This window comes from Homalodisca vitripennis, chromosome 6, assembly GCF_021130785.1.
Source record: "Homalodisca vitripennis isolate AUS2020 chromosome 6, UT_GWSS_2.1, whole genome shotgun sequence".
In the NCBI taxonomy this organism is placed as follows: domain Eukaryota; kingdom Metazoa; phylum Arthropoda; class Insecta; order Hemiptera; family Cicadellidae; genus Homalodisca; species Homalodisca vitripennis.
In genome coordinates, this window is record NC_060212.1 from 63,875,685 (window position 1) to 64,164,042 (window position 288,358).

Here is a 288,358-nt window from a genome sequence, read left to right on the forward strand (position 1 = left end):
TATTTTTCAAAAACATATTTTCAGTATGCACAGAATCACAACTACAGATGACAACACTGTCTGGTTTTCTAGTAGCACACCTATGACGTTCAATGTATGATTTTAATGCTTTAGATAATGTAAAAAAATGTAATAACAAGTTTTTAGTTGAGAAAGTTTTTTGGTTTGAATAGGATTTATACCAGTAACCCGCTTGATTAAATAAATGTAATCTTTATAATGTACTTCGGATGACTGCCTTCCAGTTATTGGATATAGAGAAAGTATATGTATACACAGCCTCATCCATGCATTGTTTTTTTGTCCGTCAGTATAAGCCTTAACGTATTCGAACATTTAGTTACTTTGGATGTTATATAGCTTGTTTCAAATTGGTAACAATGAATATAGTCTCCATTTTCTATTTGTCAGAAGTTTTGGATGATGCTGAATAGAAACGTTATCACAAATCACTCTTAGATTGCAAAAAGTAAAATTTTCTTTCCTATTATTTGATATTTATATAAGGTATAATCATAAGTATATAGACATAAGTATAATGCAGCTTTGTCTGCTACAATTCATATTCCAAAAACCATAAGCCAACTCAAAATGTTGTGGAGATCTACTGCTCTCTGACAATGGAGTGACGCTAATATATCTCTACTTCATAATTATTTAAAATCGTCTTCAATTAACTATTGAAATAAAGGCATAAACTGTTATCTGCAAACATTTTAGCCTCCATCTTTTCACTAAGTCTTTTAGATAGATTTACATCATAATAAGGTATATTTAATTTGAATAAAGATTGGCTCATAAAAAGTACTTGCTCCACCATGAGTTGAACCGGGATCTCTTACTTGCAAGTAACTACAGACCCCTGTTTTTTCAGAATAAATTATTATTTGTATTTGGTCATTTCAGTTACACTTGTGTTATATATAACTAAACTTTTAAATTGTTATCCGGAAGACCAAATGCATGTCAAACAAGATTTGGTGAATATCTAGCCCATGTTGTCATTGATATAAGCACCTGAAAACTGCTGGTGTGGAAAGATTAATTTCAATGAAAAAACTACGTGCATAGTATGGGAGTAAACAACAATGCAAAATTAGACTCAATCCTCTCACAAAACCTACAGTGTGCTGTATTTCATTTACTCATTCCTATTAGAAACTCTACACATTTGTGAGCAATGTTGAATTGTCGCATGTCATTAGAATAGAGTGGTGAGGTTAAAGAGAGAGGATGTACAATTTAAATAATAACGAATGTCTGAAACCCTGAATACTATGCGGAAATCAAATAAAAATTACTAGTAAACATCAAAACTCCAAGAATCCAACAGAACATTTCATAAAAAAAATTTAATATGAGGATTCATTTTGCTTCCAGAATACTAGTTAACTTACAAAATAAATCAATTAAATCAGGTAAAGGAAAATTTCACACTGGCTTAAGGATCTTTCCAGAAGATAGCCAAATAATTCTTTTAGTAAAAAGTGCAGCCAAGAAAATAATGTGTATTAAATGTACAGTTGCAGATAACACCCAGCGCACCCGAGCCCTCACTGACTCTGGTAGTCTCCCTAAGTTGGTCTCACCCGCTGCAACTGTGTCGGTGAGAAACAGTTTATCTGCAGCCGGTCAGCTGTTGTTAATGTCCCAAATGCCGTAATCTGGACCAGTGGTCAGCGGTTCGCACCATGTTTGAGCTCACCATTCCATCATCAGAGAAAGAGTTTCTGGGCCACGTACCTCGGTAGGTTTTATTTGTATAATCTGAGACCAGTGGTCTGCAGTACGCACCATGTTTGAGCTCACCATTCCATCATCAGAGAAAGAGTTCTGGGCCACGTACCTCGGTAGTTTTATTTGTTAATCTGGACCAGTGGTTCTGCAGTACGCCACCATTTTTTGAGCTCACCATTCCATCATCAGAGAAAAGAGTTCTGGGCCACGTACCTCGGTAGGGTTTTATTTGTTAATATGGACCAGTGGTCTGCAGTAGCGCACCATGTTTGAGAGCTCTCACCATTCCATCATCAGAGAAAGAGTTCTGGGGCCACGTACCTCGGTAGGTTTTATTTGTTAATCTGGACCTGTGGTCTTAGCAGTTACGCACCATGTTTGAGCTCACCATTCCATCATCAGAGAAAACGAGTTTCTGGGCCAACGTACATCGGTAGGTTTTTATTTTTTAATCTGGACCAGTGGTCTGCAGTACGGCACCATGTTTGAGCTCACCATTCCATCATCAGAGAAAGAGTTTCTGGGCCACGTACATCGGTAGGTTTTAATTTTTTAATTCTGGACCAGTGGTCTGCAGTACGCACCATGTTTGAGCTCACCATTCCATCATACAGAGAAAGAGTTCTGGGCCACGTACATCGGTTTAGGTTTTATTTTTAATCTGGACCACACTACAAGGGTAATTACAATGTAAATGTTGATTTTTGGATCCAATTCATCTTTCTCTTAGTGCTGGACAATGATACCTTCGAACATGGAGCATTGAGAATACCTCTTCATAATACTGCACTATACTTTTGTAGTCTAGGTGTCGCTGATGTCAAAATGTGGTAAAGGTCAAGGTGTAAAAGAGTTCATTTTGAGCTTCTTTGTCGCTAAATTTATTGATCTCTTCAGATGAATATGACTTTAGTTTCCAGGTGTAGTCTGTGATACCATCAGAATTCCAAATGCTACACTAAGAGGAAGGTGATCTGGAGCCAAACTCAGATTGAATCAACCCTTTCCCGCCATAACTATGTTATGAATATAGAATTTATCAGAAAACATACAGTCTTTATAATTAATTAGTTATAGATATTGAACTGTAGGAAAAACACAGTGTTTGTTTAAAAACAACAATAACATTTTTATTGGAAAATGGCCAAAAACACAATTTTTTTCTAATAATTGTCTAGTAGCCAAACAGTATTTCGACAGGTAGCCATTATATATTATAATCATTTCACCCAGTGTAAATTTAATAGTTTAGAGAATATCATTAATTCCAAATATGATTTTTTCAGAATCAAACATTGGGTTTCGGTTGTTGCAATGGATGTTAGAGGAGAAAAAAGGAAAAGCTGACTGAAGAAGTTGAACAGATATTCAAGAAGAGTAAAAACATACAAAGTCACCTGTAGCTCACCCAACGTGTTCTGTAATCCTGTGCTTCAAATACCAAGTGAGTATGTAGAGTAATTTTGTGTGTGGAAAAATAACAAATTTTGAAAAGACGTTTTAGCAGTGAAAATTTCATAATGCAACAGAAAACTTAAAAACACTGAATGTACATAAATTTTCCAATTTTGAGATATATAAATAATATATATATATATATATATATATATATATATATATAATAATGCAGTATGGCCAATTTTAACTCACTCTCAAATGGTTGAGCACAGTTAGAATAACCTCAACTATAGGGTTGTTGCAATGTGAAGCTAGTTCCGATATTTGTTATCGATATCAATATCAAGCTTAGATATCGATATACCGATATTATCGAATCCGAATATCGATATCCTTAATATCGACCGATATCGATTAATAAGGGAAGGGGAATGATTAAATTGGTGTGTGTATACAACCTTTGATTGTATGAGTGTGTGTTAAGTAGTATAATTAAAGATACAACTTACTAGTTCACTTCCAAAATAATGTTTTTTAATACACGTACAACTTAATAAATTAAAAATAAATATTTATTTTAAAAGATAAAAAAGAAATTCCTTAAATTATTCTATTTAACATTTTTTAACTAAGAACCTTTTGAAGCACAATAAATTAAAAAAACAATTATCAAAGTAAGAATAAAAAATTACAATTTTACATTTCAATATCAATCTATAAGAATCTAAATTGAGTTTTAAGAATAACAATTACATTTTAAAAAGCAAACTATATTATATTATGCTTAACTGAACCAAACATCGCCTGGGTTACACATTTGACTTAATCTGCAAAGTTAATTTCTTTGCTGGCATTGCATTTTAAACAACTGAACAAAGCAAGTTGTTTGAGTTTTGCTTTTGTAAAACTAATAAAGCCCAAAAACAATAAATAATTACAACTTTTCATTCAATATGATATCAAACACCCCGATATTTGTATATTTTCCTTCTGATATCACGATAATATTTGATAACTTATATCGATATCAATATAGGGGAAATATCGAAAACGATAATATCGATATATTTATTTATTTATTTATAATTTTATGGGCCTACATTGGACCACTTTAGTCACTTTATATTTTCTAGTCTTTCTTTCTTTTTAAATCCACCCAATATTTCTTCTCATCTTTTCCGAGCGTAATTTCCCTTTCCTCCTCCTCGGAACCACACTTTTCCTATTCGTTGTTTGTATTCTTTTTTTCCAGCTGTAGTGTAGAGTATTTGTCATTCAATATCTTCAATGTGTTTGTCTTGTGTTTTAAATCCTCTACTGTAATTGTGTAACTCTCTCATATCTTCTTTTAATTCTGTGATCCATTTAATGTCACTTTTACTATACCACAGTTTTTTTCTACTATTTTCCTGCTAATTCTATTTTCAGGTGTTCTTAACAAATGCCCCAGGAATGATATTCGTTTCTTTTTAATTATACTTGTAATGGGTTCTATATTTTTGAAGACTGTTTCATTGGAAGCTAGTCTCCAAACTCCGTTCTACTTGATAGTTTTTGTTTAAGCAAGTTCTGACTATTCTTTCTCTCCATCTTAAGAACCTTATCCTATTGCAATAGTATTGTTGTTTTTTAATATTGTTTCACTTGCGTATGTAATCTTGTGGCAGAGCAACTGTTTTGTAGTGTGTCTTAATTTTTGTATTTATTATGGAAAGACATTTTTTATTATACGTAACTATTCTTAGTAGCATGTTTAATCTTAGTTAGTTTGTCTATTTTTACTTTGCCAAGAGGTTTTCATTCAGGTTATAAAGTGATTTACTTCTCCTAAGTATTTAAATTTCTGCACAATTTTTTATATTGTGGTTGTCCAACCTTATTTTATTTGCAAGTGGAGGCTGCGTTAATAAAACTTCTGTTTTTTTCAAAACAATATCTTTAAACCAATTTTCTGAGCTATATCTTGTAAAGATTTAATTTGCTGTTTTGTTTCCTGAATGTCAGTGGCCAAAAGAGAGCTAAGTCATCAGCAAACCCCAGAACAGTTCAGATTAATGTTTGTCCCTTTGATATCCAATCTTTATGTTGTTTTTGGTTATTTCTTTCCCATTCCCTCATGACGTACTCTAATGCACAGTTAAAAAGAAGCAGGGAATAATCCATCACCTTGTCTTAAGCAGTCTTTATCTGAAATGGTTCTGAAAGTTCTCCTCTAAACTTTATTTTAGACTTTTGTATTAAGTTAATGTTAGTTCTATTAATTTAATTAATTTGGGGCGTGAAGTCCAAAATGTCTCAGTATTTTTAATAGTGATATATCTATGAATGGAATCATTGAATGGAATCAATATCGAATATATTTGATATCGATAGTATCGCAACATCCCTAACCTCATCACATAGATTACTCTAAATTTTGTAGTGTTTACGTGTCTCTGATGTCAAAAAGATGTAGAGTTAATTTTTTCTTTGCCTATTTTGTATCTCTTCAGGCAAACATGAACTCCAAATTCCAGTTGTCAAGTCTGTGACAGCGTCAGATTCCAGATGCTGCACTAAGAGGAAGTTGAACTGGAGATATAATCAACAATTTAATTTTAATAAATTCTTCCCACCATAGCTACATTTTTGGTGTAGATAACTCAGTTGCTCCACAGTTCCACCAAAGTACAACACTAAACCTTGACTTCTGATGTCTAAGAGATTAGCTGCTATATGTTACAATATCTCTTTCACAGATGTGAGCAAGGAACCTCGGTACCAATTCATCTACACATTGATGAAGACACGCCAAACCAACACAAACTACAACACTAACCCTTGACTTCTACTGATGACCAAGAAGATTCTCTTGTATTTGCTAAATATCTCTTTCACAGATGTGAGAGCGAGGACCTCAATACCAATTCATCTACACATTGATGAAGAACACGCCAAACAAAACTACAACACTAACCTTGACTTCTACTGATGGCCAAGAGATTCTTTTGTATTTGCTAAATATCTCTTTCACAGATGTGAGAAGCAAGGACCTCGTACCAATTTCATCTACACATTGAATGAAGACACGCCAACCAAACTACAACACTAAACTTTACTTCTACTTACTATGGCCAAGAGATTCTCTTGTATTTATTTGCTAAATATCTCTTTCACAGATGTGAGAGCGAGGACCTCGGTACCAATCAATCTACACATTGATGAAGATACGCCAAACCAATCTACAACACTAACCTTGACTTCTACTGATGGTCAAGAGAGCCGCTGCTGCTATTTATTAAATATCTCTTGTAATGGAATAGATTCGTTAAGAGATAAGTAAATTCAAAGTGGGAACATCCTTTTTATACACTTAATTGATTTTAATTTAATTTAGTTTATGGCTGTTTTATCTTTTTCCAATATTTTAAATCATTTCCCAAAACATTGGAATGGATTTACAGCTTCTGGGGTATATCTGGCATAACCTATGTTATTACAATAACATTAAACAATAGAAGTTAGGAATAAATAATACAATATTTACTGTGATCGGAATGATTATTTAATATAATAACATCCAATGATATAATAATGTAATTAAATTTAATCTTAATATTGCATCTAGAGAGAATGAGATCAAACATTTTTGTTCAAATATTTTTTTTACATATCCATGAGTCCTTTACTTCAAGTTTATTATTATTTCCATGGTAAAATAAAGCATGGTGACCTGACAGGTTTATTGGACACTTACCTTATACTAAAAGGAAAAATCCCAGTTTATACCAGTTTCTAGAGACCTTGATAACTTGCATGGGATCAACACTTGGAATAGCTCTTATAGATGTTGGACTATGAGTTTAGCTCTTCTCCTGGTTAAATGCAATTATATTCTACCAAAAAAATGATTGGACATATTAATTGTTCAAACCAATTATTGGCTTTTTTATTGTTTAAATTACTTTTTAACAATACGAAAGGATTTGAAAGTAATAAGTATTCGTTGTACATTTGTCGTTCTTCAGTGAAACAATAAATCAGTAACACTACATTTCAATATCTGGCGATCTGATCTCTTCCTCAGGTGGATAGCTAACCCACATTTCTTGTTACTGATTTGGTTTATCTCTAATGATGGCAAATTTTTAAAAAGTCCTGTAAAACCTTCGTTATTGCTTTGATATGAACCTTATTTAAAAACTACAAACACACATGGAAGGAAAATCAGGTCCTGCTTGAAGTTTATGTTCTTTATAATAAAATATTTACATTGGTAAAATTCAGTGCCCTGTAATTGAATCAGGTCTATAGAATTATACGGAAAAAAAAGGATGATTCTATACAGAAAATGTACAGGATGACTCACTGTGTAAAAAAGCGGGAGAGACTCACTATGTTATTGTACAATACATAAATACAACACACGAAAGGGAATCTTCAAATAATTAGGAAACTGATTGTTGATGACAGTGAGGAGCTAGTTAAAATAAACAATAAAATCCCTTTAACTTATACAAATCATTTGAAAATGGAAAGACATTGCACATAACTACATACCTACTGTACATTAAATGATTGATATTAAAATGTGTACACTTTCATTTAATACTGTCCATGTGATGTAAGTATATTGGGGACTTGTGTACTCTACAGGAAATATGTCTGAACAAGAACGAGTTCTAGTTTTACATGGTCAGTTTACTATTGTTTAAACAATAAAAAACTAAACTAACGATCTGTGACATTTCACAGAGTGGTATTGGGAAATTATAGCATAGTTTCACATTTCCTATTTTCAAACTGTGCATTTGTAATAAATCATTTGACCATACATTTAAAATCAATTCACTCAATATCACAACACCAAAGCTATTGCTCTGGACGTTCTCTACCTGCTTTAAGTAATCTAAACGAGTAAAAAACTAATCCTATGTTTAAGATTTTAAAAAAAGTGCAATTAAGATTCCTTCAATTTATTTTGAAACCAAACTGTTCACTGACTTCCCAGAGCTTGAGCCCAACCTCAGGCTTGTGTGGCATGCGTGGACCTTGTAACGCGTTTACAATCCCTGTAAAACTGTCCTGACAGTGCCCTTCAGACTTTCAGACACAGCACAGTGCAGGATCGTCTTGACAGCCCTAAAAAAAACAATAATGAATTATAAATATATTTAAACTTTCTCATCTGTATACAATATATAACACAGAATATTATATATACATGGGTGTATAATATTATGTCTGAAAACACCAAATATATCCTTTAATAATTCTAAATATAAATTTGAAAAACCTCTTACAATGCGTGATAGAGATTTGGGCATCTACTTTTTGAACAATGTTTTGTTAGTGATATGCAACACCAACCGGGGGACGTCCTGCGAGGGTATCGTGAATATTCTTAATGGAAGAGCCTATACCTTGTGATGACATAATTTTAAAGGTATAATAGCTTTACTGAATTGAATGCCACAAACCGCATCTCAAGGGAATCTATTCTATCAGAAAATAGAGCATTTTTAGTATTGAAAATTTACTGATGTTCAACAATGTAATTTTATAATCATGGTTCTATGCACAGCAAAAATGTGTTTTACAACATTACACTAATTTTTTAGTCATTTTTTTAAATGTTCAATTAAAATAAAATAAACAATTTTATTTTTAAGCTGGTGTTCATTAGTACTAAATTTACCACTTTTTTTAATACAAATGAAAAAAAAACTTATGAGTCACTTTCTCTGATTATACTTATGAATCTGTACTTGGTGTTTTCCCAGTCAGCCAGGAAGGTTTAAAGAGACAAAGGTTCACTAGCCTATGATAAACATTATTGTGTTATTAATCATCATAGTTCCTACAGGTATTCAGTTTGTTTTGAGCATGGAGCTTTCCATACTAGACAGGTCTAAGCCTTGGGAAATTGACAAATGGGAACAAAGGTCATATCAATCCTGTCGAGTAATCGTGTCTCTGAAGCGTTTCTGCTGTCAACAAGTTTATCTAAATTACAGTAGTATCAGTTTTTTATTTTGGCATTTTAATGGAATTGTCTGAAAGAGAAAGAGACAATTACTCTGTTGATGATGCGAGAAAGATTATGGGCGATCGTCAAAGATCTTATCGCGGAATTTTGGTAATATTGTTTAGATGACAACTTTCCCAGAAAGGAATCCCATAAGTGTTTCAACAATATCAAAAAACTATTGAGCCGTTTTGAAATGACAGGGAGTGTACGTAATCGGCCAAAATCGGGTAGGATCCAATCTGCAACAGAATGAAGAACATGCACTAGATGTATTTGCCAAACATTTAATGAATGTAGCTCCACGTACATCGCTCATGAAAAGCAGCACAGCAACATGATATGCACCCTATGTCTGTGAGTAAGATTTTGAAAATTAATAAAAACAAAACCCATTATAAAGTTCATTTAGTCCAACAGTTAAGTTGAGGATGATTACGAACAAAGAGAGTTTTGTTTTTAGTGAACTTGTGATGCCCGCAAATGTGATGACAATAAGGAGATATTTCCCTGACCAGACATACTTATTTTCCTGATGAGGCAAAATTTTTTTTTCCCTAAATGGCAATGTTCTAACAGGCACAATTTGCCATTATAATTTTTATACTGCTAGTGAAAACCCACATTGAGGATTAACTGAGTCCTGATTCACAGTCAACCACAAAAACTGAACGTATGGTGTGGAATTTTTTAGGTAACCAAAATTGTTTTGATGGAACCCTTTTTCTCATATGCAATGGGAAAATTTAAATGCCGAACTTTACAAACAATATGCTCCCAAAAATTGAAATAATCCCAGCCTATTCAAATTGCATCAGGAGAATACTTTGATAATGTATGGTGTCAGCAGGATGGTGCTCCACCCCATTATGGGTAGACCAGGTAAAGAGGTACTTTGGATTTAAGGTTTTTCCCTCATAAATGGATTGGCCTAAGAGGAAGAAATCGAATGGGCCTCCAAGAATCTCCGGATTTGGGTCACCAATCGATTATATTTCCTATGGGGGGGATCCCTTTAAAAATCCAATGTTTATAGAAGAAAGCCTCATAATTCTGGAAGACCTGAAGAAACAGGATTTAGAGATATTGCTTTGATAACTGAAAGAAATGTTAGGCAACTCTGTACCGAAATCATTTTTACCAAAATTGGCTCATTGTCAAACCGTAAGAAGGCAAACACAGTTCGAACAATTGCTTTGACACACCAAATGCAGGTAAAACGTTTTGTTAGTAAGACTTTTCTAACAGCATAGGGCCTACAATATTTTTTTTTTGTAATAAGAAATCAACTAACATAAGTATTTCCATAATTGTACTGTAATGAAAAAATGGCAAATTTAGTTGCTAATAGAACCAGCATCTAAAATAGAAATTTTTTGTTTAGATTTTTAATTGAACATTTAAAAAAATGCTAAAAAATTAGTGTAACACAATTTTGTGGCAGAGAACCATGTTAAAATTGTTAACATTGTTGAACATCAGTAAATTTTATCAATAACTAAAAAATCTCTATTTTCTGAAGAATAATTCCCTTGAGATGCCCGGTTTGTGGCATTCAATTCAGTAAGCTATATTACCTTAAAAATTATGTAATCACACCAGGTATACTTCCATTAAGAATATTCCACGATACCCTCGGCAGAAGGACGTCCCCCGTTGGTGTGACATAACAAAACATTGTTCCAAAAGTAGATGCGCCAATCTCTTTCACGATTGTAAGTAGGTTTTCAAATTTATATTTTAAATGTATTAAAGGATATAATTCTGGGGGGTTTTTCCAGACATAAAAATACAACCTTACACGCTGTATAAATAGTATGATATATATAATATAATATATATATATATATATAATATCATATATATATATAATATTTAAAATATTAAATATTTATATAAATATACAAATTTGAAGAATATGCTTTGTAAGGTCCAAAACGCACTCATATTGGATAAAAATATTACTGAAAATTTATCTTTTGGCTGTTGAACCATGTAATAAACCAGCGATTGTGGTATTTGCAAAATTATGGATAAAGACTGATCATTTCCAAAGTAGTGTCACTAAGAAAAACTTATCCAGTAGCTGGTAAACTACTGGACTGTCACCTCCAACAATTCAAATTTACCAGCTAACCTGTAGGTTTTGTCCCAAGGACTACATTGGGCTAAACCTTAAATTCTTTGCGGGTAAGAATACCGGTTCCACTGTTTTTCTATTAATCACAAAAGCGAAAAAAAAATCAGTAGCCTTACACCATAACAAAAGCTTTGAGGATTGCTAAAAACTCAAAGGTATGAGCAAAATCAAACCTTGTGAAAATAGCTCTCGAAATGATTTTGAATCTAAGGAATAATAATTGGCACACCAACTTGATACAAATTCGAGTCTACGCTCTACGAGCGCAGACTCAGGCGCCATTGTGTTAATCCCCCGGCACTCGTGCTCGAGCGTGACTCTAGCACAGCTTTGCCGATTTGATATACAGTAGTTGCCCGTGTGATATTCGAATGCCGTCTGCTTGCATTAGAAAGCCACTTTGTTGGTTAGTTTCAGAAAAATTCCGCTAGGCGCTACTACGTCATACCCCTTGAGGCTTTTGTTTATCGACTGAACGTGGTCCTTACGCATGAGCGCATCATCAGTCTGGTCTACGACAAAAATCATGGAAAAGGCTCGCGGTTCAAGAAACAATGGAAGAGGACAGTATATTAGCTGAATTAAGAGTTAAATACGGACTCAGATATTATGATGAATGACACCGATGATGATCCGGAATTTCAGCAAGGTTCTACTGCAAGGACTGTAATGTGTGGCACTGGCCCCTGCGTACCTGACTGTTTACGAAGAGTATCACACTAAAAAAAGGATTTTGTGTGATTTTTTTAGCAATTGAAATTTTTTTGGCAATTAAAAATTATTTGTAAATATGTATATAGTAAAATGCCTTTTAAAAAAAAAAAATTACTTGTTTTATTTATTCAAAAGTTACTTTTCAAGTAACACAAGACAAATCAGAGTTTTTATTTTTTCTTCAAAAAAGGTAAGTTTTGAAATTAAAAAAAAAAAAAATTTAATTAGATTCTTATAGGAATACAGTTTTACATTCAATTTTAAAGAGGAAAGATAGAACTTTCAAGAAAAAATATAATATCATATACATAATATATTAACAGTTTTTATAATTAAAAATCTGAAAACCATTAATGGCAGACCAGGCTATAAAAAACAGCAAATAGCGAGCCAGACTCCAATGTGTTTTAAATCGAAACAACTATATGGACTTAACATTCGCGAAAAATTAGTTGTTGCCCCACTTGAACCTTAGATTCTGATTTACAAATTTACCTTAAAATTTAAAATAAATTATATTAAATAATTTTGTTATTAATAATTAACAAACTAATCAAAACTTGTTTAAACGTGTAAAAATTGTTGTTGTAACATTTAGAAAGTTTTATTATGAGGTGTTTTTTTTCCTTTTGTTTTGATATTTTATTCAGTATATGTTTTTTACAGTGTACCTGATAAAGTTTGTAATTACAACAAAATATTGTACAAGTAAATAATTGTAGTTTTCTTTAAACTGCTTGAAGAGAATATATATCATATATATTAATATATATAGTATAATATAATATATATATATATATATTATATATATATATATACTACACAGCACTACCGTTGTCCAATTACTTCAACATGCTGAGCCAAGTTCTTTTTAGTGAAGCATTTATTAAAATTAATGGCTTAGGCCACATTTTCCCTTCTGATACAATGGATATTATAAACGTTATTTGATTTTTAAAATTTGTGTCTTCTCGATCAGATGCTAGTATGGGGGGCGTTTGAACTATTTAATAAGAGACATTGTTAAAAACCCGGGTCGTCGCGATTTTCTGAAAATGAACAGAGGCAATGATTTTAACTAAATTCTGTGACACTTTAACCTATGGACCTGTTTGTAACGTAAAGATGGCTTTACAGTTCCTGGACAGTCAATTTTCGATATATTTTTCCATTTGTCTAGAGTTTGTGTTTGGTGGTGTTGTACGTTTTCACTGTTTTTTACAATACATATTCATAAATTATGCTTGTTTTCCTCAACGTGTGACATATAATTAATTACAGGAAAACTAATACTAACGAGTTTCAGAGAAAAAAATCGCTTGATCTGGCCAATATTGTTTTCCGGACAGGTCTCCAGCAGCCGATGTAAACCGGTTCGAGAGGGGAACTAGTAAAGTATAAGAAATTTGCGTATATGGCTACAACTGAACATGATCAAAAATAATCACCTGTACGAAGACTAGGGATGCTAAAATATTATATATTATAATTAAAAAGCTAATTTGTTATTTTTCCAAATCAATAACAATTCTTATTCTTTTGGGTGGACCAATATTATGGGGGATTTACCTATAAATTAGTTTAACCCAAGATTAATAGAGTTGTACCCAAATCAATGTCCTTAGTACAGGCTTTTTCTAAGAAATACGTCTTTCATCTTAGTTAGGAAACAAAAAGGTCACTTATCGGTATAACATTGTAGGATGATTGGTTTCAAAGTCAATAGGTATATTTATAAAGATAATTTGCAGGGTCCAGACAGTTTTTTGTGAATCTAAATGAATGGTTGGTTATAAAGTCAGCAAAATTGTGCAATTTTTAGGATTGTATTTACTTAGACAATTTGGTGGGTGTTTTATACGGAATTCAGTGTTTGGGTTATTGTAAGAATTCAATATTTACATGTGTTGTTTTTTTACTGTAAAGTGGATATTTGTTTTGTAGTGTAGGGGTGTGGAGGGTGTTTGACTTTCTATGGTTGGTTACAAATGGTGGTATACATATGTATCCTAAATGGAATACAGGGGTGTGGGGTTAAATTTAGGGTTATATGCCGTTTTTGTTTTGTTTGGTTGGGGGTGTTAAAAATACGGGAAACATTAATATTAAATTAACTTTCCTCAAGGGAGTGTAATATAAAATGGATTTGTAATTCTTATTTATGATTTTTCCGAAGGTAGGTTTTAAATAAATCTTTGGTTTGATGGGTGGTAAATTTTTGTTGTATATATTTTAAGTAGGAAGCGATAAATAAAAGGGAAAATTGGTGTTTTTTTTCAAATGCCAAGTGTAATTAAAATGTTTTACATGTTTTTTTTTGTAAATATAATGTTTTATGAACTGGGTGGGATAGGTAGTTACAAACAAATTGGAAATCAATTTGTGTGGTTGGTTTTAAATTTTTTAAAAAGATGGTGAAACACCAAATTAGTTGCAAAAAATGATTTTAATTAAAACTACAATTTTTTGGGAACATATCTAATGGTGGTTTTACCATTTTTAATTGCAAATTAATTGTTTGTGAGGAGCCACCAGACTTCAAAATTTTGGTTTAGATTTTTGGTGTTTATTTGGGGTTGGGGTTGGTTTTGTCGTTTGATATAGATTTGGTGGGGATTTTAAAGATTTTTTTAAAAAAATTTCTAAAAATTGATTAGGGGGTAATGGGGGTTAAACAAATTTTTAGTGGGAAATGTTGAATAATGTCTCTACATTTTCTTATTGTATATTGGTGAGGGAAGAAGAGTAATGATTGGCCTGTGTGTTGTTTAGTAGGGTTAATATTTTTATTTTTGTTTGGGGGTTTAAATATCCCAAATTTTTGATGGTGGGTTTTTTTTTTGGGGGTTTTTCAGCCTAACTTAAAAGAGGTTTTGATGGGTAAGGGTTTATTGGGGTTAGTTTGGGTTGGTGGGTTTCAGTGGTTTTTGTGTCAATATGGGGGGATCAATGTTTATCACTTGAATGGGTGTATTGGGTGTGGTAGGATGGTTGGGGTGGTGGTAGGGGTTGTGATATTGGGGGTGGGGGGTGGGGGTGGGGGGGTGTTGGGGTGATGAATATAAGATGGGGGTGGGTAAACACCTTCAATCTTATTGGAGGGGTGATGGTTTTAATTGTGTAGTTGCTTGGGGTGAAAGTTTTTGGGGTTGGGTTTTCAGGAGTGGGTTGAAACATACAACTGGTAATTTGGTGTTGTTTTATAAGGATTGGAAACTGGGGGTGGGAGGTCAATTGGGGATGGGGTGGTGTTTAAACAAATTAGGTAAATGGTGGGTTGATTTGGGGACATTTTGGGGGTGTGATTGGAGTTTGGGCCACAGGCCAATTTATTGGTTTGTAAATGGGGGTATGGCATGGGAACAATTCGAGGGCATCCACTGTACAGTCAACCTTTCAGACGTGGTGATTAACTAAAAGTTATTGGATCGTTGGGCTGCCGTATCAATAATCATAAAAGCTAGGGAAGGATTAGTTTGAGTCAATGGGGGAGGGATTGTTTTGTTTGAAGATAAGGGTATTTTTCACTGCGTTTTGGGTCAGGAACCGACTGGTGGATGGAAAGTATGTTGGGGGGTGGTGTAATTACTGGGGGGATCCAAGGTAGATTGGGGGGTTTTAAAATAGGGAGTGTTTTGTTTTGTTGTGTAGGTGAAATAAAGGGGGGTAGGGTGTTTTTTTTTGGTGTGTTTTGTTATGTATAGGTGTTATTTAAAAAAAAATTGTTGTTTAATTTTTAAAATTTACACTTTAGAACAAGCATATACTAAAAAAATAAATAATTCAGTAATTGTTGTTTATAAATATGGGGGTGTTTTTTTTACCATAGCAACTTTTTTTTTTCATTTTAGACAGGTGTCGGTTTTAAATTGTAAGCAAAATTAACGAAACTGTTTATGTTGAGTTATTTGTTGTTTAGTTTTTGTCTGTACAAGGAGCATTAACAAACTGGATTATTTAGACCACACCACAAATGTTGGGACTAAATATACCCATATCTTAGTATTTTTAAATTTATTTTTTTTTTTAAAAAAAACATGAATTTGTGGTTTAACATAAATTTGGAAATTCACTAAAATTGGCAGTTCATTGACTCGACACATAAGTACAAAAATGAGAGTTAAATTTTAAATTCATTAGTTGTAGTATTCTTTAGCATATGCTCCTATCTAGAGTTGACAAGCAAATCATTCACTCACTTTATTACATCTCAACTAAGCTAATATTCATTTTATGCAATTTTTTCCTCAAATATAAAATCTGAAATCAAACAAATTTCCAAAAAACTTTTACAGTCCGGATGTTTGATGGTCCAGATTTTGTACAGTCCATAATTTTTACATCCAAATTACTAATAATGAATGATTAAGTAAAGTAAAGTAATAATTAGAGACAGACCTGTGTGGCAGAGCGCATGAAGAAAAATGCGATGGGCAGAAATATGACGTACTGATACCACCGAATGTCCGAGTGACGGAACAGTCGAGTGTAGCAGAAGCCTGGGCAGACGGCAAACACGTCCACACCTGTACCCGTTGTGCGGCGGGCCAGTTCCTCGCAGTGGTAGACGTTGGCGAGTTTACTGTTGCAGTAACCGGGGTTCCTCACCTTGCCAGTGAAACCCTTCTCACCATTCAGGTTGTCAAAGTCAATCACTCCGTTCTGGTGCAAGGTGGACGACACGATCACAACTCTGCAATACAACACATCCACTGATCACTGTATCTTTGAAAACCATGACAATGTCACAATAAAACCCTCCTTAACATTAAGGTTGTCAAAGTCAATCACCCCGTTCTGGTGCAAGGTGGACAACACGCTCACAACTCTGCAATACAACACATCCACTGATCACTGTATCTTTGAAAACCATGACAATGTCACAATAAAACCCTCCTTAACATTCAGGTTGTCAAAGTCAATCACCCCGTTCTGGTGCAAGGTGGACAACACGCTCACAACTCTGCAATACAACACATCCACTGATCACTGTATCTTTGAAAACCATGACAATGTCACAATAAAACCCTCCTTAACATTAAGGTTGTCAAAGTCAATCACCCCGTTCTGGTGCAAGGTGGACAACACGCTCACAACTCTGCAATACAACACATCCACTGATCACTGTATCTTTGAAAACCATGACAATGTCACAATAAAACCCTCCTTAACATTAAGGTTGTCAAAGTCAATCACCCCGTTCTGGTGCAAGGTGGACAACACGCTCACAACTCTGCAATACAACACATCCACTGATCACTGTATCTTTGAAAACCATGACAATGTCACAATAAAACCCTCCTTAACATTCAGGTTGTCAAAGTCAATCACTCCGTTCTGGTGCAAGGTGGACAACACGCTCACAACTCCGCAATACAATGCATATACTCATTGTTTCTGTATTTTGACAACAATGCCAATGTTACAGTGAAACCCTTCCCAATATTCAGGTTATCAATGTCAATCATCCTGTTCTGGTACAAGGTGGTTGAATTGTAACGTGTCTATTACAACTCTGCATTCACTGTCACATATTATTAAAACATTTTAAATTAACCCTTTAAGGACCGGACCCTAAAATGGATGTTGCCCAATACTGTAATACCTGCTGTGTGGACTAGCTCCCAAAACTGTTCAGTTGTCAGTCATGCTGTTTTGAAGTGGTTCAAGAGAAAAAATCATAAAAATGTATTTATTGGCATATGATTATGCATTTGGTGTCAAAATGTACATTTTAAATCAGCCTAACTAGGTAAAACTCCAAATTGTCTTTATGTGACCCTCGTTTTTTGCATTTATAAAAGAAATTAAAATAAAATAACAAAATTATTTAATATTTTTTTAGTTAATTATGTTTTACTGAAAAAAACCAAAGAGTTTTTAACCATGGGAAACCAGTTTATTTTACAGAGAATATATTGTTTTCTACATGTGTACCAAATTTTAACTTATTTGAAATACAAATAATAAAATTACACGAAATTTATCATGTTGCTACAAAAGCAATAAAAAAGTTGTTGTTCGGAAATATCAGTACAGCATCGAAAATATAAAAATAATTGGAGTTATACAAATTCTTATTTTATTTTACAATGTAGTGAAGATCAAAATAGGCATAAGTCAATAAAATGTACTGTTTACAATGGCATAAAGTGAAAAAATACGAGTATATACACTATGTACAAACAATTTTCACTCGGAGCACTATTTACACACGTTTGCCAAAGCAAAGAGAATGGCAGCCCTCTTTGCACCAACTGCAAATCTAGATTATTTTTTCTTGATTGCTTGTAGTTTTGACCAGATCTTGAAGGTTGTAGAATAGGGTTATAGGTGGGATCTGCATCTGAGTCGTCATCAAATGGAATTGAAAAATCAGACGAATCTAGCTCCCTATCAAGTTCACTTGTTCTCAAGTTCTCATATGCCATTTTCATCACAATTCACTCAAAAATTATTAGTACAAAAGCAAACATTACTACTACTCGAAAACACAGAACAACAAATGGACAGAACGTACACATGTAGACAGCTGGCGCCCGGCGGCGAGGCGAGCCACTACGCAGTACGCAGTGATCAGCTGACAGCGCTATTGTATTGTTGCTGTGTAATATTTTTTAGTTCATTCAAAACAATATTTTAATATCCTTAATACTTTTAACAAAGTGTGTATGGTTTAAACTATACACTAAAATTATATTTTAAATTCTAACATTATTATATTACTTATTAAAAATAGCAAAATTCCGGCGTCCAGAAATCGACCGCCTGGTCCTATTAGCGTGATTTACGAACGTCCAGAAATCGACCGTTTGGTCTTTTGAGCATACTTATCAGACATCCAAAAATCGACCGCTTGGGGTCCAAAGGGTTAAAACTATTCTGTTGTATTTAACTATTAGCAGGAGTAATAATAAAATGAAGGTGAACTGGAGCAAAATTCCACATTCAAATTAAATCAACTGTTCCTACCATAACGTCAACGTTTCCTACCATTATGTCTAGAAGACTCGGTTGTTCCACCACGAATTCAAATTGAATCAACCCATCCTACCATACCTTCGTTATATGTAAGAAAAGTACTTGTAAAAAACTATATAAATTTATTACTGTCTGTCTGATTTATATGAAGGATAATATTGAAAACTGACGGGTTGCCAGTTCTTGTTTTGTATTGACTGAAATCATTTATTGAAAAAGAATCCTTTTAGGTAATCAGACAGTTATAAACAAACAAGTGTACAATTAGGGAGTCAGCTAGCGTGAACCGTGGAAAGGGGAGTGCTTACAGCGTATCTGCAGCGCCGTCCCCTTCCACCCACCAACAACTCTCTCGCGGAACGACCTTCATACAGGTAGTAAACAAGCCGACACCGATGTTTAGCATGTCTACCTGTCCTATTACAAAGACTCGCTCGCATGTCTTATCTCCATAAAATTGGTGGCCTGTTAAATTTTGATAAACAGTTAAGTAAGCACTACTTTTGTTAGACACTGACTGTACCACATGCTCTAGTGTGTAGTGGAGAGGGAACAGTAGCTTATGCGCATGCGCTAGCCACAGTTCACACTGGCTGGCTCCTTCAGTACTTGTTTTTATTAGAACACAAAATTATGTAATACGGTATAATTTAACAATTTAAGGTAAAGTTTCAATTACAGATAACTTTTCTGCTATCTTAACCGGCTTGGTGCTGACTTTTTCAACCTATCCAGGAGGAGATTGGTCAACAAGAAATGGCTAAGATGATTGACTCCAAAGTGAATTTCAAATCCGTCTTGAGTTTTCTGCTGCTTCGTGACGGGAATGCTCACTCCTGCGTTATTGATTAGGGCATGTATTTGAGGGAAGTCCTTCAGGACTTCTTCAGCAAACAGTTTAACTGACTTTAGGGATGTCAAATCAACTTCCATGGGAATCTGGAACAGGAAACTCTTTGTAGTAAGTTAACAAAGAATGTTCACTCCTGCATTGCTATCATGCAAGAGAGCTCTGCTCCATGGGCTTCCAAAGTTAATCTTATGGTGGTATTTTAGTTTAGTTTAGAACAGCTGATTACTAAAGGGTACATGTGTTGCCCAGGCAGTTATTCTCAATTCACTAACCAACTTATAATCAGCTGATTGGTTCCATGGGTAACACTGTCTCTGATGTCGCTCAAGACTGATGAGGATATCCGAGATTGGTTCAGATTAACGTATGTCAAGGGTCGTGCCCGAGGTGACCCTGCTATAAACTAAACACCAGGATCTAGGCTAATGCTCCGTAAGTGCACTTAGCGATTGTGGTGTTCTCGCAGTAGTGCTGCCAGTTCAGGCATAGTCTTAGCTTGTCTGTTCAGAATCACACCACATATACGTAAGCGAGGCATGCCTCAGGGATGCAAAGTGCATCACAAACAGAGCCTTGGCGTTGGGTGCCTACCAAGTGTAAACTGGTCATCCAGGGCTCTGACCAGGCAAACCTGTTATTTCCTCAGTATTCGTAGGACATTTATTGAGTATGAAAATCAAACAAAACAGCCCAACCGATCTAGATCTGTAACTACTACCTTTGGTCAACTTTTTCGGGTCAGCAGTCCTATGGCCGTAAAGGATTCTCTCTGAGCATCCTGAGGCCCTTGCTTAGCAACTGGTGGATTTTGTGTGGTGGATGGAAGATTGTTGGAGACTATTTATTTATTAGGATATCCATTAGTAGTGAGCTTCATATTGCACAGCAAGGACAGTGAACATTGCTTAGAGTTCCATATCAGTGCATTTACCTTACCTGTTTACGTAGTGAGTAATTATTTAATCAGTGAACATGAATTTATAACCTCTTATAACGTCAACAATGCAAGACAAACAAATACACAGGCCACGATTCTGCTACTACGATTATATACAACACTTATAATAACAACGCTTGTCTTTAACTGTGCTTGGAAGTGTAATAGATTAGAGCATCAGTCAATAGACCTCAAGGACCTGCAATCAAAACCGTGATTGGGCTATTACATTTTTGCATTGTGGAAGAAAATATTTTTTTAAATAGATTTTATTATTAATTTATTGTTTGTATACCTTTGTAATAGTTAAGTTTTAATTTAGTAACATAAGCATGTAAATTAATTTAATTAAATAAAGTTAATTAGTTTGTCTTGATGTATTATAATTGAATTAAATTGTTATATTTTTAATATTATTGTTATATTTTATAACTTATTTGTTACTTTGAATTTTAACTCAAATGCTTCCTTAACTAGATCTAAAGAATATATCAGTGTCATTGATATTTTTGTCTTTCATTAAAGATGGTATTATTGAAGTTATGCCACAGTTGTGCAGTGAACTGGCCCACTAAGGCCACTTGTAATAAATAATAATAAATGTGTTTAATTTTCTCAATCAAATACTTGTAAATACAGTACATATACAACAACATACATCTTAATGAGAAAAATATACCAACCCAAAAATAAAAATTCTTGGATTTGAGTGGAAGTCATTATCAGGTTTTTAATTAGAAAACCAAGCAGCAAGCCTAAGTTTTACAGTAACAGTTAAGTAACATCTTTATTATCTAACCTCTTATCATCCAACTGTCTGGGTCATCTGGCTATGTTTATCTGAACTTTTAGCCAAGCATCATGCCACCATTATCTGTTGTTAGTTTTTGTTTTCTAGCAGACGTCTGCAGTACTATTCTTTGTCTGAGTCATTCTCATGTTATTGATTATGATTAGTTGACAGATTTCTGCTGACCTGTTTGGTGTATAGTATAGTTTCATTTAGTCTTATCATTTTAAAAATTATAGTAGTAGAAATGAATGTCACATTGTAAGAGTAATAATGGCTACAAGTATGAAGAGAAAACTTATTTTGTGCAGAAACTATATATTTTACAAAGATTGAACAAAGGCAAATCAGTTGCTAAATTAGCATCTGAATCCGTTTCAGATGCTGTGTAACAATCATTAAGACTGAGAAAAAACCGAAAATATCTCAAAGCTTATTCAATAACAACAGTTAAAAATGAACATAGCCTACTATAAAAATCACAAAAGTGTAAAAAAAACCCAAAACTTGGAACTCTTTGATGATGCTGTACGGGTTTGGTTTTACCATGAAAGACGTAAAGGGACTCCACTTTCAAAGACTATTTTAAAACAAAAAGAAATCAGTTGCGCAAAATATTGGGTGGTAAAGAAACTAAGTTTACAGCAAGTGGGTTGGCTTTAGCTATGGAAAAATTGTTTACGGCGTTAGGCAAGTTGTTATTTCTGGTTGAAAACTATCAGTCGATGATGATGCTGCTAAAGAGAAAGTTTTAAAAAATTGTGTCAGAAAATAAACTTGTAGCAGATCAACTCTATAACATTGATGAGTCAAGCCTCAATTAAAAAATGCTACAGAAAAACCTCTTGGAAAAAATCAAGTGAAAAATCGCTTGTCTCAACTAAGCACAGAAATTTGATGTCCGCTTCTAGCACCTCTATGAACATCACAAATTGCCTGTGATTTTTTCCTCGCCACTATCAATCCTTTGCTGTGATTTTGCTTTCTCCTCTCTGAAAATACAAGCTCTGTGATGAGATCTCAACTCTTAGCTGTCGTTGAGAGGCATGTAGCGACGCTAAGCAGATGTTCGGTTGTCATGAAATAATTCCAACTGTTCAGCAAGGTCATTGAATTTAATCATCACGGCACCAATATGGGGCACAAGTTTTTCAATGACCTCCTCCTCAGAAGTGCAATTATATACTTCAGTAATTATATTTTGCCACTATGATACTTATAAGTTTTGAAAGATTTAGTTATTTTTTTATATTAAGTGGTAACACTTAAAAAGTTTTTGTTAATTTAAACTTTTTAAGGATAAAAGTAAATATTGGCCTGAAAGAAGTGCCCCGGCCATCAGCACGGCGCAGCATAGAAGACGACAAACGAAAAACATACCTTGAGGTATTACCTATCACTAAAAGATCAAATTCTTGAGGTTCTGATCACAAAAACATTACTTCCTACTATCTTGCAAAAAAGGAGTTCGAATTTTAACTCTCTAAAATTCTTTATTTTTATTATTTATTAAATTTATCATTTTTATCCCCTAAATCCTTATATTGTTTTGTTCAAGAAGACGATTGCAATAGGTTAATAATGCAAATCTTATTACCAGATAAAAGTGAATTTGATAATAACGCAACAAAAATTTACCAAACTTTCTACAAACAAATAAATAGTGTAAAAAACAAACAAGTTTAATAAATAAGCAAAACTAACGTAACCATAACTTCCTAATGTTGTATACATGTACAATCTACTTACAAACCACTGGTAACTTACAATCACATAAGAATATCTTTCCTCGATTTAAAAATAACACAAGATACACAAGAAACTCATACTCTCACTCTGAAAAAACTCATATGACTCATTAAAAAGGAATAAATGAGTGTTTTAATATTGTGGCCGCTCACATAATCCACACTAAAACATGTAAATAACTAAATGACTTTAAAAACGAATTTGATGGTATTAGAGTTAACGCTCTGTGGTAGTTGAGAGATGGACTCCATAGCTATCCACTAGGCAGTAAAAGCTACTACACGAGTGGTTGTCGGTTTTATACTAAGCTGTTCTGACCACAGATAACACTGGAAATCATAGATAACAAGAAGCACAGTACAAAAATATAAAACATTATGACACCAAAAAATGAAATGACATTTCCATTTCAGTTATTAAGTAACAGTTATTTGTGATTTGCGCCCCCTAAAACCATATATAATTGTGTTCAGAAGAACAAGCAGAATAAGTTAGTAATGGTGAAATTTTGATTAGCAACTCAGGCCATTAATTTCACTGATACCTCGGGTATTATATATACTACAACTAACAAGTGACTTATATAAAACTACCTTACTTTCTAGGGGGACTGTCTGATAGTCATACTAAAATATTAAAGGAATTGAAGTTGATCTAATAATTTCCCAACATTACTGTAAACTTACCAACTCTCCAGTTGTAACTACTTTTCTGATGTCCTCAATCGTTGCTTTAGCTCTATCCATATCTCTACAGGCCATGATAATTCTAGCCTTTCTGGTTGCCAATCCTTTCACAGTTTCCTTTCCAAGGCCAGAATTAGCCCCAGTAACTATAAAAACTCTACCCTGTAAAGATTCGAAATCCTTGCATTTTCCCCAACTGGATTCTCTATACTTTCTGACTAGACCTAGAACAACAACAACTGGAACTAATACTAACACAATTCCAAAAACCATTTTGAATTAACTCAGATTTAACCGATACCGATTCGTATTTTTGCATACACAATCTCTCTCAACAATTTAAAAGCCCCACACGTATAGGTGTAGAGGGCTCAATATTAATTCTCTAAAAATTACTGGATAAATTTAGTTGTTGTGATAGGATTTTATTTCACACTATCTTCTTAGATACAAGGTTGTTTAGCAGACGACAAGACACGGGAAAAAAGTTGTGTTTGCATTAAGCAACGTTTAATATTTAACAATGAAACCTTGCTATACACCATTGTATTTTTATTGTACAGTTTTGCCATAAACCCCTTTAGATTCAATTCTCATGGAATTCAAAAGAATCTTATAGATTCAGACATTTTTCACAAAATAAGTTTAGTTTACTAAACTTCAAAATTGCATCAGTGTAATAGAAACTTCTTCACCAACCATCAAATTTAAATCGGTGTATTTAAAAAATTACATCAATTCATGTTCAGTGGAAACATACTTTTACTATTTACTTATCATAGAAATATTGTCTAACTACTAGAAAAAGGCCGACCAAAACGGGATGAACGATATGTTTAACTTTGAAATTACAATGTTCAAATTCTTAAGCATTTCTGATCAGGCCGTTTGCTCTGAAAAATTGATTTGACATACGTGTGACCATTACATAACGAGACACGAGTGAATTATTGTAAAATTTCACTTTAAACTTGGAAAAATTGCTACTGAAACTTGTAATATAAAGTTGTATATATATATTAGTGAGTCTATATCGTGGGCATGTTTTTTTTTTTCAATGTTTAAAGCGTTTTAAAATGGCAAAGAAGACGCTGAAGATGATTCGCGGCCAGGTCGCCCTTCAATTTCAAAAACAGATGAAAAAGTCGGTAATTTAGGTCTCTTTGACCGTTGATTAAGTATTCACGCAAAATTGGTGAACTATGTCAAAGAACAACAAAAATATGCCCCGAAATGTGGAACAAACATGTGTTCCGTTTGACCGTTAATTAAATATTCGCGCAATTGGTGAAACAGTAGGTATCGATAAAGAATTTTTACGGTGAATTTTACATGACAATTTTAACATGCGAAAAGTGGGTGGTAAAATGGGACCTATAATTCTTTGTTTGCTCAATTTTTAGCATACTGTTCTTCAAGAGACATATAACAAATGCTGCAAAAGAATGTTTTTACTGTCCATTTTTGAGTAATGATTATTTAAATGGAGAAAACGTAAATTTCAACAAGAAAAACGTGCATTTCTTTTTATTTTTGGTTATAAAAATTCTCTAAAACACAAAATACTTTTCTTTAACTCAAATACATGGTGAATTAACCTTAATAGTGAATAATTTTATCGAGGTAACATATATATGTGTATTTTAATGTTTTATACGTTTGAAATTAGATGTAGCGTGTAAGAGAAGTCGCTCCGTCAGGGATTTTCTTTAAAAAAATCTACGTTAGTGTGTGCTTCCAATTCTTTGTTTTCATTTTTACTCTATGGTGTACTCCGAAAGACATTCCAGCTGGCAACCGGCTATTATTTCATATTTGAGGTTATTGTTGTTGTTTTTTTTAACCGATTTTTGTTTACTTTATTCAATTTAAATTGCATTAAAATTTCTTCAACTATTTGAAGTTTGCTGTAAGTCAACTTTTATTTACTTACGTTAACGTATCTGAGGCTGGTAAATAAATATATAAATAACAAATAATGAAAACATGACTGCACTTAACCTATAATAAAAACAGCATACACATTCCACACATTTTTACTTAAGTAAAAGCCTGATATTATAAACATGTTAAATATTTACTCTAACCACTTCACTTTAATTATTATTTTCCAGAGTAAAATGCTTGAAAAGTGAATTATAAAATCAACTGACAACAATTTTATTAACCATGACGGGTAGGGTACGATAAGCGGACCCGGTTTTTTATATCGAAGAATGTAACCATTGATACTTAATATTCGCATCTCAAATCCTAGACTATCAATTGATATAAAAGTATTTATAGTCATCAATAACAATCACATGTTTTAAATTAAAATATGAATTTAATATTTACAGTGATGAAACAAATTATTATAACCAAAATTAGGAAAACTGAAGACATATTTGCTCCTCTCTCAGTTACAGTTGTTTTTTTTCCCACAAATTTCACAATCTCGGTTTTTCGGTACGAGTCCAACATGTTGAAGCCACGTAAAACATGTCTTATCATCTTTCAAAGCAATGTCGTGTATTCTAAAATTTACTGCCATTTTTAACCCTTCGCACGCTGTTGACAAATATAACCGCCAATATTTACTTTGCTAAAAACGCTGTTGACAAACCTATTCACTTTTAAACATTGAGGTTATTATTGGGAGTAAGTAGTTCCCAGTTTTGCCGGTGGAGTGCAGCAACTGCTGGAGCATATATATCCCTCAATAGAAAAGCACAGTAATAGTTGTCCCCGCCTCCCGGTTTTTCTCCAAGCTGCAAAATGGCGGCGCACTACCCATGCCACTGCCTGTTTTGCCAGACACTAGCGCTACTGACAAACTAACTCGCCGGTTTAGTTCGTTCACGGACTGCGAGGGGAACTGTTGAGTTTATGTTGTCAAATTGGTTTTTGACATATTGGGCAGATGTGTTGTGTGTACACGCAACGGTTTTACGCAAGGAGACCATTTACGTGTGCGAGACATGCACCGCCCGGCCGAACCTGCACACGGATACGTGTTTCAAGACGTACCAAACGTTGACGTTATCTTGAACACAGTGATGGCTAATTTGAGATCTTTTATACCCATTAATGTTTTATTTTAATTGTATACATATCAATTTATTTTAATTGAACTCCTGTCAGTTGTATACATACTATACATATACTATACTATAATATAATATAATATTATACACTATAGTAAAATTTCGTTCAACATTTCGTTAAATTTGGTGTATTTATATTGTTTCATAATTTAAATAAACGTATTAAAAAAATTATACTTTTTTTTTCGTTCCCAAAAGTCTTTTATATGGTAACAAACTCAAATACAACATTAGCGTTGACTTTATGGAAAAAAAAATTTTGAGGTATATGTAGCGTTTGGGTATGGTGCGTTCCAAATTGCCGTAGCGCGGGAAGGGTTAATAATCAAATGTTACTTATGTAAAATTGAAATATTATCTTACGCGTATTATTTGAAAGTGTTAACAGCTGTTGTTGATATAGATTATTTAAGTTAATTATTCAAAATAGTTAATCAATATCGATTGATTATATTGATGGTTATGATTAAGTAGTATCGTTTGCCAATTTCGATATAAAAACCAGGTCCGCTTATCGTACCCTACCCACCATGACTGCCAGGAGTGGCTTAGATGTATGGCACATTGACTGCTATAAGCCAAGGCTGGAGTAAAAATACTTACAATTTTACTTTACAGGGTAGGGTAAACATATGTGACAGCATTTAAATTGTTCAAATTGATATTTGATCCCATTCGAGTGTTGGGTGCATATCATACTGCACCTGGTAATTGTGAAAATAATGACCGACCCGACAAAATTCTATTTTTTACCTATTACTAACATCCTCCTGAACAAATAAAGTTTTCATGGGGTGTAGATGAGAGTTATAGAACATTAAAAATGAGACTACTTTTCATATGCAGAGCAATATTTCTTAATAAATTCAAGTCGGGCATCACATGATCTTTTGTGACCATGATTAAATCTTGTGATGATGTCATCAGATGCGTCGAATGTTGATGAAAGAAAAACATCACTATAGAAATATATTTTGTTTACTAAAACATTGTACATAATTTGAAATTAATTAAAATTTGTTATTGTAAATGGTAAAGTTGAATAAAACATTTACTAAAATTGGAATTTGAAATTCTTGCTAAACACAGTTAAATTCTAACTCCGCGCGTGGTGATTGGTCGGTTTAGTTCGTTTGTTTTGGTCGCACTGTTATGACAGGTTAGAGGTTATAATTTGTTATTTTAAATGTTTGACTAGCAATACGCGCTGTTTCTTCTCAATCGACTGAATTACGATTGATTGCAGAGTGATTTAAACTAATAATTTACTTAACACTATCAACATTTGTCAATAGTATGACATAACCTATAAACTCAGTTTCTCAACTTTTGTGTCAATCTAACAATTAATCAATCAATCATAGTTTACGATAATGAAATATCAGTGTACAATTATTTACCTTTATTGTTGTAGTTGTTGTAAATGACGAATCTAAGCACTCCACATTTTCACGAATAAACATAGTTATCTGCTTTATCCCGTGAGGCGGACCCACAGTTATCTGCTTTATCCCATGCGGATCCCGTGCGGCGGACCCACTGGACGGGCATCGTAACGTTACCGGGCGTTACACTTTTTCATGAGTGACTCCGAGCCGCAACCTAATTTAAGACGTTGTCACGTCAAAAATAATGCAAACCAATTTAACTAAATTCTATAAAACATAATAAATCATGTAAACCCCAACATTAATATGTAAATGGACAGTAATAGAGAACACTTACCATTAGTGTGTTGGCGGGTAGAGCTGAGCGACAGCAATAAACAAGTGGTGGAGCCTGGTATGTGGGTGGAGATATTTAGCCATGAAAAGGAATTCTGCCTGATAGCCAACAAAATGGTCACCCCGGACACCTTAACGTGGGATATTTGCTCTCACTTTGCACTAGTGTTTTTCAATTGTGTTGGTATATGCATCGGTATCTGGGTCAATGAAATTGATTGAATGGTTGATAAATATATTTGGCTTAATCCCTCATCGCCGAGACAGTTATAAGCCTTCCAATACTCGTTTACAATTGTTGTACCTGGCAGAATCCATTCTTTAATAACCTGTAGCAGGGTGTCCCTGTCACGTTTTTCTACAGGGACAAGGAATGATTCTATGCTCTGCCTTTCGATACCCCCGAAAACCCACTGTCCTTGAATTATTCTGCCACGATAGTATTTTCTCCTTCTAAATATGACCTTCTCAATTTCAACTATGTCAGAGGGCCACCAATTTTCTTGAGAGAGAGAGAGAAACTTTATTTTACAATTATCAAAATTGAAAATGGTGTCATACAATAAAAATTGGATAGTTAAATACAGATATTTCATGGAAAGTTGTTTGGCCATCCATATACTCTGCTATACTGTAAAAAGGTCTTTGAAGAAGCCAATCCTGAAGATGTGCTCTGAAACTCCTTGATTCAGTTGTCTTGATTTCAGCAGGCAGTCCTATTGTACAATTTAGCACCAGCGTATGTAGGCTTCTTTTCAAATCTTCCAGTCCTGTGAGCAAGCAGATTGAAGTCATTTGCATGCCTAGTACCATAAGAATGGAAGTGTCCATTCCGTACAAGGCCTTTTGAATTAGCTAGGCAGATAGTTTCCAATAGATAAATGCCCACTACAGTTAATATGTTACCCCTTGAAGGTGTCCTCTGCAGCTTTCCCTTTTTTCTAGACCATGCAGCAACCTCACAGCCTGCTTCTGCATTATCAGCACTCGCTCAAGGTGGCTGTGTGACGAGGCTCCCCAAAGCACGATGCCATACCTTAAGTGTCCCTCAAAGAGTGCATGATAGCTAGTCTTGGCTGCCTGAGGTGAGGCTATAGTCAACATCCGTCTCAAGACAAAAAGTGAGCTGCTCAGCTTGCTGCATAATTGGTCAATATGATTTGCCCAGGAAATATGGTTGTCCAGTATGACTCCTAGATGCTTAGTTGACTTAGCACATTGTAAATTAGGAAGAGCGTGTATGTCATCTCTCTTGCTTCCAAAGTTTATTTGTACACTTTTGCTTTCATTTTAGAGCAAGATCATTGGAGCTACAATAGTCAAGAGCCATATTGAAGGCTATGTATGTCTGCACTTCAAGATCCTCCACAACCCTTGATGAAGTCACAAGGACAGAGTCGTCAGCATACATCACGATTCGACAGTATTGTTCTGTAAGTAAGGGAGGTCAAAACTGAAAAGTATGAAAACATCACCGGGCCCAGGACAGACCCCTGGGGTACTCCTCTGGTAATGGGAAGTTTGGGTAGATCTTACTGTAGATGTTGCTCCATTCCTAGATTCCTTCAATTTCCACCAGCTGTTCACGACCCTCCAGATAACTTCTGAACCAATTCCATGCCGTTCCTTCAAAGCCGAGATGTCCAAGTTTATCTAAAATAAGCTTGTGGCTAAGACAATCAAATGCCTTACTCATATCTAGATGGATGCTTATGACATTATCTCCTTCTTCAAGTTTCTCTAAGATCAATTCAACAAGATCCACCAAAGCAGTTGAGGTTGATTCTATTGCAAAGAAAACCATGTTGACTTGATAAATCAATGTTGTTTATCCTCAGATGTTCGAAAATTCTTACAAGAACAACCTTCTCTATTATTTTTGCAAAGGTTGATATTAGCGATATCGGTCTGTAGTTCCCCATGTCATCCATTTTTCCTTTTTTGTGCAAGGGTATGACCTTTGCAGTTTTCAGCTTACTTGGGAAACAACCCTCACTCAAACTGAGGTTTTACGATGTGAAGTAAGGGTGGAAGTAACTCCTCCATGCAGTATTTAATCATCATAGAAGAGTACTCATCTAGACCAGCAGAGGGTTTGGATTTCATATTTGATATTATTGTTTTCAATTCTCTTTCAGAAGTAAGATGTAACACATTTAGAGGTATCCTTACATTCAGAGGAAATATTTTTCTTACTGCAGATTTTTCCAGAAGATTAGTTTTTACTGTTTCATCTGCCATAGAAGTAAAAAATTTTTTAAATCTGTTAGCAATTTCTGTAGTGTCCTCAATTTTTGAATTGGAAATCATGATATGGTCTAAGTATGAGGTATTGGAGGCTTTCCTTTTCCTTTCACTGTTTACCAGTGTCCAGAGAGCTTTGTTTTTATTAAACAGCTCTGTCAAGATAGTCTGTACTTGCTTGTTGTCTTAAAGACTTTAGTTTCAAGTCATAAGTTTTTTTTAAGGTGATTTGCCCTCATCTTATCTTCTTCCATACCATGAAACAAGTACCTGTCCTGGGCCTGCAGAAATTGCTCTTTCAGATTTCTTGCTTCAGTATCATACTTGTGTTTTACTGAAGAGACAGGTCTTTCACGAGATTTTCTCAAGGGACATGCTTCGTTAAGGGATGCTGTCAATATATAAAGAAAGATATCATAAGCTTCTTCTGTCAGGGCTGTCTCAAAAACCTGTGTCCAGTCTTGAGTAGCAAGAAGCATTTTCAGAATCCCCAAACTCTCATCATTGTAGTGCCGACGTGTGGATGAAGTTGGTTTAGTCATGGCCGCTTCAAACTCCAAACTGCAAAGTTGTCCCCGTGTGATCCGAAATAGCTGCAGGAATTATCTGAACATTAATATCATCCCTGAAGGCCGAGGATATGCAAACTATATCGATGGAAGAGCTTGTGTCACAGGTAATTCTTGTAGGTGGCAGCAAAATCCTTACAATATCAAAACTAATCAGGAGCTCATTTAGTGTCTTTGAATCACTAGAAGTTTTTAGGCAATCAACATTGAAATCTCCAACAATGAGTTTAAGGCATTGAGCAGGCCATGATTCAAAAATGGATGTAAGTGTCTGGAGAGCAAGATAAAAAGACTCTTTATCCTGCCTGGGAGGTCTATAAACACCCAGCACGTACAGTTGTTCCTTCTTATTAACCTTGATTGCAATTGCAGAGACTTCACATACCAAGGGAATGCTGAAATGTTCGATATCTAGTGCATTTACTTCATTTGGAAAGACTGCTATGCTTATAAACAGCAACTCCTCCCTTTTGATGTGTTAATCCTGCTAATTGCAGAAACAATTGTGTAGTTCAGAAATCTTGTGTTTAGAATATTCTCATTGCTTTGGCCCATGCTCTGTGGTTACTAGAATGTCAGGGTGGAGAGAAAAAAGAAGATGATTCAACTTTTCCATTTTATTCCCAACTCTGTCCACATTTTGATGTAAGATTGTCAAATTCCTGCCATTTTTCTGCTTGAGTTTGTAAAAGTTCTGCAAATCAATTGGTTTTTGAAAAAATTGATTTTTCCCTTTATGTTTTGGACCCTCTTCTAAAAAACCTTGCTGTACCTCCATGTGAGAAACAATTTTGGAGTGAGGAATGTGGTTTTTAGTTCCTGGAATACTATTTCTTGTTAGCAGTGTGGGTGGTGAAAGGGAAACATGTGGTTTGAAGCTGTTATTTTCTAAAATATTATTTGATGTGCAGTGATTGATGAAGTCATCAATATTTTCATTAAAAAATTCTTCTGTTGTCTGTCCAGCTTTCAGTAGCTTTGCAGAAATGGGAGGTTTTTTTACATTTAATTAAAGTTATGAGTGGAAGTAAGAGAATCCACAACAGTGTTGAGATTCATAGTGTGTGTAGAACACTGATCTATATTTTGAAAGGTGTCAGACTTATTTTTCACTTTCATGTAAGGATACTCCTGTTTCTTGATAGGAAGGGGAATATTCCAAAGTTGTTACTCTAAGATCCAAAGCCTTCAAACCATTAATTAAAATGGTCATCTCCTCTGGATTGTTCACTGTCAATTTGTCTTCCACCGATATAACCCTTGTGTTCAAAGTCTTCAGCTGTTCTTCCAAGGATGACAATCTTCCACTTAGTGATGCCAATTCTTCCCCAGCTGCATTTGTTTTAATTACTTGGTTATTTGGCTCATTAGTTTTCTGGAGGAGTCTTAGCACAACAAATTTCTAAAGCATCATTGGAACTTTTTGTTAAACAAGAAAGTTTTTTCTCAAGAGCAGTGATCTTAGTTCACATGATGTAATGATACGACGTTGTTCATTGTCATGCTCTTCAAAGTTTGTGTTGCAGCATATTTCTTATAGATTTCTCCTTCTCTACTTGTTTCAGAGAAACATCAAGTTTCAGAAAATAGTTTCTCCTGCTTACTGATTAATAAATTATTCATTTTCTTAAGATCTTCCAGTTCAGCCTCCTTTGATTGTAATGCAAAAAATCAACTTATAGTTTTCTTTGTTAAGCTCCTCATTTTGTGCAAGGAGCTTAGACCCAATCTCTGCTGACTTGTGTAACAAATCCTCATCGGTAGCCTGTGTTGTATTATAAGAAGAAAGTTCTATTTGGAGCTCATCTAGTGATTTATCGCACAATTCCGAAATGAGCGGACAATTTATTATTTGTTTCTGTGTAATAAAGCTTTGAGAAAAATACATTTGGGTTCTTCAAGGACATTGAAATATGGTGGAAATAAACTTTGCGGCAGAAAAAATACCAGTCCACCACTGATTGTGTTGATACTTCAAACTCCAAAGAAATATACCATTTTCTCATTGGTTCAGTTGTAATAACATGGTCACCAAACCAAAATATGTCTCGATATCCAGTCGCGTCCTTTCAAAAATTGAACCTGCACAGGTAGATTACAAAAAATTAGAACGTTTAAAACTGTTTTACTACATTTACAAATCTTTTTATCACAACGAAACATCAAAGTCCTCACGTTCAAAAACAATACACACCCGCATGATGAACAAACACACTAATTTCAAAAAATGCCATGTTCTATTTAAAACGCAATTATCTCGTTTACGTTAAAACAAAGACCCCTGAACGTGCCTGATAAAATGCTCCAACAAACACAATTTATTGGGATTAAAATTTGTAGTGCTAGGTGATGGTTGATCCATTGTTAACACATGCACTCGATCCAAACTGCAGTACACAATACCTAATGAAGCACTGGAGCACTCAGATTACAGATACACTATTAGTCGCAGCCGCAGATAATTAGACACACAACAAACAAAACATCAAAGTATTAAAAATTTAACTATTTATGAATATATCCCCTAGATCATGTTATTTGTCATTTCCACCCCCTAAAACCATATATACTTTTGTTCAGGAGGATGAACAGAATACATTAATAACGATTTGCCGGGTTGGCCGTTAACCTGATAGACACCCTCCAGCCTTTGTTACATTTTATAAATACAATTTTATGTATACATAGGCCTAGCCTAGATATTTTATTCATCATTAAGTTATTACTATTTAAGATATGAAAACAGCCGAACTAATTATTTACTACAATTTGAAATACCTTTTACGTAGTTTTTTTTTAGCTAACTATATTGAGGATTCCTTACTTATGACTATCAATGATTTGATAATATTAAATACTAAGATTGGATTGTAGTGGTGGCCACTTATTATACTGCAGCCTTATATTATTAGAAAGAAAAAACTTTTTCGACTGCTTCCTGAAAGGAACCGATGTTGTGAGAATTGGCCAATCAGTCCCTATCTACCATTTGTTATTATAGGCTATATATACGTATTTATTATAAATATATGAGTTAAAATTGACGTTTATGAGCGCTCACGTGATTTGAGCTTGAATGTAGGTATTATCTCGAGGAATGTTTTTTTTGCAAAAGTTTTGGTGCGACCAAATCTTGCATTGATGGCCTGGGTCATTTCTGATTGGTTCTTTCCTGACCTCACATCACGTTCCAGATCATGGTGTGCTTCTGGGGTGCGCAAAAGGCCCTTGAGGCTTAAAGGCATGGCAAAAGGCCGCCCCATAGAAGAAGAAGAAGAGGGATGGCCCAGTCCGATTGTACCCATCCTTGTCATCTCCTATAGTTACCATCGAACTTTTCTGGGCCAAAAGGTTTGCCACATGTTACCGCAACGCTGTAAATTTTGTGATATGTGTCATTGGTTTACATACGCATTAGTGCAACTGTGATATACCTCCCTCTCTCTCTCCTTCCCCTTGACCAATTTGGTGTAATTTCATACCTTATTTTATTGCTGTGGTCACTCCCAATGATAGTATTATCTCCTTTAGATTCTAGTAAGGTATAGGAATGGGATCTTTAAAGGTTTGTTTGGTTTTTTTTTAATATACTGTTACCTGAGTATTTTTAAGGACCCACTGAAGATGTTGTGTCACCGATTAGGGTATAAGGTTACATTACATTCACAATAGACTTCAGCTACTTTGTTTTATTCTCGTTATTTTACATGCACCATTGCACCATACTCATTGACAATTTACACCCCACCAATACAATACAATACAATACAATACAATACAAATTCACTTTATTTATAATTTGTACATAACATGTAACAAACATAAAATGGCGTCAGTTTATAATATACCATACATTACAATAACCATGGTATCATAAGATAATACAAGGTGCATAATGCCTACTCAATCTACAAAATTTTTATTCTAGGCCCATGAAAAATTTTATCTCGGCGACTCAGCACTCTTCTTTTATACCAGTAAAGATTAGTCTTAAAAGATAGTGCAGAAATTATTATTAGTGCGGTTAGACTAAGGACCAAGTATTAGGTACGAAGGGTTTAGGGTTGATAATAAGGAGGCATTCTGTTCTCGGGTTTGTTTCCCCTAACATAACTTCTTTCTGGGTAAGATGAGAGTCACATCACAGTGCACCTGCTCTCTGGAATTATAGTGGTCTGTGTAAGTACCTTAATGCATGTGGATCTTGAGATGCACTTGATACCAAGTGTCCTATTACGATTATTTGAGATGCTAGCGTCTGGACGAATGTATTACACTAAACTAACCTTGGACAACTAGTCTACAAATCTATAAGACAATGATGAGAACCAGTGAGAGAAGAGACTGTGAGGAGATGGCTTCGTATTGAATACACATTTATTCTATTTTCCTATTATTGTCAGATTAAAAAAGCTTCCAGTTCATATAAAAAACTTTAATTTACATTGTTGCCCTGATTTGAAAAAATCCTACTTAGACATGAAATAAATGATACTACAAACATGAATATTTACAAATAACAAACACTAACTGAAAATATCACCTAATATATATCTTTCATGAGTATAAGGACTAAGGACTCCTAAAAGCTACATCACTTTTAAACTTATATTGATTCCAGAGATAGAAAAAGGATAGCTTGTATGCCGGATTTAGAACTTTTTGTTCATCTGTTATGTGTGTGTCTATTGAATTCCTGGTATCTTGGTCAAGAAACGGTTTATAAAAAATAATAAATAAAGGAATTTCCTCAACAAAACTATATTACAGATATTCATTATTAAAAAAAAAAAAAAAAAACTAAAAGTCTAGGTCGCCAATTCAAAGAGCTTGTGAGATGGAGCAGGAGATTGTGTAAGTTGAGGAAGATTCTTATGGAGCACCCTGTAGAGAGGTCCTAAAATAAGACAACTCTTTGATTCAAAGCTAGCCAAGAGTTCACCTCATAATGTTGTGTATAACTGTTTACTTTCTGGACATTAGAAGAAAGAAAAAGAAGAAGAAGAAATCTTGAATTTAATCTAATATCATTACGACAGTTTCCTACATCATTTAATATTACACCTCTGTGCTTTCTGTGTGACTTCTGTTGAATTTTCCAAGAGAGAATTGGGAATAAACAATTCTATCATAGTAGACTGGAATAATTATATGCGTGAAGTATGCACGGCAAAGCTGCTTGCAAATCGTTAAGTTACTGGTGGTCCTGGACTAACTGTAGAAATTGATGATCTGTTTTCACCAAAAGAAAATACAGTGTTGGCCGTGTAATAAATAACACAGTAGAGCGAATGTTTGGAGTGGGAAAATCAAGTTTCAGGTGACACTGTCAATCATTCAAAGTTATTCGACAGTTACCTTTGTGAATTCATGTGGAGAAAACGGTTGGAACCTTTTTTCCAATCAATTTTCAAGAATCTTACAAGATATCACATCATTCTGGCCTTCAACATAATATGTTTAACACTAATTCTCATTAACATGGTTTTCATTTATTACAATGTATATAAAAAACAATATTGTTTAAAAAATATTTTTCTTACAGTTAGTTCCTATATTAGCAACATTCATATCGTTGTAAGCCAATAGAAATAGTTACAGTTTTGTGAGCATATTACTAAATTTTGCCTAGTTTCATACAGATGATATTAATTTTTTTTTTAATTAGTTAATTGTTGATACTAATCGTTATATTACATTAGAGTAAATGTTAGGCTACATTTATGTATTTTGTTCCAGTTCAGGCTTTCAGAGAAGAATAATTAAGTATGGCAACACCTAAAAAACAAAGTATTTTTGCACAGCGAATGCAAAATGCCAAGAAGTTAAAATCACAAGATAACAGAAATGTAGCTGCTGTATCATCTGGTGCGCCAAATTTTCAAGTAGAAGCAGCCTGTTTTGGTAAGTAGGTTAAACCTTTTGTAATCTTCTTCAAAAATATAAATACTGACTGTACAATAAACCAATCGCTGTTTAACCCTAACAGAATGAAAGTTTTCTATTCTGAAAACTTTTCTGTTTTCAATATTTAGTTTTTTTAATTGCTGGAAATATACCTCATTCCTTTAAAATTATGTGTTATTTTTCAATGATTTTGCATAACCTATGTTTTATGTTTTCTTATTAATTTTATAGCTCTGTATTTGTAAATATTTATACTATTTTTGTCTAAAGATATATTATAATTTTAAGAGTGCCCTTCTAATAAGTTATTTCTTGTGTGTCAAGCAAACTTACCTGATAGGCCATTTGTAACCATTATTTCTCAGTATTAAACAATTCGGACTTTCCTGACAAACAAATAGACAATATACTTCATTTACAGATTCATATAGAACTGTAGTAGTGTTAGATTACATAACATTAATATGAGACAAAATAAATTGAATGAATCAGTATGTATAAAATATGATAAATTCTATAAAGTTATTTCAGTCAACTTAGTTTGGCATTTCTTGTTAAGTATTCTTCTATTGCATAAAACGGATTGGTCAATAACCACTTCTTCACTTTTTTAAAGTTCCCTGTTGAACACATCATGAGATCCTCTGGTATGTAATTCCATAATACAACACATGAGGGCTTCTCTTCATATCGAACATGTTGATGAGTGGGAAGATGGAAGTCCGCAGCACTTCTTGCGTTTTAGGCGTATATAAGATGTCCCTCGAAATTCAATTCAACTTAGAAAAGGAGCTCTTGGACTGAGGGAACGATACATTAACACTGCCTTCATAATTAATTTTTTCTTTTCTTGTTTTGTCTTATAAAAAATTACTGCATGTACACATGCTCTATCCTAAATTTGTAATGTGATTAACCGTTTTGTAAAAAAATATGACTCTTTTGATTTTCCGTAAGAAGATGTTCATAATGGATTGATTTATTTAGTTGCCGTTCTTATTGAATATGTTATAGGTGAGAAAAGTAACATTGTTCATGGACCTGATGCTGGAATTATTCATGAAGAAAATGTGAAAAGACTTGCATCGATGTCACCATCAGAAATTGAAGAAGAAAGAAATAAGCTGATTGCAAATTTGGATCCATCAATTGTTGACTTTCTGAGATCTAGAAAAACTACGAAGGTTAATTCTAACCAGACTAAAAGACATGACCCCACACCTAGTTCTTGTAGCATGGAGATCAGGTAGGTTGTTTTTCCCCAGTAGGTGTTCGTCTCATTAGCTGTAATATTTAAAAGAATTCAATTGATCATGCATGTTTCAAACAGTATTTAAATTACTAAATTCTAATTGAAATATAATTTTAGAACGGAGTATGTTTAACTCTTTTAGTGCTTGGAAAAAAATTAGAAGTCATTCAAAAAGTTAGAAGTCATTTCCAAGAATACCAGGGATTTTTCACCCAGTGCTACTGAAGGATACCAAACCTATTTAACCTGTTTTGGAGCGTCTAATTAAAACAATCTGTTAAAATTACAAACATTTAAATATATTTGTAATTTTTTTACCAGATAGAAGAAAAACATTTTTTACTGTAAACGTCCTTATATACGGATGTTGGAACTAAAAGGTTTAAATTGATTTCTGTTTAAAGCTGTCAAAGAATTTTGATTTTGATTTTTAAATAAATAGCTTTAAATCAATTTTAATAAAATTGATTTATTTTTAAATAATAGATTATCAGATGCGGCAAATAATTTTTTGCTTAGTAATGAAATGACAAAAAATATATACTTTGAGGATGAAAATCAGAACTAAAACTATTGCGAAAAAGTTATGATTATGAATATTTATACTCATGATTAACTAACTGGAGATTCTTATTGGTCATAATTCTACAATGCTTTCAAAAGTTGCATCGCTTAAAAAAACCCAAATTCATTATACTATTAAAGAACCCGTTTGCATCTTATCAGTGAAAACTCAAAACAGATTCAGTCATACTTGTTTTACACCATTACAATATTTAAAAATCAACTGTTACAGATCAGTAGTTCCGTAGTTGCCACATAATTTTTGTGTTCAAGAACAATAGTGTGCAAAATTCACACAATATCTTAAGCTTATATAAGGATAAATTGATATAATTAGAATTCAGCTAAAGCCGGATGTAAAATGTGTCATCGATATGCTTCTGTGTAGTGGATAGTGAGGGAACAAAAAGTTAGTTCAAGATCAAGATGGGCATAGTTTGAATGATTCTTTTGTTTTTAAGTGTATTGTGGACACTACTATTTATTCTTATATTAAACCAAATTCATTTTTCGGGTAAAAGACTCCTCCTACTGGTCAATAACATATGACCCAAGTATGCAATAGTTGGTCTTACAGTCACAATTTTCATGTAATTTTCTCACCCCAAGCAAATTTCAGTCATTATCATAATATTATATAGATAGTTAAAAGTGTTTGCTATGCCACTTTGTATAATTATGTATCAAGTGTCCTAAAATATAAACTAATGAACATAACAGGTCGCTCATTTAAGAGGTATACCCCATAATTCATAAGAAATTATAAACCTAAACCTATATTTTATTTTGATGGAATGTAACCATGTAGAGATTTGCAGAAAAATAAGTATATATATATATATATATATATATATATATATATATATTACAGTTTAGTAAGCTGTAACAGTAGGAAGTAGAAACTCATTTCTCACATATACTCTCAGAAAACTTTCTAGACAATCCACAAAATATACTTCCTCTTCAAAGTCTTGATTCCTGCTATATTTGTGTGTAACCCAGCACTCCATTCCAGACTAAAGTGTCGTAATCAGTATAGCTTTGGGCGTATGATCCATAAAGCATGACATATGAAGCTAGGGATCTGCAAGGACACAAATCCTGCATAATGTGCTTTCTTTCAATTCTACTGCCCCTAATTCCACAAGAATGACCAAAAGGCTTCTTTTACAAGTATAATTAATTATCATCCCTTTTTCTGAATTCCAGGGTATGCAAAATACATTTCACCCCATCCAGAAGGGATGATGTGCTCATCTGATCTTCAATAAAAGATTGATAATGGAAGCATTAGACTCCCCACACTTTGAGCACATCAAATTGGCATGTGTTACAATTCTTCATTTAAGTAAAGTAGTCGGGTTGGCTAAAAGCCTTAAGGGCTGATTAGGAATAAGTGCAAGCTTGTGATACATTCCAGAGATTTACTATAGTGATAGTACTGTATTATTTTGTAAGCTTAATAGAATTATTCTGTACATTTCCATCAGTAGGTGTTCTAAAAATAGGAAACAACATTTTTACATGTTTAGAAATTAAAGCATAAAACACAAAGTTAAAAATGAGTTTATATTAACGGTTTTATTTATTTATTAATGCAAAGCTAAGTTTTATTCTTGTATCTAAAATCATAATGTTTTGTTGAATTTTTTTGCTGTTTTACAAAGATGTAAAAAAGTTAGTTTTAGTGCCTTTTTTTCCAATTTTTATTAATTTTTGTGTATTGTCCACCTAGTCATTTTCCTTTTCCATGTCCGTGTCACCATTATGCAAACAAAGCCAATCGGCTATTTGTGTGTTGGGTATTTCCATGGCACAATAAGCACTAGGAATAAAACTATAAAATACTCGAGGATGGGTGACATGCAACAACTTGGGGTAGTTGTCTTCACTGTGCAACTGCAGCAAACCCACTAAGGTGCAAACACTCATGACAGAAGATCAAGGAAGTGCTGACATGTAGTAGGAAACACTAGAACTACTTGCGCTACATGCGGTTATCATAGAAGTGCTTCTTGTGCAATATTACGGTAGACAATATAATAAAACTAGAGCAATATAACAATGGGTATTATTATGTCAGTAGACACATTTTACGTAATCGTTATGAACGTAATATTACATCAGAAACTGTGAAGTGTTCAAAGTTAACAAACAGACCTTAATATTTAAACAAGACATAAACATTTAATCTGTCAGTGTCTAATGTCAACATAAAATGTCTCTAACCCATTAAAGTGGAACCATACATTAAAAAAGACCAAACACCTCTTTTATTCTATTATATACCTCATTAACTTATTTCACTGTCAAATGTGAAATATTCTGGCTATAATGTATGTTCTGGACAGATAACCCAAGAGATAACATCATAACAAGACTGATTTGGAATGTTGAGACATGACGGAAGGGGTAGAAATTATTTAGATATTATTATGCCTACTAAGTATGACAAATTTGTACCCCAGAAGGGTTAACTTCTGGCTGGTTTATACCTTCTAGTTGAACCCACACTGGACACAGAAAAAACCGATGTCACTTAAATCTGGGCAACCTTATGGATGTCCAGGAGTGGCACATCACTAATCTCAAATGTTGAGATTCTGGAGTGCAAGGGTAGTTCGATAGGTTTAGTCTATTGTGGAAGATATTGGAGTTGGTGGGATTCCCTTAGAGTCAAAGGTTTTTGCCAGCCTAAACATAAGGGTGTACCACCACCTGCCTGCTTTGACTGTAGAGGCTGGTTCAGAACTGGCTTCTCCTTCTTCCGATGGAACATAACAGATTAATGTCTTAAATTCTTCCTCATGGATCTTGACAGGAGGTGGCCCCTACCCCAACCTTACCCATCCAGAATATCTTATCACTCCGGAAGCAGCACAGAGGTCCTTTTAGGACTAGTTGCAATTTCTAAGCTTCTTGTCCTAAGAGAAAAATGTCAAATTAAGTCTGTTAAAGAAATTGCTTTGTTTGAAAATGCTAATTGCCACGTGGGACTGTGACAGTGATGTGCCAGTGGTCACACAGACTCCAGTTGCAGAGTTAGTCAACAAGTATCCACACATGGACGTGTTGGAACCTGACAAGTTGGAGTGGATGCAGGAGGTTCCCCCACCCCAACCTCCCGCACCTGGCTGTCCATACAGTGCTAGGTTCAACTTTGACGGTTAGTAAATTTATCTTACTGAAATCTAGCTCAGAACTGTCACTTTTTATTTATTGCTCATGGTATAAATTTATAATCAAACCATCTAATGTATGTTGTTGTCGTTGTTGCAACTTTTGTTGAGGCAGATTTGTCCTCATCATATTATAACAACAACAATATAAACTGACCATTGGTATAACCCAGCAATTTACATCTGGCTGGGTAAATAGTCTCAATTGAATACATAATATCAATATGTTGGTTTTTATATAGCATTCATAATTGAGTGTAAAAATAATAACATTACTTTGTCATCACGCACCTTACAAATCAAATCATATTTTATTGCATTTTTACAATTTTACATTGCATTGCAAATGTCAGTAAATCATTGTAAATTATTTTGTAAATAGTTTCACACTTGCCAAAGTTAAAGCATTCACACATGCACCCAAACCTACACTTCCACACATTCACCCACACTCTCTCAGCACACTCTCACTGACTCCAGATCCTATGCCTCTCATAAATCCCAGCGGCTCATCATGAATTCATCGACAGAGTAGAACAATAGACTCTAGACACCAATAGGCGTTTTATACGAGTTTTTGAATAGATTTTTTATTGTTGGAGTTCTTTATACTTTCCGGGAGCTTATTGATTAATCTGACACCAACTTGTTGTGGCAGATGCTGCGTAAGCGTCAGCCTGTGCTGTTGGGCTCGATAGTTGTCCCTGCCTCTGGTTTCATATTGGTGAATATCCACACCGCGGACCATAGTGCATTTTGATTTGCAATACATGATCACGTCGTACATGTAGAGGCAGGGCAATGTCAGAAATCCAAGCTCCCTAAAAGATTCTCTACATGACTCTCTGTTATTTAACTTTCCAATTATTCTGACAGCCTTTTTTTGGAGTCTAAAGACTCGCTCAAATTTGTTTTTGGCACAGCCTCCCCAAAGTCTCACTCCATACGCAAAGTGTGTGTGAATTAGGCCATAGTAGGCCATTTTTATAACTTTAGGGGAACATAGCTTTGCTAGGTGGCGCAAGGCGTATATGCCTGCTGAAATTTTAGCACACATATTGTCGACGTGGTCATCCCAGGTCAATCCTCTGTCAAGGAACAATCCTAGAAACTTTGTGGAGAAACTTGTTTATTGATGTAAATAACAACATTTACATCAATAAACAGGTTATAGTTAAAACAAATTTAACCCTTCCCATGCGGAATTTATCTTTCAATTTTAACTCATAACGCGTAATTAACTTTAAAATTGTTTTTTACATTTTACCAACTCTAATTTTTTTTAGTTAGTGGTGGCTATTAGAAATAAAAAATAATACAGTATCACAAAATGATCAGAGCCCTATATTTTTTAACAAATTTTCAAATTTTACAAAAAATTGAGAAAACAACCTTTTTACTTGAATTTCTAAAAATATTTTCAATAACGACACAACAAATAAAGTAATAACAACAAAATAAAAAGATAATATAATGCTAAATACAACAGGAACACGAACAGTAAATAAGGAAATATGGCAAAACAGCGTTAAACACTAAAATATGCCGTGCCGGGATATATCCGTTTGCCGCGTGGGAAGGGTTAACATGATGGTTGCCGCACATGGCTTACAGCGCACATTCTCAGTGCGAGTTGTTGAGTATAGAGAGGAGTGAAGATGTTAAACTCATGTATTACAGTTCGACAGTTATTGTACAGTAGTTAAACACATTGGCTGCAGCAAATGCCTTTGAACGCACATTTTCAGTTGGTCTCATTATAGAGACAGTGAAGCTGTTAAATCCTTGCAAACTCAATCTAAGGTAAAATGAGTAATATAGGGAAATATGTATGTGTAAACGATTTAATGAAAAGAAATGTTGAAATTGCATTGTTTTTTATTGACAGCCTTCCAGCCATATTTTTTTTTTCAAAATTCGAGGGTTGTTTTTTAACCTCCAATCTCACATCATGTTAGCCAGAAACATGACAGGTCTGGAGTGTGTGCAGTATTCGATCACGCATCTTCTCTGCTACAATATTTGTCAATTACTAGTTTGCGTTGAGCTGCAGTCGCATTGACATGGCCACCTTTATTGATTCTCCTGCCAAATGTGAATTGAGAAGTGGTATTCATTTCCTGCAGCAGAAGGGAATATTGCAAAAATACAACAATAATAGTAAATGACAATGGATTTAAATGTATCAAGAATGTACACACAAATTTTCCAAAATTAAACACAAGACAATTATTATACCACAGACTATTTAAGAACCCAACAGAACGTAACAACATTGGAGGTTGGAAAGGATCCTTTCAAACATCCATCGCCACTAAAAAGTCTAAACAAAAAATTGTAGGTAAAATTACAATGTTCCATCTTTATATGAAACCAATTATCCACAAGGTAAATTCATCAAATGTGTTGGAAACTTAACGAAAATATCATATGATTATTTTTACAGTTACATGCTGCAGGATCTGATGCAACACAGTTGTTCTTCTGTGCTGCAACAACGTATAACTGCCATCTCTACCATTTACAGTTATTGTGAACTGTGTGTTGACAGGAGAGCTGATGCCATATACAAACGATACAAAGACAGATGGACTGTACCACCACGGGGAGGAGCCAGATCGTCCTGGCTACACGCTGCAGGAGTTGATGCAACTCAGTCGTTCTTCCATGCTGCAACAACGTATCACTGCCATCTCTACTCTGGCCAACATATTTCACAAGGCAGGTAGTCATGTATGAGCGATCCTCAGACTCAAATAATTATATTGTATAATGTTTGTTATGTTTTTGTAAGAAAGGGCACGGTAAATGTTGTACATATTAAGTATTTTAATAAATTTAATATAATTTAAGAACAATTTATTTATAAGTTAATTAATTCTTTTAGAATCAGTGGGAGACCTAACCTCCCCCCCTCGCTAATATGCTTAAAGGACCAAGTGGTTGATATATTTGTTGTCCATAAGCAACTCTTAGAATAAAACCGAACAGGCAATATATATATATGAACCTATGACTTGAAAGTGAAACAACTTAGATCTGAAGGAAGCACAAACACATTCTACAGGTTAGTAACAATAGCAAAGCAATATAGGACATTATAAACAGTAAATGGAAAGCAGCACATACAATTAAAGATTCAGATGTGACTAAGAGAGGTAATTTTTCTTATTACTGGACACGGTCAATTCAGGAAATACTTATGAAATACCTTAGGATCACAGTTTAATAATCCAGAAGATGAAATTTGAGGGAAGTTTACTGTTGTGGTTTCAAAGCTATCTTACAAGGAGAAAATAGTTGAAATATAACAGGTACATAATAGGACTGAAACAATTGTAAAATCAAAATCACAAATAGTCAAAGGAGGTTTCCTTCAAGGTTCTGCATTGGGCCCAGGTTTATTTGTACCATTAACTTTAGATTCACTCTTCCAAACTACCTTAGAAATTGATGCTATCCCATTATGTATGTTGATGATACTGTACTGTTAAACAGCAGTAACCCTACTAAGCTCTTGGCCACCTACATAACAGTTAGCATGGTACAGCAGTATTGTGATAACAATGATCTTATTTATAACTCCTCCAACACATAACTTTTATCATGAAGAAGGCTAAAAGATTAAATTACCGAGACCCCAGATCAACAAAAGGTTGAAGCAACCAAGCATCTGAGTATAATATTGGATTAACATCTTTCTTGGAAGTTCCACATTGACAAGCTGTGTTCTAAACCAAGTTCTGATATTTTTTTTCTGCCTGGAGTGTTCTTTACTACAAAAAGTGCTCTACTTATAACTGTACGATGGATGATCATGTTAAGCTTATGTTTTTGCTGCTTGATGACTAAGAGTTTTTGTTTTGTGTAGGCCAGTGACTACGACTACTGCCTGGAGCGCCCACTACTGCCACAACTACTCAACTCGGAACTGTACCTGCTCCTCAGGTTCACTCTGGACGATCCTGTTAGGTCTGTGGTTTCTGCTGCCATTGCTGCCATAGCCAACCTCCTTGTCAATGTGAAAGATGAGGTACCCAAAGAAATATCAATGTTTGAATTATTTAGGTGCTACATTGTCAACCTTAGACATAACGAACATTGCAATAAAAACGTTAACATTCGAGTACTTAGTACGGTATGAATAATCTTGTACTTTCTTATAATATTTGTATATTTGTAATATTCTTTTTTGTAAAAACATGAATTCTGATACTGAAGTACTGTAAAATAAAACAAGATTAGAAGCCACGTTCTAAACTCCTTTAGTGTAAACTTTTGTGCTTAGTAACAACTTAATAAATGTCTTTTACAAGAGTGTGTTTTAAGAGACATTGCTTTGTAGTAAATCTTAACTTTTAAAGTAAATAATGATTACAATATATCACTATTATTTAGAATATTGATGTGTTTTTGGGTGTGCTTCTTCATCATAACAACAGTGAAAAGAGCTTTATTTAAACTTACAAATAAACAAAAGGTTTATATATTATGAAATAGGTCAAGGAATCATTCAAATATTTTGTAGCATACTAAAAAATATTTTGGGACAAGACTAATATTTATTTAACAGGATTTTTCCGATCTCGAAACGTAGTGTTACTGATTTTTGTTTCACTGAACAATGGAAAATGTCTGGAAAAATCCTGTTTCCTCCACAATCCTTCCATCGTCAAAAATAAACTTCAAACAAAGAATTTATTTAATAATTAATAATTTAATAATAAATATAATCATGAAGGGGTTAAGCTCTACCGATAATAGTGAAAAAATATAAACATCTACTGTGTTATAACTATTTTAAACCAACTAAGGAATCTGTAATATTAAGTTTACAAATATTGAATTTATTATACAACTATAGAAATTAACCCTTGTCAAACATTGTAATGATTAGTTAAGGACCTGTAATTGGAAACTTGAAAAATTGCACATGAAATTGGGTGCTAGTAGTGATAAATTTTATTTCAGTCCAGATTTATTCGTGAAATGGTGAGCAAATGAAAGTGGTGAATGAAATTGGTAGATTTGCTTTAGTCAACCAGTCTTTTCATGAACAAAATGGTAGTGAAGACATCTATGGTAGCAGCTTAGGTTGCATCCATTCCCCATAAATAGGGTTCTACCAGTTTCCACAATCATTGGACCGATTTCTCACCAATGTTCTTTTTAGTTAAAGATAAGCCTCATCGTATGTTCCTGTGTGCCCTGTTAATTATCGCCTTGTACTTGAAGGGATGTCTGGATCGCTTGCTGGGGACACTACCTGGATTGTTTCAACCGTCTTTCTACGTCCACTTGGACCTGAAACCTTCAGAACTCAACGAGCTGAAAGACACAGAACTATTGAAAGTTGATGTCATCCGAGGTGCATTGAGAACTCACCTCCTGCCGAGATTCAGGTTGTTGATCTATTGAGTTCCAGGTTAGCGGTAAATTTAGTGATCAAGTTCCATGGCATTTAATTTGTAATTGCGATATTGTTTATGTGTTCCATTTATATTTCATCCTACTTTATTATAATTTTTAACATAGTAAGATTTAATAAAATTGTATTTTAACTTGTTTATTACCAGACACTTTTTATCACATGTCTTCTGGCACTATGGATTGAAACATAAACAACTGTGGTTAGTATGATACCGGAGATTGTGTACAAGTTGATTGTATCTGCAAGGTATACATGTTTGGCATACGCTACAGTTAACACGTTCGCTACCAGGCGGCGCATATTTGCGCCGCTCGGGTCACCGTAACAGACCAACGTTACAAAATGTGGTTGTTCTACACAGACCGAGAATGATTGGTGTGAGACTAACCATAGACCAAGGATAAAATATTGTTGAATTGAGCTATAATTCAACAAAATAACCTAAAATGTACGTCTGTACTGTTCTTATTTGATATATTGCTGATTTGCGTAATTTTTACGGCGGCGCATATGTGGGACGCTCGGTCTATAGCATCAAAATCTTAACATAGACCAAGCGTTCCATATATGAGCCACTATTTATTTGCTCAATTACTGAAGGTTTTAGGGTAAGTTTCAATCAAACATGCATATCTTATTATGATAGTATTTTAATTCATGGTACAAAAGCTCAATCAACAGAGTCATAAATACAAGTTCATTGAATGTATTATTATACATATCTTATTAGGCTATAGGCCTACAATAATTTTAAGTTTAGAAATTAAAAAAGTAAAATATAAGAAAATTAAGTAGAAATAAAGTTTATTTTATTTCAAGGTACAAAAACATAAATGGGGTTCTGTTTACTCTACAGGACATAATACATGACTGTTAACCCATATGTCATAACTATTTAACAAAATAAGTGAACATTTATTAAATAAGTTATTAAATTTACACTTATATTCAGAATGTTCCACGCTACATTATATTTAAGTGCTCACATATTCATAGTCTAATTATTGTGCCACTGGTTATAACAAGTTGGCATGATAGGCCATGATAGGACGTAATTTTTAAGATATCCAGAGACCAAGCGTCCTACATGTGAGCCAGACATCCCCATAGACCAATACAAAAGTATCAAGCCTCTAAAATAGACCAGTGATTTTTCATGGCAATAATAGTGGCATGCAAACAGCGGCGCAAATATGGGACGTCAGTCTATTTGAGGTGCCCCGAGCGGCGCATATTTGGGACGCCGGTGCACGGGAAGAAACCGTGCGGCTCATATTTGAGCCTGTTGGTCTGTGGGTATACGACTTTTCTTAACATGGTGGTAGCGAACGTGTTAAAGAATGGACAAATGGAAGTGGTCAGGTTTTCTGCAGGAGTATAGTGAGATCTGATGAACGCAGATAGCAATAAAATGTATTCAGAATTATCAGTTTCACTCTCTGTTAACATTAGAATTGCCTTTTTTTTACAAATATGAGGATTTATAACAGAAATCGCATACTGTAAAAAATTGCAATTCAATTTTGTGAATTTGGCCCAACATTAAATACTAAAGAGATATTAAAAGTGATAATATATATTTCGTATTTATCCAACCTATAGTTTAAGGTCACACTTTATTTTTAAAAAACTCTTAGGTTCTTCTTAACTAACTAGAAAAACTCCTGACTCAACTATACATGCTATGCATTTAAATATTCAATCAATGAGAAACAAATGAAATGAATTAGCTGTAGTTTTAGATGAGTTATAAAATGGTTTGTATGAGACCTCTGACACATTTGTTTCACCTTATGCAATGTTTTTGAATAAATCGAGCAATAATAAATACATGAATTTTTAATAAGGCCTCACTTTCTCCATTAATTTTGGTGATATCTCATGATTTTGTTCACTCCAATACTCATCACAATAAATATAATAAAGAGTAATAAGGCTACATATGGATCAGTACTCTGAGTACAAAAAGAAGCATGTCTGTGCTGCAGGTATATCCTAGACAAACTGGGACTCCAAGATAGTAAGGCTACACATGGACCAGTAATATGAGTACAATAAGATGTCTGTCTGTGCTGCAGGTATATCCTAGACAAACTGGGACTCCAAGATAGTAAGGCTACACATGGACCAGTAATATGAGTACAATAAGATGTCTGTCTGTGCTGCAGGTATATCCTAGACAAACTGGGCTCCAAGATAGTAAGGCTACACATGGACCAGTAATATGAGTACAATAAGATGTCTGTCTGTGCTGCAGGTATATCCTAGACAAACTGGGCTCCAAGATAGTAAGGCTACACATGGACCAGTAATAGGAGTACAATAAGATGTCTGTTTGTGCTGCAGGTATATCCTGGACAAACTGGACCCTGAGCCAGTGGAAATCTCACATATCATGAGGTGTCTCACCCGGATAGTGAGACACTCCCATGAGGCTGCTTTCAGTATTTCCAGAGCTCCTGGCCTCCTGGATGCCGTGCGCAGACTGCGTGAGTACTCCGTAAATTATTTTGTTTTTGGTGACGAGAGAATTTTGAACGGAACAAGAATTCTTTGGTATTTTCCATTGTTCAGTGATACAAAAAATCGGTAATGCTATTGTTTGAGGCCTGCACTCCCTGACCCCTTCCTAAAGTGGATATCTAATCTAATACATAACTGCAATCTAGGTTACAATAAAGAATTTATACTAGAACTTTACTACATGCTTAAGTCAGGAATATGTTGTGTCAATTCTGTACAGTATTCTTAATTATACTGCACATGCAATTACTCCCCCTTTATCAGGTGTAACTTAGTAATTCAACTTATACTTGAAATTTATTATCCTTTCCAATCTTCCATCGTCAATAACAATCTTTAAACAGAGGACGTGCAGTTAAATTTAATTAAAAAATAATAGTAAAGTTTGTTTTTCTATTGATTGGACCTTCATAAATGAGCACCTGGTATCTTCAAATAAATTTGATATATTGTCTCATTATCTTTTTAACAAAAATAACACAATCTTGTGTAAATAGACGGTTTGTTCCTCAAAATAAAAAAAGTCATTCAAAAGGCTAAATAAATAAAGTCACCTAGTTCTCAAAAATTGTTAATAATTTAAAAATAAAACTAAAAATCTTAATTTGTCTATTTAAACTTGAAATTGTGCAATCTCTTAAATAAAACTAATATAGAACTTGAAAGTGATATACTTGTGACATATTCTGTTTAAAATAAAACCGTTACTCATGCACCGGACTCGTATAACACTATTATTATATATTTTTATATTCTTATACTATATATTAACACTAAAATAATACTAATTATTAACATTTTCATGAAGAGTTTGTTATTATACTCCAGACACTACACTTAACTGCTTTCAAATTTAATAACTCTACATATTGTATTAAGTCTGTTTATTTGTCATTATTAAAATGATTTAAAATTATTTAAAGTTTTTTCACAGTTAACACTGTCTCAGTTAGAGTCATTTCTTTCTTGCTCTAGCATTTTAAATTAATTTATATAGTTCCCAATGTAAGCTACATTGCTCTTTGTATGATTAATGCTGTAATTATTCCTGAAGTACTGTATTTGCTGCAATTTCGTGCTTGAGTGTTTTGTAAAAAAATAATTTTGACTTATCTAGATTTAAAAAACTATACAAATTCTGTGCTTAGTGCACAATATATGGTGTGAAAGATACATATTTTAGCAGTTACAACTAAACCCACTCACCAAATTTGATCAAAATTAGTCTAGAATAGAATAGAATAGAATATATTTTATTGCGTTGACAATATATATTACATTGTATTGCAATAGTCAATAATACCAATTATTTACGGTATTTATCTTAAAAACTAAATCCATTCACTCGACTTTCCATACAGTTGCACGCAGGCACACATTCATACACATACAAAATTCATAATTCGTGGGATCAACCCCCAGGATTGCAACACTGCCGCGAATATCAATCCCAAGTGTGCTCCATAAACTCGCCAACTGAGTAAAAAGCACAAGACACCAGGTAGTGTTTTAATTGGGTTTTAAATTTTTTTGGATTTGTTTCTAAATTTAGTGTTTCAGGGAGATTGTTAATGAATTTGATCCCAGCTTGAGAAGGGAGGCGTTCAAATGCTGCTGTTCTATGCTGTCGGGCTCGAAAGCGCCCCCGAGCTCTTGTCTCGTATTTGTGTATATCACTGCCCTGCGTCAATATACACTGAAATCGACAGTAAAATGAAGTCTCTAAAATATACAAGCTGGGTAGAGTTAGCAAGTTGAGCTCCCTGAAGGCACTTCGACATGACTCTCTGTTGTTCAATTTTGCGATGATTCGAACAGCTTTTTTCTGCAGTCTGAATACTCTTTCCAAGTTTGATATGGCACAACTGCCCCACAGAGAAATTCCGTACGACAGGTATGGAAATATTAATCCATAGTAAGCCATCATTAAGACATCAGACGTACAAAACTTTGATAAATTGCGAAGGACAAAAATTCCAGTTGCCAATTTAGCACATACACTTTCAATGTGAACTTTCCAGGTTAACCCTTTATCTAGGTGTATTCCTAGAAATTTAGCAGAATCAGTTTCTTCCAGAACAATGTTATCCATCATTACTGTTGGGGTATCATAAGTATTCAACCCACGTAAACAGAAGTTGATGTAATTTGTCTTTTCATGATTAGTTTTGAGATTATTTACCAGAAAATTTTGAATGCAGGAGTTAAGATCAATGAAGGTTTGAATCTCCAATGTAGTTAGAGAATCAGCCCGGAAACAGAGAGTCGTGTCATCTGCGTATTGAATGATTTTCCCATATAAGGCTGACGCATGGATATTATTCACATAAATCAAGAAAAGGACAGGACCCAAGATTGATCCCTGTGGGACTCCTTGGTATATTCTAATAGTACTTGATACTGCATTCTGGACCTGAACACATTGACTTCTACTGCTCAAGTATGAGTGGAGCCACTGGTGTGCTGTCCCTCGTACACCACAGCCTTCCAGCTTGTGTAGCAATATACCATGATTAACAGTATCAAACGCTTTTTGAGAGATCAAGAAAGACACTGAGCGTTCTTTGGTGTGTCTCAAAGCCTTCCACAATAAAGTCTACAAGTTGTGTGATTGCTCCAAAAGTTGATCTTCCTGGTCTGAAACCAAATTGTAGATCAGACAAAATTTTGTGTTTGTCAAGAAAATTAAGAAGTCGGTCCAGGAACAGTTTTTCAAAAATTTTGCTAAAAACAGGTAAAATTGAAATTGGTCGATAGTTATCCGCTAACTTTGGATCGCCTTTTTTGAAAACAGGTACGACTTTTGCCAATTGGAGTGCGGATGGGAATGTGCCAGTTTCGAAAGAAACATTTATGATTTTTGTCAATGGGCTTAATATGTGCTGATAACATTGTTTTATAAGCCACATTGATGTGCCATTTATGTCATTGGAAGTTTTAAGTCAATGGGCTTAATATGTGCTGATAACATTGTTTTATAAGCCACATTGATATGCCATTTATGTCATTGGAAGTTTTAGCTGAAAAACTTCTTACAATACGTCCCACTTCGTCCTCACACACAGGGGCCAGAACCATAGATGAAGCAGGGGTATGTGTGGTGACTGTATCCAGTTCCAATTCACGGTCAGCATCAAGAGAACCAGTCACTGAGGAGAAAAATTTATTAAATTCCAAAGCTATTGCATTTGGATCGGTTAATTTTATCCCATCAGCATCAAGCTGAATGGATTTTGAAGATGCTTTATTTGTTGAGTTTTTTATAATGTTCCAAGCTGTCTTAGAAAAGTTAGATGACTGTTTTAGTTTATTGTTTATTTCGTATGATTTTGCAGCAGTTATTACTTTTTTATAAATTCTTTTGTAATTTCTATAGAAGGATTTGAATCTATAATCATTAGTGTTCCTGAATATTTCATTATAGAATTTTAATTTATTTCTAGAAATCAGAATTCCAGGTGTTATCCAAGAATTCTTCTGAACTTTACCTTTTGTTTTTATTTTCCTAAGGGGACAGCAAACATTTAAGTGGAACATGAAACAACTGTTGAAGGAGTCGAATATTGTGTCTGCATCTGCAGAAGTAAAAGAATCTAAAAAAATCCAATTTTCATCTGCCAGACATTTATTTAAAAGATTTATATTATGTGGATGGACATTTCTCCTTAAAATAATGTTGTGGGATTCTTGGCTCACTGAACATCCACGGATCACCACCTCCTGTGCGTAATGGTCGGATATAGCAGTGTTCAGCACTGACACAGAACTATTGAGTACGTTTGTTATGACATTATCAATGGCAGTGCTCGATGTCGCTGTCACACGAGTTGGCGAGTTCACAGACCAGCTAAGACTAAAAGATTTGAGCAAGTCTCTAAGCTGTTGAGTTTGCTTATCATTCATATTTAAAACATTAATATTGATATCCCCCATTATAACAAAATATTTAAAATTATTGAGGAGATAGTTTAGAAGCCGCTCAAGTCTCTCGAAAAAAAACACCAAATTGGTCATTTGGTGATCTGTACAAACCAACTACAGCAATTCTCCCGAGAGAACTCAAGCAGACCTCAACTCCAGCCATCTCAAAATCTAATTCAATTCCTACATTAAACCTCAGTGGCTCAGACTTGATTCGATCTCGAACTAAAATTGCTACTCCACCTCCCTTATAAAATTGACGCTGAAAGGATTGGGCCAGATCAAAGTTAATAATTTTGAAAAAATTTATTGTTTCGTTTGTAAATCCGTGTTCCGAAACTATGAAGATGTCTTGTTTAAGTTCCTCACATAGAAGAGAAAGTTCATCTAACTTATTTGTTGCAGTTTGAGCATTTTGGTGGACTATGCTGAACGTAGAATTTGTTAACAAAGTTTTATGCCTGTGTTTTACTACTTTTTGGAAGAGGTTTAAGTTCTGTGTTGCAACTCTGGGGGTGGAACCTGTGTCCCTAAAAAATCATCTGTACAAGTTTTGTTGTCAAGTTTTGTTATAGTTGTGGTAAACACTGGCACTGGACTGTCTCTTTCCTCATGTGACTGCAGCACTTCTGATGTAGTTGAGGTGGTGAACTCTGCTTCTCCTCCAGGTATATCAGTGATCCCTTTGACAGCATCCACGTATGTCTCATGGGGAAGTGTAATTAGTTCACTCTCAGTAGCTTGTGGAATGACGTAACCTCGTATATTTTTGGATATATGATTCTTAATTCCAAGACAAATTTGGTTTGAGAGTTTAATTTTACCGCTTGCATTAAAGTGCAGGCCATGTTTGGTATGATCATGCAAGGTATATTTAGTATTTGGAACAATGACAAAGTTGAGGTTATCAAGTTTTGAGACTCTTATGTATTCGATCAGTTTGATATTGGATCTTTTAATAGCATCATTGGTGTTGAACCCCAACTTATCAAATCTATGTGGAATTCCAGGTATAACTACATTGGTTTTACGGGCTACTTGTTTTATTAAATCAAACCGAAAATCTAAATCTGGTGTTCTATTGTTGAAATTGTTTGTTCCTGCTAAGACAATAACATAATCCCCATTCTGGTAGGATTCTGTTAGTTCTTCAATATTTTCAATTACATCATTAAAATTTGCATTGGGTTTGATTATTGAAGTAACCACAAACATTCTACCAAGCCGGTCCCTGATGTGTTCACCACAGCCTCTCCCATGACTATCTGCCAGAATAAGGATTTTATTTTTGTTTATTGTTCCAGACTTTTGTTTAACGGTATGTGTAGCAGTATGACGTTGGTTTTTACTTTTTGTTTTATTTTGTCTTGTAGATTAAAAAAAAATTGATTTATTTTTGTTAATTTGTTTCCTGCCTTCCTCCTTTGATTTTGTAGCTACTTCTGTGTCATCTCCAAATTCATCCTCATCAGTCTCCTCTCCTGACAATAATTCAAAGCGATTGTTCGTGTCAATCCAACTACTAGTGGTTTGGATTTTTGGAGGTACAGATTTTTTATGTGCCACAGGAACTTTTTGCCACTTATTTTGGTCAGCAACTATGTTTTGCTTAGTCCCTGTGTTCAGTTTTAAAGGTGGAAAACACTGAATACATTGAGAATTGTTCAGTTTACTTTGTAGAACTAGATTTTCATTTTTTATTTCTTTTGCTGCAATTTCTAGAGATCTTATAGAGGATATCATGTTTTTAGTTTCATTTTTTAGTATTTCACATTTTGTACAGGGTAATTCCTTTCGTTTTTCAACCATACCACAGTTCCCTTGTTCTGCTTGTAATATGAGCTCCATATTTAGTTTTTTCTCTTCTTCCAGCTTGTTTCTTAGAGTAGTTATAACTAAAAGCAATTCTTCTTCTTTTTCTTTACATTTTTCCAACATTATTTCAATTTCCTCTTCCTTTTGCTTTATTTTGTCTTCAAGTTCCAGCTCATAGACAGATTTGGCATTGCTGGTTTCATGCAGGGCCTGTTTTAGCTCTTCATTCTCTCTTAAAAGTGCTTGTCCAATTTCTGCAGCCAGTGTCAGAGAATCCTCTAAATTACTAGGTTCCTCTTCATGCTTGTCACATACAATCCTTTCATCTCCACTTTCCTCAACATAATTCTGCTTGCAATTAGGACATTTCCATGATTTACAATCTTCTTCTGACAAATTCTTAACATTATTGTATATTAAATTTACACATTTCAAATGATTCCATGATTTACAGGTATTACAAAATATAGCTGAAGTGCTTGCACATTTTCCACATACTCCACAGGGGTATTTATTATGTTTAGACATATTGCCTTGTTTCTAAATAAAACAGTTGTTAAAACTATATTAAATTAATAAAATTTGTAATATAGACAGGTTAAAAAAGTAATTAAGGCTCGTATAAACAGTTATTATAACAATAAAAAGTCAATTGAATTAATTACAAATATTATATAAGTCTGTTTGTGTGCTCATAGTTAATGTTTAAAATCACACTCATATGTACATGTACCATTGCAGTATTTTCTTGTACAGACAGTGATAATTGGTAAGGTCGGTTCCAGTGAATAAGCAGCCACCAGTAGCCTGCTCAGAATCCATGAAGCTGTTCCGTGTGATGGCTTGTCAATCGAGAGGCCTGGCAGAGTATCTTGTGGAAACCCACAGTTTGGTGGAGCCGATTCAACGCTTCATTGCTGGGTGATTATGTTTATATTGTCTAGTGAGTGTTTTTAGGTTGTTATTGGTAAAACAATGTGTTTGACGGGGGAAGGGTTGATTCAGTGTGAATTTTACGTTTAGTCCCAGTTCACCTTCCTCTTAGTGCAATGACTGGAATCTGACTCTGTCACAGACTTGACTCCTGGAATCTGTATTGTAGTGCACTCAATTGTGCACCTGATAAGACAATGAGAATACCAGGTTCGCCTAGATTACACTATATTTTATATTATGGGTGTCTTAGATGTCAAAACGATTTAAAGAGTTCATTTTGAGCTTCTTCGTGGTTTTTTTAGATCTTTTCAGATGAACATGACTTTAGATTCCAGGAGTCAAATTTGTGACAGCATCAGATTCCTGGCACTGCACTAAGAGGAAGGTGATCTAGAGCTAAACTCAACATTCACAATGTGTCAAAATTCCTAGATCATGAAATCATTTATTGAGGATTTAAACAGTTATTTAAAAATATAATTAAACTTTGCACTTCTGGATTGTCAGTGGAAATGTCTTGTTTGGAATGATGCAATTTGTTTCAGCATCAAGCTTTAAACTTGAACATGTCAGGTTATGATGTATAACGTCATGATAGTGAAGAACATTATTGTATCTATCAATATGTTGAAATACCAACCTTCATATACTATAAATTAATATTTTCAAGAAATTTACTGATGTCACTATTGTACAAGAGTCACTCTGATAGTTTTAAGATACTGGCAAACAGTGCTTACTTGCAATAATCTTGTCAAATTCTCTGAGCGCTTGTCTGTACCTGACAGCAGCTTGGACTCATCGGTATACTTGTGTCATCTCTTTGGATAGACCGACTTCATGAATTCATTGAGTTATTGAGAGAGCATTTTTAAGCCATGACTGTCCATTATTTTAAAGTTGGTTTGTCTCAAGAGACATGCTATAACATGCGCTGAACGTCTCAAAATTGCGTTTTGTTCTGAAGCACCATGCCTTGCTACTGTTTTAGGGGGTATTCGGAATTTCCAAAGGGCTGTAATTCACTTCAACGTGACGAACGTTCAGGTAAGGAATGGCTGTTATACAGAGTGTTCCAGAAGTGAGGAATCAACTGTCAGGAGGTGATCTGAATGGTAATTTCCTACAAGAAAACCCCTATATATAGTTATCCCATTATTAATAGTTTCATAATTAATAAGATTTTTGTAATTTTCAACAAAATTGCCTTTTACACCATAAAAACCGTTTTTAACCATAATAAAACTAATACCTCTTATGCTATTTTGTTTGTTTGTGGTAATATTGTCAACAATCATCGAGAATACAGTGGCTATTTCAATATATTGTTACATAAAAATACATTTCTTTCAGAGTTTTATAAATAATTTTAAAATATTCACCCATATTTTAATTAATTTCATGTTAAAGCATCTTTTGGTATGAATTAATCCGGATAACAAGGTTATACTATACTTTTTATTTAAAGAATTTTCATATTTTTGTATTACCTTTGTTGTTAGGGTTTTGAAGAAAACTTAAATTACAGTGATCGTCACGAAACAACAATGAGTCTGGCTCTGGAGCGTTTTTACACCTGGCAGATGCTCTTGTCCTACCACTTGACTACCAGCAATGCCTTGTACCACGTTTAAATCAACCTGTTTGAATTGCAGTGATCGTGACGAAACAACAATGAGTCTGGCCCTGGAGAGTTTTTACACCTGGCAGACACTTTTGTCCTACCACTTGACTACCAGTAATGTTCCGTAAGTATGTTTAGAATTTGGTTGAAGTTAATGCTTTCATGTATTTTGGTGAACTGAGTAAGTGAGTCTGCCATCGTAACACTCGAAAGACTGGGAAAGGTGACATGGTCCTCTCGTCAATTCAACTCAAAGAATATTCCGTTAGCTATTACACAAAATTAATTTGAGGATTTAAATACATCAATATACATTTCATAAATACAAATTATTTTATTTCTAATTTTAATTGCAGGGGAGTCACGCTGCAATTGTATTAAATTATTCTATCACTAGTGGTTACCCGCGGCTTCTCACGCAACTTTGTATGTTTTGCACCTGTATGAGCACTTGTGGTTTGAGTGAATTATATTTTCAATGCCAATGTTGACTTTTCCTTCTTGCCACAATCAAGAAAATATGTTAAAACATGTGTATTTATGGCCATTACAATGTACTCTGGTCTAAGTATTTTTTCTAGTACTCTTATTATTTCAAATTTACACACTATAAATGTAAAGAATTAAAAATAGTGATTAAATTAATTAAACATATGTTTGTGATGTCATAATACAGTGTTTACACGGAAACAGTTGATTTCGTTTAACAGTCTGCTTCAATTAATATTTCACAACTTTAGAGATTAAGATACTAAGATAGGATTTTTTGCTACTTTAAAGACTAATGGGTCGTAGCCCAGAGGGATTTTCAAAATAATAATGGGCCTATATTCATCCCAGGTAACCTAAAAATGTCTATGAAAAATCTCAGTACAGTTGGTGGAATAGTTTACGCGTGAAAGCAAAACAAACAAAGGCACTTTCACATTTTTAATATTATTAGGATTTAATGGTATTGTGAGTGACTGATATATTTTCTGTACACAGAATGTTCATGCCTGTGATCCAACGGCTGCTGGTGGGTTATGCCGAGAATATCAGCCTGGATAGCGCGGGGGGAGATCTTGCACACGCCACTGCACTTGTGTACTGGATTGTTCGTGTGCTACGCGTTGACTTGTCCTGCGCTCAGTGCCTCCTACCAGCATTCCAACTCTGTGCGCTCAAGTGGTTGAGTCAGGCCACAACCATTTCCCCCTTGCAGGTATTATATATTCTGTGGCACAAGAGTTAACAAGTGTTGATGAACTTGGATGTTCTCTGATTTATTATACTTATAACACAAGTTCTCTTAATACCACTAGTGAATTACAAAACAAATTCCATCATTAATTTAATTTTGGGAGGCTTTTCAGAATTGAGGATTCCATTGTCAGGGAACTTCACAAATGAATAAATATTTACATTTTTCTAAACAATAAGTACAAAAATAACATATGATAAAGGATTTTGGAAAATGGTTAGCCAGTTTAAAATATTTAAATCTAATTACATTTTAATTTTCTTATGAATGTTTCCCAAGCATTCACATTTGTTATGTTTATAACTTCTTTTAATAACCGTAAATTTTTATAAGAGATGATGTGGCCAAATTCAATACAATGTTTCGCAATTGCATATTTTTCAATTTTTCCATAATATTTTATGTGTGAAAAGTGTTCTTTGAATCGTGTCTTGATGTTTCTTTTTGTTTGGCCAATGTAAAATTTCTCACAGTTGTTGCATTTAATTTCATAAATTCCAGATTTGTTTTCGAATGAGTTTTGTCTTTGGGATTTGCTAATTTTTGTGATAATATATTGTTTGTCTTGTCGGTTATAGATTTGTTGATATACTTTTTAAAAGTTTTCTGTAATTGATTTAATATATTGCTATATGTTTTACAAATGAATTCCAGTTCTTTGTCTTAAATTAATATTGGAATTTGTTTTGTAATTCACTAGTGGTATTAATTGAAAATATTTCCAATGCTCCAAGAATCTTCACAGAAGTTCTCTTCTGTAAAATCATGCACCAAGATGTAAAAATCAAAATAAATAAATAAAATATTAATAGTTTAGTATGTGAGGTACCTAATAAGCTATAAGCTCGGTTTATTAGCAGTATAGGAGTTCGTAAAAGGGTCCCAGTCATAACTCTAAGTTTTAAAATATAGAGTTAAACAATTAATTATGACTATCAATTAATTTTAATTTATTTATTAGTACCTATGGGCTAGTCTAGTGAATGTAGCAGTCAAGTAACAATTAGCTTAGCCAAATATCCACCTGCTCTCCCACCCATTGTTGGTCCACCATCTGAGGGGACGAATTTACCCATGTTATAAGCTATGCTTTGCTTTTAACAACCAGCAACAACACACGTTCAGCAACCAGCATCCAGCAATAACAGATAAAACCCAAATGAAGAATGCTCAAAAGACAATGTATGTGGTTCCAGAGTTTAAGGTATTTTCTATTTATTAAATTATCAGGAAATAAATTCTGTACCTTCATAAAGTCATTATATTGTAGGGATTTCAATTTCTGTTTTCCCTTACTCTTCTTTTACTGTAACTATCCTTCTTAACTTCCTTATTTTCTATTCTTTACAGAGCCATTTCTCATACCCCTTTGTATCTTGTTTTGTGTTGATTTTTCATTATTTCCCTACTCTCTATCTCATTGTCACTCCTCAGGAATCTCATGTCACAACTACCCCCCTACTTGATGTTTTGTTAACTAGACTTTTGTTGACAGTGGGCTGCCAACACATTACTGGGAGCAGTTCTACATGCTGTAGCGGTTCTCATTACCTTACAGGTAATTATCTAAGCAGTACATAACACATTACTGAGAACAGTTCTACATGCTGTAGCGGTTCTCATTGCCTTACAGGTAGTTATCTAAACAGTACATAACACATTACTGGGAGCAGTTCTACATGCTGTAGCGGTTCTCATTGCCTTACAGATAATTTTCTAAGCATTACATAACACATTACTGGGAGCAGTTCTACATGCTGTAGCGGTTCTCATTGCCTTACAGGTAATTTTCTAAACAGTACATAACACATTACTGGGAGCAGTTCTACATGCTGTAGCGGTTCTCATTGCCTTACAGGTAATTTTCTAAACAGTACATAACACATTACTGGGAGCAGTTCTACATGCTGTAGCGGTTCTCATTGCCTTACAGGTAATTTTCTAAGCAGTACATAACACATTACTGGGAGCAGTTCTACATGCTGTAGCGGTTCTCATTGCCTTACAGGTAATTTTCTAAACAGTACATAACACATTACTGGGAGCAGTTCTACATGCTGTAGCGGTTCTCATTGCCTTACAGGTAATTTTCTAAGCAGTACATAACACATTACTGGGAGCAGTTCTACATGCTGTAGCGGTTCTCATTGCCTTACAGGTAATTTTCTAAACAGTACATAACACATTACTGGGAGCAGTTCTACATGCTGTAGCGGTTCTCATTGCCTTACAGGTAATTTTCTAAACAGTACATAACACATTACTGGGAGCAGTTCTACATGCTGTAGCGGTTCTCATTGCCTTACAGGTAATTATCTAAGCAGTACATAACACATTACTGAGAACAGTTCTACATGCTGTAGCGGTTCTCATTGCCTTACAGGTAATCATCTAAACAGTACATAACACATTTCTGAGAGCAGTTCTTCATGCTGTAGCGGTTCTTATTGCCTTAGTGGTAATTATCTAAACAGTACAAAACAGACTTTGTCTTTACTTTACTTTCATTAAAAGTAGGAAACATTTGCATATATATGAAGAGCACAAAATCAAACACATTATTTTTAAAACATTACTATCTGTCTCTCTTTTTGAGTTATTTTCATTGCCTTATCCAAGCTTTTTTTAACCTTGAACGCACAAATTTCTTGTTTTGTTTTAAAAATGCCTAATTTTATAATTCATTGTTTATTATATATTTAGAGAAACTTCAAATAAATACAGCAAAGTTATAGTATAATTTTTTCATTTTAAGTTCTTATTCTTAATGAACATTTGAGGTTATGTTATCATATTCCATAAAATGTTTTAATAAATAGATTTAATAAACAACTTATGAAAATGTCCTATATTTTACTATACCAGTGGATTTATTAAATAAGTATGGTTGTGCCTGTTGCTTTTTAACCTAATATGTAAAATTTTGTTTAGGGCCTGAAAAATGTGGAAATCGAACAAAAAGTGGGGTTATTCTTCCGCAGTGATAACTTTATTCATACCACCCAACGTTTGAGGTATGAACATGTGCATGTGAACCATTATGCTGTCATGATCTGTTGTAAAATTATTTATGCATGTTTGCAAATATTTTGAAGTTAAAAATAAGTTTTGCACTATTTTTGGTTTTGTCATCAAGTCACATCAGCAAGTTTTATCTGCTTTTGCGCTTTTAAAAATGAATCCATTAAGTCAACTAAAAAACATATTGACAGATAAACTATTACTATCACTAAACAGAAATATTTTTTTTACAAACAAAACTAAAGCGATGTAACTATTATTGTTTTTATAAAACATATTATTCATAAACCATAGCAATTTTGAATTCGTTTTTAACAGCTTAAATCAAATGCTTTGAGAAATGTTTAATTTACAATATAATTTTTTATTTTATCACCTTGAAAAAATTATGAGGAATCTAAAAGAATAGTGAATTTATCTATGTGTCGGATGTCTGGCAACAGTAAATGACATCATTGTTCTGTTTGCTGTTGTACAGTAGCCTGTCAGACATTTTTTTTGTCATTGTATTATTTTCATCATTGTGTGAGAATTTAGATTTATTTTGTAAAACATTTAATTTTGTTTAGTATAGCTATTGTAAAATATCCTATGGTTCATAAACTAATGTAAATTAAATTATATCTATGTTTTAGAAAATAACTATTATAAATTAAATGAAAAATGTCTTTATATTTTGAGGTGGAGTTAGGGTTATTTTAGCTCTATCTACCACCCAACTTAAAAAAAATTAACATGTTCACACGACAACGTGTACCCCATCTGGTACACACGATCTTTCACAACTACCGTTGTATACCCGATTAGGTACACACCGTAGGCTTTTGTAAAATGCGTTGTGTGCCTGATAAACTACACGTTGCTATGCATTTCATTATTATGTGTTTATTGTTTGCCTGTCTTTGTGGTTTGATGTGATCATGCACTTAAATAAATATTTTTGGCTTTGTTTATTCCCCTATCGGCCATACGATTACTTTTTTGAAGGTAAATTAATTTTTACGTACCACTTGGGGTACACTGAAAAACATTTAAAAAAATATTGAAACAATTTTTGTGTGCAAAATTGTGAAGCCTACATACATTTCTCATTATACTTAGACATTTAACATTAAAAAACTATTGAAGTTTATTGTTTGCCTGTCTTTGTGGTTTGATGTGATCCCGCACTTAAATAAATGTTTTTGACTTTATTTATTCCCCTATCGGGCATACTGTATCGTTTTACTGGCACATGAGGGGTTAGCTTTGAAATTTAAACTTTTGTGAAGGTTCAAAAAATAAAAGAAAATCTTCTGAAATAAATAAAGTTCAAACTAAAATAAAACTTCTTCTTAAAAATAATTACTGGATTTAAAATTAAAATAAAAACTTCTTGATGACTTTTAAATTCAAACTTGTAATGTATTCGTCACTCCAAAAAAAAATGTACAAAGTTCTTACAGCTTGTCTTTTATTCAATTTTCAAAATTCAAAAACTTTCACACTCTAATCTGATCTGGCAATTCTTCACTTTAATTTATCTTCAAAATTCAATTTTATTTTGTTACTAATTTTCTTTACTTTACTTTAAAAAATTATTCTTCAGTGTTATAGAATTAAAAATATTGCTGATAGCATCTGTAACAACCACAAAACTCTTTTAGTATTTTTACATAAAATTTTATATACATGTGCTCACTGCACAACAAGTTTTATATTGCACAGATCAAAAGGACAGGTTCCTAAATTCCCTTAAAAATTTAATTTTTACAATATTTCTTTCCCCAAAATTATTCAAAATAATTAAGAATGAATATTGACTGGACTCCAGTTCACTTACCCGCAGGTTCGATGACGATTAGCAAAAAGATTAACTCTAAGCACTTTCAAAGTCTACTCGTTACAATAACTTCCGATCAATTGAGACGGGAGGTACATCTACCTCACCCCACCTCTCAATTTCATTATCAAACACTGCCATCTGCGATGCGCACCTCGCTGATAGCAGCCTCTTTTGTACAGTCCAGTCCTTATCATTCTTCTGGGCCTACTCCTTCCACCGGTAATCCAGTTACCCCAGAATTATTATTTAATACAATCGGTACAATACGATTACTTTTTTGAAGGTAAATTAATTTTTACGTACCACTTGAGAAACACTGAAAAACATTTAAAAAAGTATTGAAACAATTTGTGTGTGCAAAATTGTGAAGCCTACATACGTTTCTCATTATACTTAGACATTTAACATTAAAAAACTATTGAAGTTACTGAAGAACTATTATATAATGGAAATAAACCATTATTATTGAAAAATTCAATGACACATAAAAAAGACTAGAAATAAGCCGATAAAGTGAACGTGTTAATTCAAATTTGTTTAAACTTCACTTAACATTTTTGAATTCTATTGAATTCATTTTATATTCCTACTTCAAATATTTATCAACAGAATTCTAAACTTTTTATCCATTGCATTTCTTACAAATAAATGAACAAGTATTTGTTCATAGCATTATTGAAGAAGTTTGTTATTCATGAATAGTTTATTTCTTCACAGAATCTTATAAATATTGGGTCTTTATTTTTTAGTAATACCTTAATGAATGGCTTTTAATATTACAAGTGTTATTTATAACTTGCATTATTATTTATATGATTCATTATTTTAATTTTGTGACGAGTAGAAAAGGCAATTTTATATTTACTGTAGTACTTTACTCAATTGATCCTGCAACAATATACAATGACATAAATTACTCATAAAAATTGTACTAATAATTTATAGATTAAGAAAATCTCTAAAACCTATTTTAAATATTTTATGTAAAAGTAATACATTGGGCAAAAAACTAATTTAGTATTTTGTAAGATTACACTTCGATTTGTATTGTTTTTTAGTGTGTACTTTATGAACATATTTTATGATTGGTAATGTACTCTCAGATCAAAAAGTATAGATACCTTAGTTTCAACGTTAACCATAAAATATCTACTAGAGCTACTATAACAGGAGTTACATTAAGATTAAGCTTATTTATTTCTGGGTTTAGACATATAAAACAAATTATTTTCAAACAGTAATTTATAGTTTATATGGTGGTAACAACTGAAAAGGATAACAGTTTTTTGTGCTTTTCAACCAAACTGCAAATTTTAAAATACATTAATAAAAAACTTGTGATCTCATCATAACCAGATGTACTGCTATACGTGTACTGCTCTTGAGTATGAAATTTGAGAATTTTATACTTCTATGAAAAAAGTTGTCATAAAATTACTATCTAAATTTTTCTCTTAAACAGGCAGTTATAAAACATTTGTGAACCTGTTAAATTTTGTCTTTTTTTATTTATTTATTTAACCCGTACTTTGCCCTTGCTTCACTAGCTATTGATATAAATAAAGAAACGTTTGATTTACAATAATTACTATTGAGTTCATTTGTCACATGCAGGGTTTCGTGGATTATACTGCCATGGGCACATAAAAAAAATTATATCCAACATAGGAAAAATTGTGGTGCATGTTAAATTTGAATTTATACAAAAATAGGTTTAAATTTTGAAAGATTTGGAATTATAAATTGGGTAGATCTTACTTGAGTTCAAATCCAGTTTTACTTTGTATGTTCCATTGACACTTATTCATCTTCCAATCATCCTTGTCGGTTTAGTGTAGATTTAATACTGGTAGTAGTAATCCTTGCAGATCTGAGAGTTCTGGTTGCCATCCAATATTCAAGTGTTCATCATCTAGTAAATGTCTTTTCTGTTCATGGATTCAAAAATCAAGATTCACCAATTTAATACAAATAATAAAAAGTATTACTGTATTTAATAACTCAAATGTTGATTAACTTTGATGAGAAAAGCTTCTTCTCAATCTCCTATTAAGTCATCATTCAAAAGAATAAAATTCCATTATTGTAAAGTCACCAGCTGATCTAAATTCACTTTATAACTCCAGGTGTTGTAAACTTACTTTGCATAACAATCTCCTTGATATTAAGATTTAATGTATTCTGTGGTATTTGGTCTAAAAAAATTATTTTTTTTTATCTGATGATTCAATTTTACAATAGTTTATGTATTTCTATCTTATATGTATGATAATTTGTTTTATGTTAATTTTAACTCTAAAATAGGTTGCTAGTTTTTCTTAATTTTAAAATCTATTGATTTATATATGTTTATTGTAAGTTATCAAAATTGCATGGGTGTATGTTCTTCTTCTTGTATGGTTTCCTGTGTGTGTGTGTGTGTGTGTGTGTGTGTACTTAGTGGTATAAACTCCTAAGTTATTTATTAATCTTTTATAAACAAACATAAAATAATATGAACTATCAACTTTTCAAAACAAAACTGTAACAATTTTCCCTTAATTATATTTAATTTATCTTATAAATAAAATATAATTAACACAACTTGCTTTTGCAGAAAACATAACGATAAATGAAACCTGTTAACTTGTCAACAAACTCTCAACATATTAAAAAAACAATAATTGTTCATAGTGGTTCTTGTATCATTTTTTACAACATAATAAATAAGTCAATCAAAAGTTTATATATAACCAAATCACTTTATTGTCCATCAGAGAAATTATTGACCACCTCAAATAAGTTGTTTACAGTTTTAATTGAAATAAGTCACTCAAAAGTTTATATTAAAAAAGATCACTCTATTGTCCATCAAAGTAAGATTATTTCTTAAGTCGTATTAGCACACTGTTCATTATTACATCAAAAACTTGAGTTTATTTAGGTTACATCTTCTTTAAATTTAATTACCTATTGTGTTCATTTTGCATTAATATTCTTCATTGTCTTGGTTCACATTATAATTCAAGTATGAATAAATTTTCTCCTTTAACTCATTGTATTTCAGACTTCACTTTAAAAAATATTATTGCCATTATACATTATATCTCGCTTCAAAGTTTGTATAAATTGCCATCTAATAACTACTCATCAGTCAACGCACTTAAAATGTGAATTTTGTATCAACATTACAATTATTATTTATATTTATTTGTGTATTATTCATTTATATTTAAATGCATTAGCCAGCTTAATATATCTTAAACTATTTCATTCCATTCATACATTCTTCTATACAAAAACATAACATTTCATACTTACTTATGTTGTATAAACTCCTAAGTTATTTATTAATCTTTTATAAACTAACATAAAATAATATGAACTATTAACTTTTCAAAACAAAACTGTAACAATTCGCTATTAATTTTTAACACAGGTTTTGTTAACACAGACTGTGATGGAGAGTCATTGCTACTATTCCGGTTGTCCTAAAGTTAGTGCATGACTCGTGTCGCAGTTAAGGCATGAATTTACCATGACTGAAACCTGCTTGATTACATGCAAACTGCCTGTCGGTTTTCTATTTTAAATAATTCATTAGAAACCAATTTAAATATAAAATACTTTAAAAATAATGTTTTTGTACTTTATGTATGTACTTTTTATGTAATTTAATTTGGGAAATTACATAAACATAATCAACATAATGACCAAACTAATACATCAGTTTAATACAAACTTTTGATTTAATAATTGTTATGTAGTAAACAGAGCAAATTGAGAAGTTACCTGAAACAAAGCAATGTTGACAGGAAGTACTCCTGGTTGATGGAGGGAGAAAAGAGCCCATCTGTAGTAGACAGTCTACCTTGTCTGGGCTCGGTGCCGCCAATAATATATGACGACAGTCCACTGCCTCTCATCATGGGCCTGACAGTCTATTTGAATGCTGTGCGTTCACCCCAGGTTAGTGTTTGCTGGAGGTTGTTGTTCTCTCTAGGTTTAGTGCCTCTTATGCTCTGCGACTACAGTCCACTGCCTCTAATAATGAGTTTGACACGTGTGCTGTGCGTTCACCTCGGGGTAGTTTTCACTAGAGAATGTTGTTCTCTCTGGTATCATTGGGTAGCATAGCTGAGCAGCTAACACCCTTACATAGATACTTCGGAGTTCAGATGTGTAGAAAAAAATAAAAAACATTTTTGTATTTAAAAAATTAGAAAATAGAGAAATCCAATATATTTTTTAAATATGTCTTTACTGAGTTTTGAGTACGAGTATACTCTCCAAAGGCATAACTAGGACTGGACTTTGGCAAGGGTTAAAGCAAACCACACACCGTGGGCTTGGAATATATCTGCTTAAATTTAAATTTGAATTAATTAGATGAGCCTAATTCAAAGTATAAATTTTAATACTATATTTCAAACAACTGTATAATTTGTTAGGGTTTTTTATCTTTTTCATTCCTTTCATAGTTATACCATTGCCTAAAACCCCATAATTTTTCTTTGGTTATCTTTATATAGGTTTTCATTCAGAAAGTAAGCTGCTATAAAAACATGTTTTAGCAATCAGTTGTTTGTTTACTACATTAACTGATAGTGGCACATAAAAATAAGCACTTACACGTTGTAGAAGTTATGAAAACTTCAATTTTTCAATTATTATTTTAAAACATTCCATATTTCCTTACCTTAATCATCAATTACAGTTTTTATTGAACATTTGATCAAGTTATGTTTTGAAGTAAATATGAATAATTTATTGTGTAACTTGTAATATTCCCTTTCATTTGTCATGGAAGTTCACTGTTGTATCAGAAATTCTTCTCCAAAGGATTATTAGATAGTGATCCTTGTGTTTGGCGAGAAGTGATTTACAAACTGTTATGTCCGATAGCTGTCAGAGGCATTGGTGACAGCTGAAGGTGTCCAAAGGTATCTGGAAGTGGTGACTGGAGAAATTAGGACTACAACAGCCCACTGGTTCGCCCGCCAGGAGCTCATTTTTGTCCAAACACTCTTGCAGGTTCACTTACACATACAGGTCAGTTATTCTAGGAAATATCGTCATTTCATTTGTTCAATATATTTATCATTTCCAATATTATTTTAAGAGTCAAAAAGGCCTGTGAAGGTGGCTTGTTAAATTTTTAATTTTTTGATCTATAAAATGAAACTGCACATCAATACAGAACCTGAAACATTTGTTCTATACCATCAGTGATTTTTAATTTTTATAGCACACGTTCCATGAGTAATGTTTGACCAATCTAAAATGTACTGTATTACATGTCAATGTTAAGAATTTAAAATTTGAATGTCATAAATGTTTTGTTACGTACAAAGTATGAGTATGCTACACCACATGTCATGTCACAGGATTTGCTGAGGTTGCTGGCAAAAGTTTACATCTAAATCTAATTTTAATCTTGAGACGTCGTGTGCACAGATACAAACATACAGAAAAAAAATTTTACATTGCCTCAGCATACAAAACAGAACGTGTGAGAGGTTTCAATGATGCATGCTCAGGAAAATTTCGTGGTTGAATATGCACTGTCACAAAATTCATTCTTGTCAATGTAAAAATGAAGTTTCTTGCAAAATTTAAAGACTACAGATTAAATATTTCTCATAATATCTTATCACATGATACATTCACATTTTTGTTAATTAACTCAGGTTTCATAACAGTGTTCAAATAATAAATATTTCGGTGAGCTAGGGAGAGTACTAGAACACAAGATTGCGCTGAAATCAAATCTTGTCATCTACTTTTAACATTGGCTTTTCACTCCATTATTATTCTTTTTACTCTATGACTAAAAATTTTATGTATGTCATATGTTATTGTTCTCAGTTTGTTTAAAAATGTATTATTTTTTTGGTGCTATCATGGTTACTCATAACATTAATGTAAAATGTAGAAATTAAGCTTCATGCAAAGTTTCAAGTCTACCGATAAGTTCTTTTTCATGATATTGTGCAGACAGACAAAAATGAAATTTTTGCAATCCATTGAGTATAAGGCTTCTCGAACACTGAGTCAATCAGTTTAACCCTCTCCCGCTCGCAAGGCATGAATCGGCACAGCCACCACATAGCCACTGCAGCTTAAACGGCACAGATCGGCACGCACTGCTTTACCCACTAGAGCCGATAAGTGCTGCTCTCGAGTAGCAATATTTTGTACTACTACGGGTTGTTTGCTATCAGGAGACCATTTACTTTACTTTTACAGTAGATTTATTCCATTATTTTGCTATTTATATTAGTTGTGCGGAAACAATGGCGGGTTGTAGTCCTACACTTCGTGACAGTGAAATCGATCTCGTTATTAGTAGGGATTGTGACGATTCAAGTGAGTGTAGTGATGTATCAGAGCCTTGTAAAGTGGTTGGTGGCATTGAGGATGTAGTTCGGAGTGATCACAGTGGCAGTGGCAGTGACGGCGAGCCAGACAATGATCTTCACCAAGTAACTGCGCAACAAACAACCCCCCGCCACCGGGGCTGTCCGTGTGCTTATAATAATTAATTATATAAATATAATATTATTAATTATATATAATTATAGTTAATTACAATGACAGAACGTGTGTAAGTTGAGGCGCCGCGTATTTTGACCGAGTGCGACTGGCAGAGCGAATTAATTGAGGTTAGAAGCACCGTGAGCGCCTGGAAACAATGCGAGCGGGAGAGGGTTAAAGGAATTGGTGGGATTAAAACAATGATGGAAAAAATAACTCTAGATAATCCAGTAAATAAACTGTGCCTATTATATAAGTTTTTAAACAATACAATCTCAATAGTGTGTAAGATTCTATTCAAGAAATTATCAAAAGTCAACTAAAACAGTACCTACATCATAAAAGCAATAATTAAGAGTAAGTGCCTTACTTAATTGTATGGTTTACAGTGTCATTTACAGTTGTGACAAGTGCAGATATATGGTGTGGTTGTGTGTATCTGCAGATATATTTTAGGAAAATCAGTGAAATGTAATTTTCTAACTTGTTCATGAAAATATTGATAATATTAAATGTATTTTTCACAACCAAGTAGGTTATAATTTATAGATAGAATATGTAATAAGATTTTTTAAATAAAAAAGTAACAAATTGGTATGAATTGAAATAATTTTAATTATTTATAAAAGGTGTAATTCTAACTTATTTGATTTTTGATTTCGCCCCCTCTTGTTCTTGTCATTATATATGCGCACTGATTTTGTGCAATATATGTTATGTGTAATATATTCTTAACAAGTTGATTTGATTGTGATAGAATCCTGTGAAGAACAGCTTGGTACATCAAGCAGCGTTGTTCCTGTCAACTTCTATACACGCTGATGATCGTTACATGTTGGCCAATTTGTTTGATCAATTCGTCTTCAACAAAAAGTTTTTCAGGTATCACATTTTCTATGAAATATACAATGATAAATATATGGCTGTATTTGTAGTTTACTTGATTTAGCCCCATAAGAACAATCTTAAAACTTCAAAAATTGTCTGGGTGCATATTAATGATATCTTGAAATTTAGATAGCTCTATTAATTATAAAACCAAAAATAAGGACATAAAGGTGTTTGAAGTTTAGCTTTGTTCAATTTGTAAGGCTGAATCTTTCACAACAAATCCATCAAAATAAAAAAAAATTGCTGTTGTTGTGTAATAGATTGTAGCAAATTGATTGTTCTTCCTGATTAGACACCCACGAGGCTGCATATTGCATTTTGGGATAGATTCATCTCTGTCAAATTATAGCTAAATGGTTCATTCAATACATTTGTAGTTTTTTTCCAAATACATTGGAAAAATCAATCTCTTCCCTAATGAAATTGGAAGTATCGTTTGGAAAAATCTAAAAATATATAAATAAATAAGTGAAAAAACAAAAGAATTATGGAAAATATGAAACACTTTGCATTTTTCGTTATGAAGCTGATGTGCCATAAGGCAGAAAACTTGAAATTCAGATTCAGCATCCCAAAAAATATACAGAAATGCTGAAAAAAATACTTCTATAATTTTGTTACTGAAAAACCACCATTTGATTGGACTATCATGACTTTTTGTGTTTCAAGTTCTGAAATATCAGATTTACCAGAACAGCTTCAGAGTCTACAGATAGGCCAAGATCTGAACCAAGCAACCCTCTCAACACCCTCTCAACTGGCTTCCTCAAGAAGAACAAAACTGCTCAACGAGGCTCTGGACAGGTGACTACCGACATTACCTATTTATCATAATTATGAACTACTAAGAAAATTCAATAACATAGGTGTAGGTGAAAGGTACAATGTACAGAGACATTGTTAAAGTATTTAAGAAGGTATTATATGCTTCTTCATCACTTTTGAGCATTGAATACTCCATCCAAATCTTGCTCCTGCAAATATTGCATTTTCTGCTTCAAGTTCTTCAAATTGTATTTAATATTTTATTTTACATAAGTTAATTTTTATCAATATCTGTGTGCTAATTGAGAATCCTTAATTTTTACCTGTCTACTGTTCTTGGCTAACAGTGCATTTCTAATTTCAACAGCTAATGTCATGTCTCTAAGTAATCAGTACTTTGAATATTCTATACCTTTAAGCAGTTTATGTATGGATTGTACATAAAAAATTCAGTTGTATAAAGGTGTATTACATTGTTTTAACTTATTTGAAAAATGTATTTATTATACTCGTATAGAAGTGAAATATATACACTTCAAGCTCTCCAATGTCAAGAATGAGTGACATTTAACTCCTTCCATTTAACGTGTTTGTTGTATTGTGAATGGAAATAATTAATTTGTAATATTTAATAAATATTGAAAGTATTAATTTGACAGTGAAGTATTTGCTTTTGGCCGAAAGACTAAATAAATTTATTAAGATAACGTTGGCACTCCATAAAAAATATCCATAAAAATCCTATCAATCAACTAATGCTTGTTGTTTTATTGTTTTCACCCAGTCTAGAGACGATCAGCCTTTGCTACAAGAGAGAGTTTGGGTTAGAAGGGCTTCGTCTCAGCTCACCGTTCCCCGCCCTCACTGGTTCTCACTGTGGCACCGACCCCGCCCTTCCGTCAGACTGGCACTTTCTGCCTATTGTACATCTCCACAATATTGATGGGTCAGTTGCACCTTGGCTTCAATAGATCTACTACTCATAGTTTTGAAATAGAAATTTCTTTGTGTTCAGCTTTTGTTTTTTTCATGCATTCGGTTTACTTTTAAACCATTTAGGAATATGTTTAAACATTTTTGAAACTCTACGACACATTGAGCAACATCTTGAAGACATGTTAATATATCATATGTTCTCTGTTTTGCCATTCACTTATAAGCCGGCTATACTGATGGACATCATGATTTTAGTCCCATAACAATATTGTTTAACTTAAAACAATTTTACGTTATTTTGTAGTCTTAGAATTATGCGAGATCTCATTTTAAAGGTATCCCCCAATGGTGTATATTGCCCATCATCAGTTAGCATCGACCGTCACGCTAAGTTCATAATTTTGGAGGGAAAAAATATTCTTGATGTCGACTATTTTGGTATTGTCTATGCTATTATATCGATGATTTGTTAAATGCTAGTCGACTCCCTCTCGAAAATGAATTGTTGTTTACCGTTTCATCTGTTGATTGTTTTGATTAGTTGCTGTCTGAAATGACATCGCAGTAAAATGAAGCCATGGTAAAATGACATCATCTTTTCTGAGTTTTAGTAGCTTTGTGGAGTTCAAACTCAATGAAAGTAAAAATGAAGTGAAAGGTGGTAACTTTGATGACAGAATTTCAAGTGAAAGTGGCGATGAAGCAATTACCTAACCTTTAAAGTTGGAAGTGGCCAAGGCAAGCTAATGAACCACATAATTTTATTTTTAGTGGTATATCTGGCATAAATCCAACTGTAGACAACTAAATACTTAAAAATATAAGATATTAAAATACAATTTTATCATGTTATATGGTTGTTTAGTATTTTTTAAATATTTTTTATTTGCCCTAAGCACTCACACAATGGTTTCCGTTGGGAAATGAAAAATTAATTTAATGGGGCTAGTTAATAGGTAGTTAATAAACATAAAAAAACTAGTGGTTAAGAAAAATTCTCAAATTTTTCTGTGCTTTGTTGTTTAAATATTCAAAAACTGTACAGCATACAAGTAAAAGTGTTTTTACATTTTAAACTGATGGCTGTTTCACTACAGTTTTCAACTTTATTAACATTTCTCTGATAGATTGTGTGGACATGTTCTCTGTCATTTCAAGTATGTGAAGTTATTTTTGTATTTGCATATCATATTGTGTTTCCATGATAATTTTGCTGTTCAGTAATTAAGCATAACAATACATACTTCTGAATGTTACTTATTACTGTTGAGAAACAACAGTTATTATTGATAGATTATTGGATAAAAATGAGCTAGTTAGACAGTTCATGAGAAAGTGCCAATTAAAAAAACTAAACAAAAATGTGTTGAATTAGGTATTGTTGAATCTTGCAACTTGTTGAAAAGTTGTAGTTGAATTTATTTAAATTCATGGGGTTCCGCACTTATAGAGTCCAGATTGTTTTGATCTCCTTGTTCTCTGACAAAAACCATCCTGATTGATGGAGTTCTCCTTGAATATCTCGAATTTACCTGAGTAAATTCAGAATTTAAATAATAAGTCAAACCTATTATAGACCTATTATTAAACCTATTATTATATACCTATTTCAGTCTTTTAATGTATACAAAATTATTAACCCTTGGACTGATAATAAGAAACTCCCAGAAGGATACACTGGTTTTTGTCTTTGCGCAACATGTTTTTCAGATATTTTGGTAAAATATGTGCTTAAATGCTAAGTAATACGTGTTTTTGATCAATTTTTTGTTAGGAACCAGAGAAAAATTTAAAATAGTAAAAATATGCACTTACTAGGGTATTTTTTTTATTTGTACATAAATTGAAAAATGTATATTATTGTAAATGTTTTGTTTTCTAAGTTTCACTCTATGTAATTTTCACACGACTTCAGATATTAAGATAATGGAAATGTACAAAATATACACAGTTTTGTAGTGAACAAAAAGATTATAAAATATAAACACTTATTTACAACACAAAAAAGATTTTTGGTAAAAATATAAAGCATGTACTTCCTTTTTTTTAGCAGTACATGTATCCATATTTGTGTTTGATGGATTCTTTGGGCAAGAGGAATATCAGATAATGATGAATTGTTTTCACTCTCACTATCAACTTACACAATCCAACTCACATTCCACCGGTTTATAATCATCCAGACTACCTGACAAAAAATCGGACAAAGAAATATCGTTATGCACTTTGTTTGCCGAAATATCACTTTCATCATCAGAACTAATATTTTTGTCATCCAATAGTTCATGTATACCATTAGAACAACGGGATCGCCCATTTTACAACATAACAATAGAAACAAAGATCGTCAAGGCCGTGCAGCGCGTCACCAGCTGTAAAGTTCCATCAGCTGTATGCCGTACAGCATTTGGATCGATATCAGCTGACAATAAGTAATATTACAAATATAAACTATATAAAAATCAGGGTGTCCAGCAGCCTTGAAAATCGGGAAGAGCGGGAATTATGCTTGAATTTTACCTGCCTTGAATAAGGCGGGAATTATGCTTGTATTTTTGTAGCAAATCGGGAGTTTTGATTTTTTTTAAACGCCGCTGCCGCCGTTACCAATGCAAGGCGCCCACTGCGACCGTCCCGGCCTTTTTTGTCGAAAATACACGTAATCAAATGGACACCCGCCCACTGCGGGCTGCCCGGCCCGGCCTTTTTGTGAAGTCGAAATACATGCAATCAAAATGGACACCCGCTAACTGCAATCGTCCCGGCCTTTTAGTCGAAATACACGCAATCAAATGTGCAAAACCGCACACTGCGGGCGGCCCGGCCCGGCCTTTTTGTGAAGTCGAAATACACGCAATCAAAGGCCCGCCTACTGCGGCTGGCCCGGCACAGCCCGGGAAGAGTCGGCCCACATGGCACCCGAAGAGCCGACCAAGGCCGGTCGCAGTTGGTGGGTGTCCATTTTGCGACCGGCCTTGGTCGGCTCTTCGGGTGCCATGTGGGCCGACTCTTCCCGGGCTGTGCCGGGCCGGCCGCAGTGGGCGGGTGTCCATTTTGATTGCGTGTATGTCGACTTCACAAAAAGGCCAGGCCGGGTTCACTCCGGCCTAGCACCACCCACTGCGGCCGGGCCGGGTTCACTCCAGCCTACCACCGCTCGCTTCGGCCGGCCCGGCCTATCCGCCTCGGTCGGCTCTTCGGGTGCCGTTTGAGCCGAGTCTTCCCGGGCTGTGCCGGGCCGGCCGCAGTGGGGGCGGGTGTCCATTCGATTGCGTGTATTTCGACATCACATATAGGCTGGGCCGGGTTCACTCCGGCCTCGCACCGCCCACTGCGGCCGGCCCAGCCTTTTTGTGAAGTCGAAATACACGCAATCAAATGGACACCCACCAACTGCGACCGGCCTTGGTCGGCTCTTCGCGTGCCATGTGGGCCGACTCTTCCCGGGCCGGCCGCAGTGGGCGGGTGTCCCTTTGATTGCGTGTATGTCGACTTCACAAAAAAGCCGGGGCCGGGGCCGCCGGCAGTGTGCGGTTGCACATTTGATTGCGTGTATTTCGACTAAAAGGCCGGGAAGAGTCGGCCCACATGGCACCCGAAGAGCCGACCAAGGCCGGTCGCAGTTGGTGGGTGTCCATTTGATTGCGTGTATTTCGACTTCATCACAAAAAGGCTGGGCCGGCCGCAGTGGGCGGTGCTAGGCCGGAGTGAACCCCGGCCTGGCCTTTTTGTGCAGTCGAAATACACGCAATCAAATGGACACCCACCAACTGCGACCGGCCGGTCCAGCCCTGCCCGGACCGGTCGCAGTGGGCGGGTTTTCATTTGATCGTATGCATTTTGACAGATTATAAAAGTCCGGGCTGGGCTGAACCGGGGCCGGTCGCAGTGGACGCCGTGCTTAACACGAATGAAGATATTGGTGCAACCAGTTCGATTATGATTATGTTCACATCAATGTGAAATTGACAGAATACAAAGGATATTTTGAAGTAACTCGCTCTCGTTGCAGTTGCCAAAAAGGGCGTTGTAGTACGTTTGGCGAGAGATGGCATTTATATATGCTTTGATGTTAAAGTAATTTGAAGAGTGGCTAAATAACCTACGCGACTATATATTGTATTTATAATATTCGCATGTTGAAGAGGTTGCCAATTCTTTGAAAACATAGTGATGAATATTAAATGTTTCAATTTAAAGGTAATCGAAAAACCGTGATCATGTGATCAATAATGGTGTACAATTGGATGCCTATAGGATTTATTTTAAATATATTTGAAATATATAATTAATACAACACTTTTTTAGTAATCTAGGTGATTATTTACCCTTGCTATACTATTAATGGTTGTTTTCATTTTACTTATTGTCAATAGCCTTATTTGTTTAAATTAATTTGTGCAATGAGTAAAGGTGCAATACATCGTTAGTAATTTCAATTTTAAAGTTTTATAACTTTCACACATGTTTTCTAAAAAGAGTAAAAACTTTTTTCTGTGACAAATTTATTTTTTAACACAAAATAAATTGTAAAAAGGGTTCAACATTTAAATAGCCCATGTTTTTGACTTTTTAAGTTTAATCCGTTTTTCAAAATGAATATTAATATATTTTTATTTATTTTAATAAACAGTTATTTTTGTTTTTATGAAATTAATTCACCTAAAACTAACCTAACCCTCAACTGGTTTAGAATAGTATTGGGTTTGATGTTGAAAGTGTAAGTAAAAACTTCTTTAACTTAAAAGTAAAACTGTTTTCTTTACTATCCTGTGTTTTTGAGGGTTTGTTTTCAGACTTCAAATAAAAAATCGAAATCATTTACCTATTTGGATATTAAAATGTATTTGTAACAAACTGTTACAATATAAACATTAAATTAGGCTTTGGTACTTTATCATAATTTTTTATAGGCCTACAACTTTTTTTACTATTTTATTTAATAGTAACATTACACTGAAAATTCATTTTAAACTAAATTAAATGACACATTAAGCATAGTATTGTTTAAATAATTAAATTAACATATTTTATAGGTACGATTACAGTTCAATGTTTTTTTGAACACAAGGAAGTTCAATTATAAGTTATAGGTTATGAAAAAAAACCTCATTTACTGTAGATTTTTAAATAACGAGTTATAAAATGTTGTTAATAATGTATAAGGACATTAGTAATTTAAACAGAGGGCCTACTATCTTTGAGCATCGTCTAAAATAAAGGTATGTATTCTTTTAAGCAGTTATTTTAAAATATCACAATGCTGTTATAGGCCTTAAATATTTGAGAAATCTTTATTGTTACATGGAAAGTAAACACTATTTCGTGACTTGATTTTGGCTTGTAAAATTGTTAGTTACCGATAAAGAGCCAAAAGTAAACCGAGACTATAGCCTTGGATTTTATAATTTTGAGCCTTGAAAACCTTGAAATGTGCTTGAATTTTAGATTTGGTCATTACTGGACACCCTGAAAATGAATTAGTATTTATGTGTAGAGGATTTGATTAGTGCAAGTTATGTCTTTATAACTTAAACAGTTGTTGCATAATAATAGCGGAAAGTTGACTAACGGCTGTGCCGTCTTTATCAGTTCACAAGCAGTATTAATGAACGTCTGTGACGTTGGCCATCAGTCTGAGGGTTAAAACCTCTTGTAAAATTACATTTTAAACAACAAAAATTCTCAGTAATATTTAAAAAATTAATTTGGTTTCCAATCCATTTTATGAACATCCAGATGCTATTATAAGTTTAACAGACAATGTATTGGCTGCCTTGGATCAGAAGAGGCAACCTGTGGACTGTTCTGTGATTTCTAAAAGACAGCAGTTATCAGAACTGGCATTTATCTGTCTACAGTGGAGTCTTATTCTGGAGTGTGTAGACCTCGGTTGTGGCCAACCCCAGTTTAACGAATGTTATGTCCCTAGGAAGCGAGAAGACGCCAAGTGTGTGGCAGTTAGCTGTCTACAGTGGAGTTTAGTTCTGGAATGTATGAGACCTCGGTTTGTGGCCAACCTCAGTGTCGCTTCTCGATTCTGTCGGCTGGCTTGTGTTCTTCTTGCAGGTAATATTCTGTCGTACTTTTTTCATAAGATGACAAAAATATGTTAAAATAATTATGAATATTGTTATCAAATTATATATTATCAACAGTCAGTGTTATTGAACCATGTTGAGTATGATATCAATTAGTCTGATATTTTTAATTGTGAAAAATCTCTACAGGTAAATAAAAGCCCATGACTTATTTCGAGTATGTTTTGAAAATGTAGACGTTTGCTTGTGTGCTGCTGATTATTTTTTTGCAAAACTTTCTCTGGCTATTCCAAATTTTCTCTGGTGAATTGTCCAAGATTCGTGTTACTTTATTTGAATGCGTTTATTCAAGATATAATGTTTTTACTTTTGTAAACAAAAAAACACAGTGAGGATGCCGTTAACAATTTACTTAACTCTAATATAAATATTAATCATCATACTTTCTTTATTTTGTATTACAAATATTCAATGTAACTGCTTTTTTAAAACCCACTGCATTTTCTTTCAATGATTATGTTGGCATTAAAAAATCTCATTATGCCATTAGCACTATTCATTTCACATTAAAGCCGACAGTCTAGTTAACTATACTGACTCTACTATGCTATATAGTGTTATACAGATATACAGATCGTTCTAAAGTTATATGAACAGTTTTTGGAACTTGGCGCAGTCACTCTCTGAGCCATGTGTTGTCTGTTGTGGGACAATGTGAAGCTCCGATGCTAACCCGAATTATGACCTTTATTTATTATAGTTAACTTGTTGTGGGATAAAGCTTCAGTTTTTTACCTCTTCAGGCAAATTAGTCTTAGATTTTCATCGTAACGTTTATATGACAGAGCGCTATTTGCCTTGAAGACGCAGTTGTAAAGATTGTCAGATGCTGGTGTCTATAGTCTTATTAAATTAATTTTAGGTATTAATCCGTTCAAAATTTTATCTACAATAGCAGATTATGTAAAATAAATATGTAAAATTAATTATGTTTTCCATTATAATAAATGGTGCCAAATTAAACTCTGGGCATCTCTGAACACCTCAGTATAATTTAAATCTGGCAATAAATACATGGTTTATTTTTGTTCCTTTTCGTTACTTACAATTTTTATTGTTGCTATAAAAAACTAACAGCTTAAAGAGTTGATAGAGGTAGAGTTGAGAAAACTCAATTTACTACCAATGAAAGCATTAGTGGAAGCATAAAGACAATAAAGACATTTATTTATCCTTCGGCAAGTCACATAACAAGCAATAGACATCGTCAATATTAGAAACTATTAGTTGACCAATTTGTCACAATAGTGTTTTAAAAACTTAATCCTATTAAGCAATAGTACTCACTAGCCTATACACAATCTAGACTAAGTGTTAAAATTAAATTTAAAATATTCTTCTAGGTTGTACTACAGTGGATTATTTACAAGCCATTCATGTAATCTCTCTGAAAATTTATGATGGTTTAAATTTTTCCAAGAAACTGGTAACTTATTGAAAAGCCTTATTCCCATGTTTTTATGGTAATTCATTGATTTTGAAAGTCTTAATCTAGGCAGCTCAATTCTTTCTTGGTTTCGTGTATTATGAGAGTGTATGGCATTTCTTTGTGTATAAAGATGCAGATTTTTCTTTATTACCATTAATACATCAAAAATATACAAATTTACAACAGTTAAAATGTTTAATTGCCTAAAAAGAGGTCGACAGTGATCACGCGGATTAGAGCCAGTTATGATTCGTATAGCTTTTTTTTGTACAATAAGAACCTTTTGAATGCCTATTCCATTACCCCACACAATTAAACAATATCTTATAATACTTTCAAAAAATGAAAAATAGGCCATTCTTAAATATCTTGGAGACACTATTTTTAAGGTTTGCAAGTAAATAAATCACTCTAGACAATCTCTTACAAATATAGGCTATATGAGTTTTCCATGACAGATTAGAATCAATATTTACACCTAAAAGCTTCACTGTACTTAATGAATCTAAGAGATCTTCTGTTTTTAAGGTTACCAACAGATGCTGCGTATTTTTCTTTATTCAGGAATAGTACATTAGTTTCAAACCAATAAGTTGCCTCTAACAATGTGTTTTCTGAAATTATTTTTAGCTGATCCACATCATTATGATAAGATAACAATGTTGTATCATCTGCATATATTGTAGAGTAACAGGACAAATTATTGCTTAGGTCATTAATTAAAACTAGAAAGAGTATAGGCCCTAAAACAGACCCCTGAGGTACTCCTAACTTAAATTCTAAAACTTCAGACAAACTGCCATTGTGGTCGACCAATTGCTTACGCTCTGAAAGATATGACTTCAAAATTTCCAAATCTTTGCCATAGAAACCATAATACTCCAACTTACTCAATAAAATTACATGGTTGACTGTGTCAAATGGTTTACTCAGGTCACATAAGGTGACCTGGGCAGCATTTTTACTCTCTAAGGTCAGTAAAAGTTGATTAATTAAGCCATCAATGGCATGTGTAGTTGATCTACCAGGACGATAACCATACTGACTATCATCAAACAAACCAGAAGACTCAAAATATTTACAAATTTGTACTTTAAGAATTTTTTCTAAGACTTTCCTTATGACTGGGATACAAGAGATCGGACGGTAACTACTGGGTATATCTGGATTACCCTTTTTAAAGATAGGTACCACTCTAGAAAACTTTAAACTATTTGGAAAAACACCATCATTTATACATCTATTAAAACAATAAGTTAATGGTTCAATAATTACCGAAGCAACCTTTTTTATTAAGTCACTGGACAGTCCGTAGACATCTCTGGATGAAGAATTTTTTAACGAGATTATTATGTTAAACACCTCATTCGAGCTAACTGGTGAAAATACACAACACGAATTGGTTGACACCAAATTTACACTTTTAAGACACTGCACTGCACTCTCCGGGGAAGCTTTGACTTTTGAACTTATTTCTTCTACAGCAGTGATGAAATAGTTGTTGAAGTCATCAGGCTGGATGCTGCTACCAAGATTGTTGACCGGACTGCGTTTAGCTGTTTTATTTATGATATTCCAGGCCGCTTTACATTTGTTGTAAGAATGTTCAATTATTTCTTCATTTTTCTGTATTTTAGCCACTCGTAGTGAAAGTCTGTAGTGTCTTTTCAGGTTCTTAAATAATAGCAAGAGCTGATCGTTGCTATATTTATTACACATGTCTTTAAAAAGTAGTATTTGGTTCTTCATTGCTGCTAACTCCGGTGAATACCAACCAGTTGAAACAGAACCTTTTTTAAAACTCATATTAGCTGTACTAGCTTTTAATTTTTTAGCCTTCTTGAGTGGAAAACTAGTCTCAAATAAGGTCAAAAATCGTTCGAAAAAATTTTCAAAGCAGTTACTAGCTGTTAAATCAGGTGAAAAAGACTGGCACCACTGTTCCTCTTCGAGGAGTTGCATAAAGTAACTTATGTTCTTGGGAGTAATCAATCTAACGGTTTTTAATTGACTAGGCCTATCATGTGTGTAAGAAATAGGCTTACTCACCGAAAACTCAAAATGTAAGGCATCATGATCAGATAAAGATGGTCGTATGACTTCTGTAATATATTCATGTGGTTTCAAATTGGTAATTATGTTATCCAAGCATGAATTTCCACGTGTAGGCTTGTTGTTTGTGCAATATATGTCAAATTGCCTTAATACATTCAGAAATCTTTCTACTGTAGCTTTATTAGTAGTAATGTCAAAATGAGCATTTACATCTCCACACAAGATTAACTTGCACTTTAATCGAAAGAGAAAGATTAAAAGTTTCTCCAATGACTGGAGAAATATTTCAGTACTACCATCTGGTGATCTATAAAGAGACACCATGATCAGATTGAATTCTGTGAGTTCTACACCAGTAACTTCAAAATGGAGTTCATTGCAGAAATTATTCAGGTCAATTTCCTTAAAAATATGGTTATTAGCAACATATATGCTTACCCCTCCGCGAATATGAACACTGCGACAAAAACTGCTGCCCAGAGAAAAGCCTTCAGGTACCCATAGCTCAATTTCATCTGTATTTAGTCAATTTTCTGCAAGGCATGCAACAAAGTATTTGTTTTGACATAATAGGAGTTCCAGTTCTTTGCATTTTTCCCTTAAACCTTGTATATTTATGAAGAAAATTTTAGCTAACTCTTGGTTTATGGTAGGCATAGGAACCAAGCAGTCGTACTGATTTTTTTCAGGGTAAGCTGTGGGCCTACACTGATATTTATATGGGTCAACTACTTTCCATTGACCTAATTTAAGGTTTGATCTAGGCCTACTTGTTAAGAAACTTTTTGGGCTAGACCATTCTCCCGGTTTAAAGATTCAGTAGATCTAGTCTTTCTTACTTTGTTTATAAATCTTGAGACGAATACATTCTCTGGCCAAAAATCAGGTGAGTATATGTCACTGTAGTAATTGGATGGAATGCCATCTTTACATGATGAATATAACTCAGGATGTTTTGAATTAAGCTTTTCTACCGTGTAATCACCCGCTTTACAGCTATCCAGAAATGTTTTCAGGTCTTCACACTCAGTTCGAGCACTCAGCCTAGAAACAAATAAGAACCTCATTTTATCAGATGTTATAAGGTTATGTTTCTCTGTAGATTTTCCAGTGATGAATTGGTTCCTTTTCTTTGCATCCACTTCTCGTCCTAGATTAGGCCTAGCTTGAAATTTCAACCAGTTATCATTATGTGTAGGCCTAGGCCTATCACTTTCAATTTTATTTTCTTCTCTTAGCTTTCTTCGTGACTTGTACAGTTGAAATCCTTCATTACTTTCTTGATTAGAGTTTTTAATGTCCTTGTTATCCAAGTACACTTGCTCATCCCCTGAGACTGAGAGTATAGGCTTGGAAGTGCTGTTAGGCCTATCATTGGGTTTATTACTTCTATTACTATTAGTCAACGTTCTAGTATTAGTAAGTCCATTATCTATATTAGAAAATGTGTTTTTATCATGAAACATCAATCTACCTGCATATGACTGCCTCCTGTCACTGTTATAAGTCAAAATTTCACTGATGGCGTCAGCTTGATTATTTAATGATTGACGTAAATTATCATTGTCTTTCTTCAAGATACTATACTGTTCACTTATTCCTTTTTGATTTTCACTCAGATGGAAAATTTGATCAGTTAATATTTTTATAGTGTCATTACAATATGTATTGTTTTTTTCAACTGAAATAGTTTCAATTGAAGTGTCTTTCACTTCAGGCACTTTGAGGTTATCATGGCGGCACATATCACACATCCATATAACTTTACGGCCCAGCGTTATTATGCAATCATATTCTTTTTCATCAATTCCAACACATTTACTATGATACCACAACTGACAATTTCCCTCGCACAAAATCGCCATACTATTTTTAGGAACATTTTTCGCACAGGTTCCACACATGATTTTGCTAGTCGGCGCCATCTTGCACAACTATAATTAGAAACTCTAATGATTCCAGCGAATCTCAAGATGAATAAATTATCAGTGTTTGACATTTATTCCTTTGTTTGATGAAGGTAGTGACCTGTTCCGGGATACACAAGAATGGCTGGAGGAAGTTCTTCAGGCTCTACTGGTTCACAATGAACACATCAACTTCGACGAGCCCATACCAGGACTGAAGTCATTCTATGACTTGTAAGTTTCAGAAACATGGCAATTTCTGTCTCAATATTACGCAAGGTACACGTACATGCCAAAACATGTGTCACGTTATAAACTTTGCTATTTAAAGTGTACAGCTCATTTCATTCTTGAGATATCCTATGGATGGTCAGCAAATCATACAGAAAATACGTTTTTACATTCCTTTGACAGACAAAGGAGAAATTGTGGCAGCGTTGTAATGAGTCAAATTTCAAAGGCCTGTTAAAAGCATAAGAGGGGACTAAGGTACGTTCAAGGATAACGGGCACCTGAAGGATGGGCGTGATGTGGTGCTGGTGGGGAGGGGTGGCTTCTGACAGTCAGTCAGTTATTATTAGTGAAATAAATTTGGTATTTAAATGTTCACCTAAAAGTAACATATATATTTTCGTATTCTTGTAAAAAAATCTCCTTGATACTTGATAATCTCCCACTGGTAGCGCAATTGCGCCATGGTCGTCATGTCATGTAGTGTCTATTCTTCAGTAAAATATTTGAACCTTGAGGAACACCTGTGTTAATAGGGGGAGAGACCTCTGAACGGTAGTGTCGAGTTAGACCATCTGCTCCTGAATATCGTACAGTTACCACCATTTTTCTGTCCTTCAAGTAGCTATGGATCCACTTCAATGGCCTGCCTCTTATCCCTATAGCTAACAGTTTCTTGAGAAGTACATCATGTGATAGTAGATCAAAAGCCTTTGTCATATCATAAAATATACACAACTGTTCACCCACTAAATCAAGATTCTCATATAAATTAATTAACAAATCCAATATTGCATCTGTTGTGTACCTACATTTCCTGAAACCATATTGGTGGTGGTTCAAAATTTGATTTTTCTCGAAGTAAGGGATTAATCTTTTCAGAAAGATAATCTCAATAAGAGAATACACTTTGCACAGCTACTGGCCTATATTGCTTAACTTCATCTCTTTCATTGCACTTGTGTATAGGCACAACCTTGGAGGTTTTAATTTCATTTGGGAAGTATCCATCCTCAAAAGACTTATTAATGATAATAGTGAGTGGCTTTGCAATAATATCTTTACATACTTTTAATATGCTTCATGGAATTTCATCCACACCAGCCCCACGCTTCGAACTAACTTTAAGTATAGTTTCCTTAACTTCTTCCTCATCTGTAGGCCACAAGATAAATTCATCAGATAAGTCATGTTGGTGGTCTGAATTATAAAGTTACTACTGTTTGAAAATGTTGCATACCCACCATTTTAAAACCCACGGCTACTCCTTGTGAAGTGATTTGTACTCTGGAAATTTTGTCACAGCCTAATCCCTTGAATAGACATGTACCTTGTCATTGTGTAGACTTCTTGTTTATGTAGAAAAGATGTTTCATTAAAAATTTAAGTCTTGAGAAAGCTTTTTTTCCCCCTTTCCTGAGGGAAAAGGACAGTTTGTCCCCCTTGCTTAGTCCTAAAAGGACCTTCCTTTGATTAGAGAAAGCTTCCTTGAGATACCTTGCAGATAGACTATATGTGTTGTTATTATGTCACGTGTTAAAGTGTTATGTAACTCTACTCAGTTTGCTTACAAGTTTATTTATTCTGTGGTTTTCTTGTTGCCATCATGATTACCCCTAAGACCAATTTAACAATATTTGCTAATGCTCAGCAAAAGCCCATGGAGTGATGTTACCTGTATAGATTCGAAGCTTCATGCAATATTTCAATTCAATAAGTCAGTTCCTTCTTGATATATTGTGTGGAAAGATACAGAAATGAAATTTTCCCAGCTCCCCAAGTGGTAAGCTTTGCTAACGCTCAGCTAATTAAGCTGATTAGTACACTATTCAAACCAATATGGTAGTGCCAGGACAAAACCAGACAAACAGTCTTTGAATATGCCACACTATGTTTTGTGGAATAGACTTTGCTGAGGCTGCATGCAAAATTTCCAGTCTATAGGTCATTCCTTTCTGATAGGATGGATCTGTTACCATATATTGGGATTTCATATATTTGTACTAATTTGCTTTAAGAATTTATGCTGCAATTTTCTGGTTTCCAATATGGTTAACCATTAGATCAGTGTGAAAATGTTCCCTAATGCTCAGCCAAATCCAACGTAGTGGCACGCATCATCATCGAACTTGATCTTGCTTTTATATAGACATGAAACTTCATAAAAAGTTTCAAGTCTGTTGATCAGTTCCCCATGAGGTATTATTTAGACAATTCAGACAGAATAACACTAGTCCAGCCAATTTAACCAAAAAATAGGGGTAACTTTGCATTAATTCCCAGAAAGCTGAAAATTTGCATAGATGATTAGGGACACCATTGTTATGAAATTGTGAAAAGTCCCCATCGATCCCATGTCTGCAAAATTTTTGTATTCAAGGTCAAATTTCACAAAAATTGGTTTTTTTGAGTTTTTCAGTGAAGCGGTTAGTTTTATGAAAAAATATGTCACACAAAAATTGTAGATCATGCAATTATCTACAAAAATACTCCTTATTCCTTTTTTCATAACACTAACCATTTTTGAGAAAAAACAATTACAAAATTTTCTTATGCTGTATTGTCTATAATATGAACACGTTTTCTACGCCACCTATGGGGTAGTGTACCTAGCGTGATTTTTTTTAATGTGGTTTTCCCCGGTAGGTCTATTCCACAGTATATTCCAGTATAAAATTTAATGAATGTTTGGTTATTCTTCTTCTTTTCAGTCGTTGCACTCTTGTCAGTGTGGTCGTTGTCGATCAGGTACAGCTCGAGTGACAAGTCCCCGTTATACTTAGTTGTAAAAATATATTATTCATCATCATCGTCATTAATTATTTCCTCTTCTTACCCTCTATCTGCTTCTCTCTCTCTCTATTTTTCTTCTTCTTACTCATCTTCTTGAGTAGATGTAAATTGTACTAACAGCGATATATCAGTTGTTTCGTCGTTCATGTAAAAATCTTCTTCTGTTGTAGATTCAACATTTGAACACGATTGGCCTTGACAAGTAGTGCACGATAGTGAACAAAATAAACCTACTTTTTTTGCAGCCGCATCTTAAGTTACACCCCTTTTTGTAGTTGCAAAAAACAGAATTAATGAGGTTTTTTGGTGCAGGTGGAATAAGCGTGTGGGTTGGTTCCAATGCATTATTGACATGCTTCCAACCCCATTGTTCTGGGTCTAGTTGATTACCAAGCCACACCTGAAACCTAGTAATATACACGATAAAACTGTTGGTGAGCGGAAGTTGCGGTTGGAGGAAGGCAGGCTAATTGCACACGTTTTTTATTACGTGTTTTGTTTTGCAAAAGATAAGTAACGTAATTTGTCTATAGAAGTAATTTTTTGGAGCTCCATATACAGACAGAAGAAAGCGAGTTTTTCTGGTCAAGAGTTGATATCTTCTAAAGCTTGTGCACAAGTAATATAATTTTTCTTTTTCAAACAATTAAAAAATTGTTGTTTTACCCCTTCGAAATATTGCTGATTTATCACAGCCAGTCATAGCATGGTAAAAACTGTATATGATTGAACCGATTGATTATCTTCCCGAATAATTGCTACCTCAGTTGATAGGACGTTCAATTGCTCTTCTTTGCCTTTAGGTTTTTTCACTCCAAGTTTGATTTATAATATCATGATAACAAGAAAAGAAAACATACAATGTTAATTGTCCTAGTTTCTGAGTAATAATGACTCTATTACCATAATTTAACTTCAATCGTAATTTAATTTTTCTGTTATCAACACTTACGTTTTTACAAATATTTTCTAATTATTCTAAGGTAAACTGGCAGTCATCACTACTTTCAGTATATGAAAATATTTCCCCCATGGCGAGATACAATGTTTCATCTTGAGAACGACAGACTTGACCTCCAGTGGTCGGCTTTTTAAAACTGATACAAAGCAATCATTATGGTACTTAACTTCAGCAGCAACTAAATCGTGTTCAAACCCGATACTAGCAACTATAGTTTTTGCAGTGTCATCAGAAACGAGACTGAGCTGCTTTCATAACTGAGTCTTTAAATGAAAGAGTTATAAGGTTACAAATTTTACGACGAGATTTCTGTGCTTGTTTCTTTTCGTATTCCTCACTCAACTTGTCGCCTAAAAATAAACAACAATTTTTAAAAGAAAAATATGACTCACATGTGCTCTAGTACGAGGAGGACTTTTGAGAGGTATTAGCTGATTCCTCTTCATGTTGCCATTTTGCTGCTGCAATTGTACTCTTTCTATTGTATTGATTGCGACACTGCACATGATTTGTCGTTTAATTTACATTCTTCAAGTAATCAGTAAATTGACCCCCCCCCCTTGAATACTCGCGTTAAGTAACGTCTTCATGCCGCTATCAACAATAACACATTGACTTGAAGATAAAAAGTTTAGTGCAAATAAAACACTATTGCGAGATATTTTCAACAAAAAGTGAATACAGCACAAACTTTAGCAGAGAATATTTGAAATAACTACATGTTTTCACTACGAAGGAATTTTAAAGACTAACAGTGATTTCGTGCGATCTCAGAAAAGCAGGTAGACGGAACGGCCACTCGAACAATGGAATGACAGGCAGATATTGTTTTCAAAAGGGCACATGGTCCATTAAAATTAGGAATTATCGGTCAATATGAATGTATTAGTTCACGCAGACTTCCAGTTTTATTATATTCATAGGCAGCTTAGTCGTGCTTATTATGGACAATACAGCGTAGAAAGTTTGTAATTGTTTTTTCTCAAAAACTGTTAGTGTTATGAAAAAAAAGTATAAGGAGCATTTTTGTAGGTACATGCATGATCTACAATTTTTGTTTGGCATATTTTTTCATAAAACGAACCGTTTCACTGACAAATTCAAAAAACCTATTTTTGTGAAATTTGACCTTGAATAGAAAAATTTGCAGACATGGGATCGATGGAGACTTTTCACAATTTCATAACAATAGTGTCCCTAACATCTATGCACAATTTTCAGCTTTCTGGGAATTTTTGCAAGGGTCAATGTCTAAATTGACCGGGACTAAACAAGTAACCAAAAGTACATTACAGTTGTACTAGTCAGTGAATCATGAGTAATCCATCACCAGAATAATAATCTGACTCTATCCCAAGCATTTTATAGCTGAGTGGTTCTTCTGTTTAAATATGCATGGTCCACAATCAGTGAAATTACTAAATTTTGCTAGGTCACTGAAAGTAAATGATTTGTACTTTTCAGAATTGAGAGTCATGTATGAAATTAAATGTGATTTGTTTATGTGAGTTGAATATCCTGGCAATGACTAATTTTAGATTTTAATAATTCAGGAATAACAGCTAAGAATGTGGATATCTAGTTTCACCTCTGTTTTGTTTCCTTGTTTTTGAAGGTGTAATCTTTTAGTATTCTAGTTTATTTAGGAAGGTTTTCCAAGACAGAGACGCATTAATGTTGCAACAAGCTATACCAATATTAGCTTAGTATACCTTAAAATTTGTTATGATTTTATGATTTTGCAGTTACCGGCAAATATTGGAGCAATTTGTTGGTGTATCTTATGGTGACCAATTGTTTGGTCGATTCGTGTTGATTCCCTTGCAGCAGCAGCACAACATCAAGCTACGGAAACTGATCTGGTGCGAGCTTGGTGCTGCACTCCGGTTTCTGTCTACTCCTGTGTCTCAGGTACGTGATTATTTCAGGACTACAAAATGAGTGTATAGACAGACCTTCACTTAAGAATCTTTAAGATCCCATATGTTAATAAAAGTAACACAACGTTCTTGATTGACATTGTTAATTAGCGTGTATCACACTTTTCACATATATTGGTTAAAGAGCAAATCAAAATAAAATATGATCTTCCTAACTAATTGATATATCATCAACTAAATTGTTGATTATTATATCTTCTTTTAAATTTAAGGAAATCAAGTTTTATATATTTTTAATGCAGAAGTTGGATACAAATGTTATCTTTAATATGCCTCAATAATTAAACAAGTTAAATTAAGAAAAGTTGTACAGCTATTAATTAATTCAATTTTTGTAAAACAGTCATATTGATTGTTTGGCATAGAACTGTAATCTTGCCTTCATGCTCTATGCCAGTGAATCTCAATCTGGGGGCGTGCCCCCATAGGGAGGTGTAGAAGATTTTCAAGGAAGGCATCAGTGCATTAGAATAAAAGGCAAGTGTTGGAGAACACAGCTTGCAAGCTATTCTCTTAATGCTCACATGTGTTTGTTTATTGAGTGATTATTGACACTTACATGGTTTATTTAAGTGTAGGATATTGAAATTTGTTAAACTAGTAAAAATACATAGTGGGACAGACAAGTTGTGTGTTTTTGTAGTATGCCTGACAATAGTTATATCACTGAAAAACAATAAAGATAGTATGGTTATTATTGTATTAAATATGGATTTTCATTTCCATTAACAAAAACGGTTATTATTTATTTGCATTCTTTGCAATGCTGTTGTGAGTAATGATGCCATGCTGCCTAAATATTTGAAACTCTATTGTACTGGAAGTTTTCAAATGGAGAATGAGAAAGCTGTTGAAGATACATCTACCACTGCAATTTATCAGTTAATTTTAAATACCTTGTATCATGGTATTTGGTACAACTTAAAAATTAAATTGAACAGTATTTTTCCGGATGTTAGGACAGAGAACTGGCAAGTTGACGAGAAATCTGTTTAAAATCGAGTGGCCATATTCCCGACCATATTCAAGAATAGGCAATCGGCATAAAATGAATTCTCATGCAACAACGGAATTTCAAAACAGGGGTGTTGAATATTTTTGGTTGAGTTATTTTGCTTTCTACCGGCTTTGGAAGCTGCAAAGTTGTTAGTACAATTCTCATTAATACACCTCTGTGAGTCTGGATTCTCAACGTATACTTATCTACAGTCAAAAATTAAGCAAAACTGGATGTCAAAAGTGATCTGTGATATGCTTTGTTACTGGTAAATCCAGATATTTAAAAACTTGTGAAAAACAAACAGTGCTAACCTTCTCACTAAATAACCAAGTGCCTGATGTTATTAACTTACTTTTGTAGATTTTAAAAGAAAAATTAATGTTTGTTATTTGTTTTATTAAAAACAACTTACTGGTGGCAATAAGTGTAAGCAAAGACTAGTAAAAAAGGTATTTGAGATAATATTAAACGTTCTATTGAAATATTATCAAATATTTAATTTTAAAACATGCAAATTTAAAATCTACCCTAACCTACAAGTACAAATTTAAATTTTACTACTTCTGTTTACCTTTAAGGTGATGATGGTAGAGGGAAGAAGTGATCAAATTTCAGTGTACTGGGGTTGGCACAAAGCCTGAAAGGTTCAGAACCCCTGCTCTATGCAGTTTAAAACTGTATTATTTACATATTTGGCCCTATCTTAAATATGTATAAGTCTGTATTTCATTTGTTTATTTCCAGTCAGCTTAGGGTCTTGTTAATTAATTTAACTAGACAATTTATTATTTATTATTTTTTCTTTAAACAGTGTATCAGTATTGGTGGATTTTGATATCTATCTCTATAAATATACACATCTTTACAAAACTATACGGTAGAATAATGTTTTTCTTCACACCACAAATACGTGATCCACATGAAAAAGGAAAATAATTTATCTGTAATTTAGTTTTCATTAGTATTATAGTAGATGTTTACTGTATTCATGACAATAACTATTGTACCTTTGTGTATTTAATGACAATAAAGCTTCTTGATTCTATATAGTTTATTAATCTGACAGTATTTTCACCCCAGAAATGCCATTTCTGAAACTATTTCTGGCCATTTTCTTGTAACCCGACCATCTCTAACTTTAAAGATGTTATAATGTAATTTAATTATTATGTATACTAAGTTTTACTTTGTCTCTGTACAGTGTCAACAAAATTTAGAGTTAAGATCGTAATTTATATTTAATAGATGCACAGTTTCATACTTAAATACCTGTAACATCTGTGATTACTGGTTTTTGTCTTGTCCCATAGGTGCCCCTGATAAAGTACCTGGAACCTTGTGAAACCGATCCGGACCTTCTGTTCATTTACTTGAGTGCCCTCGCTCAAGGTGAGCTCTTAGATATTGTGTTTTGAGAATTTATACACTTTGTTTTACATGTTGTCACATAACAGTAAGGTTAATTACCTTATGGTAGATGACATGTCAATTTGTTAAAAACCACCTTACCTAAATTAAAATATAAATTAAGTATCAAATATTCATTGTGTAGATGAGACGCATAGTAATAAAATTTAAACGTAAAACATTAACCACTAAGCATGAAATATAAAAATAGACAGCAAACAGTAAAATACCTAACACAACATAAACATATTGTACAATTTAAATAATGATTAACAATTTATTGCTTTTCAATTAAGAATTCATTTACACTTTAAAAAGTAAAAACACTTTTCCAGCAAACAGCCTTATTTTTTCTTTAAAAACCTCCAAACAATTCTCTAATTTGGTAAATTATTATATTTGAAAATTATTATTATTATTCTCCAATTATGGGCAAATATTATAGAAACGAATTTCTCCATACTCAGGCAATTTCTCAAAGGCTTGTGTTTTGTGTAAAGGATAAATAAGAGTACTATTGGGTCTGGTGTAATTATTACGTATATTGGAGAATGAATTGAAATTTGCTGTTTTGTATGATAATAATCAGTGTCTGTGAGAAAGAGCAAGAATTTTCTTTATTCCAAAACATAAATTGTGATATATTAAATGAAAACACCAACTGTATATGAATAGCGTCTGTATCTATAAAAGTCTAAATTTAAAACAAAAAATAATTTTAAAACTAATATTTACAGTTAGTTAATTTTTAAGTAGTTTTTTTTACTAATTGTTAAAGAATAATTCTTCAATTGGGTATAGAGCTTTATTTGTGAAATTTTACTTATCAACATTTTTGCTATTGTCATTTTTATTTCTTTGGTTTAAACAATTAATACATCTTTTCCCTATACATTCTGTTCTCATTTCATAGAATTTCAAATTATGTTTGTCAATGTTGATTTTTTTAATTATATATAGTCATGCGTTACTTACTGTTAACCAATATGTAAAATAACTTTTAACATATTTAATGATTTCCATAATATAAAGGCTATACATTTTTGGGATTCTCACTAAACAGGTGTTTTACTGAATCTCGTCTATTCGGGTTTAATATTATTCTAACAGTTTTTTTTTTTCATTTTTTTCAAGATTTTGTGTGGATATTGCTCCATTATGCTAAATGTGAGTGAATGAGTGCATAATACATTTTTATTTTAGAGCACTTTGGTCGCATAACTTTGACATGTGCCGTAAGGCGTAGATTCCAGATGAAATGTTATTTAATAAACTGTCAACATGTTTATTCCAAGGAAGGTGTTAATCTACGATTAAACCTAAAAATATTGTTCAGTTTTCTTGCGTGAGATCATTGCTAATTATAAGTGTTGGTTTATTTTTGTTCCAATTTTGTTTTGTCTAGAATTTTATAACATTGAATTTTTTTTAATTCAGTAACGGATTATATTTTTTAAGAATTCTCCAATAGCTGCTAGCTTAATATAGGCAGAAATCTTCAACTTTTCCTTTGAATGGTGTGTGGCGTTAATACGATTTTCGTGTCATCGGCATATTTACACATTTTATTCCTATTAATAATTTTGGTTATCCCTCCAAGGTAGCAAATAAAAAATAGAGGTCCCAATATTGAGTGTTGGGGAACTCCGTACTTGACTGTTTGCTGGGCTAAGACGACCTCCTTAAATAAGTGCTGTCCTTGATATTTTCTGTTAATTGTGTTTCCACATACTGTTGCCTATTGTTAAGATAGGAAGTAAACCAATTTAGTTCTTTTTTATTATTTCTACATTTATTACTTTGTTTAACAACAGGACATAAGGTACACTGTCAAAGGCACTTGATAAATCAAGGAAAATATTTAAAACTTTTTTTCTGGCATCAACTGAATTTATTATGTTTTCAATGAATTCCATACTAGCTGTAACAGTAGATTTGCCGGGCAAAAACCCATGCTGTTCTTCATCTAATAACTTATTTTACTCTAAAAATTTAAGTAATTGATTATAAACACGTTCAAAGATTTTTGAGAAGGAGGGTACAATTTTGTTGAAACAAGTACCGTTGGAATTGTAATGAAATTGTTCAAATAGTCGGTGTCTAGTGGATGTTTGATAACTATACTGGTTTTTTTGTTATTTGACTAAAAACATTTCTACAGACAGCATTATGTTATTATTAAATAAAATATCACAATTACTTTTAAAAACTTTTCCTGTTTTGTACTCAAACCTATGTGCCAAATTTTGTTTCTTTAGCTAATTAGTTTTAGAGATAATATTTTTTTATAAAAAGTACAAAATGGCGGCTAGCGGCTAATAGATAAATTTCTCAATTTATATTTATATGATTTTTTTTTGTTTGAAATGATGATTACTATGTTTGCTAGTAGCATAATGTAAATATATATATATACTGGATAATTAATACATTTAAAGTATGAAAATAGTAATAAGCAGTGTTTTGCAGGTAGAGTGAAAGAGACATTCTGCCCGGTGTTATACAGAGTGGCCGTGCATCACGTGTGCACATATATCTCTCGATACCCTGACCTACCTGCCACCAGACGGCTGGCACAGATGGTTCAGGCTCTGGGCAATCAGGTACTGCATATCAGGACATTCCAGCTGTTATAGACTATATAGTGTTGACCCCGTAACTTAGTAATTTTGATTTCATACTCATAAAACATTTGATTGTTCTTTTAGTATATAAAATACTGTTTTGCTCTTACTACACTTATTTTTTTGAGTCTAGTTTTTTATTACTTTTGTAAGGTTTGTATGATAAGTAAAAGAACTGTTTTAAATTCAAACAATCAGTATAAAAAGAACATAAACAATTGAATAAATTATAAACTTTATAACAGTAGAAAAACAAATATTAAATTAAATTTAAAAGTTCATGTTGCAATGTCCTAGGTAAGAAAAGTAAGTATAGCATCGAGAAATAAAAGAATATTCCTTACAACCAATTGCGTCAATAAACTTCTCTCTACTGGCACCTTCTTACCACGATAAAGTTACTCATACCTTAGCTGTGGCGGGAGGGGTTGATTCAATGCGAATGTTTTATTAGCTTTGTGTGTAGAAAACTCGGTTGCTCTATTGTGCCTTGGGATCGTTTTTATAACGTTGTGTGCACTCAGTTATGTACTTGATGAGACAATGAAATATACTATTTTTGTAGTCTTGTTTGTGATTAATTGTTCTTTTAGTATATAAAATACTATTTTTCTCTTACCACGCTTAATGTTTTGAGTCTTTTTTAATCAATTATATTTAATTGGTTTCAAGAGAATTGAGGTCATGAAGTGAATCAACATACAACTTTTTTGGCTTTAGTTACTGCACAAGTGGTGTAACTCCCAACTACGTCAGCTGCACTGTCAGCTGGTGGAGGGCATCTCTGACAGGAGGGCAAGTGCTACTATCTGTGTGGTGTTTAAAAGAATAGGATTTACGCCACTAGAATGGTAGGCGTCAAACAGAATGTTTAACTCATAAAAACGAAAAAGTGGAGTTACACCACTTGTGCTTTTAATGGACTCATAAATCTGTATATGGAAGCCTTACAGATCTACCATATACTGAGTCAGTTCATTAGCTTGGACCAGGAATGAGGAGGGGTGGAGGTAGAGAGGGGTAGGTGAGATGTTAGGCTTTGCTGTCAAAACTTAAAGTAAAAGAATTTTGCAGGTCTGCTCACCAGAATCGGCCGGGATTCTAATGCAGCCAACACAAACACCTGCAGAAAAACGCTAGACACAAGTCGTAGCCTGATTCCATCAAAGGGGCCAATTGTTGTTAAAATTTTACTGTACAGTACAATTATATGGAACAGGAACCAGCTACATGGGCATTATTTTGTTCTGTAATGATGTCTCTGTCCTCGGACATGAATACAATGAAGATTATTCTTAATTAAAATGTTATTATGAAATGAAATTAGACAGAAAACTGACTTGATGTTCTCTTTTGTTTCAGGAACTCAAGAGTTTACTGATGAATTACCATGTCTCAAAATAGTTTTTAGCCGTAGTTTTGTAAAAATGTTTTATTTTATAATAAATTTTGTTTTGAAGAAAAACTGCTTTTGTTTTTAAAAAAAAAAACATGTGAATCTGGTGAAATTCAAGTTTATGTTATAAAAGAAAAACATTTTTAAATAGTTTTAAGGAGTAAATGTAGGTTTAATAGTTGGTAAGCAGTTTACTTTGTGGAACCAGAAGAACGAATATTTGAGTCTGCAGGTCTGGTATAAGAGTTACCAGTCTGGCTAGTTAACGATGCTGTTTAATATACCCGACCAAAAACAACCAGTTTGAATAATTTGTTTTGTATATCATGACATGTTTCCCTGTTATCTCATAAACAAGCCTTTATTATCACAGTGAGGAGAATTAGTTGTTTGTGTGAATGACACATTTGCAATTTTCATCAGCTTCTCTATTTTTATTTTATTTTGGTAAAGAACTTTAAAATAAATGAAGTAAATATTCCTGCACTTTTATATTTATTTACGTGATTAAATTTTTAAAATGTACTTTGTTGAACTTTGTATTGGATGTAAAAGTTGTGTTGGGAGGTGTATATACATCCCTTATCAATGTAAATACAGTACTCTCACTAATCCTATCAGGCCACGGTATTGCCTGATCAGCGATAATGCTGGATTATTGGGAGGCCATCAATAAAAATGCTTAAAATGTACAAAATGTGTGTTTCATTACACCAATACTATTCAAAATTACTATTTATACTTGGGTACTAAATTTAAGTGAAAGGCACTAAAACATGTTTTTTCTTTTTACATATGTAATGGTTTTTATCAGTGCTGTACCACACTAGAAGTAAACATAACCTTAACTTACGGTGCGATAGGTATAGTCCATTGGAGTAATACAAAAACTTTCTATTTTCTTTTGTTTCTTGGTTTGAAAATACAATTTTAACGCTTTCTCTCGAAGCCTCTTTAAAACAAAAATATCACCAGCAGACACTTCAAAGTTGCAAAGGCATTCATTGCAGCATTAGGCAAAATCTGGTAAAATAAACCACTCTTATCTGCGTTATAAACTTGATCGGGAGTTAGGTCTAGTTCCTCAATGATTTGCTTAAACTTTTCCTTGACTGGTTTGACTGCAGCAACATCACATTACAGTTTTTCGCCCGTCGTACTTAACAACCAAATCCTGAAATGCTTTTTTAATTTTTCTAACCACCCTTCACTTGCTTTGAAATTGTTTTTTCTATATTATTTTCTCATAGAATACCTTTGCCTTTTCTTAAGAATCTGCCCTGAAATTGGTTATGACTGTTTCTTCAGTATGACCTCAGGATTTAACCAGTGTGCCCATGAGCTAATTAAAAAATGGTCCAATGTTTAAACACTTCGATTTTTAAACGTCAACAATTTTCAACCAGATTTTATATATGCTCTTGTGGCTATTATTTGAGACTGTAGTTTCAGTATTTAGATAAATTTCCATTAATAAACAGTGTGAAGCTCCTCCTAACCACCTTAGATCAATGTTTAAATGTTTTTTAACTAATATTTATACACTTTAGATTCTCTTATTAGGTGTTTTGACATAATGTTTGTTTCAATGATTTGTCATAAAATATGTTTACAAATATACACACATATTGGTTGAATTAAAAGAAATCAAGACAGTAGCGATTTGTTAACAAGTTCCAATATGATTTCAAGTTGAGAGCCATTTTAGATGTAATCTAATTAGTATGAGAATGTAACATGGTAGTCATCACGGCTGACCGGTATCTTTTATTTCTTTATTTCCAATGGACAAATGTCCAATTTTAACAGTATTGATGGTTAACTCACAGCAATAAACATGTAATAAATTAAATTTAAATAATAACTATACACTTCCACAATGGTGGATAGTAACAAAATATATATCTAATGTTTTTCAACAAAAAATAGGCAATAGTAAAAGAATCACATTCAAAGATTCAATAAATAAATAGCAAATATCATAGTACGGTTAAAAGGGAAATAACAGGAAAACAATTAAATTATGCAACAATCAACAATACAATAAATTGTCTTTAGAAAATAACAAAAACAAAGCCACATTTTTTTAAGGAGTGATAACTTACACACAAGTCACTCCAACTGCAACAGAGTGAATCCTACACAAGCTTTGGGGAACAGGAGAAAAAGTCAAGGCAACTAGAGAGTGCGGTTACCCAGCCGATGTATCCGATCCAATGTGCTGTTGGACTCCAGGAAAGCTAATGAGTGGTGCCTTCTCTCAAACAACTCCAAGGATCTTGTACGCCAACGGCACCTTCTGACCTTCGAAGAGTTTAATTTTAGGGCTTTTTCCAAGTCGGAGACTGGTACTTCATTATAATTGTATTCCAACCTGTAGCCAACAATTCTAACAAATTTTCTCTGGACTCACTGGAGTTTTTGTCTACAGTAACCCTGATGAGGGGACCATACAGAGGCAGAATATACCGAAAAAGGGCAGATGTGCGCACACTATTTGGCTCTTAATGAAATTGGATTGTTTAGTTGGCGAAGACCAGTGACAGCATTCCGCATATTTAAAAGCCTTGCTGCGCCCAATACGCACATCTGCAATAGGACTTAAATCATAGCAGAGAAAAACTTCTAGGTCTTTTACTGGTGACTGCCGGTTCAGTAGATGACCACGAGTCTCTGTAATAAACTAAAATAAACTTAATCATTTAATAAATGGGTGTGTTTTAAATCTTAATTAGCTTATTATCTAAAAGAGTATTTAATTCCTTCAATAAAATGCTCAAAAGGTCATTTAAGTGTTTTAATATTTTTCAGAATAGATTGGGTTTGAACAAAAATGCAACAAAATTTCATTTTAGACTTGTTTTTTTTTTCTCAATACAAAACCTGATTATCACCAATAAAAACATTACACCCTAAAATAGGTGAAATATTTTTGGCCTTTGAAGGGATAATCATTTTTGGCTAGTAAAGTGCCTACTATTCATTGGTTGGTGTGAAAAATCTCTAAGTGCAGTTTCATCACAACGTTTTTAGTATAATTAAGTTAAGTAACCAGGTGAAGTGTTAGAGAGGGCTTCTTAGCCCTAACTTCGCCTGGTAAAATAAGACATTCTTTACTTTTTTATATTTAAATTTTATCAAAACAGGATATTTTAAATCGATTAACGACTTTTGTCTTCTAAAAGTAATACTGTATACCATATCAATGATTCTATAAATACTGTGCACTATTAGAGATGTAAACGGTTAGAGCAGCAAGAAAGACCAAAGCAATTGACGACCATTCTTGGTAATAAGATGAAAAATGAATCACTAATAAAAATAACACCCTAAAATTGTTGAAAAATATTTTTGCCCTAAAAGGGTTAATAATATTTTTAAATTCCATCTAGAGAACCTCAATCCTCAGACTCCTGCCCACCCACTTAAGGATGGGAACCAAGCTCCCCCCAGAAAAAGATCTGTAGCTACGCCAATTATATGATATAGGATAACAAAGCAAAATATCACAATTGATGGAAAAATTAGTTTATTACATGCTTAAATAATTTTAACAACACATTTTTAAGTCAATTTTGTACTAAACATACAAAACACAACTAGAGCAAATAAATTTAAAAACCATGAAATGCTTCAAAATTGTTTCTAAAAAAAATTATATTTACCAATTTCAATGGTTCCTTACTTCCACTAAGGCACAAATATCTAGCACCCATCTGTGCTGTTTATTTATTATAAAACGATATAAAGTTAACAAACCGTAAATATACAATATAGTCTATGGCAAGCACAATTAATAAATCTATGTTTCTACAAATTTTTGTAACACTATTTAATGTAAAGCACAACATACACATGCAAACTGGTCCTTTGGAAATTCATAAAACATATAATTGCAAGAAATGACATGGACCTCATTGTAAGTTTAAAAAATAGCTTTTACTAAGATATATTGTCCTAATATATTGGTCCTTAGTTTAGCTGTATTATTGAAAAATAACTAGACATGCACATATAGTGGCATAATGACTTTTAGTATTATTACTTCATCTTACTAGTAATATATCCACAACTTGGAACAACTTTGTATTTACATAGAGTTACCTTTTGTTTACGTTGCTTGTCTAGATTGATAAATTAAGCTATTGTTAATTGGTGGTATGTGAGATACGTGTTCCAGTAGTGATGGTTTTAAGTATCCAACTGAATTAGGAGAGTCTGAAGCCCTACTAAGATTTTTGAATACTGACCTACGCAATTGTGTTTTTAGCTATTAAACATTGTAATTTCTCTGTTTGCAAGATTTTGGGTGTGAATTAACTTATAAACACGCAATAACTTGTAAAATAATATACATAACCCTTTTAGTGCATCTACCTGTGTGTGTGTATGCACTATTATGTATATGGGATGTGCGCACACTATTTGGCTCTTAATGAAATTGGATTATTTAGTTATAAACAATCCAATTCAGGTGTGTGTGTCAGTTCTCTTGTGTTATAGTTATTGGTACTGCTGACTGTAAATTATGATTTGAATTATCAGGGCTGTAAGTTATGATTATTTTCAATGGATAGGAAAATCAAGAGCTTACATATAAAAGGATTTACTGATTCAAAAGACACAAAAAATGTGTTCCGTTATGCGTTCTTAGGTGTTTCTTTTAAATCAGTGTGCCATTGAAGGAAGGCAAAAATTCTTATTTTTCTTATTCAATAAAAATAATAATAGCTGCAAATTATACTATTTAATTCTAAAATTATTAGAGTAACAAGATTGGTTTATTCAATTGCAGCTTGCCAGTGACTGACAAAGAAACTGGCATTGTTTTTTTCCATTGAAGTGAAATACGCCAACATAAGTTTGGCTGTTTTTTTTTTCCTTGGGGCGGCCTACTGCCATTCACTTAAGCCTCAAGGGCTTTTTGCGCACCCCGGAAACACACCATGAGGCCTACCTATAATTTATAGTCCATAATTTCAGCAGTTCCACAAACTGCCGAAAACAACCTATCAGGTCCTCCTGGGGAAATTCACCACCCCTGTCCAAACTACCAAAGATAGCATACCGCTCCCTTGCTATTAAAGGGCAGTCAAAGAGCAGGTGCTCAGCAGTTTCATCCTGCTCATTACACATTCTGCAGAGCGGATCCTTCTGAAGGATGCTGACTCTGTGAAGATGCTTCCTCAGGTGACCATGCCCCATGATAAGACCAATAACCCGAGAAGACATTGATCTATTTAATGAGAGAAGGTCCGACGCCACTCTGAAGGAAGGGTGTAATCTGCTCACTTTAACACCATTCTGCTCATTCTCAAGCCCGTATGCAACCTCCACCTTCTCTCATGCTCCGCGCGAAACCCATTTCGAGACAACCCTAGAGGATTCACACCTTGGAACACCGCAGAACGGTTGAGGGCTCGTCATAATAATTGTCGCCGAGCCCTGGTTGGCCAGGGCATCAGCTCTTTCATTTGGGGCCTAGGAAACGGGCTGACCTTAGTTCGAGTGATCCTCAATGAACTGGGAAAGTACCTCTCCAGGGGTGGCACCAACAAGTGTCGCTCAAGACCGAAGGGGGATCCGAATCCAACCAATGGTTGGGCTCGGATAAACGCTTATTTAGCGTCCGGCAAGAGGTGGCCCTGCTTTCGATAGAACCCCAGGATCTAGGCTAGTGCCCCGAATTCAGTTTGGCTGTTTACAACTTGAGTGATTTGATGCTCTGCTTTGTGTTATATTTGTAAATTACTAGTTCTTCTGTGATTTAAAATATTGTGTTGTTGTACGTATTAGTATCCATGTTTATTGCAATATATTTCTTTATGCTTACTTACTAAAACAACTAAGAATTAGTGATTAATGATTAGGAGTTAGGTTTGGATTTATAAAAAACATATTGTTGGTCCCTGGACTAAACGTGTCAATTAAAAATAGGCTTTTACTATCCGTTAAATATTAGTCTTTTCAATAATACAGATAATTTTAGCAGTTTTGATACGATAGTGCCATCATCAGGAATAAAAATTTAAAATTATATCAGTTAATCAGTGGCGTCAATTAATTTAAAGCCACACACACAACACACTGTATTTGCTAACCCGACAAAATTATACAGGCACAAGGACGACTAGTGTTGGACCACTCCTGTGTCAAGGACATTGTCACTATCATTACCAGCTGTTATTGTTCTGGAACTGGTGTATAATTCCATTAAAACTCTCTTGGAACTGATATGGAGGTTGCATTTAATAAGTTCTGTCCATCTTTTTCAATGCCCTATAAATTTAAAATTCTCCCAGCGTACTCAGTAGTCATTCTTTTTCACTCATATGTAGTATATCCAAGTTACTTATCAGTTCTTAGATTTGCATAAAAATATAAACTTAGCATTTTTGTCCTAAAGGCTTTACAAAGTTATTTTAAAAATCCAACATTCTTGTTGCACCTAGAATTTATAATAAATTACCAGACCATGTAATAATAACCCCTTATGTTATTATAATAGCAGTAAAAAAAACTTCAGTATTAGTTTTTTGGTATAGAAGAGTTAGAAACGCTGTTAGGGATTCCCGGCACAATTTAAGTATACATTGCGTATTTTTCTTTTGTTTACGTTGGCAGAGCAAATAGTATACTATAATTTTTGTGTTATTCTGAAGCTGAATTTATGTATATATTTTATCATAATACCATGATGGAACCTCCAACCAGGCTTAATCTTGGAGGTTCTATAATTTATTCAAAAATATTGATCCAATCTTTTTTATTTTGTCTTAAAACTATTAAAGTTTTATTCTACAATACACCTGGCAACAAGACAAGTAAGTTGTAGTTTTAACTGATTTTTAATTTAAAATGGATTAAATGTAATAGTTATTGTACTTTGAGGAAATAAATTAATTCTGCTTCTCTTTTCAGTGTCAAGTGTGAACTTAATTAAGCTTCAACTTTAATAAATAGTTATACAACAAAGTTAGCTCTCACTACCATTAAATATAACTATTGTGTCATCAATATACCTGTAGTATAATGAAATTTGCCCAAAATATTAGGTATTTTTGTAAAACATAAAACCAGAGACCAATCAGATTAGGTATTGTACCTTCCAAGAACTGCAAGTGGCCAATCTAATAGGCCATAATATTCATTCTCAGAACTGTCAGTGGCCGATCTGATTGGCTTTTCGTATGTTTGTCATATTGCAGCAAAACTTGCAATATATTGATATACAACTCAAATTAAAGTGTAAGAAATATTATTTTACAAGTTAATGAAACAAACAATGCTTTATTTCTAGGTACCATTCAAAATCATTGTTGACATTACATATTTTTTTTGGTGATAACAAATTTAAAGTAAATATGAATACTGGTACTAACATTTGTATTGTTTCTGGAAGCATTTTTGTCCATATACATTTGTACTTTTTCACATTTTAAATACAAAATGAAAGTTTATAATCTTGTCTTTTAATTAATAAATGCTGTTTTTGAATTCAATATAGCCTTCCACAATAAATCAGGTTTGCTATGGTCCTAATTGGCTTGTTTTGTAGTACAAGTACTCTCTTGAGATTTCTAGAGGAGACTCCCCAGATTGTAAGGTCATATCTAATACAAGATTCTATTAGAGCATGGTAGGCCATTTTACCCACTTCTAGAGTGCCAACCCATTTAGTGCGTTTAACAACATAGACACCAGTGCTCATTTTATTTACATGGTCTGCCCATGTGAGTCCTTTGACCAGAACTTTCTCCTGCTAAAATGTGCTTGTGTTGTCATGTTAGGGTTTACTGTAGGCTATGGCTTTTTTTTAGAGATGCGACAGATATGTAATACAATTCCTGAGCTGGGTCATTTTAATAAAAAAAGTGTTATGTTGTCTGCATACATTATGCAGCTGATACTGTAGTTTTAAATTAGAGCTGAGAAGTTATTAGTCAAAAAAATGAATAGAATAGGTTCTAGCACGGATCCCTGAGGCACTCCTCTTGCGACTGGTTGAGGACTTGATCTAGACATGGAAGTGAGATCAAATGTAGTATGTTGGATATCTACAACTTGGTGTTTCCCTTTTATGTAGCTGATCAACTATTTATTTTAGCTGTTGTCGACATTCCTCTCCTCTTCTCCTGTACTTTATATCACTCACTATGTCAATAGCTTTATCTATCAGTTGTGCTTCCTTCTCCATTCAACTTGTTCATATGGTGGTCCATACATTTTCTGCACTACTTTATTTTATTTTGTAAAATTTTGTAATTGCAGTTTTATAATCTCAGAGAAGATTTTCATAGCTATCCGACCAGAAAAAAAACATTTGCTTGATTTGAAATATGTTAAGACTTGGAAAGAGTCACTCTAGTCAATTAAGTATGAGAATTAAATTATTCAACAAGTTACTTGCAGATCCAAAACTAGTAAATGTACAAAAATTAAATATGCATTAAATGGTCAAAATTATAAGTATTTACTCTGTAATTACGTATTACACGTTGATTAGTTCCTTAACTGTGATATTAGAAAATTAAGTTTTTAAAATTGTTAGTTTATTATTATAACATATTTGTAATGTTAATAATTTTATTTTTTAGTTTTATTTTAATTGTCATGATTCTTTTTGTTAATTATTTATTTAGATTTGTTATTAATTTAGATGACGCTTATTGGTCATGGAAAGCTTTGTGATAGCTATTTTTTATTTTCTTACAATCACAGTAGTAACAACTGAGTATTGTTCAAGTTGAAACACATGCTTTCTTAGTTATTTTTTAAGGCTCTATGTTGTTAAATTAATGACTAAATTATACCTAACGATGTCTATTGCGCTTTTGTAATGTGCTTATTGACTAATAAAGATCTTGAATCTTTCAAGACACTTTAATTCTTCAATTATTACACTATGTTAACTTAATTATTCAGCAATAAACCTACAATGACAATGGTTTATTAACTATTATAAGCTTCATTGTTGGCACACATTAAAAAATATTTAATTAGTATAAACTTTGTTATAACATAAAATAAATCAATTTTTATAGTAAACGGTTTAAGTACTAATGGAAATAAATAATTAACTTTAAACCTAGAATATATAAATGTTGTAATACAATTATTACAGATGTCATAAAACTATTAATATAGTAATAATTGGTAGTTGTTTTTGTAAAAACACAAAACAAATTTAAATGCATTTCAAGAGAAAAATGCCTACATAAGGACATGAACACTCGGATGGTTACGGAGTGGTCAGGTAAAGCAACCAAACAACCAGAGTGAGGGTTCCTGGTTGATTACCATAATTACTTTGGTTTCTTTCATTTTATATTTAGTGTATAAATAAATCTGGCTCCACTTGAATAATGAAAACCACCAACAATTTGGGTCCAGATTCAATTAATATCGCTGTTTTATTCTATTCAAAATATTGGCACACCATTATTACTTACCTATTACAGTTAATAGACAGATTATTAGTACATTTTATTTCTCATGAGAAATAATTATGATAATTAATTTAATATAAATTTCTCCAAAAGTCCTGCAAGAACTAACAAAAGTAAAACAAAATTGGCACACAGTTATGTGTTGTATTGTACAATACAAGATATATATGCACCATAAACAGTTAGCTCTACAGATTTCAAGTATGTTTTTATTTTGTTGAAATATATAAATTAAAAAACCTCAAATACACTTATTACCTAAACCTTTTCCTGGAGCTAAATCATATTAAAACAACTATTACATAATTATGACTATTCAGTTTTTAATGACTTCTTATACTTACTTATGGCATGTTTTAACATGAGTGTTGTGAACATAAGAAAACTTGTCTTTAATTTAAATATGTAACTAATTAATAATGTACAACTTCAAGTATGTTGTAAAGTTTTTGTGAATTGAGAAATAAAATTCAACTATTTGTTTTATTACATAATAATGATCAAAATCTAACACACAACAAAACTCTATAAATCTAACTTCATACACTGATTGCAACAAGGAATAGAACATTGATATATTACAGAAAGCAAAATGAATATATGACAACTTTATCAATATTTATAAGCAATGACTTTTAAGTTTTCTGACACAAGAAAATAAAAAAAACTACTTGTTTCCAAAATTATTACATGAAGAATTTAACTAAACAATTTTCAATACCTCCAACTTTTTGAGGGAAATATCAGTTTTCTGTAATATCATGGGGACGTCCCGCAAGGAGTCAGAAGGAAATCTTAAATAGGAGCATAGGTCAATATGGACATCATTTTAAAGGGCTTATCTAGCAGAGTTTAATGCCGCAAACCGCACTCAAAAAGATTGATCCAGTACAAAATGGCGGCTGTTCAAAGATTTTACATGGTTACATTTTATTAGTAGCCATACCCCAGTAAAGCAAAACTGCAAGCAAAACTGCAACCAAAAGATACCAATTACAGTGGAACATGGATAACTTAAACCCCAAGGGACCGGTGGAAACTTTTGACAATCCATAAATTTGAAACACACAGGGCTGATAAAAATGATTTACTTCATGATACCTATTATACAACAAAAGTCTTGATACTGCATATTTGATTGTTGCTGAAGAGTTTAACAACCTGTTTTCAAATATACCTACTCAGATTGCATTCACTGTATATTTTAGTGCAAATCAAATCAATGTTTACAATAATGTCTCCTATTAATATTCACTAATTTGATTACCAGTGTCAGAGCACGAAATAACAACTTTGATCACTTTGCTTACTTATCATAAGGTTCCTGGCCAGGATTCTGTTACAAATGTGTAGTAAAGAGTGTGTCTTTGGAAATAACTCTATTTTAGTATATATACTTAATAAAATTTTAAGTGACAGTTTTTTCCCACAAACATTAAAAATAAAAAAAATAGTCCAAGAGGACTGGCTAATTCAATTCAAACTATAGACCTATATCATCTGTCAGATTTTCCAATCTTTTGGAAAAAATTACCACAACTAGACTCATTAGATATTTTGGTTGAGTAAAATTGTTCTTTCCTTTCCAATTTGGGTTATGGAAGATTTTAAAACTGAAATGGCACAATTTATTTTTTGTATTTATTTAAATTTAAATAATTTGCAATATACTATGGCAGCTGGCTTGTTTCTGGCTATAAAAAAGGCATTCCACACAGTAAATCATGAATCACTAATACAAAAAAACTGGAAAAGGCTTGAGTAGTATAGTATAGATCATACCTTAGTAACAGACAACTTTTTCAATTGGTATTTTAACAGTAAGTTAAGACCCCATAGAGAGTGGTGTACCCCAAGGCTCAGTTCTGGAGCCAATACTGTTTTTAGTATTTTTTAATGGAAAAATAACTGGATAGAAGATGATACCGCTCTTTCATACAGAGCAGCCACTACACTTCAATTGAGAAATTAAATAGAGCAAGCCTTAATTATCTCAGGCTATGGTTCACAAGAAATAAACTAGAACTAAAGGCACAAAAATCAAAGTATTTGAATTTTTCACTATCTGAAACATTTACATTTATAGTATCACAAGATAAGCTGTGACGATAAATGCAATTTGTAGTCTTCTAATAAAATATTAGTTTTCATGTATCATGCATTATACACTCAAAATTGAGTTATAGTCTTCTTATCTTGTTGGGGCAGTACTAATATCACTCATCTCGTCTGTTGTGTGAGTCCAGAAGTCAATCATTATACTGATGTTTAGAAAAAAATCTGAGAACCGAGTCTTTCCCATTATTTACTGGACTGGAAATCTTGCTCCTTCATCATTTGTTTGTTTTCAAAGTTTTAATAATTGTATAAAAATGTCTAGGTCTAAAAATGTTACAGTTTTAGGAGACAAAGTTCAAGTAAATTTTAAAAGTGGAAATGTATTGAGATGTTTTAGCCGTCTTTGTAAGTTTTACCATATTGCCAGATCATGAAAATGTTGTCTATAATCTCAGCCAAATAAGAGGTTTGTGTAACCGAGATTTCAGAAAATTGTCTCCCAGCTTACTCATGAATAGGTTTTCATAGGCAGGTGCCATCCTAATCCCCATTGTTACCATTAACTTGTGGGTTATTTTGTTCCCTAAATTTTAAAATGATTCATTGTTTGTATAAATGTATGTAACTATACATATAAAAGAGGATGTTTGTATATGACATTGATACTCAGAAACTATTTGACCTATGATCAATATGAAAATTTGTTTGTTAAGTGATTTACGAGTTGTCTTGCAAATTTTGTCCCAAGTTAAAAGAATTGATTTAACTACAAATCCCTTACATATTAGGATCAATAACCATCAGTATTCATTCAACAGGCAAGATGAAAAATGGGTTTCACAATACGGATTGCTCATAACGAAATATTTAATAACTGTTACTCAGTAAAAGGGATTTGTAAGGTACCAGAAAGACTCTTCCAAAGTCCAATTGTAAAATTTGGAACAAGCTTATCAAGTCAAAACTAGCTTTTGGTTTAAATGAGAGATAATCTGTTTAAAATGGTCTATATAATGTAAAACAAAATGCATAATCTATTTAGTTGTACAACTTAAAACAACAAATTGTTTTTTTTTTTTAACTAGAGTGCAACACATTTGTAAATAATTTTTAATTTCAATATTTAATGCCACTTCCTAAAATGTCTTATAATATACCAAGGAATTCAAGAATTGCAGTATAAATTTAAATTTAGATTAGAAGTATCCAGTACTATAAAATACAATATACAGTTAAATTATAAAAAAGTAATTACATGTTTACTTTTATTCTTTTTTTGCATATATATATATACAGTAGAGTCCCGGTAATCCGAGGTGAATGGGACCGAATGTACCTCGAATTGTGAAGAACTCGAATTATACGGAACACTTTGAGAAAAATTGGGTTATAATTAGAACTGAAGGCAAACCAAAAGAAATATGCTTTTATTACAAATACCAGCATTAAGAAATTACTTACAGAGGTCCAAAGATGCAATGTTTACTTAAAAAAAAACTGTCTAGAGTTTTTTGTTTCACCACACTGCAGCGTTTGCGGGGCAGCCATGTCTCTCCACCGCCGCCGAAGCAATAACATGTCTGCCGCTGTCGCCTCTGCTTGCTGCTCTACGTAGTGCAGGGCCGCATCCAGTGCCTCGTAGCCGTCGCTGTGAGTCATTGCCGGGTCTGGTCTCCTGCACACTTTCTTCTTCGTCACTCCCGTCAGCTGTCATGTCTGTGACCATCTCAATATGGTGTCGTCTGTTGTCTCTAACCGTTCGTCCCTACTCATCCACTCTCCAATATCAGTTTGATTTGTCCCATTTCAACCAGGAAGTCTGTTTATTAAATTTATTAACCGGTAGATCGTCATCTTCATCATCATTTTTCAATTTTACACACTCCGATTTTCTTCCATGATTTCTGGATTGTTTCTGGTTTTAATTTCGCTCCAAGCTTCAGCGATCCAATAAATAACATCCTTGATTGTGACTTTTTTCAGGAAATCTTTTATGGTTGCCTCTCCTTCAATTGTTTGAAACATTGATTGCAACAAACGGCGTCTGTACTTTTTTTTCAAAGTTTCAAGTACGCCTTGGTCCATAGGCTGAATGAGGCTGGTCACGTTCGGTGGCAAAAACATCGTGCGTATGCCATCGCATTGCAGTTCCCTTCATCTGGGTGTGATCCTGCGTTATCAAGTGTTAAGATAGCTTTAGAGGGTAGGTTGCTTTTCTTCAAAAACTTTTTGGTTTCAGGAACAAATTCACTAAAAAACCAGTTTTTAAAAATTTGTTTGTCTGTCCATGCGTTTTTTTTTTGTTTGTATAAGTTGCTGGAAGCGTTGAAATAGACATGTTTTTTAAACGCACGAGGCTTAGCAGACTTGCCATGACAGTTAGTTTTTAATTTATGGCTTCCCGACGCGTTTGAAGCGGCTAACACAGTCAGTCTCTCTTTGCTTTTTTGTGACCCGGAGCAGCTTTTTTCTCCCGTGAAGCTAGAGTTTTTTATGGCAAAGTTTTAAATTCAAACCAGTTTCATCACAGTTGTAAATCTGATCAGGTGTTAAATTTTTACTTTTAATAAGATTTTTTAACTTTTCACAGAACTGAACAACTGCCTCCGAATCCGCCGAAAGTTTCTCCCCACAAATTTCTAACTGCCTCACGCCATAACGTTTTTTCCAACGGTCAAGCCATCCTACACTTTGCCGTAAAATCTTCCTCACCTTCATTGATTTCATTGCGAAAGTACAATGCCTTTTCCTGTAAAATAGAGTCCGGAAATAGGACAAACCTTTGTTTCTTTGTTGACAAAACTATAAAAAATAGGGCCTCGCTTGTTTTTTCATACTCTGCTTTCTTTGTAGACTTCCGCTCATTCGTACACTTTTCCGAGCACTTTTCTGATGCAAATTTTTCAATTTTATCGCGATTCCTTTGCCAGTCACCAACTGTCACTTCACCAACTCCGTACTCGGCAGCTAATTTTTTTAACGTTTCACCTTTATCAAGTCTTTTTAAGAGCTTCTAGTTTTGTTTTTATCAGTACAAAACTTTCTTTTACTTTTTTTAACTCATAGTTCACTGTACAATGAACACATAAACACTTCAGAAAAATACTTTTTTACTAAAACTTAATATTTTAGACAACAAGTACTGTACGTTGTAAATAACAGACAGGTAAGCGCACTGCGATCGTAATCTAGAACAACCGTACCGCAGTCGAACGTGATGAACAACGGACTGATTTATTTTTAGACAATACGGGGCGCGATGTTCCGTGGCCTTGACAATAAATAGGGTGGGGGTGGGGCAGTGCAAATGAAGTGGCACTGATGAGTCAGGCTGCCAGCTTCTCCAAGTAGCCTAGCACTCAGTTTACAGACATACGCTCGAGTGTGTTGTACAAATATGTCAATATCACATTTTATTTTTTTTACACGTGTTGGCTCGGATTTAATGGAACCTCGGACTATTGAGACTCGAACTATCGGGACTCTACTGTATATATATATATTATATACACATGTGTGTGTGTGTGTGTGTCAAAAATACCATTGACTAATTTACATTTTCTGAAAAACTATAAGGTTTTGGATAATGAAGCTTGGCACAAAAATTCTTTATAGAGTTTAAATATGTTCTAAGATAGGATTTTGGAAAACTCAGCATGTAAATATGTTAAAAATTAAAAACTAATTGATGTAAAGCATGCTGTCTACTTCAATTTGAAGAAGTAGCTGACCTACTACTCTTCACTATATCTTATGCCATGCACTATCTAAAAATGAAATTTTCTACAAATAGTAGTATTTAAAGGTCATAATTGTGAAATCATCATAAAAATTCCCTCTTGTAAATTTTTTGAAAAATCCTTTTTAAATTTAATTATGCAGAGCAATATAGTATATGTAATGAAATAAGTGTTTAGTGAGATGTGTGGGAAATAATTAACCTCAATAACCCAAGAAATGCACAGAGTTTATGAAAGCAAATGCTCTCACCAGAATATTATTTCTGTTGCCTAATGGTAGAAATTTATTTTTTTGCCGTAAATATATGAATTTACTTTAACTTAAAACATTATTTGTTCTCACATTTACGAGATAGTCACAGTTAATTATAGTTTTGAGAAAATTGTAATTAATGTTTAGTTAGATTAGCAGCCAAGTTCTTGGATGGGGGAAAACTGCCCATTGGGCATTTAAGACTCTTTAACTTAAAACACTACTCCAATATGCAACATTTCAAAACCATCCAACTCAGCCCAAGTTCTTCCAGAATGTAAGCTGATTATCTGAAATTAGTTTATTGTGGCTTTGACCAAGGTTTGAACAGGACTCAGCAAGACATACATAGCTGCAAGTCAAGTATCGGGGATGACTGTTGCTGGTTTGTTAACACACTGCTGCCTGTAATACCCCAAGAAACATGCACTGTTGAAGATAAAGCTTATCTCTAGTCCTTCTACCTTGCCCATTGTTACAGTTTTATCTTTTGGGCGCACATTAGAGTACATCTTAATAGTGTCGTAACGGCTGATGAATTATCACACTTACTTCTAGTTATAGGAAATGGGAAGTCACAGAGGAGTTGGAGGATGGCACTGTAAATAATCAGGAAAGTCTACATCTCGTGATTGTTGAGACATGAACGATACGACACAACAACCAATTTTAATACAAACAATGCAACTTGCGACTCTTTAGTGAGGCTTAACAAGAGATTTTATTGCAATTAATTAGATTACCAACATCATATAAAGCAACTATTGCCCTAAATGATTTAACAAACAAATATTTATTTATATCTATTTATTAATCGTTTGGGTAAAACTTGTACGGTTTTACAAATAGCAAAACAAAACACCTTTAAGTAGTAGCATCCTATTTTCACCATTTGTTTATCCAAAAAGGTTTTAAAAGTGCAAGCAAGTGAACCTAGACATTTTGTTAAAATACAGAACAGTGAATTTTGTTTTTGTACAGGGCTGGTTCGAATAGGAGGTTTATTTGTTTGAGATTTCTTTTTATAAAGGATTATTCAGTGTGTGTTTAAGACCTGCCCTATTTTAAATAGATGAGACAGATATCTGCTGTACAAAATGTTTAATATATTATTTTAAAATTCCCCTACACCTGGTCAAAGCTAGTGAATAAGCTTTGTATTCTGAACTTCAGCATTATTTAATATTTTATTTTTTTAATTAGCGTATACTTGATCGTTGTTCGTTGGTGCATTCACAAATTGAGTTCAGAGTTTGCTGAACTGGAGAAAAAGCCTTGCACTCTGAACTTCAGTATTATTTGTTTTTTTTTTTTTAATCATATACAGTTGTTCAAATTTGAGAGCTAACTTCTATAGACACAGAAATGTGTACAGTATTTAACCCTAACCTGGTGCTCTAACTTTAAAATCTGGGCCAATAAGGGTTAATCATAATACTAACATTCATCATATAACATTATAATTCCATTAACAAAATAGATTTACTAACAATATATTTTATTTTAAAATATTGTCTGTTTAACCGTAGCCAAATATAGTGGATTGTAAAATTGTTGTTACATTTAAGCTAGTTTTCAATTATTTTATTTAATACTTACTTCTAGAGACCGACTGAAATGATGGTACACTTTACAAAACACTTACTTCATCGAATGGAGCTACATAAACTAAAATAGTGATAAAATATTTTGGAATCAGCCTAAATTCCTAATAACAAATAACACAAGAATTGGTATCAAAATGTTTTACTAAAGGCCCATTCTTAAAAACAACCACCCTATTTGAACATTATACTGTACATTATGCAAATCCCACAGGGACAGAATGCACTTCAAATTTTAACTTAATATTAATCTATGAATTTAAATTAAAAACATTTTAACCATCCACATTCCACTGTATTATAAAATAGAAGTGAACAGACCAATTTGTAGTTACATAACATTAAAATTTTGTGTGTATTCTTAAAATTGTCAGTCTTTAAGATTTTTGAACTGTATAATACGAGAAGAAATCTAAAAAGTAAAAACTCTGTACTGTAGTCTTGTATTTATTATTCTGTGACAAGGCTTGTAAAAGACATGTACAAATCACACTTTATTATAAAAAAATTCATAACGCATAGATTTTTCATGACAAATGCCAATTACAATAAAACTTAAGCTGATTTAAACGTAAACAATTTTTTCCATTTACTATCCCATTGGCATTCAAATGAAAGTGAATGTTATAAATATCAGTTTAAACTAGGACAAATCACACTATAATAAATGCTGATGAAAAATGAAGACCCTGCTTAGTTTCTCACTGGCGCTGACTAGCTGAGATGCTAGGAGACTGTCTGTGTCTACCATGCATTGAGGAACGTCTCCTCCAGAGTTGAGTATGAGGTTAGTTCGATACCCAGCCTGGACAGAACAACAAACAAAACTCAATGATTGTCATTTTGGATTTGTTCTCATCACATAAACAAGGAAGACCCTGCTTAGTTTCTCACTGGCGCTGACTAGCTGAGATGCTAGGAGACTGTCTGTGTCTACCATGCATTGAGGAATGTCTCCTCCAGAGTTGGAGTATGAGGTTAGTTCGATACCCAGCCTGGACAGAACAACAAACAAAACTCAATGATTGTCATTTTGGATTTGTTCTCATCACATAAACAAGGAAGGACCCTGCTTAGTTTCTCACTGGCGCTGACTAGCTGAGATGCTAGGAGACTGTCTGTGTCTACCATGCATTGAGGAATGTCTCCTCCAGAGTTGAGTATGAGGTTAGTTCGATACCCAGCCTGGACAGAACAACAAACAGAACTCAATGATTGTCATAGTGGATTTGTTCTCATCACATAAACTAGGAAGACACTGCTTAGTTTCTCACTGGCGCTGACTAGCTGAGATGCTAGGAGGACTGTGTCTACCATGCATTGAGGAATGTCTCCTCCAGAGTTGAGTATGAGGTTAGTTCGATACCCAGCCTGGACAGAACAACAAACAGAACTCAATGATTGTCATAGTGGATTTGTTCTCATCACATAAACTAGGTAGACCCCTGCTTAGTTTCTCACTGGCGGCTGACTAGCTGAGATGCTAGGAGACTGTCTGTGTCTACCATGCATTGAGGAATGTCTCCTCCAGAGTTGAGTATGAGGTTAGTTCGATACCCAGCCTGGACAGAACAACAAACAGAACTCAATGATTGTCATATTGGATTTGTTCTCATCACATAAACTAGGTAGACCTTGCTTAGTTTCTCACTGGCGCTGACTAGCTGGGATGCTAGGAGGACTGTCTGTGTCTACCATGCATTGAGGAACGTCTCCCTCTCCAGAGTTGAGTATGAGGTTAGTTCGATACCCAGCCTGGACAGAAACAACAAACAAAACGCATGTCATATTGGATTTGTTCTCATCACATAAACTAGGAAGACACTGCTTAATTGAAGTAGATTCAAATAAGTTGTGTTAAACATTTATTTAGGTTGTTTAATTTTCTTTATATGATTATTTGTACTTTTATTTTTTTTATAAGATTTTAATTTATGATGCAATTTGCAAGATGCTATTGTTCTAATCAGTCACAATAATGTCAGTAACAGTCCTTTTTAGTCTGACCTTGTCATATTATTTCTGTATTTCACCAAACAGCTGATACAAACACTATGTGCAGTGAAATATCAATCAGTTTTTCCAACCATCCAAATAGTATAATAAAAACTCAAAGAAAGTATAACATACATGATATTATTATATCAGTAAAATATTTACTGTACTTCAATTTGATGAAATAAAAAAATGGGTCGATGCATTAAAAAAATTGACTTGAACCCTACACCACACCACCTGTTGATATTGAAAATATTTTCATTATAATATTTAAAAACTAGAAAAAGTTTTATGCGGATTTCATGTAAAAAATGTTCCTTTATAGGTACTAATAAGAGAGCCAAGAGTATGAAAAATTTTACTATAAACAGTTTTTGACCACAAGTGAGCAACATAACTCATTAACTGACAACTTCATGGATTTGTTGGTCTTGTTATTATGCACAACTTTGTCTTTTTAATTTTTGCTCTATATATTATAGTTTCCAAGATCCCTTCAGTGTGCATAAAATTTGGAATACACTGTATACAGCGTATTGATTAAATATTAAGACCGGGTTTTAGTTCTGTAATTTAAGCTTATTATTATTTTAAGACAAGACACCATTTAATGTACTCTTGTGATACTGATGTATAAAGAATATTTTGATTTTACATATATTTGTCAATTGTTGTATATTTACAGAAACTTACTCATATAGATTCAGACATTAGATTCATGAAATACCAACTACAAACATTCTTGGACGTCCTTTTTGCTAGGTTAGAGAAGACCAAGTCAAGTCAATTAATCATGCCTATCAAACTCTATAAGTTACCATTAGCAGACAAGCACTTGCCTTTTTCCAATTGAAAAAGATTGCTTGGTTTTGTTTCTTTGAGCCTTTGAGACTGCCCTAAAAATATAAAAAATAAAAACACTCTATTTTAAAGGGTATTAGCAGAGGTTCAATGCAATAGCTATAACTAAATCTACCTAATACAGCCATTTCATAGATTATATAATGGTCTTCCCAGGTATATACTTTTTATCTGCAACCATATGGTCATATATCTGTATTAGTTTTATATAAAACATATTTCAAACTACAAGTAGGGCATAGTAAAGTTATAGATAGTAACAAGATAATAGTTTAAATACAGATGTAACCATGCATACATTTATTTTACAGAGGACATGTTTTTACAACTACACAAATTGTGAAGTAAACAAAAATTATCAATAATCTGGTTGTTTGCTGCATGACATCCTTGTCCGCATATAACGCAGCAGACTCACAGCAGTGTATGAACATTAGTGATGTGTCCAAGTTGAATCCCAATACACCAAATCTTCAACAAAGATTTTGGATTCAAAAACCGATTGACGGGATTAGGTGAAATCTCGCCAGATTTCAATGTCAAATCTTGTTGATCGTGTCTCAAATCCGAACCTTTTGTGAAAATTCAGTGGATTTGAGATTTGACTTCGACACATTACAACTCCATTCTATACCCAGCAGGGATCACTTCTGGCTGGTTTATACCTTCCAGTTGAACCCACCACTTGGCACAGCAAAAACCGATGTGTCACTTAAATCTGGGCAACCTTATGGATGCCCAGGAGCAGCACATCACTAATCGCAAATGTCGAGATTCTGGGGTTCATGGGCAATTCGATAGGTCTAGTCTACTATGGGAGATAATTGTTGGAGTTGGTGGGGTTTGTTCTCTAACCTCAGAGGTTCTTGCTAGCCTCAACAAGGGTGTGCCACCCCTGTCTACTTTGACTGGAGAGGCTGGTTCAGAGCTGGCCTCCCCTTCTTCCGGGGAGACATGACTTTGAGATGTAGTGCCCTAATTCTTCCTCATGGATCTCGATAGGAGGCGGCCCCTACTCCCTTACCTTACCCATCCTGAATATCCTGTCACTCCGGAAGCAGCGCAAAGGTTCTTACAGGACTAAGTGCAATTTATAAGCTTCTTGTCCTAAGAGAACAAACAAAAACTCCATTCTATAGAATCCTTTTGTGTACTAAACGACGTACATCTACTCAAATTCTGCAATTAGTTATTAATACGAGAAGCTGTACTCACTCTTTGAACCCCAAGGCCAGTTCCTCTACCTTGGATGGATGGCACACAATGGTAGTCCGTGAGATGGACGGATCGAACAGCTTTTTCACGTACTTGGGGCCTATCCGGCTAAGATCCTCCATCGTCACCTTGTCTATCTTGTTCACCAGCCATCTGTGTCACAAACAAATTCCTCTTTTTATTCTGCACATGATTGTAAATACTTTAGTTAATGAGATAAGACAGATCAAATGGCAGTTTCATGTATTTAGCATCATCATCCGGAATAAGACCTTACATCATCACCTTCTCTATCCCTGTGTCACAACAAACAATATCTGTTATATTGTTTAATTTATAGAAATTTTAAGTTATTAAATATAATAGGTTTGCCGACAATATGAATATTATAAAATTATGCATTTTATTTTCATATTTTAAAATGTTAGCATTTGATTCACACATACGTCTAAAGAAAAGAAATGTAGAAGAGAATGACTTTATTACATATTAGGTTGAATATAGTTTTTTATGGAAAAAATCTATACTTAATATGAATTTAGTATTATAGACAGTTGCATAAACAACAATTTATTAGCATTGGGGCACTAAATGTAACTGTTTCAGAAGTGAAGTTTGTATGGATTTAAGTCGAGTTCCTTGCAGTTTTAAACATCAGTCCATAAAAAACAGAGCGGTTGCACAGCTGGTAGCTAACTAATGTAACCACTGAAATATTAGATTGATTGGAGGTCATGCTACCATCTGGACTGTACAAAGTGTTTTATAATAGTTTTACATGTCTGTATGAAACAACAAATGGACTAACAGTAATTGTAGCCATTTCTCATGACTGTGACATGTGATATATCTACTGATATGACATACAATGGTTGTAAATACTCATTAAGTGTTTACTATTGTTTGTAGTGTTTATTTTAATTCTTATTTGTATAAACGTCTTAACCCTGGAAGTGGCAAATGATTAGTAATAGTCATTTTAACCCTTTTACATCATGGGCATATACAACAGGCCTGGTCATAGTTGGAAAATAAACCTCTAAGGCCTCTAACCCTTTACATGCTATGTAATTATATTTTCTGATTTTTATTTTATTACCTACACTGCATTCTGTACAAATGTATGTAACTTTTTATAGGATATAAATTTTACAATATTGAAATACAATATTTAAACAGCTGTGACTACAGCATCCTGCCTGGTGTGGCCTTTATGGTTTTGTTTATGTACTATACATATTTCTATTCTAAGCCAAATTATTATTGTAGTCTATAAGAAATATCCATATTCTACTTATAGTTAAAATTAAAATTTGTCTTGGTTTTTATTTCTTTAAATACTCTTTTTTTTTTTCATATATACTGCAAGTGCTCAGTGCATGTTAGTAAACAAACATATTAAATTCATTTAACATTTTCTAAACGCCTGTGACTTGTAATAACATGTAGTATAATCAATGTGTCAATATTGGCAATATTATATTTGTAAAGATATTGTTTATTTACAAAAAAAAATGTAAATGCCATTTTGCATTGGGTTGAGATAGAAAGCTCTAGTTTCCACTGTTCTTCTTTTATCAAGACCTATCAAATGAGGTGTTACTTAATGGGTCTTTACATTTTGAGCCACCACCCCCAAAATCCCATTTTGGAGAAATAGGCAAAGCTGTAACAGTAACTAAAATGTTCACTTCCATTTCCTAGAAGGTGGCCTGACGTCCATCCCTCCATCTTTATCCATCAAAAGCTAAACAGAATGTATTCATACTTTTAAATCACACTGTGTATATATATATATATATATATATATATATATATATATATATATATTTAGATATATAGTTTAAAACATATTATAAACAAAAACTTGGCTGAAGTTTTTTATAAAAATATTTTTAAAGTAAGTTCAGGAAACGTTTTCTAGTAAAAGCCTGCATTTTACAACTAAAAACCACAAAGTTGAAGTTAAATTTACACATGGAATAACACGCTCAAACACATGGAAAATTTGAAAATTAATGAAATAAAACATATTGGGTAGGATCACCTGTTATAATCATGGTCAACATGTTTGAAGTATGACAGCAGAGACTGGGCCACCACATCTCCTATGCTCTTCTCTCTTTCTATTATCTCGTATATGAGTGAGCTCTTCGCGGAGTCAAACAATGACTGTTCCCACGTAACGTCATCTGTCAGCTTCTCTTCCTGAAACACACCACTGACTTGTCCCATTAATTATCTACATTAGCGTCTTAACTAACAGCAGATGACCAAAAACAATTTAATTTTAACGGGATGATTAGAACTTATAAACAACCAAAAAATTATTTATCAGTGATAACCATAAAATCTGGTAATACATTTTTTGTTTGTACCTAAAAGTTATATAGCAATGTAATACATTCAAGAACTACAAAGTTCCTTTTTTAACAGTTTTTTTGTCAGAGAACTGATTAAAGCAAGAAAGAACAATTTAAACCCTTATAGTGCCAGGGTCTCCCGTAACGGGAGACCTTATATACTTCCGAAAAGTGCCGAGTCTCCCGTACCGGGAGACTTCGTAAATAATTTATTATACAATAGTGTCATATGTTTACTGGTTTACACTACATTCCAAAAGCTTCATGGATATCCAAAGTGTACAAAAAAAATATTTTTCCTTTGTACTGTGGGCAGATGACGTGCTTGTTTTTTATTTGTGTTCAGCTGTTTTGATACAACGACGATTGCAGTGGCTGTTTGTGTGTTGTGTTTCGTTCTTGTTTATCTTGCTTGAGAGTTTTCAAGTTTTTAGTGCTGCATTTGTAATTTCAATCCGAAAAATGGAAGATAGTGATATTAGAAAAACTTTTGGAAGAAAGTAGTGTTATTTCAATTGATTGTTCATATAGCCAGTCAGTTTTCCCACACTACGTCATTGGTGATAACCAAAATCAACAATTTGGAAGAGACAACTCCAGTGCTAGTTGTAATGCAAAATTTGGATCCCGATTTTGAGTTGAGATCTGAAAATACCATTCCTAGTAATAGTTTAGGCCTTGTGTGTGACAATATTCAAGTTGTTAACCCCACTGAAAACTTCAACAATGTGCCTAATGTGAGTGTTTTTGCTGTTAGTAATAACCCTATCTCTGATTTTCAATCTAGTGACCTAGACTCTTCGTGTAGTTATAATAGTAGTCATAGGCCAAAAAATAAAGTCCCAGAAGCTCCGTCAAAACAATGCAAAAAGAAATTCAAGCCAGAACTAACTAAAATGCCTTTTTCTGACTATGAATCACCTAGTGATCCTCCTGATGACTCTGATTTGGACAAAGACTATATCCCGTCTACTGACAATGAATCTACAGATGTGCCGGTCAAACCCAAAAATCATCTTCCTAAAGGTACAGGTTAAACGTAAATTACCAGCATTTTCTACTCCTATAAAAAAACCAAAGGAATCGTTTTGTAAGGGTTCAAATTTATACCCCGTTTTTTTTTTTTTTTGTTCTTAAATGAGAAAACGTTTATTTTGACAAGTAAATGTGTCGTCGTCGTAGTCCTTCCATTATAAGGAGTTAATTTGAGGTTAGGGAACCTCTCTACTCGGGGCAGGTGCAGTAGCCGGAACTCCGATGTAGCCGCTGCAGCGTCTGCCGACAGACTGACGAAAACGTGTTTCTGCGCATGACCGGCTGGCGGTCTACTTATACAGCCGACCCGACAAGGGACAGGGAGTTTTTTGCTTGCTAACGTCGTGGAGTGGAAGCCAATTCGAGGAGAAGAGTTTTCGCTTGCGGACGTCGGTTTATGAAGTCTGAAGTCGAGTCGAGGAATACGAGAGCCCTGTACGAGAGAATACGCAGTCGGCATATATCGTCTTTTGGTGAGTCACCCCGAATTGTAATCATTAAGGGAATTTAAAAACAGTACGAATATTGAATGTTGAATATAAAAACTAGTGCTGATTCGTTAACCTTGAATTCTACGGAATCTTTTGAAAAATTAATAATTCGGTGCGTAGTATAGGTTATTTCGTTCAGTGACAGTAGTGTATCTATTAAATATAGATTCTATTACCTTTCACTACCTGTCCTAGTTTGCAAACGCGTATTTTGCATCCTATAAGCCGCGTAGGCTTGTTATCCTATTCCTAAAATTAATAATTCAGTGCGTAGGATAGGTTAAGAACCAGCTTATAGGTTATCTCGTTTTAGTGGACAGTAGAGTATCTATTAAATATAGGTTATATTACCTTTCACTACCTATCCTAGTTTGCAAACGCGTATTTTGCATCCTATAAGCCGCGTAGGCTTGTTATCCTATTCCTGAAATTAATAATTCGGTGCGTAGGATAGGTTAACAGCAGCTTTATAGGTTATTGCGGTTAGTGACAGTAATGTGTATATTCACTGTAGGTTCTATTACCTTTCACTACCTTTCCTAGTTTGCAAACGCGTATTTTGCATCCTATAAGCCGCGTAGGCTTGTTATCACTATTCCTAAAATTAATAATTCAGTGCGTAGGATAGGTTAAGACCAGCTTATAGGTTATCTCGTTTAGTGACAGTAGAGTATCTATTAAATATAGGTTATATTACCTTTCACAACCTATCCTAGTTTGCAAACGCGTATTTTGCATCCTATAAGCCGCGTAGGCTTGTTATTCCTATTCCTGAAATTAATAATTCGGTGCGTAGGATAGGTTAACAGCAGCTTATAGGTTATTGCGGTTAGTGACAGTAGTGTGTATATTCACTGTAGGTTCTACTACCCTTCACTACCTGTCCTAGTTTGCAAAACGCGTATTTTTTATGCATCCTATAAGCCGCGTAGGCTTGTTATCCTGTTCCTAAAATTAATAATTCGGTGCGTAGGATAGGTTAAACAGCAGCTTATAGGTTATTGCGGTTACTGACAGTAGTGTGTACATTCACTGTAGGTTTCTACTACCCTTCACTACCTGTCCTAGTTTGGTAAACGCATATTTTGCATCCTATAAGCCGCGTAGGCTTGTTGTCCTATTCCTAAAATTAATAATTCAGTGCGTAGGATAGGTTAACAGCAGCTTATAGGTTATTGCGGTTAGTGCCAGTAGCGCATCTATTCATTATAGGTTACACTACCCTTCACTACCTTTCCTAGTGTGCAAACGCATATTTTGCATCCTATAAGCCGCGTAGGTTTGTAATCCTATTCCTAAAATTGATAATTCGGTGCGTAGGATAGGTTAAGACCAGCTTATAGGTTATCTCGTTTAGTGACAGTAGAGTATCTATTAAATATAGGTTATATTACCTTTCACTACCTATCCTAGTTTGCAAACGCGTATTTTGCATCCTATAAGCCGCGTAGGCTTGTTATCCTATTCCTAAAATTAATAATTCCGGTGCGTAGGATAGGTTAACAGCAGCTTATAGGTTTATTGCGGTTAGTGACAGTAATGTGTATATTCACTGTAGGTTTCTACTACCCTTCACTACCTGTTCCTAGTTTGCAAACGCGTATTTTGCATCCTATAAGCCGCGTAGGCTTGTTATCCTGTTCCTAAAATTTAATAATTTCGGTGCGTAGGATAGGTTAACAGCAGCTTATAGGTTATTGCGGTTACTGACAGTAGTGTGTACATTCACTGTAGGTTCTACTACCCTTCACTACCTGTCCTAGTTTGCAAACGCATATTTTGCATCCTATAAGCCGCGTAGGCTTGTTGTCCTATTCCTAAAATTAATAATTCGGTGCGTTAGGATAGGTTAACAGCAGCTTATAGGTTTATTGCGGTTAGTGACAGTAGTGTGTCTATTCACTGTAGGTTTCTACTACCCTTCACTACCTTTCCTAGTTGACAAACGCATATTTTGCATCCTGTAAGCTACATAGGTTTGTTATCCTATTCCTAAAAGTTAATAGTTTGGTGCATAAGATAAGTTAGGTGTATGTACCTGGTTTAACCTACCTAGATAAAGCATATATAAACCTTTCTATAGCTCACGATAATATATTTTGCTTACTTTAAGTCGTGTAGGCCTAATAGCCTAAGCTCAAAGTTATTGATCAACGCCAGGATAGGCTGGGAACTTAATTTAGGCTATCTAGGTAACAGCCTTGTTTACAAATATATTATTCATTGGCTTAATAAACCTCTGAATTCTCAGCCCGGTTCCTAAATAATATTTGTTTAGTGTCCTGTAAATCGCATAAGCTTTTACTTCCTACTGTCGAAGAGTATGTTTCAAAGTGAATGTTAGTTTGTAGGCTATAACAAACTTTTAATGCTTGTTAATATTGACATATTTGATACTAAGGGCTTAAAGAGGAAAATAGTACACACGAAATACCTGTATTTTGTTGAACTAGGATACTTGTGTTAAATAACCTAAATATATTTGCTTGAAGGGATTTAGCTGCTTCACAGGAGAGGGATATAACACAAGACTCCCCTTAGACATTTTGCTTCCAGCTTAACTTATAAACTTATACGTTAACGTTAGTCTTGTTAGTATAGAGAAGGAATTTGTTTGGTTTGATATATTTAATATTTTATTTTGATACTATAAAGTCAAAAACATAACCTCAGCTTAACTCAGCACAACAACACACTGAAGGAAGAAGAAACGAGCAGACGATACTGAGACCGGTTCGAGCCAACGGCCGTGGAATAAAGATCTCGCGGACCATCGATATTAAAAATCTGTTTTTCTCACGCACAAATAATTATCAAATAGTCGTCGTTACAATAGGATTTATTTCTAAACGTCACATTTTAGAACGGAGCATTGACAGTTCTAATCGACATTTATTTACGTGAAATCGCGAGACATAGAACAGAAAACTGTGATGATATCGTTCTATTGAGGAGTGCGAATAACTGAATTCGCTCTGAACGAGTCTGAGATTTTCTGTTCACTCACGTTTAACCTTGTGTATCATATCGATCTCTACCAGCGTACGGTGAGGGCGCGGGTAAGATAGAAATAGCTATAAGTCGATATCACAACCCTGGAATAGAACCCAGCACGACTGCAACTATCAGGGGCAGACGATATAAAAAGCGATTTCACCGAAACACCTCACATCGTCCCCCACCCCCCCCCCCCCCCACCCCCCCCCCCCCCCACCCCCCCCCCCCCCCACCCCCCCCCCCCCCCACCCCCCCCCCCCCCCACCCCCCCCCCCCCATAATGATTGTTTTTTACCATAAAAAATGTAATAAATGGCAATAAAAATTATGGTTATGATTATGAAAAACATCTTTTTTCAAAATTTTGGAGGGGGGCATGGCCCCTCCTCTGGATCCGCCACTGAACCATGATCAGTTAGCAGCCCCACAGATTAATCTACAAGTTCACTAGGAAAAACCAGTACTTTAGTTGCAGGAATTAGTATTACAATAATTTACTTAAAGATACTGTAGCACTATACAATTTTTCTAATTTTTAAAGGAAGCTAAAACAGTTGTTGATGCAAAATCTTTGTATCTTTTCAGGTTTTTTTGGCAACTTTAAAGTCTTAAATGTATAATATTTTATATTTATTATTTGCATTATTCACAGTCAAACTTGAAGTTCTTAGCTGTTTAATTATGACACTATGTTTCAGGCTCTGGAACAAAACTCAACTTTAGAGTTCTCTAATCCTATTGCGTCTGAGATCGTGGAGCTGTCGTTGCAATCAGACGTCAAAGAGGTGCGTAAGTACAAGTACTTGATTGCTGTACAAGACAAATGTGAAACAATTTGTGGGTCAGAAGAAAATATTATTGTTCTGTAACTTTTTACGAATTACAATCACTTTGGAGATAAGGTAATTTTAACACGTTAATAATTGTTTAGATAAGCATTATTGTCTGTCAACTGTAGTATACATACAAAATATACAAAAATAAGAATTTCTATGTGCTTTTAACAGTGCAAAATTAATTAACATTTGTATTTTGATCTGGTTCCGGGATTGCTGAATATAAATCATATATTATGTACTGACAGTTTGAAGCAATCCATTATATCTTTAAGCGTGATGCAATCCATTAGATCCATTAAAAATATGGAGAAAAACATGTCAGTACAGCTAATTAAGCGTCATACACTATTTTTAACTATTTTAACCTTGTTGACACGCCCAGGCAAAATTTTAATTCATTTATTTTGTGTCATGTGTTAGTGTGTGTGGGCCTACACTGATTTTTTTATTTATTTGAGTGTGCGTTTGACAATGCCATGATCGAGTGAATCGCTTCACGCTTAAGGATATAAAGGATTGTTTCAAGGTGTGAGTACATAATATAAGAAAATTAATTAAATTAATTTTTTCATAGCAAAAGTTATCATAGAAATTAAGAGAATATACTGAAGGAAATTCTCACTCAAAAGGTACACAATGTGCATATAATAGATAAATTTGTATTGTAAATATATAAATAAAATGAACAATAAAATCTTGATCTTCATACTCTGCACCTCAATTTTTCTACCTCAGAATTATTAATTGGCTGAGTGTTCAGCAAAGCCTCTCCCACCAGTTTTTTATGAACCAAGTCTGATTTCTGCTCGTCTGTACACGCAATAACTGTCAAACAAATTGATATAAACGGTTGAAATTTTTTGTGAAACTTTACCTCTACTATCTTTACGCCGTATTGAAAATATTAACTCTTGGACTGGAAGTCGACATTATAATGTCGTTCTAATTCGTTTTACAAGTGGTAATTGACATAATAATTTCGATCTGACATGCACGTGTTTTGACAGTTCATATAGTACATAAATCAACACTACCACCACTATTTATATACCATTTCAAACAGAAAGAATAGCTGATTTCAATGGTGAAATTTGTGTTGATGTTTTGGTAACAGTGATGATACAGATATGGCAGCATCGGTGAGAGAAGTGTGTAGAGTTACATGATTGACTAATGTAGTGTCAAAATATTATAACAAAATTGAGGAAAGATGTTTTGTATCTTTGTTAGGTTGGAAACTTTTCAGACCACCCTTGTAGTTGTAATAGAGTGAGAGCTGATGCCATTTTCTATGTTTCTTGTGGACGTGACAGTGAATTTTACTGGCATTTGTTTGCAGAATAAATTTCAGGGTCAGTAGTGGTGACTTCAGTAGCAGTAGTAGAGGGAGATCTGATGGTTTCCTGTAGATGTGACAGTGACTGATAATGCTATTTGATTGCAGGATAAATCTCTGGAAGAGCAGTAGTGGTGGCATCAGTAGCAGTAGTAGAGGGAGAACTGAAGGTTTCCTGTGGATGTGACAGGGACTGATAATGCTATTTGATTGCAGGATAAATCTCTGGAAGAGCAGTAGTAGTGGCATCAGTAGCAGTAGTAGAGGGAGAACTGAAGGTTTCCTGTGGATGTGACAGGGACTGATAATGCTATTTGATTGCAGGATAAATCTCTGGAAGAGCAGTAGTGGTGGCTTCAGTAGCAGTAGTAGAGGGAGAACTCAAGGTTTCCTGCGGATGTGACAGGGACTGATAATGCTATTTGATTGCAGGATAAATCTCTGGAAGAGCAGTAGTGGTGGCTTTAGTAGCAGTAGTAGAGGGAGAACTGAAGGTTTCCTGCGGATGTTACAGTGAATGATAATGATATTTTGTTGCAGGATAAATGCCTAGAAAAGTCTGTTGTGGCGACTTCTGTAGCAGTAGTAGAGGGAGATCTGATGCCATTTCCTTTGTTTCCTGTAGACGTGACAGTGACTGAGTATGCAATTCACATGCACCAGACCTGTGAGGCAGTACAGCAGTGGTTCTATGAACAGGTACTTACAGATAGTTGATTAATTCTATTTGTGGCCATTGACAGAATCTGTGCTGATTACTTACAATATACTCCTTATTCGCATGTATGGTACCACTAGGTGTTCAACTGTTCGTACTACCCTGTCCTGGGCAGCCACTGTTTCTCCACTCTAGCACAGAGCTCCAAGAAGGAGTATGGTCGTAGCCCACCGGTAGCCATGAGAAACGTATTTGACGTATTGGAGCGAATCTGTGGCAGGAACGTTCGCAGATACTTCACACCTCTCGAGTGAGTTTAATAGCACTAGCTTACGTTATCAGGTGTATCTATTTCTCAACGTGCATGTCCAATTTTGTGTAAGGATGTAAGTGTAAAATAATGTTAATGAAAGAATATAAAGTGAAATAATAATGTAAATAATTTCAAAATGTGATGAAATACATGACACATAATTTAGGTTGTTACACTTTGTTTCCACACAAATTATTATTTAGGATTACTTATTTCAGTAATACATAATAAATTGTAATTTATTTAACTTTCCAATTTCTAGCTTATCTTATTTTCTTGTATTAATTAATCCATTCAATTGGTTATGTTCATCAAAATATATTATGTTGTGTAAATTTAAAACTAATAAACAGCTGACTTTATTCAACAACTTCATACTTCCACAATAAAAAGTAGAAATCGTCATGCTACTATATGGTACACAGCTAGGTACCTAGGTCCAGTAAATCCAATATTAAGTCAAAGCATTATCACTCATTTCCCTTACGCCGTCTGTACCTGAACAAATTGTTTAGTATATTACATCTTTTGACCTAGGTGAGGATAAACTGTTAAGCACATTGCTCCTTCTGTCCACATAATTATAAAATTTACATTGATACTATTATACAAACTTATTAATAGTTCCTCTCAGTTTCTATATTTTTATTGGAAACATTGTATTGTTTTATTTGTTGAATTAGTTTTTATCAATATGTTTAGGTTAGGGAATTAAATGTTGCTTTGTACTAAATAACACATGTTATTGTACTCAAACAACGGCAGAGCTATAGATGAACCGCTCTCAAAGAAACCTGTGCAGAAGCAAATATCTGAGCAGCCAGGCGCAGGAGAGGACTCCCTCCAATGATGGGGAGTGGGACAAGTATCTCCTCATCTCAGTTTTATCAGCTGTGTGGGTTGTGTCTCATTCGCGCCATTTTGTTTACACTGCAGCTTCTTACCTATTATATAAGTATATTGTATTTTTGGGTGTAGGCCTATACAAGCGTTAAATATTAATTGAACAGACTAATGCAGCCATAGACGTATCCAGGGATCTTGCATTTTGGTGTGAGATTAGCCGCTAAGTGGCAGTGGCCCGGTCAGGGGATAGAGCAAGCGGGCGAGTGCCCAGCAGTGGTGGGGAGTCTGGGAGAGGTACACAGCAGCGGAGCGGTATTTAGCAAACTGCGTGAACTAAAATTGCCCAGTGTCTTTTTGTAAGCGGTTTATCTATGGGCAAGGTACACCCCCTAAGAGTATTAGTTGAGATAACAAAAATAAAAGTAAAATGGAGCCCCCCACTAATCAAAACTAATTGGGACTGAACCCAGTTTGGATTAGCCGGAATGACAGAAAAATACGGTTTTAAACATGAGAATGGGTTTATTTTGTTATAAAATTATCAACATTGTTTATTAAAACAGGTTTTCTGACTGTTGCAATGTACTTCATGCAACAAATGTGTTGGACTGCGATACTAAGCACAGTTAGTAAGTTACAGTATACCGTAGTTCACTCTTGTAGTGTGATAGTTCTATTGTTATGCAATGTGAGCGTACACTGCACATATTCACTCACTACGGACCAGACTGCACTCTCTCTCCCTGGTCATGCAAAAATAATCACTGACTCATAGAACACCTGCACATTGTGCTGTAGTCTGATCGACATTATGTTGTCTGTTGTCTCAGTGCAAACATCAATTCCACTGTTGTGATTATTTGCTAAGTTAAATATTATTTAGAAAGCCCAGGGAACTCTGCTCAATGACGTGGAGTACAAGTACTTTATGAGCAACCATTGTGTTTCAGCAAACAGCCTGAGGATCCTAATAGTAAGGTGATATTTGTATACTTTGAATACAAGCAGCTGGTGGACTTTATGAAAGATCAGGGAACTCTGCTCAACCATGTGGAGCCCAAATACCTAATAAACTATAAAAACCATTATGTTTCAGCAATCAGTCTGAGTACCCCAATGGCAGGGTGATGTTTGTATACTTTGCTTACAAGCAGTTGGTAGACTTTATGAAAGCCCAGGGAGCTTTAATCAACCATGTGGAGCCCAAGTACCTTATGAGCTACGATAACTATTGTGTTTCAGTAAACAGCCTGAGGACCCCAATGGTAAGGTGATGTTTGTATACTTTGCTTACAAGCAGTTGGTTGACTTTATGAAAGCCCAGGGAGCTTTAATTAACCATGTGGAGCCCAAGTACCTTATGAGCTATGACGACTATTGCGTTTACTCGCAGGTCAGAACCTTTCTTGTGTACAGTAATTATTACTGTAATAATTTATTTCAAAATTTAATTGCATTTATAATGGTTTCTATATATCAACAATAACAAATTGAGAAAAGGATTGTCAAGTGTATATCCCAGAATTTGCCATTGTACAGTGATACAAGAAATCGGTATCATTTCATTTTGAGAATAGGATATTAAAAGAAGAAAATGATGATGCAATGGCACTTGTACCCATAATATTGAATAACATTATTTACCATTCTGATGGGTGATGGATCACCTGATTGTCATTTTGTGATGCTACAGTGTGTATGGTAGATGCTATTTGGAATTTTGCTTGGGAAGCTGTTCCATCATTTTTACTATGGGTGACCTAACCTTGTGTTCGTTGTTTCCATAATCATAATATACAGTTATTCAGTATTACAACAACACAGAATATATTTGATTTTTGGAACTGGCAATGTTTTGAATTAAGGCTGCAACGACAAAAAATGTTTAGTGTTTTATATACTTGTGTTTTTGTTGGATTCTTTTATCCTTATTACGAAATACATGAACACCAATTTGCATTATTCACTTTTTTAAATTTCAATTAGACTACATAATGCTGTTGCCAATTTGGATAGTTTATATTTTTGTATGAAAATGTCATAAAATGTACGGAGTTTGTTTTCTAAATAGTTTTGAGGAAAAATACATCACTATCTAATGACAAAGTAAATCCCACTTTTGCTGTAGAATGTCTGTGAAATCTATATATCCAAGGCATATGTTTTTGTCATCCGTACAGGGACTAGGGCAGAGAGCCCACACACAAAAAAAAAAATATAAAAAATATATAATAGTATTTATACTAATTAGTATTTTATTTAATAAAGTAACTATATGTATAATGGAAAGAAGAATCAAATGAAATTAACAAAAAAATCAGAGACAGTACAACTAACTAGTATATTTGCAAATATAAGGGTTGGCCTTTGTTGCTCACCAACATAAGTATTTTATATTACATTTTCCATCCACATTATATTGAGTTCAGGCTTTAAAATAAAGTGTAATTCATTATTAATACTTGAAAATGTTAAAATTCTAGAGTTCTGACAAAAAGGAGGAGTGTAACAATGAGTTACTGAGCATCGGGGTGTTCAAATGTGTTACAACTCAGTGTTGGTTGGACCTGTTCCTGCAGATTTACAGAACTCTGATCCTTGGACCAACTGTTGGAGTGTGAGTGCTGAACAAACTGTTACTGTATCCACTCTCCTCTATATCTAGACTAAGAAATGTAATACAATAATGATCCCACAACATCCAAAAATATAATTTTGGATTTGTGTGTGTGTGAGTTCAAGTTCAAATAATCTTTTATTATTCAGGAAAAAACACATAATACATTTGTCTAAAGTTCCCTTGCAACTCATAGGTTGCACGTGGGATAAATATAATTATTCTACAGTTATAATATAAATGTATATAATGTCCTGATGATAGTAATTACGTGATGAGTGTGTGTGTGTGTGTGTGTGTGTGTGTGTGTGTGTGTGTGTGTGTGTGTGTGTGTGTGTGGGCACACACGTGTGTGCATGTCTTTCAGTATCATAAAATTATGTAATGAAACAAACAAATTAAGTTTGAGTGAATGTGGTTTGCAGTTTTAGTAGATAAGCTCTTAATTGCATATTGGTTTTAAATTTTCAATTAGGTTTTTAATTTTAAATGTCACATTGATTGTAAAACAACAAATTATGGTGGTGATTACGTTTTGGTTGTTAAATAATACTACTGACTGCATCACTCACAATTGAACTATTGGAACACAAAATCAGATCTCACATGTGAACTGCCCAGACGTCTTGTTATAGTATGGAAGTGTTGAAAACCATGAGAGTTTTGGTTTTCTGTTCAAATTAGGTCCTATGGTTAGGAGTAAACCATAAGGTCCCTCATATCTTGAACTGTTCAGAGCTCCATAGTGATATAATAACAGTGAAAACTATGAGAACATAAATGAGGCCCCAACCTGAAATTTCCAGAGATCTATGATGATATGGCAATGATGAAAATCACAAGGTCCCTCCCATCTTGAACTGTTCAGAGCTTTATTGTGATATGATAACAATGAAAACTATGAGAATACAAATGAGGCCCCAACCTGAAATTTCCAGAGATCTATGATGATATGGCAATGATGAAAGCCACAAGGTCCCTCCCATCTTGAACTGCTCAGAGCTTTATTGAGATATGATAACAATGAAAACTATGAGAATACAAATGAGGCCCCAACCTGAAATTTCCAGAGATCTATGATGATATGGCAATGATGAAAGCCACAAGGTCCCTCCCATCTTGAACTGTTCAGACAATAGACAATAGACAATAGACAATATTCTTTATTTGTGCATTCTTAGAGAATTACATTAGCGTCAATACAAAATAATAAGATTTTCATAATGGTTTATGTAGTCCATTGAGTTCTCCAGCTCAGAAATTCTTCAATGGTGTAGAAGGGATGACTCAGCAGCCATCTTTTTAGTTCCTTCTTAAAGTTCAGCTTCCTTCTTGAGATTTGATGTTATCAGGCAGCATGTTGAATAACTTTGCTCCCATGTAGGAAGGTTTTTTCTTCAAACAATGCTAGCCTGTGAGCTGGCAAATTGAAGTTTGCAGCGTGACGAGTGTTTGTGACTGTGGAGATTACTGCCTCTTGTCAAGTTTTTGTCTATTGCATACATTATCACTTGAAAGAATGTAGAGTGCTACTACGGTAAGGATACCATACTCGACAAAAGCTGTTCGACAGCTCTCTCTTGGTTGCAATTCCAGCCAAAAATTCGCAGGCACCTCTTTTGTAAAACAAGAGGTCTTTGTAAATTCCGTAAACTAGAATTTCCCCATAAACAAAGACCATATCGGAGATGTGAGTCGAACACTGCATAATATGCAACAGTTGCTGTTTTCTTGTCACTAATTTCTTTTATTCTTTTCACCACATACAGTCCAGTACTTAGTTTTTTACATAGGTTGTCTATGTGCTGAGTCCAACTGAGGTCATTGTCAATAACCACTCCTAGGTACTTGGCTACATCCACAGGAACAATATTGGGTAAATAGCCCTACTTTCCGTGTTTCCTTCTACCCCATAACTAGTTGTTTCGATTTAGCTTCATTTACCACCAGGTTGTTATTGTGGCAGTATTGAATTGCCATCTCCATGGCAATGTGTGATGAAACCTCTAATCTACTAGGCATTTTGTGTCACTTAGTAGGAGCACCGTATCATCAGCATACATGATGGTAGTTGAATATTGTTCCAGAAATCCAGGAAGGTCACTGGTGAAAAGAATAAACAGTACAGGGCCAAGAACGGACCCCTGTGGTACCCCTCTTGTGACTGTTAAGGGCTTTGATCTCACTAATCTTGTACACCCCTTATCCATGTGTTTCAGCTCAACCAGCTGTTGTCTGCCTTCTAAGTAGCTTCGAAACCAACTAGCCGTAATTCCTCTTATCCCAAAATGTGCCATCTTCATTAATAATTGGTGATGGTCAAGGCAATCGAAATGCCTTACTGAAGTCTAGTAGAATTGAAGTGGTGGTGTCTCCAGCTTCAAGCTTGTCAATAATACATTCTACTAGACTTACTATTGCTGTTGTTGTAGATCTGCCCTTTATAAAGCCATGTTGCTGTGCTGTTAGTAGATCGTAGTATTTCAAATGTTTCCAAGAGGCGGCACAGCACAATTTTTTCAAAAACTTTTGGACAATGTTGATATTAAAGATATTGGGCGATAATTACAAAATTTCAGCAGAGTTGCCTTCCTTGAACAAAGGCATTACTTTGGCTAATTTTAGGTAACATGGGAATTTACCCTCCTTAAGTGACAAATTTATGAGAAGAGTCAGTGGCTGTGCAAGCTCATTACAGCAGGCCTTGAGAAGTTTGGAGGATATGTCGTCTATTCCTGCAGATGTCTTGCTTTTTAAGGACATTATAATATGTTTTACTTCCCTAACTGTAGTAGGTTGTAGGTAGAGGTCTGGAGTGTTGGAACTACTAGTTGCTACCAAACTTGATTTGATTGGGGATTAGCTGCAAGTGCTTTATCAGCCAGCTTTATAAAAGTGATATTCATCAAATCTGCCATCTTCTGAGGATCAGTAATCACTTCTCCTGTTGGGCCTATAAGTTTATGGAGACCGGGTGAATTTTTTGGATTTTCTTTCTCTGTTTATTACTGTCCATACAGCTTTAGATTTGTTTTCAGAGAGGGCAATTTGTTCAGCTGTTGCATGTCGCCTTAAGGCCTTCAACTTGATATCGTAGTCTTTCTTTTTAAGAGCAGCTTCTTGCTTATGTTCTAACAATCCCGTGAGTATGTATTGTGACTGCGCCCTTAGAATTCATTCATTCTTCAAGTTGTCAGCTTCCGCGTCAAACACTCTAATTCCTTTTTTCCTTTTTCGGTTTTGTATACTTGTAAGGACAGGCATGGTTTAAAATCAAATTGACTGTTCTATTAAAAAAGTTGTTGGCAAAATCTGTACTTGTATTAGTCTTTAAATCATTTCCACGATTCCTGAGCTAATTTATGCTTGATCTCTGCAATATTTTCTATCTGTAAAATTTTCGTTTTTTTATGAAAGACGAAGAGGCGTTTTCAGGATGAGAGTTCACAGCAGCAAGCTGAGCAGAATGATCAGAGAATGGCTTCATGCAGCACCTGTACAGTAAGTTCCTCGTCTCTCAAATTGGAGCATACACAATCAATAGATGTTCGCGATGTGGGTGTTATTCTTGTAGCAGGAAGCATTATTCTGGTAATATTATAACTCAATAGCATTTCCTCAAGCATATTCTGTTCACGGACCTGAGTCCAGGCAATTGATGTTGATATCGCCCATAAGAATGGTAGGGCTCCTCCAGGTTGGCACTAATTGTAGAGCTTGAGTTACAATGTTAAGGGGACACTTCTAAATTTCCATGTGTTCTGTAAATCCCCATAACGTATATATGCTGCTGCTCCAATTTAACATTAATCATCGCAACTTCACACACCATTTCTACACTTAAGTGTGTGATCTGTTCTGGTTCAACAGAGAGTGCCATAGATTCCTTGCAAAATATGGCCACACCACCCTTTCTGTGATTTTTTCGACTGAACTCTGCCACCAATGTATACCCAACCAGCACAGTGTTTTGAAGTTGGTCAGTTTGTAAACCATGTTCCGTCAATATTAAAATGTGAGGGTCAATTTTAGCTAGTAGATGATTTACCTTGTCAATTTTATTAGATAGGCGGTCAACATTTTGGTGAAGGATGGTCAGCTTCTTTAAATCAGTTTTTTTTTTGTATTTTTCAGTTTTGAAGGAGCTGAGTTCCAGAAAGTCCTCTGCTTGTATTTGTGCTCCTTCCGATGGCGTAGGGCTAAAAAATTCTTATTTTCTTTATCTAGAACGTGAAGAGTTGAAGTGCACGGACTAGACTTAGGCCTCTTGCTGTCAGGTTTCGATTCTTGCCAAGCTATTGGTTGATCTGAAATGTTTCTTTACAAGAAGAGAAAGCACTGTAATGTTGTTTTTATAGGAACTATTCTCTTTTAGATTTTGGCCTTGGATTACTATACATTTTCTTTGCTGTATGGTTTTTTAACAGCAATTTTTTGTTGGTTGTATTACTATCAGTTGGGATACAAAGTAATTCTTGTTGATTCTCTGGTTTGTTTTTTGTTTGAGTACCAGTAAGAAACTAATATTTTTGGTGTCATAGTGATAACTTTGTTCATTTCAGCTTATGCTTGGCTTTAGGGAAAATATCATCCACAAGCACTTCATCCAAGATCGCTGTTTTTTTGTGCATGCCGTTCAGTGTAGAGGCTGCTGTTTTTGAAATTTCCTGATTGTAGGCATTTTTGTGACCTACAGTTTCAGATGATTTAAACACATTTTGTGATTTAACATGCCTTTGCTTATTCAGCACCTCAATGGCAAGTTCCATTTGATTTTGTTTGTTTTTAATTGTAGTCAGCTCTGACAAAAAGGAAAGAGGTGGGTAAATCATGGTCAGTTGGGGCTTGTCTGGATTCCCATTTCCCTGCAGGATCTTGCAAGTTCAACACCACCACATGCTTTTGCCTTGTCTGAGCTGTTTTTTTCTCAAGTTTTAAAGTTTTTATAGTGTTTTTCAAGTTTGGTAAATAGTTTCTTCTTTTTCTTTATCGGCTTCCTCAAAGGCTGTAGTGAGGTCTCTACGTAATTGCACTTCCTTTTCCAACTGACATTCTAACTCCCTTATTGTGTCAGTAAGACTATTGTTTCTTGCCAAATAGTATAATTTTCTTTTTCAAGTTCTTCAGCATGTGCATAGTGGGTCATGCTGTTATGTTCATTTTTGTCTATAATTTCTGAGATTTGTTGGGTCAAATTTGCGTTATGAAGGGTCAGATTGTGAATTTGTTCCCTTAGTTGTGTATTTTCTACTAACAAAGCATTTCCCACTTCAGCTGCTAGTGTCAGTGATGTTTCCATATCCTGTTCATCCAGACATTTTGAGTTAAGGATCCTTGTTTTCTATTTCATTGACGGTCAAGTCAGGACCTCCCTGAGGATTTTGGTAATATCAATGGATTTGGAATTGAAGTTTTCAATGGATTTGGAATTGAAGTTTTTCAAGGTTAAGCGAGCTACCAGTGGATAAGTTCAGTAGCTCGTTTGTATCAATACCACTAGTCTGGTGAATATTTCCCACAGAATGTTAAGACCAGTGACTGGTTAGTATTGCCTTTGCCGTCACATGTAGGTAATTTTGGGTTGTCAGAGCAATTTCTGCAGGTCCAGGTGTTGATCTCATATTTACCCCAACTTCCCAAGTTTGCTTGTCTGTGATATCAACACAGCCTCTCCATGGTACCAGAAATTACATGGACCAGTGCATTTGATGGCAGAATACTTTACTCCAACACCGCAAGCACCACAAGGATGTTTGGGTTGTCAGTTTTGACCTTAGACATTTTTATGTGAGTTCAAAAATAAAATTAACACTACTACTGATCTACTGTTATAGTGCTAAAATTGAGAATACAGTTTTTTAGCCAAGAAGTCAAAGAGTTCAACTTCCTCTGATGAAGCATTAAACTTAATATCACTCAGCATTTTTTAATTCTAAAATCTTCTTTCAGTTTCCTGGTACCAGTAAAATACCAATAATTATGGTTAAGTGGTTTATTAGATGTATATATTTTATGTGCTTTAGATACAAAATTTATATTGTACACAGATTACATTATTGTATCTCTCATATATGTATTTCTCAGTTATATTGAATTGAAAGACTATTTTGCAATGTGTAGTGCAGACGAAATAAACAATTTGTTGACAGTAGTTGATAACAGCTGGTAACCTGCCAGCAGACAGCAATAAGATTATTTGTCAATGGCTTGATGGTGGAGTGGTGGGGTTGACAGTCCTCAACAGGAAACTGCTCCAGTCAATCAAGTGATCAAAATGAGCATGAACAATCAGTATTCAGAGTCAGTCCCGTTTATAACTTTAAAATTTACTATTGAGAAGTTTTCTTCAGAACAAAAATGTTTAGTGAATAACAATGCAGTTTTTGAGCCTTCAATACTTGGATTCAGAGTTTAAAAGATGTGTTTCAAACCAATGTGGTTTTTTGTATATGTCCACAGTTGAGTAATCAAAAAACTTAATTTATAATTTCGTCTGCAAGAATAAATTGAAGCCTATCTATTCATTAGGTAAGATATACTTCTCTGATTAATTAAAGGTAAGATTTATGACAGATAATTGATTAAAACGTTTGAAAACTGTAACTTATACAAGCACTACAAACATAACAACTTTTCACACCAGTGTTCAACATGTATCCCTCTCTTCAGAGCTTTATTGTGATATGATAACAATGAAAACTATGAGAATACAAATGAAGCCCCAACCTGAAATTTCCAGAGATCTATGATGATATGGCAATGATGAAAACCACTAGGTCCCTCCCATCTTGAAGTGTTCAGAGCTTTATTGTAATATGATAACAATGAAAACCATAAGAACACAAATGAGATCCCAACCTGGAATTTCCAGAGATCTGTGGTGATATAGCAATGATGAAAACTACAAGGTCCCTCCCATCTTGAAGTGTTAGGAGTTTCATTGCGATATGATAACAGTAAAAGACATGAGAACACAAATGACGTCCCAACCTTGAATTTCCAGAGATCTATAATGATATGACAATGGAAAAAAACTTAAGATCCCTCTTATCTTGAACTATCCAGAGCTCCATGGTGTCCTAACCTGAAATTGTAAGAGTTGTATAGTAGTGCTGTGGTTGTGAAATCAAGATACAAGTACCTACATGTGTTGACAGGAAGGTGGGAATGTTGGATCAAGAGGCGGCAGTCAGTGAGGTGCCACACAAGACCAAGTATGGGAGACCGGAGGATGTGCTGATGAGCTGGCTGACTCATCACTACAACACTCAGCGACTTATAGTCTGGCCTGATAAGGTAACAACATACGCTTTGTTATGTGTCAGACCATGTACTAGTTATAGGGCCATACAAGACCATGGCTCGGAGATGAGAGGATGTGCTGATGAGCTGGCTGACTCATCACTACAACACTCAGCGACTTATAGTCTGGCCTGATAAGGTAACAACATACGCTTTGTTATGTGTCAGACCATGTACTAGTTATAGGGCCATACAAGACCATGGCTCGGAGATGAGAGGATGTGCTGATGAGCTGGCTGACTCATCACTACAACACTCAGCGACTTATAGTCTGGCCTGATAAGGTAACAACATACCCTTTGTTATGTGTCAGACCATGTACTAGTTATAGGGCCATACAAGACCATGGCTCGGAGATGAGAGGATGTGCTGGCTGACTCATCACTACAACATTCAGCAACCTATAGTCTGGCCTGATAAGGTAACAACATACGCTTTGTTATGTGTCAGACCATGTACTAGTTATAGGGCCATACAAGACCATGGCTCGGAGATGAGAGGATGTGCTGGCTGACTCATCACTACAACACTCAGCGACTTATAGTCTGGCCTGATAAGGTAACAACATACGCTTTGTTATGTGTCAGACCATGTACTAGTTATAGGGCCATACAAGACCATGGCTCGGAGATGAGAGGATGTGCTGATGAGCTGGCTGACTCATCACTACAACACTCAGCGACTTATAGTCTGGCCTGATAAGGTAACAACATACGCTTTGTTATGTGTCAGACCATGTACTAGTTATAGGGCCATACAAGACCATGGCTCGGAGATGAGAGGATGTGCTGATGAGCTGGCTGACTCATCACTACAACACTCAGCGACTTATAGTCTGGCCTGATAAGGTAACAACATACCCTTTGTTATGTGTCAGACCATGTACTAGTTATAGGGCCATACAAGACCATGGCTCGGAGATGAGAGGATGTGCTGGCTGACTCATCACTACAACACTCAGCGACTTATAGTCTGGCCTGATAAGGTAACAACATACGCTTTGTTATGTGTCAGACCATGTACTAGTTATAGGGCCATACAAGACCATGGCTCGGAGATGAGAGGATGTGCTGATGAGCTGGCTGACTCATCACTACAACATTCAGCGACCTATAGTCTGGCCTGATAAGGTAACAAGATACATATACTTTGTTATGGGCCAGATCATGTGATAGTTGTGCTACTTTGCTGATAACAACTAACCTTTTAAGGTAACAAAAAACAATACATTTTAATTTTTAATTTGATACCAGTTCTTTTTTCAATCATATAACTGTGAGTATTCACTTAAGCTATACAACTAACATAATAATAAACATTTAGTTTCATGAATTAATATCTTATTACAATTAATGCCCGATAATACAAAAGAATTTAGAGAAAATGATGCTATCAAGAAAATAACAGAGACTCGGGAAAACAGCAATATCTTACGAACTACAACACACATCCTCCAACTTTTACATATAATTTGTACATCCTAAAATGGGCTTCCAGGTTACATATCTTTTACTTTAAAATATGATTGTGGATTTGTATTACTTAAAAAATGTTTATTAATTAATTTCAAGCCATACCATCCCTGATAAAAAGATGTTGGGATATATAAATCGACATGGTATTTTTTCAGAGGATATATTTACTGTGTATATGTACAACTACACAAATTTCGTTACATGAAATTAGTAATTGTGTGTTTTTTTTACCACTGATGAGCGATTGATGTCCATTGCGTGCAATGCACGTAGACACGGCAGACACTTGGAAACAAACAAATTTACACGTACAAAATATAAACCTTAAGTTAAATATTATTTAGAAAGCACATTTTGGCTATCTAACTTTTGGGTTTCTTACAAATGTTTGTACACAAAATGTGACAGAAACACGTTATAGGGATCGGTTAATAACTATTGCAACAATTAATACAAATGTGAATTTATTGGTACGTGAATATAAATCGACAAAAATAAATCTATTTTGTTTGTTGGTGATTTTAATTTCATCGTACTAATCATAAGACTCTAATGCCACATTAGATATTCTTTTTGGTTACAGTCTTAGACAAACTATTATAGACATTAATCTGAGATCTGACAGGGGAGGCACGGTATAGAAATTTTTGTTAATATCCCACATAGCAAATTAGCTTTTTATTTAGCAGTTTCTTAGAAGCAAGTACGTAGAAGCTAAAAAAATAAAACTGATAATTTTTAGTGAGAAAACTATCAAAAACTATTGCAACATTAAAATTAGAATAGTGTTTTCAATGAAAGACAGTTAATTATTTTTTATATACTATTCAAACAAAACGTTCCCTTTAATTTACTAAACAATAACAGGTCATAAGAAACAAAAGTTTTTTTTAACCATAAAATTAGAAATAACAGACAACTTAAAGATGCTTATATGTTACAGATCAATGGTCCACCGAAATTAAATACTGATTATAAATTAAACAAGTTTTAAGATAAAACTTGTTAGAGTAAAATTCGGGCTTGATTGTTGCCTGTGGCAACATTTACATATATTACCCCTAGGTTACCCTTTAGGGGTAACCTAGAAAATTATTACCAATTTTAATTTAAAAGTTTTTTTATCTAAACATGGGGTGGGTGAAATTAAAACTCAACGGGATTATTACACACGATCTCCAAAAATAGTATACTCCTTATGATGCAATAAGGACTTGTAGTGTGAAAAATTGCTAATGAAAATAATATGATTATGGAGGAATATTATGGTATTGCAAAGAGAATTGGAAAAGGTCTGTTAGGTGGTTTCATTAATTTCTTTGCAGTTGCTGTAACAATTGTACTTCTCTAATGTGAGGAAAAGATTTGTTGCCAATATAAAACATATTTAGGCAAGAAATTGGGTAAAATAATTTAATCCCATTGCTGTACTTATTATTATAACATGCAGTACTGATAATATATTTACTAATCCATTCATAAAATTCGCAACAGCCTTCCAGGCCCAGAACTGTCACCAACCTGGATTCAGATCTGGAAGATGGACTGGTTCTAGCCACAGTCACAGCAGCTTACTGTCCCTTTCTATCACCCCTTCACTTCCAGGCCATGTTTACCCAGCCCACCACTGTCAGTCAGGTAATACAGATGTCAAATTGTCACTTATGTTATATGTGAAAGCAGTGGCGTAGCTGGACAGAGTGGCGCCCCCGCAGCGTATTGAAATGTGCCCTTCCTTTCTGCTCTAGTAACCCCCCCCCACGTCTTCCAACCTACCCGTATCCTTCTATACATACTCTACTGCCTCGTTGGGGTACATTTTGCTCTCATGATGTATAAATACCAAAATAATTGTTTTGAACAATGTCTACAATACAACTATGATACTTTTTTATTTATCTTAATGTCTAGACTCACGTCTGGTTCATTATTTGTGAGTTCAGGTTGGGTCGGTGATGATTTTTCATTTTCAGTCTTGATGGTAAATAGGTTGAAACTTATTTCACTATATCAACTAACAAAACCGAAAGTTTATTTTCTCCCCCTACATTTTCATTGTTTTTACTTATAGATACATACAATTTTAAAAACAAATTGATTTTCTTATGTTTCTTTTTCATCCTGCTCCTTCCTTTGCTTTCTGTACTGAGCACCTCTAGGCTTTTCAGACATTGCTTTTTATTTCAATAAAAAAATTCTAATTAACAATTATTGTATATCATCTGTTAAGAAGTAGCACAGTCAAAGCTTATCTTTAAAAGCCGTCACAGTCATATTAATTCAATTACCATTTTTGAGATGTTCAGTAAACATAACGAGTAATGTCTAGATTCGTTATGACCAATAAACACTTAATGTCATGACTGATAAGTTTTCAGAAGGAACTAAGAAGGGAATAATGAATATATTGGTCGTCACAACATTAAACAATTCAGCACACACATTGCGGTCTGCAGTACACGTGCTAATTTATTGCTGTTATTGCTTATTTAACAAGTAAGGTCTTGCATTTACTCGTGAGTTATATGAAAGTTTTATATATCATTATAATAAAAATAGTAATATTCGTTGTATTTTCTTATTTTTCATCTCCCCGGGTTGTGCCCTTTGACATGCAGCGCCTACCTGAAATGCGGTGGTGTACTTTACACCACTCTTTGAAAGTGATTATGTTATTCATCTATATTAATTAGTGACATATCAAAATTAGTGTTTGCAAGATTAGCACTGTTCAGGCCTACCACAACACAGTGTGCCTGACAAGTGCGTGGGACAAGATCAGACTTGGATACTCTGTGACTCCACGTGATCTGATGCGACCCAACGTTGTTAACATGCTGATGTTAGTCGCACACCTCTACCGCAACCTGTCCTCCTACAAGCTGGAGACCACCGTCTCGTTCATGGCCACTCTCAACACCAGTGAGACTCAGGTAACACTGTTAGTTCACTGTGTCCTACTTCATTCATGTCTAATATGCTAGCAATCTCACAATATTTAGCCAAGCCTATGGCACACCTCTACCGCAACCTGCCTTCCTATAAGCTGGAGACCACCGTCTCGTTCATGGCCACCCTCAACACCAGTGAGACTCAGGTAACACTGTTAGTTCACTGTGTCCTACTTCATTCATGTCTAATATGCTAGCAGTCTCACAATATTTAGCCAAGCCTATGGCACACCTCTACCGCAACCTGCCATCCTGCAAGCTGGAGACCACCGTCTCGTTCATGGCCACCCTCAACACCAGTGAGACTCAGGTAACACTGTTAGTTCACTGTGTCCTACTTCATTCATGTCTAATATGCTAGCAATCTCACAATATTTATCCAAGCCTATGGCACACCTCTACCGCAACCTGCCTTCCTACAAGCTGGAGACCACCGTCTTGTTCATGGCCATTCTCAACACCAGTGCGACTCAGGTAACACCGTTAGTTCACTGTGTCCTACTTCATTCATGTCTAATATGCTAGCAACTCACAATATTTATCCAAGCCTATGGCACACCTCTACCGCAATCTGCCTTCGTACAAGCTGGAGACCACCGTCTTGTTCATGGCCATTCTCAACACCAGTGCGACTCAGGTAACACCGTTAGTTCACTGTGTCCTACTTCATTCATATCTAATATGTAGCAACTCACAATATTTATCCAAGCCTATGGCACACCTCTACCGCAATCTGCCTTCGTACAAGCTGGAGACCACCATCTCATTCATGGCCACTCTCAACACCAGTGAGACTCAGGTAACTCTGTTAGTTCACTGTGTCCTACGTCATTCATGTCTAATATTATTCCATCAAGCCTATGGCATACTGAAACCACCTCCTCACAGGCTTATCTGACGTATCAAGTGGCTTTAACTGCTGGCCACAGCTAAACTTCCATGTCAGGAGGGAAATTTCTTGCATAATATGAGCAAGAGAAGTAAGGGGGTTTTCAGATAAGAAATTCGTCCAGTGTAGTTCCCTGGATATACATATTAAACTGATTTAACATGTCACTTGCTGGTAGAGAAGAAGTATATCGAATACACTTGGTTATAATAATAATAATAATAATAATTAAGATGTGTAGTAATTGATTTGTATAAAAAAGAAAATTGTCATTAAAGAATTCTTATAGCAAAGTAAATTGAAAAATTTCATCAAAGTTAAAATAAATTTAATCTGGTAATCATGACCAAAGAGTGGTTATATATTTCAAATAAATTGAACAAATTTGATTATTATAAGTATGTTTTCTATCAGCAAGTGAGGAAATTGTACTTTATTGAGTTAGTTTAGTGATTTATAAATCAATCAACCCATAAATTAATTTACCCTTGCCATCGTTCAGTGATACAAAAAATTAGTAACACAACGTTTCGAGATCTGTAATCTGATCACATCTTCAAGTAAATAACTAATCAACATATAATTACAAACTAGATTAAATTTTTTTTAAACATACCAGAGCATTGTGACACACCTCAGACAGGAATCTTAACTACCATGTTGTGTGTCAACTTCACTAACTCTAAAACATACACTTAATAAAAAACAAAACGCTAATCATTAAAACTGAACTACAGAATACAGGTCACAATAGGTCTGCCTTACCAACTAACCTGTTATTCTAGTTACAGGTTTCATGAGTCCTTTTCTTTAACAGGATGTGTTGCAGTAAAATTCTATACGATTACCTTTATACTTTATGTAGTGGAATAGTATTTTTTGTTTTGTTTTCTTAGGTCAAGATTTCACTTAGCCCTAAAAGACCTTTGTGTTTGCTTCTGGAGTGACAGGATATTCAGTAAGGGTAAGGTTGGGGGTAGGGACCGCCTCCTGTCAAGTAGCATGAGGAAGGATGTTTGGTATTAATCTGAGTCAAATCTTCTTGCAAGGGGAAGCCAGCTCTGTACCAAACTCTCCATTCAAAGAGAGCAGGGGTGGCACATCCTTATGTTCAGGCTAGTCAATTACTTTAACACATAGGAGGCCCCACAAAGTCCAACAGTCACCTCCCACAGTAGACTATACCTATCGATATACCCTTATACTCCAATATCTCAACATTTGCAGTAGGGATGTGTTATCCTTGAACTTCCATAAGGTTGCCTGCACAGTGTAAGTTTAACTGGAAGGTATACACAATCCAAAATTGAACCCCCCTGAGTGTAGTGGTACAGTTCTTTACAAATACTTTTGTGAAATATGTTGTGAGTTACTAGTTACGAGGCTCAACTTGTCGTTAGGTTGTGACTCTGGAGAACTCAGAAGAGTCGGCTGTAACATACCACATTGAAATTTTACCAAATAACAGCAGCTTCGAGATAGATGATATGAAAGATTCGTTTGTGCTCAAAAACAAACAGAGAGGAGAGATTGTTGTGAGGTATACGGCCCGCAGCATGGTCAAAGTTGATGGTAAGTGTTTCATAATGATATGTTTTAGTTGATAAAACAAGAAAACTATTGTCAAAGGAATATTTAGTAAATTTTTCATGTTATTTTCACATTATCCTGTCATTTACACTAGTAGAGTTTGCCATTTATACTAGTACTGAAATACTTTGACATGCTGCTTAGCTATATTTAAGAAACTGATGAATTACTGTTACATTTTTTTATAACTTTATAAATGTTATTCATAAAGAACTTCCTTCACCATTGTTCCACCTCATAGGTTTAGTACAAATATCCAACTTTCTTTACTTATTTTCTGAGAGAAACCTGATGGTGGCTTTATATTAGCTTCTCTCATAGTTATATTTTATCAAATTGTCAATCTTAACTTGATCAGGTGTACCAGTTAGGATAGCTATCCAATGGTAATTACATAACTGGTAACCTATAATTTTAGATTACACAATATCAAGTGTAGATATGCACCAAATGTTAGTTGGTATTAGACCTAATTATGCAATACTAAAAAATTTAAAAAAATTCAATTTCTCAATTTTAGCATTGACGGGAGTAGTAGTAATATTTTGAGGAAAGTTTTACACCAAGTTTTCCAAATATGAGATTAAGTGCCATGTATTGTATTAGTAATGATTCATTATGTTGCGTTTTCTTAACATTTATTGACAGTGCCTAGATGCCACCTAAGATTGGTCGCAACTAAGTTTTCGGATTGGAAGTGATAGTAGCAACAGCTGTATGTATTTTTTGTGTTGCCAGCAATACTGCTGCTCTGCGGTGCCTGCATGCCACCTAAGTTTGGTTGCAACTATGTTTTCGGATTGGAAGTGATAGTAGCAACAGCTGTATAAATTGTTTGTGTTGCCAGCAATACTGCTGCTTTGCGGTGCCTGCATGCCACCTAAGTTTGGTCGCAACTACGTTTTCGGATTGGAAGTGATAGTAGCAACAGCTGTATGTATTGTTTGTGTTGCCAGCAATACTGCTGCTTTGCGGTGCCTGCATGCCACCTAAGTTTGGTCGCAACTACGTTTTCGGATTGGAAGTGATAGTAGCAACAGCTGTATGTATTGTTTGTGTTGCCAGCAATACTGCTGCTCTGCGGTGCCTGCATGCCACCTAAGTTTGGTCGCAACTACGTTTTCGGATTGGAAGTGATAGTAGCAACAGCTGTATAAATTGTTTGTGTTGCCAGCAATACTGCTGCTCTGCGGTGCCTGCATGCCACCTAAGTTTGGTCGCAACTACGTTTTCGGATTGGAAGTGATAGTAGCAACAGCTGTATAAATTGTTTGTGTTGCCAGCAATACTGCTGCTTTGCGGTGCCTGCATGCCACCTAAGTTTGGTCGCAACTACGTTTTCGGATTGGAAGTGATAGTAGCAACAGCTGTATGTATTGTTTGTGTTGCCAGCAATACTGCTGCTTTGCGGTGCCTGCATGCCACCTAAGTTTGGTCGCAACTACGTTTTCGGATTGGAAGTGATAGTAGCAACAGCTGTATGTATTGTTTGTGTTGCCAGCAATACTGCTGCTTTGCGGTGCCTGCATGCCACCTAAGTTTGGTCGCAACTACGTTTTCGGATTGGAAGTGATAGTAGCAACAGCTGTATGTATTGTTTGTGTTGCCAGCAATACTGCTGCTTTGCGGTGCCTGCATGCCACCTAAGTTTGGTCGCAACTACGTTTTCGGATTGGAAGTGATAGTAGCAACAGCTGTATGTATTGTTTGTGTTGCCAGCAATACTGCTGCTCTGCGGTGCCTGCATGCCACCTAAGTTTGGTCGCAACTACGTTTTCGGATTGGAAGTGATAGTAGCAACAGCTGTATAAATTGTTTGTGTTGCCAGCAATACTGCTGCTCTGCGGTGCCTGCATGCCACCTAAGTTTGGTCGCAACTACGTTTTCGGATTGGAAGTGATAGTAGCAACAGCTGTATAAATTGTTTGTGTTGCCAGCAATACTGCTGCTCTGCGGTGCCTGCATGCCACCTAAGTTTGGTCGCAACTACGTTTTCGGATTGGAAGTGATAGTAGCAACAGCTGTATAAATTGTTTGTGTTGCCAGCAATACTGCTGCTCTGCGGTGCCTGCATGCCACCTAAGTTTGGTCGCAACTACGTTTTCGGATTGGAAGTGATAGTAGCAACAGCTGTATAAATTGTTTGTGTTGCCAGCAATACTGCTGCTCTGCGGTGCCTGCATGCCACCTAAGTTTGGTCGCAACTACGTTTTCGGATTGGAAGTGATAGTAGCAACAGCTGTATAAATTGTTTGTGTTGCCAGCAATACTGCTGCTCTGCGGTGCCTGCATGCCACCTAAGTTTGGTCGCAACTATGTTTTCGGATTGGAAGTGATAGTAGCAACAGCTGTATAAATTGTTTGTGTTGCCAGCAATACTGCTGCTTTGCGGTGCCTGCATGCCACCTAAGTTTGGTCGCAACTACGTTTTCGGATTGGAAGGCCACCCAGTGAAGCTGCCTGTATCTGCGATCTTCAACATCATATCTCCTCTCAATACAGCAGCTGTCACACATATTTCTGTGGAGACACCACACACGCTGGAGCAAGGCGGAGCCACAGTTCTGTACGATATCTGGACTACCATGTCAGAACCACAGCCAGGTAGATAAAGCATATCAGTGTTCTAACCTTATAAGCTTGTTATCTTGCTTCTGGTGTGAATTTGCCTGAATACCAGCCCTTTATCACTAATATTTTACTTACAACTTGAATTAGTTTTTATATTGTACTGTGTTGAACGTTATTTAAGTCTATATTTATAATGCCATATAACTGTGTGAGATGTAACACACTGATCAACACCAGCAAAACTCGTGACAGTGTCAAATGTGACAAGTGAGGTTCAATATTCTAGGTTAGACACATTCATCCAACTTTCAAAAATGACCACTTTTTACTGTGGTATGTGTAGAGCAACTGGACCATCCTCATTCATTAGTAACATAGATTCCAAAGATCTAGCTGTCAAAGCTATCAGTGATATGAGAAACTAGAACATAAAATGGGTAATTTGGAATAGAAAATGAATGATACATTATTAGTATTTTAAGGAACGATTGATAAAATTTCAGTTTTTCAAGCTAGTGCTGGATAAGCACTGAAAACAGTGTTGTGAGGAAAACGTGAAGTGTTAAAGTCACTTTGAGTAGGTCGACATGTTAAAATATGAGATGCTTGATGTACAAAATACAGCAGAGTACATAATCTAGATATTGCAGATGTGCCTATGAAACACAATGAAGACAATAAATTAGGGTGTCCTTAAGGCTGTTTCCCGAATTATCTGCATGCTAAGGCGGTGAAAATACATACCTGTTGCACACCATCTATCTAATTACAAGAAGGCTCAATCCCCCCACATGTTTATCCAGTATTCGAGTCGATCTACCAGAGCTGACTGATTGGCGGCAGCCAACAGTAAGAAAGATCAGGATGCGGTACATCTCAGCTCCAGATTCAAGCCATCATCAATTCAAACACCTAAATTTATACACAAAATTATTGTCACTCAGACAGGCCCAGAAGTTGAAATATTGAGATGCTGGAGATTGAGGCTACAAGCGCAAAGCTGTTGAGACTGCAGGTTTGAATGTTTGTGGTTGTTACAGGCAATTTGAATGCTCTCAGTTGGGCCAAGGAGAGAAAACGAAGAGTGCCACGGCGGTTGTTCATTCTCTCAGAGATGCTGGAGATTCAGCCTATCAAGCGCAACAAGAGCGGACAGCTGAGACTACAAGTGTGCTGTTTCTCCCAGGCTGTCCAACACTACTGGATCATTTTCAAGAACGCAGAGATCGGTGATTTCATCGTGCAGGTTGTTACATCTTTTTTTTTAAAATTTATCTTACAATAGTCACTACCTGGCTTTATGCTGTAATGTTTTCTGTGAGTTGTATTTAAGAATGTACAGACTATTATGAATATATAACTATAACCATTCGAAAGGAAAGGCAGAGGAAACATTGAAAAAGCTAAACTTGAGTTATTCTTTCCGTGGAGAGTATATAAAAAAACTAAAAAAAATGTATTTTGTCTATTGAAATATTTGAAGTTTAATCACTCCCCAATGGAAAGCAAGCTAGCTAATAGCAAAATAGTATATACAGCACTGTCTGTTTTGTGTAGGGAAGTTCACGAAATAGCATTTATTTTTCAAAACATATTTTCAGTATGCACAGAATCACAACTACAGATGACAACACTGTCTGGTTTCTAGTAGCACACCTATGACGTTCAATGTATGATTTTAATGCTTTAATAATGTATAAAAATGTAATAACAAGTTTTAGTTGAGAAAGTTTTTTGGTTTGAATGGATTTATACCAGTAACGCTTGATTAAATAAATGTAATCTTTATAATGTACTTCGGATGACTGCCTTCCAGTTATTGGATATAGAGAAAGTATATGTATACACAGCCTCATCCATGCATTGTTGTTTTATCCATCAGTATAAGCCTTAACGTATTCGAGCATTAGTTACTTTGGATGTTATATAGCTTGTTTCAAATTGGTAACAATGAATCTAGTCTCCATTTTCTATTTGTCAGAAGTTTTGGATGATGCTGAATAGAAACGTTATCACAAATCACTCTTAGATTGCAAAAAGTAAATTTTCTTTCCTATTATTTGAGATTTATATAAGGTATAATCTGAGACATAAAGTATAATGCAGCTTTGTCTGCTACAATTCATATTCCAAAAACCATAAGCCAACTCAAAATGTTGTGGAGATCTACTGCTCTCTGACAATGGAGTGACGCTAATATATCTTTACTTCATAATTATTTAAAATCGTCTTCAATTAACTATTGAAATAAAGGCAAAACTGTTATCTGCAAACATTTTAGCCTCCATCTTTTCACTAAGTCTTTTAGATAGATTTACATCATAATAAGGTATATTTAATTTGAATAAAGATTGGCTCATAAAAAGTACTTGCTCCACCAGGAGTTGAACCGGGATCTCTTACTTGCAAGTAACTACAGACCCCTGTTTTTCAGAATAAATTATTTTGTATTTGGTCATTTCAGTTACACTTGTGTTTATATAACTAGACTTAAATTGTTATCGGAAGACCAAATGCATGTCAAACAAGATTTGGTGAATATCTAGCCCATGTTGTCATTGATATAAGCACCTGTAAAACTGCTGGCGTGGAAAGATTAATTTCAATGAAAAACTACGTGCATAGTATGGGAGTAAAACAATGCAAATTAGACTCAATCCTCTCACAACCTACAGTGTGCTGTAGTTAATTTACTCAATCCTATTAGAAACTATATACATGTGAGCAATGTTGAATTGCCGCATGTCATTAGAATAGAGTGGTGAGGTTAAAGAGAGGATGTACAATTTAATAATAACGAATGTCTGAAACCCTGAATACTATGCGAAATCAAATAAAAATTACTAGTAAACATCAAAACTCCAAGAATCCAACAGAACATTTCATAAAAAAAAATTTAATATGAGATTCATTTGCTTCCAGAGTACTAGTTAACTTACAAAATAAATCAATTAATCAGGTAAAGGAAATTTCACTTAAGGATCTTTCCAGAAGATAGCAAATAATTCTTTTAGTAAAAAGTGCAGCCAAGAGAATAATGTGTATTAAATGTACAGTTGCAGATAACACCCAGCGCACCCGAGCCCTCACTGACTCTGGTAGTCTCCCTAAGTTGTCTCACCCGCTGCAACTGTGTCGGTGAGAAACAGTTTATCTGCAGCCGGTCAGCTGTTGTTAATGTCCCATGCCGTAATCTGGACCAGTGGTCAGCGGTTCGCACCATGTTTGAGCTCACCATTCCATCATCAGAGAAAGAGTTCTGGGCCACGTACCTCGGTAGGTTTTATTTGTTAATCTGGACCAGTGGTCTGCAGTACGCACCATTTTTGAGCTCACCATTCCATCATCAGAGAAAGAGTTCTGGGCCACGTACCTCGGTAGGTTTTATTTGTTAATCTGGACCAGTGGTCTGCAGTACGCACCATTGTTTGAGCTCACCATTCCATCATCAGAGAAAGAGTTCTGGGCCACGTACCTCGGTAGGTTTTATTTGTTAATCTGGACCAGTGGTCTGCAGTACGCACCATGTTTGAGCTCACCATTCCATCATCAGAGAAAGAGTTCTGGGCCACGTACATCGGTAGGTTTTATTTGTTAATCTGGACCAGTGGTCTGCAGTACGCACCATGTTTGAGCTCACCATTCCATCATCAGAGAAAGAGTTCTGGGCCACGTACCTCGGTAGGTTTTATTTGTTAATCTGGACCACACTACAAGGGTAATTCAATGTAAATGTTGAGTTTGGATCCAATTCATCTTTCTCTTAGTGCTGGACAATGATACCTTCGACATGAGGCATTGAGAATACCTCTTCATAATACTGCACTATATTTTGTAGTCTAGGTGTCGCTGATGTCACAATGTGGTAAAGGTCAAGGTGTAAAGAGTTCATTTTGAGCTTCTTTGTCGCTAAATTTATTGATCTCTTCAGATGAATATGACTTTAGGTTCCAGGTGTAGTCTGTGATACCATCAGATTCCAAATGCTACACTAAGAGGAAGGTGATCTGGAGCCAAACTCAGATTGAATCAATTGATTGAATCAAGAAAAAACCACCAAGATGGCCGACACTCATCATCAACTGTGAAAGTGCTCCCATTAATTGTGAAGTTTTAGTGAGTAAAAACAACAAAATACTTACTGATCTGCACATCATTAAACCACCACTAAACTGTAAGTGTATTTTTAGTCATGAAAATCACTTAAAGACGTAACTCAAAAGAAGAGAAAACAATATATGCTGTCACAAACTGACACATCAAAGCCACTTTGATTAAAGCCACATATTTAAGCATCATTGACAGCAAGCTTTTAGAACTTGAACAATGTTTTGTTTGGAATTAAGCACAAATATGTCTTAATATCAAGACATCTACAGTGACAAACTTAATTATTTGAATTCAGTACTCTTTTACCAAGCTACAGTGGCAACGCAACACCCTGTGCTGACACAGCAGTGGCAGACATTCCTACAGAACCTACCTCAACCGTGGTTACATTACACTGGCAAGGTCATCACTGCACAACATCTAGCATATGACACATTCTACCTCAACGGCTGCATCTACACTATTGAACTGCAAACTGTTGACAACACAAGAAGTTTTGAAGAGGGAAACCCCTTTCTCTCACAAATTTGCTGTCATTTTAATACACTGACAAATTCTGAACCAGCCAAACAGAATTAAAACAAACTGATCAATTTGTATTAATAATTTTTATTATTTTTATTAATACTGATAATTTCTTCTTCAAGGAACCATTTTTGTAAACTGACAGATTCTGAACCAGCCAAACAGAATTAAAACAAACTGATCAATTTTATTAATAATATTTTATTAATAATTCTATTATTTTTATTAATACTGATAATTTCTTCCTCAATGAAACCATTTTTATAAAACTGACAGATTCTGAACCAGCCAAACAGAATTAAAATCAAACTGATCAACTTTTATCATTTACTGTTTTCTGAACCTCCCCTGTCACAAAGAACTTTTAAACATGCCAAAAAACGAATTCGGAAACGTCCAAATACCCCTGTGGTGTTTGCAGTATCGGGGTAAGATACTCCGGTTATAATATGTACTGGGTCCTGTAGCCAGTGGTACCATGGTGGCTGTGTGAATATATCTGACAAGCACCTAAAAAAATTGACCCAAGATGAAATAAAAACATGGACATGTGAAAATTGTAAGACCTCAATGACTGCCCAAAAACGGCTCTATGTCAGAATTAACCTTTGTGGCAATAGGAGAAGCAGAACAACGTCCCACATCTAAGACACCCAAGCCCATCAGGATACCACAAGGTCAAGGAAAATAGAAACACAGTTATATCTGATCTGGAGCTGAGCTTGAGTGCTGTAAAAACAAAGGTAAAAGATCAAGAGGGGACAAGAGGAAGATGATCTTGAGACATCTCTGGCATTGGCAGCAGAGGTGGGCAGTCTTCTTTTGGCTGAAAACTTGGAGCTGAAAAAGGATGCTGAGGACCTAAGCACCCGAAACTCAGCGCTGGAGGCTAAACTTGCTGAACTGGAGGCAACACTGGAAGATCGAAACTGAAGCCGAGGAAAAATACCTACAAAAAATTGAAGAATCGGGAAGAAAACTACAAGAAGCTATTAGCCCAGATCGCAAAGGAAAAACAAAATAGACAAGAACTACAGAACTTTTACGAGGATCATGACACAAGACAGACTCTCATTTTTGATGAACAAGCAAATAAAATATTAGAACTAGAACAAATAATCCTTAATCTCAAAAGAGAAAAATCTGGACAAAGAGATTTGCTGGACAAAAAACCAACAAAGACTCAAAAGAAATTCAAAAATGTAGAAACGCAAAACCATACAACCAGCCACAGCCCTACACAACAGCACCGTCAAGTCCAACAACCAGTGAAGCAATTACATGTAATAATAAACAAACCGAAATTAAACCAAGATGACAAAACGGGCCTACCTCAGACACCTAAACTCACTAGCGCTTCAGAAACACAAACAGATTACTCAGAATTTTTATGTTCCCAACTACTCTGCCTCTCTATTAATTGAGCTGACTCAACTGAAGATTCGACAAGACCAACTAGAATGCTCTGTGGTAACTTTGCAAGAAAAAAAACTGCTTAAGCAAGGTGAACAAAACAAACCCTGCAACACCACCAGCACTCACACAAAGTACACCCACTGCAAAGAGTCTTCCTTGTTCTAAAAACCATAACATAAGTAAGAGCAAAAAACAAACTGGGAAGGAGAGGAACCATTTCAGTGTATCTCTCCAAGTAGCCAAAAACAAAGCTCGGCATGAAGAAACCTGCCAATGTAGAAACAGGCTTTGAGAAGGACTACTGTAAATGAAGGATTAATTGAAGGGATCAGAAGAGAGAAAAAACCACCACTGAGTGCTAAAATCCTCCCAAGTGGAGAAACCCTTGAGGAGTTTTGTAACTAGAGAACTTGAAGCCCTCAAGGGATGCTCAGAAAATGACCATTTTCAAACCCAGCAACGCCAAAATAAACCCATCAGTAAAAACTTTTCTAACCAAAGTCAACCCCCACAAATATACATCAATATGGAAGTCGCCTCAAAAAATGAAAACGCTTTTTTAGAAAACTGCCAACCAAAACAGGGAAAGACACAAAAACATACAAAACCCACAGGATTTTCATCAACTCCACTCTGAAAAAAAGGACTCAGCCTCAGAAATCTCAATTTTCCACCAGAATATAAGGGGACTGTCTAAAAAAAGTTGAGAGGCTAAATCACTTTCTGAACCAGTTGCGCCCAACAGTACTGATATTAAACTGAACATGGGCTAAATCAAGATAATCTACGCTCAATATCAATTCATGGATATAAACTAATTACAGCTTTCAGCAGAGGCAATCATAAACTTGGAGGAGTTGCGATATATCTGGAGGAAACATCAGGCATTGAGGGAGAAGCAGCGGATATTGCCAACTACTGCATAGAATTAGTGTATGAAGCAGCCTTGATAAAGATCAAAATTAACAAACAATCACTACATATATTGGGAGTTTATAGACCTCCAGGAGGACAAAGTAAACAAGCAATCGAGATGATAGCTAGTATCCTGGAAAATATTCGAGCAGAGACAAATCCCAATACTTTTAATGGGTGACGTTAATTTTGGACAGACTAACTGACAATCCAGAAAACCAACATTTTGAAGAAGAGCTGCTAAGTCATGGAATAATACGCCTCCCTCTCCCAGAAACACGCATAACTAACACTTGCAAAATCATCTATAGACTGCATATGCACTAACATGCCCAATTCAACTGTCAAATTCAATATTTTTCAAACAGGCTTATCAGATCACACAGGCCAACAATGTCTTTTACACCTAGAAAGTAAAATCCCACAAACATCAGTGAGTGAACACAGAAGAAATTTCAGTAAACAAAATCTTCAAAATCTTAAAACGGAGCTTATGAAAGTAGACTGGAGCTGTGTGTATAATGAGCCTGATGCTGAAGAAATGTACAATGCCTTTTACAGGAATGTAAGGGCTGAATCTGGACTTAACTGCCCAAATAAGAAATCAAGAACCAAAAAAAAGATCTAAGCAAAATGGCAAGTACGATGAAGAAGCCAGGGAGATTGAAAGAAATTTTTCTCAGGGCCTTTCGGAAATATTGAAGTAACTGGCAATGCTGCAGATAAGGCTGAAATGATCACTAAGAAAAAAGACTACGACCTCAAGCTTAGAAACCTTAAACGTACTGCAGCAACAGAATACATAATAAATCCGACAATAAATCAAAAGCACTGTGGACCATAATAAACTCAGAGAAGCAGGCTAAAAATCCAAGTGTAACACCTCTTCAAATGGAAATAAATGGTACATTTGAAAACAATCCCTCGTTGATTGCTGAAAACCTAAATAAATTTTTTGCAGAAGTAGCAGAAAATACACTGATAAAAAACAGAAATGATCTGCATTATGTCCCGCAGTCAATTCAAAACCCTCCCATTAGGCAATACATCGAAGTGTTCAACTTTGCTCCAACTAATGAAAAAGAAGTTTTAGAAATAATTAGCTCTCTCAAATCAAAATTATCATGTGGTTTGGATGAGGTACCATCCAGGGCTGTCAAGCATTGTGCTGAACAACCTCGCTGCCCCCCTTGCTGCTGTGATAAATAAATCATTTGAACAAGGACACACTTCCCATCATTACTAAAATTATCGAAGATTTACCCAAAACACAAAGACTGGAACAACTACAAAATTAGAGAACTATCGGCCAATCTCATTGATATCCACATTTTCAAAAATAATAGAAAAAATTGCAATCAAAAAGGATGACTGAACATCTGCAAAACCAAGAGCTGCTAACAAAACATCAGCACGGCTTCTTAAAAGGAAGATCAACACTAAGTGCATTAGTCAGCCTAGTTGAATTTGTCACAGATCAGCTGGAGGACAGCGAACTTGTAGCAGCTTTTGGTTTTTGCTGGTTGAACCCTATAGCAAAGCTTTCGACTGCTTGGGACACGACCTCATTCTAACTAAACTGGCAACTCTAGGTGTCAGGGGAGGGTCGGGGAACTGGATAGCGAGTTACCTAGAAGGACGCCAACAGCTTGTAGAATTACAAACATCAACAAATGGTAAGAAGACATCCTTCAAATCCACCTTTCAACCCTCAAATAGAGGAGTACCACAAGGCTCAGTTTTGGGCCCTTTTCTGTTTGTCCTTTTTACCAATGATTTTCCAAATTCCATAAATTATAACTCTGTAATGTATGCCGATGACACTACTCTCCTTCTAACCACAAATACTGCTGAAGAGCTCCACTCTGACATAATATCATCAACGCAAGAAACACTTCACTACTGTCTCCAAAACGACCTGGTTAATAAATCCAAAAAAAGACAACTGCATAAAACTTTAGTAGGCGGACTGGACGAGATACCAAAAATTCCTGATCTCTTGGTAGAAAAAGAAGCCAAATTACTGGGAGTTACCATAGACTCTGATCTTTCCTGGACTACTCATGTCAATAATTTGAGCAAGAAGCTGGCATCAGGAGTTTTTTGTTGTGAGAAGAATGAAGTGGAATTGGAGGACTCGATATAGCGAAAGCAGCCTACTACGCCTTGATTGAATCCCACATTAGGTATGGTTTGATAGTGTGGGGTGGCACAACCAAACAAAACCTAAATAGAATCCTAGTCCTACAAAAGAAAGCAATAAGAACACTTGCTGATCTAAAACCAACAGAGAGTTGTAGAGAATCTTTCAAAGCACTAGGAATTCTAACAGTGATAAGTCTCTATATCCACACTCTGTTGTTACCCCAACACACCAGCAGGACTACAGACGAGGGGAGAAATATCCACCACTACAACACGAGACGAGCAAAAGACTACATACTTCCACTACACCACACTACACAGTACAGCAAGAAGCCGTCGTACAACGGACGTAAACTGTATAATGCACTACCAGAATCACTGAAGAACCTGAACACCCAACAACTGAAGAGACAACTACAGGACTGGCTGGTGGAACGACCGCTATGCACATTGGAGGAATTCTTCACCATGACACAAACCTACTAATTTTGTAAAGCAAGAAGCATGAAGACAATTCTGTATTTTGACGCCATTACATTTTCTTGATGAAATTGTAAATAAAGCATTTTGATTGATTGATTGATTGATTGATTGAATCAACCTTTCCCGCCTTAACTATGTTATGAATATAGAATTATCAGAAAACATACAGTCTTATAATTAATTAGTTATAGATATTGAACTGTAGGAAAAACAGTGTTTGAAAAACAACAATAACAGTTTGATTGGAAAATGGTAAAAACACAATTTTTTCTAATAATTGTCTAGTAGCAAAAGTATTTCGACAGGTAGCCATTATATATTATATCATTCCAGTGTAGATTTAATAGTTAGAGAATATCATTAATTCCAAATATGATTTTTCTCAGAATCAAACATTGGGTTTCGGTTGTTGCAATGGATGTTAGAGGAGAAAAAGGAAAAGCTGACTGAAGAAGTTGAACAGATATTCAAGAAGAGTAAAACATACAAAGTCACCTGTAGCTCACCCAATGTGTTCTGTAATCCTGTACTTCAAATACCAAGTGAGTATGTAGAGTAATTTTTTGTGTGAATAATAACAAATTTTGAAAAGACGTTTAGCAGTGAAAATTTCATAATGCAACAGAAAACTTAAAAACACTGAATGTACATAAATTTCCAATTTTGAGATATATATATATATATAATGCAGTATGGCCAATTTTAACTCACTCTCAAATGGTGAGCTTAAAAATGTAGACAGTTAGAATACCTCATCTAGGGTTGTTGCAATATGAAGCTAGTTCCGATATTTGTTATCGATATCAATATCAAGCTTAGATATCGATATACCGATATTATCGAATCCGAATATCGATATCCTTAATATCGACCGATATCGATTAATAAGGGAAGGGGAATGATTAAATTGGTGTATACAACCTTTGATTGTATGAGTGTGTGTAAGTAGTATAATTAAAGATACAACTTACTAGTTCATTTCCAAAATAATGTTTTTAATACAAGTACAACTTAATAAATTAAAAATAAACTATTATTTAAAGATAAAAAAGAAATTCCTTAAATTATTCTATTTAACATTTTTTAACTAAGAACCTTTTGAAGCACAATAATTAAAAAACAATTATCAAAGTAAGAATAAAAATTACAATTTTACATTTCAATATCAATCTATAAGAATCTAAATTGAGTTTAAAGAATAACAATTACATTATTAAAAAGCAACTATATTATATTATGCTTAACTGAACCAAACATCGCCTGGTTACATTTGACTTAATCTGCAAAGTTAATTTCTTTGCTGGCGTTGCACTTAACAACTGAACAAAGCAAGTTGTTTGAGTTTTGCTTTTGTAAAACTAATAAAGCCAAAATAATAAATAATTACAACTTTTCATTCAATATGATATCAAAACCCCGATATTTGTATATTTCTTCTGATATCACGATAATATCGGATAACTTATATCGATATCAATATAGGAAATATCGAAACGATAATATCGATATATATTGATATCGATAGTATCGCAACATCCCTAACCTCATCACATAGATTACACTATATTTTGTAGTTTACGTGTCTCTGATGTCAAAAAGATGTAGAGTTAATTTTTTCTTTGCCTATTTTTTATCTCTTCAGGCAAACATGACTCCAAATTCCAGTTGTCAAGTCTGTGACAGCGTCAGATTCCAGATGCTGCACTAAGAGAAAGTTGAACTGGAGATATAATCAACATTTAATTTTAATAAATTCTTCCCACCATAGCTACATTTTGTGTAGATAACTCAGTTGCTCCACAGTTCCACCAAAGTACAACACTAACCTTGACTTCTGATGTCTAAGAGATTAGCTGCTATATGTTATATATCTCTTTCACAGATGTGAGCAAGGACCTCGGTACCAATTCATCTACACATTGATGAAGACACGCCAAACCAAACTACAACACTAACCTTGACTTCTACTGATGACCAAGAGATTCTCTTGTATTTGCTAAATATCTCTTTCACAGATGTGAGAGCAAGGACCTCGGTACCAATTCATCTACACATTGATGAAGACACGCCAAACCAAACTACAACACTAAACTTTACTTCTACTGATGGCCAAGAGATTCTCTTGTATTTATTTGCTAAATATCTCTTTCACAGATGTGAGAGCGAGGACCTCGGTACCAATTCATCTACACATTGATGAAGATACGCCAAACCAATCTACAACACTAACCTTGACTTCTACTGATGGTCAAGAGAGCCGCTGCTATTTATTAAATATCTCTTGTAATGGATGATTCGTTAAGAGATAAGTAAATTCAAAGTGGGAACATCTTTTTATACACTTACTTGATTTTAATTTAATTTAGTTATGCTGTTTTATCTTTTCCCAATATTTTAAATCATTTCCCAAAACATTGGGAATGGATTTACAGCTTCTGGGTATGTCTGGCAATAACCTATGTTATTACAATAACATTAACAATAGAAGTTAGGAATAATAATACAATATTTACTGTGATCGGAATGATTTTAATATAATAACATCCAATGATATAATAATGTAATTTAATCTTATTACATTGCATCTAGAGAGAATGAGATCAAACATTTTTGTAAAATTTTTTACATATCCATGAGTCCTTACTTCAAGTTATTTATTTCCATGTAAAATAAAGCAGTGTGACCTGACAGGTTTATTGGACACTTACCTATACTAGGAAAAATCCCAGTTTACCAGTTCTAGAGACCTCGATACTTGCATGGGATCAACACTGGATAGCTCTTATAGATGTTTTACTATGAGTTTAGCTCTTCTCCTGGTTAATGCATTATATTCTACCAAAAAGATGATTGGACATATTAATTGTTCAAACCATTATTGGCTTTTTTATTGTTTAAATTCCTTTTTAACAACGAAAGGATTTGAAAGTAATAAGATTTTGTTGTACATTTGTCGTTCTTCAGTGAAACAATAAATCAGTAACACTACATTTCAATATCTGCGATCTGATCTCTTCCTCAGGTGGATAGCTAACCCACATTTCTTGTTACTGATTTTGTTTATCTCTAATGATGGCAAATTTTTAAAAAGTCCTGTAACCTTCGTTATTGCTTTGATATGACTTATTTAAAACTACAACACACAGGAAGGAAAATCAGGTCTGCTTGAAGTTTATGTTCTCTATAAAATATTTACATTGGTAAAATTCAGCCCTGTAATTGAATCAGGTCTATAGAATTATCGGAAAAAAAGGATGATTCTGTACAGAAAATGTACAGGATGACTCACTGTGTAAAAAAGCGGGAGACTCACTATGTATTGTACAATACATAAATACAACACACGAAAGGGAATCTTCAAATAATTAGGAAACTGATTGTTGTGACAGTGAGAGCTAGTTAAAATAAACAATAAAATCCTTTAAACTTATACAAATCATTTGAAAATGGAAAGACATTGCACATAAGTACATACCTACTGTACATTAAATGATTGATATTAAAATGTGTACACTTTCATTTTATACTGTCCATGTGATGTATATTGGGGACTTGTGTACTGTACAGGAAATATGTCTGACAGTACGAGTTCTAGTTACATGGTCAGTTTACTATCGTTAAACATAAAAAACTAACTAACGATCTGTGACATTTCACAGGTGGTGGGAATTATAGCATATTTCACATTTCCTATTTCAAACTGTGCATTTGTAATAAATCATTTGACCATACATTTAAAATCAATTCACTCAATTCAACACCAAAGCTATTGCTCTGGACGTTCTCTACCTGCTTTAAGTAATCTAAACGTAAAAACTAATCCTATGTTTAAGATTTAAAATGCATTTAAGATTCCTTCAATTTATTTGAAACCAACTGTTCACTGACTTCCCAGAGCTTGAGCCCAACCTCAGGCTTTGTGGCATGCGTGGACTTGTACGGTTTACAATCCCTGTAAAACTGTCCTGACGTGCCCTTCAGACTTTCAGACACAGCACAGTGCAGGATCGTCTGACAGCCCTAAAAAAACAATAAAGAATTATAAATATATTTAAACTTTCTCATCTGTATACATATATACACAGAATATATATATATATATATATATATATATATATATATATATATATATATATTATATATATATATATATATATATATATGATATGATATATATATATATAATATATATATATATATATATATATATATATATATATACGGGGTGTCTATAAAAGAACTCCGGGTTTTAAGCACAAAATATTTTAATAAAGTAAAAAAACGTACATACATGTTTTATACATGAGTAGAAAGCTTACATTTTCAAGATTTTTTTAACAACTTAGTAAAGTTCAATGTGAGAGCTCCGTTAGTGGCACACATCGAAAACGGTATTCTACCTCTTCCCACGTCCTGGCGAGCATGTCTGGGGGAACGGAACGCCACGCAATTCACTATTCGTTCCCTGAGATCGCGAACATTTCGAAATTTCTCCGCATAAACAAGATTCTTGATATGCCCCAGAAGAAAAAGTCCAACGGAGTCATATCAGTGCTCCTTGGTGGCCATGGAATAGGTCCTTCCCTTCCAATCCACCTGTTACGAAACGAGCGTTCCAGTGACTCACGCACACACGCAAACTGAAGTGTGGCGGCGCCCCCATCTTGTTGGAAGTAAACTAAACCTTTCTCCGCCTCAATGTCATCCAACTGAGGATAAACATACTCCTCTAACATGTCACAATAGACATCACCATTGATATTCCTTTCGGCAAAAATGAAGGGAACCTATGACTCTGTCATGCATAAGAGCACACCAAACATTCACTTTGGGCGTTGTCACGTTCGTACTCAATAAACTCATGGGGGGCGGCTGTGAACCCCAAATTCTGCAATTGTGCCTGTTTACAGTTCCGTTCACATAAAAAGTTAGCTTCATCACTAAAAAACCACACTTTAAAAAAAATCATTATCATTCATCAATTTTAGCCAGCATGGAAACAGAAAAGTCGAATCTCTTAACCTTGTCTGGCCGGTTTGATATGGTGTAAAAAAGTTGAATCTTATAGGCAGTTAAAACGAAGTCCTTTATGAATTACCTTATGGGACTGTTGATCTTGGTAACCCCCAATTCCAGACTGCGTCCCCCTTGTTACCGATTTTCTTAGGGCTTCGAGTGCATGAAGCTAGGATTCTATCTACATTTATCTTGAGACACACGCGGCCTACCCGGCGACTTTTGCTTCAAAACACTTCCTGTTTCCTTGAACGCACTTAACCACTGACGAATTGTTTTGTCTGTAGGTGGGTCAACTCCATAGCTACGTCGAAAGTTTCTTTTGTACAGTAACAAACAGAGTTAGTTTTCTATGAGCCAAATAACACACTGAGCCTTTTGTTGAGGGGTCGCCATAGCGCGGCAGTCCCCAGACGACACTGACTGCCTGCCGCAGCCGCTACGTCATTTCAAGGTCAACGCTCCGCAGTGCTGCCAACTATTGAGAGAAACATTCCCAATTGGTATGAGTAAAACTCTTTGAGCTGCTTGTTTTCAAAGGAATTGATCGAATGTTGCTATCTTTTATAGTTTTAAAAATATTAATTTTTTAAACCCCGGAGTTCTTTTATAGACACCCCTGTATATACAGTATGGTAAACAGAGTCCCGGAACGGTTTAATATATTTTTTACCAATACAGATAAAGTAATGAGACTTGGTATATCAATATTTAGCCATAAATGTATAGTTTTTTTAAGGTATTAAAACTTTTTTATCCCTTATGGGGGACGGCCCACGAGGAGTCAGACAAAATTCTTAAATAGCAGCATAGGTCGAGATTTATATCAAATTAAAGGTCTTAGTAAAACCACATTGCCGCAAACCGGACCTCAAAAGGTTCACTCTAACTGAAATGGCGGCGTTTTAAAGTTATTCGTCATTTATCTGTGATGCGATGACATTACCGGTAGTTCTTCTGTGTTGGCAACATTCATTGCAACAATGGGATTTCCGGGATTGCTGTATTGGTCTTGAAAACTCATTAGTATTTACATCCTTTCTATTCAGTGAAAGTTGTTTTTGACATTTCCTGTTGAAAGTGCAACTGCAGGGTCATTAACTGTGTATCTTATCATTCTGAGGGTAGAATGCGTTTTTTAGACAGGGAAACTTAATTTTCCTCATGAGCTGTTACAAAGTCGATCTTAAGTTAAGATTTGTAAAGTGTAGATTGGGTTTAATTTAATTGTTAACAGTGACTAGTTGTGAATCTTGTGATAGGGATGTCTCTGACTGAGACTGAGAGAATAAACCTGCTTATGATGAGGGGGTATGGTGACCGTGTACGATCATATGACGAAGTTGTGCATTTATTTAATGACACATTTCCGGACCGGCCACCAATATCAAAGTCTACCGTCTGTAGAACAGTCCAACGATTTCTAGATACCGGCAATGTTAAAGACCGTCCAAGAAGTGGTAGACTTTTATCTGCTACTGACGAAAATACATCCATAGAAGTATTACAAAGTTTCACATCGAAGAGCCACACACATCAACAAGAACCGCAGCAAACTAATCACGGAATAAGCCATGTTTCAGTGTTAAACGTTTTAAAACAAAACCACTATTATCCGTATAAGGTCAGATTGGTCCAGGAGCTTTTGGAAGACGATTTTGGAACAGAAGAGTGGAATTTTGTGAGACAATGATGAATAGATATGTACAAGATCGAAATTTCTTAGCAAAAGTTGTATTTTCAGACGAAGCTACCTTTACACTTCATGGCGATGTAAGTAGGCATAACTGTCGTTTATTGGAAGCGACGACAATCCTCACTAGATGAGGGAAAGCCATACCCAGAAACCTGAAAAAGTTAACGTGTGGGCTGGGATTGTTGGCAATCATATTGTTGGACCTTTCATAATCAATGGAAATTTGAATGGGGTGACATATGAATTGATGTTGAGAGAAACCATTATACTGGCTTTACGTGCTGTGTTGGGTCGAAGTTATAACACAGTATGGTTTCAACAGGATGGTGCACCACCTCATTATGCTTTACAAGTACGAGCGCTGCTTGACAGAGAGTTTTCGCAATCGTTGGATAGGACGTAGGGGAGCAATAGAGTGGCCACCTAGATCACCTGATCTAAATCCTCTTGATTTCTTTTTATGGGATTATTTAAAACAAAGGGTTTTTTTTTAAACTAAGCCTGCCAACACAGAAGAATAATTTACCGCATAACAGAGGAAACTCATCAAAATACCTCCTGAGATGATTCAAAAAGTTATTGAAGGCTTCTACCACAGATTGGGCTATTGCCAAGAGAAACTTGGACAACATTTTGAACACTTTCTATAACTGTAAGTACTAAAAATTTTCAATTCTAATTATTAAATTAATGTTATCTTAATGTAAGAGAATGGACTTATTTGGATAAATGACGAATAACTTTAAAACGCCGCCATTTCAGTTAGAGTGAAACCTTTTGAGGTCCGGTTTGCGGCAATGTGTTCTACTAACTAAGACCTTTAATTTGATATAAAACTCGACCTATGCTGCTATTTAAGAATTTTGTCTGACTCCTCGTGGGCCGTCCCCCATAAGGGATAAAAAAGTTTTTTAATACCTTAAAAAACTATACATTTATGGCTATTATTGATATTAACCAAGTCTCATTACTTTATCTATATTGGTAAAAAATATATTAAAAACCGTTCCGGGACTTTTTTACTATACTGTATATTCTATATATATATATATATATATATATAATATATATATATATTTATATATATATATATATATATATATATATATATATATATATTATATATTCTTTATATACATACAAATTTGAAGAATATGCTTGTAAGGTCCAAAACTCATATTGGATAAAATTCTGAAAATTTATCTTTTGGCTGTGAACCATGTAATAAACCACGTTGTGGTATTTGCAAAATTATGGATAAGACTGATCAATTCCAAAGTAGTGTCACTAAGAAAACTTATCCAGTAGCTGGTAAACTGGACTGTACCTCCAACAATTCAATTTACCAGCTAACCTGTAGGTTTTGTCCCAAGGACTACATTGGGCAAACCTCAAATTCTTTGCGGGTAAGAATGACCGGTCACTGTTTTTCTATTAATCACAAAGGCGAAAAAAAAAAAAACAGTAGCCTTACACGCTATTCACCATAACAAAAGCTTTGAGGATTGCTATAAACTCAAAGGTATGAGCAAAATCAAACCTTGTGAAAATAGCTCTCGAAATGATTTGAATCTAAGGAATAATGAATTGGCACACCAACTTATACACATTCGAGTCTACGCTCGAGCCAGACTCAGGCGCCATTGTTTAATCCCCCGGCCGGTGCTCGAGCGTGACTCAAGCACAGCTTTGCCGATTGATATACAGAGTTGCCCAAGTGATATTCGAGTGCCGTCTGCTGCATTAGAAAGCCAGCTTTGTTGGTTAGTTCAGACAAATTCCGCTAGGCGCTACTACGTCATACCCGCTTGAGGCTTTTGTTTATCGACTGACGTGGCCTGGCGCGTCATCAGTCTGTCTACGACAACAATCATGGAAAGGCGCGCGTTTCAAGAAACAATGGAAGAGGACAGTATATTAGCTGAATTAAGAGTTAAATACGGACTCTGATATTGATGATGACACCGATGATGATCCGGATTTCAGCAGGTTCTACTGCAAGGACTGTAATGTGGCACTCTGCGTACCTGACTGTTTCGAAGAGTATCACACTAAAAAGGATTTTGTGTGATTTTTTTAGCATTTAAAATTTTTTTGGCAATTAAAATTATTTGTAAATATGTATATAGTAAATGCCTTTAAAAAATTGAAATTACTTGTTTTATTTATTCAAAAGTTACTTTTCAAGTAACACAAGACATGCAGGAGTTTTTATTTTTCTTCAAAAAAGGTAAGTTTTGAAATTTAAAAAAATTAATTAGATTTTATACGAATACAGTTTTACATATCAATTTAAAGAGGAAAGATAGAACTTTCAAGAAAATATAATATCATATACATAATATTTAACAGTTTTCTAAAAAAAAAATCTGAAAACCCATTAATGCAGACCAGGCTATAAAAACAGCAAATAGCGAGCCAGACTCCAATGTGTTTAATCGAAACAACTATATGGACTTAACATTCGCTAAATTATTGTTCCCCACTTGAACCTTAGATTCTGATTTACAATTTTACCTAAATTAAAAATTATATTATATTATGTTATTATTAACAACTAATCAAAACTTGTTTAAACGTTAAAATTGTTGTTTACATTTAGAAAGTTTATTATGAGGTGTTTTTTCTTTTGTTTGTTTATTTTATTCAGTGTATGTTTATACAGTGTACCTGATAAATTTGTAATTACAACAAAATATTGTACAGTAAATAATTGTAGTTTTCTTTTAAACTGCTTGAAGAGAATATATAATATATATATACACACCTTGTCAATTACTTCACATGCTGAGCCAAGTTCTTTATGTGAAGCATTTATTAAAATTAACTTAGGCCACTCCTTTTATACAATGGATATTATAAAGTATTTGATTTATAATTTTTCTTCCGATCAGATGCTAGTACAGTATGCATATAACTATTTGATAAGACATTGTTAAAAACCGGTCGTGATTTTCTGAAAATGAACATAGGCAATGTTTCAACTAAATTCTGTGACTCTTTACTATGGACCTGTTGTAACGTAAATGCTTTACAGTTCCTGTACAGTCTCGAATTTTTTCCGTTTGTCTAGAGTTTTTTTGGTGTGTTGACGTTCACTGTTTTTACAATACATATTCATAAATTATGCTTGTTTTCCCAACGTGTGACATATAATTAATTACAGGAAACTAATATAACGAGTTTCAGAGAACAAATCGCTTGATCTGGCCAAATTGTTTTCCGGTCAGGTCTCCAGCCCGATGTAACCGGTTAGAGGGAACCTAGTGTAAGACATTGCTTTATATGGCTACAACTGAACATATTAAAATATTCACCTGTACAAGACTAGAACTAGGGATGCACAAAATATTATAATTAAAAAGCTAATTAATTTCCAAATCAAGACAATCTTATCTTTTGGACCAAATTATGGAATACCCTCCTAAATAGTTTAACCCAAGATATATGAGACCCATTCAATTTCCTTAGTACAGGCCTATTTCTAGACATACGTCATTATCTTAGTTAGGAAACAAAAGGTCACTTATCATAACATTGTATATGATGTACTTCAAAGTCATTTATATGTCAAAGATAAACTGCAGGATCCAGACAGTTTTTACTGCATGTTGAAGTAAAGTCAGTAAAATTGTGCAATTATTAGCTATTTATTTACTTACGGTTTTATGCTGTTTTATACGGAATTCATGTAATTGTATTGTAATATTCATACATTACATGTGTTGTTTTTACTGTAAATGGATATCAATTTTATGTTGTGTGTTGATTTGACATTCTGCAACCATACAAATTGGCTATACATATGTATCCAAACTTTACTGCTAATACAGGGTATTAATTTATTATATGCCCGATTTTTTTGTTTTAGTATGTCACTCTAAAACTACGGCAACATCATATTCAATTAACTTTCCTCATGTGATATAAAGAAAATGGTTTAGTATACATATATATTTTTCCACTACTTTTAAAATCTTTGGTTTGATGTACTAAATTATGTCTATTTTTAAGTAAAGCCATAAATAAAACATGCTAAAATAGTCACTGCCTTCAAAAGCCAAGTGTATTAAAAAATTGCTACATGTATTTTTAGCTTTATATAAAAACTGTATAGATATTACAAACAAATTGGATATCAATTTGTAGTTAATTTAATTTTGAAGAAGAAGGTGAACACCAAAATTAGTTGCAAAACTTCTAATTAAAACTACAATGATTTCAACATAATCTAATTTTGACCATTTTTAATTGCAAGATAATTTTCGTGCAGGAGCCACCAGACTTCAAACAATAACTAGACCAGTTATCTTTTCCTCCTCGACCATCTATTGTATGATATAGATGACTATTACTTATAGATTAAAGATTGTTGTAAATCTTAAAAAATCAGTATTTAAAAAAAAAAATTTAAATAAACTTTCTCAAGAAGCTTGAACTGTTAATTTGAATAGATTTAATTAGGTAAATAGTTAAAAATATAACATTTTGTTCCATACAAGACTATTTAGCCTGTGATATTACTGCATTAATGTTTTATTATTTTACTGTTAAATATCACAAATTTTATTGGTTATTGTATTTGTTTAGATTTTATCAGCCTAACCTAATGTTATTTATTTTAGTTTTAGTTTCAGCTTTTATCAATTAACCAATATTACTAGATCAATGTTATCACTAGAATGAGTGTATTGACAATGTCTATTTTAATCTATATTACCTAATGATAATAAAACACCTTCAATCTTATTGTTGGTTATGATTGCTTAAAAGTTTTCAGTTTTGAGTGTGAGAAACATACAACTGGTAATTATTGTAATCAAATGTGTGAAACTGTTGGGTAGATCAATTCAGTAAAGGTTAAACAATGTAAATGACATGCAGTTGTGACATTTGTTTGCTTTATTTGGCCACAGGCCAATGATACTAAATTATGCATGGGAACAATTCGAGCATCCACGTTACAGTCCAACCTTTCCGACGTGTTCCTTCAACTAAAGCTGACATTGGGGTGCTGTTCAATAAAATAAATGCCTCACCAATGGTGACAAATGCGTAGAAAAGTGACCTTCACTGCGATATGAGTCATGTACCGACTTTAGGATTGTGGAGGGATAATAACAGTGTGCATCCACCGTAGTCAATGTGTTAAATACGCACTTTCTGATGAAAATAAAATTATTTTCTTATCGCTCAGTTTTGTCATTTATAAAAAAATAGTATGTACTGTAGTTTTAAACATACACTGTAGAAAAAACATATATTAAAACAATAAATAATTCAGTAATAACTATTTATAAATATGATTATTACCATACAACTCTTGTATATCATTGTAGACAGTGTGGTTATAAATGTAAAGCAACATAACGAAACTGTATCTATATTATTATAAAGCGATATATTTTGTCTCATGAGAGCATTAACCCTTTTAGTGCCAGACAAAAAATCAAAAGTTGGTCTGAGAAATGCCAGTGATTTTTCACATAATACTACTGAAGGATGCCAGGCCTATTTCAGCCGTTTTGCAGTGTTTTACTAAAAAAAAATTGTAAAAATTACAAATATTGAGATATTTTTCCAATTTTTTCATTGTTTTGCAGTAAAATAAATTTCCTTATAAAAAACTATAAAGCAAATTATATTTCTAAATGTAATTAACTTAACAAAATTTAAAAAAAAGACATTTTACTTACAGTTTTTATATTTTTCCAGTTTCACATAAAAAATAGTACTTTAAAAAAATTATTTCACTATAACACATACTATCACTTAAAAGAGGAATTAAAACTGAATACACACATAAAAAGTTTTGATTAATATTTCAAAAACCAAAAAAATCATGTCAATTTTTTTAGAAAGTTACATTTTCACTTTTTTGTGTTATTTACACTATTTAGCTTCTTTATAAAGCTTATAATATTTTCCGGTACTTTGGGATTATACCGACCTCACCAGTATGAAGAACACAAAAATGTAAATTTATAGAAACAAACATGATGGAACGAAAAAACAACTCTATAATTACAAAATTACAAATTTACAAGCATTTCCAGGTATTGTGATCGGTATTGTTGTCGCTGTTATCTTATCTTTCTCGAGAATCCCGATTACGGCAGGCCGCGCGGCATCACATGATTTGCACGGTACATAATTAATTGCCTTTCCATTACAATTCAATTTATATTTGGCGATCAGCCCCTCTAGAATTTGATATTTTACTGATAGGTACTATCTCGAGGGATGTTTTTCTTCCTTTGACATCAGCGCGGGGCAGCCGCCGAAGCCCGCGCTGATGGCCGGAGGCACTCGCATTTTGGGTGGCGGAATGTGATCAAGAATAAAAACAAGTTTTGAGTGTTTTTTTCAATAAAGAGTTTAGTTTTAGTTTGGTAATGATTGTTTTTGTTGAATTTTTGTATTTGGAGAAATGTAGAGGTAAAACGCGGAAGTACAACAAAGCGACGCGACTCTGCAATCACGTTATCTACTAGACCGCTCGACTTTGACCTGAGGATGGGGAGGGGTTTGCGATAAGACAATTCCTGTTTTATATTGACGAAATATTGTTTTACGCTAATCTAGTAATCAGTAGAAGCAAAATGTCAAATAACACCATGTCTGGGTGTGGTCGGTATAATCCCAAAGTACATATTTTCCACTATGAAACCATTAAAAACTGTCTGAAACTACTTTCTACTTAAAAAATAATGTACACTTTGTAAAATATCAACAACAAAATTTACACACTTTTGTAAATAGATATTATAGTTAGGCGGTAACACAAATATGGTGAGGCAAACATAAGGATGCAATCCTTTTTTACAGCGTTTGCACACAAATGTGGTTTTTATTTTATTGAAGTTTACTTTTCATGTTAGTAAAACATTGTTAGTAAACTATTTATCAACAAACAAACACCGTGGAAGCAGCAACACAAACAACCAAACCAGAGGTTAGACGTGAACTATCAGCTGACACAACTTTGTCTGATGCAACAATTACGGCCATTTCTATCATGGCTAAACACCTGACTAACCTTACCATATTACTATTATTATTTTTTTGATGTAGATTGGTTCATTCTGATTGTTTGTATACCAACAAATTTAGAACAAGTTAAAAAATTATTGCGGTATGACTTTTACTCCGAACGTCCGTATATACGGACGTCGGCATTCTTCGGTAGTTATTCAAACGTCCGTATATACGGACGTTGGCACTAAAAGGGTTAACAAACTGGATTAGTTCAGACCTCACCACAGATTTACCAGATCAAAAAAATAATCTCACTAAAAAACAGAATATATGAAACATAAAAATTCACTAAAATTGGCAGTCATTGACTCTAACAGTTACAAACATGGAGTTGATAATTAAATCCATTATTGTAGTATTCTTGTGCATAGCTCCTATCTAGAGTTGACAGCAAATCATTCACTCACTTTATTACATCTCAACTAAACTAATATTCATTTTATGCAATTTTTCCTCAAATATAAAATCAGAAATCAAACAAATTTCCAAAAAACTTTTACAGTCCGGATGTTGGATGGTCCAAATTTTGTACAGTCCATAATTTTTACATCCAAATTACTAATAATGAATGATTAAGTAATAAGTAGCAAAGTAATAATTAGAGACAGACCTGTGTGGCAGAGCGCATGAAGAAAAACGCGATGGGCAGAAATATGACGTACTGATACCACCGAATGTCCGAGTGACGGAACAGTCGAGTGTAGCAGAAGCCTGGGCAGACGGCAAACACGTCCACACCTGTGCCCGTTGTGCGGCGGGCCAGTTCCTCGCAGTGGTAGACGTTGGCGAGTTTACTGTTGCAGTAACCGGGGTTCCTCACCTTGCCAGTGAAACCCTTCTCACCATTCAGGTTGTCAAAGTCAATCACTCCGTTCTGGTGCAAGGTGGACGACACGATCACAACTCTGCAATACAACACATCCACTGATCACTGTATCTTTGAAAACCATGACAATGTCACAATAAAACCCTCCTTAACATTAAGGTTGTCAAAGTCAATCACTCCGTTCTGGTGCAAGGTGGACAACACGCTCACAACTCTGCAATACAACACATCCACTGATCACTGTATCTTTGAAAACCATGACAATGTCACAATAAAACCCTCCTTAACATTCAGGTTGTCAAAGTCAATCACTCCGTTCTGGTGCAAGGTGGACAACACGCTCACAACTCCGCAATACAATGCATATACTCATTGTTTCTGTATTTTGACAACAATGCCAATGATACAGTGAAACCCTTCCCAACATTCAGGTTATCAATGTCAATCATCCTGTTCTGGTACAAGGTGGTTGAATTGTAACGTGTCTATTACAACTCTGCATTCACTGTCACATATTATTAAAACATTTTAAATTAACCCTTTAAGGACCGGACCCTAAAATGGATGTTGCCCAATACTGTAATACCTGCTGTGTGGACTAGCTCCCAAAACTGTTCAGTTGTCAGTCATGCTGTTTTGAAGTGGTTCAAGAGAAAAATCATAAAAATGTATTTATAGGCATATGATTATGCATTTGGTGTCAAAATGTACATTTTAAATCAGCCTAACTAGGTAAAACTCCAAATTGTCTTATGTGACCCTCGTTTTTTGCATTTATAAAAAAAAATTAAAATAAAATAACAAAATTATTTAATATTTTTTTAGTTAATTATGTTTTACTGAAAAAAAACCAAAGAGTTTTTAACCATGGGAAACCAGTTTATTTTACAGAGAATATTGTTTTCTACATGTGTACCAAATTTTAACTTATTTGAAACACAAATAATAAAATTACACGAAATTTATCATGCTGCTACAAAAGCAATAAAAAAGTTGTTGTTCGGAAATATCAGTACAGCATCGAAAATATAAAAATAATTGGAGTTATACAAATTCTTATTTTATTTTACAATATAGTGAAGATCAAAATAGGCATAAGTCAATAAAATGTACTGTTTGCAATGGCATAAAGTGAAAAAATACGAGTGAGTATATACACTATGTACAAACAATTTTCACTCGGAGCACTATTTACACACGTTTGCCAAAGCAAAGAGAATGGCAGCCCTCTTTGCACCAACTGCAAATCTAGATTATTTTTACTTGATTGCTTGTAGTTTTGACCAGATCTTGAAGGTTGTAGAATAGGGTTATAGGTGGGATCTGCGTCCGAGTCGTCATCAAATGGAATTGAAAAATCAGACGAATCTAGCTCCCTCAAGTTCACTTGTTCTCAAGTTCTCATATGCCATTTTCATCACAATTCCCTCAAAAATTATTAGTACAAAAGCAAACATTACTACTCGAAAACACAGAACAACAAATGGACAGAACGTACACATGTAGACAGCTGGCGCCCGGCGGCAAGGCGAGCCACTACACAGTACGCAGTGATCAGCTGACAGCGCTATTGTATTGTTGCTGTGTAATATTTTGTAGTTCATTCAAAACAATATTTTTAATATCCTTAATACTTTTAACAAAGTGTGTATGGTTTAAAGTATACACTAAAATTATATTTTAAATTCTAACATTATTATATTACTTATTAAAAATAGCAAAATTCCGGCGTCCAGAAATCGACCACCTGGTCCTATTAGCGTGGTTTACAAACGTCCAGAAATCGACCGTTTGGTCTTTTGAGCATACTTATCAGACGTCCAAAAATCGACCGCTTGGGGTCCAAAGCGTTAAAACTATTCTGTTGTATTTAACTATTAGCAGGAGTAATAATAAAATGAAGGTGAACTGGAGCAAAATTCCACATTCAAATTAAATCAACTGTTCCTACCATAACTACATTATGTCTAGAAGACTCGGTTGTTCCACCACGAATTCAAATTGAATCAACCCATCCTACCATACCTTCGTTATATGTAAGAAAAGTACTTGTAAAAAACTATATAAATTTATTACTGTCTGTCTGATTTATATGAGGGATAATATTGAAAACTGACGGGTTGCCAGTTCTTGTTTTGTATTGACTGAAATCATTTATTGAAAAAGAATCCTTTTAGGTAATCAGACAGTTATAAACAAACAAGTGTACAATTAGGGAGTCAGCTAGCGTGAACCGTGGAAAGAGGAGTGCTTACAGCGTATCTGCAGCGCCGTCCCCTTCCACCCACCAACAACTCTCTCGCGGAACGACCTTCATACAGGTAGTAAAAAAGCCGACACCGATGTTTAGCATGTCTACCTGTCCTATTACAAAGACTCGCTCGCATGTCTTATCTCCATAAAAATTGGTGGCCTGTTAAATTTTGATAAACAGTTAAGTAAGCACTACTTTTGTTAGACACTGACTGTACCACATGCTCTAGTGTGTAGTGGAGAGGGAACAGTAGCTTATGCGCATGCGCTAGCCACAGTTCACACTGGCTGGTTCCTTCAGTACTAGTTTTTATTAGAACACAAAATTATGTAATACGGTATAATTTAACAATTTAAGGTAAAGTTTCAATTACAGATAACTTTTCTGCTATCTTACCGGCTTGGTGCTGACTTTTTCAACCTATCCAGGAGGAGATTGGTCAACAAGAAATGGCTAAGATGATTGACTCCAAAGTGAATTTCAAATCCGTCTTGAGTTTTCTGCTGCTTCGTGACGGGAATGCTCACTCCTGCGTTATTGATTAGGGCATGTATTTGAGGGAAGTCCTTCAGGACTTCTTCAGCAAACAGTTTAACTGACTTTAGGGATGTCAAATCAACTTCCATGGGAATCTGGAACAGGAAACTCTTTGTAGTAAGTTAACAAAGAATGTTCACTCCTGCATTGCTATCATGCAAGAGATCTCTGCTCCATGGGCTTCCAAAGTTAATCTTATGCTGGTATTTTAGTTTAGTTTAGAACAGCTGATTACTAAAGGGTACATGTGTTGCCCAGGCAGTTATTCTCAATTCACTAACCAACTTATAATCAGCTGATTGGTTCCATGGGTAACACTGTCTCTGATGTCGCTCAAGACTGATGAGGATATCCGAGATTGGTTCAGATTAACGTATGTCAAGGGTCGTGCCCGAGGTGACCCTGCTATAAACTAAACACCAGGATCTAGGCTAATGCTCCGTAAGTGCACTTAGCGATTGTGGTGTTCTCGCAGTAGTGCTGCCAGTTCAGGCATAGTCTTAGCTTGTCTGTTCAGAATCACACCACATATACGTAAGCGAGGCATGCCTCAGGGATGCAAAGTGCATCACAAACAGAGCCTTGGCGTTGGGTGCCTACCAAGTGTAAACTGGTCATCCAGGGCTCTGACCAGGCAAACCTGTTATTTCCTCAGTATTCGTAGGACATTTATTGAGTATGAAAATCAAACAAAACAGCCCAACCGATCTAGATCTGTAACTACTACCTTTGGTCAACTTTTTCGGGTCAGCAGTCCTATGGCCGTAAAGGATTCTCTCTGAGCATCCTGAGGCCCTTGCTTAGCAACTGGTGGATTTTGTGTGGTGGATAAAAGATTGTTGGAGACTATTTGTTTATTAGGATATCCATTAGTAGTGAGCTTCATATTGCACAGCAAGGACAGTGAACATTGCTTAGAGTTCCATATCAGTGCATTTACCTTACCTGTTTACGTAGTGAGTAATTATTTAATCAGTGAACATGAATTTATAACCTCTTATAACGTCAACAATGCAAGACAAACAAATACACAGGCCACGATTCTGCTACTACGATTATATACAACACTTATAATAACAACGCTTGTCTTTAACTGTGCTTGGAAGTGTAATAGATTAGAGCATCACTCAATAGACCTCAAGGACCTGCAATCAAAACCGTGATTGGGCTATTACATTTTTGCATTGTGGAAGAAAATATTTTTTTAAATAGATTTTATTATTAATTTATTGTTTGTATATCTTTGTAATAGTTAAGTTTTAATTTAGTAACATAAGCATGTAAATTAATTTAATTAAATAAAGTTAATTAGTCTGTCTTGATGTATTATAATTGAATTAAATTGTTATGTTTTTAATATTATTGTTATATTTTATAACTTATTTGTTACTTTGAATTTTAACTCAAATGCTTCCTTAACTAGATCTAAAGAATATATAGGTGTCATTGATATTTTTGTCTTTCATTAAAGATGGTATTATTGAAGTTATGCCACAGTTGTGCAGTGAACTGGTCCACTAAGGCCACTTGTAATAAATAATAATAAATGTGTTTAATTTTCTCATTCAAATACTTGTAAATACAGTACATATACAACAACATACATCTTAATGAGAAAAATATACCAACCCAAAAATAAAAATTCTTGGATTTGAGTGGAAGTCATTATCAGGTTTTTAATTAGAAAACCAAGCAGCAAGCCTAAGTTTTACAGTAACAGTTAAGTAACATCTTTATTATCTAACCTCTTATCATCCAACTGTCTGGGTCATCTGGCTATGTTTATCTGAACTTTTAGCCAAGCATCATGCCACCATTATCTGTTGTTAGTTTTTGTTTTCTAGCAGACGTCTGCAGTACTATTCTTTGTCTGAGTCATTCTCATTTTATTGATTAAGATTAGTTGACAGATTTCTGCTGACCTGTTTGGTGTATAGTAGGCTATAGTTTCATTTAGTCTTATCGTTTTAAAAATTATAGTAGTAGAAATGAATGTCACATTGTAAGAGTAATAATGGCTACAAGTATGAAGAGAAAACTTATTTTGTGCAGAAACTATATATTTTACAAAGATTGAACAAAGGCAAATCAGTTGCTAAATTAGCATCTGAATCCGTTTCAGATGCTGTGTAACAATCATTAAGACTGAGAAAAAACCAAAAATATCTCAAAGCTTATTCAATAACAACAGTTAAAAATGAACATACTATAAAAATCACAAAAGTGTAAAAAAAAACCCAAAACTTGGAACTCTTTGATGATGCTGTACGGGTTTGGTTTTACCATGAAAGACGTAAAGGGACTCCACTTTCAAAGACTATTTTAAAACAAAAAGAAATCAGTTGCGCAAAATATTGGGTGGTAAAGAAACTAAGTTTACAGCAAGTAGGTTGGCTTTAGCTATGGAAAAATTGTTTACGGCGTTAGGCAAGTTGTTATTTCTGGTTGAAAACTATCAGTCGATGATGATGCTGCTAAAGAGAAAGTTTTAAAAAATTGTGTCAGAAAATAAACTTGTAGCAGATCAACTCTATAACATTGATGAGTCAAGCCTCAATTAAAAAATGCTACAGAAAAACCTCTTGGAAAAAATCAAGTGAAAAATCGCTTGTCTCAACTAAGCACAGACATTTGATGTCCGCTTCTAGCACCTCTATGAACATCACAAATTGCCTGTGATTTTTTCCTCGCCACTATTAATCCTTTGCTGTGATTTTGCTTTCTCCTCTCTGAAAATACAAGCTCTGTGATGAGATCTCAACTCTTAGCTGTCGTTGAGAGGCATGTAGCGATGCTAAGCAGATGTTAGGTTGTCATGAAACAATTCCAACTGTTCAGCAAGATCATTTAATTTAATCATCATGGCACCAACATGGGGCACATGTTTTTCAATGGCCTCCTCCTCAGAAGTGTAATTATATACGTCAGTAACCATATTTTGCCACTATGATACTTATAAGTTTTGAAAGATTTAGTAATTTTTTTATATTAAGTGGTAACACTTAAAAAGTTTTTGTTAATTTAAACCTTTTTTTTTTTTTTTTTTTTTTTTTTTTTTTTCCTTTGGGATATTGGGGTGGATTCATAGATCCTCACACGTCAACCTGAGCTTATTGTGTGCCCCTTTGATGTTAGAGGGGTAAGCCTATCTTCGTGCCCTTAATTAGGCTAAGAAGCTTTTCCCCGATACTAGCATCTGGTTCGTCGCCTGGTTGTTTGTCACCGAAAAGAGCCCTTCTCCTTGCTCCCAGTCTCTCACAGTCCAGTATTATGTGTTTTGCAGTCTCTTCAGACTTATTGCAGAGTCTACACTCCGAGGCCTCATTTCGTAAACCTAGAGTGTTTAGGTGTTTCCTGAAGTGGCCGTGTCCAGTGATCAAGGCAATCACTTGCTTAACCCGATCCCTGCCCAGCCCCATCAGCCATCTGGTGAATCCGGAGCTAGAATCGGCAAGCAGTCTTTTGCCGAGTGCTTGTCCTTGGTGACTCTGCCACCGCACGCGGTGTGTCTTCCTGGACCATTTGTTTATACTTTGGTAAGCGGCTGACTTGCTTATACCACAACTCGGTTCTGGACCGGTGTATGGCATGCTTGCTCCGCTTTTGGCAAGCCTGTCGGCGCATTCGTTGCCACCTATGCCTGTGTGGCCCGGTACCCAACCAAGACGCACACAGTTGCGTGATCCAAGCTTGCAGAGAGTGTTAAAGCACTCCCACACAAGCCTGGATGAAATGCTGTTGGAGTCAAGAGCTTTAAGAGCTGCCTGACTGTCTGACATTATACAGATGTTCATTCCCTGGTACCTTCTGGTGAGGCCTAGGTTGGCACAGGCTAGGATACCATAGATTTCGGCTTGAAATATGGAGCAGTTCCGACCCAAACTGCCGCTAAGGGCAGTTCTAGGGGATTGACTAAACACTCCATATCCAGTTCTACCCTTAATAAGCGAGCCATCCGTGTACCAGACAAAGCTCTTTCTTATTGTTGGGATGTTATCTTGCGATTTCCACTCATCTCTGGAGTAGAAGTCAACAGAGAATGGCTTATTGAATACGAACTCCGTTCTCATTGTGTCGGAGACCATTTCGAGAATAGCGCATTTAAACCTTTTGAGGATAAAAGTAAATATTGGCCTGAAACAAGTGCTCCGGCCATCAGCACGGCGCAGCACAGAAGACGACAAATGAAAAACATCCCTTGAGGTATTACCTATCACTAAAAGATCAAATTCTAGAGGGTCTGATCACAAAAACATTACTTCCTACTATCTTGCAAAAAAAGGAGTTCGAATTTTAATTCTCTAAAATTCTTTATTAAATTTATCATTTTGATCCCCTAAATCCTTATATTGTTTTGTTCAAGAAGACGATTGCAATAGGTTAATAATGCAAATCTTATTACCAGATAAAAGTTAACTTGATAATACTGCAACAAAAATTTACCAAATTTTCTACAAACAAATAAATAGTGTAAAAAACAAACACAAGTTTAATAAATAGCAAAACTAACGTAATCATTACTTCCTAATGTTGTATACATGTACAATCTACTTACAAACCACTGGTAACTTAAAATCACATAAGAATATCTGGTACTTTGGGATTATACCGACCACCCCTAGACATGAATCGTTATTTGACATTTTGCTTCTACTGAATACTAGATTAGCGTAAAACAATATTTCGTCAATATAAAACAGTAATTGTCTTATCGCAAACCCCTCCCCATCCTCAGACAGACGTCAAAGTCGAGCGGTCTAGTAGATAACGTGATTGCAGAGTCACGTCGCTTTGTTGTACTTTCGTGTTTTACCTCTACCTACTTTTCTCCAAACACAAAAATTCAACAAAAACAAACATTACCAAACTAAACTCTTTATTGAAAAAACACTCAAAACTTGTTTTTATTCTTGATCACATTCCGCCACCCAAAATGCGAGTGCCTCCGGCCATCAGCGCGGGCTTAGTACATATCAGTAAAATATCAAATTCTAGAGGGGCTGATCAGAAATATAAATTTAATTGTAATGGAAAGGCAATTATGTACCGTGCAAATCATGTGATGCCGCGCGGCCTGCCGTAATCGGGATTCTCGAGAAAGATAAGATAACAGCGACAACAATACCGATCACAATACCTGGAAATGCTTGTAAGTTTGTAATTTTGTAATTAAAGAGTTGTTTTTTCGTTCTATCATGTTTGTTTCTATAAATTTATATTTTTGTGTTCTTCATACTGGTGTGGTCGGTATAATCCCAAAGTACCGAATACCTTTCCTCGATTTAAAAATAACACAAGATACACAACAAACTCATACTCTCACTCTGAAAAAACTCATATATGACTCATTAAAAAGGAATAAATTAGTGTTTTAATATTGTGGCTGCTCACATAATCCACACTAAAACATGTAAATAACTAAATGACTTTAAAGACGAATTTGATGGTATTAGAGTTGGTCTCTGTGGTAGTTGAGAGATGGGCTCCATAGCTATCCACTAGGCAGTAAAAGCTACTACGAGTCGTTGTTGGTTCTATACTAAGTTGTTCTGATCACAGATAACGCTGGAAATCATAGATAACAAGAAGCACAGTACAGAAATCATTATGACACCAAAAAATGAAATGACATTTCCATTTCAGTTATTAAGTAACAGTTATTTTGTGCCCCCTAAAACCATATATAATTGTGTTCAGAAGAACGAGCAGAACAAGTTAGTAATGGTGAAATTTTGATTAGCAAATCAGGCCATTAATTTCACTAATACCTCGGGTATTATACTTAGTAACAAGTGACTTATATAAAACTACCTTACTTTCTAGGGGAACTGCCTGATAGTCATACTAAAATATTAAAGGAATTGAAGTTGATCTAATAATTTCCCAACATTACTGTAAACTTACCAACTCTCCAGTTGTAACTACTTTTCTGATGTCCTCAATCGTTGCTTTAGCTCTATCCATATCTCTACAGGCCATGATAATTCTAGCCTTTCTGGTTGCCAATCCTTTCACAGTTTCCTTTCCAAGGCCAGAATTAGCCCCAGTAACTATAAAAACTCTACCCTGTAAAGATTCGAAATCCTTGCATTTTCCCCAACTGGATTCTCTGTACTTTCTGACTAGACCTAGAACAACAACAACTGGAACTAATACTAACACAATTCCAAAAACCATTTTGAATTAACTCAGATTTAACCGATACCGATTCGTATTTTTGCATACACAATCTCTCTCAGCAATTTAAAAGCCCCACACGTATAGGTGTAGAGGGCTCAATATTAATTCTCCAACAATTACTGGATAAATTTAGTTGTTGTGATAGGATTTTACTTCACACTATCTTCTTAGATACAAGGTTGTTTAGCAGACGACAAGACACGGGAAAAAAAGTTGTGTTTGCATTAAGCAACGTTTAATATTTAACAATAAAATCTTGCTATACACCATTGTATTTTTATTGTACAGTTTTGCCATAAACCACTTAGATTCAATTCTCATGGAATTCAAAAGAATCTTATAGATACTGACATTTTTCACAAAACAAGTTTAGTTTACCAAACTCCAAAATTGCATCAGTATAATAGAATTTTCTTCACCAACCATCAAATTTAAATTGGTGTATATAAAAAGTTACATCAATTCATGTTCAGTGGAAACATACTTTTACTATTTACTTATCATATAAATATAGAAATATTGTCTAACTACTAGAAAAAAGGCCGACCAAAACGGGATGAACGATATGTTTAACTTTGAAATTACAATGTTCAAATTCTTAAGCATTTCTGATCAGGCCGTTTGCTCTGAAAAATTGATTTGACATACGGGTGACCATTACATAAAGAGACACAAGTGAATTATTGTAAAATTTCACTTTAAACTTGGAAAAATTGCTACTGAAACTTGTAATATAAAGTTGTATATTAGTGAGTCTATATCGTGGCCATGTTTTTTTTTCAATGTTTAAAGCGTTTTAAGATGGCATAGAAGACGCTGAAGATGATTCGCGGCCAGGTCGCCCTTCAATTTAAAAAACAGAGGAAAAAGTCGATAATTTAGTTCTGTTTGACCGTTGATTAAGTATTCACGCAATTGGTGAACTATGTCAAAGAACAAAGAAAATATGCCCCGAAATGTGAGACAAACATGGGTTCGGTTTGACCGTTGATTAAATATTCTCGCAATTGGTGAAACTGTAGGTATCGATAAAGAATTTTTACGGTGAATTTTACATGACAATTTTAACATGCGAAAAATGGGTGGTAAAATGGGACCTAAAATTCTTCGTTTGCTCAATTTTTAGCATACTATTCTTCAAGAAACATATAACAAATAATGCTGCATAAGAATGTTTTTTACTGTCCATTTTTGAGTAATGATTATTTAAATGGAAAAAACGTAAATTTCAACAAGAAAAACGTGCATTTCTTTTCATTTTTGGTTATCAAAATTCTCTAAAACACAAAATACTTTTCTTTAACTTGAATACATGGTGAATTAACCTTAATAGTGAACAACTTATCGAGGTAACATATATGTGTATTTTAATGTTTTATACGTTTGAAATTAGATGTAGCGTGTAAGAGAAGTCGCACCGTCAAGGATTTTCTTTGAAAAAAAAAAATCTGGTGCTACGTTTGTGTGTGCTTCCAATTCTTTGTTTTCATTTTTACTCTATGGTGTATTCCGAAAGACACCCAGCAGGCAACCGGCTAGTTAGCGTCACTTTATCGTCCGTCTGTATTCCGTGCAACAATTATGCAGTCAACAATCTGAAGGCGCTAACAAACATTCAAAATCTGAAATAAATAGTATAAAACTAATTATTAAAAAACGATCTTTCACAAAATCTACACAGTTAATCGTATTTATTACTTACCACAAAGAATTCCCGTTAATATACTTTAATTATACTTTAATATACCAACGTCAAAAAGGTGGTGTCGGCCGTCAGAGGTCCTATCGTCTAAATTAAATGCACCGTTAGACGGGCGTTCTCGTATAAAAGTAACTCCTGAGACTTAACCAAACAAGTGCCCGCAATGAAACTTTGTACACAGATGCTCTATAAGCTGAACTTTAATATACCAACGTCAAAAAGGTGGTGTCGGCCGTCTGAGGTCCTATCGTCTAAATTAAATGCACCGTTAGACGGGGCGTTCTCGTATAAAAGTCGCTCCTGAGACTAAACCAAACAAGTGCCCGCAATGAAACTTTGTACACAGATGCTCTATAAGCTGAACTTTAATATACCAACGTCAAATAGGTGGTGTCGGCCGTCAGAGGTCCTATCGTCAAAATTAAATGCACGGTTAGACGGGCGTTCTCGTATAAAAGTCACTCCTGAGACTTAACCAAACAAGTGCCCGCAATGAAACTTTGTACACAGATGCTCTGTAAGCTGAACTTTAATATACCAACGTCAAAAAGGTGGTGTCGGCCGTCAGAGGTCCTAACGTCTAAATTAAATGCACCGTTAGACGGGGCGTTCTCGTATAAAAGTCGCTCCTGAGACTAAACCAAACAAGTGCCCGCAATGAAACTTTGTACACAGATGCTCTGTAAGCTGAACTTTAATATACCAACGTCAAATAGGTGGTGTCGGCCGTCAGAGGTCCTATCGTCAAAATTAAATGCATGGTTAGACGGGCGTTCTCGTATAAAAGTCACTCCTGAGACTTAACCAAACAAGTGCCCGCAATGAAACTTTGTACACAGATGCTCTGTAAGCTGAACTTTAATATACCAACGTCAAAAAGGTGGTGTCGGCCGTCAGAGGTCCTATCGTCGAAATTAAATGCACCGTTAGACGGGGCGTTCTCGTATAAAAGTCGCTCCTGAGACTAAACCAAACAAGTGCCCGCAATGAAACTTTGTACACATATGCTCTGTAAGCTGAACTTTAATATACCAACGTCAAATAGGTGGTGTCGGCCGTCAGAGGTCCTATCGTCAAAATTAAATGCACGGTTAGACGGGCGTTCTCGTATAAAAGTCACTCCTGAGACTTAACCAAACAAGTGCCCGCAATGAAACTTTGTACACAGATGCTCTGTAAGCTGAACTTTAATATACCAACGTCAAAAAGGTGGTGTCGGCCGTCAGAGGTCCTATCGTCGAAATTAAATGCACCGTTAGACGGGGCGTTCTCGTATAAAAGTCGCTCCTGAGACTAAACCAAACAAGTGCCCGCAATGAAACTTTGTACACAGATGCTCTGTAAGCTGAACTTTAATATACCAACGTCAAATAGGTGGTGTCGGCCGTCAGAGGTCCTATCGTCAAAATTAAATGCACGGTTAGACGGGCGTTCTCGTATAAAAGTCACTCCTGAGACTTAACCAAACAAGTGCCCGCAATGAAACTTTGTACACAGATGCTCTGTAAGCTGAACTTTAATATACCAACGTCAAAAAGGTGGTGTCGGCCGTCAGAGGTCCTATCGTCGAAATTAAATGCACCGTTAGACGGGGCGTTCTCGTATAAAAGTCGCTCCTGAGACTAAACCAAACAAGTGCCCGCAATGAAACTTTGTACACAGATGCTCTGTAAGCTGAACTTTAATATACCAACGTCAAATAGGTGGTGTCGGCCGTCAGAGGTCCTATCGTCAAAATTAAATGCACCGGTTAGACGGGCGTTCTCGTATAAAAGTCACTCCTGAGACTTAACCAAACAAGTGCCCGCAATGAAACTTTGTACACAGATGCTCTGTAAGCTGAACTTTAATATACCAACGTCAAAAAGGTGGTGTCGGCCGTCAGAGGTCCTATCGTCGAAATTAAATGCACCGTTAGACGGGGCGTTCTCGTATAAAAGTCGCTCCTGAGACTAAACCAAACAAGTGCCCGCAATGAAACTTTGTACACAGATGCTCTGTAAGCTGAACTTTAATATACCAACGTCAAATAGGTGGTGTCGGCCGTCAGAGGTCCTATCGTCAAAATTAAATGCACCGTTAGACGGGGCGTTCTCGTATAAAAGTCACTCCTGAGACTTAACCAAACAAGTGCCCGCAATGAAACTTTGTACACAGATGCTCTGTAAGCTGAACTTTAATATACCAACGTCAAAAAGGTGGTGTCGGCCGTCAGAGGTCCTATCGTCGAAATTAAATGCACCGTTAGACGGGGCGTTCTCGTATAAAAGTCGCTCCTGAGACTAAACCAAACAAGTGCCCGCAATGAAACTTTGTACACAGATGCTCTGTAAGCTGAACTTTAATATACCAACGTCAAATAGGTGGTGTCGGCCGTCAGAGGTCCTATCGTCAAAATTAAATGCACCGTTAGACGGGCGTTCTCGTATAAAAGTCACTCCTGAGACTTAACCAAACAAGTGCCCGCAATGAAACTTTGTACACAGATGCTCTGTAAGCTGAACTTTAATATACCAACGTCAAATAGGTGGTGTCGGCCGTCAGAGGTCCTATCGTCAAAATTAAATGCACCGTTAGACGGGCGTTCTCGTATAAAAGTCACTCCTGAGACTAAACCAAACAAGTGCCCGCAATGAAACTTTGTACACAGATGCTCTGTAAGCTGAACTTTAATATACCAACGTCAAATAGGTGGTGTCGGCCGTCAGAGGTCCTATCGTCAAAATTAAATGCACGGTTAGACGGGGCGTTCTCGTATAAAAGTCACTCCTGAGACTTAACCAAACAAGTGCCCGCAATGAAACTTTGTACACAGATGCTCTGTAAGCTGAACTTTAATATACCAACGTCAAATAGGTGGTGTCGGCCGTCAGAGGTCCTATCGTCAAAATTAAATGCACCGTTAGACGGGGCGTTCTCGTATAAAAGTCACTCCTGAGACTTAACCAAACAAGTGCCCGCAATGAAACTTTGTACACAGATGCTCTGTAAGCTGAACTTTAATATACCAACGTCAAATAGGTGGTGTCGGCCGTCAGAGGTCCTATCGTCAAAATTAAATGCACGGTTAGACGGGCGTTCTCGTATAAAAGTCACTCCTGAGACTTAACCAAACAAGTGCCCGCAATGAAACTTTGTACACAGATGCTCTGTAAGCTGAACTTTAATATACCAACGTCAAAAAGGTGGTGTCGGCCGTCAGAGGTCCTATCGTCGAAATTAAATGCACCGTTAGACGGGGCGTTCTCGTATAAAAGTCGCTCCTGAGACTAAACCAAACAAGTGCCCGCAATGAAACTTTGTACACAGATGCTCTGTAAGCTGAACTTTAATATACCAACGTCAAATAGGTGGTGTCGGCCGTCAGAGGTCCTATCGTCAAAATTAAATGCACGGTTAGACGGGCGTTCTCGTATAAAAGTCACTCCTGAGACTTAACCAAACAAGTGCCCGCAATGAAACTTTGTACACAGATGCTCTGTAAGCTGAACTTTAATATACCAACGTCAAAAAGGTGGTGTCGGCCGTCAGAGGTCCTATCGTCGAAATTAAATGCACCGTTAGACGGGGCGTTCTCGTATAAAAGTCGCTCCTGAGACTAAACCAAACAAGTGCCCGCAATGAAACTTTGTACACAGATGCTCTGTAAGCTGAACTTTAATATACCAACGTCAAATAGGTGGTGTCGGCCGTCAGAGGTCCTATCGTCAAAATTAAATGCACCGTTAGACGGGGCGTTCTCGTATAAAAGTCACTCCTGAGACTTAACCAAACAAGTGCCCGCAATGAAACTTTGTACACAGATGCTCTGTAAGCTGAACTTTAATATACCAACGTCAAAAAGGTGGTGTCGGCCGTCAGAGGTCCTATCGTCGAAATTAAATGCACCGTTAGACGGGGCGTTCTCGTATAAAAGTCGCTCCTGAGACTAAACCAAACAAGTGCCCGCAATGAAACTTTGTACACAGATGCTCTGTAAGCTGAACTTTAATATACCAACGTCAAATAGGTGGTGTCGGCCGTCAGAGGTCCTATCGTCAAAATTAAATGCACCGTTAGACGGGGCGTTCTCGTATAAAAGTCACTCCTGAGACTTAACCAAACAAGTGCCCGCAATGAAACTTTGTACACAGATGCTCTGTAAGCTGAACTTTAATATACCAACGTCAAAAAGGTGGTGTCGGCCGTCAGAGGTCCTATCGTCGAAATTAAATGCACCGTTAGACGGGGCGTTCTCGTATAAAAGTCGCTCCTGAGACTAAACCAAACAAGTGCCCGCAATGAAACTTTGTACACAGATGCTCTGTAAGCTGAACTTTAATATACCAACGTCAAATAGGTGGTGTCGGCCGTCAGAGGTCCTATCGTCAAAATTAAATGCACGGTTAGACGGGCGTTCTCGTATAAAAGTCACTCCTGAGACTTAACCAAACAAGTGCCCGCAATGAAACTTTGTACACAGATGCTCTGTAAGCTGAACTTTAATATACCAACGTCAAATAGGTGGTGTCGGCCGTCAGAGGTCATATCGTCGAAATTAAATGCACCGTTAGACGGGGCGTTCTCGTATAAAAGTCGCTCCTGAGACTAAACCAAACAAGTGCCCGCAATGAAACTTTGTACACAGATGCTCTGTAAGCTGAACTTTAATATACCAACGTCAAAAAGGTGGTGTCGGCCGTCAGAGGTCCTATCGTCGAAATTAAATGCACCGTTAGACGGGGCGTTCTCGTATAAAAGTCGCTCCTGAGACTAAACCAAACAAGTGCCCGCAATGAAACTTTGTACACAGATGCTCTGTAAGCTGAACTTTAATATACCAACGTCAAATAGGTGGTGTCGGCCGTCAGAGGTCCTATCGTCAAAATTAAATGCACGGTTAGACGGGCGTTCTCGTATAAAAGTCACTCCTGAGACTTAACCAAACAAGTGCCCGCAATGAAACTTTGTACACAGATGCTCTGTAAGCTGAACTTTAATATACCAACGTCAAAAAGGTGGTGTCGGCCGTCAGAGGTCCTATCGTCGAAATTAAATGCACCGTTAGACGGGGCGTTCTCGTATAAAAGTCGCTCCTGAGACTAAACCAAACAAGTGCCCGCAATGAAACTTTGTACACAGATGCTCTGTAAGCTGAACTTTAATATACCAACGTCAAATAGGTGGTGTCGGCCGTCAGAGGTCCTATCGTCAAAATTAAATGCACCGTTAGACGGGCGTTCTCGTATAAAAGTCACTCCTGAGACTTAACCAAACAAGTGCCCGCAATGAAACTTTGTACACAGATGCTCTGTAAGCTGAACTTTAATATACTAACGTCAAAAAGGTGGTGTCGGCCGTCAGAGGTCCTATCGTCGAAATTAAATGCACCGTTTAGACGGGGCGTTCTCGTATAAAAGTCGCTCCTGAGACTAAACCAAACAAGTGCCCGCAATGAAAACTTTGTACACAGATGCTCTGTAAGCTGAACTTTAATATACCAACGTCAAATAGGTGGTGTCGGCCGTCAGAGGTCCTATCGTCAAAATTAAATGCACGGTTAGACGGGCGTTCTCGTATAAAAGTCACTCCTGAGACTTAACCAAACAAGTGCCCGCAATGAAACTTTGTACACAGATGCTCTGTAAGCTGAACTTTAATATACCAACGTCAAATAGGTGGTGTCGGCCGTCAGAGGTCATATCGTCGAAATTAAATGCACCGTTAGACGGGGCGTTCTCGTATAAAAGTCGCTCCTGAGACTAAACCAAACAAGTGCCCGCAATGAAACTTTGTACACAGATGCTCTGTAAGCTGAACTTTAATATACCAACGTCAAAAAGGTGGTGTCGGCCGTCAGAGGTCCTATCGTCGAAATTAAATGCACCGTTAGACGGGGCGTTCTCGTATAAAAGTCGCTCCTGAGACTAAACCAAACAAGTGCCCGCAATGAAACTTTGTACACAGATGCTCTGTAAGCTGAACTTTAATATACCAACGTCAAATAGGTGGTGTCGGCCGTCAGAGGTCCTATCGTCAAAATTAAATGCACGGTTAGACGGGCGTTCTCGTATAAAAGTCACTCCTGAGACTTAACCAAACAAGTGCCCGCAATGAAACTTTGTACACAGATGCTCTGTAAGCTGAACTTTAATATACCAACGTCAAAAAGGTGGTGTCGGCCGTCAGAGGTCCTATCGTCGAAATTAAATGCACCGTTAGACGGGGCGTTCTCGTATAAAAGTCGCTCCTGAGACTAAACCAAACAAGTGCCCGCAATGAAACTTTGTACACAGATGCTCTGTAAGCTGAACTTTAATATACCAACGTCAAATAGGTGGTGTCGGCCGTCAGAGGTCCTATCGTCAAAATTAAATGCACCGTTAGACGGGCGTTCTCGTATAAAAGTCACTCCTGAGACTTAACCAAACAAGTGCCCGCAATGAAACTTTGTACACAGATGCTCTGTAAGCTGAACTTTAATATACTAACGTCAAAAAGGTGGTGTCGGCCGTCAGAGGTCCTATCGTCGAAATTAAATGCACCGTTAGACGGGGCGTTCTCGTATAAAAGTCGCTCCTGAGACTAAACCAAACAAGTGCCCGCAATGAAACTTTGTACACATATGCTCTGTAAGCTGAACTTTAATATACCAACGTCAAATAGGTGGTGTCGGCCGTCAGAGGTCCTATCGTCAAAATTAAATGCACGGTTAGACGGGCGTTCTCGTATAAAAGTCACTCCTGAGACTTAACCAAACAAGTGCCCGCAATGAAACTTTGTACACAGATGCTCTGTAAGCTGAACTTTAATATACCAACGTCAAATAGGTGGTGTCGGCCGTCAGAGGTCCTATCGTCAAAATTAAATGCACGGTTAGACGGGCGTTCTCGTATAAAAGTCACTCCTGAGACTTAACCAAACAAGTGCCCGCAATGAAACTTTGTACACAGATGCTCTGTAAGCTGAACTTTAATGTACCAACGTCAAAAAGGTGGTGTCGGCCGTCAGAGGTCCTATCGTCGAAATTAAATGCACCGTTAGACGGGGCGTTCTCGTATAAAAGTCGCTCCTGAGACTAAACCAAACAAGTGCCCGCAATGAAACTTTGTACACAGATGCTCTGTAAGCTGAACTTTAATATACCAACGTCAAATAGGTGGTGTCGGCCGTCAGAGGTCCTATCGTCAAAATTAAATGCACGGTTAGACGGGCGTTCTCGTATAAAAGTCACTCCTGAGACTTAACCAAACAAGTGCCCGCAATGAAACTTTGTACACAGATGCTCTGTAAGCTGAACTTTAATATACCAACGTCAAAAAGGTGGTGTCGGCCGTCAGAGGTCCTATCGTCGAAATTAAATGCACCGTTAGACGGGGCGTTCTCGTAGAAAAGTCGCTCCTGAGACTAAACCAAACAAGTGCTCGCAATGAAACTTTGTACACAGATGCTCTGTAAGCTGAACTTTAATATACCAACGTCAAATAGGTGGTGTCGGCCGTCAGAGGTCCTATCGTCAAAATTAAATGCACGGTTAGACGGGCGTTCTCGTATAAAAGTCACTCCTGAGACTTAACCAAACAAGTGCCCGCAATGAAACTTTGTACACAGATGCTCTGTAAGCTGAACTTTAATATACCAACGAAATTGAAGTTGTTTGTGTTTTGTACTTATTAGTTATATAAGTAATACATTACCTTTTTATTAGACAATACTCGTACTTCTTTTCCATGTAGGCAGGAAATTTTAAAAAAATGAGAGCTATAACAAAAAGTAAAATTAATATGACACAAACCATGTTTTTTTTTTTTTTTAAGTGGTGAAAAAATGCATTGCTGCACGAACGCTTGGTCTTACCGTAACCAAGCGAACAAGTGTGGGGCTCTCCACCAAATAGTATTCTGATGGCATACCCACTAAAAAAAACACCACTTTCTTCTTTTTTCTTCTTCCTTCTCTAGACTCTGGAACTCAACGGGTACAAACTTAAAAGATAATACCAACAAATATGTTATTACAATTTCTTAAAGCATATGCTATGTACGAGTTTTTTTAATTTATATTACAAATACCCAACACCAACAAAATTTACTCTGCCTTGCAACTATGGACCTATTTTACGGACATCAATAGCAGAAACTGTTACTGAAATGTCTATATACATGTATGATATATTATGGGAATGAATTTACAGGCCATGATTTAAGCAAAACAATTAAATTATTCGTGGATGGAAATATTCATGTATGGGATAAGAAGGACCGTATGTATGTATTCACTGCGCTCTGTCAGTTATGACACAATTCCCATACAATAATAATGAAGAAAAATACGGCTGTAAAACATTTACAATTTCTAAAAATTACTTTTTGTTATTAATGTTTTACTTCACCTGTAAAGAGTATTCTTATAAACAATCTAAATATCAATCTGAGGGACAATTGTATCCCTTTACCACTTCAGTAAATCATCTTGTCAGGAAGAGGAGAACATGTTGCTCACGACAGCGACACGTCCTTCGTGTGGTCATTACCATCGTCTAAGCAGGTTCTGGTTGTAGAAGGATTCTTTTCGAAAGAGATGAGGTGGTGGAAGTAGAGTATAGTATATTTCGGGGTTAAGTATGGCGTATGAGGTAGTTAGTTGTAGGGTTAGGGTTCTTGATAATAATTACAATTAATATAAAACTAATGGTAGCTACTAGTTTCACTACCAACAACTTCAGGAAACATCTCATTATTTTTGTGGGACCTAATAACTTTTTCAAACAGTGGTTGTTGCAAGTTCTATTTGGATCTCTTCAATTCATTGGCTTCTGTCTATCAATATACTGGGCATAACGATATTGGCAGCTACTCAATCCTCCACCAAACCGTTAAGCACTTTTCTTTGCGTTGGGCGGGACCTAATATTTTTGCTATACCGTGGTTGATGCTAATTCTACATGCAGGTTAATAAAATTGCTTTCTTTCCTTGGCTTCTGTCTATCAATATACTGTGCATAACGATATTGGCAGCTACTCAATCCACCACCAAACCGTTAAGCACTTTTCTTTGCGTTGGGCGGGACCTAATATTTTTGCTATACCGTGGTTGATGCTAATTCTACATGCAGGTTAATAAAATTGCTTTCTTTCCTTGGCTTCTGTCTATCAATATACTGTGCATAACGATATTGGCAGCTACTCAATTCACCACCAAACCGTTAAGCACTTTTCTTTGCGTTTGGCGGGACCTAATATTTTTGCTATACCGTGGTTGATGCTAATTCTATATACAAATTAATAAAATTGCTTTCTTTCCTTGGCTTCTGTCTATCAATATACTGTGCATAACGATATTGGCAGCTACTCAATCCACCACCAAACCGTTAAGCACTTTTCTTTGCGTTGGGCGGGACCTAATATTTTTGCTATACCGTGGTTGATGCTAATTCTATATACAAATTAATAAAATTGCTTTCTTTCCTTGGCTTCTGTCTATCAATATACTGTGCATAACGATATTGGCAGCTACTCAATCCACCACCAAACCGTTAAGCACTTTTCTTTGCGTTGGGCGGGACCTAATATTTTTGCTATACCGTGGTTGATGCTAATTCTACATGCAGGTTAATAAAATTGCTTTCTTTCCTTGGCTTCTGTCTATCAATATACTGTGCATAACGATATTGGCAGCTACTCAATCCACCACCAAACCGTTAAGCACTTTTCTTTGCGTTGGGCGGGACCTAATATTTTTGCTATACCGTGGTTGATGCTAATTCTATATACAAATTAATAAAATTGCTTTCTTTCCTTGGCTTCTGTCTATCAATATACTGTGCATAACGATATTGGCAGCTACTCAATCCACCACCAAACCGTTAAGCACTTTTCTTTGCGTTGGGCGGGACCTAATATTTTTGCTATACCGTGGTTGATGCTAATTCTACATGCAGGTTAATAAAATTGCTTTCTTTCCTTGGCTTCTGTCTATCAATATACTGTGCATAACGATATTGGCAGCTACTCAATTCACCACCAAACCGTTAAGCACTTTTCTTTGCGTTTGGCGGGACCTAATATTTTTTGCTATACCGTGGTTGATGCTAATTCTATATACAAATTAATAAAATTGCTTTCTTTCCTTGGCTTCTGTCTATCAATATACTGTGCATAACGATATTGGCAGCTACTCAATTCACCACCAAACCGTTAAGCACTTTTCTTTGCGTTTGGCGGGACCTAATATTTTTGCTATACCGTGGTTGATGCTAATTCTATATACAAATTAATAAAATTGCTTTCTTTCCTTGGCTTCTGTCTATCAATATACTGTGCATAACGATATTGGCAGCTACTCAATCCACCACCAAACCGTTAAGCACTTTTCTTTGCGTTGGGCGGGACCTAATATTTTTGCTATACCGTGGTTGATGCTAATTCTATATACAAATTAATAAAATTGCTTTCTTTCCTTGGCTTCTGTCTATCAATATACTGTGCATAACGATATTGGCAGCTACTCAATCCACCACCAAACCGTTAAGCACTTTTCTTTGCGTTGGGCGGGACCTAATATTTTTGCTATACCGTGGTTGATGCTAATTCTACATGCAGGTTAATAAAATTGCTTTCTTTCCTTGGCTTCTGTCTATCAATATACTGTGCATAACGATATTGGCAGCTACTCAATTCACCACCAAACCGTTAAGCACTTTTCTTTGCGTTTGGCGGGACCTAATATTTTTGCTATACCGTGGTTGATGCTAATTCTATATACAAATTAATAAAATTGCTTTCTTTCCTTGGCTTCTGTCTATCAATATACTGTGCATAACGATATTGGCAGCTACTCAATTCACCACCAAACCGTTAAGCACTTTTCTTTGCGTTTGGCGGGACCTAATATTTTTGCTATACCGTGGTTGATGCTAATTCTATATACAAATTAATAAAATTGCTTTCTTTCCTTGGCTTCTGTCTATCAATATACTGTGCATAACGATATTGGCAGCTACTCAATCCACCACCAAACCGTTAAGCACTTTTCTTTGCGTTGGGCGGGACCTAATATTTTTGCTATACCGTGGTTGATGCTAATTCTACATGCAGGTTAATAAAATTGCTTTCTTTCCTTGGCTTCTGTCTATCAATATACTGTGCATAACGATATTGGCAGCTACTCAATCCACCACCAAACCGTTAAGCACTTTTCTTTGCGTTGGGCGGGACCTAATATTTTAGACTGCTCATTTAGAAGATTAGGATAAGTTTTATAACAGAAATATGAAAAAGTATATATTTTACTTATATCGCCTCCTTCATTTGGTCTTAGTGATTTATCTATTGTCCAGGACTATTCAGGCCAGTCTTCAAACCTCTTTTTATCTCAATAGCATCATTTAAAAGTCATTTTTAAATACTACACATTATACAAAATTTACACAACTATGAAACCTTTGTTAAAGTTAATGCAGGCCTACCTTGTCTCTGCTATTATATTCCATAATGGTAGTAGCGACACCACGCAACAAAGCCATGACAAAGTAGCAGATTTATCAACCAACAGGATTTAGTATAACTGACAAATCCTGAAAAAATATCGAAACATGTATCTTCGGCCAGTAAGGAGGATAATGTGTTTAAGTTGTAAGCGTAAATACATGTGCATTGATTATTTTTAAACGATTACTTAATAAATGTTTTAAATTCAATAGTTCCATTTTACTAAATTATTTTAATTCCATAATAATACTTAAATAAATTTCAAATTGAATCACAGTTAAGTCACCGTAACTTATAATAAACTACTTTTATTTTGGATATGATAGATGGTGGTTAGCACTATAAGGTCAGATATTAATGCACAGCAAATAAATAAATTTGTTTGTAAAAGACTGGCCTCTGTATTCACTGTTCTTAAATCCGCGCATGTATTTATGTTTTAATTGTCATATTTATAAAAACACGTGCACAAAAAAAATAATATAATACCGTAATGCTCAGTTTAAATATGACTTTGAAAATATTTTAAATGCATCAATAAATCCTACTTTAATAATAGGCGATATGAATGTCTGTACAATGAAAGAAATTGGATCGGGTCCACAATATATTAATTTAATATCTTCCTTGCTGTGTACAGATAGGCATGGTAAGAACCAATATCGTCGTGTAATAATTTAATTTATGTTCATTACAGGTAATGTTTTGTCTAGAAAATCGTATTACAAAATTAAACCATGTTTTGTAACTGGTATGAACAAAATAATTTTTCTGTAGAAAGGTTTAAACTAAAAAAAGTTGTGTTAGATTACGTGTAACCACTGAGTTTTGAAATTAACTGTTAAGTATAAATCTCTTATTATATTTTCCGTTATTTGTAAAGTACGGAATGTTTATGTTAAAATTCAAACTTGTTGCTATTTGATAAATAAAATAATCAATTGAAGCCTACATCTGTTGTTTTCAGATGGATGATATACATAATTTCGATTTCACTATTAGTACGAAATGATAGACTTTATCTATTACGTCATAATTATGTATCATTAAAAATTTAATCGCGAGTGATAAGTATAAAATATTAATACCAATTTATCCATACCAGGTAAAGTTTATAATATGTTTTAAAATTTTAAAATTAATTACCTCAGATAACAGGATACAGAAGATCAAGTAGCACTCCGTGTGTTGAACTTTGCACTAATGCAAACAACGTTCACAGATCACAGCCAATCCAAGAATGGTGCCAAACATCCCTCAGGCATCGTTTTTATATTTATTTGACATATTGGAGATTTACAACGGGGAACAGAAGGAAGATGGTCCTAGACTACTGTAGGGTTTTCAGCAAAGTGTGAGGTCCAACTTTCTCCGGGGTTCAAAGGGCATTTTCCTCTCAATGTCTTCCAGGACGTTACTTAAACTACAAGTTTAAAAAAGATCTACAGGGTGATTCAAAACTAAACGGCAATCTCTCGGGAGCTTATTCTATAGCTAAAAACAAGTAAAAAAGTTCATATAACCATATGCCCGGAAACGCTTCGTTAGCGAGTTACGCCTAGCTAAAGATTTCGCCCGGATTTCAGAACCCTTGGTGAAGTCAGGCCGTATAAAAATGGTAAAGGTAGTTACAAAGATACAAATACGATTGTTTTTTATGTTTTTATATCTGACAAATTTATTAAAATTCGTCCCAGAGCTGTAAATGCAATACTTTCAGAGATATCTTACGTAAAACACAAGAATTGGTGCAAAGAAATAACACATTTTTGTGTTTAACGTAAGATTACTTCCATAAATGTTAAATAAAGGTCATTTTTTTCTTAAACAGATTTGTAGAACATTTAATTCTGAAAAGATTCATGTGAATTACTTAGGAAAAAAATTAATAATAGGTATTGAAATTTAGCTTTATTTAAAAATAAAACAGACGCACAAAAATGCATATTCTTATCTGCATAGAATATTAACTAATGTTTAGGTTGTGAGTAACAGCTGATCATTTATTCTAGACTGAACATTAACATAAAATGTATTTACCTTTATAAAACTGTAATAATCACCTATAATAGTTGCTCAAAGTGTCCTCCGTTGTTAGCAATGCACGTTTTCGCACGACGAATCCACTCTTTTCTAGCGCGTTTCATAACGTTTGGAGCATTCTTAATAGTTTCTGCCGCCTCTGTAATGCGATTACGTAACTCCTCTATGGTGTTAATCCGTTTTGAATAAACAATTGACTTCATCCAACCCCATAAGAAAATGTCTGCTGGCGCGAGGTCAGGAGAACGTGGTGGCCATTTTACTGGTCCATTTCGACCAATCCATTGTCTACCGTATGTATCATTTAAATAGTTTTTCACATCATTAGAAAAATGTGGAGGTGCTCCGTCGTGCATAAACCATGCATTTATTCTGTTTTGAACAGGAATATCTTCCAAGAGGGTAGGCAGGTTTGTTCTTAAAAAATTTAAGTACGCTACTCCATTAAGTCGATTAGGGAGGAAAAATGGACCAATCAAATTATCACCCAGAACACCAAGCCATACATTGACTGAAAATTTATGTTGAAAATGCCTCGTCGCAGTTTCATGTGGGTTGTCGTACGCCCAAGTATGGGTATTACGAAAATTTACAATTCCATTTCTAGTAAAACAGGATTCATCAGTAACGAGAATACGCCGAAGAAAATACTGATGTCGTAAACAATTTCTTCTTAACCAGCGGCAGAACATCTTCCGTTTATTAAGATCTTGCGGTAATAAGTCTTGAACACGTGTTATATGGAATGGGTACAACTGTGCTTCATGAAGTGTCCGCCATACGCTTGACTGGCAAATATTTAACTGACGTGATAATCGTCTGGTGCTTGTGGTTGGTGATAATTCTACAGCATTTATTATTGCTTGTTCATTATTATAGTTCCTTGCGCTACGTTGACGACCAATATCTATTCGCTTCGGTTTAAAGCTACCAGTTTCTCTAAGTCGTCTCTCCACAGCTTCAAATGTTTTGCGATCAGGTGTTCTTCAATGTGGAAAAGTATCACGATATTCCTGAACTGCAGCTAAACCATTCTTGTTAACTTTGCCGTAAATCAGTATCATGTCCGTATACTCTTCAAACGAATACATACCATTTACATTATCTGCCATTATTTACTAAGATAATTACATACACTTTTATAAAAATATTTAATAAAATATTTTAAAAATAAATATTTAATAAAATATTTTATACACTTGTATAAAATATTTCCAAATAATCACAGGATCTCACAAAATACAATCTTCACACGCCACAATACAAAAACCTCCATAAAGGTTATTCAAATATTACTTCATGAACTTAATTGTTGATCAGCTGATATTGCCAACCTTTGCAAAGAAAATATGACGATAAAAAGTGTTGAATAAATGATCAGCTGTTACTCACAACCTAAACATTAGTTAATATTCTATGCAGATAAGAATATGCATTTTTGTGCGTCTGTTTTATTTTTAAATAAAGCTAAATTTCAATACCTATTATTAATTTTTTTCCTAAGTAATTCACATGAATCTTTTCAGAATTAAATGTTCTACAAATCTGTTTAAGAAAAAAATGACCTTTATTTAACATTTATGGAAGTAATCTTACGTTAAACACAAAAAATGTGTTATTTCTTTGCACCAATTCTTGTGTTTTACGTAAGATATCTCTGAAAGTATTGCATTTACAGCTCTGGGACGAATTTTAATAAATTTGTCAGATATAAAAACATAAAAAACAATCGTATTTGTATCTTTGTAACTACCTTTACCATTTTTATACGGCCTGACTTCACCAAGGGTTCTGAAATCCGGGCGAAATCTTTAGCTAGGCGTAACTCGCTAACGAAGCGTTTCCGGGCATATGGTTATATGAACTTTTTTACTTGTTTTTAGCTATAGAATAAGCTCCCGAGAGATTGCCGTTTAGTTTTGAATCACCCTGTATACTGTGATTTTATAAAAAGAGCGCTATTCAAATAATTAACAAATACATTTTGTACATTAAAATTCAGGATCTATGTACAAAGTTTCATTGCGGGCATTTGTTTGGTTTAGTCTCAGAAGGATCTTTTATTTGGGGGGCAGCTCTTTTATTCTACGAATCGTTATCTCAACGACCCTATTTTTATATTTGCAATATCAGTGTTGGGTCTTTTACACTACTAAACGTTTAGAATCGTATAGAAACTAAAACACGTTTAAATTGGCATTAACATTAAATTTATGAGTAAAAAATAAACCTTTCCTCTACTCTTTGATGCCCCAGTGGGAAACTGCCCTCAGTGTAGTTAAGATATCTGGAGTTGTTATATAATCTCCAGTAAATTACAGTAAGAACGTACGCGTGTTACGTTTTGTATACAGAAACAGATTTGTAGTTTTCCATTCGATTTTTAAGGAGATTCTAAATATACATTCTTATGCCAATAACGTGTATTTTGATATTTCCGCACTAAAATATTAAGTTCAACGATACAGTATGTTATCAAACGTATCTGACGCATATTATAATATAAAGCCAATATTGAGGTCATACTTTGTATTTTAAGCAGCAAACAATTTCCGAGGTTCGTGCGTTAAAACCACATGTTTTAGGTTTGCAATTTATGACTTATTAAACATAGTCAATATGAAATGAATGCTTCAATGGTATTACTATTTCTATGAGTTGATGTAATGGTACCGCCATTTAATTATATTATCAATTCTAAAAATATAGAACTTCTAGAAGGATTTTTTCTCTTAAGTCAATGCATCATTATCATGTTATTCATTCTATTTGTCTATTTTGAAAATTATAATGGTCATTTGTTAGTATTAAATTGATGTTTACCTCTGTTTAATGCATACGAGCTTTAATATTAAAAACTTATAATACGTTTTCTTTCTCCAATAAGCGAGTCCCTGGCGTCATATATGGTATATTGTTACGTAGAATGTTTGGCGTGATTAGCCTACTATTCCATGTAATCGATTTGTTAATTTCATGTATAAGTTGTACAAAGATGTTTGTTAGCATTGCATGATTTTTACAGTTCAAATTAATCAACGTTCAAATAATGGAATGGAACAAATATTTTAACTACAACAGAATTAACAGTGAGGTAGTCTCAGGTAAAGGCTCGGGTGAGGTGGTTCCTTCCTCGAAATGGTGTCATTACCAGACAATAGGTTTATGGCAACCGGTCTCGAGTTTGCGTGTCCCTTCTGAATGTGTCTAATGAAATTACGTGTAAGGGTTATAAAACTATTCTCAGAAATTCCGTGAGGGGTATTGGGTAAAGAGATAAGTCTACACAATAGCTTTTCTTCCATATTATAACATCTGCTCATACCTACCAGGTGTCAGCAATAACATAAATTTCTCAAGCCTCAACCACATCTGACTCTGAAAAATTAGAAAAAAATCAGGGAAACCCTAATGTTCTAAATTACACGACATTTAAATACAATACAACCATGCGATATAATAACTCTAAATAAGATTCACATACCCTGAATAAATTCAGTGATTACAAAAAACAATAGTTCAAAACTTTACAATAGTAAAATAATTGGTGACACATTTAAAAATAAATTTTTGCAGATAAAAACAGAATAAAAATAATAAATGAAATATAAAATAAATTGTTTTTTGAAATATATGTGAGGTTAGAAAAAATATATTGTTAATTAGCCTACAAATTTTACTTATTATTTTCATGGATATAAAAGGACAACGTCATTTAAAAAAGTGCGCAAAAGATAAGCAGTAATATTTATGTTATAACTTCTAAAATACTTCCGCATGCTAGAATTTCAAGCTATCACTTTTTATAATGCTTTTAATTTTTCATGTTTTAAAAATAATGAAACTTTGGAGTACCAAATTCCATACGACGTTTGAACATTTTGCAGTCTGTTGTTGTGCTTGAGACAAGAATTGAAGACTTGGAAAATTATTCTAGAAGGAACTGTGTGGAAATTCAGGGAATACCGGAAGAAAAAGAAGAACAAGTTTCAGAGCTTGTTAAGAAGGTAGGAAAAGCCCTGGACGTAAACATCACCGACAGCATGATTGACGCCTGTCATCGTATCGGCAAGAAAACCTCGGAGAGAAACCAGGCTAGAGGGATTGTTGTGAAATTCGTGCGACGGACTGATAAGGAGGAACTGATGAAGAAGAGGCGAGAAAAGAAAAGGGACTTTTCCACGCGACACCTAGGCCTGACCATGGACATCCCTGTCTACCTGAATGAATCCCTGTCACCAGCGCGGAGGAGGCTGCTCGCCCAGGCACGGCAGCTGAGGAAGGAACGGGGATACAAGTACATCTGGCTGCGGAACGGCAACATCTTGCTGAGGAAGGAAGAAAAAGCACCAGTAGTAGAGATAAGAACCCAGGCTGACCTCAATGGGTTGTAGCTTAAATAATGTAAGTAAAATGAAAACATATTTTGCTGTATTGTTCAATTTGAATAATCAATCGATTTAATCTAATGTAATGTCGATCTATTCTAATTTGATGTAGATTTAATCTAATTAAATGTCGATCTAATCTAATTTAATGTTGATGTAATCTAATTTAATTTCAATTTAATCTAATTTGGTATCGATTTTATCTGAATTAATGTCGAATTTTGAAAAATCCAACGTTACTTTAAATATTGTACAGCAAAATATCCGAAGTATGAGATCAAATTTTGACGCTTTTCTAGCCGAAATTACAACCTGGGATAGGTACCCGGATATTATAATCTTTACTGAAATATGGATTAACTCTTATGAGACAAATTATTATAACATTCCTTATTATGATTTGATAATAAATGCCAATGATAATAGTCGTTCTGGTGGAGTAGCTATTTACGTAAAAAGTGATATTAATGTATTAGAACAGGGAATACCAAAATTATTATCAGCTGACATGATCAAAATTAGTTTTATGTATTTAGGTAGGGAATTTCATATTTTGGCAATCTATAGATTGCTGCAATTTACAGCGCATTACTTTTTGGATGAGTTACGTATGTATTTAGTGAAAAATAAATTTGACAAACACTTTAAGAATTTAATATTTTTGGGAGATATTAATTTGGATTTGCTTTCTTCAGAGAGTAATGATATAGACAATTATAAAATACTAATGGCCAGTTTTGGCTTTGAATCATTGATAAATGAGCCGACCCGGGTAACCAATATATCACAGACTTGTATTGATCATGTGTTTATTAGATTAGTAAGCAAACGTGAGATTTGAGTTTGAAGCACAGGTTTTGCAGACTCAAGTAACGGACCATTACATGACGGTACTGCGGGTGGGGTGTGCTGGTACGGGGGGAGGGGTGGTAGGCCGGGCTGGTCTAACAGCTGACTGCCGCCTCGGTCCTCCCCCGCCCGCGCCCCGCGTCATACGGCGTAGGGTCTGTTATGATAAACTGATAGGTATACTTCGTACTGTAGACTGGTCAATCGTTAGATCACAGACTGATGCATCTTATGCATATGATTTGTTTGAAACACAGCTTAACACTTGTATATCTGCTTGTACGGTAGAATCTGAATGTAAATACAGCTTTAATAAAAAACTTAAACCATGGATCTCAACTAATATATGCAGAAGGATTGAGAAAAGAAATTATTTATATAATAAAATAAAATATAGACCTTTAGAGGATAAATTTAGGAAATATTATTTAAATTATAGAAACAAGCTAAGGAAAGATATAAGACTTGCAAAGCTGTCGTATTATGCAAATGAGTTTGAAAAAAATGTAGGTAATGCTAAGGCCATATGGAACACTATAAACAGAATAACATGTCAGAGTAAATCTAGTAACAAGATATCTTTAAATATTAATGGACAAATTAATGATAATTGTAAGGATATAGCTGAAGAGTTTAATAGGTATTTTCTTGGCGTTGTTCAAGAAGTTGTGGGAAGCTATACGCTAAGTGAAAATTTTGAAAATATGACCTATTCCAATAGTTTTCCGCCAAATTATCAAGTGAACTCGTTTTTTATGGAGCCAGTTTTAAGTTCAGATGTAGAGAGGGTTATTAAAACCTTAAAAAACGGTAAATCACCAGGATTAGATGGTGTACATTCTAACATGATGAAAATAATATATCCAGCAATATTGGACATTTTAACTTTCATTGTGAATTTAAGTTTCGAAACAGGGGTATTCCCCCAAAAGTTGAAACACGCAGTTGTCATACCTATTTACAAAGCGGGTCCGTCTAATGTATGCTCTAATTTTAGACCCATATCTTTAGTTTCAACCTTTTCTAAGGTTTTTGAAAAGATTATGAAAGAAAAAATGTTGCTTTTCTTGAATAAAAATAATTTTTTTTCAAAGAATCAGTACGGGTTTAGGGCAGGACTAAGTACTGAGTTAGCCTTGTGCAGCTTTATGGAGAAGATTAATGCGGGGATAAACGATGGGAAATTTGTAACTGGACTGTTTATTGATATTAAGAAGGCATTTGACACCGTAGATCATGAGATTTTGCTAGAAAAATTGGGTAACTGTGGATTTAGAGGTACAGCTCAAAAGTGGTTTAGTAGTTATTTAAGCAAACGACAGCAATGTGTCAAAGTGGAAAATAGTTTTAGCGAAAGTGGGGAAGTTATTTGTGGAGTGCCACAAGGTTCTGTATTAGGTGCAATCTTGTTTATAATTTTTATTAATGATTTGTGTAATGGAAAATTCAAGGGAGAATTAACAGCTTTTGCAGATGATACTGCTCTCTGCTATAAGGTGAAGACAAGGGAACTTATAACTTCCAATATGAGAATGGATTTAAATGCTCTTAACTGGTGGTTTAGAAAGAATAAATTGGTCTTGAGTACTGAAAAGACTACGTATATTAATTTTTCTTTGAGACAAAATTTTAATGTACAAAATGACTTAGTTTATAAATGTCAAGTCTGTTTAGAAAGTGGAATTGTATGTGATAATTGTGCTAAAGTTCAAAAAGGTACCAGTACAAAATATTTAGGAGTTTTATTGGACCAAGATTTAAATTGGAAGTTACATCTTACAAAATTGAAAAATAAAATTCTACAAAGTATACGTCTGTTCTATTTTGTCCGCGACATGTGTCCCCAGAGTATTCTAAGAACTCTTTACTTTGCTCTAGTTAATAGTAGATTAGAGTATGGTATTACATGTTGGGGAGGAACCTACATTACAAATTTGAAACCACTTATTACTTTGCAGAAAGTGTTTGTAAGAATTATTCTGAAGAAAAGTAGACTTGATTCGTCTTTTCCATGTTTTATCCAGCTAAGAATATTACCATTGAGATCTCTTTTCATATTTAAAACCTTGAAATTCGTATTTAATAATAAAAAATTTAAAAATAATGAAATTTTGCATACAATGAATACAAGAAGCACTTCTAATATTTTTGTTCCGAAACCTAATTTAACTTTTTATACTAAAACATTTAACTTCTTAGCACCATGGCTATTTAATAAACTGAGTGATGATATTAAATTACAAACAAACTATAGATTATTTGTTAAACTAGTCAGGGTGTGGTTGCTAACTCAGGAGAATCCTGAGACTTTATTGTGTATTGTGCGATGACATTACGTACATAAATAAATTGACAAAATAGGTTTTTGTTTTAAGGAGGCATTGTTAGGTAACAATGGTAGGCATTCATACAGGTTTCATGTGTACCTATGTATGTATGCGGTATGTTTTATAGGTATGTATCTGTATAAGTGTATGTGTGCGAGTGTGCGTGTGTGTGTGTGTAAAATATGATTGATTTAGGCATTTTGTTAAGAAGAGAAAGTATTTTGTTTTTTGTATGTTGTACTTGATTATTATAATTAGTTATATTTTTAGTAAATAAAAAAGGTATAATGCTTTGTTTTGTTTTTAGGCTATTTAATTAGTTCAGTTGATAGATTAGCCCATAAGGTTTGGCATAGAAGCACATCTTTTGTTTTTAGTTTTTGTTTGTTATATCACAGTAGAGTTGTTAATAAATTATAAGCTAATGCTCCTGAACTCATTAATTTTCAATAGTTATAATTATTATGATGGAACCCCTAGATGGGCTAATTAGTAGCCTTAGGGGCCCTATTATTTTCCTTTGAGGTCAGCCTGGGTCTTAGAATATGTATAATTGTACTATTCAATTGTTTTGAGATTTAAAAATGCTAAGTATGTTTTGTAAAGTATGACTTCATGAGGAGAATAAAGATATATATTTATATTTATTTTATTTATTTATTAATCTAGTTTATATAACCTTGATACTTGAAAATCTAATACTTTTATACGAGAACATCTGTCTAACGGTGCATTTAATTTAGACGATAGACCTCTGACGGCCGACACCACCTTTTTGACGTTGGTATATTAAAGTTCAGCTTACAGAGCATCTGTGTACAAAGTTTCATTGCAAGCACTTGTTTGGTTTAGTCTCAGGAGTGACTTTTATACGAGAACGCCCGTCTAACCGTGCATTTAATTTAGACGATAGGACCTCTGACGGCCGACAAAACCTATTTGACGTTGGTATATTAAAGATCAGCTTACAGAGCATCTGTGTACAAAGTTTCATTGCGGGCACTTGTTTGGTTTAGTCTCAGGAGCGACTTTTATACGAGAACGCCCGTCTAACCGTGCATTTAATTTAGACGATAGGACCTCTGACGGCCGACACCACCTATTTGACGTTGGTATATTAAAGATCAGCTTACAGAGCATCTGTGTACAAAGTTTCATTGCGGGCACTTGTTTGGTTTACTCTCAGGAGCGACTTTTTATACGAGAACGCCCCGTCTAACGGTGCATTTAATTTCGACGATAGGACCTCTGACGGCCGACACCACCTTTTTGACGTTGGTATATTAAAGTTCAGCTTACAGAGCATCTGTGTACAAAGTTTCATTGCGGGCACTTGTTTGGTTAAGTCTCAGGAGTGACTTTTATACGAGAACGCCCGTCTAACCGTGCATTTAATTTTGACGATAGGACCTCTGACGGCCGACACCACCTTTTTGACGTTGGTATATTAAAGTTCAGCTTACAGAGCATCTGTGTACAAAGTTTCATTGCGGGCACTTGTTTGGTTAAGTCTCAGGAGTGACTTTTATACGAGAACGCCCGTCTAACCGTGCATTTAATTTTGACGATAGGACCTCTGACGGCCGACACCACCTATTTGACGTTGGTACATTAAAGTTCAGCTTACAGAGCATCTGTGTACAAAGTTTCATTGCGGGCACTTGTTTGGTTTAGTCTCAGGAGCGACTTTTATACGAGAACGCCCCGTCTAACGGTGCATTTAATTTAGACGATAGGACCTCTGACGGCCGACACCACCTTTTTGACGTTGGTATATTAAAGTTCAGCTTACAGAGCATCTGTGTACAAAGTTTCATTGCGGGCACTTGTTTGGTTAAGTCTCAGGAGTGACTTTTATACGAGAACGCCCGTCTAACCGTACATTTAATATTGACGATAGGACCTCTGACGGCCGACACCACCTATTTGACGTTGGTATATTAAAGTTCAGCTTACAGAGCATCTGTGTACAAAGTTTCATTGCGGGCACTTGTTTGGTTTAGTCTCAGGAGCGACTTTTATACAAGAACGCCTCGTCTAACGGTGCATTTAATTTCGACGATAGGACCTCTGACGGCCGACACCACCTTTTTGACGTTGGTATATTAAAGGTCAGCTTACAGAGCATCTGTGTACAAAGTTCCATTGCGGGCACTTGTTTGGTTAAGTCTCAGGAGTGACTTTTATACGAGAACACCCGTCTAACCGTGCATTTAATTTTGACGATAGGACCTCTGACGGCCGACACCACCTATTTGACGTTGGTATATTAAAGTTCAGCTTACAGAGCATCTGTGTACAAAGTTTCATTGCGGGCACTTGTTTGGTTTAGTCTCAGGAGCGACTTTTATACGAGAACGCCCCGTCTAACAGTGCATTTAATTTAGACGATAGGACCTCTGACGGCCGACACCACCTTTTTGACGTTGGTATATTAAAGTTCAGCTTACAGAGCATCTGTGTACAAAGTTCCATTGCGGGCACTTGTTTGGTTAAATCTCAGGAGTGACTTTTATACGAGAACGCCCGTCTAACCGTGCATTTAATTTTGACGATAGGACCTCTGACGGCCGACACCACCTATTTGACGTTGGTATATTAAAGTTCAGCTTACAGAGCATCTGTGTACAAAGTTTCATTGCGGGCACTTGTTTGGTTTAGTCTCAGGAGCGACTTTTATACGAGAACGCCCCGTCTAACGTTGCATTTAATTTAGACGATAGGACCTCTGACGGCCGACACCACCTTTTTGACGTTGGTATATTAAAGTTCAGCTTACAGAGCATCTGTGTACAAAGTTTCATTGCGGGCACTTGTTTGGTTAAGTCTCAGGAGTGACTTTTATACGAGAACGCCCGTCTAACCGTGCATTTAATTTTGACGATAGGACCTCTGACGGCCGACACCACCTATTTGACGTTGGTATATTAAAGTTCAGCTTACAGAGCATCTGTGTACAAAGTTTCATTGCGGGCACTTGTTTGGTTTAGTCTCAGGAGCGACTTTTATACGAGAACGCCCCGTCTAACGGTGCATTTAATTTAGACGATAGGACCTCTGACGGCCGACACCACCTTTTTGACGTTGGTATATTAAAGTTCAGCTTACAGAGCATCTGTGTACAAAGTTTCATTGCGGGCACTTGTTTGGTTAAGTCTCAGGAGTGACTTTTATACGAGAACGCCCGTCTAACCGTGCATTTAATTTTGACGATAGGACCTCTGACGGCCGACACCACCTATTTGACGTTGGTATATTAAAGTTCAGCTTACAGAGCATCTGTGTACAAAGTTTCATTGCGGGCACTTGTTTGGTTTAGTCTCAGGAGCGACTTTTATACAAGAACGCCTCGTCTAACGGTGCATTTAATTTCGACGATAGGACCTCTGACGGCCGACACCACCTTTTTGACGTTGGTATATTAAAGGTCAGCTTACAGAGCATCTGTGTACAAAGTTCCATTGCGGGCACTTGTTTGGTTAAGTCTCAGGAGTGACTTTTATACGAGAACGCCCGTCTAACCGTGCATTTAATTTTGACGATAGGACCTCTGACGGCCGACACCACCTATTTGACGTTGGTATATTAAAGTTCAGCTTACAGAGCATCTGTGTACAAAGTTTCATTGCGGGCACTTGTTTGGTTTAGTCTCAGGAGCGACTTTTATACGAGAACGCCCCGTCTAACGGTGCATTTAATTTAGACGATAGGACCTCTGACGGCCGACACCACCTTTTTGACGTTGGTATATTAAAGTTCAGCTTACAGAGCATCTGTGTACAAAGTTCCATTGCGGGCACTTGTTTGGTTAAGTCTCAGGAGTGACTTTTATACGAGAACGCCCGTCTAACCGTGCATTTAATTTTGACGATAGGACCTCTGACGGCCGACACCACCTATTTGACGTTGGTATATTAAAGTTCAGCTTACAGAGCATCTGTGTACAAAGTTTCATTGCGGGCACTTGTTTGGTTTAGTCTCAGGAGCGACTTTTATACGAGAACGCCCCGTCTAACGGTGCATTTAATTTTGACGATAGGACCTCTGACGGCCGACACCACCTTTTTGACGTTGGTATATTAAAGTTCAGCTTACAGAGCATCTGTGTACAAAGTTTCATTGCGGGCACTTGTTTGGTTAAGTCTCAGGAGTGACTTTTATACGAGAACACCCGTCTAACCGTGCATTTAATTTTGACGATAGGACCTCTGACGGCCGACACCACCTATTTGACGTTGGTATATTAAAGTTCAGCTTACAGAGCATCTGTGTACAAAGTTTCATTGCGGGCACTTGTTTGGTTTAGTCTCAGGAGCGACTTTTATACAAGAACGCCTCGTCTAACGGTGCATTTAATTTCGACGATAGGACCTCTGACGGCCGACACCACCTTTTTGACGTTGGTATATTAAAGTTCAGCTTACAGAGCATCTGTGTACAAAGTTCCATTGCGGGCACTTGTTTGGTTAAGTCTCAGGAGTGACTTTTATACGAGAACGCCCGTCTAACCGTGCATTTAATTTTGACGATAGGACCTCTGACGGCCGTCACCACCTATTTGACGTTGGTATATTAAAGTTCAGCTTACAGAGCATCTGTGTACAAAGTTTCATTGCGGGCACTTGTTTGGTTTAGTCTCAGGAGCGACTTTTATACGAGAACGCCCCGTCTAACGGTGCATTTAATTTTGACGATAGGACCTCTGACGGCCGACACCACCTTTTTGACGTTGGTATATTAAAGTTCAGCTTACAGAGCATCTGTGTACAAAGTTTCATTGCGGGCACTTGTTTGGTTAAGTCTCAGGAGTGACTTTTATACGAGAACGCCCGTCTAACCGTGCATTTAATTTTGACGATAGGACCTCTGACGGCCGACACTACCTATTTGACGTTGGTATATTAAAGTTCAGCTTACAGAGCATCTGTGTACAAAGTTCCATTGCGGGCACTTGTTTGGTTAAGTCTCAGGAGTGGCATTTATTAGAGGACGTCCATTTTACGATACATTCCTACGGTTTACTTAGGTATTATATTTGGGATTTTTATTCATGACACATTTAATGGGAAACCTTTGTGGAAAGTAATAAATAGAAAAAACTGTGTTGATTTTGTGAAAGATCGTTTTTATAATTAGTATTATACAATTTATCTCAGTTTTTGAATTTTTGTTAACGCCTTCAGATTGATGACTGCAACATTGATGCACTAGACGGTCTGGACGATAAAGTGACGCTAACTTCACGGTGGTCTATTATTTGAGTTTATTGTTGTTGTTTTTTACCCGATTTTTGTTTACTTTATTCTATTTCAATTGCATTAAAATTTCTTCAACTAGGCTATTTGAAGTTTGCTGTAAGTCAACTTTTATTTACTTACGTTACCGTATCTGAGGCTGGTAAATAAATATAAATAACAAATAAAGAAAACATGACTGCACTTATAACCTATAATAAAAACAGCATACACACATTTTTACTTAGGTAAAAGCCTAATATTATAAACATGTTAAATATTTACTTTAACCACTTCACTTTATTTATTATTTTCCAGAGTAAAATGCTTGATCAGATGCATCGAATGTTGATGAAAGAAAAATATCTCTAGAGATAGTATCTATCAGTAAAATATTTAATTTTAGAGGGGATAATAAGAAATTTAAATTAAAAAATAATGCAAACCAATTTAACTAAATTCTATAAAACATAATAAATCATGTAAAAACCCAACATTAATATATAAATGGACAGTAATAGAGAACACTTACCATTAGTGTGTTGGCGGGTAGAGCTGAGCGACAGCAATAAACAAGTGGTGGAGCCTGGTATGTGGGTGGAGATATTTAGCCATGAAAAGGAATTCTGCCTGGTACCCAACAAAATGGTAACCCCGGACACCTTAACATGGGATATTTGCCCTCATTTTGAACTAGTGTTTTTCAATCGTGTTGGTATGTGCCTCGGTATATGGGTCAATTAAATTGATTGAATGGTTGATAGATATGTGGCTTAATCCCTCATCGCCAAGACAGTTATAAGCCTTCCAATAGTCGTTTACAATTGTTGTAGCTGGCAGAATCCATTCTTTAATAACCTGTAGTAGGGTGTCCCTGTCACGTTTTTCTACAGGGACAAGGCATGATTCTATGCTCTGCCTTTCGATACCCCTGAAAACCCACTGTCCTTGAATTATTCTGCCACGATAGTATTTTCTCCTTCTAAATTTGACCTTCTCAATGTCAACTATGTCAGAGGGCCGCCAATTTTCTTCAAGGACATTGAAATATGGTGGAAATAAACTTTGCGGTAGAAAGAATACCAGTCCACCACTGATTGGGTTGATACTTCAAACTCTAAAGAAATATATACCATTTTCTCGGTGGCTTCAGTTATAATAACATGGTCACCAAACCAAAATATGTCTCGATATCCAGTCGCGTCCTTTCAAAAATTGAACCTGCACAGGTAGATTTTAAAAAATTAGAACGTTTAAAACTGTTTTACTACATTTACAAACCTTTTTATCACAACGAAACATCAAAGTCCTCACGTTCAAAAACAATACACACCCGCACGATGAACAAACACACTAATTTTTTTAAATGTCATGTTCTATTTTAAATGCAATAAATCTCATTTACGTTAAAACAAAGACCCTGAACGTGCCTGATAAAACACTCCAACAAACACAATTCATTGGGATTAAAATTTGTAGTGCTAGGTGATGATTGATCAGTTATTAACACATGCACTCGATCCAAACTGCAGTACACGATATTTAATGAAGCACTGGACCATAGCTCTGGAGCACTCAAGATTACAAATACACTATCAGTCGCAGCCGCAGATAACTTTGAAGTACGCAGATAATTAGACACACAACAAACAAAACATCAAAATATTAAAAATTTAACTATTTATGAATATATCCTCTAGATCATGTTATTTGTTATTTCCACCCCCTAAAACCATATATACTTTTGTTCAGAAGGATGAACAGAATACATTAATAACGATTTGCCGGTTTGGCCGTTAACTTGATTCACACCCTCCAGCCTTTGTTACATTTATAAATATATATATAGGCCTAGCCTAGATATTTTTATTCATCATTAAGTTATTACTTTTTAAGATATGAAAACAGCCGAACTAATTATTTACTACAATTTTAAATACCTTTTATGTAGTTTTGTTTTAGCTAACTATATTGAGGATTCCTTACTCATGACTATCAATGATTTGATAATATTAAATACTGAGATTGGATTGTAGTGGTGGCCACTTATTATACTTCAGCCCTTTATTATTAGAAAGAAAAGACTTTCGACTTACTGTGAAAATTACATATCATTATGATGATCAGTTCTTGTTTTCTGCCTCCTAAAAGGAACCGATGTTGTGAGAATGGGACCATTCAGTCCCTATCTACCATTTGTTATTATAGGCTATATATACGTATGTATTATAAATATATGAGTTAAAATTTACGTTTATGAGCGCTCACGTGATTTGAGCTTGAATGTAGGTATTATCTCGAGGAATGTTTTTTTTTTTTTGGAAACAATGTTGGTGCGACCAAATCCTGCATTGATGGCCTGGGTCATTTCTGATTGTTTCTTTCCCGACCTCACATCACGTTCCATATCATGGTGTGCTTCTGTGGTGCGCAAAAGGCCTTGAGGCTTAAAGGCATGGCAAAAGGCCGCCCCATAGAAGAAGAAGAAGAAGAGGGATGGCCCAGTCCGATTTTACCCATCCTTGTCATCTCTTATAGTTACCATCGAACTTTTCTGGGCCAAAAGGTTTGCCACATGTTACTGCAACCAGTGTGTCACCGATTAATATATAAGGTTACATTACATTTACAATAGACTTCAGCTATTTTGTTTTATTCTTGTTATTTTACATGCACCATTGCACCATACTCATTGACAATTTACACCCCACCTTTATCTCGGCGACTCAGCTCTCTTCTTTTATACCAGTAAAGATTAGTCTTAAAACATAGTGCAGAAATTATTATTAGTGCGGTCAGACTAAGGACCAAGTATTAGTACGGAGGGTTTAGGGTTGATAATAAGGAGGCATTCTGTTCTCGGGTTTGTTTCCCCTAACATAACTTCTTTCTGGGTAAGATGAGAGTCACAACATAGTGCACCACTAGAATTATAGTGGTCTGTGTAAGTACCTTAACGCATGTGGATCTTGAGATGCACTTGATACCAAGTGTCCTATTATGGTTATTTGAGATGCTAGTGGCTGGACGAATGTATTACACTAAACTAACCTTGGAGAACTAGTCTACAAATCTATAAGACAACGATGAGAACCAGTAAGAGAAGAGACTGTGAGGAGATGGCTTCGTATTGAATACACATTTATTCTATTTTCCTATTATTGTCAGATTAAAAAAGCTTCCAGTTCATATAAAAAACTTTAATTTACATTGTTGCCCTGATTTGAAAAAATCCTACTTAGACATGAAATAAATGATACTACAAACATGAATATTTACATATAACAAACACTAACTGAAAATATCACCTAATATATATCTTTCATGAGTATAAGGACTAAGGACTCCTAAAAGCTACATCACTTTTAAACTTATATTGATTCCAGAGATAGAAAAAGGATAGCTTGTATGCCGGATTTAGAACTTTTTATTCATCTGTTATGTGTGTGTCTATTGAATTCCTGGTATCTTGGTCAAGAAACGGTTTATAAAAAATAATAAATAAAGGAATTTCCTAAACAAAACTATATTACAGATATTCATTATTAAAAAAAAAAAAACTAAAAGTCTAGGTCGCCAATTCAAAGAGCTTGTGAGATGGAGCAGGAGATTGTGTAAGTTGAGGAAGATTCTTATGGAGCACCCTGTAGAGAGGTCCTAAAATAAGACAACTCTTTGATTCAAAGCTAGCCAAGAGTTCACCTCATAATGTTGTGTATATAAACTGTTTACTTTCTGGACATTAGAAGAAAGAAAAAGAAGAAGAAGAAATCTTGAATTTAATCTAATATCATTACGACAGTTTCCTACATCATTTAATATTACACCTGTGTGCTTTCTGTGTGACTTCTGTTGAATTTTCCAAGAGAGAATTGGGAATAAACAATTCTATCATAGTAGACGGGAATAATTATATGCGTGAAGTATGCGTGGCAAAGCTGCTTGCAAATCCTCAATTTACTGGAGGTCCTGGACTAACTGTAGAAATTGATGAATCTGTTTTCACCAAAAGAAAATACAGTGTTGGCCGTGTAATAAATAACACAGTAGAGCGAATGTTTGGAGTGGGAAAATCAGGTTTCAGGTGACACTGTCAATCATTCAAAGTTATTCGACAGTTACCTTTGTGAATTCATGTGGAGAAAACGGTTGGAACCTTTTTTCCAATCAATTTTCAAGAATCTTACAAGATATCACATCATTCTGGCCTTTAACATAATATGTTTAACACTAATTCTCATTAACATGGTTTTCATTTATTACAATGTATATAAAAAACAATATTGTTTAAAAAAATTTTTCTTACAGTTAGTTCCTATATTAGCAATATTCATATCGTTGTAAGCCAATAGAAATAGTTACAGTTTTGTGAGCATATTACTAAATTTTGCCTAGTTTCATACAGATGATATTAATTTTTTTTTAAATTAGTTAATTGTTGATACTAATCGTTATGTTCCATTAGATTAAATGTTAGGCTACATTTATGTGTTTTGTTCCAGTCAGGCTTACAGAGAAGAATAATTAAGTATGGCAACACCTAAAAAACAAAGTATTTTTGCACAGCGAATGCAAAATGCCAAGAAGTTAAAATCACAAGATAACAGAAATGTAGCTGCTGTATCATCTGGTGTGCCAAATTTTCAAGTTGAAGCAGCCTGTTTTGGTAAGTAGGTTACACCTTTTGTAATCTTCTTCAAAAATATAAATACTGACTCTACAATAAACCAATCGCTGTTTAACCCTAACAGAATGAAAGTTAACAATGCTTTTCTGTTTTCAATATTTAGTTTTTTTTAATTGTCGAAAATATACCTCATTCCTTTAAAATTATGTGTTATTTTTCAATGATAGTTAAATTTTCTTAATAATTTTATAGCTCTGTATTTGTAAATATTTATACTTTTTTGTCTAAAGATATATTATAGTTTAAAGAGTGCCCTTCTAATAAGTTATTTCTTGTGTGTCAAACAAACTTACCTGATCGGCCATTATTTCTCAGTATTAAACAATTCAGACTTTCCTGACAAACAAATAGACAATATACTTCTATTACAGATTCGTATAGAACTGTAGTAGTGTTAGATTACATAACATTAATATGAGACAAAATAAGTTGAATGAAATCAGTATGTATAAAATATGATAAATTCTATAAAGTTATTTCAGTTAACTTAGTTTACATTTCTTGTTAAGTATTCTTCTGTTGCATAAAACGGATTGGTCAATAACCACTTCTTCACTTTTTTAAAGTTCCCTGTTTAACATATCATGAGACCCTCTGGTAAGTAAGTCCAAAATACAACTTCCACATGAGGGCTTCTCTTCATATCGAGCATGTTGATGAGTGGGAAGATGGAAGTCCGCAGCACTTCTTGCGTTTTAGGCGTATATAAGATGTCCCTCGAAATTCAATTCAACTTAGAAAAGGAGCTCTTGGACTGAGGGAACAATACATTAACACTGCCTTTATAATTATTCTTTTCTTGTTTTGTCTTATAAAAAATTACTGCATGTACACATGCTCTATCCTAAATTTGTAATGTGATTAACCGTTTTGTAAAAAAAAATATGACTTTTGATTTTCCGTAAGATGTTGATAATGGATTGATTGATTTAGTTGTCGTTCTTATTGAATGTGTTATAGGTGAAAAAAGTAATATTGTTCATGGACCTGATGCTGGAATTATTCATGAAGAAAATGTGAAAAGACTTGCATCGATGTCACCATTAGAAATTGAAGAAGAAAGAAATAAGCTGATTGCAAATCTGGATCCATCAATTGTTGACTTTCTGAGATCTAGAAAAACTACGAAGGTTAACTCTAACCAGACTAAAAGACATGACCCCACACCTAGTTCTTGTAGCATGGAGATAAGGTAGGTTGTTTTTCTCCAGCAGGTATTCGTCTCATTAGCTGTAATATTTAAAAGAATTCAATTGATCATGCATGTTTCAAACAGTATTTAAATTACTAAATTATAATTGAAATATAATTTTATAATGGAGTATGTTTAACTCTTTTAGTGCTTGGAAAAAAATTAGAAGTCATTTCCAAGAATACCAGGGATTTTTCACCCAGTGCTACTGAAGGATACCAAGCCTATTTAACCTGTTTTGGAGTATCTGATTAAAACAATATGTTAAAATTACAAACATTTAAATATATTTGTAATTTTTTACCAGATAGAAGAAAAAAAAATTTCTGTAAACGTCCTTATATACGGATGTTGGAACTAAAAGGTTTAAATTGATTTCTGTTTAAAGGTGTCAAAGAATTTTGATTTTGATTTTTAAATAAATAGCTTTAAATCAATTTTAATAAAATTGATTTATTTTTAAATAAATTGATTATCAGATGTGGCAGATAATTTTCTGCTTATAAATGAAATGACCAAAAATATATACTTTGAGGATGAAAATCATAACTAAAACTATTACGAAAAAGTTAAGATTGTGGATATTTATATTCATGATTAACTAACTGGAGATTCTTATTGGTCATAATTCTACAATGCTTTCAAAAGTTGCATCGCTTAAAAAAACCTAAATTCATTATACTATTAAAGAACCCGTTTGCATCTTATCAGTGAAAACTCAAAACAGATTCAGTCATACTTGTTTTACACCATTACAATATTTGAAAATCAACTGTTACAGATCAGTAGTTCCGTAGTTTGCCACATAATTTTTGTGTTCAAGAACAATAGTGTACAAAATTGACACAATATCTTAAGCTTATATAAGGATAAATTACTATAATTAGAATTCAGCTAAAACCGGATGTAACATGTGTCATCGATATGCCTCTGTGTAGGGGATAGTGAGGGAACAAAAATTTAGTTCAAGATCGAGATGGGCATAGTTTGAATGTTTCATGTACTTGTGTTTGTTTTAATAAGTTATTCTTTTGTTTTTAAGTGTATTGTGGACACAACTATTTATTCTTATATTAAACCAAATTCATTTTTCGGGTAAAAGACTCCTCCTACTGGTCAATAACATATGACCCAAGTATGCAATAGTAGGTCTTACAGTCACAATTTTTCATGTAATTTTCTCACCCCAAACAAATTTCAGTCATTATCATAATATATAGATAGTTAAAAGTGTTTGCTATGCCACTTTGTATAATTATGTATCAATTGTCCTAAAATATAAACTAATGAACATAACAGATTGCTCATTTAAGAGGTATACCCCATAATTCGTAAGAAATTATAAACCTAAACCTATATTTTATTTTGATAGAATGTAACCATGCAGAGATTTGCAGAAAAATAAGTATATATATTACAGTTTAGTAAGCTGTAAACAGTAGGAAGTAGAAACTCATTTCTCACATATACTCTCAGAAAACTTTCTAGACAATCCACAAAATATACTTCCTCTTGATTCTACTATATTTGTGTGTAACCTCACTCTCCATTCCAGACTAAAGTGTCATAACCAGTATAGTTTTTGGGCCTATGATCCATAAAGCATGACATATAAAGCTAGGGATCTGCAAGGACACAAATCCACATAATGTGCTTTCTTTCAATTCTACTGCTCCTGATTCCATAAGTAAGACCAAAAGGCTACTTTTACTAGTATAATTAATTATCATCCCTTTTCTGGATTTCAGGGTATGCAAAATACATTTCACCCCATACAAAAGGGCTGATGTGCTCATGGATCAGTAATTCTGGCTATCAGTAAAGATGTCTTAATATCGTCATAAAGCTAGTCAAGTGTCATCGTAAAGTCAAAGTAGCATCAATCTCACCTTGTTACTTCATTGCAGAACCAACCCCTGCAAAAACCAACATGTTGTACTTGTGTTTTAGAAAGATAATTACTGTACATCTCTCTTATAAAGAAAACTGATTCAAATTTTTTTTGTACAATGCCCGTTACAAAAAATTTGCTTTAAATTAGAAAGAGTCCATTTTTGTTGGTATTAGTGCTACTATCAGAGTTTTCTTGTTAGAATTTCTTTGTCTTATGGTCTTCTCACAACTGATCGATCTTCAACAAAAGATTGATAATGGAAGCACTAAACTCCCCACACTTTGAGCACATCACATTAGCATGTGTTACAATTCTTCATTTAAGTAAAGTTATGAGGTTGGCTAAAAGCCTTAAGGGCTGATTAGGTACAAGTGCAAGCTTGTGATACATTCCAGAGATCTACTATAGTGATAGTAGTACTGTATTATTTTGTAAGCTTAACAGAATTATTCTGTACATTTCCATCAGTAGGTGTTCTAAAAATAGGAAACAACATTTTGACATGTTAAAAAATGAAAGCATAAAGCATAAGATTAAGCATACTTATATCATTGGTTTTATTTATTTATTAATGCAAAGCATGGTTTTATTTTGTACCTAAACTTATATTGTTTTTCTGTTTTCTGTGCCGTTTTTACAATGACAGGGTTTTAGGAGTTATTTTCTTGTAAAAAAGTTAGTTATAGTGTATTTTTTCAAAACAATTTTTTGTTATGTATTGTCCATTGTCATTTTTATTATCCATGTCCGTGTCACCATTATGCAAATGAAGCCAATCGGTTATTTTTGTGTCGGGTATTTCCATGGTACAATAAACACTAGAAATAAAACTATAAAATACTTCAGGATAGATGACATGCAATAACACACAGTAGCGGTCTGCAATGTGTAACTACAGCGAACTCATTAAAGAGGACCAAGTAAGTACTGACATGTAGTTGAAAACACTAGAACTACTTGCGTGACACGTGGTTGTCATATAAATGCTTCTTATGCAATATTACGGCAGATAACAGAATAAAACACAGGAGCAGTGGGTAATATTATATCAGTAGAAAAATTGTATGTAATCGCTATAAACGTAGTATTACATCAGAAATTGTGAAGAGTTTAAAAACAGATCTTAATATTTAAGCAAGACATAAACATTTACCCTGTCAATGTTAATAGTCAATATGTTAATAGTCAATATATAATACTATCAGCAGCTCAAACTTTATAATAAACTCCCCACTACCTTAAAAAACTTGTCATTATCAAGGTTTAAACCAACATTGTGTGACTGGTTACAGAAAAAGGAATTTTACACCATTGAAGAGTATTTGGCCTGTGATGATTTTGAGGGGATAAATGTAAATAACTAGGGCTTAGTTCTGTTAAAAAATTTTATTTTGTTAATTTTTGTAATTTTAGGCTATGTTGTTCTCATTTTGAACTCAGAACTAAGTGAAAAGATTGTACACCCTGTCCTTCTATTGGTTGAATATTATTAAGTACAAATGTTTAGTACTTTGTATTAGGCAACTAGACTGTATAGTATAGAGAACTGACGAGACCTATTGTAATTTTCTGTGTAATTGCCTAATGGTCAATAAAGATTCTTGATTCTAGTCTCTAACCCATTAATGCGAAACCAAACAAATTAAATACCTCTTTTATATACCGTATTAACTTATCTCACTGACAAATATCACGTATCCTGGCTAGCATGTATGTTCTGGACAGATACCCCAAGAGATAACATCATAACAAACAATGTTGAGGTATGATGGAAGGGGTGGACATTATTTAGATATTATTATGCCTACAAAGTATGAAAAATTTGCACCCTAGGAGGGTTAACTTCTGGCTGGTTTATACCTTCCACTTGAACCCACACTGGACACAGAAAAAATTTATGTCACTTAAATCTGGCCAACCTTATGGATGTCCATGAGTGGCACATCACTAATCTCAAATGTTGAGATTCTGGGGAGCAGGGGTAGTTCGATAGGTCTAGTCTACTGCAAAATATATTGGAGTTGGTAGAATTCCCTAAGAGTCAAAGGTTCTTGCCAGCCTAAAAATAAGGGTGTGCCTGCTTTGACTGAAGAAAACTGGTTCAGAACTGACTTCCCCTTCTTCCGATGGAACATTACAGATTAATGTCCTAAATTCTTCCTCATGGATCTTGACAGGAGGTGGCCCCTACCCCAAACCTTACCCATCCAGAATATCCTATCACTCCGGAAGCAGCACAGAGGTCCTTTTAGGACTAGTTGCAATTTCTAAGCTTCTTGTCCTAAGAGAAAAAATGTCAAATTAAGTCTGTTAAAGGAATTGCTTTGTTTGAAAATGCTAATTGCTACGTGGGACTGTGACAGTGATGTGCCAGTGGTCACACAGACTCCAGTTGCAGAGTTAGTCAACAAGTATCCACACATGGACGTGTTGGAACCTGACAAGTTGGAGTGGATGCAGGAGGTTCCCCCACCCCAACCTCCCGCACCTGGCTGTCCATACAGTGCTAGGTTCAACTTTGACGGTTAGTAAATTTCTCTTACTGGAATCTAGCTCAGAACTGTCACTTTTTATTTATTGCTCATGGTATTAATTTATAATCAAACCATCTAATGTATGTTGTTGTTGTTGTTGCAACTTCTGTTGAGGCAGATTTGTCCTCATCGTATTATAACAACAACAATATAAACTGACCATTGGTATAACCCAACTCAGGATGCCAAGTCCATGGCGAATACAACATGGTGGCTTACGAGGACTATGCCACAAGACCATATGTCTCATGGTTGATCTACACTCAGCAAGGTTTACCGGCCAAGTTCCAGCCTTTTTGTAAATCATTCTGTCAGATCAACTTAATGGCAGCCGATATAATGTCATTTACATCTGGCTAGATTAATAGTCTCATTTAAATACATAATATCAATAATATGTTGGTTTTGATGTAGCATTCATAATTGAGTGTAAAAATAATATTACTTTGTCATCACGCACCTTACAATATTTACATCAGTAAACAGGTTATAGTTTTTTAACATGATGGCTGCCGCACACACGGCTTACAGTGCACATTCTCATATTACAGTTCGACAGTTATTGTACAGTAGTTAAACACATTGGCTGCAGCAAACGCCTTTGAATGCACATTTTCAGTTGGTCTCAGTTTAGAGACTCAGTGAAGCTGTTAAATCGTTGCAAACTCAATCTGAGGTAAAATGATTAATATAGGGAAATATATATGTGTAAACGATTTAATGAAAAAAATGTTGAAATTGCATTGTTTGTTATTGACAGCCTTCCAGCCATATTTTTTTCAAAATTCGAGGGTTGTTTTTTAACCTCCAATCTCACATCATGATGGCCAGAAACGTGACAGGTCTGCAGTGTGTGCAGTAGTCGATCACGCATCTTCTCTGCTACAATATTTGTCAATTACTAGTTTACGCTGAGCTGCAGTCGCATAAACATTGCCACCTCTATTGATTTTCCTGCTAAATATGAATTGAGAAGTGTTACTAATTTCCTGGAGCAGAAGGGAATATTACAAAAATACAACAATATAGTAAATGACAATAGATTTAAATTAATCAAGAATATATACACAAATTTTCCAAAATTAAACACAAGACACAATTATACAACAGACTGTTTAAGAACCCAACAGAATGTAACGGTATTGGAGGTTGGAAAGGATCCTTTCTTGAAACATCCATCGCTATTAAAAAAGTTTAAATAATAAATTACAGATTAAATTACAACGTTCCATCTTTATATGAAACCAATTATCCACAAGGTAAATTCATCAAATGTGTTGGAAACTTAATGAAAATATCATATGATTATTTTTTAAAGTTACATGCTGCAGGAGCTGATGCAACACAGTCGTTCTTCCGTGCTGCAACAATGTATAACTGCCATCTCTACCACTGACAGTTATTGTGAACTGTGTGTTAACAGGGGAGCTGATGCCATATGCAAACAATACAAAGACAGATGGACTGTACCACCACGGGGAGGAGCCAGATCGTCTTGGCTACACGCTGCAGGAGTTGATGCAACTCAGTTGTTCTTCCATGCTGCAACAACGTATAACTGCTATCTCTACCATTTACAGTTATTGTGAACTGTGTGTTAACAGGGGAGCTGATGCCATATGCAAACGATACAAAGACAGATGGACTGTACCACCACGGGGAGGAGCCAGATCGTCCTGGCTACACGCTACAGGAGTTGATGCAACTCAGTCGTTCTTCCATGCTGCAACAACGTATCACTGCTATCTCTACTCTGGCAAACATATTTCACAAGGCAGGTAGTCATGTATGAGCAAGCCTCAGACTCAAATAATTACATTGTATAATGTTTGTTATGTTTTTGTAAGAAAGGGCACGGTAAATGTTGTACATATTAAGTATTTTAATACATTTAATATAATTTAAGAACAATTTATTTATAAGTTAATTAATTCTTTTAGAATCAGTGGGAGACCTAACCTCCCCCCCTCGCTAATATGCTTAAAGGACCAAGTGGTTGATATATTTGTTGTCCATAAGCAACTCTTAGAATAAAACCGAACAGGCAATATATATATATACAGGGTGATTCATGAAGTTCTCCCCCCACTTCTACAGCACATTGTACTAGTAAAAATAATGAAAAAATGTTATATAAACATAGGTCCGAAAACGCCTCGTTAGCGAGTTACAGCTAGCGAAAGATTTCGCCTGAATTCCTGGGTAAAGAGTAAAATAAAGCAATACTGAACTTTTGGAAAGGTTAATTAAGTAAAAAATATCGTGGATTCTTATGTATTTTTACCTGATAAAGCTAATAAAATAGGTTTCAGAACTGTACCTGTAGTAGTTTTTGAGGGATTCAGGGTTAAATGCAAAAAATTGGGGCACGAAACAATGTTTTTTTTAAGTTTGATGTACAATAACTTTGTTAAATTGGTAATAAATACATAAAATCAACAAACATTAATTGTAGAGAATTTAATTCTGAGAAAATTGATATAATCAAAGTCTAAAATAAAACAGAAATAAGTACCAAAAAATCGATTTTATTCAGTATAATACATTACTAGCTGTAAAGAAATACCGTACGGTATTTAGTTAAAATACACAAAAACAAAATGTTTGTTCCTTAATGATGAGATAAATTGAGAAAACAAGATTAACTATTAAATAAATTTGTTTGTAAATAAAAATATCATGTTTTATTACGTTGTATTTTTTTTTTAATCAAAATTTAAATCAAATGTTCGAAAATAAATGAAGCAAACATTTTCCCATTATTGTTTACTAATCATCGAAATGCAGTTTTTTGTTTTATTAATTTCTAAGTTGGTAACGCACGAATAACAGCTGATCAACAATGGTATTCTGTACTGTTACGTTAGAACTGTGTATTAGTGGTGTTTTGCAAGCTACAGCAGGAAATCGGGTTCTGTGAATCGTGTTATTAAATGCAATTTTTCTGTGAGTTATAATACGATTGTTTATTCAGCGAAAAAATGCCTTACTTATTTACATCAGAGGAATACGCTGATATGGTTTTTATTTTGGGTTACTGTAATGGTAATGCTAGAGCTGCTGTAGAAGAATATGAACTACGTTACCCTAATAGGAGGATTCCAGATACCAAAACAATTTCAGGAACTTTTCGTACTCTTCGGGAAACAGGATCACTACCAAGTACTAGAACCAATTATGAACGAGCTGTCCAACTTGATGATGATATTGTTATTAATGCTAATGCTGTTCATCGCAGTCCAGGTGTAAGTACACGACATATTTCTAGGCGGATATGAGTTTCGCAGTCAACGGTGTGGAGGTCACTTAATCGAAACAAATTTTATCCGTTTCATAAACAAAAGGTTCAACATCTACAGCTAGGGGATGGTCCGCTTCGCTTGGAGTTTTTGCAACTTTTTGAATATTAATAATCAACTCTACAAGCGTATTTTGTTTACGGATGAGGCACAATTCACTCGGGATGGTGTCAATAACTTGCACAATGAACACTCATGGGCAGAAGAAAAATCCACATGAGGTAGTGGAACAGAACTTTCAACACCGATTTAGCGTCAATGTCTGGTGTGGCCTTTTGCACAATCGGCTGATTGGACCTTTTATATTACCTGGACACCTAAATGCTGAGTTCTATTTGCATTTCCTTCAAGAAGAGTTGCCGCAGCTGTTAGAGAATGTTCCTTTACATCTCAGACAAAATTTGTACTTCCAGCATGACGGAGCACCTCCCCACTTTTCACGTGCCGTTTCTGCTTACTTAAATCATCAATTTCCTGGACACTGGATTGGTCGTGGAGGGCCTCACCCTTGGCCACCAAGATCACCAGATCTATCTCCATTGGATTATTGCATCTGGGGATGGATGAAAGACATTGTATACAAGACAAAAGTGAATTCTCGTGATGAATTAATTGCCCGTATTATGGGTTCGGCTGTGCAGATACAGGGAAGTCCTGAAAAATTAAGAAACGCAACAAAAGCAATACACAAACGTGCTGCAAAAATGTATTGATAATGATGGCCTCATTTTCGAACATCTATTATAAAAAGGTGCGTACGGTTGGCCCAACCTGATTAATTTTGCTTAAAACTAGTAATTTATTATACTGAATAAAATCGATTTTTTGGTACTTATTTCTGTTTTATTTTAGACTTTGATTATATCAATTTTCTCAGAATTAAATTCTCTACAATTAATGTTTGTTGATTTTATGTATTTATTACCAATTTAACAAAGTTTATTGTACATCAAACTTAAAAAAACATTGTTTCGTGCCCCAATTTTTTGCATTTAACCCTGAATCCCTCAAAAACTACTACAGGTACAGTTCTGAAACCTATTTTATTAGCTTTATCAGGTAAAAATACATAAGAATCCACGATATTTCTTACTTAATTAACCTTTCCAAAAGTTCAGTATGGTTTTATTTTACTCTTTACCCAGGAATTCAAGCGAAATCTTTCGCTAGCTGTAACTCGCTAACGAAGCGTTTTCGGACCTATGTTTATATAACATTTTTTCATTATTTTTACTATTACAATGTGCTGTAGAAGTGGGGGGAGAACTTCATGAATCACCCTGTATATATATATATATACATACAGGGTGATTCAAAACTAAACGGCAATCTCTCGAGAGCTTATTCTATAGCTAAAAACAAGTAAAAAAGTTCATATAACCATATGCCCGGAAACGCTTCGTTAGCGAGTTACGCCTAGCGAAAGATTTCGCCCGGATTTCAGAACCCTTGGTGAAGTCAGGCCGTATAAAAATGGTAAAGGTAGTTACAAAGATACAAATACGATTGTTTTTTATGTTTTTATATCTGACAAATTTATTAAAATTCGTCCCAGAGCTGTAAATGCAATACTTTCAGAGATATCTTACGTAAAAACACAAGAATTGGTGCAAAGAAATAACACATTTTTGTGTTTAACGTAAGATTACTTCCATAAATGTTTAATAAAGGTCATTTTTTTCTTAAACAGATTTGTTAGAACATTTAAATTCTGAAAAGATTCATGTGAATTACTTAGGAAAAAAATTAATAATAGGTATTGAAATTTAGCTTTATTTAAAAATAAAACAGACGCACAAAAATGCATTATTCTTATCTGCATAAAATATTAAGTAATGTTTAGGTTGTGAGTAACAGCTGATCATTTATTCAACACTTTTTATCGTCATATTTTCTTTGCAAAGGTTGGCAATATCAGCTGATCAACAATTAAGTTCATGAAGTAATATTTGAATAACCTTTATGGAGGTTTTTGTATTGTGGAGTGTGAAGATTGTATTTTGTGAGATCCTGTGATTATTTTGGAAATATTTTATACAAGTTCCCCCCCCACCCCCCCCCCCCCCCACCCCCCCCCCCCCCCACCCCCCCCCCCCCCCACCCCCCCCCCCCCCCACCCCCCCCCCCCCCCACCCCCCCCCCAAAGACAACTAAAAGTATGTTTATCGTGTTTTTCTTTAAGTTCAAAGCTAATTTTTTATTAGAACTATGTTATAAGAGTTAAACACAAAACATATTTATAAAACAGACCAATTTAGTTAAAATTAGCATATTTACTGATAAAGATCTATAACTAACTATTTACACAACTATTAATTTTATATGATAAAACTAAAAAAATATATATAATTATTAGTTATTTTTTAATTTTTTCCTAACATATTAGTGTGTAACTCTAACCCACAAAGTTGTATAAGTTTGGTTCTTCAGGATTTTCCATTTTGGTCATCAAAAAATCTCATGCTCCTTATAAAATAAAATGCACAGAGTCGCAATATAAGACAAGTTAAAAAATTGAAACACAACACTATCAAACGATGAGAAACAATAGCGAGATCTGTAGTAGGTACACTCATGATAACAGACGAAGCAGTAGTACATACCACCAGCAGACAACGGATATGTTTGGCATTTTGTTCCCATCTACTGTTTATGGTAAATTTTGCAATTTTAGCTTTCTCTGTCAAATTCCTGCCTCATGATAATGATGTTAATATTAATAGTAATACGCCCAAATACTTGTACTAATTTACTATTTTATTTTTTCTGCCCTTCACCTTTATAGAGCCACTTTTCATTTTTTTCTCAGTTCACCCCCCTTTTGGAATAACATGATTTTGGACTTGCTAAGATTGATACACAAATTCCAATCTTCAAAATACCTTTCTATATTGTTAATCATGATTTGCGAAGACGGCGTACTTGCTACAAAAACTATGTCATCGCACAGACTTTGATTCTGGTTCCTTCAAAATTATAACCTCCCTCATGTTATGTGTGTGTGTCTGTGTTATGTTGTTATGTTATCATTTACATATAATGAGAAAAGTAATGGACTCAAAATACACCTCTGTTTTACACTCATTTGTGTCTCAAAACAGCTTGTCACTTCACCCTCAGCCCACACTCTTGCACTCGTACCGTCATATACATTTTTGAACACCTTTAGCATAAGGGATGAAACTCCCAAACCTGATGGCATATTAAAAAATCGTGTGTTTCTGCTGATTGCGTCAAAGACAGTAGTGAAATCTACAAAGAATGCATAAATCTTTTTAACTTGTATTGTAGAACATAACTTAATCATATTCGATAAATTAAACAAATATTCAATCACGGAATAGTAGTAAATGATATTAAAACAATGCTTTTCCAATATATTTCATTGTTTGGATGAGGCCTTTCGAAACCAAGGGTTTAACATCAGACGATTCCACAAATTAAATTGTAGAGTATCCTTTTTTGAACCCAGCTTAGCATTCTGTAAAAACGTGACACTCACTTGTCCATGAATTTAACTTAGATTTTTGCAAAGTAGTCAAAATGAATTATTAAAAAAGTTGAGTTTTTTTTTATTTCCATAAAAATGCCTCCTATAGGTCTGCCCAGTTGTTATTTCTGGCTGCTATTTCAAATTCTAATGGGCCATTCCATTTCAAATCAACCAATAAAAAAAAATAATTTTGGACCTTCATAACTTTTTCAAGATTCACTGAGATTGCATGCAAAAATTTTAAAAGATATAGGTTCAGTTCCATTCTCAAGATGCCCTGTGGGTAGACAGGCAGACAGACATCATACAGAAAAGAAATTTTTACAACTCCTCTGCAGACAAAAGAGAAATTTTGTCACCATACTGAGACTTCAATGACGCTCAGCTAAATTCTACAGTTGGACATGTACCGTCATATAACTTATTCTTATCAATATAAAAATTAAGCTTCATGCATAATTTCAAGTCTGCAGATCAGTTAATTTCAAAATATTGTGCGGACAGACAAACAGAAATAAAATGTTTCTAGTCTCTCGAGTAATAGGCTTTGCTAAACACTCAGCCAATAAAACTTACCAAGTCAAATACTACATTGTAAATATATTAATAAATAAGTAGTATGTTAAACAAAATGGTAAATTTATAGGAATACATCATTGTGTGAAACTCAACTTAATCTTACCAGTAAACTCTTTGTGAGGGTGCTCATCTGTAGGATCCAGCGGACCAAGAAACTGTACGGGAGATATAACACAAAGAATATGATGCCACCACAGGCAGCAGACAAGTTGGCTTTTGAGAAAAAATGTTGATATAAGAAACGCTTGAGTGATCACAGATATCCCGTAGATGGTAAGAAACGAGAATACTAATGTAGGATCAGCATTTTTCAGCACTTTCCCATACTGCAACAAAAGGCTGAACTATATTATAATACAACTATACAGTGCTATTCTACAGTTTGTACTCATACATAAAATATAAAGCAACTGGCAATAAATTGTGAATATCTTTTTTTATAAAATCAAAATATGTCTATAATTCTTCTTCTGAATTGACACAGTGGGATAGCCTGTAGGGCTGAATATCAAAAAATTTTCTGTTTGATCCTGTCTCATATAATACAGTATATGTAATTAATTTATTTACAACCATTCATTCCATTTGGTAAACACTAAGCAATTCATCCAACCAAACCCATGCATAGTCAAGATTTAATATTCTTACCATCCTCACTTTTCTAATTTTAACATAGAATGTTATGAAGCATTATCCTAAATAAAATGTTAGTTTCTTTTGTGACAACAAATAAAGGCATTTGTGATAATGGTGGTTGGGATGGATCCACAGTGATTACACTTTAAAGTTTGCTCCTGTGTTTTAGTTAAAACTTATGTGGTTTTTTATAGAAAGTATATAATGATCTGTGAAGAAATTCAGCTTGGTTAAGTTCAAGTGACATTTTCAATAAAAATAGTAAGAGTGGAGAAGTTATAATAGAAAACTGTTTTAATTTCCCAATAGAAGAGATTATTCACTTAGAGATAAGAGGGATCTTTATCAGCAATAGTGATAAGGAGGACCTGGCTGGCAGGAATCTTGAACTTTGTGCTGCTGTGAGTTGTGGACAACTCAGTCTCTTTTAACTGTCAAGCCCTCAGTTGCTTGATTGTATATAAACTGAGACTCCAATAACAAGTGTGTTTGATGAATGTACATTCATAACACGTAATTTGTTCTTTCTGTTCAATTAAAAATATAGAATTATATAATATCTCACCCATTCATTGTTAACGTATTTTCTGGGAAAAATTATCATTACTTGATTCATTCCTCAATTTAAATGAATTACTTTGATCTATTTGTAGTAAAAGCGGTTACTTACGACCAGTACAGTGGTGAGCATCGCTATAGTGACCAACATCGGAACAATACTGTCCACAAACCAGCCGAGCCAGTGGACTCCGTTGCCTAGACCCATCACCCTCATGGTCTCCTTTAGTCTCTGCTCTTTCTCGTAGACTACAGACTTGACTATCATGGCACACGTGTACACCCAGGACAGCACCATAAAAAGTGGGAACGTACGAGATATGGCTATCACAAATCTAGTAAACAAAATATTCGAACATTGTATTACTTTTTATTCGAAGCTGAGAAACTTCTCATTGCTCTTAATTCTAAAAGGACCTTTCTTTGCGCTTGCTTCCAGAGTGACAAGATATTCAAGTTGGGTGAGGTTGCGCGGACCTAGCAGGGATCACTTCTGGCTGGTTTATACCTTGCAGTTAAATCTACACCTGGGCACATAAAAAACCGATGTGTCGCTTAAATCTGGGCAACCTTATGGGTGTCCAGGAGTAGCACATCACTAACCGCATATGTTGAGATTCTGGGGTGCAAGGGCAGTTCGATAGGTCTAGTCTACTGCGGGAGATGACTGTGGAGTTGGTGGGGTTCATTCCCTAAGTATCAGAGGTTCTTGCTAGCCTCAACAAGGGTGTGCCACCCCCTACCTACTTTGATTAGAGAGGCTGGTTCAGAGTGCCCTAATTCTTCCTCATGAATTATCAATAGGAGGCAGCCCCTACACTCTAATTTACCCATCCTGAATATCCTGTCACTCCAGAAGCAGCACTAAGGTTCTTATAGGACTAAATGCAATTTATAAGCTTTTGTCCTAAGAGAACAAAAAAAAGGTTGCTTGCCACCGGTAAAAACCCATGAGAAAGATGGCAGGCTCTAAATCTCAGTCATGTCACATACTGCCCAGATTTAACTGACATCAGTTTTGCTGTATCCAATTTAGGCTCAATGTAAAACATAAACTAGCCCTCCTGGGGATTGTATTACTTTAATACTGGTAGTTGTAACATTGAAATTGCAACCTATAACCAAATACAAACATGTCATCATTACTCATTAAATGTTGCACATTTTTATTGAAGGATTCTTTCAACTTTATTTTTAACAAAAAAAAAAAAAAAAACAATAATTTTTCCTAAAATTCTAATTAAACTTTTCTAAAAACAAACTACCCAATGAACAAATACACGAACCTGTCTTCTACATAGCATGGGTAGGGAAACTGTTGAAGGAATACCCCTGGAAGGTCCTGCCGGCCAGAGTGTTCCTCAATGATTATGTGGTCCATCATGTCCTGCAGGTAGGCAAACCCAAAAGGTAATGTATTTGAGGTCCACAGCTGGCCGTATTCTGGCTCCAGGTCTCTGGAGTCGGTCCTGGATAAACTCTGTGTTATCCACCCTCTCAACATTCATCCTGGAAAAATGACAGATGATGGAACTTCAGAGAGGAAAAGCATAGTTTTAAAATTTGTTAAAAATGTATTTTATCGACACAAATAATTGCTGATGTAGAGCAAACTATAAACTCATTTAATAAATGCCATGTTTTAATAAATATAAGTAATAACATCAGGCTGTTTTATTTTATGATAAAACATAACAAAATATGAAACATTAAAAATTAAAAAAAAATACATTTTCCCCAAACCAGCATACTAAACACATAAAAAGGTTGTAATGTAACCTCCAAGGTAGGGAACTTAGATATAAAAAATTACAGCTGATTTGTCCCTTTGAACTGACAAATTAAATAAATATAAACTGAAAAAAACTCCAACAAAAGAATTGGTGATAAATCTAAAGAAAGTCATAAATGATTGAATGAAGAAGTGCAAGTGTCAAAATAGATATGTTTGTTTAGTGGATAAAAGTAAAGAATTGTAAAGAAAAATAAGAACCTGATAATTGTGATACATATGGATGGCACCATACCTCATGACTAGGTATAATTAAGTATGGTAATATCGGTTGTAAGCAAATCTAAAATTTACCATTTCTATGCATTTTTAACAAATACATAGAGTATAAAAAATATAAGTTTTTTTTAGTTTTGTTATTGAAGGAATTTGTTCTTGTCAAATAAACAAAAGCTGCAACCTAAAAATGGGTCAGAAATGCTTAGTTTATTAATGTCTGTATGTACGAGGTGTATTTCCAGTTCAGTTCGAGCAGCTGAGTAGATAAGAGCTAGTGCATTATCAATCCAACGGTTCAAGGGTCTACGTTGATTTTGTAAACATATATATACTTTTTTTTACTTAAAAAGTAAAAATGTTGATCTGTGCTGTTATGTCACAACGTAACATAGATCAATTTGTGATTTTATATTTTTAATTTTTTTATAATATTATGAACTTTTAGCTTTTAATATTATGGATTTTCAGCTTTAAATATAATTTATTTCATTTTTTTAACCAAAAAATGTGTTACTTAGTGATATGTTAGTTACTTTTTTACTTTGATCTTAATAATTCTTAATTCCAAGTAATGTTTTCTGTGAATTATCAGAAATTCTGAATCACATTATATGAGTGCTAATCATTTGCCCATTAAAAGCTAACCACTTTCCATTTTGTGTGCACAACATAAAATCCAATTTTAAAGTATCAAAACTAATAATAGTGAAACCCTTTCTTCTGATGCAATATGCCAAATATTCAACCTCATCAGATTTGAAGAAATGTTTAAAAAACAATTGGTTAACTACAACAATTAATATAGTTTACCTGATTTTATATGTAGTGTTGGGGTTCAGTGTGTCATTTCCAGGATCAATGAAGACAAGCAGAGCCCAGAGTTTGTTTTCTTCGATCAATGCCATTCCAGCATCCATAGCCTTATCTTCATTGTCATAAGGCACAGTTTTGTTCCAATCAAAACACTAAACAGGGAGTATAATTGTTACATAATTTTAAATAGAAAAATAGAAAAAAAAATTAAAAATCATTTTCTTAACAGACTTTGATTCTCATAACAAAATACAAACATCAAATCCAAATAGAAATTTGTATACAGTAACAGAGAAAAATTATGAATGAATAAATAAAAATTATCTTAGTACCTGCTGCACTATGCTAAAAGACTATAATGACCGATTTGGTTAAAAATATAACTACAAAAGTTATTAGAAACTAGTCACTTGCCAAGGGGAAATGTTTTAAAACTACTCACAAGTCATTTTCCAGGTTCAAAGTTAAACACAATCAGTAAAAAAAATATGGCAAAAAAATCACTATCTTAAAAGGATAATAGGTTTTGGACATCTACCATTGTTATACATTTCGTAACATAAAACAATGGCAAATGTCAGAAATTATATTATCCTTTCAAACCATATATCGTCAATAGCAAACTTTAAACAAAGAATCCTTATTTTGATCATTTTAATATTACTAGCAGATAATGTTCTGGCTGACAAGACATAACTCCTTCTAAACACTAATCTAACATAATTTATAGAGAGTACAAACCTCAAACAGTTCATTCAGGTCTGTTGTTATATTGATGAATCTGTCAAATGTGTCCTCACGGTACTGGGTGTTATTTGGTTGAAGAAACCTACAACAAAATGGTAATGTTACTACTTTCTGCAAAAATCTCATTTTTTTGATATATGGTAATTTAAAATATTTGTAAATGCAACAAAACTCAAAAGCCACAAATATGAATTTGAGACGTATGATTTGATATTTTCTGATAATTTAGTGCTTTCATTGATACTTTCAAAGTCAAAAAAAAATGAAAATGAAAAATGTCTTTATTAGAGGCGAAGTTAGGACTATAAAGTCCTCTCTACCACTTAACCTCGCTCAGAGACAAAGCTCTGAGATAAGATGTTTGCAATAATTTGACACAAAGAAAATTAAGTATTACAATTTCTCATGAGAACAAGCAAACAGATCTTCCTATAAACACATATGAGCCCAATCCTAATGTTAGTTTTAAATGTTGTAAAATGTTCAAATACAGTATAACAAAATCTGTTATAAATATTTTTGTATTTTTCTAAAATGCTCAAGTTATACTGAACCCTTAAACCACCATGTTCAAAATATACCACTTCTGTGCGCAAATCACAAACTCCAGTTACATCGTTTAGTAGTTTCACCTGTTTTGCTTTAACGATGATAGCTGTTATACTGTTAGGGATGGGCTGATACAACAAAATTTTATTCTGATACCACTATTAAAACTGTGGTCTTGATTGTCAATTCTGAATCTGATACTGTCCAAATCACATTTACCTTTTCTAGCCACACTTCATGGTATATGGTATAAATATTGCTGCAATTCATTGGTTTTTAAAATATTGCTGTAATTCATTGGTTTTTAGTGTTTATATATATATAATAAATAACTATATGATTTTTAAGATGTTATTAAGAGTTTTATAGGTGACAAAATAAGACAAGTCTAATGGGGGAGTATTTAAAATAGCAATGCTTAAAATTATTATGGACACATATACCACAATTTTAATATTTAACCCTCAAGCTGGCAGTTGAAATTTCCTCAAGTGGCAGGCCATTTTTGGGGTGTTTTGCAGTAGTATTGGTTTTTATTTTTTTTTTTAATATAATTTGATTATAAACCTATATGTATTATATATCACTGTTTTCACAAGAAAATTTACTTTTTATTCATGGAAATAAAAACCCAAAAATATAAGAAATTTATCACTTTTTTTTACTAAGTTTGTTTTCAAAAAATAAAAAAGGTATGTAAAAGTGGTGGGGGGGGCACCTATAAAAGACATATTGTGTGAAAAAAAATATTTCCAAAATACCCAAAATGTTGAAAATGTTTTATAGTTTTAGAAAATGTATAGTTTACTACACTTTTTTTAATTAAAACAATTATGAAATACTCTAATCTGAAGATAGTACAATACGGCTAAATTCGTTGCTATGGATACGACTGTGTTACAAAAATTCATCAAAACCTTAATTATTACTCGAAAAATTCATAAAATACATTAAAAGTAAGCCTATAAAAATAAATAAAGAAGCTTTATATCATGATCATCGCATATGAAAATTATCCTAAAGCTAACTAAAACTATCACAACACTGCACATAGCCTAGAAACACAAAATCTCACTAATATATTTTTTCACATATATTTCTTCATAACATGACAAAATAAACTGATAAAACACAATATACGAGAATTTATACGCATAAATAAACACACTTATTACATAAAAGCACTTATTTCATGTAATAAACTTACGTTTTAGATGGACAAGAATAACACGACTGGGTAACAATACAACAACAATGGCCGACTGTTTACAAACAACTCTCGTTTTCAATATGTCATACTTAAATCATGGCATACAAAACAAAACAAAATACATCGATCAAATCAGCAACTATTTCTGATTCCAGTGGTATATGAATCATTGCAGTTTAGTTTGTGTATTGATTATAACAGATGTCAAACGGGCACGTGTCAAATCGACTGATTTTCAGGCGACTGCCACTACAGAAACATTAATATCGACTGATAATCAGGCGACTGCCAGTAGGGTTAAATAACAAATTTCATGAAACTCAGTTTTGTTGTAATTGAATGTTGACAAAGTTACTGTATTTTAGTCAAGAGTAGTTTTTAATATTTAATATGTAGTCTTTTATGTTCTGACACAATTCATGTATATATAATGTATATATTTGAATAAATTAATAATGATTTATTGTATAAAACAATGTTTCTGTAGCACTAAATTACTGTTACTTCACAACTTTTGTGTTTTACCACTAGACACTTCTCAGACAAGATACCACCTATAGAGAAAAAGGAACAGCCTACACGAGTATGCAAAGTATGCTCGGAAAAAGTCAAGGAAGAAACTGACAAAGCTGGAAGGAAGGAAACATCCTGGTGGTGCCCAGACTACAAAGTTCCATTTTGTGTACCTGTGTGCTTTAGAAATTACCACACTAAGGCCAACTACTTGAACTAACAAGCTATGAAGCAATTTTTAATGTATTTTTACATAATATTCATCTAATATTATTCATCTAATAATTTTTGTTATAAATTTTATATTTTTTATACATTAAAAAAGCATGTGTATAACCCTTTAAAATACACATGGGGTATGTAGACAATAGACAATAGACAATACACTTTATTGACATGTTCGTTGAGAACAGTACATGCGTCATTGGTACAGATTTCATGGTTGTATAAAAATTACATAGCTTAATCTAAATTACTCTTACTCCCAGGGCCATTTATATCGGAGGTGATATTTAGCCGCACCAACAAAGCTCCTCCATCTTGAACAGTCCTCCGCATCTTCCTCTGAAGCGCCCACCTTCTCCATATCAGCCTTCACCTGGTTCCACCATCTCACTTTCGGTCTCCCACGGGGTCGTCTTCCTTCTGGGTTACCGTACATTACCCTCCTCAGTTTGCATTTCTCTTCTCTTCTCAAAACATGGCCTGCCCAACAGAGTCTTCTGCACTTTATTTCTCCTATTACATCCGTACTATTATAGAGCTCCCTGATTTCTCTATTATGTTTTCTTCTCCATACCCCTTGTTCATATGATGGCCCATAAATTTTACGTAAAATTCTATTCTCGAAAACTAGAAGCTTTTTCTCATCCTTCTTATTTAGCCTCCACGTTTCGGATCCGTACAAAAGCACTGGACATATAATTGTTTTGTATATTCTAGTTTTAGTTTTGTGAGAGAGAGATTTGGTTGAAAGTATCCTATTGCATGCATATGCACATCTATTTGCTGAGTTGATCCTATTTTGTATCTCTGGTTCATCTGTGTTTTTATTTGATATTGTGACCCCAAGGTACTTAAAGTTCTCCACTTGTTCGAAAACATGCCCATCAATTTGTAGGGGTCCTCCTCTTTGATTTTGATTCCTTCTAAAGTGCATATATTTAGTTTTTGCATCATTCGTCTTCAACCCCACTTTCTCTGCCTCACTCATAAATAGTCCAGTTAGTGACCTCAAATCATCTACATTTTCTGCAAATATGACAACATCATCTGCAAAAGCCAGGATGTTTAGTTTAGCTCCAACTTCCACCCCTAAATCCCTCTCTGCTACACTCTGAAGTGCTTCTTCCATGGCAATATTAAATAAGATTGGAGAAAGACCATCTCCTTGCCTGACTCCTGAGTTTATCCCAAAAGGTACACAGTCCCGACCATTAATTCTTACTGAGCCTCTTGACTCTGTGACACTCATCTTAACTAAGTTTATTAATTTTCTCGGGATGCCAAATTTATCTAGTTGTGTCCACAACTCCTTTCTGATTATGCTATCGTATGCTTTTTGAAAGTCAATAAATATGGCAAAAAATTCTTTATTATATTCCCAGTATTTAGCTAATATTTCTTTGAAAATGAAAATCTGATTTGTGGTTGATCTGCCCTTTATGAACCCTGCCTGTTCTTCCCTGATTAATCTAAATTACAAGTTTAAAAATTCACTTTCTGAGTAAAAGGGTCTCTCTTGTAGCCAGGCAGTTAATGCTTTTTTTAAACGTTTGGGTGGTTCATTCTTTAGGGATTCTGGAAGTTTATTGAAGTAGACCGCTCCCTTATATGATGGTTTCCTGGCTGTGAGGCTCAGGTGGTGTACAGGCAGTGTGAAGTCAAGGACATGGCGTGTGTGATACTGGTGAAGGTCTCTGTTTCTAGTTTTTCTTGAGTGTACCGCATGCAGAATTACTTCTAGGATGTACAAGTTTACTACTGTGAGGATCTTCAATTTTCTAAATGCTTCCCGGCAGCTTTCTTGGTATTGGAGTCCTTCTAGAGCTCTTATTGCTAGTTTTTGCTGCCTGAGGATCTTCTCCATGATGCAGTTAGCTGTTCCTCCCCATAGTGCTATACCGTATCTGAGATGTGTCTCAAATAGTGAAAAGTAGGCGGTTTTAGCTGTGTCTTTATTGCTAATCTGTTTAATTCTGTGTATTACAAATATGCTGGTGCTTAATTTTTTGCAAAGCTGTTCAGTGTGTGCTTTCCAGGTTATATGTTCATCAATTAATATACCAAGGTGATTTGTTTGGTTTTTTGTTTCTAGGTCAGTGATTGGAAGATGTGTATTTTTTTGCCTGGTGGAGAATTTTATTTGAACAGTTTTATTGCCATTTAGCACTAAGTTGTTCGAGATGCAGTATTGTTTTGTTGTGATTAGGGCGCTGCTTAGACTTCTGGCAAGGTGTTGCGTGGTTTTGTCAGATATTGTTATGACAGTGTCATCTGCGTACATGGTTGTGTGACAGATGCGCTCTAGGTAGTCGGGTAGGTCGTTTGTAAGCAGTAGGAACAGGACCGGGCCCAGCACTGATCCTTGTGGCACTCCCATCTGCATGTCGGCAGTTTTTGACTGAACTTTTTCTAATAAATTGTTTTTAGTGTATTGGATTTCCACCAGTTGTTTCCTGTTATTTAGGTAGTTCCAGAACCAGTCTGCAGTTTTATCTTTTACACCCATGCTTTTTAGTTTTTGAAGAAGGCGTTTATGATTTAAGCAGTCAAATGCTTTTGTAAAGTCTAAGAATAAACTAGTAGCAGTGTGGCCCTCTTCCAGTTTGTCTATGACATGCTCTATAAGTTGAATTAGGGCTGTGGTTGTGAATCGTCCTTTCATGAAACCATGCTGATGTTTAGTTAGTAGGTTATTGTGCTCAAGATATTGTAAAAGTCTTTCTAGTACTATCTTTTCAATAATTTTGGAGAAGGTGGATATGAGTGATATTGGTCGGTAGCTAGTCATGTCGGTGGTTGGTCCTTTTTTGTATTTCGGGTGTACTTTTGCTGTTTTTAGTTTTTCAGGGTAAATCCCTTGTTGTAAGGATATGTTTATGATGTGTGTTAGGGGATCCTTTACAGATTTTTGCTAGTTTTGATGAGATGTTATCTAGGCCAGATGAGGTTTTTGTTTTCATGGAGTCTATTATTTTCTCCACTTCTTCTTTTGTTGTTGGTTCGAACTGAAAAGTGTTGTTAGTGAGTGGCGGGGGATTTTGGCTTGTAGTATTTGTGGCATTTAAGTGGCTGTCTTGGAGAGTTCTTTGTGCTATTGAGGAGAAAAATTTGTTAAAGCAGTCTGCTACTTCTGCAGGGTTGTGAAGTATTTTTCCATTGATTTGAAGGTATATTTGGTTGTTCGATTTGTGTCTGGCTGTCTTCTCTTTGTTTATTATTTGCCATAGGGCTCTGGGCTTATTTTTGGAGTTACTTATATGTGCTGCTACCGACTCTTTTTTGAGCTTTTTGAGCTTTAAGTCGTAGTCCTTTTTCCTGGCTATTGTCTCTGTTTTGTCTTCTATTCGGCCTGTGCACTGCTCTTTTTCTAGGGCTCGGATGTACTGTTCCTTGAGTCTTGTGCATTCAATGTCCCAGGTCTGGGTTTTGTTATATTTATTTTTGAAGGTCTTCAGTGGGCAGGTGTTGTCAAGGGTTGCTTGGATGATATTGTGGAATATGTTGTAAGCTGTGTCAGTGTTGTTGGAGTGGTACACAGCATCCCATTTTTGTTTGGCTAGAGTTGATTTGAAGTTTTCTATTGATTTTTTGTTGAAATTTCTCTTCTTTGTTTTAATTTTGGTGGGACAGTGTTTTACTATGGTTAGTGTGGTTAATTGTGCTGTGTGGTCAGAGAGGCCGCTTTAGATTACTGATGTTTTTACTAATTCTGGGTTTATGTTAGTGCACACCCAGTCTATTGATTTTGAAGTTTCATGGGTGATTCTTGTGGGTGGGAGCTGCATCCTTACCAAATCAAATGCAACGAGAAGTTCTTTTAATTTAGTGTTATCACTGTTCTCCTGTAGATTGTCGGCATTAATATCACCCATGACTATGATTTTTTTGTATGTGCTAAGTGCTTTGTCCAGTACATTTAATAATATATCGATGGCATTGTCTATCTTTGTGCTTGGCGGTCTGTAGACCCTGAGGACATTTATTGTTTCCTTTCTAAGTTTGATTTCGAAAAAGGGCTGACTCACAGATAAGTTCAGTTTCATCTGAGCTGGTTTCTAGTAGTTTTACAAATTTTTGTAGGTCTTGTTTAACATAGCCTGCTACTCCTCCCTTAATGTGGTTCTTTCTCGTAAAGCCTCCAACGAGAGAGTAGCCTTCTATGTTTGTTCTTTCTAGTTTTTCTTGATTAAGTCCATGCTCTGTTAATATAATAAAGTCTGGTTTATTGTGGCTTAAAAAATGATTTAGCCTTTCAATTTTGTTTGACAGCCAGTTAATATTCTGGTGAAGGAGAGTGAATTGATTATTTTTTGTGATTATATATTTGTGTTTTGTTCTGTTGGTGTAGCTATTGTTATGTGTGTTCTTTTCCCTTCAGGCCCGCTTCTAAAAAAGGGCTGTTATTTGGTAGTGTGGTGTATTTAGGGTTTTCAGGGGATGGTAATTGTCTGTTTGTTTCAGGGTTTAAAATACTGTTCAGAGGTGGTGGAGGATGCAGCGATTTTTGTTTTACATTTTCCAGTTTTAATTTTTTAGTTTGCTCATAGTAGAAGTCAGCTATGGTTTCACCAGAGTTGAGTTTTGTGGCTGTGATAGGAGGGGCTATTGTCACTTTGAAATTATTTTTGTAAGTTTCATTTTCGTGTGTGGAATTTTCGGTTCGGAGCTTTTTAATGGTGTGGTCTGTTGTATGTGACTCTGTATTTAAGCCTTGGTTCGATCTGTATTTTGTTATTTGCAGTGATGTGCTGTAAACATTTCTCGTTTTCTGTGTCTTTGATTTTTTGTGTGGGATTGGAAATTCTTCTTCCTGTCCTTGCTTTGTTTGTTTAGGTGTTCTGGAAGTCATTGGAGTTGGAAGTGTGGCTGTTCTCAGGTCTTCAGTTTTGTCAAATGTCATATCTCAGCGTTTTCTTGGTTTTCAAAGTTCTCTACTTTGGTTGTAATTTCCTCCATTTCAGTATCATGGATTTTAGGGATATCTAGGCTCGTGTTATTTCTTTCTTCCGTCTCTAAGATGTCGCATGGGGTGTTTTCAGATAATTGGTTCACAGGTGATTTTGGAATGTTAAGGCATTTCTTGCACATCCAATTTTTAATTTCATTTGCTGTTAGTTTTTTTTAGTTGTTTGTCCTTAATGTTAACACAGCCTCCATGGTACCATAGTTGACATGAGCCAGTGCATTTAATAGATGAGTATTTGACTCCAATGTCACAGGCACCACAGGGGTATTTAGAGCCACTAGTTTTAGTTTTGGACATTTTAAAAATCAGTTTTATAGGCTTTGGCTGCCTGTCTGTCAATTTTTGGTGGTCAGGTTTAATTAAAATATGAATCAAAAAATGAGTCAAAATAGTTAAATCAATCAAGTTAGTATTTATTAAATTTATTTTAAGTATTTTTATACTCCTATAAAAGATTAACAATTTAAATACACTCAAGCCAGTAATATGAGTTTACTAGTATTTTTAAATATATTTAAGGACTGAGTATATTTCAATCAATATGTATGTATTATTCTATAGGAGTGATGTGGAAGTAATATTGTTTTTTATTTAATACTTGTCGTTGGTATTAGAACCACACAAGTCTCAGTGGTAATCGCAAGTTGTTATCAGTGGTTAAAGGTCAACTTTCTCTAGCCTTTACAAACTAGATAAGTTGATTACTGTTTGTACAGGTGCTTCTCATGACGGCATCTGGTTATTGTATAGTCCACATTGTGACTCATTGTAAATGTGTGACATGTGTGACACAATGTGTGACATTGTGTAAATGTTCTGTTTCCGAGAAAGTTGAGAATTTGTGACACTCTGGTAACTTGTAGGTAACAAGTAGTGTTCCCTTTGAGATTCGGCCAGAAAAACACACATATTGAACTAAATGTGTTTTCCTTCTTAATTACAAATAAAAGAACCACTTTATGCAAACAAGAATGTAAAAAAAATATTATTAAAATATACTTTTAAGCAACAGAAGTGGTAGAAAAAACCCTGACCCTTTCAAAATGTAAGAGAGTCGATGTTACAAAGAGCTCAGCTATTACATCAACACAAACAGGGGAAATTTTTAACATTTACTGTAATAATAATTTTATTTTACATTCTTGCTCACATGTTATGTGGTTCTTTTGTGTGTTACTACGAAGGTAATAAAGTTTTGTAATAAACTGGCTTATTGATAATTTCATGTATGCTTCTTCTTCCTAAAGCTACTCACAGATTAAGATCTTTCTTAAACTCCATTATGGTTTCATTGTAATTGGTCCCCAAGAATGTGCGCAGAAAAGTGTTGTTAAACAGGATGTCTGATGCTGGCGAGTCCAATATTGCCTATAACAAAATTTAATAACTTTTTGAAACCTTTAAGCAGTTATTCAAATAATACCAAATTTTAATAAATTTGTTGCTTATCTTATGTAAAAAATGTAATTAACAGTTATTAAAACCGTTTTTAACAATAATTATCAAGTAAAATAGGCAAACATGTTTTACATTTATGATTTTGCTGTAGGAAGTTGAGAGCAAAATATTTATAAATATTTAACTTTATATTGGTTAGACCACTCAGTTTTTCATATTTAATGTCTCCAAAACTCATAGTTAGAAGTGTTTAAAAATAAAAAAACACACTGACTAGTTGTTTTTAAACATTTATTTTGTTTCAATGTTAATCCAAAAACCTACAATCTAAATAAATCACTAGCACTTTAAGTAAAGATTAGGTAATTTTACTGATGTAAAATTAGCATTGTATTTTAGCATATTACGCAATCGCTAATTTTACGTTGTAATCAAATATTACGTAGTTTGACGTTCATTGTGTTGTTAGTGCAACAACTATCCACTAGAATGTGTGCAGAGTGTTACAACAGCTTGTTTACAAAGTAACAGCTGGCTACTTGCATTGTTTGTTTATTTTCATCCTTCAAGATGCCCTCTCAGGTTAACATTCCAAATTCATCAAATAATTACAAATCACAATAAAATTGTACTTATATTTCATTATACTGTCTTGCGTGTAAATTAATACAATATATAACAGTATATACAAACTTTATTGATGAATTTGAATTTTTTCAACAAAATTCTTTTGACTGGTTTGTATATTTACAAAAAAAGAAATATTAACTGCTATGTTAACCCGGATCTCCCACTTACCACTATACCACTAACATGCTCGCCCAAGTGAGAGATCCAGGTTTGAATCCCAGCGTAGCAAGTTCTTTTTGCGATTCAATGTTTATTGAAAATTAAATCAGGCTAATATCACTTATACAAATTTAATAAATGTTAAAAGTCGTTTGACAGGTATTTGGCCTTCTGATCATACATTAGTTTGCTTATTTAAACACATACAGGGTGTGGTAGATAAGTAATGAGACTGGCCGCCGCGCGGCGCCCCAGTCGCTCGCAGTGCGGTCTCCACCTGCAGGTCACGTGGTGGGGGATCTGAGCTAACAGTAGAACCGGTTCGCAGTCGCATTGTAGCTCTGGCGCAGTGAGGATCGAGCTTCGCGTATTACGTTGTTTGTGTGCCCGTGACACTTGTGAAAACGCTGAAGATGGATCGGTCAATAGAACAGCGGTATGCAATCAAATTTTGCTTTCACTTGGGCAAAACTGCTTCGGAAACTTTCGCTATGATTACGGAGGCCTACAAAGAGCACGCCCTATCAAGAGCTCAAGTGTTCTGGTGGTTTAATGAATTTAAAAAACGGGAGGGAATCCGTTGAAGACATGGAACGATCTGGACGCCCTTCAACGAGTCGTGTGGATGAAACGGTGGCCAAAGTGAAAGAACTCCTGGACTCCAACCGTCGTTTAAGCCTCAAAATGATCGCCGATGAGGTCTCCGTGAATAAATTTACGGTTCGCCAAATTGTTACGCAAGATTTGATGATGAGGAAAGTTTGTGCAAAATTGGTTCCCCGAGTGCTCCCCGCGAACAAAAGCCTCGTGACCTCTTATTTGACCCGAATTGGAGTTGAAGTTCTGCCACAGCCACCATACAGCCCTGACATGAGTCCTCCTGATTCCTTCCTATTTCCGAAGGCCTGAAGGGTCATCGTTTCGACGATATTCCGAACATCCAACGTGCTGTCACGAAGGCACTAACTGGAATAACTCCAACGGACTATAGTGGGGCCTATGAAGCTTGGAAAACGCGCTGGCAACGTTGTGTCGACGCCCAAGGCGAGTACATTGAAGAATATTAACGTTTTGTACAAATCAGATCAATAAATTTGTTTTTTTAGACTGAGTCTCATTACTTATCTACCACACCCTGTATGTGAGAGAAATGGTCAAATACAAAATAATTGAATCGTAAAAAGTGAGGGCTCTGTGGTGTAGTGGTAACATGCTTGCCCTGCAAGTGAGGCACCCAGGTTCGAGTCCCGGCGGAGCAAGTCATTTTTGCAATTAAATAAATGTTCAGGCTAATGCCACTTATACAAATGTTTTATATATATATATATATATATATATATATATATATATATATATATATATTGGGCCGATAAGTAAGAGATCCAGGTTCAAGTCCTGGATTGTATATATACAATTTCAATAAACATTGAATCACAAAAAGTACTTGCTCCGCCGGGACCCGAACCCAGATCTCTTACTCTTACTTGCCGGGTAAATATATATATATATATATATATATATATACAATTTCAATAAACATTGAACCACAGAAAGTACTTGCTCCACCGGGACTCGAACCCGGGTCTCTTACTTGCCGGATGAATGTGCTACCATTACACCACAGAGCCCTTACTTTTTACAATTCAATTATTTTATTAACTTGGAAATGCATTTGTAAAAAGAAAATATCCTTCAAAATTTATAAATAATCAAATTAAAAATGTTCATAAAACCCAAAAGAATGATGACGTAAAATTTATAACAAAATATTTTCCTGGTTTATATAAAACAAACAATATTCTAAGAACGGCACACAAAATTCTTGAATCTTCACCAATTACTAAAAACTTATTTTCAAAACCACCCAGGCTAGTGTTTCGTAGAAATACTAACCTAAAAAATCTTCTGGTACGGCCCAAATTGCCACCTACTGACATTCAAAATTCAGAAAAGAAGAAAAATTTTAAGTGTCAACCCTGTAAAGACAAACGATGTAATACTTGCAAAATTATAAAATCGTCCAATTTTTTCACCAGTAGTAATACAAAGAAAACTTACCCTATTAGAGGAGAAATTAATTGCAAAAGTAAAAATGTAATTTACCAATTAACATGTAAAAATTGTGCAATGGATTATGTTGGATTGACAACAAATCCATTGCACATAAGAATGAATAATCATCGTTGTTCGTCTAAAAAAACAGGATGAAAAATTGGTCTCACAACACGCATTAGGCCACCAACAAAATTTTGAACAATGTTATGCACTGACAGGTATTTGCAAAGTACCCGAAGATAGAAACAAAATTGACTTAGAAAATTTAGAACAGGCACATCAGTTAATATTAAAATCAAAAGTACCCTTTGGTCTGAATAAAAGATGAAATGATCAATTGTTTTTATTATATATTATTTTTTCTAAATTATTTTTCTAAATTCATTCTCTGTTCATGATATTATTTATTTCTCTTTGGTGTTAACCACATGTTCAAAAATTCTTGTTTATTTATTTATGTCAGTTTTTATTTATTTACTTTTGTAAATTTTGTTTGCTGTGTTGTTATTTTTTATTATACCTTTTTGAAAACGGCAAAGCCGAAATATTAAAGGAAATTTATATAAAGAAGTTTAATAATTGATATATATATATATATATATATATATATATATATATATATATATATATATATATACAGGGGGTGGTTTTTTTAATGGGCCTAAATTACATTATATTAAATTATGTCTTCTCAAATATAAATATATCAGCAAACTTTAAATAGGGAACCTTTCCTTGGTTTTAGAGATATTTAAAAATATTTGAACTTTTCAAGATGTGTAAAAAATGAATCTTGTAAATATTTCAACTAAGCTCATTGGGCAGCTTAGTATGTCTTTTCATTCCATTATAATGGCCGTTCAAACTTTAACATAAATCATAAGTCCGTTATTGATGAACCAAGAGAAAAAACTTGCTTTTGGAATGCTTATAACTTTTATTGAACATTCTTAACTTAAAATATGTTGTATCGTAAACGGTATTTAAGATATCAATTACGTGAAAATCCCATTTGAATTTTTTATCACCAATGATTGCTGCCGAAAGTTCAAACTTGGTAGAAAAACTGATCTTACAATTATCTAGACTAAGTTCGTTGACCAGCTTGGTACGTCATTTCGCCCATATGGCAGCCTTTCAAGAAAATAAACTAATCTGTTATTTATGAACCTAGAGAAAACACAAAATATGTTCTGGAATGCTTATAACATTTATTAAACATTTTTTTGTATAAAATTTACCTATTTCTTCCGACTGAGCTGGAAGGACTATGTTAACCTTAATCTGTTTCTGGGTTGAGATTTTTTTAACTCAAAGCAGCCATCAATCTATGGATGAACATATATGTCAGGCCCACCACTCAAAGTGTAAATCTATTTATACAAAAAAAAAAGAACTAACCTTTATGACCTGTAGTCGGGCAGTATTATTTACAAGGGATTCCTTCAAATTCGGTAGAGTTACATTCGACAATGTAAAAGTGAGCTCGTAGATATCCTTGTAAATTTCAAAAGCTGTGTTTAATTTGGTCATCATACGACTGGTCACCACTGTTTCTGGAGTGTAAAGGATCTTCCCCCTGAAAATGATTAAATATAAGGATGTGAGAGAAATATTTAAAACTAAAGAAATATTATGTATATAAATACAAATTTTGTGTTACCTGACAAAGGGTTTGAACATCCTCCAAAGAGCTCGCAAGGGTGGTGAGGAGTCTAGAAGCTCATAGTATGAGTTACACACTGGTGTGGTTGTGTTATCGTAAACATACTGTTTCTCATCAACTGAGGAGTCCCTCATTTGATCTCTGAAGTCATCCCATCTAAACATCAGAAAAAGTCACTGCTTAACTCTGATTTTTGGGATATGATACAAGTGCACACTATGATTTTGTCCTGAGATATTAAATGATTCAGATATCCTTTAACTAAAATAGTACCAAACTGAAAAAGTTTATTGTACAAAATAATTTTACAATGGAAGAAGTTTTACTCATCTGTTTAAATGAAAAATGAGTTTAACATGTTGATAATGGTTTAGTACTTATATTTTGTCCTTGTATTATATTAGGAATAAATAAAATTATTGCACAACATTAATTATATCTATGGTAAGAAGATCTTATGCAATGTGAATGTTGAGTTTAACTCCAGTTCACCTTTTTGTTGTTTTTCTCTTAAGATAAGAAGCTGAGGTTCTAGGGGTAGGGGAGGTGTTGAGATCCATGAGGAAGGATTTTGGGCATAAAACTCAATCATGTTTCCTTGGAAGAAAGAAATGTCAGCTCTATACCAGCCTCTCCAGTCAAAGCAGGCAGGGGTGACATTTCTTTATGTCTAGGCTAGCAACAGTTCTTAACACTTAGGGAGCACCACCAACTCTAACAGTTATCTCCTGCAGTAGAAAAGACTGTTGCACCCCAATATCTCGACATCTTTGGTTAGTAACAGTCGCTCCTGTACATACATTGGGTTACCCAGACACATGGGTTTGCTCAACTGTAGGTTCCCAGTGTAGGTTCAACTGGAAGGTATAAACCAACCAGAAGTGACCGTTTGTCTTATTGCAGCATCTGATAACTTTCCCACCAAGTTACGTTATGTGAAGAAAACTTAGTTGCTCCACTGTACTTTTGGAGCACTAACTACTAAAACATAAAACTAAGTCTAAAACATTGTAATGCACTCAATTGTGCATCTAATGAGACAATGAGAATACCACTTCACATAGATTACACCATATGTTGTAGTGTAGGTGTCTCTGATATTGAAACGATGTTAAGACTTTTTTTTATCTCTTCAGATGAACACGACTACAGATTCCAGGAGTCAAGTCTATGACAGAGTCAATTTTGAGATGTTGCACGAAAAGGAAAGTGAACTGGAGCTAAACTCAATATTTACATTACATCTATGTGTTATTTAACTATTTGCACTGATTTTTTTTAATGTTTTAAAGGAAATAACTATATACATTTTATCACATTAGTAACTAACTATTGTTATATTTGTTAGTGAGGAGCAAAATTTATATAACTTTTTATAACGTTTTGAAAAACACATGAAAAAACATTAATTTAAATAGCAAATTTTTAATAGAAAATAAATTATATATTTATTTTTAATTTAGGAAACCATTTTGTAGCACATTTCATGATTTCAAGATATCAATACCTAGAATCAACATTCAGGACAACTTAGTTAAGAAAGTTATTGACATGGTTCCTGTTTAAATTTAAGATCTTTTCTGTTTACAAAAACAACAACAAATATATTGACGTGACTACTCACTGGGTACTTTTTCCGCCAGCGTTTAGCAGTTGCTTGATAAGATCTCCTGACTGGTTACCGCACAGGAAGTAATTGAACATGACAATCGCCTGTTCTAGCCGAGACACGTTGTTGGCCACCATCTCGTCTGCCAGATACGTGTACTGAGAGCTCATCACTGCCAGATCACTGTAAAAAATTCATAATGTAACCCAGAACTTGTTTCTCATCGATCTGCATTGTAATAACTGGATAGTTCATCTAATGCAATACACTGTGTCAATAGCAGAAGCAAGTGCTGCCAACTGTGCAGTTTTTCTCAAATTGTTCAGGACTGAACCGTTACTAAATTCAAAGTCATTTACCAGTAAACTCTACTAATCAAAATCTACCAAATCGAAGTTAATATTTAAAACTGCTACAACCTAAATCTAATCTACTAATATATAGAGTTAGTTGATATTTTTAGCCTAAAACACAAACTAACAATATGAGTTAACAAATTTGCCACTTAAAACTTGTTTTGGTTATACGAGGCATCTTTTAAAAGTAAGTACCGTTTTTAAATTACGCTGCAACAGTGCTGCAGTTGCCGTTTAGCGCATGCACGTAGTGTAGCTAAATCAGTTGGGATCTATTTACGTTTTTAGCTTTAAAAATTATTCTTTATGAAAGTTAATATTACCTATGTAAAATAACCTGGAGTTATGTAATATGTTATGTAATTAATGTTATTAATAGTTTTTTGTATATTTACCTATTTAACGGCAATAGTGATACTAAATGTATGATAAATTTAAACTCCTGTTATTAATTTCCAATATTTAATTAATGTCTTAACTTGGCACATTTGCTGTTTTCTGACATTGTTGATACTGTTTAATGACACTAAATTGGTTGACTGATTGAATATAAAATATATGAAAGATACCCCTCCCCCTGAGTTGATGATATGCAATGTGTTCCAAACAAGTTCTCTAGAACAACTATCTTTGCCATTGCAACATACCTCATTGCTTTAGTATAGTTTTGGAGGGAGGTGAAATCTTGCCAAACTTGAACTGACAGATTCCTCATACTGTTCCAGTCACTCCATGACAAAGACTGATCCAAGTTGCTTTCCACATACTGTACTAGCTGTAAAATAATATAAATACAACTGTACTAGATGTAAAATAATACCAATACAACTGTACTAGCTGTAAAATATCTCTAGAAGTAGTAAAGCTACAAATACCAAATTTTGCACATGGGTTATTAAAAATAGAAGGAAAACTTTTAAACATTGGGTGATTTGCTTTAATATTAACAAATGGTGCCTATTGAAAGTTAAAAAAAAATACAGCATAGTTACAAAAAACTTACAATTTACCAACTAATTTAAATTTTTATGGGAAATCCAACAGTACATGCATTCCTCAATGAAATCCGTCAACGTATAAACAAGCATGACAACTTTAAATTTATGTTTGCACAAGCCTGGACAACAAACATTTTGTCAGTTAAATGGCATTAGCTATTTTGCATTAATTATAAACAATTTATATGATACCAGCTAATTAAAAATTTTTACAACATTCTAACAATACTATTTTCAACTAAATCCGTCAATGCATAAGTGAGCACGGCCACTTAAAAGGTACGTTTGCACAAGCCGGAATCAACAAACAGCTGATGCCTTTCAACTGTGGCATGTTTGTTGCTCCCACATGTTTGTTGTAGAAAAATATTTCAAATCATTCTTACCAAAAATATAGAGATATAGCTCCTCCATATGTATTTTGTAGAGAGTACAATGACACAAAGTACAATGTAAATTCATTTTAGCCAATTTATGCTTGTTCACTGCTGAGCAGCAGACATGCAGCGATACAAGGATATAAACACAGAAAGTATGAACTTCAAGTCATATATTATTTACAAAATCATGATATATCCTTTCTTTTGTTATCTACTGACAGTTGTTCACAAATACTTTATAGAATAGTGTTCAAAAATTAGAAATGTACCTTCAAAGAAACAGTAATTTTTCCACCACCTTCACATTTTCGGTATTTACAGAAAGTTAAAAACTACTATATATAAATATATATATATATATATATATATATATATATATATATATATATATATATTATTAATTACATTAATAATTTAATTTATATAATAATAAATATAATAGAAGAGCAAATAAACTAAACATAACTGTATCTCAAGAAATGAGCTAAGAGTTAAAACGTGACAACTGCTAACAAAGGCTAATGTATACAACACGGCCAAACCTGTTGGTAGGTGCCTGCAGCCGTGAGAGACTCTCGCATGATGTTGGCGAGTGCATCTAGCTCTACAGCTGACAGCCTGCACAGCTGATCTACAACAGCTGACTGGACTTGTATTACACTGGTCATCAGCTGAGTGTCACATAACACCAGAGATCTGTTCTCCTGCAGTAACAACAGGTGGCCCTGGACAACATTACATACGAGTACTTAGTGTATTCCCGTTTAAGGTCTGAGAATGGTCACAAAGCTTTGCAACACATAAAGCTGTAAATAGATACCCTTTAAAAACACCATAGACACCTTGGGTTGATTATATACTTACAAATTATAAAGATGTATATGTCGAAAGAATACACTGTGTGAGATTTAACATGGGTATACTTATAACATCTTTTAAACCGCCTAAGCAATTTTTATTATAAAGATGTAGATGTTGAAAGAATACACTGTGTGAGATTTAACATTTTTATTCCGAGACAAGTAACTAAAATGTGTGGGAGTAAAAGTATACAATTTATACAAAAACCTGAAGATCATACAAATGTTCTCTTTTAAAAAATTCAGTAATTGTTATTTTTAAACTAATAAGTTTCTGATAAGGCTAATATAATCCTGTGAGCATGATTCACATTGAAGTTGATATATAATGTTTCTGGAGCCACAATTCATTTTTTTTTAGTATGCTGCCACTAAACTGTGTGTGTTGCTTGGGGTTATAATTTTCCATAATACACAACAGGTTTTCCAAAAGGTTCACAAACCACAACTTTTATTTTGAAGTGGTTCGTCATAGATAAGTAATTTAGGTGATGACTTTATAACAACAATACATGACTGTGTAAAGGAGGGTTAGCTAAATAAATAAAAGACTTAGAATGTAATAAATATGTTATTACAACTAAATCTTGATTATAGAACATTATTCTTATTATTACATAAATTCTTCTTTGAATAGTATCAGAATTCGCACACAATGCAATCAACGTGTGTGCTGCTAATGCAGACTAGTAGAAATATACACAACTATTTTTGTTTTGTGTCCTATTCCTTCACAAAACCATGTATTGATCAATACAAAATTATTATTATAGGCCTAATTAGTTAAATAAAGTTCCTCAAAAAATCAATTGCTAATATTTAAATTTAAAAACTGCTTATGATGTGACTGCTCTTATAATGTACATTATATGAAAGCGTTTTAAGACATGATTCCCATTTAGGCATAAAATTAGGTACAATTGAAAATATTAATACAGGTATTATATGATAATGCCGATGGCCGAGCGGTCTAAGACCTCGGACTTCGGATCTCGATTAGAGATAGCATGAGTTAAAATTCTGTCTGGGGCTGTTTTTATCGATACCATAAACCATGTATTGAATCAGCCTTTCCCCTTACTCTGGTTGATAAGATCCTAGCACATGCCAACAAGCCATTAGGATGGGAAAAATAAGTCTTAAAAAGGGATCAGCCTCTCCTTTTTTTTAAAAGTTCTAATATAGTTTATAAAATTGTCATGACAGCTACACAGGTGAATTTTGTCATGAGGCAGGTCTTTTTTTGTGATAGCTTTTCCTCACATGAAGTGGCTGGCAGCTTGAAATATTGCATTTATTAGTAACTAGTAGCTATACATGGCTTCATATGCAATTCCCTACTGAATGTCGGGTACACTTCTTAAATGGCATACCAAACACTCCTGTGATAAGTGATAGTCACTGGAAGATATTGCAATTTCTTCTCCGGTTAAAAAGTGTCTACTTACGATGATCATAATCTACTTCCGGTCTAATATATTTTCTGTGTGATAATCAATCAATAAGTGCAAAACTCTTGTTTCTTTAATGGCAAGAAACACTTAGGTTATCATTGCCCGAAAGATTGACGCCACTTACTCTTTTAAGATAGTGTCAACTTGTTAACGTATTACAGGTATACAAAACTAATATATTGCTAGATGTTAATGACAGTCGTTAAAATTAACGCTGAAGGAGAAATTACATAATTCCTTCTGCCTGAAAGCTGTAGACTTGAAATTTTGCACGAAGCTTCATCTTTATATTACTAACATTGAGTTTGATGATGGTGATATTACTACATTGGATTTGGATGAGCGTTAACAAATATTGTTACATTGTTTTAGAGGTAACCATGAAGGTAACAAGAAAATTGCAGAATAAATCAATCAACAAACCGAGTACAACATTATGGCATTTTAACATGTGACACAATAACACAAGTAGCCTATTGAAATGAGCTGTAGATTTGAAATTTTGCATTCAACCTCAGTGAAGCTGTTACATGACACTTGGTGTTGTGAACTTCTACCTTTTAAATTGCTTATTATCTTGGTAAAGCGCAGTAAATTCAAAACTTTAAAAAAATATTATAAAGAATTCTTTTGTTTACATTTAATTAACACCATTAATATGGGTTTAGATCAGAATTGATTTTACGTTACAATCTCACAAATTATTTGTTGTGGCACAGTTAGGCAACATTGCCTCAGGACATTACATAATTGATATTGACCTATCAATCAAATTGCAACAGTATTGTGTTTCAAGATAACACATAACTATTAGTAATATGTATGATAATTTTTACGTCCAAGTGTAAGCATGTTAAAAAGTATCAATACACTAACAATATTGTATACATATATTTTTGGGTTTCCACTTATACAACAATAATTAATATGCACATCAAGTTTAAAGTTTGATGAACTTTACTTTTGTATGAACTAGACAGTATTGATTTATTGTAAAAAATTAGTCAACCCTAAATAATGACTTTACATTTTTATATATATGTATAACATATGAATAAAGAATTTTTGAATTGCATTGATTGAAATGGCAGTTGTAATGTGTGTTTATTCAGAAATAGTAATTTTGAAAATGAAATTGGTCCTTCAACTTAAAGCATATTGAGATATATGCTTCCCACATTTTTCAGCCATTGCCTAACAACGTAAAAATCCATAAGTAGAACTGGGATGTATGCAGTTTGAAAATTCAAAATAAAAACTTGTGTTTTTTTATACAAACTCTTTTATTAGATCGATTAAGTTAATCTGTTCAAAGAATAATGTGATGATCCTACAAAGTTTTAAATCTCTTTAGCACTAATTCATATATTATCTTGAGGTGAAAAAAGGTAACCATCTACTGTATTGATTCTCCCCCTTATTCTGTTTGATAAGATTCTCGCACAGACCAGTGGCCCATGAGAATGGACAGAATAAAGATTAAAAGGGGAACGGCCCCCCTTAAAAAAAATAAATTGCATGAATAGGTGAAATAAACTGTAACTACTTAAATTGGTTGTTTAGGCTTTTTCTAAAGGCAGTTCTTTGATAGCTTCATGATAACTTTTCTCAGGTAGACTTTTGAATGAATTATGAGTTTAGCTCCAATTCACCTTCCTTTTATTGTAGTGTCTGGTATCTGACACTGTCTCAGACTTGACTTCTGGAATCTTGAGTCACGTTCGTCTGAAGAGATCCAAAGAAAGTCAACAACGAAGAAGCTCAAAACGAAACTTTTGACATCAGAGACACGTATAAATAGGTGAAGTGGTAGTCTCATTGTCTCATCAGGTACACAATTGAGTGCACTATGAGATGTGATAGACACGATCTTTAAGTATGGTGGAGCTAAGTAGGGTTGATTCAATTGAATTTTGAGTTTAGCTCCAGTTCACCTTCCTTTTATTGCAGCGTCTTGTATGACGTTGTTGAGCTACGTTTTCATGGTACCTTTTAGCCTTATAACAGCAGACTGAATGTTTGGAATAACACAGTACAAGTAACAATAGAAAAACATTGGCAAACACTTAACACATTGGAGTCTGGCTCGCTATTTGCTGTTTTTATAACCCGGTCTGCATAAAATAATTGGTTTTCAGATTTTTTTTTTAGAAAACTGTTAAATATTATGTATAAGATATTATATTTTCTTGAAAGTTCTATCTTTCCTCTTTAAAATGATATGTAAAACTGTATTCCTATAAAATCTAATTAATTTTTTTTTAATTTCAAAACTTACATTTTTTTAAGAAAAATAAAAACTCCCGCATGTCTTGTGTTACTTGAAAACTAACTTTTGAATAAATAAAACAAGTAATTTCAATTTTTTTAAAGGCATTTACTGCATAAATATTTACAAATAATTATTTTAATTGCCAAAAAAATTTCAAATGCTAAAAAAATGATTATTGTTGTAGACAGACTGACGACGCGCCAGGCCACGTCAGTGGATAAACAAAAGCCTCAAGCGGGTATGACGTAGTAGCGCCTAGCGGAATTTTTCTGAACTAACCATTAAAGCTGGCTTTCTAATGCAGCAGACGGCACTCGAATATCACTCGAGCAACTCTGTATATCAATCGGCAAAGCTGTGCTCGAGTCACGCTCGAGCGCCGGCCGGGGGTTTAAACAATGGCGCTCGCGTCTGGCTCGAGCGTAGACTTGAATGTGTTAAAAAACAAAAAGCTTTTTATAATGTTAACCAAATGCTTATGTGTAATGTAGATAATTTATTCTTTTAAACTTTGTCTTTTACTTGTACTATTTACCATATGTATGTAGTATGTATTTATATTTATATATATTTTTATACTGTTGGTGTTATATTGTACATATGTATAACCCTTCTGCTATAAGGACTTTGTCATTACGATATATATTTGTGGGACGACAATAAATATTCGTGATTCTTAAAAAATTTTTTAAATTATTACAGGTCTTTTGATTTACAGAATTGGTAGAACTGTACAAAACCGCAATTACAAGGATTTGTAGAATGTGTATTGCCAAAAAAATCTGCCATTAAAAATGGGAACTACTGCTAAATCAACAAAAAATTCAAAAATCCAAAATCACACTGGGATTCTGAATCTGGTCCATGCTGTAACTAGATGAGTGACAATTGAGAGCCTGCACCAATTGGTTTATACACATCTTTTATATATTTTATTTACTTTTTTCAGAATTATTTTAACCATCCAAAAATGTCAAGTCAAGCAAAACCAACCAGAACACAAAAATATGTTTTCCAAAAATTGTGATGCCCACTAATTTGTGATAACTTTCTAAGGATTATCACTTTTGATAAACAAAACGTATAAACTTACCAGTGAAAAGTTCTGAGGAGCAAACTTAGCAGTAATTAAGGAATCCACAGCATTTTCATCGAGAGAAATATTCTGGCGGAATATTTCTTCCTTAATCCAACTCGTGCTGTTCACCAACTCGGGCACACTCAGAACACCTGAACAGCAACATATGTAAACAGCAACACAGTAAACACAATTTTGAAAAAATCTGAAAAATAACTGTACATAAATACATAACTTTGAATACATAAATTTGAATTGAGGATAACAAAAATCTAAAAGAATATTTAACCCTTTAAGCGTCATGAAAAATTTGACCTGTTCTTTGATAAAGTTACAATTTTTTTAAATTTCCAATGTGTAAAGTTAAATTTATTTTCGTTTCTGTATGTCAAAATAGAGTTATTTAACGGTAAATAAAATTTGTTTAGCCCTTTTTGGATTTCCTAGGCTAATTTTTAACTTTTGAGATTATCGCATTGTAGTTGTCACTAATATTTTTATCATTTATTCAGTAGTATGGGAATGAAACACAGTTTTATAGATAAACATATACTATATTACAAACTAATAAAATTAGAAAAATACAAAAGTAGACAAAGAGTGTTTATTTGGTGGCGGGCTGTCACAACTGACATTCTGCGCGTCTCCCGCAAGCCACTGTTATCGCGTGGACTTTGAACCTTCTTATCGCTCGGCAACCTGTAGGACAGCCTTGCAAGGCTTGAATTATGTTTCTTGCTTTCTGATAACATCCTTATGACCGTAGTAAAATATTAAAAAGTTTGGGGTTGACCAAGTAATTGCTCAGAATTACCAAATCTTCAAATTCCGAATCGTCTGGATTCGCCATTCACACGAATAATGGTAAAAAAACACTACATAAATACTAGAAACTGCTGTATATATATGAATAATTTACTTTAAAAAGAATAGGACACAACAGAAAATTATCGATAACCGAAATACATATGCGTGTACCAGACGCTTCTCACTAACTAACTGACTAGATGCCTTCACGGGAGCTCCCGTCAATGGCTTTGTGAAAGGCGCGGGGCAACTCCCGCTAGACAGTGTTTGGCCAATTAGAAGCAGCTGCCACTCCCATTTTAACAGAATTCGAGGCAGGGCAACCCGTCTGTATGTCGCATGACTACTAGAACCATCTAGCAGCAAAATATTCAACTAACATAGCAGTAAGAAAATAAAGAATGCAAAAATGCGGATCCACGGCAATAACGTTTTGAGCTTGTAGTGGCCCTCCGCGGATCCGCGTCAATAACGCTGGAAAGGTTAAGTCATGACTTTGTATTCAGTACAATAATTTAAAGCAATATTGCAGGTTGGAACAGTTACAAACTTGTTTAATCTTAGTAATTTAACTATTATTTATATTTTTTTATTTTGGAATATTGTTTAGTGAAATATTTATAACAAACATTATTAATTGTAGATCTATTTTAACTATGAAATATACCATTATGAATAAAGCAAGATTGATTGCTTGATAACAAACAGATTTTTCAATTACATCTTTAAAAAAATTCAGACTTGAGATTTATCTTAAAAGCTTTTTATAACTAATACATAGTAATAAAAAAAATTCTCATATTTTTACTTAATACACTTTTTCTATATAGACAAAATTTCTACAAATGTAATGAGTTTAATGCTGGTTGCCGATTTGGGCTATAGTATAACATAAATTTTCTCCTTTTTGTGCTTCTATGGGTTTTTAACATTTTTACATATTTAATAAAATGTAAAAACATTTGTTAATTTTAACATAAATAATTTTAACAATTCACTTACTTCAGCCCTTGAGTACCAGTGGTTGTTTTGTTAAGAAACACTTTAAATGAGCAATGCACTTGTAAATCACAGTTACAGCACTGGATGTGCGGCTTGCCCCCAGTGCTTCACTGTCACCCATGTCATTAGCTATTGACACATCATCGTCACTGGCGGATCAAGAACTATCATTATCAAATATAAAACCTCCAACTCTTAATCATCACTCATGAAACACATCGCCTCGACAAACTGAAATATTTGGTTCTGTTTACATCACCCACTGAATACTAGTTTTATGTAAAAATACCCTTGCTTTCCAGATATCCCACACTCTAAACAAATACAAGCAATGCAGTTTGAGCTTACACAAAGTGCCACATGTGCACTAAAGTAAACCAACTGTCACTAAGTTTTCCCATTCTAGAAACAAAAACAGATGTCAACAACCTACATGTGTTCAACACAAGCAGAACAACACATCGACAACATCTAGCAATGAACCAGGGAACTAAGTATTGATATTCAGTATAGAGATTCTTCACTATGCAGATCCAATATCTGTTAAATTATTCACAGACTTAATAATAAATGACAATTGTGCACAACACAGTAACTTGTTAGCAGGCCCTCTTCAGTTAAAAACTGATGATATTTTTACTGTCACTAAACATTACAGATCATGTAATAAACAAAGTTATCAAATTATATAGCATATTATTTTTATAATATAAGCCACTCTTTTACTGAAAGAAATAAATTAATAATATCCAAATAGAAACTTTAACAAACAATAAAATATGTATATTTATTAAGAAACCTAATAAATACATTAAAAGAAGTTTAGAAATTTAAAGTACAAATATCATAAGCCATGTGGTCATTTATGTCATAAAAAGCTTGGACTTTCAGCCACATTTTTAATGGTAAATTTTAAAGTCTGTACATTTAAACATCCCATGCTATTTTTATAATGAGTTGATTTATTAAACACGGTTTTAAAAGGATTAAAATTCAGAAAGTTAAATTGGATTCAACTCAATGTCCCTTAGTTGAAAAAAATAGTTCATAACGGCAAACCTCGTACAATATAGACCATATTTATCTCCAATAATGCCCAGAGTTTAAAAATATTACTGATTGTTTATATATACAGGCTACTTAATTGTATATATTGTAGCAGTAATATTTAAAAATGAAAATCTGAGATTGTAAAAAACCATTTAATATTATTACATTATTTTTAATCTTTCATATCAAACACATATTTCCAAACTACACAGGAGATTGTCATTGAAATTTACTGTTATTTCTGTAAGGATTTAAAGAATCCTAAGTAATAGACAATAGACAAATATTTATTGTACAATATGTTTTTTGGTATCACAATGTAATTGGGTAATAAAAACTGGTACATAGTCAATAATTAAAAACTAAACTTATTCTAAAATATTACTTTCATACTTATAAAAAATCACTTTTGATACATTGATCTATAAAACATAAAAAAGCATTGTTAAATCCAAGGCTAAACCCATTGTACATATTTTTAAAGATATATTTTTACTATTAGTTTTCATCATAAACTATCTTCAAAGAATTCATTTACACTATACAATACATTACATTACACTTTTCCTTTGTATTTCTCAAAAGGCAATTATAAGAAATCGCTAACATTAACACAGAAAAATTCCAAAAGGCATATTCCATAAGGAAAAATGAACCATTTGAGTGCCAGCCACTTAGAGCTGCAGCCTATTGTGAAACACAACAATGATATAGGCCAGTTTTGTCTGTGTTTATTTAGAAGCTTATTATAAATCATTTGTGTAGATGAATTTATAGTATTACTCTTTTGTTTAGTAGTAAATTAACTATGCTTTAACAATATGTAACCAAGACATATAGTAAATCATTATTTAACTTGTAAATTTACAACAAATTTTAAAAAGGTTTGAGATTTGTTTCAATTATGAGTTTACTGGAACTTTACGTACACATAAAAATAATTTTACACATTACACGTAAAAATAATTTTACACATGGAAAAATATTTAATTTCAAACTGTACTTCATTATTAATGTTCAAAATTAAAAGATAAATATCAAGTACTAAAAACATTTATAAAATTATTTTATGAAAAGAATTTTTATTTTGATCATGTTTATTTATTTTATGATTTTTTTCAACCCCCCCCCCCTCAACAGTGATTGGTTAAATTCGAGTGATTTGAGCATAGCGGCAAGTTAAACTAAAATTAGTTATTCCAAAATTCGATATAAATTTTAGTAAAAATTATGTTCAATACATTAAATTTTTTGAATTTTTGAAAAAATTTTACCCTTGATAACAATAGTAGCCGTCTTGTGTACTGTACGATTTACAGTTGTGAACTAATATCAAATTTGTTTAAATAGCATGTTCAACATTCTACATTTTCTAAAACTATATAAAATCTAGAGTGTTTTGGCTTTCTTACAAGTCAAATAATACTATACTATATTTCCTTGCCAGACGCAGTCCTATCATATTTAACAAATGGCTAAAACAAAATATATATATATATATAAAATCTCCAAGTCAATATATATATATATATATATATATATATATATATATATATATTGACTTGGAGATTTTCTTATGATATAAACAGTTTTATGCACCATAATTATCAACAGATTGTTTAAAAAAATATTATATATTATACATGTCAGTTCGTACTATATTTGTATTATTTATAACATGTTTAAAGTACACGCACAAAACATCCTAAAATGGCTTGCCACTTGGAAGGTTAAACTGCAAATAATGGAAATTGTGATTTCTTAACAACTTACGGCAATATAAAAATTCTAGAACTCAATGGCATTAACTAATGGGGGCATTAACACACAAAAAACACCCAAAAGCTAAAAATTTTCAATAATATTCGTGTAACATCAATTCAAATTCTTTGTACATAGCAGTTAAAAGTTGTACTCTGAAATAGGCCTGTACAATGTATTAAAATTCAAAATGAATTGGTAAACCAGTTCTTTTAAAGATTCCAGAAATTCACATCACAAAGTTGCCTACACTCAATCATATTAAACATTCACTATACATTAATTTTTAAAACCATGTTAATTTTGGTATTCTCTTTTAAGTCCAGACTATGATATGTAGGCCTAATAATGTTAATACTGTATTTAACTATATATTTATAAAACATGTATAACAAAATAAATTGTGTGCTCTTGACAAATAAATGAATATTGATAAATAATATTTTTTCAAATTAACTCATATATTTATTATGTTCATAAAACACGGTTTATAATGTATTTTAACACAATAACTGTGGTTCACCTAAGTGTGTGTTGTGGTGTTAAGACAACTTAATCAGTATACAGCCGCAATGAAGATATTAGTAATGTTGACTCGCAAAAATTCATTAGATATACATTGTTTATTCATCAACCTTTAATATACAACTGTAAAACTAAAATTTATAGTCATTTATAAACAATTAAGAGTATTTTTTCAATGTTCTTGCATAGCAAAATTAAACAAACGTTACCTTTCACTTGAACCTGACGGGATGTGATGCCTTGGACCAGGCTTGCCAACCGATTCAGATCAGCCACAACACTCTCTGCAGCATCCAAGTCCTGATCCACCAGTCTTTGACCAAACATGGTAGACAGCTCTCTCACCAGACTATCAGCTCTGGAACATCCCGTCATAGGTTAGCAATGAAAATCAGCATTTGCAAACAATTTTCATTAATTTCCTATGGTATACAAGAAATGTCCCAAAAGGTATTCTCTATAAATTCTGGATCCACTCATGAATGTCACATTAAAACAAAACAATAGTTGGTACATATTAAACCATTGTGCCATCGTAGCACTTATGCTTGCTAGTTTTAGCCCTACACTTTTTCAGTTTATAAGGACTTGATGGAACTTGTGTTTCTATATAGTGTCATGGTGCTTTGTATTTGTTTATTTTCTTTACTTTGTTTCTAATCTTATGTGTTGTATTACTACAGAAGGGAGAGACTGGATTCTAAGTCTTTAAAAATAGTGATTTAGAGTTTTTGTTATGACAATACCGACAAATTATCAGCTACAACAGTACTCATTCTCGAGCATAGTTATTTAGAGCATTAACACTTGTGAGACCAGGTTATACTGTATAGTTGGCTGAGTATTAACAGTCTATCACTAAAGAGGCTGGAAAAAATATTATTTCTGTCTGCCTGTCTGTCCACTCGATATATCGAGAACGAACTAACAGTTTAGACTTGAAATTGTGCATACAGCTTCATTTCTATATGGGCAACATCGAGTTTGATCATGAGCGAGCATTTTTACACTGGTGTTATGGATAACCTTGACAGAAACAAGCAAATCACAGAATTAATAAATTTGGGCAAAAACCCTACAACTGATAACCGATGGCACAGATGTTTATCTATACTGTTTGAGAACTGATTAAAACGCATAGCCGTTGGTCAACTTACTATATTATTAAGTGATAACCACTTTCGTTATATAGATGTAATTTGCACCAATAAAGGGATTTCTATATATATAAATAAAAATTAATTTTATATAGTTTATATTCATTATCATTATGTGTTATCATCTAACTTCGATCGAAAGGCTCACCGACAACCGACTAATCGACTAAACGTCTTGCCACGTTGTATTGATATTAATCATTATAATTGAACGTTTTGCTTATAAAATGGGGTTTGGTTAACGAGGAAGATGCAACACACAACCCAAGTGATATAGGTCACAGTGGTCATTTACTTACATATTTACGTGGTAAAACCAAAGAATTTTACCAACGTAAATATATTTGTAAATGCTGAGCCAAATCCCATGAAAGACATGCACCATCATCGATCTTGCTGTTAGCTTTATAGAAATTAAACTTTATGCAAAATTTCAAGTCTATAGGTCAGTTTGTCCTTAAGATATTGTGCGGACGAAGAGACAGAGAGAAATTAGCCCTGTAACTGGCATGCATTTTAGCATTAACTGGTACAGCTTTTTAACCACTTGCGCAGAGTTAAACAAAACGTGAACCGCAAAATCAGTTACTAATCAAAACATAGTGTTGAATATCATTTTATTCAGAATAAAACACAGTTTATGATAAAAGGAATAAAAATTGGGTTCATCTTTCAATTTATGGATGTATTGTGCTCTGAAACAAAACTTTTATTTTCTAAAAAATCAGTTTTTATTTTCTGTAGCAAATATAAGTCAATAAACATCTTCTATTTAAAAATCCAATATATACAAAAATATCTGGTTTGTTATTAATCAAGAAAATGTCTATTATACAGAACAAAAACAATGTATAACTAAACAAACCAGAATCCAGCTGATTTAAACAGAAACAGCTGTAAGAATTGCTTAGCACATCAGACATCTATAGATCTTTGTATAAAAGTGAGTACATTAAAAGAAAGTGCTGAATCTGCTGATTACAATGATATATCTTTTATTACGATATAAATAATGATTGTTTGAAAGTTGGCATAATTATGTAATGTTGAATGCACCACTCTACACCATGTTGAATAACGGCTCTGCCAGTTCACGACGGGAAAAAATGCATCATGAATGACGACTTTGCCAGTTCCAGGGTTAAATTTTCCAGTCCCTCAAGTGATAGGCTTTGCTAATGCTTAACCAACAAAGGATAGTTTGAATAGGAAATCTACTTGTCTACTACCTCGATGCTTGTAGGTTGCTGCCATCGATCTGAGCCTCCTTCTCTGTTGCATGACAGGTGTTGTTGAACGAACACAAGAAACTCTGTATGAAAGGTACTTGACCCACAGAGGGTAGTGCTTTTGGAGTGAAATGGCCTGAAATCCAAATACATACAATATTAGTAACACCATAACTCTATTTAAAAACCATCAAATATTGTCGTAAAAATCAACCTATTTTCCTCAATCATGTATAAATCAATTAATTTTGATACAATGTTATACAATTTTGGTTATGACTCATATGGTAAGATATCAATTATTCTAGCAAAGTCCTTGATTAACATACTTTCCACACAAACCTGGTAACCACAATAATATTCAAAGGCTTTAACAATTTTGCTTTAAAAATGTATAATAAAACTTTAATTTTATCACAATCAGATAATATTTACTCCTTTAAAAAGACATGTAAACATTACAAAATGTAATACGCTGTGAAGACAAGTTTCATTTCAGTTCAAATACTACAGTGATGGTTAATTGACAGCTTATAATAAATGTTGTGTTACTAAATAAAAATAATAACCAAAGAAAAAAACTTTCATTCTTGGATTCTAGAAATAAATTTTTATAGATTCACAAAATAACAAATTTAATATAATTGTTGGTTTTTAAATTTATGACTTCATTGAGATTAGTTTTTGTGCGGTATTTATATAAACACACAAATCATTTGAGTGAATTTAAGGGTATTGTAAGAAAGTAAGAGTATTTTCAATGCAGAAAGTCTTCACAATCATGACAATTTTTCTCAAGGTGAATAAGTCTGAATTCAATTTAAATAACACTTTAACATGTTTTAGTTAAGACAGCTAAGACAACTATCTAAAACCAATTCTAGAAATTTAATATGACACAATTTCTCTATTATTTTATTTTTATTTCAAAAGAAATTCCAGTAGAATGGTTATTTCAACTATATAACTAGTTTCTTGATTAAGGTTTACTTAATGTTTTCTAGTATTTTTCACTTATAAAAACATGGTTATCTGTTCTACATATTGTGTCGGCTTCTCTGAGATGTTTACACTTGAATCATCCATACTGCACAGTCAAATTCATCCTGTCTTATCTAATTAAAGGCGTTTTTTATACAAATTGATTATTAATAAATAAATAAATATATATATGATTGACATATATATGTATTAAAAAACAATCATGCTTAGCCCAAACAATGAAACACACAATTCCAAAATGTGTGTTGTGTGGTTACATAATATACTGTTATGCAATAGTACTTCTTGGTTTTATAAGCAAGGATTGTAAATTTTTTGTATATTACAAATTTTAAGAGCTTAATGAACAGTCTTAAAATTAAAATATTTAATGCTCTATTAGTATAAGTATTAGTACTACAATGTCAACTGAACCAAGTTCATGTTACTAATTTAACCTTAATTTTAAAAGCTTATATAAAACAAACTCACATTCACTAATATTTTCACGGAGCCCTTTGGTGCGCACCCACATTAGAATTAAAAACAAGAACAATGGCCATAGTAGTTCAACAACCAATCGAAACTGTAACAAAGCATAATTTATTTCAAAAAATAAAATAAACAGTAAAAGTATTGTGATTTATTAAACTTAAAGGTTTATACACTGGTATATCAATTTATTTTAAATAAAAAATTTTACACAATATACCTTCTGACGTTTCCTTAGGAGAAAGTTCTTCCACAATAACATGCGCAACTGAAGGCACAAACCCATCTTTGTTGGTATTGAAGAGAATTATATTGACTTCACTGATTTCTATAGCATCATTTTCAAAGTGTAGATTCAAATGGCACTTTCTGAAAAAATTAAGCATACAAAGTTCATTTAAAAATTATTTAAACACCGTGATTTATAAGGTGTACACTGTGATAGTGTACACCCAAACTGTTTATATGAGGTAACCTTGTATCAGTGCCTACTGTGAGATTTTATCTTAGAATATTATCTACAAGCACAGCTATAGGCTCTCTATATTTAGCTTTTAAGATATCCTACATCTTACCAATTCTAGTGAAATATGGTATTTCACAATCTACTTGCTTGTGAGATTTGTAAATTAGATTTATCCATGGAATCATCACTCGATTCAATTAACTTAAATAAACTAATTCCAATAGAACATTATTAACTAAACACAAAACTAGCAAGCAGTACATAATGTAATTATTTTTCAATACAAAGTAATAGAAATTCAATGACTTTTAAGAATCATATACTACTTTGAAGATAATTATATTATTATTTTGTATGTGAAAATGTATAGGAAATTGAGAGCATGTTACTAAAAACATTTCCATTCATACAAATGTTTTTTTAATTACTGCTTCAGTAGAACATATATATTACTATCCAGAGTAGCATCAGTTTTAGGGATAGTAGCATGCTACATCGGATTAGAATAGGGTGACCAAATCATTTCTAGTGTAAATCAGGACACCTTCAAAGTAGTAACATCAATATCAATATTTATTATCAATAGATTACTTGAACCATATCAACTGTATATATATATATATATATATATATATATATATATATATATATATATATATATAAATGAGTATGTATATTTTCACCCTCAATTGAAAGGCAAATTCAACTATGAGACTTCAAACATCTTAGACGGATGTACATTACAAGGGTCAGAAATGGACACTTTTTGATTGAAGTAGGTTTCCGAGACCTTTATATCTAACATGTATTATTTTATTGATTGAGGCACTAGGAGAGGCAAACTCAACAGTGATGTCAGAAATATAATTGATTAGAACCATATATTTATCCTTCTACACTCGCAAAACAAATATGAACCGGTAAATATTTTATTTATAATATTGTTCTAAATTTATTTAAATTTTTACCTAAACATAGTAGTTAAAAACAGAATTTAACACATGATACAAATTTTAAATTTGTTTTATATTAAAATTTACGAAATCTATTGCATTACCGCATGTTAAATGATCTATAAAATCTTTAATCTTGATTTTTGAATCTGACTTTGTATCTGAGTTAGGTTCAAATCCTATCTGTGGCGATAGCACTTTTTATCAGTACCACTGACCTTGTACTGTATAGACTCTCCTCGTTATTCTACTTGAAAAGATTCTCACATACACCAGTGGCCCATGAGGATAGGGTAAATACTGTAAGCCTTAAAATGTAAAATACACACTATAACAACAACAATAATTTTATTGACATTTAACAACATTAAGCTGTGTTATCAATGTCAATAATTATTTAAGCAATGCAAATACATGCCCATATTTTCAAATAAAAGATAACATTGTAAAACTCCATTTTAGAATGTATAAATTTTAGTTTAAATGTGGAGAATGTTTCTTGTAGTTCTTAAGATATAGCCATTTTCCCAGGCCTCCATTATTCTCTTTAATATTGCAACGTTTTCTTGAAATGCTTTTGTGTTATCGGGCGGTCTCCAAAAGGTTAAATTTTCGCTTAAGTTATAGCCAATTTTTGTACAGCATAAAATAAGAATAACATGGTCTCAGGCAGCTGTGTCAAACTTACAATTTTTAATACTATTAGCATTCAACATATTATGCTCTGTACTCCAGTTTGACTAAGAGGTACGGAATATTTTTTGTGGTAACCCCTCACCCCACCAGTTTGGTCAGATTCTAGGTACGCCTATGATGGAATGCAGTAAGGAACATAGACAATGAGAGTAAACGTATTGCAAAAGTACACAGTAACTAACATAAAAGTAACTATTAATAATACCAGTAGGGGATACTATGTTGGTTATACTAATATCCATATTGACAACACTATCAAACTAGACTGTTTGTAGCAGTTGTATTTATTGTCTGTATTGTTATTCGATAATTGACCTGCATACCTAAATATTATCTTGTTGCAGTGCCTTCTTAAGGATCTGGTGCGACCACGCCAGTCACACCTACCTAAATCTCATTAAGGCGGCCTGGTCTGCCTAAATCTCATGCTTAACTTAAACACTTTGGTTCCCGAATGACACACTATCTGTTGGGACTGTTCAGCATAGCCTAGTTCTGGGAGCAAAAATGTAAAGCGTAAATTTGACGGTAATCCCAATTTTACTAAGGAATTTTATAATAACTGTGTAAATTTTAATTAAATGTCAATGGCTTTTGAAAATTGACCCTATACTGAACACTTGCCCTAAACAACTAGCACTTCAGTTCTAGGCTAATTTAAAATAAATTTGGCAGTGTCATGTAAATAAAATTGTACTATGCGTATTTATATGTTTGTGCTAGCTATATTTTTTAGTTTATGACAATGTGCAAAAAATATTACTGGTTTACCCGATAGTAAATAAAATAGAGCTTAGGCCTATAAAAAATATTAAAAAAACAATTTCCAATCCTATAAGCCAAATATTATTTCACAATATTCACTGCGGTAACAGAAACTGTTAACAATTAAGTATTTACTTTTCATCACTTATAAATAAATTATAAAAATGTGACAGACCTAGCCGGTATTAAATCATACTATGTTTCGTTTTTTTTACAAATAATTCCCTATCCTATAAGACAAACGTTATTTCACAATATTCACTGTGATAACAGAAACTGTTCCTAATTAATTAAGTACATAATTTTCATCACTTATAAATAAATTGTAAAAATGTGACAGCCTTACTTGTCTAAACTTTGTGTTGTGAAATAAACGTAGGCTACGCAATTATTTGTAAATCATGCAATAACCACATTTGTTGACTCAGACTGTCGGCTGCGCCGATTCGTGTTGCGTGACGGACGGCTGAAAATGACAGTACAGATAATGGAATGTAAAAAAAAAACAAAATGAAAAAAGTGACCTTCAAAAAATCTGTAGTTTCATCTGATATAATGATTATGTTGACAAACGACAAGCTTCATATTTGTACATGTAACTTTTAATGTGTACTTGGTTCAGATATAAAAAAAAGTTATTATTTTATTTTTACATAGTCACCTAATTGCATCAACGCATCGTTATTAACTTAATTTACATGTTTTTTACACAACACTTCTGATTATATACAGATATTGAATTCACAAATAATTAAAAAAAATGAAAATTTACTTTCACAATATTGACATTATTGTATAAAAAAAATACCAAAATTAATATAAAAGTAAATTTAACCCATAATAAGCTGCTAACAAACCTTCGGTGCCCAGAAAAGAAGATAACATTATTAAAAACTAAAACTCTAGAAATTAACTTTTTACTAACTAATTCGATGTGATAAGTAAATCCTATAATCCTATAATCAAAAGTAAATTTTAAGTATTTTTCGATGTGAATTCCAAGAAATTTCATGAAATGATAGGGATTAATAAATCGTCGACAGACCTAGAAGAAATACGAGCATCGACTATATTATTCACATGAAGTTCTATTAAGTTTGATTTATTATTTTTTACTGCAAGATTATTTTGAGAAAACAACGAAGTAAGATATTTGATTGTATGACATCATTAACTTTTAATTTCTGACCCAATTTTCAGACGTTTTAGTTGTTTCATCCGCAAAAAACATATCTTATCTTCGGAATATACATTTGTTATGAGCATCTATTGCTTGCTTTCTTTATCTTTATTCGCCAATTGATCTGTTTTGCTAGCTTTTCAGATGTCAGAAATTACTCAAATTTTATTTATCATAAAGCATAGCACTAATGATTGTATTAATTCAAGTAAGTTAACTCCTTTATCTAAACAATCGTATAAAGACGGATATCCTTTGTCTTTTGCCGAATCATCAAAAACAGATCTTACCTGAGTGGTGCTGTTTGGTTTGAACTCTGGTCAATGTGGCAAGTAGTGCCCATTTTCCCAATCTTTAGCATCTACAGCTTCTATAATATTCTCTTCTAACCACTCATTCAATACTTCATAAATTTTTCTCTGGGGTGTCTATTCTCAAGTTCTTGACAATTCGCTCCATCCTTGATTTTGCCAATTCAAAATGTCTCTGCATATGTGCATGTTCCTCAACCCATGGAAGCCACACCTCATAACTTCTCTCTTGATTTACCTGTACATATTCTAAACAGGTTGAGTGTGTTTCAAATGATGCTTCCTCCTTCCTCCAGACAACCCACGAATAAAATCTTCACTCTAGTTGGAATATACTCCATTTCTTGAGCTACGCTCTGTTGTACGTATGCTCGCTTTAAACCTGGGTCTGTAAGAGCAGGCACCTCTTAGCTTGGTTAATATTTGTATTTGCTGTTTTGTTTTCAATAGTTTTGTTATTGACTCTAGAAGAATTATTTTCAACAGATATAGGATTAATATTATCTTTGTTCCTCTTATTTGATTCAACATTGGTTGTTCAACCTAGGTTTTCGGCCATCGCACAATAGAGGAACATGTTCTTCTCCACACATAAAACAATTCAGTAGTGTCCTAAATCTTTTACTAAGATGTCCTATTTTTAAACCAGATGAGCAACATTTACTCTTGCTAAGGCGTCTCTCTTCTCTGTTATAGACATGTTTTGGGCTTTAAAACAATAATAACTATGATGTGAGACTAAAAAAATACACGTTCATGAACCAATCTGGATCTTAAGCTAACTAAATTAGGAGCAGTGGGTTGTTTAAAAGGGTCATATTCAGACTTCAGCTGTAGCTGATTTATTTTTGTAATAATTACCTTGGTTTGGCTTTAAGAAATATTTAGGCGAACCCCCGTAGTTAATCTCTGCACGGCTAGACTGATGCGTCCCTCATTTTCAACTTCACTTTTTAGGAAATTAATTAGACTAGTAAACTTCTTACTCTGTAACTCAAGTTCTCAAATTCAGCCGATAGACACGGTAGCTACACTGTGCATCTAGTGCCCTCAACTAAATTTAAACTTAATCATAAAGAGTTGAAATATTTAACTTATTCGAGATTTAATTCATGATCAGCGTAAGCTTAACAATTCTATGACACAGTACTCAACCAATAGCTCATTACGAACATATCTGGCCTTTAGGTTATTTAGCCCTTCTTATAGTTGCTACCTGTCGATGAGAGACTAGAAATTAATTTCATGCCTCTCACGAGTACTTTGATATTATTCGGCCACGAATACTGTTCTTACTTAATAATACATTATTAGAAAGAACTGATTTTATTCGACTTACTGTTAACATTACATGTCATTATGACGATCTATTTCTGTTTTCTGCCTCCCAAAAGGAAGTTATGTTGGCTAGAAGCAGACCACTCTGTTCGTATCTACTATTTGTTAATATTATATATAAATTGCTTGAATTTAGGTACAAGGGATATATTTTTCGCCAGAAGTGCGAGTGCTACTGAAGCTTACATTTATGGCCTAGAGCATGTCAGACCGGTACCGATAAGAAATTCCCCTGACAATAAGTGCGGGCAATAGTGGCCCTTGCGACGCCACTCCGCACTTCTAGCGAAAAAAAAAACACCTCTCGAGGTGGTATCCAAATTCAAGCTTTAACTGTAGTACCACTAGTAACATATTTATGAAAACCTAATATGAACCTACGTACATAGCCTACTAACAAATAGTAGATAGGGACACAGTGGTCTCCTTATCGTCGACATCGATTCCTTTTGGGAGGCAGAAAACAAGAACCGATCTTCGTAATGACATAATTTTCACAGTAAGTCAAATAAAGTATGTTCTTTCTAATAATGTAATTTTTTAGAAAGAAAAACCCTGATAAGGAAAACTCTTTCAAAAATAGTGATCTCCGTATAGTATCAAAGTACCCTCTCGTGTTTGCATCTGTCGCTTAGAGTAGATACTGAAACTTATTATATTTTGAATGTCTGGATCATCATAATTTTAATACTCGTAAATTAGTCCCAAAATGATAAACACCCTTTTATTTTACCTCCAAACTTAATAAGTACTAGCATAAGTAATTTGAATTTTTGTTAATCGGTTTCAAGTTCAGTATGTTGACTACCACTAGCTGAACATTCCTCACATATTTAAAAACAACACAACTTTAAAAATCTTAAATTTAATATTGTACAGCATAACTTCCTTCCCTAAGTTTTCATCTGTACTGTCTTATATCAACATAGCATTAAATATGTCACTGTCTAATTGCTGAAGTTCATTAATCTTCGCTTGCAACAACATTTCCAAATAGTGTTTGATGTCACACCAGTTATTATTTTATCTTGTTCAGTCAATGAATTATTTAAAACATTGGATATTCGAGTAGATGAACCACGGATTACCTTTCTTTCTTCTTTATGAGAGTTATTAGTTTTCACTGTAGAGTAAATTATATACAACTAAACTTATCTTACATACTGTTTATGAGTATGTTATATATATGTATAAAATTTTTGATATCATTAAATCATACAAATATTCAAATAATGATTAATCTGTACAATGTATGTTAAATGTTCTACTCACCATAGAGTATAAAAGGAAAAATATAAAAGAGTGGACCGTTTCACCGGAAACAGTATGTTTTAGTTTTTTATCTGTGGCGCCAATTTAAAATTAATTTTACAATGATCCTATCAACTAATTACTCTACTTACTTGTGCATGTGTTTGTATCATTCTTAGATATCAGGATTGTGTTAAAAACTTGCAATTGTTCAAGTTCTGGTTTACAGCAACTAAGTGAATCTCAATGTTTGGTATGTTGGGTTCACTGAAGAGTTTTAATTTTAATTTTTTAAATTTTAATTTCTCTAAGCTGATTTGTAATGGGAGGAACGACTCTTTGGAATGATCCTGTTCAGACAGCTCACACCATTGAAATGAGCTGAATCATGAGCCAAATCTTCAGATCATTCAGATCTCTGACATCACATCTCATTCTGAGCCAAATGTGAATGTTGACATATTTTCTTAAATTATAATAGTTAGTCTAATTATGTACTTCATGAACTTATAAACTTAGAACCCTATAATTTTATGTTTTATAATCTAAAAAGTTATAAATGTTGACTATGTTTTGTTTTTTGGTACTGAAAATACATTTCAATCATATTTAAAACCAATAATGTGTTATTTGCAATTGAGCTTTAATTGTTCACTATGTTCACATTTTTAAGAGTGAAGGAAACAGGATTTTTCCGGACATTTGCCATCGTTCAGTGAAACAAGAAAACAGTAACACTACGTTTCGAGATCTGCAATCTGATCTCTTCTTCAGGTAAAGAACTAACCTAATACATAATTACAAACTAGGTTAAAATAAAAAAATCTTACTAAAGCGTTGTGGCACGCCTGAGTCAGGAATCACAACCTACATGTTGTTTGTCAACTTCACTAACTCTAAAGACATGCACTTAACACAAAACTATACCAAACACTAATCATTAAAACTAAACTACTAATGATTAGTGTTTGGTATAGTTTTGTGTTAAGTGCATGTCTTTAGAGTTAGTGAAGTTGACAAACAACATGTAGGTTGTGATTCCTGACTTAGGCGTGCCACAACGCTTTAGTAAGATTTGTTTATTTTAACCTAGTTTGTAATTATGTATTAGGTTAGTTCTTTACCTGAAGAAGAGATCAGATTGCAGATCTCGAAACGTAGTGTTACTGTTTTCTTGTTTCACTGAACGAGGGCAAATGTCCGGAAAAATCCTGTTTCCTTCACAATCCTTCCATCGTCAAAAAATAACCTTCAAACAAAGAATTTTTTAAGAGTATTATACATTGCCTTAGTCTAGTGTAAACAATAAACTCTGTACTTCAAGCAAATGTGATTTTTTATTCATTATAACTCTTATAAAGCAATATACTTCTATAATTTCCGAATGGTTTTCTTATTCCGTTTAGACAAACAAATCAGTTTATTGAGATGTAAAATAATATTGAGATGTAATATATAAATCTCAGACTCCAATGAAAGGTTTAGGGAAATCTTCCTTTCCCTGTTGGTTCTCCCCGGAATTGAGGAGACTGGTACTGTTGAAGAGGAAGCTTCATAGTCAGTATAAGGCTACTTTCTGATATGAATATTTACACGGAATTTAGTTCGCGTGAGAGGGCAGTGTAAGGAACTTTCGTCACTCTGCTATCAGCTGTATATTGAGCGGGTGGAAGGAGCTATGAAGACCAATGTTAAGGCTTTCTGGGCTCACATAAATCATACTAAGGACTCTGCTAGGTTTAATGCTTGGATGTGTTACAATGGTAAGACTGCTGAAGGATCTCAGGACATCTGTGAACTCTTTGCCGATCACTTTTCTTCAGTGTTTCAGGCCATCCACTAGGAGACCTTCCTATGGGGACTGCTTGACTATCGGTTCTTTCACTGAGTTCTCTGCCTCTTGTGACGAAGTTGAAAAGATCCTCTCTTCTCTAGATGTTAATAAGGGGCCGGGGCCTGATGACATACCACCCTCGATATTGAAGTACTGCAGTTGCATTCTTGCTCCCCACTTGACTTTATACTTCAAAACCGATTTTTGCACTTGGGTATCTTTCCTCAATGTCTGAAGACAAGCTTTATTACACCCATTTTCAAGAGTGGAGCTGTCTCCGATATAAAAAATTTCAGGCCAATTTCTATACAATCATCATTGGCAAAGGTGTTTGAATCTCTGGTTCTTGCTAGACTATCTTTTTTCTTTAAGAGTCACATATCTAGGGCCCAGCATGGCTTCTGTAGTGGGTAGATCAGCTTTAACAAATCTGGTAATTTATCAGGATGATATTATATCAGCCTTTGCAAGAGGTCATCAAGTTGACAGTAATATATATCGACTTCGCTAAGGCTTTTGACAGGATGAGCCATGTACATCTCTTGGCTAAGCTTAGCAATATGGGTGTTCGCTGGACCCATGCTGCGGTGGTTTGAAAGCTATGTTAGTGGTCGTCACCAGAAGGTCAGATATAATGGGGCAACCTCTCGGGCCTTCCCTGTGCTTTCTGGAGTCCCTCAGGCTCTCTGTTGGGCCCTGTATTGTTTTACCATATTTTATAAACGATTTGACTTATGTTATCAAACACTCAAAAATATTACTTTTTGCAGATGATGCTAAAATATATAATGAAGTAGCCTCAGAAACTTGATTGCAGATTGCTCCAGGATGATTTGAATAACGTACTATTATGTGGTGTTCTGAGAATGAAATGGAATTGAATGTATCTAAATGTGCAGTACTATCCTTCTCTCGAAGAACTGACACTCTGATCTTCAATTTTTTCTCTTGGTGAAGAGCCACTTACAAGATCTTCTGTGGTCAAGGACCTTGGAGTTACAATGACATCTACATTGAGTCCCGACATTCATTTAGACTGTATTAGTAGGAAGGCAAGTTCGGCCCTTGGATTTATTATCAGAGTGTCCAAGGATGGTTTTTCTCCTGGAGCGTTAAGGACACTTTATATTCATCTAGTTCGCCCCATCCTGGAGTACTGTTCTCCTGTCTGGTCACCATATCAACTAGGCCACATTGATCTTCTTGAGGGTGTTCAGAGAAAATTTCTTCGGGTCATTGGTGTACAACTTGGATTTCGTTATGCGGATGTTCCTTTGGATGACCTAAGCCACCATCTTGGACTTCAATCCTTGGATTTCAGACGTAAAGTCCTTGATCTAATGCTCCTAAAGGGGATCATCTCAGCCACTGTGGACTCAACTGATCTGCTTGAGAGAATCGACATTCGTGCCCACCAGTCTCTTAGAACCAGACAACTTTTTGAAAGAAGATTCTGTCCAACCCAATATTCTTTCTTCAGTACCATACCACGTCTCCACCGTCTGGGGAACAGCCTTCCTGTTGACTTTGATTTTTTCGCTATATTGATGATGCTTTTAGGAGAAAACTCAGGAAACTCGGTGCTTTGTGAGCTGGCATGTCCTGCTGCAGTAACTTATGCATGTTGTATTTATTTATGTAGTAATTGTTGGTTTGTTGAATTTTTTTTGTACATATTTTAGCTCATCTAAATTTTGTATATCTTGTAATTACTATCTGATAGCATGTATCTGTTTACTTTTCTGTCCTCACTATAAATGAATTAAGTTTTTTGTTGAAGCTGATATGCATTTGGTGTATGTTGTAGCTTTTTGTGTGTTAATTATTCGTTGTAATTACATACTTTTACCTCTTGTTATGATCATTGTCAATTATTTGTTACAAGCGATGTATATTTATCTATTGCTATGGCTTTTGCTAAAGTCATTATTATAAATTATATTGGTTCATTTTTTGCTATTTATGTGTAAGATTATATATATATATATAAAGTCCAGTTGCATGTTTGGCTTGACCCATAGCTTGTAAGTAGTAGTTTGGTTTGAGTGATGTTGCATGTTTGGCTTGACCCTTTGTAACTGAGTTTGGATTTAGCCGTCTTTGTAGAATTATATTTGTAATATTGTTGTATATTGGTCCTCGACCGTTGGAAGTTGAAACAGAATATGTTTAAGTTCTCATAACATATATATATATATAATATATATATATTTATCTTTTGAATTTTGTTTATAATATTGATTCATACTTTGCATGTTATGTTACAGGTTACCGTATTTAATATCATAAATTATTCTTTTATACTGAATATATTGTTGTTCATCTTGATGTTGGCTGCAAGTAAAATTACTGTATATTGTAAAATGGTGTTAACCGTATATGAATAAATAAATAAATAAATATTAAATTACCTGAAACAGCTCTTATGTAACTGACACATCACATCAAATGATCCTGATCTTTTTGGTAGATGATTTGAGTCAGCTCAGTTCACTAAATGAACTGGTTCACTCATGAGCCACCCATCACATTAGTGAACACTCAATGCGTTTTTTTTCAGTATTATGTATATTGATTTGTATTAACATGAGTCCAAGACTCTCTACTCACTAAGTAAAGTGATTAAACAAACTTAGTAAAAAACAATTTTGAAAATTCTATAGCATAATTTTAGTTACAACTAATTCAAAGTAATTCGGCCTTCTATTTGACAACTGCTCTTCGTTACCAACAAACAGAACCAGCTAGTGAATTGGAACATTCAACGAAGATCATGATTCCTTTTCTCAGGTATTTATTCAAGTCCTATTTCCGAAGCAGGAAATCCATCCAAGATGAAGCAGATAAACTTCGGAGGAAGGGGGAGGATAAGTTCCTGTGCTGCCTGACATAAGTAATGAAGAGGAAACCAAGCTTTTGGGTCTAACCTTGGATGCTATACTAACCTGGAATCCACATATTGACAACCTCTGCAAGAAGCTAAACACTGCCACCTAGGTAATAAAAAGAATAAAAGTGTAAGCAGTTGGGAAACAGCGAAAATCGCATACCATGCACTTATGGAAACCCACTTGAGGTACAGTCATTGTATGGGACAGGACTTCAGCAGCAAACCTGAAGCGAGTGCTGAAAATACTAAAATCGGCTCCAAAATCTCTAGCCATCTCTGCATTCCAGGGACAGCTGTAGACCAGCATTCAAACAACTAAAAATAAAGACAGTCACAGCGATATACATCCAAGAACTCATTCTACATGTGGACAAGCTTGGACTTCCCAGGGTAACACGACCACATTGCTACAATACCCGGAATGCGTTTCTGATACCGCCAGTCAGATATCGAACTGCCTTTCATGACAAGTAACCCTCAACAATCGGAGCACGACTTTACAATCAGCTCCCAGCTTCCTTCAAACAACTAACTGAAAAGGCAATGAAGAGGAAACTTGATTCGTGGTTATTGGAACATCCTATCTACACTGTTCAAGAATTTATCAAAGAGATCAGCCAGACTTTAGACTAAAACTCAATCAACCATAAATGACAATCATGTATTATTACCATATATATATATATATATATATATATATATATATATATATATATATATATTCTGATGCATAACTGTTTCTCAATGTTCATGTTAATAAAGAGATTCTGGTTTAAAAGTAATAACTGCTGTTCATAAGAAATATCTCTCATTCTCATCCTCGTACTTGGATTATAATTGTAAGCTAATTTTTGTGTTCTCAGATAGTTAAGGAGGTCACAAGATGCTATCACAATGGTTTTGGTAGTTTCAAGTTAACATTTCAAATGTCTTTCGGATACACAGATGATTACATCCGTAAGTGCATTCAACTATTCAACTCTCTGCCTTGTCCTAGATATTCTGTTATTGTACACATATTCAAAACTAGTTACTTTTACTGTTGGAAAAGGTCTCATCATCATGTTGATTGGCTACAAAAAGGTTATGTCCCAATAAACACAAGGGATTGTAATATTTTTTTCCTAGGCAAGAGTTTTGTTAATGACAGATCCAAGATTTTGCAAGTAACTTTTTTCTGGATAAGCTCTTTGGACAAATATTTCCATAAGGAAACCTGACCAATGCTCCAAAATCTATATAAGTCAACTCTACAATCAGCGTTGTCTTCAGGCATCACTAGAGAGAACTATACATAGTTATTATTTAACCCTTAGAATGCCAAGTATTTATTGAGTAGGTGTACTGAAAAGTGCCAGCCATTTTGAAGGCATTTTGCAAGGTTTCAGTAAAAAATTATCAACAAAGTTACCATAAAATTAAATTTAGGAATGGACCTAAAATGGACTTACCTAAAAAATTCCAGAATTTATTTAAATTTAATTTTTCAACCAAATTATCATTACCAAAAAAATTTATATCCTTTTCTTTGTCCATATCACTAGAAAGGGTATTCAAATGTCTATAAATCTGAAAAAATGTATATCATTATCTTCAATAATGAGTGAGTTATACAACTTTTAAGAAACTAATGTCACATTGTTTCCGGTAGCAATATCAACCAAAAATGTTTATATGTGAGTTCTAGAATGATTTTCGTTAAAGTTAATTGATTGGAAGTGTACTACAACAATTTATTTAGAAAAGAACAGTTTTTCACAAACAATTTAATATATTAGTTTAAAAATAAAAATGTCTATGTTTAGTGATTTTTTCCCCAAACGTCCTGTTAAAGTCGGACGTTGGCACTTTTCGGCTGACTTTTGACATCTGATAAAATTGGACGTTGACATTCAAAGGGTTAAAAAATGAAAGAACTATTGATAAGAGGTTTCTTTATTGTTACACGTTTTCCCAATAGCATCAATTCAATTTTACACTTCCACTACCTTTCAAATTCAGGAGTATTATTTTCCACATTTCAGCTATCAGATTTGGCATGTAGATTCATTCAACAACAGTGATTCACAAACATTGGAGACTATTATCCTGTAACTCAATTCAATTGTTTTAAATAAGTCTTTAGTTCCAAATTGCCTAAAAAAAATAATCATATAGTATAACAAATTATTAGTAGGCTATACATGTTATATGCTGTAGCACAAACACATGCTACAATTTATTTTATAATATACTATACTTGGCGAATAAATTGACACCATTTTATTCCTCCATGAAATTACAAATAAAGAAATGATGATGATGATGATGACGATGAAAGTTCCTGTTGATCCATTCTATAATATTGGAGATTTCTGATGAGTTAGTCAAAATATTAATGACAGTAGGGCTATCTGATCACACAGGTCAGCTCTGCAATATAACTTGGAAGAGCGATGGCCCAACCAAAATCCCCACCATTGAATGCAGAAATCTTAATAAAAAGAACCTTCTTCACCTTAAAACAGAACTTAGCCAACAGAACTGGGTGGAAGTATACACTGCTGGAGAAGTAAACACAGCCTATAGTAACTTCAACTACATCCTGACAAACGCATTGAATGATACCTGTCCTTTGACTAAATTTAATAAAAGAAATCTAAGACCCAAAATAAAAGACCTTCAGGCGATTCATCTAAAAACCAGATTTTTGGAAGCTCAGGACAGGTACAATATAACTGGGAAAGAAGAAGATAAAAGGAATGCAAGTCAACTGAAAAAGGAATATGATTTATACCTGAGGACACTAAGACGACAAGCCACAGCCAAGATCATATCTGAAGCCAACGACAAAGCAAAAGCAGTGTGGAAAATAATAAACACAGAAAGAAAAAGTAGAAATGAAGCCATATCACCTACAGAACTCGACATCAGTGGCAAATGCACATCAGACCCAACAATGATCGCAGATCATTTTAATAACTTTTTTATAAGTGTTGCAGATGAGACGTTACAAAGAAGTAAACAGCCTTGCAACCAACAACTGTCTGTAGAGACAGAGAACCTGAACACTCCTTCACTAGTTCTCCACCCCACGAACTGTGAAGAGGTTTATAAGACTATAAGCTCTCTAAAACCTAAAACCTCATCTGGGTATGACGGGATATCAGCTAAATTAATTAAGACCTGCAAGGAAGAACTAGTTAACCCACTGGTTGAGATTATAAATAAATCATATTCCTCAGGGACCTTTCCCAACGCCTTAAAACTGTCAAAAGTATATCCTAAGTTTAAACAGGGATCTACTACTCAAGCATCAAACTACAGGCCGATTTCTCTAATATCGACCTTTTCTAAACTGATAGAAAAACTGACCCTGACTAGACTCTTTCACCACCTATCTAATAATGGACTTCTCCCAACCCAACAACATGGATTTCTCCCTGGCAGATCAACCACCTCAGCTTTAATCAACTTAACAGAATACATAATTGACCAACTTGAAGTCGGTAACACCACCACTGCCATTTTCCTGGACTATAGCAAGGCTTTCGACTCCCTTAATCATGACCATCTTATGAAGAAATTGGCCACGCTGGGAATTCGAGGACGAGCTCATGACTGGTTCAAAAGCTACCTCACAGGAAGAAATCAAATAGTTGAGATGAGCTATGTCACCAACAAAACCATTCAATAGGTCAAGTCCAAGCCAAAGAGTATCATCCGAGGAGTTCCACAAGGGTCTGTACTGGGGCCAGTTCTCTTTATCCTATACACCAGTGACTTCACAAGATATCTGAATAGCTATAGCCAATGCATTATGTATGCAGACGACACTGTCCTACTTCTTAGTGATGAAAACCCTAATCAGCTGGAAGTAGCATCACACATAGCTTTTAACATGGCAGTTCAATACTGTCATCAAAATGACCTTGTTATTAATGAGAAAAAGACTCAACAATTAATCCTGGGAAGGCCCAAAGACAACACATGTCGACTACCCGAATCAGAAGATAACAACGTGACAAAATATTTAGGTATACTAATTGAAGACTCTCTGTCTTGGACACCTCATATAGACCACCTCTGTAACAAGCTGAGTACAGGCCTCTTTGTAGTGCGAAGAATAAAGTGGATAGCCAACGCAGACACTGCAAAGACTGCATACCACTCACTATTTGAGAGTCATCTGCGCTATGGAGCTTCAGTTTGGGGTGCTACAACAAAGCACAATCTGGATCGACTATTGATCATACAAAAATGTGCCATAAGAATACTGGCCGAGCTTCAGCCCAGAGAAAGCTGTAGAGAATCGTCCAAAACCCTAAACATTCTCACAGTAGTAAACCTCTACATTATGGAAACAATAATACACCATCATCTAAAGTCACTACAGCCTTTGAAAACAGCAGGCCAGATGCATCACTACAATACCCGGCATAGAGCAAACTACTGTCTCCCTATCCACCACCGCTCACTGACAGAAAGAAAACCAAGCTACGCTGGAGGAAAAATGTGGAACGCCCTACCCTTGCAGGACAATTGGAGGACAACGTTTCCATGAAGAGCTCAAAAATTGGCTACTGGCCAACCCATTCTACACGATATCAGAATTCATGAACTGGGGATAACAGCAAAACATTTACATTACAATCAACCTAATGTATAAGCCTATCACAATTTTTTACAACCTTGTAAAACTTGTATTTATGACGCTAACACTGTTCTTGAAGAACATGTAAATAAAGAAGTATTGTCTATTGTCTATTGTAGTATTATCTGGTGCAAGTTTATCATAATTAATTTTAATTAACTAAGTTTTGTATGCACGCACTTAGTTGTGGTTTACTAAAACCTGCATCAGATCTGAATATATCTGTCAAGGCCATTAGTCCACCCTCCTAGCCCTCTAACACATAAACCCTCAATTTTGTTTAATCATTACTGTTACAAATGAATCTATAAAATTGAATGCGTACAATTGTGTAAAAATATTTTCTTATTACACAAGTCTTTATATTTGCTTTACAATTATAGTCAGGCTCACACCCACGGGGTGGGCTAAAGGAGCTATAGCCCCCCTCAAGAAAAAATGTTTTACTCATACTGAATACTGAGCACATCAGAGCACTCCTTTTCCACTCTTTGAAGAATCAAGACATACCTAAGAAACACAATGTCTTAGAGTAGGCTAAATGGCTTAGCCAATCTCAATATCCACAGGGAAATTCCAGTTGATACAGACAGTGTATTATCCATACTGACGAAGACCCAAAGAAGGCTCAATTTTGTTTTGTAAGACAGCTGATATAAAAAGATTTTGTCAAAATAAAACGTTATTTAATGTACTGGGTTGTATCATTCATTCCTATAATCCCTACTCAAAACTTGCATTCAAAGAGCTAAAATAAAGTTAAAGTAATGCCTTAAAATACCGGTTTTTCTAAAGAATGTTTAAAAAGTTTTCCGTTAGTTGGCCCAGGGACCCCGGTCAGCCCCCCGTCCAAAATTATTTTCTGAGTGTGCCACTGATTGTGGTGAACTTAAAAGATAAATGGATTTAGGGTAGATTCAAATTTGAAAGAGACAATTCAATAGCAGAGTGATTCAAATAGGAGAGAAACTATGTTTTGTGCCAAATTTATATTGTCAAGGCGTTTTGTGACTTTACCAAAATATAAGCATAAGTAACTGAACTTTTTTGGGGAAAATTTCCTTCTGGCATTTGATTCTGGACCACATACTTCTAATTTGAGAGCTACCTGTTGGATAGGATGCAATATGTATCTGTCAAGCAGAGTAGTGAACAGCAAGTGGACTACAGAGTTATCCAGGGAAGTACACTTGGCCCCATTCTTTTCTTGATTTATAACAATCTTTCCAATGTTCATGTTGGTGATTGTTTCTCTTTGCAGATGATTTTGCTATACTATACAAAGGAAAGTATTGGAAATTAGTTAAAACTAAGGCACTACACGGTTTATCCATAGTAAAAAAATGGTTTGATCAAAACTTATTATCTTGTCAATTTCATTACGAGCTAATAATGATTTTAATGACAATAGTCTAAAACTTCAGTCCTATGGCAATTTTACGAGTGAAACATGCAGTTGTGACACTATATACAGAATCGATTCATATAAATATCTAGGAATTATTAGGAATGTTTTATAAACAGATGCATTGAGCAGTGTAAATAAATCACATGAAAAACAAAATACGAAATTTTTTTGTATTTGGGCAGCTATGCAAAATTTTAAATTTCAATGATTTGAAACTTGCTTATTGTCAATCAACCATATTAGAACCTATAAATGTTGTCCAAATGGCCATTCTTTTTTCCTATATTATATATATTATAAAAAAAATGTTTATGTTTTAGTCATATTTTAAAAATATTATAGTATAAAATTAATCTATTATGGAATTGTAATTTCTTTATTTGGAAATAAATAATATTTTTGAAACATATATAGAAGCATAAATTTATTGAAGCATACAGTAAATAGAAAAAAACAGAATTAAGCCATGTCCTCCAGTTTGGCTGCTATTGAGCTTCGAAAAAAAGCCTGCATGGGTGAAAATTGGCCTGCCATTCTGAATTTTTGTACGGGTTGAAAAATAAAAATTTCTGGTTTTTAAACTTTTCCTGGAGGTTACACGGCCAAAGCAACCTGTGCCAAATTTCAAGTTTTTAGCCCTTTTAGAAGTAGGTTATATTAGTTACTTCCTTCCGACTCTAAGAAGGAATAAAACACCAATAGTTTCAGTGGTGAGGGGCTTCATGTCATATCATGATAATTATCTCTTCAATACATATTTTTTTAAACTACCCTCTCATAATATAACTTAGATAATAGGTTTGGGCCCTCAAAGTCTAATCCTGTTGTATTATGTGCTACCAAATTCCTCTCCACTTTTTATACATAACAAGTGGAAAGTGTACTCGTACTTGTACTAAAACTAAGTTATCTATTAGGAGGTAAGTGGTGTGATCGTTACGGAGCGGATACTCTTAGAAAAATTAAAAAATATCTTACAAAAAAAATATTATTATGGAGAGATCATAAAAGAAGAATGGACATATAGTAGAGTGAATAGACATATATAGTAGAGTGGTGGATTCGGGGGCAAGGCGCCGAAATAAATTCTTGACGGGTTAAATTTCTATTTCAGAGTGCTCCTGTTCAAAGGCTTTTGGTAAAATTCTTTCTGAAATTTCATTATTTTCTCCTTAAAATCTAAAGGTTAGTGGGACGTGACACTGCCATCAAAAACAATAACTCCTTTCTCATTTATAAGATAACAAAGAAATGGAAGTGTAACACTCCACTAGTATTCTTCACTGTTTAGAAATCTCTTTCGTCAATAAAAAAAAGACAGAATCAATTATTTTTTTCACTAACTAAAATTAACTGAAGCAGAGTCTATTAAACTACTTGGCCTATACTTAGACAGCAGTTTGAAATGGGATGTACATATAAAATACCTTTGCAAAAAGCTATCTAAAATCATTCATTTACTAAGAAAACTTAAACTGTGTGTTAGTAGTGATATGTTGATCAATGCGTATTATGCCTTTTTTCACTCTCAGATTGTATATGGTATTACTTTATGGGGAAATAGTACTTATATGGAACAAATTTTTAGATGGCAAAAATATGCTTTACGGACCATAAAAGGACTGGACAATCGTGAATCTTGTTTTCCCATTTTCAAAGAATTAAAAAATAATGACACTCCCATGTTTATATATATATTTCTGTCTAATAAACGTAAAAGAAAATTTGCATAAATATAAAATTAGATCTGATATACATAACTATAACACAAGAAATAACTATGCCCTAGATTTACTACCTGCTAGACTTACAAAAACAAATAACAGCATATTTTGCATGAAAAAATCGATTATTTAACAAATTGCCTCAATCCGCTCACACTGTCTCTGTTAATAAATTCAAATATTGCTTGAAAAAGTGGTTAAAGGAACAAGTTTTCTACAAGGTTGATGACTATCTAGCTACTGATTATGGTAAATTTAAGGACATCTTTTACTAATTTTTAATCAAAGCTAAATTCAGATTAGATAGTTAAATGTATGTATTTTAATGAATTTTGATGTAATGTATATAGGCTATTCACTGTTCATTGTTTTAAATTTTTATTAGTTTATGTTTTTTGTGTTTTTAACTGTTGTCTAATTATTTATTCATAAATGTATGTCTTTTAGTCTATTAATAATTTACGTTTTTATTGTTGAAGCTATTACAGTGTAGTTTATATAGTGTTATAACTATTTATAATGTTTTATATTTGTTTTAGTTTTCACTTAAATATAGTGGTTATATAGTATGTCTTTTAATCTATTGATAATCTGTGTTTTTAATGTTAAAACTATTACAGTGTACTGTATATAGTGTTGTGGCTATTTATTATGTTATTCTACATTTATTTTTCTATATTTATTTAAAACTTTCATTTAAATATAGTAGTTACCAACAACTCAACAAGCAATAAAAAAGTAAAATTATGTTGTATTGATATTGACGAAAATCTATTGCATCACTGTATGATTAATGATGAATAAAATCTTGAATCTTAACAAATTGCTGCAGTGGACGCATACTGATACTATCCCCACTGTCCTAAAGTCAGTATCGTGTTAATATCTGTCAGAGAAGGTATTAATATCTGAGTTAGTCAAGCAAAGCAGTGGTCTTCAAAATTATAAATAATACATAATTGTTAGGCCATTCATCACTGTTCATAAGTTTTGCATCCCAAAAACTGTGTATAATCCCTTTACAATCAGCAAATCCATGGAAACTAATGAATTCTAAAATATTTTTGTCTTGCAATTTATTTCCAAGGAATATGGCTATTTTAGTATAGATTTTATGCTCTGCGAACATGTTCATAATTTGTTGAGCATCTTTAAAAAAAAAGGAAACATAATATTTATAGAGCACACAGAGCTCTCTTAGTCCTTTTCAGCAAGACTTCAACACCCTTTTACCACTAAGTGGTAGTTATTATCCCCTAAGCAGTCAGGAGAATTAGGAATAGTGCTGAGAAAAGTCAAAACCAAGTTCCAATCATTTCACTCAAACCCCCACCCCCCCCCCCCCCCACCCCCCCCCCCCCCCACCCCCCCCCCCCCCCACCCCCCCCCCCCCCCACCCCCCCCCCCCCCCACCCCCCCCCCCCCCAAATGTTGTTAATATTACGTAACAATTTATATAATATATATGAGAAGTGTATAATACTGCCACAGTGAGTAATTAGTGCGTGTTTGTTTGTTCATGAACTTCAACAAGTTAAACCCTGTACAAACTAACTCTACAATGTTTTATACATTACCGTATTGACAAGTTTTTGAACTGTAAAATTGATTCGAGAACAAAAAAAACAACTTACAAGTTACCACTTGCAAAATTTACAACATTGTTTCCACTTATTTTCAACGTGTTTTTTCAATATATTGTAATAAATGTATATAATTTCATACTTATTGTTTCATATTTATTGTACAAGTTGATATAAATTGTAATCTTAAATACCTTACTTTTTCCTAGGTCTTTAATTTATTGTATAATTATTTTGCTATTTATTGATTTTTTTCTTAGGATTAGAACAAAAACAAAATAGACAACTCACAATAAAGAAGCCTGAAGGCAGATGTCTTAACATTTATTAATATTGTAATTTTTGTTATTAGACAGAGTGTTTTTAGGGAAATTGGCGGTTTTGTGAATTTTGTGTTGATAATGGCATAAAAATATTTGTGTATAGAAAGATTAATTTTTGAAAATAATTCACGTGAAACTTGAACGATGAAAATGCACTAAAATATCAAATTCCCTCAATAGTGCGTATTATCATGATGGTTATATGTTACTGGTAACTGAAACCGCAGTACGCCAGCGCACTCCTGAAAATGATCAGTAACCGAGATGATGGAAAAGTTTTAGACAGAAGTGTTGATGCAGTGTTTGAAGCCATGAACCAGACCAAAAGATCGACAATTTTTAAAGCTTTAATAACCTTGTCACTCTTAAACTTATTGACTTTTATTAACGTTATTTTGCAATAGTGTAATTAGATACATAAGATCACAGATTTTTACTGTATCCACGTAATAAATAGTATCAAAGCATTTACTTCCTAGCTATTTGAGAGTGAATATTCTGATTACTTGAAATTTATTTTCAAAAGCTGTCAGGTTTTTATAGTATGTTGATAATTTTAACTCATAGAATTTTTATTAAACTGTTAATATGTCAAATGTTATTAAATTATTATTTTATATTATTCTATGTTTAGAAGAAGTACAGTGACTGTATGAATATATGTATCCTAAGCATGACGGGGTTTGCCCTGTACCTAGCCAGACTCTTTATTTAAAGTTATTCAAGGAAAATTGTGGTCATTTAAATATGAGAAAATAATTATAATATTATATAATAGCTTAAAAGAATGTAGTCAGAGAAATGTGATCAATTATTTTTGTATATAAAACTAAACCTGGTTACATTTTATCTTTATTGTGATTTTAATTATTGTAGTAGTTTAATTAGTTAATTTGTGGAATTTGTGAAAATATATATATCATTTTTTTAAGCTCGGTGTCAGAACTTTTATTTCTTTAAATTCCCCTTTTATACTTTGTTCTTGCATTATTATTTTCCCAATTAAGGATCATTTGGACAGTTAGATGCATTTCAAACAGGGTCGAGAAGAAATTTGATCACGGCAAATCTGGGGTCGGCTTTTAATAGTTTAATGGTTAACGGGACAAATTGACCTTAGAACTTCGTAAATGTTGGTTTTACTGGTTTAACTAACTTAAGTAAAAATAAACAAGCCTTAACATCTTTTTGTAACTTAAGAAATTTCATCTGTCTTGAGAGGCATAATGAGAACTTAGTTCATAACTGTTGTAGTTATTAATGTGGTTTTGTTCTGCATTTTTCTGCAACGTAATATTTTTAGGAATGTCGAACGATCGAGTTCTACAACAATTGTATTTTTGTAAGTGTTTCGATTTTTTCTTTAATTCTGACGATAATATAAATGTATAAAAATAAAAAAATACTCTAATCAAGTGGCTTGAACTTTAATGATGTTGCTATTCTGAAAAGCTGTGTCATAGTTAGCTTCTTGGCAAGCCATGTGGTTTTGGCCTACTTTTTGGAGTTGAGCTTTCCACTAGAAGCTTTTTTGTAAGTTAATGTTAGAGAACAACTAAATTTCTATAAATCTAATTTCTTCTGATTCATAAAAAACATAAAGTTTTAGCGATGTTCTACAACTCATACAGTAGTAGAAAAATACATTTGAATTTCAAATTATCAAAGTCACATTAGGATGTATCGTAAATGTTGTTACATAGAATGTGGAAGAACACCTTTGCCACAGCACATTTCATGTTATAGGACACTCTAATTTTAAATGCGATGTCTTAAAGAAAAAGAAAGAAGAAGTTCATATGCCGATAGAAAAATTTTTCGTAGATAGGTAGATGGTCTCTATTTTGCCATATCGAAACATTATTTAAAAAGAGAACCAATATAAATCCAATATTTTTTGTGTATTTTTTTATACCATTAGTAAGCGATTATTTTTGTGAATAAAATGTTGTGAAATCCCCATCAAATAGTTTGTGCTGTGGTTAGCTTAAATTGTTCCATGTCCGCTAGCTCACGTGTCCCGTTTGGTTTCTTCTCTTCTTCTTCTTCTCTCTAAAAACTGTCTGTGTGCTAGGGTACTAGGAAGAAGGCAGTATATATCTGGTTATTGTTATGAACAAGTACACAAACTTTCTATGTTATCATGCAACAGTTGTTTTGCTCTTTTTTACAGTTGTATAAAGTTAAGACCCGTTTATATAAATGTTTTTTAATGTCTTGGGAAAGAAAAAACATGTTGTTTTTTTTTATTTCAGTGCAAAGAGTTTGAAACAGCTATTTAGTATAAACCAAAGCCTTGTATAACTGTACTGATTCCAGGTTGTCATTGCAAGTGATTGCACTCTTATGTTAAGTAGACATTAGACGAATGAACTGCTGGTTTCCAATGAATGAATTATGTAATAGTGATTAATTAGAGGTAAGGTAGCGTAGTCAAGACATGAGAATGTATTCACTTAATATTTTTGTATACATATTGGAGGTCAAACAACAGTAATGTTGGCAGTCAAAATTTTGCAGCAGATACCAATTATTTTATTTATTGCCTGCCTGCTGGTTGTTCAAGTAAATCCATTTGTATAATCTTTGTGTATAAATATTATCCTAATTTACATTCTATGATCCAGACTTGGTTTTGTAAAGATTGTTCTATGTGGCTTCCCATGGCCGTTAGTAACGTATGAACAAAGGTTATATTATAGAAAATAGTTGATATTTAATTTTGTTGCTTTAGTTCACAGAACCGCTGTCAACCAATAAACGTTGC

General features: G+C 34.4%; 8 protein-coding genes and 1 long non-coding RNA gene across 12 annotated transcripts; 4 read left to right on the forward strand and 5 right to left on the reverse strand.

The window, feature by feature from the left end:
• Positions 1–16,367: 16,367 nt before the first annotated feature.
• Positions 16,368–24,460, reverse strand: LOC124364395 (retinol dehydrogenase 11-like). The gene is made up of 3 exons (XM_046819837.1): positions 23,993–24,460; positions 19,681–19,916; positions 16,368–16,689 (listed from the first exon to the last, which is right to left on the reverse strand). Exons 1-3 carry the CDS (start codon positions 24,263–24,265, stop codon positions 16,383–16,385), a joined length of 816 nt encoding a protein of 271 aa, XP_046675793.1. The 5' UTR covers positions 24,266–24,460; the 3' UTR covers positions 16,368–16,382.
• A 1,310-nt stretch (positions 24,461–25,770) lies between these two features.
• Positions 25,771–97,890, forward strand: LOC124364396 (RNA polymerase II-associated protein 1-like). Of its 2 annotated transcripts, none has more exons than XM_046819838.1 (24): positions 25,771–25,901; positions 37,355–37,519; positions 38,537–38,768; positions 42,344–42,504; positions 45,069–45,238; positions 46,389–46,550; positions 47,753–47,919; positions 50,295–50,437; positions 56,993–57,128; positions 58,799–58,891; positions 59,755–59,971; positions 61,506–61,568; positions 62,942–63,024; positions 68,651–68,804; positions 69,741–69,887; positions 72,130–72,254; positions 72,933–73,067; positions 73,813–73,974; positions 79,897–80,033; positions 85,570–85,690; positions 91,187–91,352; positions 93,692–93,770; positions 96,258–96,391; positions 97,775–97,890. In XM_046819838.1, the coding sequence occupies exons 2-24, from the start codon at positions 37,384–37,386 to the stop codon at positions 97,814–97,816; spliced, it is 3,165 nt and encodes a 1,054-aa protein (XP_046675794.1). In that variant the 5' UTR covers positions 25,771–25,901; positions 37,355–37,383; the 3' UTR covers positions 97,817–97,890. The 2 variants fall into 2 exon arrangements, with proteins under 2 accessions (XP_046675794.1, XP_046675795.1); XM_046819839.1 differs by having other exon boundaries at positions 25,788–25,901; positions 37,360–37,519.
• On the reverse strand, positions 94,462–111,607 carry LOC124364397. The gene is made up of 3 exons (XR_006922601.1): positions 111,366–111,607; positions 95,657–95,663; positions 94,462–94,472 (listed from the first exon to the last, which is right to left on the reverse strand). It is a non-coding gene; the product is annotated as an uncharacterized LOC124364397 (long non-coding RNA).
• A 3,144-nt stretch (positions 111,608–114,751) lies between these two features.
• Positions 114,752–121,236, reverse strand: LOC124364398. 3 transcript variants are annotated; one of them, XM_046819843.1, is made up of 3 exons: positions 121,034–121,236; positions 118,987–119,139; positions 114,752–115,717 (listed from the first exon to the last, which is right to left on the reverse strand). In XM_046819843.1, exons 1-3 carry the CDS (start codon positions 121,219–121,221, stop codon positions 115,657–115,659), a joined length of 402 nt encoding a protein of 133 aa, XP_046675799.1. In that variant the 5' UTR covers positions 121,222–121,236; the 3' UTR covers positions 114,752–115,656. The 3 variants fall into 3 exon arrangements, with proteins under 3 accessions (XP_046675799.1, XP_046675798.1, XP_046675796.1); XM_046819842.1 differs by lacking the exon at positions 114,752–115,717 and adding an exon at positions 116,341–116,474; XM_046819840.1 differs by lacking the exon at positions 114,752–115,717 and adding an exon at positions 116,550–116,667.
• A 1,009-nt stretch (positions 121,237–122,245) lies between these two features.
• LOC124365406 (cilia- and flagella-associated protein 47-like) lies at positions 122,246–161,322 on the forward strand. The gene is made up of 15 exons (XM_046821386.1): positions 122,246–122,347; positions 126,571–126,657; positions 128,588–128,746; positions 128,846–129,015; positions 131,107–131,257; positions 132,348–132,481; positions 139,639–139,777; positions 142,753–142,896; positions 143,994–144,191; positions 146,499–146,670; positions 149,062–149,292; positions 150,300–150,505; positions 152,316–152,535; positions 159,240–159,395; positions 161,008–161,322. The coding sequence occupies exons 1-15, from the start codon at positions 122,246–122,248 to the stop codon at positions 161,145–161,147; spliced, it is 2,409 nt and encodes an 802-aa protein (XP_046677342.1). The 3' UTR covers positions 161,148–161,322.
• A 39-nt stretch (positions 161,323–161,361) lies between these two features.
• Positions 161,362–182,504, reverse strand: LOC124364399 (retinol dehydrogenase 11-like). Its single transcript, XM_046819844.1, has 4 exons — positions 182,125–182,504; positions 176,080–176,315; positions 173,214–173,508; positions 161,362–162,873 (listed from the first exon to the last, which is right to left on the reverse strand). Exons 1-4 carry the CDS (start codon positions 182,395–182,397, stop codon positions 162,700–162,702), a joined length of 978 nt encoding a protein of 325 aa, XP_046675800.1. The 5' UTR covers positions 182,398–182,504; the 3' UTR covers positions 161,362–162,699.
• A 27,923-nt stretch (positions 182,505–210,427) lies between these two features.
• Positions 210,428–222,510, forward strand: LOC124365407 (RNA polymerase II-associated protein 1-like). The gene is made up of 5 exons (XM_046821387.1): positions 210,428–210,531; positions 214,914–215,077; positions 216,059–216,290; positions 220,548–220,708; positions 222,323–222,510. Exons 2-5 carry the CDS (start codon positions 214,942–214,944, stop codon positions 222,508–222,510), a joined length of 717 nt encoding a protein of 238 aa, XP_046677343.1. The 5' UTR covers positions 210,428–210,531; positions 214,914–214,941.
• Positions 222,511–228,163: 5,653 nt separating this feature from the next.
• On the reverse strand, positions 228,164–267,576 carry LOC124365408 (ATP-binding cassette sub-family A member 7-like). Its single transcript, XM_046821388.1, has 18 exons — positions 267,463–267,576; positions 264,457–264,605; positions 264,237–264,330; positions 262,764–262,899; positions 260,587–260,735; positions 255,248–255,384; positions 250,111–250,293; positions 248,838–248,965; positions 247,850–248,017; positions 246,223–246,381; positions 245,961–246,138; positions 241,573–241,685; positions 232,849–232,936; positions 232,105–232,259; positions 230,687–230,792; positions 230,364–230,398; positions 229,396–229,618; positions 228,164–228,415 (listed from the first exon to the last, which is right to left on the reverse strand). Exons 2-18 carry the CDS (start codon positions 264,520–264,522, stop codon positions 228,164–228,166), a joined length of 2,370 nt encoding a protein of 789 aa, XP_046677344.1. The 5' UTR covers positions 264,523–264,605; positions 267,463–267,576.
• Positions 267,577–279,719: 12,143 nt separating this feature from the next.
• Positions 279,720–280,463, forward strand: LOC124365409. Its single transcript, XM_046821389.1, has one exon. The coding sequence runs from the start codon at positions 279,720–279,722 to the stop codon at positions 280,461–280,463; it is 744 nt and encodes a 247-aa protein (XP_046677345.1).
• Positions 280,464–288,358: the final 7,895 nt, after the last annotated feature.

Bases quoted from the DNA above. Each gene is read 5' to 3' on its own strand.
- LOC124364395 (XM_046819837.1), bottom strand. From the start codon at position 24,265: ATGGTTTTTGGAATTGTGTTAGTATTAGTTCCAGTTGTTGTTGTTCTA. The intron at 19,917-23,992 runs GTAAGTTTACAG...TTCCTGTTCCAG, and splicing joins TAGTTACAACTGGAGAGTTG to ATTCCCATGGAAGTTGATTT. The intron at 16,690-19,680 runs GTTAAGATAGCA...GTTGTATTGCAG, and splicing joins AAAAAGTCAGCACCAAGCCG to AGTTGTGATCGTGTCGTCCA.
- LOC124364396 (XM_046819838.1), top strand. From the start codon at position 37,384: ATGGCAACACCTAAAAAACAAAGTATTTTTGCACAGCGAATGCAAAAT. The intron at 58,892-59,754 runs GTAAGTATGTTT...TTCTGTACACAG, and splicing joins TTGACTACCAGTAATGTTCC to AATGTTCATGCCTGTGATCC. The intron at 93,771-96,257 runs GTGAGCTCTTAG...AGTGTTTTGCAG, and splicing joins CTTGAGTGCCCTCGCTCAAG to GTAGAGTGAAAGAGACATTC.
- LOC124364398 (XM_046819840.1), bottom strand. From the start codon at position 121,221: ATGGGACAAGTCAGTGGTGTGTTTCAGGAAGAGAAGCTGACAGATGAC. The intron at 119,140-121,033 runs GTGATCCTACCC...TTTGTGACACAG, and splicing joins GTTGACCATGATTATAACAG to ATGGCTGGTGAACAAGATAG. The intron at 116,668-118,986 runs GTGAGTACAGCT...GTTTCTGTCCAG, and splicing joins CTGGCCTTGGGGTTCAAAGA to GCTGGGTATCGAACTAACCT.
- LOC124365406 (XM_046821386.1), top strand. From the start codon at position 122,246: ATGCCTTTTTCTGACTATGAATCACCTAGTGATCCTCCTGATGACTCT. The intron at 131,258-132,347 runs GTCAGAACCTTT...TTAAAATTCTAG, and splicing joins ACTATTGCGTTTACTCGCAG to AGTTCTGACAAAAAGGAGGA. The intron at 142,897-143,993 runs GTAATACAGATG...AGCACTGTTCAG, and splicing joins AGCCCACCACTGTCAGTCAG to GCCTACCACAACACAGTGTG.
- LOC124364399 (XM_046819844.1), bottom strand. From the start codon at position 182,397: ATGGTTTTTGGAATTGTGTTAGTATTAGTTCCAGTTGTTGTTGTTCTA. The intron at 176,316-182,124 runs GTAAGTTTACAG...TTCCTGTTCCAG, and splicing joins TAGTTACAACTGGAGAGTTG to ATTCCCATGGAAGTTGATTT. The intron at 162,874-173,213 runs GTCTGTCTCTAA...TTGTTTTTTTAG, and splicing joins TCATGCGCTCTGCCACACAG to GGCTGTCAGACGATCCTGCA.
- LOC124365407 (XM_046821387.1), top strand. From the start codon at position 214,942: ATGGCAACACCTAAAAAACAAAGTATTTTTGCACAGCGAATGCAAAAT. The intron at 215,078-216,058 runs GTAAGTAGGTTA...AATGTGTTATAG, and splicing joins AGTTGAAGCAGCCTGTTTTG to GTGAAAAAAGTAATATTGTT. The intron at 216,291-220,547 runs GTAGGTTGTTTT...GGACTGTGACAG, and splicing joins TCTTGTAGCATGGAGATAAG to TGATGTGCCAGTGGTCACAC.
- LOC124365408 (XM_046821388.1), bottom strand. From the start codon at position 264,522: ATGGGTTTGTGCCTTCAGTTGCGCATGTTATTGTGGAAGAACTTTCTC. The intron at 264,331-264,456 runs GTATATTGTGTA...GCTTTGTTACAG, and splicing joins TCCTAAGGAAACGTCAGAAG to TTTCGATTGGTTGTTGAACT. The intron at 241,686-245,960 runs GTTAGTTCTTTT...ATTTTGTTATAG, and splicing joins CCCGACTACAGGTCATAAAG to GCAATATTGGACTCGCCAGC.
- LOC124365409 (XM_046821389.1), top strand. From the start codon at position 279,720: ATGTATGCAGACGACACTGTCCTACTTCTTAGTGATGAAAACCCTAAT.